The following is a 288,358-nucleotide window of genomic DNA, read 5'->3' on the forward strand; positions in this document are numbered from 1 at the left end:
TAAAGAAGAATCCGTAAGAGCACAAAAGTGGTGATAAGCATCAGTATCAGCAAAACAAGAACCACAAACAGAGAAAGAAAAAGAAACAGGCAATAATATGGTAACAACATTAATTTTCTTTCCAGAAAAAAAAAAGATGGGGGGATATCCATCTCTCAAGTTAATGGCTAGCAGATCACAGGATTGGGAACGTGGTGCCTCTTTGCTGGATCCCGATATGCCCAGGTGGGATGAAAGCTGGAGGTGGGGATATTCATGCCACAAGAAGCCCAGAAGGTAAGCATGGTATTTGAAGTGAGGTGTGGGGACAAAGAAGAAATACTTCTGGAGTGGACAATCTGTTGCTAGACAGTTTGATGTAGTGGTTAAGGCACTGGGCTAGAAACCAGGAGACCATGAGTGACCTTGGGCCAGTCACTCTCTCAGCCCTAGGAAGAAGGCCATGACAAACCGCTTCTGAAATCTTGCCAAGAAAACTGCAGGGACTAGTCCAGGCAGTTGCCAGGAATCAAAAACTGACTCAAAGGCAAATCATCATCATCATCATCATCATCATCATCATCATCATCATCATCATCTTTTGATAGCTGGAGATCATACTTAATATGGCAAGGAGGTTATGAAGTTTGCAGTGGGTATGACAGTGATGCCTTGTAACTTTTGGGAAAGCTTCTTTGCTTTTTAAAACTACATTAAGCCTATATTTTATTATGGGTGGTACTGTTTTCATGAGCTTCCTGCCTCAACATTCCTGTAGAAGAACCTCCCTTCTGTGGTACACAAAGCCTTACAGTTGATGTCCTTTGGGCATCTTTTTTAAAACCCACCTCTTTATGTTTGCTTTTCCTAGCTATTAACTTAAAGTAAATGAAGGTTTCAATAAGATACCTCTCAGGAGGAGATATTAATTTAGGAGTTACAAATCTAATTCAGCTCACTTCAGAACAGGTAGTAAGAACACCTTGGTCACAGATTTATAGCCACAGACATTCTACATGTGTTCATGGGTCCTGGGAACTGTATTTCCCAAATTACTAGAATAGAATGTCTTCCTCACCCTGACTTCTTGGGGTCAACTCTCCATTTTGTGCTTGTTCTTCCTGCTAAGTATCTTTAAATCCAATAACAATGCAAGGATGAAGCTCTCCTATCATCACACAACTGTATGAATTCACTTATGTCTATTTCAAATGCCAAATTCTTTTGATGCACGTCTCTAAACAGTTTGGAGATATATATTTTTTAATAATTTTACAAAGCACAACTTTTTGGTTTGGGTGTGAAGGAAATATGCATAATTCTTACAGAAACAAGCCAATGGTTGCCCATGAAACACACATTAACTTTCTTGTAAGAGGAGAGCTGTGTTTGTCCACAGTGGCAAAAAATCAGGATAGTAGCACTTTTTTTTTTATTAACACATTTTATTAAATGGCACGAAGGCTTATGCCGTTTAATAACATTTGTTAGTTGGAAAAGTTGCTACCAGATTCCTGATTTTTCCATTAACCTTATTTAGAGGCTTACAAAGAAAATGATGTACCATTGAGATATGTCAATGGGTCAAACTTATTTGGCAAGAGCAGATCAGTGGAATGATGTGCTAGGATTTGTACTAATTAAAATGTGGCATGTTAAGAGAAGCAAATGAATGTATTGCCATTCTCTGTGGGACTAGGAAGAGAAAGCAGTAGGAGCAAAGTAGCAAAACTGGTCTGTACATTACAGCACTTTCCCATTCATGGCTACAGGGAATGGAAGTGAATAATGATGCCTATATTCAGAGTATTTTCATTTTTAAAATTATATTGCTTTAATTATATTTGCATTAAAAAGGATTTCTACTTTGGCTAATAGCTGTCACTATGCATGCCATATTAAGGGATTGTACATCTGTTCAGGAAAAGAACATAACCCATTCAGTTAAAGTAGTGACAATTCATTCTTTATGCTGTTCCCGATGGGTTGTAGGGAGTTTATGGGCAGAGGACATTTTTAAAAGAGGAATAAATGTCATACTGTGTGTGGTGTTTTTTTTTTTTTTTTTTTAATCCCTGCTCCTCTGCTATAGTTGTTGTCCTACCCTCAATCTGTAAAATTATATTTTGAACTGCTTCAAAACATTTTCAGAATTGTACACTTACTATTTTACAGGTGAGACTGTGGTATGTTTGTTTTCAATAATTGCCAGTCATTAATCTGAATTTAGGAAGTGATGGAGGTGGACATTTTCCAGAAACTGTGATTCTATTTTAAAATGGCTGTGCATCCATTATAATGTTCTTAGTTTCCTTCGGTACTAAGAAAGAATATAGAAAAAAGAAATTTTACTATTATCTGTGTACTCGCTTGACTGTATGAAGTGGTTAAACTAGAGAGAGAAAGGGTCAATGTCAATATAATCAATATGTAAAGGATAAAAGAATAAAGGGAAGATATGATAAAATATATATGAAAAATAACAAAAAGTAGAAGCATAAAACAGTATGGAGAACTTAGGTTCAGATCTGTTTATCCACGCTATCTTAGTTCCACCCCAAAGGGGCAATTTATTCAGCCTTTCCATGCCTCTATCTACCTTCTATGCATTCAAGCTTGAATGTGAGCATAGCTGTCAGTGATCTGGAACTCTGCTTGGATCAGGTGGACAACTTAATCACCTTCCAGCAAACTCAAGTACAACTTCCCTTCAGACCTTCTGCCTGAATGCATGGAGATTAGAGAAAGGCAGGGCTGTGTGCATGACCCAATTCGTACCCCAGTTTGCACTGTCTCCGCATTAAGCAAATGTCTGCCTCATAAATTGGTTCTTTTCTAGCAGGGATGCATGGATCATCTCATGAGTGATGACTCTTCATCATGTCTGTGGACTCAGAATCTGATTTCCCAGTCACTCCCTCTGCTGGATACAGAAAAAGGTTTTGTCTTTGTTAAAAAGAGAGAGAAAGTCTATAGAGAGAGGCTACATAAAGAATGTCTGAAGTTTCTATTGTCCCCAGCAGCTTCTGATTAACACTGGGAATCTAGAAGCTGGAAGGGAGACTGAAGCAGGAGACCATTTGCTTTAAAAAGCCTTCTTTCTGTACAAATAGATCAATAAATGTAGCCAGGTATTAGCACTATGTTTTGATTTCTGTTTTCTGTATTATGCTAAATCTCATTTTCTTTATCTTTTCATACAAGTTATGGCATTGGATATTTAATTTCAGCCTTCATTCGCATTTAATCTTTACAATCTTCTGATGATCCATAATATTTTGAACTTTCGCTGGCCTGCCAAGAGACTATAGGCAAAAGGCTCTTTGCTTGTAGCAGATAATCACTACCCTGTGATGTGTCTGAATCTTCCTTCCTTCCTTCCTTCCTTCCTTCCTTCCTTCCTTCCTTCCTTCCTTCCTTCCTTCCTTCCTTCCTTCCTTCCTTCCTTCCTTCCTTCCTTCCTTCCTCCCTCCCTCCCTCCCTCCCTCCCTCCCTAATTTGCAACCTTCTGTATTACTGTGGTCTGGACACCTCTGTTAATCTGCCATTCCTATTGAATGTCTGCATTTTAACACTTGAAGTCAAAAAGGGTCTCTTTCTTAATCTCTCTCAATTTTGTTAATTTCCTATGAGATTGATTCAGTTCCCTATACTACGTACCCAAAAGGTGGGACTATGAACATTATGTCAACTGTGGCATTTTTATTTATTTATTTATTTGATTACATGAATTTATATGGCCACCCATTTCATAGATACAACTCTTGGTAGTTAATAAAGATTAAAATCAATGCAAAGAACAAAATCAACAAAGCATAAAAAATCTACTATGTTCGCTAAGATCAATAAATTCTCTGCAGAACAATAATATCTCATGGGCCACCTAACCTCCCAACCCCCATACTCTGGAGCTCATCCAGATCTTCAGTGCTTTGTAAAAGGCTGGCAGGGTCGGGCCAATCTAATCTTGGGGGTATGTTGTTCCAGAGAGCAAGCACTGTGACAGAAAAGCCAGCTTTTAATTGCCAGAAAGGCAGTACAGGCTATGAGAGATTTATCTTTTTTGCATATCTAGGTTAGGGAGTAGGCACTAGATGAGGCACCCCTTGCAGGATGGGGGGGGGGGTCAACAAGAAGTACATGTGATTGCCCCAAAGCAGGGGGCAGGCCAAAAGTGTGAAGACCTAATGGCCTTCTGGATAAGGAAGTTTGGGACCTCTAGCTTTCCATCCAGCAGCCCTCAACAACACTGCAAGGCAAACCATATCCATTTTACTATTTGCTTTGCAAGTCTGAGAGCTGGACTGGATTTTTCTTTTTTTTTCTTAAATAGAGAAAATTGTCTGGCAAATTAGAGGCAGAATGCATATGAGTTGGGCTCTTGATTTTTAAAATGCCAAGAGCAATCGCAGGAGTATGGAGCTCAGTGCAGAAACAGCTTCTTCTGCAATACTTCAATACTTCTTCATCATTATTATCTGCGATGCCATAATTACCATGAGTGGTCACAAGAAAAGTCCAGTAAGCATTGCAAAGAAATAGCAATTATTCCTTTCAGAGAATTGCTGCATAAGGCTTGCTTGGGAAACAAGGTGGGGGAAATTCCAGTTGTCCCATATATTTTAAAAAATGGGGGGGGGGTGTTAAGGGAAAGATGGAAATAACTTTGTTGCTGGTAACTTTCATCCCAATATGGACTTGCTGGAATTGAAACCTTCAATTTTTTCCAAATTCAAATTCAAAATTTCAGCCAGATCTCTAGCAGAATTCTTTTATGTCCAAAAATTAAAAGTAAAGTGGTCACTTTAGGAATAGTTTCGTCATGTAAGCTGATATTTCATGATTCATTTGTTCAGTTCATTTTCTCCTTTGCATTTCATGGATCCAGTAATAATAATAACAACAACTGTCATACTTTTATTACAGTAAGCCACCAGCTTTCAGATAAATAACACATAAACATAATATAAAACTATATGATGAAAATCTAAAGTAGTACTTTGCAGTCTAGTGAGTGGTGAATGACCCAGCGGCACATTTACCAACTTAAGAGGTGATATCAGGATAACAGTAAGCTAATATAGATAATAATCAGGCTCCATACTTAGAATTCCATGAAAAATAGGTTAAATCAGCAAAGTCAGGTAATCCTTATAAAATGATTAGCTGACCTTGCTGATTTAATCTATTTTTTCATGGAATTCCAAGCATGGAGCCTGATTACTACCACTACTACTACTACTACTACTACTACTACTACTATTATTATTATTATTATTATTATTATTATTATTATTATTATTCACAGTGCCTGCTGAATGAATAGTGAAGCATTAAGTGACTAAGCATTTTTATAGTACATAACCCATAAGGGATGTCTTCTTGATGGCTTTGTCATAAGTCATCAGGTTTCTTTGGTATACAATGAGTATACAGTATTATATGCCATGATTGTAAAGAAACACATAAGTAGAATTCTGTGGTAACAGTATCTACTATAACAACACTTTGATCATGACATCATCAAAATGATACAAGATTCCCAACAGCACACCAGCAGGATTTATTTCTCTATAGTTTCTGCCCTTATTACTCTGGCAATGTGTGAACAAGATCCAGTGATGGTCCTTCTAAATACAAATATTGCCAATCAGATGGAAACACATATTGATATGGAAAGGAAATACGCCATTGACTTTTACCTGCATTTTGCCTTCATATACCCAGTTGTATCTATCTATCCTGTTGGATCTGACAGGAAAGGTATGCTCTAGGTCTTGTCAATTATGGAGTGTCATCTGGTGGGATCCAGGAGGACAGCCTTTTCTGTCATGGTTCCTGCCCTCAGGAACATCATTCCTCAATCAGACTTGTCTGACCCTGCTGGCCTTTTGTAAGGCCTTGAAAACCTGGTTTTGTTGTCGAGCCTGGGGTTCTGGATATGTGGGTAAGCCTGAATCATGGTTGCATTAAATGTTGTTGGTTGTTTTTTTCTTGGCTGCTGTACAGTATATTATTTATGATTTTGTTATATTGTTTTTATCTTGTTTTTAAGCATTATTAACCACCAAGAGTCATGTATTTCAGACAGGCACCCATATACATTAGATAGATAGATAGATAGATAGATAGATAGATAGATAGATAGATAGATAGATAGATAGATAGATAGATAGATAGATAGATAGAGGTAGTTCTTGCTTAATGACCCTAACTGGGATCAGCAACTCCATCACTAAGTGAAGCGGTCAATCAGTGAAACATCATGTGACCACATTGACTAACAACAGCAGTTCCAGCAGTCCCAGGTGTGGTTGTGAAGTGAATCACTGTGGCTCATGAAGTGCGACATCACACAACCATGACTTAAGACCTCCCGGTTCCCCTATTGACTTTGCTGGTTGGAAGCTGGCTGAGAATGTCACAAATGGTGATCACATGACTATGGGATGCTGGAACCATTGTAAATGCACAATGGTTGCTAACACCCCTAATTATGAGCATGTGATCACAGGGACACTTTGATAGTCGTAAGTGCAAGGACTGGTCATAAGTCACTTTTTCCAACTTTGTCACAACTTCAAACAGTGGCTAAATGAATGGTCATTTAGTGAGGACTAGCTGCATACAGATTCCCAGAGCAGGATGAAGGAAGCCATTTTCACATAGCTCCCAGGCAATGTGAAATGGTCTATTGCCTCTATTGCTACAGATGTATTATCTGCAAATCCTTTGTTGCAGCACATTATATCTTTTTGGGAATCTTGTTTGGTAATTCCAGATTCTTTTATACACAACTTAAGCAACTGAAATGTCTGGAAATTACTGTTCTTGAGTGCCATTAGGATAGTTGAGGGTACCTCTTGTTTTCTGATAATACAACTAGAGAAAAAGCCACTGAAAAATTCTTTGAAGCAAGATTGTTTCTCCCTCCCTCCCTCTCTCTCTCTCTCTCATGGGGGGGGGGGAAAGAACATAGTGATGAGATTAAATGACATGATGATCAATGTCAGTGAATCAGAAAAAGGATAGCAGGAAGAATTTTTAATAAAGAAAAAAAACAGGTTTAAAGTTTGGCAGGGCTATAGTGGGGAATCTTGAGACCTTCAAAAGAACACATTTAATGTAAAAAGTCTTTGAAAGGGAAAGTTAAATAGTTTTTGAGCAATGACCACAGGGGCATGTTTTAAGTGTTTTCGTCTTTTTCTCTCCCTCTCCCTCTCCCTCTCCCTCTCTCTCTGTAGGCTGGAAATGGAAGTTTACAGTGGTCAAGGTGGGTCAAATATTATTTGCCATTATCAGCTAGCCTTCATTTTATGGGCCATAGCATATGTGAAAGAGAATTATAATGGTGCACCACAGAGTGCCAGATACACCTGTGTTTTCATAGCTATGACTGAGACTCTGTGGATAAGATAGTTATGTTTGCCATTGTACTAAAAAGAAACACTTTCTGGCAGCTATAAAAGAAAGACAGATGATTGTATTGATTAGTTGTTCATCCAGAGGGAAATCTGGGATCTCTTTCTTTTGAACATTTGTTTGGATTGATCTCTGCATTTTACAAGAAAAATATTTGCTGATGGTGTCACTCACAATCACTATTTCTGCAATGACAGAATAATAATGCATATAGTATTGAAATCCACCCAGTTGTTTAGGTGCAATATTAAATAATATAATTCCCTGGAGAATTCTTGCCATGGATTTCATTTGACCTATTTTTCTATTTGAGCTAACTAATGTGCCCAGGATATTCTTGTGAAAATGAGGCTAACAACTAACTTGTGAAAACTGGAATTCATCAGAGCTTGCTTTCTGATCACACCATTGTAAGAATGAAGTGCAATCGCTTCTTGTGTAAACTTCGTTTCCAAGGAAATTGGATTTTGGAACTTCAGCTAAAGTTTCATATTTGTTAAGAATATTAATCAGAGAACTTTGTTATGGAGGAGCAATAACATGTAGTAGCAATATCTGGCATAAGATAATGGGTGTTGCAGCCCCATTCCCAGTTAAAAAAAATTGTGCAACTTGATGACCCTAGCTTTAACAAGCCTATTGTTTGGGGATGAGTGTTGAAGTCAACCAAATTTGAAGTCTAGCCTATTTAGGATTTAAAACAGTGATACTTCCATATATATTAATCTGGATGCATCTGATGATGGATTTTTACTTCTTTTGCTGATGACCATTTCTCTCCCAACAAGCACTAAATACAGCCAATTCCACCTTTAACCTCCCCACAAGTTTGGGAATAGGTTGAGCTGAGAGAGTGATTGATCCAAGGTCAGTGACTCCGTGAATGTCTCTGTAGCTGACTTAATGGGGTACTGCTTTTTAACTGTTAGTGTAAGCCCCAAATCTAGTACACTTACCATTGTTAGAATCTTTGAAACTAAAATAATAACATGCAAATTTATAGCCTTTGAATAGCAACCCCAATATACATTTTGGGGGCATATGGGAGCCACTCATTTACTGTCCTGTACCATTTTATAAGGAAAACAGTTAAAAGAACATTCCAGCTGATGCGGTGTTATCAGTGTCTCACATGTTTATTCATATAAATCAAGCCTAACTTTGGTCAGTGAAGTAGGATGGACTTCTTTATATGCATTTTCTTTATATAATAAATTTTATGAGACTGACCATTCACACACATACTCTGAAAAGTGCATATATTGCAATAGTGTTATAATTTTTTTTAAGGCTAAAGAATCATGAACAGGTGTATGCTTAGATATATCCATTTTGGGGCATAATTCACATGCATACCTATTTGCATACATGTTACATGACATGGACTTACATATAGCAGGTACTTAGTTTGATTAATCTGTGATTTGGCCCTGTAAGTGTTCTTCCTTAGAATCTATTAAATCTTGAGAATATTGGAAATTATATTTGAAAAGGGAAAGATGCTGTATCTCCAACTGGCAACAGTTCTTGAATAACAACTACTGTATACACAAAAAAACTATCCTTTGAAGAAGACTTGTGGATGAAACCTACTTGATATTCTTCATCTTTCTAGCATGTTTAATTTGTTGTTGGTAATAATACTATAAACTTCATAAACCTCTGGCATAAAACCATTTATTCTTAAGTTATCCCATTGACTGTTAGAAACTGCTCTAGAATAGGAAGTTCTATGGATTTAGAAGATATACTATATTTGGAACAAACTTCATTGATGTTATGGAACATTGTTGAGCACAAATTCACAATTTAAAGGTGGGAAGTTAAACTCTGTGATGGTTTATCTCTTCGTTATTCTGTTTTACTGTCTTTTTAAATCTAAAGCTGTTTTACATATTGGAGTAAGGGATACAACCTGTTCTACCTTACCTAACAGTACAGATAATTTGATGGCTGATTGCAAGATGCTGTGATTCCTGATAACTGGGTTTCATAGCCAACTTTGTGTTAGATCCTGCTGTATTTATTATGTATTTATGGTTAAGTCTTATTTGCAAACAGTTTCTTTTAAAATGCAAACCAGAAAGTCCTATGCTATATCTTTTCAGCGCTTTGCCATTTTATCATTCATTATTCCAGTTTAAGCCATTCGAGCTTCCTCTTTTATATTTGTGATTATTCTCTGAGTGTGGGAAATAAATGTCAAGCTTGAGCTTGCTTGAGTTTCTAAAGTAGCACATTACATATTTGTGGGATTACAATTTCTTAGGAATTTAGGCATTCTGGGTCTCATTAAATGTACTGTCTCAAACGAACCTCCTGAAGTATCTTCTGAAGATGGAGGGTCTTTGCCTGAATGCAAGGTTTAATGTATGCATGAAGAGTAAATATTGTTGTATTTCCTGGTAACAATTCCTGATACAAAATTGGAACATTCTCTGCTGTTACTGCAAATAATGTAGCTGGTGAAAGTTACCTTTAAATACCGAGTGGGAGGAAAAAGGAAGGTTCTAAGGGCAACAAATATACAGCTTCATTCTTCCTTCTGCCCCTTTTCTCGCTCCATTTCCCCTTTGTATGGCATAACCGTAAAGAATTGGGTACAGTCACCATCCGGCAGGAAGACTGCTCTTGGTACACATGTGGAGGCTGTTCTCTTTATTGTCTGGCTTTCATCATAGACTCACATTTCCTACCTGTCACCACAAGGGGTATCCGGGACACATCATGAACGGGAAGCTTCAGTAACCAAACTGTACAGGGCAGCCTAGCAGTTTAGCTCTGAGTGATTCTGTGAAATTAGAGATCCGTGCAGCTGCTCTCTGGGAATTGCTGTTGTTAGGAGGAAAAAAGCAGATCCTGTGTGGTATGTGTGGCTGCGTGTGTGAGAGAGAGAAGATGCAGAGTGCCTTTGACTGAACCATTTGGCTACTGGGAAGCCCCAAAACACAGAGAGAGCAGAGAGAACGGAAAACAGAGGAAGCCGGAGCACGACTGAAGTGCAGAGCAGCTGTGTCTGTCTCCTGATACTCTGACACTTTGGGGTGCCTTGTTTCAATGAGACCATGGATTCTTGTACTGAAATCTTCTTCAGGCTGTTGTTTCTGGTCCCTCTCCATCCTTGGACTATATTAGCAGCAGGAGACATCTGTGAGTATTACAAACGGATATTAAACTTGGACCAGGCTGTTCTGCAAACTTAGGACTTATTGTAATGAAATCTGGACTTTAGAAAGGGAGTTTTCCAAATAAATCAAGTCAGCTGTAATCTGAACTGCAAATAGATGGGATAAAAAGATTTCAGATGCTGAAAATGTGTCATGTCCTTGGGTTTTTCATTTCCTGATTTGACCAGACTCTGATCAGAGCAGTTTAGTGTAAGATAGCCTCTGGGGAATTCACATTTCACCATTAACTGCATACTCTGCCGTATTTCTTTCTTCCCTCCCTTCAACCTGTCTTTTCCCTCTCTCTCTCTGTCTCCCTCTCCCCCCCCCCCTTTTAAATGTTTACTATACAGCAGCACAGTATTTAACAAGGAGTTAAGTCTTTCATGGGGGACTACTGGCATGCTAATACTCTCTGCTGCATCAGCTTTGCATTTAGTAATGTACAGTTTTATGGACAAGTATGTTTCTCTTGAGTGAGGGAAGAGTAACTCTCTGTATAGCACAACAGCACATCAAATGCAGAGGACAAGATTTTATGGGATGCTCATTGATTAGGGAGAGAATGATGTTCATGTGTGACCAGGCAGTAGAAGGTTAGCAGCAGTGTGAAAATGGTTCTTCTTTCTTTTTTGAAAAGACAATAATTTGTAAAGGAAAGCTCAGTGTAACTCTAGAACTTAAGAGAGTCACTACCTTTGTAATCAGTATTTGTTGTAGATATGGGATAAATAGGTCCCAAACCTGACTCAGACATATATGTACAAAGTATATTATAGGCAAATGTATGATTGCATTTATTTTTATATCCATGATGATTGATCTTATTAAATGCCCCATTTAATAAAAGGCTCAAATTTGCATTAAACATCTTAACTGATGTTCCGGTCCATGTATTCAGATTTGCAGTTCATTTGATGGAAGTTTATGTGATGGGGGGACAGGGGAAGGAAGGAAGCAAGGAAGGGAGACTAGAGTTAGAGGAACAGGGAGTAGAAGGGGTTCATAAATAACACAGTCACACCATTGAAAAGGAAGCTGTCAGGAACACTGAAGAAATAGATCAGGAAAGTGGAAGTTGTACAATTTTATTGGACACTTCATGCTTTAAAGGCTGAAATACAGTCATTAAAAAGTCCATGTTCTGCAGTGGTGAACTGCCTTTGTGTGTCTGTGTGTGTGTGTGTGATTCATTCATGTTAGTTCATTTGACATTCAAGTGCATGGAACAAGTTTTCTCTGAAAGCTCCCTGCTGCAATTTATCTGGATGCCGTTTTTAAATTTATCATTGTTCTGCTTTTTCATTTCATGATTCTATCCCTTTTTCAGAAGAATATTGAAACTGAATTGCACTATTTGGTAGATCCATCTTCAATCTATAGTAAAATAGAACTCTGGGAACTATAACAGACCAGCAAAGCACTAGAGGTCACTCTTACAATTTAGGAAGCAATGCTGGAAGTAAATTATAGCAAACATCTTTTCTTTCTCCACAGAATTATGAAGTATAAAAACATCAAAGATCACTGCAGTGATTACTGCCTTTACTCTGTGACACATTTTTGAATTACACATCTCTTAGGTGCTAGAAAGTCATTCTTTTTGTACAGTAATTAATTTAGTGAGAACCAGTAATTAAAACACCTTGGCAATCTAATGAATTCTACAGCCATTTCTGAGATGTTAAAGATGATGAATATAAAACTAAAAGATCTTGCAGACTTTCGAACAGTTTAGAATATTGATATAAATCAATTTAAGCATGGATTCAACTCTATCCAAAATAATGGAGTTCTGTAGTATTATCTTAGTTATATATCTGATTTTAATAACATGAGGCTTTATCTAGATTTAGTCAGGCTTAAGCCCCACTAATATAGATGGGACTTAAGATACTAACTGCTAACGTACCCAACTAACCCAACTGATTTCAGTGGGACTGACACCTACCTAAGTTTGTCTGGATCCCTTCTATTATTTTTGAAGCATTTGCCTAAAATTGCAATTATGCATTGATGTTACTTTGTATATTTAGTGATATGCCATAGCTTTAAAAGTGGGTGCATCCCATTGATCTTAAATAAAAATTGTCAGGAAAATTTGTTTATTGATTAGTGCATCTCTGCTTTTATCATTTATAATTAACATTTTGCTTTAAGTGTCAGTACAACTTCATCTATTGCCTATATAGTGGAATTAATAGGCACTAAAAGTATCACTCCAAATGCTTTCATATTTTTATAGTCTTATTTCAATCATCTTATGCAGATATAAGCTTCACTAAAGTCAGTAATGTTTCTTACAGAGTCAGTAGGCATAGGGTCTATAAAACTAAGATATAGTTCTTCTTACCAGTTCTTACAGTTCTTAACTTTTCACATAAATGCATATGTGAAAGGATGTAAATGGTGAGAACTAAGTCCTAAAGCTTTCAAGTTCAATTTGTTTCCTTAGTTCTCCTCAATATTTCTAATAGGAATTCTAATGCTAGACCTTCAAGACCAATCTAACCTTTTCTATGATTTCCATCCTTGTTCTGGACAGTATCTGTGAGAAACTAGAGCTCTCTCTTCTGTTGACAACTGTTGACTTTACATAACCGCACCACTATATTGCTGTTTTGTTACCTATACTGAGCAACATTTTTACAGAGTGGACTACCCAAACCAGAGATAATCTTCTACGATTCTTATTTAAGTTATTTGAAACGGACAAGCCTTATCAGATGAACAATTTAGGAGACTCATATGTTATTACTTTTCCTTCCAGATGATTATTGCTATATGTTTTCCATAGGTGGAATTAGTTTCCCTTGGAACATTTTCATTCTGAACAGTACAAACAATTCAGTTCCAAAAGCTGTCTCTTCCTAAAAAATTAAAATTTCCAAACCAACTGGAAAATCTATGCAACCATAGATATGAAACAATGAAAGGACATCCTGAAGCATTAAAGTACAACTGAAATCCTTAAAAGTACACAGATGAATTCAACATGTTTTGAGTGTCAGTTTTGTTGTTTAAATTTTCTGACTCTTTTGAAGATGGTTCCATAACTATTAACATTTTCCTAGTTCACTGTCTGAAATGGAGACTTGAAATCGTTATCTGTATGACCGCCTTTCAAACTTTGTGGGAAAGAGATGCTGCAGAAAACATAATTAAACCTTATATGCATTTCACTGCTTTAAACTAGTAAGAGTAATTAATCAAGGTGTCAGAAATAGTCCTGCAAATAAGTTCTCAAAACAATTTTTTGGTTTCAGCAGGAGAAAACTTAGTATTAAGAACAGTTTTAATTGTTTTATATTAAACTTTAATTCTTCACATCAACAAATCTAATTGAACTTAACTAGCTGATAACCACTGGTACAGTTTCATAGGATAGGGATTTTGGCTTGTTGTTAATAAAAATATGAAAGAGTCTTCATGGCATCTTTGAGTCCAATGAATTAATTGTAGCAAGGGGAAAAAATTGATTTAATAGAGTTGAAATGTTAGGCAGTCCTGAATATAGGTGCTCAGAAGTACGCCCCATTAAATTCAGTGGGACTGATTCAAGTGGGTTTAAGCTCCTGCTGGACTTTTTGTTGTCACAGTACAACATAAAAGGTCTTTGAACATTCTAGTAGGAGATAATGCATATGTTGACAACACAGTTCTATATGTACCTACATAGAAGACAGAAGAAGGTTTAATGACTCTTCAGAAAATGAGTACAGGTAGTCCTCAGTTTAAGAGTAAGTTCTATTCCCAAGGTCTGTCCTTAAGTCAAATGTGGATATAAGCTGAAACAGTATTATTGTATAATACTGTATAAATAGTATTATTTAATTAACTCAAACCATTGTGTATTTTACTCAAATTTTGCTACAATGGGCTTTGCTCTTAACTATGGGTCATCTGTAAAATGGGTGTTCTTAACCCAGGGACTACCTGCACAGAGTTCCAGCTGTAGGGTAGCAGCAAATCCTATTAAACTCACTAAGAGTTTATATTGCACGCTGAGAAGTCTTGTATGCTCAATTGCCTTTAATCCTGTACATATCTATAGAGCTCCAATACTAAAATTACATGAGTATCATTTCAAGATCTGACACAGACCAGTATTAAATTATATGAGGATTCATCATAATCTTTCATGGAAGTTGGCTCCTGCTGGAAGAGAAAGGTCATATAATATTTTCTATCACTTGACTGTTGGTATTTAAAAACAGAATTATCATGATTATCAATTTACAAACTGCTTTCACTACTGTCACTTCATCTGACTTGATAGAACTGTGTGCAAATGAAATCATCTCAATTTATTACTGATTAAGCAATTATTATGAAAGCTTTATTATTAATAAGCAACTGATTTGCAAACTTCAAAAAATATCATAATTAGAAACAAACAACAAAGCAGGAATTCCAAAGAATCTGCAGTCTAAAGTTATAAGTCTAAGAGACAATGTATAGAAGGGAGAGATAACCAATAGTGGGAAAGAATGGAGAAGGTAAGGAATTAATCTGAATTGATGTGAACTTTAAATATGTTTTATTTGAAGAAAGAGTTGACAAATCTTCAATTTGTAGTTCTTACAATGTGTTGGGACTACAGTCCCCAGGATTCCCTGCCAGTGATTTCAGTCCCACCATATTAGAGGAGGATGTCAGATTGGAGAAGGCTGGTTTAGGGAATGCTTCACAGAAAAGAATGAAAAGAATAATATCTTGACTGTTTTGAAACATAGGTCAAAAGAACAAAATGAGAGAAAGAGTGTTGTTAAAGGAAATTGGAGTTTATTTAGCAATCAGAGAAGATAAAGAGAAGGAATAAAGGCTTAGTTTAATATAATATGGATTGTTTGGAATTGTCTCAACCTACAAATCAAGGCTGGAATTCACAACTAAGGATCCTGACTGTAGAACTATTTATTTAGAATTTACTTCTATGGATTATAACAGTTGCAATCTGGAACAATATTCTGCATTTAATCACTATTATTAATATTGTCACTTCATGCACTATAATCAAGAGGCAGAAGTTATGATCTTAGAAGTGAAGCTCTTAGAAGAATTTCACCATCCTAATTGCCATGTCCATAGTTCTGAGTATGTATATTTCTTAAGCATTTATCTGTAATCTAGACATATTGTAGACATGAAAATATATTGTTACCTGTGATATCTCTCTCTCTCTTCTTTGGAATTATCTTATTTCTCTGTAGATTTACATTTTTAAAAATTATCTGGGATTTAAAAAAAACTATTTACTATAGTCAGAAGAAACTGCTCTCAGCAGCAATTTTGTTGTTGCTGTTGTTGATAATGATTTCATTAATGCATCCATTGTTCAATCATTAACAAATTAGCTGCTAGATACAGTAATTAGATAATGTTATCTATGCTCTAGGCCCAAAGTATCAAGCAAGCCTGAGAGATGGGAGAAAAGAAACCCCCAAATGAAAACTTTCTTAAATAAACAAATTAGGAAGAATGGCAACTATATTTTACTTCTGTTCTGCCTACTAATTTCTTGTTTCACATGTTATGAGTTTGAGTGCATTAACTTCTATTTACAGTCATCCCACAGAGAGTAGTCAATATCTGAAATTTGGGAAACATAGTTTTTGTCCTTGTTTTTGATAGCCTGTTCCTGGTCTTACATAAGTAGCTTCCTTGGAACCAAGATTTGTGATAGGGCTGGCCAAGTTAATATTTATATGGATAAGAACATAAGAAAAGCCCATCAGGAAGATCAAGGGCCAACATAGTCTAGAATTCTTTGTAACACTGTAGCCAAAGTAGACAAGTGGGTGTTGTTCACCAACTTAGCTGCCCATGATTCTGGAGATGCCACTGATAGGCTGATCCTCTATGAACTGGTCTCATTCCTTTTTAAACTTATCCAAATTTGCATGGTTTAATTTTACCGTGATTTAAGGGGTACTTCATGCAGTGCTAAATGTGTTTCCTTAATTTCTCTGAGTTTTTATTTTAGTTATGAGACAGCCAAGCATGTAAGAGAACACAAAGATTAAAACAACAACTACATCATAAAGCCCATGACACCCAGGGTTAAAGTTGTAAACCTCAACCACACAAAACACATCATCAGCTGAGCTTGTCTGACCTCCTGGCCCAAAGGAGGAATGAGGAAACAAGCCAGCTCTTCAAAGCCTTGCAAAAGGCTAAGTGGGTCAGGTCCATTCGGATTTGCAAAGAGATGCTGTTCTCTAGGGCAGGGGCTGCCATTAAGAAGACTCCTGGGTCCAACAAGATAACACTGCTTGATGGAAGGGACCCAGAGCATGACCTTTCTGGTGAGCCAAGCCAAAACAGTGAGAGAGAGCAGTCCTGTAAGTAGCCTGGCCCTATGCCATGTAGGGCTTTATAGGTGATAAGCAGCATCTGAATGGCATGAAATGAAATGTATCTTCTGAACTGAACAGCAGATTAGAACTTTGCTGTTTATCGATTTTCAAACTTTTCAAATGTTCTGTAGTGTTAAAAAAAAAATGAGAACAAATTATGTTTTTAAATGCATATTTTGAAACGTGTTTTGAGAGGAAAATGGGATTTAAAATGCATATTCAAAAACACAAATTATTGTTAGAATGGGATGGACTGCATTTATGAGAGAACATATGTGAGTGAATTATAAACCATACTCCATATCAGATAATTGATATATCTAACAAAGAGGGAGAGTGAATTTGCAATTACCAAGAAAATGTGTTCTATAAATAATAATTCTATAGACTCCACTGGAATCTGATTTACATAAAAGCAGGAGGAGGTTCAAAAGACTATATATTGCCGCTAGTGAATTTTCTTCTCTTCACTAATAAAAAAGAAACATAGACTGAAGTGTAAAAATGATACTGTTGATATTCCAGTTAATGACTACCTTCAGTGCAATAATTTGAAAGGTGACTGAAACCTATATACTATGACATTTCAAGTAATATTAAATTAGTAACTACAGAATTATGAATTAAATTCCATATCTATAACAGTCCAATGATGGAGGTTACCTTAAGGGTTTAAATCATAAGAAATTAAAAAGAAGTAGCAGTTTATCCAACTGGTAAGTGGACCTACTAATCACTTTTTTATTAATCATATCTCATTATTTTGTATTGCCCAGGAATAAGATATGGTGCATTTCTAACTGTTCAACAGCTTGTTTGTGCAACAAATCTTTTTGCAATTAAACACATTAGCATATGTGGCCTTGAGAAATAATTACAGTAGATATAGTAGGTGCACAGATACTAAATGTTAGTTTTAGTAGTTAGTATTTGTTCTGAGTACAGTATTTTCTTTACTTTTGGACACGTTATTAATAGCCATGATACATTGCTAGGAGCTTTTCAAAATTATAATTGTTTTAACTTCATGGTATGCAAGCCCCATCACTGGCTTGTAATTACTTTTGGAATGTAAATTTGGTAAAACAGTGCACCAAAGACCTGCTGCACACAACCATTGTAAACATCACAACTTTCTAAGTTATCGTTCAGGCTGATCCCTTCAATCATTCTACAACACAGTATTATGGGAAAACAGACCCATCTTCCCCCAAACCATACCCCACATTATATAAAAGTAGCAGGAAGCCAACATAGCAAGTTAGAGGCATTAGATCATTGAGCAAAATTGCTACTGGCAAAGTGTTCTGAAATATGTATATGTATATATAATCCTACATCAGTTCAAGCGGTCATTTATACATAACAAGTTTGTAACTATAATTTCATCAGGCCATATTTCCTTGATTTGATTAAAGGAAGCCCTGCGTGTTGGTAAATTAAGAGTCAGTAACGGTAAACTACAAAACACATTCCTTTTATAACAGGATCCACAAAACATACGCTGAAGAGTTGTAAATGTAAGGGGTCTTCTGAGTGTATTTCTGCAGCAGGACATTCATGAGGGTCACCAGCATCAAAATAATGGCCAGACTAGGGGAGTGAAATCCCACCCTGGCTACATTAAAAAAGGGTAGGCCTTGGATTGGCCAGTTGCACCCATCATTTTGAAACCAGTGACCATCACTGCAGATGTCCTTGCTCTGTACTCATTAACCTGTCAGCCATATTTACAGCTCCAGCTAGCCCCTAATCTCTTCTGTGAGTTACAAATAAGAAAGACAGCAGTACAGGCATAAGGAAATGAGAACAGAATATTTCAATCCACTAGGATTTTACTGACAACAGCAGGACTGAAGGAATAGCTATACAAAGAGCATTTCTGAACTATCCTAATTATCCTTTCACCACCTCAACCGCAAATATTATGTGCCCCTTTTACTCTCTTTTACAAAATTAAAATAATTGCAATCACTTGTTTATACAAAAGGCTAACTGTTCTTTACTATTTACTATGCATTATGTAAAGTTCCTTTTTTTAAAGTGCTTAATCAATTCACGCGTTCATAAAGTATCTTTAAGATACTGGGCGTTCATTTGATTTGAAGTGGCAGTTTATAACTATATTTTAAAATCTTGCCATCACCCCACCTCCCAATGATAAAGTTAGAATTTATATACTGGGGTTATTTTCTCACATAGTACCTTAAATGTAGTGGTAGGTGTTGTATTGCATGTCTCCTTTCCTCAGAGGACTAGATTAACAATTAATATTTTATTCAACAGTGACATTGTATGAACAAATAATATAGGATGTGATTTGTTTTTCTTTAACAAGATACATCAGCAACACTATCCTGCATGATCTATTACAGAATGAATGCTCGGTCTGTACAAAGGTGATCGGTTTTCCTTTCCTTTCCTTTCCTTTCCTTTCCTTTCCTTTCCTTTCCTTTCCTTTCCTTTCCTTTCCTTTCCTTTCCTTTCCTTTCCTTTCCTTTCCTTTCCTTTCCTCTGGTTCTATTCTATTCTATTCTATTCTATTCTATTCTATTCTATTCTATTCTATTCTATTCTATTCTATTCTATTCTATTCTATTCTATTCTCTGTCCAATAGTCTCCCCCTCTATCATTATTCTTAATTTTCTCTGTCCCTCCAAATTCTCTTGGCTTCCTTATAAAGAAGTGGCCACATAGCCCTTTACTTTAATTCTATTAGAATACACACTCTCATTTAATCACAGATGCCATGAGATTTAACTTGTTTCATATCAGAGGAGACCTTTTCTGATGATAAAACCCATTATAAAATAATAAACGATATTGAAAAAAACTCCTAAATTTTCTCTGTATATATAACAATTTCATTGTGAGTGTTAAGAAATGGTCAGCCTATGACTTCCTGGTAGCATTCTACATATATTTATGGGAATATGAACACATGTTAAAATTCTTCACCAAGTAAAGGGGCACTGACATTGGACAGACAATTTCTCTGAATTTCTTCATTAGGGAAGGAAAAAAAATCCTGAAGCAAGTTCTCGAAGGGAGAACTCACACTGAGCAGTGACAATAAGCACAACTATTGACAAAGCCCACTGAGACAATTTATTTCTAATGTTTTTTTCTTGGATTTTTATGGAAATTTGGGGACTTAGGGAGATTGCAGAATGCTGGAGAGAAGATCACCCAATAAAGATAGAATATTCACACCTATTCCTTAGATACTTATTGGTTAAAACCTGCAAGACCACATGATATTTTGTCTGAATTCTCTCATTGAAAGAATCTCTAACCCAAATGGTCTTTCATCAGATTGAATGATCAAATTAAGAGGGGGAAAATCAGATTTTCTATACCTGGCACCAACCTATTATAAACTTGTAACTCTTTTTTCTGTTTCATAGATTATGCCTATGTTTTCAAAAGCTGAGCAAATTGACTCATGTGGCAGCATTGATCAATGCTTTATTTTTTTGGCTGGCTCTCTGAAATCAGATATTGAAGAATGAAAGGATGTAAATGGTCATCTGATTGTGAATTGAAGCATTTTCTTTTGTTATCTATGATAAGGCAATTAGGTGTTTTTTCCCCTAAGCCTTCTCAATATTCAGTGCTTAATGGCAGTGGTAATAGCCAGTGTGTCATATAGTTTGAAGTCCTGACATGTTTTGAGTTAACAAATTGTTAGAAGTACTAGAGTTTTCTTCAGTGATCTGTGGAGAGATTTCTATTTAATTTTAAAGAGGAAGACTAAAGCAAGAGCAACTGCTTTCTCTTTAATGATCCTCTTGTGCTTTCTAGTGATTGTATGATAGCTTTATAAAACTCCCATTCCACCACAACTGTGTGGAAGCCATCAAATTTCAGTATTCAACAAGTAGGGAAAATGCCAATTATCTGAAACCAATTGACAGGTTTCCCATTTTGCACATTCCAAATATTGTGTCCACATTTTTGAGGGGAATCTTGCAATTATTGTTGCTTCAGAGAGTAGATTATGGACATTTTGTGCTGTCAAAGAGAAGGAAGAAAAGTGTATTGTAGTGAATTGGTTATGGCATGATAAAATCCAATACATCTTTCTTTATAGGTAGTTTCTTAAAGAGTTCTTTCTTACTGGTTCATACTACCTTCTTTTTGAAAAAAACAGGGTAAGTTTGCACTGAGCACACCTTTAGCTTGCATTGTGAATATTATTATTACTTAAAAAAAAAAAAAAACACTTCTTCAGAGAATAAAACAGGAGGTATTTGTAGTGGAGCATTCAATGTTTACATGTTTCTCTTCTCCCTGGATCGGTCATGATTTGATCCAAATAGACAGACTCTGCCTCACTTAGTCTTGGATGTTTTCTTTGTGTTTTTCCACACTGGAACCTTAAGCTGCTGGATTCCTGTACATAAACCAGCTGGAAATGAAGCTATATTAAGAAATCCCTTTCCAGCTTTCAACTCCTTACTCCACATTGGCCTTAATGATGGCCTGATGTTTTTCCCATTCTTTTTCCAGTGCCCATGATTAGTGGATTTCCTGTTTTCTTTATACATCCTGGATTGGTGGAAAAGAAAATGTACAGTTTAACCATTTTTCCTGCTACTTGGACTAGGAAAAGGTTGCAGAATTCTTGTTATTTCACCTGATTAAAAAATAAAAAAATAACATAAGACAGATTCATCATTTCAATGAAAACACTACTTTTGCTACACAGCAAAAGACAAATTGGGAATACTGGACATTGTGCATTGCTGACCTTAAGAAATGGCCAGTGACACCTACTTAAGCTGGTTATGCACATCAGTTCTCCTATCTCCTGAAGTTGTAGATTTTGACTGTGGAAAAAAGAGCTAGAGTGTGGTGCATTAGGGATTGATTGGAAACACCAAACTCAGTCCTTCCAAAAATGGAGTAACTGCCTGCTTCCTTATCCACTTCACATTCTTTATGGCAGTATGATTTTTAGGCTTTTTGGAATATTCAATCTGAATATTTTGAATAGTTTGAGATATTCAGTTTGAATTTTATGAATGATCTCAAAGTCAGAATTAGGTGTCACAAAATTATGCTGTTTACTTATGGATGCTGGAGCAGATGAATCACATATACAAAAATGTAGAAGTATGAAATTAAAGTGTGTGTGTGAGTGTGTGTATAGCATTAATAAAGCTTGGATGATACCTTTCTCCTCTTATGTTTGTAAAATGGTATTGTGGGAAGAATTCTTACATGTGGGTAAATTCTGCAAAAAGAATTAATCAGCCATGCTTCCAAAAGCCATTCTCTAACTTTGTGTAACTTGCATTCACTCTGCACCTTGTAAATGTTCCCTGTAAAAAAGATACCTTTGCTTTCTCCTGGTGATGCTAGATAAGATGTTAATTGCATAAATAAAGTAAGCATGCTATTTTAAGGACTTGGAACTGCAGGGAAGAATGACTAAATTCTTTTCCCTCCTGTAACAGAGTTGATAAAATTGTCTTAACGTGCTCTTACTTTTATTTCTTGAAAAGGCCTCATTAGTACCACAGGCTTATTTGTTATATACCAGCGCTGTGCAAAGCTTTGAACTGGAGATTCAGTTACAAGGTGATTTGATTGAATCTCTGAATCAAATTGATTTCCCAAGCTTAATCAATGATTTAAAAGGGCTTTTCAGCATAAGCAAAAGCTGGGATTTTTTTTTCATTGAATCAGTTCAGAAACTTTAATTGAATTAATCTGATTCAATGATTTGAATCAAGGCATCAAACTGATTTCTAAACCAAATTGAATAAGATTGAGTCAAGTTTAAATTAGATTGGCACCCATCATCCATCTTTATTTACATTAACAAAACACTTTGTATTACTGTGGACTTCAGCAGCCCACAAGGCTTAAACTGGCTTGCAAAAACAGACTAAGACTGCTAATGCATGATGGTTATATGTCTGACACATAGATTTTGTAGCAGATTCTCAACATGGTTCTCAAATAAGCGTGTTATACTCAAGACCATGAAATTAGCACCCACTTCTCTTTCTGTAAAGACTATCTTTTTTTGCAGTAGATATGTGGAAGTGCTCCTTACATCAATGAAAGCTTGGAGAAATTGGGTGCAATACTGTGTTTGCTAGTTTGGATATCCCTTGGCTAAGGTTCCATGTTCATTGTTATTGGTAAGTTAACTGCAATAAAAACAAAAGCAAGCACATCTCACCTTTTTTCTTCTATATTTGGAGCACTATTTAGAAGATATAGCCTCTGATGAATGCTGAATTTTACTCTGAACTTTTCAAAAGTATGATTACGTATCTATAATCATGTTGAGCTCAGTGAAAGAAAATCAAAAGTCTGGTGAGACTATTGGGTGAGTTCATGTAGCAAGTGCATCTTTCATTTCGTGTGCTTCATGTGCAGTAGCCGGTAGATGTCCAAATGGATATAGTTCCTGATCAGTCTGCAGGGTTTGGTGAGTGAAATCAATTTGCTGTGCTATCAAGCATTATGGCATTGCAAGATCTGTGATTTAGAAACTATAGCCTAGAGATATATATGACAATGAAAAAGCTGTAAAAACAGTAATCAAACATGTCTGGATTATAGTATCTGTGGGAAATTTGGATGCTACCAGTAGTCTATTTATGCTTCCAAAGCAATTCTATTTATAATTCCAAGATTCTGCCTAGAACTACCATTGCAAATTCTATGGAAGTTAAAGAAAACCGTGCTTTTTAACGGTCTGTTTACATTTAACTGCATAAACTTCATATGAGTTTAATAAATTATGGTTGGTCTCACAGTCAGTCAGATGCTTAGACTGGATTTGGCATTTTTATCTACCTATCAAGTCCTTCCCAAGGACCTGGGATAGGCAGATGTTGTTTGATGGTGTTTAAGGTATCATCACAGGATATAAGCTGTTCTAAGTAAAGCTGCCTTTTGCAATTGACTGATGGTGATTTTGTCAACGCCGATGGCCTTCAAGTGGTGCTCCAGATGTTTTGGGATTGCACCTAAGGTGCCTATAGCATTATTATTATTGTTGTTGTTGTCTGAATCATGCAGAAAGTCCCTCCCCAAAATGTATGCTTCATCAAACATCTGCTTTAGTGTATTTATATTATATTGGTTTGTAGACCTAGCTGCAAAATGTTTTATAATAGATTGCAAATGTTTACTTAAGGTCAGCTTAGATGTTGGCATTCTCAGTGCTCCCCAGAGTAGACTGTTTAACTTCAAAGCATTTATCTTAGAAAATTTATCAGGAAAAGTAACTCTAGATGACATGCCATTTAATAGTATGATGTGTCCAATTAATTTTATGCAATAATGAGTGTTCATATGGACATCAAAACATGGATGAGATTCAAGAGAAGGACTAACAGAAGCAAATATGGAAACTCAGAAAATGTAAAAAGTATTAATACCAGCAGTTGTAGAATAAAATTATCCTAAAACATTTTGAATGTAGCTATTGATCTTTATCAGGGCAGTCCCTCCAAAGAATTCAATATTTAAAATATGCAATTTGTAAAACTATATAAATGATTATTATTCTAATCTTTCCAGAAACTTCCATGAAACTCTGTGTACATGGAACTATTGAAACTCTGTGTACATGGAACTATTGATGATTCCAAACATTATAGTAAGAGGTATTTTAATATGCTATAAATATTCATTAGAGTTCACCCATAGAAAAATATGAATACAACTGCAGATTTAATCATTTGAGATTCAAATAGTGAACACAAAATTTGATGCCAAGATTATAATTACTTACTGTTTTGCTTTTTAAGGTTACTAAGAATGGCTTCTTATCCTAAGCTTGTGTTTTACAAGTGAGTATGCTAGTTCATGTTTTATTATAAACAATTTGATATTAAGCAGCTAGACCTGTTGTGGGCAACTTATGGGTCATAGGCTGAGTGGAGAACAGTGTCTTCCTTGCACTGAAATTCAGCCATTTTGTTACTACATTTTGACAGTGCAATTATGGTGGTGTTGGAGTAGTAAAAACTTCTCACTCCCATTTCTATTCTTACAAAACCCAAAAACTAGGCCAAACCTCAGCCTATACCGTCTAGTGATATTACCATCCTTCCAGGGCCCAACGAACAAAAAAAGGTTGCTATTCAAGCCTCAAAGACATACAATCCAATCATTCAATTGGCCTGCTGCAGAGGTAATAATTTTGTCGCCATAAAACTCTTTAGGACAAGCCTTTGCTTTTATGGTGCACACCTCTGTATATTCAAGGTGTGAAGCATCTTATAATGACCCATACTTCATGTCTCTTGCTATGTGTCAAATGCTGTCTTGCATCTGGCAGCCTGTTTGAGAATGTATAGCTTCTGGTTAAAATAAAGCTACTGTAAGTGGAAGGCTTCCCCCTAATTTTTCCTAATACATTTTGTTACTCTTGGAAGAAAAACAGTGTCACAGACTTATGCCTGTTACGCTCAATTCTTGCTTCAACAAAAGTATGAGGAAACATCACTTGAGAAAGAGGAGTGTGCCTATGACTCTGATTTACCAAAATCATGTTGGAGGGTAGGGATAATAATATTAATCTACCTGACCACCTCTATATGCATCTTGAAGAATCAATCAAGTCAGTTTCTTATGCTTTGCTACCTTGTCCCCTGTATCAGTCTTGATGGTCTGATCTAATTATGTTCCTGCTAGTCAAGCACTTGGATCAGTCAAATGAGGAAAATGCTTTCTACTAATAGACCTCTCTTCTGAAATAACCAGGAAAGTTGCTATATTTTGTTCAGTAGCAATTGCTGTAAGCAGGGCTGGGTCTAATGCTGAATTGTTAACCTGGAATTTATATCGCTTTCTGATCAGATATTATTATATAGGCTATAATAATGTCAGTGTTGCTAGATGTTTATTCTTACCTTGTAAGAAGGAAGGAAGGAAGGAAGGAAGGAAGGAAGGAAGGAAGGAAGGAAGGAAGGAAGGAAGGAAGGAAGGAAGGAAGGAAGGAAGGGGCCCATACCTAATATAACACACAGAGCAATATCAAACATGGGATTTAAAGCAGCTCTTGTTTTAATCAGGTTCATAACACAAATATAATTATTCATTTATCAAAATGCTCATTTGCCTCATCTCTGCTTCTGTTTTTTTTATAATAATTTTTATTAAAGTATACAGATACAAAGATAAAAAATTAATTCAAACTAAGAAAAATATAAAAAGTGCAGAGAAAAAAATTTAAAAAGGAAAGAAAAATAGTAAAGAAAAAAGGAAAGAGATATATAAAGAAATGATATCCCCCTTTATCAAGACAAGACAATTTCAGTAACTTATCACCTTCTCTGAAGTCCATTAAGAGTTACCAGAAATAACAGCATATATATTTTAACCTTAATCAAATAAACTAACTTTATATTCCTTTCTTTTACTTTTAACACAGTAATTTATCACCTTCTCTGATACTACAGCAAAAGATCTCTTCTTCCCATATCTCATCTCTTAACTATAAACAAATGTTAAAGTCTTGTCATTCAGTCCTAATCAGCAAAAGTCCATTAAGAGTTACCAGAAATAGCAACACATACTGAATATTTTAACCTTAATCAAATAAACCAACTTTATATTCCTTTCCTTTCCTTTTAACACAGTAACTTATCACCTTCTCTGATACTACAACAAAAGATCTCTTCTTCCCATATCTTATCTCTTATCTATAAACAAATATTTAAAGCCTCATTATTCAATCCTGGTTAAAAAAAAATCCATTAAGAGCTACCAGAAATAACAACATAAATATTTTAACCTTAATCAAATAAGCCAACTTTATACTCCTTCTCTTTGCTTTCAAAAATCTTGATCTTTAATTCCTTTAAACAGTGTCCCAAAAGTTTATTTCTTTTCATTTTCTCTTTGTCTCTTCTCAGAAACTCCTTTATAAGTTAAACATGTCTCTTTTGTAAATCCAAGATAAGAAAATTATCCAAGTCACTCTTCTGGTTTCTTATTTGTATGTCCCTTTTAATTATTAAGACATCAGCTGGTTTCATTTTTAAATCCAGTATAACATCTTTTTTCATATAATTCTTGTAATGTGTCATTTTTAATCCCACATTCAAAACAGCCTCAGTCTCAATCTTGTCCTCTTCTATCACCTCTTTTAAATCCATTTTTACGATAGCAAACAATCTTAAAAGTAACTTCTGAGTGCATTGTTCCCAAATATGCTTGAATTCTTCCAGTCAGAATATTTTGCTCTATTCTGTATTAGTGGGTCTCTTCTTCTTTAATTATAGCCTTTAGTTCTTTCTTCCCTCTAGTGTCCAATCTTCAAAGTCCCATCTTATCATGTCAACACTTTCCCATGGGAAGTTTTCTTACACTTAGTTTCAAAATACTCATATATTTTTATAGAATTTTAAGTAACCCACAGGAAGGATTCTTGTAATTAATTTCAAAATCTTATTTCAAATCCATCTGGTCCCTTAGTCTGTTTATATCTTTCCAAAATCAATGTTCTAATCACCCTTTTGCTGTTTATTCTAAAATAAGAATTTTTAAGTCCTTAAACTTGAATAAAACTATTTTCACCAAGGATTGAAGGAAACTCACCAGTGTAATGAAACTTGCCTTTCTGAAGGTTCTTAATATCCAAAAAGCCATTAACAAGCAGTTTTCAGAAGTGATTAAAAAAGGTATGTGAACCAGTATCCTTTTGAAGGCGCTGAACCACAACTTGGGCAAAGATTGCTTTCCCTTGGCTCCCAGAGTTCTAAAACCCATTGGACACTGCTGTCTTATGGTCTCCTCATGGTGAGCCACTGTATGGAGCACTTGTGGGCAATCCCAATCCTCTCCTTGTCTGGAGAAGAATTCTGAGGAGCTGATCCATTCACTGGCTCCTTGTTCTGCCATGGTTGTCAATTTCGCTGTCAGCAGAGCCATATTCAGTCCACCAATGCTTCCCCAGAAGTTCCTTACCTCTGCTTCTCTTGAGTTGTATTTTTGACAGAACAATCATTACTGGGAATTGGGATAGCTATGACTCTACATTTTTTTAAATGAACCAACTTGTGTCACTCCACATTTTAATTCCCGTATTTGCAGTGCACATTTAGCACTTTGGGATGTATAAAAACATGAATTTGTAAATACACATCTAGAAATGTGTATTTTGAGATAAATGTAATTACAAATGCACATGTTATGAGAAATAGCTTTTAAATATTAGAAGTGGATAAATCTGGCCAGTCCAAGTTTTCCATTTTTTTCCAGCCTTAATTTTAGTTTCTACTATTTCTTCATCTTTTGAGATGTTGCTTTATGTAAATATTTTAAAAGTGGACTTGAACATTTTGTTCATTTTGGGGCTGTTTTTTACATAATTTTTGCCAGCAGTAGTTTGCAAGCACCTGTGAGATATATATATATATTTGTTGTTGTTCAGTCGTTAAGTCGTGTCCGACTCTTCGTGACCCCATGAACCATATTGCGCCAGGCCTTCCTGTCCTTCACTGCTTCCCTGAGTTTGCTCAGTTTCATGCTCATTGCTTCAGTGATGCTATCTAACCAACTCATCCTCTGCCGTCCTCTTCTCCTTTTGCCTTCAATCTTTCCCAGCATCAGGGTCTTTTCCAAAGACTCCTCTCTTCGCATATATATATATATATATATATATATATATATATACACACACACACACACACACACATACATACACACGCATACATACACACACACGTCCACACTCATACACACACACACACAAATATATATATATATATATATATATATATATATATACACACACACACATACATACATACATACATACAGGAAAGGGAAGTTTAAAGAAAAATTGGAAATTAGTGGAAATAATATATATTTATATTTATATGTCAGATTTGTCACCAACCATCTTATTAAAAATCAACTCTGGGCAGTTTACAGAGAAGATAAAATCAATTAAAATACAATACAAAAACAGTCTTAAATAAATAATAAATAAATTCCAAGAATTGATGGAATTGGTGAGTAGCTCAGGAAGTTTCATCAGGGTGCCAGCCACCCCCAGGATTAATAGAGCTCTTATCACCTCATGCAAGCTGACAGAGCCAAGTCTTTAGTCCTTTCTGGAAAGCCAGGAGGATAGGGGCCAGCTGCACCTCTGGAGAGAGAATATTCCAGACGGCAGGGCCAGCGCCAGAGAAGAGTCTCCTCCTGGGCCCCACCTGCTGACATTCTCTCACTGATGGGGTCCGCAACATGCCCTCTCTGCCTGGGTGGGACAGGTTGATGTGATGGGGGTGACATGGCCCCTCAAATAACCTGGACCCATCCCATGTAGGGCTTTAAAAGTGATAACCAACACCTTGAATTAGACCTGAAAGCAAATTGGCACCCAATGCAGCTGTTGCAGTAAAGGTGTTATATGTGCCATCCTTGGGGCACCCAAGATTGTCCATGCAGCCACATTTTGAACCAGCTGTAGCTTCTGGATACTCTTCAAGGTTAGCCCCATGCAGAGTGCATTGCAATAATCTGAGAGGTGACCAGGATGTGAATGACTGACCAGAGACCCTCCTGTTCCAAGAAAGGGTGTAATGTGTATATGTGTGTGTGTGTGTGTGTGCTTGCAAGTAACTATACCATGTATGTATACGTATATTATTTCCACTAATTTCCAATTTTTCTTTAAACTTTCTTTAATACCTGCATTCTAGTAAGCAACTCTTCCTATCTTCATTCCATTCTGCCCCAAAATGATGTTGCTGCAGGTTTCTAACTGAATCTTCCCACCTTTAATCATTAAATTTGAATCTTGGCTGAACTAAAGTTACCTAGAGACTGACTGCATTTCTTTCACACCTCTCTCAAAACTCATGTACATATTAAAAATTTCCATTGCATACAAAACTGAGATGGAAACATTAAGACATGAAATTTCACATAACCCAGAAATAGACTGACCTTCCTGTCTCCACAGGAGAGTAAGAATGAAATAGGGTTGAAATAATACTGCCATGTGACCTAACCATCTGAATAACATTTTTCAATGATATTTTTGTGCTCAACATATTAATAAAAGTAATTACATCATTTGCAAAGCTGTTACACACTAATTCTTTTTTTAAAAAAAAATATTTCAGTTATTTTGCAGGATTGAGCTACCTGAAATTTTTATACTTGATGATTATCTTGCATTGAAAGCATGAGCACTTCCTGCTGAACAGTCCTAACACTACTGACCAAAAGACACTAAGGATGTATGGATGAATGGAGGGATGGGATGGGATGGGATGGGATGGGATGGGATGGGATGGATAGATAGATGATAGAGAGATTATAGATAGGTAGGTAGGTAGGTAGGTAGGTAGATAGATAGATAGATAGATAGATAGATAGATAGATAGATAGATAGATAGATGATAGAGATGAGGAAATTCCCATAAAATTTAGTTCTGAGATGAGAAAATTGCCATAAAATTTAGCCAAGAATTACCATATTGTAATGGGAAGTTTTCATATAGACCTGTGATAATACTATAACTGTTCACTGTATGTGATTGATAATTACATCAAATAATACTGATTTTGATTAACAGCTAATAGATCCAAATATATCAAAGCAAAAAATAATTGATAATGTTCTGTAAGTGAAATGAAATTGAAGCTAAATTGCCTTCACTTGTTATATTTAATGCCTATAAAATGCAGCTGTGACAGCAAGGTACAGTATTAAATGTGGGATCTGGTTCAAGTGGGTGCACCTAATCTCCTTGTCTTCTTAGCTATTATCTGTGTTAATGCATCAGTTCTGAAGGAAAAACATCAACCTGATAAATGAGCACATTAATTAGGATACTTGAAGGGAGCAAGAAAAGGCAAATTCGAACACAGCTATATTATCACAGTTTATCTCTTCATCCTGGGACATAGCAACTCAGGCAATTAAATAGGGGATCTCTGCTGTATTTGGATTTTACTATCTTATAGTAAAGACAGTCTTATATACTGTCTTAGCATTTTGAGGCCATGTCTTACACTGTGACATAGGCTCTCCCCATTTATTAGAAAATTTCTTGTTCTCCGATAATTATATAATCTGTCCTTAAGTCAAGTCATTTTGAATATTCCAGGTCTAGTTTGTTGTTAAAATGATGCAAAATATTCTAGAGCTGCACACAAATCGTCCTTCAAAATTCTCCACCAAATTTTCAGGCAAAGGAATCAGGTGGCTGATTTCTCCAATTGTTTTCAATGGAAAGGAAAATTCTCAAGCTATTCTCAAGCATAACTTCTCCATGAATGATCACAGTTGCACTACTATTGAGAAAGCCCAGTGAGCAGAGTCCCACAATATATCTCCCCTTGCCATAGCATGAGGGAAGCCAGAGAGGCTGCAGTCCGCCAGACAGACAATTGTAATTCTGCAATAATAAAAAAAAAAGTTCATTATATACCCTGTAACTAAATAATCCAAGAATACCACAGTCCATCTGAAATTTTCATTTCCTGTGGAAGAATGTCTAGAGCGAATACTCTTCAATTAAACTAAATAAGAACTAGTAGAAAAAAATATATAGTAGGATTTCTTTCCTAACACTGAAACTATCTGATAAGTAACAAGGGCTTACATCATTATGTGTGTGATGGGTTTCATAATCAAGAATGGAAAATCTAGAGAGAACATTCTGGGAAGTCAAAAAGTAACCTGGAAGAAAGCAATGGCAAACCTCTTCTGTACTGTTGCCCGGAAAATAATATGGAGATGCCCATGAAATCACCAGGAATCAAGCTCAAATCTAGGGAAAGTTAACATTTACTTTAAAGTTGTGCGCTGGTCACTCAGTATTGGTGTGTACCATTAGATAACATTTAAATTTATCGGATAATTACAGCAGACCAAATTATCTATCTATCTATCTATCTATCTATCTATCTATCTATCTATCTATCTATCTATCTATCTATCTATCTATCTATCCATCCATCCATCCATCCATCCATCCATCCATCCATCTATCTTGGCAGTTCATCATTTATTCCATTCTGGTGATTTTGACATTTTAGAGCTAAAATAAACTTTGGACAGCTTTATTGTGGACAGTTAAATTTGCATTTGAACACTACCCCCATATGTGTGTTATTCAGCATAAACACTATTCATATTTATTCAGTTTGTATCTGTCTTTCTGCCCAGCCAGCCATAAAGGTGGCTTATGGTATAAAACAAAACATTAAGGTCCAATAAAACCGAAAAGGCTTAGCTAGACAGACAGGCCTTGACTCCATTCCTAAAAGCAGAAGTGACTGCTGTGCATAATTCACAAGGAACATCTTTCTATAGCTTGTGAAACAGAAGGCTAGTTTTATTTCTGTGTATTGTTGTGTAGTGAAATATCATTAGCAATCAAAGTGGTTTGGATCTGTTCCATGTTAAGAGACTTCAAATCTATTTAGAGGAAAAGGCGAGACATGTGTTTAAAGAAAAAAATGGCACATTATCATCAGTAATCAAAACTACAATGCACACGTTGACTGTTGACCTATTCATGGAAGGATTCTGTAATCAGGAGTCTGCTAATTACTCTTTAAAAAACATTGGTATAGGAAGTTATAAATATTTCAGTAACATTCTTTTTTGCTAGAAAAGTACCTTGATATGCACTAAATGGCAAATCTTACTGTTTCTTCTATAATGGAAGAGTTGTCCAATTTCATAAGCTGTCTTGATTTACTTTGATATTTGTGGATGGCTTTACCCTTCCATACGAGAGTTTTATAAATAAATAAATAATTCCAAGGTAAGGAAAGGTACTTCAGGCTGAAATTCAATTATTTAATGAAATGCAACTGTTCAACTTTACTAACTTCAATAGTCCATCTCTTTGATTGGCTTTTTGATTTTATAGGCCACCTGTCAAGCAAAATGGCAAGCAAACATAATTTCTCTTTCGAGTACAGCAGTGACTGTGCTAGGACTTGAGGCCCCTGGCAGGTGAATTATTTGGGGCCCTATAAAAGAATGAAGGATTTCAGGATTTTTTTTTTTTTAAATCACAGCTTTTCACATGAAGCTGCAATGGAAGTATGGATGGATGGATTGAAAAAAAACATTATTATGGTTAATTTTTAATGTGACTGGAATGGAAAATAGTATATGATGTTAACTAAACTCTCAGTTTGGTGCCTACAAAGCAGCAGTCTCAAAAGGAACTAGGATTGGCGAGACCTTGGTTCTACTCCAACTTCAGCCACAGAAGCTCATTGGTTGACTTTGGGTCAGTCAGTCACTCTCAACTTAACCCACCTCACAAAGTTGGTTGTTGTGGGGAAACATAGGAGAAGGCAGTGCTATGAATATCACCTTGAGCACCTACTTGAAAGGCAGGATATAAATCTAACAAGTGTAATAATAAAATAATTACATGAAAATGAGTCATGCACCAAAGTAATAATGATCCTAACTCCCTATGTAACGCTTTTATATTCAATATATATTAATTCAGCAGCTACTCATTCTTCCTTCTATCTCTTCTGGTTTAACCACATATTCTTTTTATATAATGTATTCCTGCTGCATTCAACTTTTATGTTTTTCCTGACATTCTTAGCTCTCACTTCTGTACAACAAAGGGCAGAGAAACATGCTTTTATACATAACCATTTTTGCTTCTTTCAGCAAATATTCTTTCTTTGCAACAGATCACATGCTATCCACCACATTCCACCACTTTGTATTGCTTAAATTTCTCTATCCATTTCCCCATCTTGAATACGCTTTCCAGCAATGTGTACAGATTCATCACCTTGCTCCAATTTTTGGCCACTTATGTATTCATACATGTATACATGCAATTGTTCACTATATTTTCACCTTCAAATGCAGCTACCTTGATTTTTCAAATCCATTTTTCTCATTACATACCATACTCAGCCTAATATTCACTATAAATCATGTGGATTCTCTGCAATAGCATTGTATAATCTGCATACAAATGTATGTACACATTAACATTCCCAATCCATCTCTAAAAAGCATTTTTGTACTTTTATTTATATGTACCTTAAACAATGGGGCATAGCATATCCTTGTCTTACTCCATATTCATGGTTGAACCATTCACCAATTGTTCCATTTGTTCTCACATATGCTTTGCTTCCTGCTTATACCACTCACCTTATTGAACAGCCAAACTTCAACTCCAGATTCACTTAAACCATTCATAGTTTAAGCCTATTCATGTTATCACACTTTCTCTAAATCAAAAACAAAAAAACAGACAGACAGACAATAAGCTTGCTTTTCACATTCTCATGCACTTGTCTCAATCACCTACTGGATAGCAAAAACCTGTCGTAAAGCCACATTGCCTGTCTCAAATTTTGCTCATTGTCACTTCTTGTTTCCTTTTGATCAGAACTCTTTCCCAGGCATACTTAACAAACCAATCCCCCTACTGTTTTTGCATTAACTTTTCTTACTTTTCCCTTTCTAAAGGGGAACAATAGCAGCATTATTTCAGTCAGGAAGCACAGGTACAGTCTTCACCCTCATGTCAAAACAGTCTTGTAGCCACTTTCTAAGCAAACTATATCTATATTCCAACATTCTCAAGTTGCACCATTGCACATACAGCCTTTTCTTTTTTCAAGATTTTCATGGAATATGTGCTTCATTTTTTCAAATTTTTTGGCCCCTAACCTTTATGACATTTGTTACAATTCTGCTCTTCATCATAACATTATTGTTCCAATAATGTTATATACATACACCTTCCAGCAGTTCTCCACTTGTTTTATCCCACAATTTCATGACTTTCATTTTAATTCCAATCACTCTACGGTAAACTTCTTGTTCAGCTTTTTTCATCCATTTCCAAAATAATGTTTATTTTTATTAAAATTGCTTTCCTTTTTTTTCCTACCTCTTTTAATCTTAACTGGTTCTTGCTCTCTTTGACTACATTCTCTCTCTCTCTCTCTCTCATCTTCTACCTACCTACATACCTACCTATAGGTAGGTAGAAGATGAGAGAGAATAAAAAGTACTGTTTCCAATGTTATAAGTTGTCAAGAGAATGCACTAATGACACACTATAAAGTTTGGTGTGTGTTCCTTAGTGTCACTTCAGTTGTCAGGAAGTTGCTGTGAGAAAAAGTTTTGTTGCTATTGTTCATGAAGTGAAAGTCTACAGTGAGTATTCATCAGTGTGCTTAAGCAGTATGCTGTAACTGAATTTTTGACTGCTGAAGAAGTCTCTCAAATGAAAGTCACTGCCAAATGCAGGTTGTTTAAAGTGATGATTATGTTGACATGAGTACTATGTGTTGCTGGGCCAAAAAAGATGTAAAGATGGAAAATCAGGAAGAGATGATTTGTGTGATCAAGCACAAAATTGACTGCCTGTGACACAAACAAATTTCATATGAGAAAGGTTGATGAACCGATTAAGGGCAAATGATGATCTTATAAGGGAAATAGCTGTCAAGTTTCACATTTCACAGAAAGGTGTGGGCCACATTATTGATATCTTCAACATCTTGCAACATTTGTGCAAGATGGCTTCCTTGCATGCTGACTGTAGAGATGGAAGCTTCAAGAGTTGAAATCTGCCAGCAGTTGTTGTCATGCTATGAGAATATTGGTGAGGAATTTCTTCACAGCATCATGACAGCTGAGGAAACGTTTGCTCAGACATAATACCCTGGAAATGAAGCATGGGTCCATGGAATATCATTATAAAGCTTCACCTGCTTGCGGGAGGTGGTGCAGGCTTAGCATGAAAACGGTTACAGTTTTGGGGGATTCAGATGATATCATTCACATGGATTTCCTTGAACCTGGCACTGCTCTCAACTTAGAGCATTACAAAGCAACATTCAACATTTTGAAACAATAATGAAGCAGAGTTTGGAAGCACAAAAAATAATTTTGCTGCTACCTGACAATGCTAGGCCTCACACCTCATGACCCACCCAAGAGGCAGTTGTGAAGCTGTTTCTCACCATCTTACCCCATCCACCAGACAGTTCAGACAGACTTGGCACCATGTGACTTCCACCTTTCTCCAAAATTGAAGGAATACCTTTGTGGGCACTTTTTGACTGAGATGAAGAGGTGGAAAGGATGATCAAGACTTGGCTGAAGAGTAGGAGTTCTTTCGTGATGCCTTTAAGAAGCTGGTCCATTATTGTCAGAAGTGTGTAGCAAATGGTGGTGATTGTGTGGAGAAATAAATACAGGCAACAGCTCATTTCAAGAATTATTTTCCTGTTTCATGATAGGACCGGGGGGGGGTGAGAGAAAGTAAGAGATGAGCAAGCCTTTTTGTAAAATAGTTGTTGGCAACTTATCTTAAAATGTTTGAGAATCTGTATCACAATGTCAGATTAACTCTATATGCATAAAAGAGGCTGTGGGAATACTGCTAATTATGATTTTTTGTTTTAAATTGATTATGGATGGGTTTTATACATTTGTATATAACTTGTCTTTAACTTGTTTTTATTGGATTGTTTTTACTTGTAAGCTGCCCAGAGTAACTTAGATGAAATGGGTAGCCATACAAATCAAATAATAAATACAAAATAAAACAAAAATAAATATTTCAAACACATTAGTGATCTGCAAAGCTGAAAAGTTAAATGGTGAGCCAAAATTTCCTGCGTCTGCAGTAGGTACTTGAATATTGATTTTTTAAAAAGTAAATAAGCAGTTTTAACAGCTTATATATATATAGTTTGTTTCCACAGTAGTAATGCCCCATTAATGAGCTACTCTGACAGCTGGGGAAAGAAAGTAATGTGATCTGACCTTACGTTAGCTCTAGAGAAAGTAGAGATGCTACAATTACATAAGGTAAACATTAACCTCTATTAAAGTTTGAATGTAGATCTAAAATCAGTTCGTATATGGAATGTTGGCTATGAATGAAAACGATCATATTTATTGCAGCAGTAGTTTTAATGAAGTCAAAATAACAATATATTGTAATTCCAGTTTTGCAAAGTCAATAGCGATGAATGTTTTTCCTGAAAATTATTACTAGATTAACTACATTCTCCAGTGCATAAATACAAGATATATTTTCTTGGGAGGAAATAGTGTGAAGGAAATGGAAGTCCCACTTGTCCTTGTGCTGAGTAGAGCTGATTTGAGATTTGATTGCTTTTTTTGTTACGCGGCATAGTATATGGGCGTTGGGTTCAGCTAATTCCACTCTGAGCTCCTGCAGGTAATTTTTCATATGAAATCTCATCAGCTTTCAAATTCTGAATGTCGACATGTCATCAGCACTGAAAAAAGTATCCAGCTGGAGTTATTTAGCTAGTTTATAGTCATTTATTTACTGAGAGACCTGTGAAAACCTTGTTTTAGTTTGATGCAATCTAATTTTGCATTTCCCTTGTTATATATAAACCTTCTTTAAATGATTAAATTTTCCAGCATTGTAACAGTAATGGCCTATAATTTTGAATAAACATGAGCAGTTAAATGGAATGATTGTTTTATGAAAATTACTTTGGCTCACTTCCAACTTTTAAGGCACCTTACCATTTAAATTAAACAACTTTTAGCTGGCAATTAGACTAAACAACATAAATACTGCAAAAGGAATTTTATTGAATTAAAATGGAAATCATTGCCAGTGAATTCCTTTAAAAAAACAACAACTGAGAATCGTCTCATACTTGGTCTCATCAGATAATATTATCCTGATTTAAAGGGTGTGTTGATCAATATGTTGATCAGTCATCAATATACTGCATGAATAATATGATATATGGCCCATTCTTAAGTTAACTAAAGACAGATAACATGATAAAAAGAGCAATATTTCTTGTTTATAGCAATAAATCAAGGGATATATGGCGGAAATGTATGGTAGTTTGGGCAATTTTATACAATGATGAGGAAGACAGTAGAAATTGGAAGCAAAAGAAGGTATGACAGTAGGAACTGTGCAGCTTATAGCAGAAAGGGAACTAGCAATTTGGTGCAGGTTCCCATTTCTGATCCATTTTCTGCCCAAGACTCTGGAGTTGCTGGAGAACTTGGTGTCAGGCAGCTATTGATAAATGCCAGGTCTGCAATAAGTGCAGGATATTTTGGTGGACCTGGCAAGTATTACTCAGGTAGGATGTAGCTTTGCTGAAAATCTACTCTCCCAGGTTCTAAGTCCTACAACAGCCTAGATACCAAGATTGTAGGGGGATTGCCTGTGATTGGTTATGATACTTTGTGGAGACTGAATGCACCTATAAGCATCCATACCTACTGCTCCAATGGTACCTAGGTATGGATGTCTTTATATGAGGCTGAGCTAGAGGGACAAGCTAGGGCTACTGATAGTATACTGCCTAACCTGTTGCCCAGCAGTAGTCTTGCCTGAGTTCCAGGGTTGTTAATAGAGTTTCCAAAAATATCTTACTGGGGCACATTCAGCTCTTTGACCTTAATAGTGATCAGAATTTCATAGCTACTCTCCAGCCCAAGCCTGTAGGGAAGAAATGCTATGATCAGGAAGATGTGGTCCCAAAGCCAGTCCTTTTTTGCATGGCCTCCCAATCTGTCGATCATCTTGCCCCTGGAGGTATGCCTAGCACCTTCCTTATTTGTTTTTCACAAGATGGGAAGAACAATGTTATTTAATCAAGCATTTGCTGAATGATTTTTGAGCTTTTCTGAGTATTTTATAGTGACTGGGCAGCTATGTCTCTTTTGGCATGTTTACTTTGCTGTAAATTGTTTTGATGTTACTTTTTTTTTAACTTTCAACTTTCGTAAATCACCTGGAGTTATAAGAGCTAGGTGGTATATTATCAATTAATCATTCAGCTAAGAGAAGTCTTATGGAAGTTGCAAGGACACCTATTATACTGTATATAGTCCAAAGAGTCTCAACTCAAGGTTCCTTTATAATTTATTCTTGGGTTGCATTTCATCCATTTATCCACTTATCTATCCATCCATCCTTTTAGATAACTTATATACCATCCAATTTCACAGATTCTGGGCAGCTGTCATATAAATATCATTGATTATTGATTATGTGCCATCAATTCCTAGTGACCACATATATAGATTTTCTCCATGATAATCTATCCCTAATCTGGTCTTTCAGATCTTCCAAAGGTGCAGTCATTGCCACTGTAACTGAGTCCATCCACCTTGCTGCTGGTCATCCTCTTCATCTCTTTCCTTGTATCTTTCCCAGCATTAGAGCCTTTTCCAGAGAAATAGGTCTTTGTGTAACATGTCCGAAGTAGGATAATTTGAGCCTGGTCATTTGTGCCTTGAGTGAGAACTCTGGATTGATTTGTTTGATGATGCTGTCCATGGTATTCTCAGGAGTCTTCTCCCACACCAAAGTTCAAAAGCATCAATACTCTTCCTATTCTGTTTCTTCTAAGACCAACCTTCACCTTCATAGAGTGTCACAGGGAATACCATGGCTTGCATGATTCTGATCTTTGTAGGTATAGACATGTCATGACATTTGAACATCTTTTCCAAGGCCTTCATGGCTGCTCTACCAAGTGCTAGTCTGTAGCATATTTCTTGACTGCTTGTTCCTTTACTGTTGATGGTGGATCCTAAAAGGCAGAAGCTATCCAACACTTGGTATCTTCACTGCCAATTCTAAGGCTGGTTGTTCTACCTGTTGTCAACAGACTACTTGTTGTCTACTTGTTGTCTTCTTTAGTCTATTTTTTTCATTTTGCTCCTTAACTTTTATTCCTAGAGCTTGCTGACGCCTTGCATTTTCAGCTATTAGGGAAGTGTCATCAGTATAGTGCAAGTTATTGATGTTTCCTCCTCCAATTTTAAAACTATGCCCATCTTCTTCCAATCCAGCTCCTCTTAATATATATTCCCACACATAGGTTGAATAAATAAAGGGAGAGTATACAGCCTTGTTGCACTCCTTTGCCAACCAGAGCCAGTCTGTTTCATCATGTTCTGTCTGTACTGTGGCTTCCTGACCTTTACATGAATTTCTCATAAGGACAATCAGATGTTCTGGGATTCCCATTTTTCTAAGTGCATTCCACAGCTTGACATGATTGACACAACTGAAAGCCTTTCTATAATCAATAAAGCACATACTGACTTCTTTTTGGTATTCTTTGGCTTTCTCAGTTATCCAGTATGTATCAGCAATATCTTTTCTCTTTTCACATTCATCCTTAACAACTTCATTAAGTTCATTCCATAATTCCTCTGGTTCTCTATCAATGAGGTTCAGGACTTCAGAGCAATTCCTGATGTCCTCCTTGAAAATGGTGGATATATGTTCAAGGTCATATCATGGAAACTGGCTTTCTTCTTCTTCTAAGCTAAACTTGGAGCTTGCACATAAACAGTTTGTGATCTGTGCCACAGTCAGCACCTGGTCATGTCTTTGCTGCTATAATTGAGCCCCTCCACTTCCTTTTAGCAATAATATAGTCAATTTGATTTCTGTATCAAAGAGTGATATAGAAAAATATCTATCTTTGAAGAGTATCTGGAAACTTCAGCTGGTGCAAAATGCAATGGCATGGGCAGTTATGCAGTTTCTGGTAGAACACACATTACACCTCTACTTCACAAGCTGCATTGGCTACCAGTTTGTTTCCTGGTCCAATTCAAAGTGCTGGTGCTGACCTTTAAAGCCCTTCATGGCATGGAACCAGGTTATTGGAGGGACTGCCTCTCCCCAATTCATCAGCACATGCCACCAGATCCAGCAGAGGGGCATGTTACAGTTTCTGTTGTCTAGGGAGCTACATTTGGTGGGCCTTAGGTGGCGGGCTTTTTCTGCTGTGGTGCCCACATTATGGAATCTTCTCCCCGAAGAGGTGAGGTTGGCCTCCTTACTTCTGAGCTTCCATAGGGACAAGTGAACTAGTGAGGTAGCACTGTGATTATTAAGATCCCTTTATCTACTATACTCTGTTTTAGCGGTTTTTTATAGTTTTTACTGTTTTTTTAATAATTAATAATGATAATGGTTTTAGGTATTTATTAATTGTTTTAGCTTGTTGTATACTGCCCAGAGTTGCTTATTTTGTGAGATAGACACTATATAAATTAGACAAATACATACATACATACATACATACATACATACATACGCCATCTGGTGATGTCCATGTATAGAGGTGTTGTTTTTGTTTGAAGACAGTGTTAGCTATGAAGAAATCATTGGAGTGGCAGGAATTGGTAAATTGGTTTCCTGCTTAATTTCAGTTTCCTAAGCCATACAATCCAGCTACATTTCCCTCTTTCATGTTTCCAACTTTGGCATTCCAGCCTCCAGTCACAAGCAACACATTTTGTTTGCATGTTCTATTGATTTCAAATTGAACTTGATCATAAAACTCATCAACCACCTCTTCCGCATTGGTAGTTCAAGCATAAACTTGAATGAGAGTCATATTAAAGGGCTGTCCACAAAGTCTGATGATATTATTCAGTCATTGATTGCATTGTAGCCAGTTACTATCCTTGCCATACCCTTACTAATTATAAAAGCAATGCTGTTCCTGTTTATCATATCCTGAGTAATAAACAGTGTGATCTTCTGACTGAAAGTGTCCAATGCCTGACTGGCTTCTGTCAACTGAGGAAGGACAGGAACAAAATGAACTGGTATGTTTGCAGGCATTTGTATCAGTCTGCTGTTGTAAGCAGACACTCCCAGAAGTCCAAAGGCACCCAAGAAGCAGGTTAAACTGTTTGTTTGTTTTAAATCCATTCAGTCATGTCCAATTCTCAGAGAGTGCCTGGACAAGTCCCTGCAGTTTTCTTGGCCAGTTTTTTTCAGAAGTGGTTTGCCATTGCCTTCTTCCTAGGGCTGAGAGAAATGACTGGCCCAAGGTCTCCCCAGCTGGCTTTGTGCCTAGGCAGGACTAGAACTCACAGTCTCTTGGTTTCCAACCTGATGCCTTAACCACTACACCAAACTAGTTCTCACATCAAACTGTAGTTCACATTACAGTGGCTGCTATAAGCTCCAGAATGAGCTCCTCCCATGCTTTGTGGAAAGCTGAGCTGCTGCTTTGCTGTAGGAGGTGGCCCAGAATCTGATCAAGGGCTAAATGGATGGGTTTGTAGAATGGTGTTGGGCCATGGACTACCCTCAGCAGCAGTTTGGCTCCCACATTTGTCCTGGTTTGGCAATGAAAATAAAACACATCTATGCAGTGAATAATATATGATAGGATCTTTCAAACCAGAAGGGTTGTCACACAAAAGTTGGCCAAAACAAACAAACAAACAAACAAAAAATGTTTCTCACTGTCCAAGAAGACAGCACAGGATCAAGTCATCTTAAATTACAGGAAGGTGGGTTTAGACTGAGATAAAGTTAAGAGGATTTTGACACAGTAAACCTGTCAACTAGTCCTCCCTCCCTCCCTCCCTCCCTTTCATTAAACTCATAGTAGAAATATCATCCTGTGTCAAAAACAAAACCAAACTGGCTTCTTAGCTGGAGAGGTGACATAGAACTATAGATCTTCCATGAGATAATTCATGTTGCGGTAAAAGCCAACAAACAAATCCTGGCTGACAGGTCTCCTCTGTGCAAGTGAGAGGAGCTCATTTGCAGCTCAAGCCCAAATGAACGCAGAGAGCAATGCCTGGTGACTAGATGGACAAAGGGGCTTGCCCTCAGTACACTTAAATGAGTCAGTGGAAACTGGGTAGATCGTTGCCTTTACTGCAACATTACTAGCAGTCTCCCTGAAGTGTCCTAGATTGTTTGAGTGTCAAGACTGATGTCAGGAGAAGAGCGAACAACTGAAGATAACTTTAGGCTGCTTCAGCAGTGGGTTAAAATGAGTTTTTGAGGTATCTTCAGGTTGTGATAAGCAGGATACAAGGATGAACTGCAAGCCAATCTGTAACAATGAGGAGACTCTCTGGACTTTGGAGATACAGCAATTCAGAGTGGTCACAGAAAAAGCCTACTTTTGTACTTCCACCCCTCCAGCATCCCAAGAGGAGGACATTTTATTGCTATCACTTATGATTGCTTTGGAAATGATGTTAGATTCCATGGAAAACTTTTAATTTGTCAGAGGGGTAAATGTGTTATGTTTAACCCACTGAAAATTGCATTAATGGTAATAGGGATGTCCAAGGGGGGGAGTGAGCAAATTTCTTCCTTTCTGCCATAATTATATGTCAATATGTATGGGGAATGTCTAAATAAGTCTTTCATCTGTAGCTCAAGGCAAATGGGCTTTCCTTCTTCAGACATCCACACTTAATATCTTGACAATGGGAAGCAAGTGATGTTAGGGGCAGGCTTCTTTAACTCAAAGAAAACCTGACTGGGTATAAAATATAAAAGAAGGTCATGCTAGGTGGTTGGAAGACTTGTTCCTGGACAATGAAACACTTGGTGGGTACTCTGTGGCCTTTAGATGTTGTTTAGGTGTCATAGCAACCACAATCAGCATGGCCAATTGTGAAGGATATTGGGAGGATATTAAAATTCATCAAAAGCTGCAGGGCCACAAGGATCTCAAGTCTCATGGAGCTGCATAGGGATAGTACTCAGTCAGCAGTAGGCATCTTCAACATTGCATAAATTTCTAAAATTGAGAAGTAGTTCAAAGTTTATAGCCCCTTTGTGCATGCTGCTGAAAAACTCTCCTACATGATGGCACTTATGTGAAAGCCAGAATAAAAGGCAAGGACCTTTCAAAGGCACATAGAGAAAATTTATTGCCCTGCACATTGCAAATGATTTTTTCCCCCTCGTGGCTGATTGTTTAGGTTTTCTCTAAAAGAACAGAATCTTCTTTTCCTCCTCATCTTCCAATTAATTTTATTTTGATAGGGTGTGAAAGATAGCTATTCTTTCCTTTTAAAAAAAGCAACTCAGAATTACTCCTGAGGAAATATTTTAACGCAGAGAGCACTGGACAATAAATTATTCTTTGTATATTGTTAGGATCCCCTGTGCATCCATCTCTGCATTTAATGCCTCATGAGTTTTTTCCCTCTGAAATAATCCAAGGCTTTAGTAAACCATATATCATGCAATATAATGTCCACAGGAATTTGCAAATGTAATGACAATAATTATAGTGATATAACAGAGTTTTAGGTTAATGAGTCAAGTGGTAGTTTCTCTACTTTGGTCCCCAAGAACAACTCAGTTGTTATCACACAGAGGTGCAAAGTATATTAACAAGTAGCTGTAGATGGTAACTACACAAGTGAAACTCTGCAGTTTGCATAATTATAATACCCCCTACCTTTTTCTGAATTATAATTCTTCTAATTTGTAATTGAGAAGCAGTGTGAGTAACAAAGTGACAAGATAAGACTGTGGGAATCCAAGATCAAATAATTTTTCAACCCTGGAGCTCCCTAGTGAACTTGGTTAAAAACTGGAGAGAGGAAAATCACCATGAACATCTTGCTGGAAATAGGTTTTAAATATGCAAAAGAAGGCATGCGTTCAGCATTTTCACAGTGTATCAGCAAAATCATTGTCCCATGGAAATCTGAAACTGATTTCATGGGAGTGATGAGTTCATGAATTGTCTTTTATATAAAGGCACATTATTCCATCTAAATGAATTTACAGACATCTACTAAAATTCCTTATTATGTTAAAGTATACTAGATTTATGGATATGCATTGCTTTTTCTGGTTTTTTTTAGATGCATGCCTGTGTGTTCACTGTATTGGTTTCTGCTTCCAACTGTCACCATTTGCCACAGTTACAAATTTCTATGGATTTATGTAAAAGCATGAATTGAATGTATAACATATTTTTGAGTGATATTTCTTAACTAAGTTCATAGGACAATGGAACCATTTTCAATTCCTCTAGGCACTGTACGTAAAGTTTTTTTGTTTGTTTTTAATTTCATAGGTTGCTTATGTTAATATCCTTGTATGCATGTCTCTGTGTGAGTATGTGTGTGAGTGTACCAGCAGTACCAGACACACACAAACATACACATATATAGAATACTTCTGCCTTGCTGCTTTTTATTTAAAACACATGATTCCAGCCCAATGTTTTATTCATATCTTTGGTTGCTTTGGCCAATTAATCATATTGGAAAATTGCAGTATGCAGGGGACATGGAAAATGTTTACTTGTATTTGTTCCTTTATACTTGGCCGATACAAACATTTGATTTTTTTTTTGAAATAAAAGCTTATCTGGATTTTAGTTGAAAGCATTACACTTGTGAATAAGTTGGGAAGTCTTATTTTTTCACATTCTTGTCCTTCCACAGCAGCCTGCTAGGTACCATAAAATGCTGACTAAGAACAACACCACATTTATTCTTTTGAAATTCCGTATCAGCAGAAAACATGTTTGGGAAAATGCTAGATCCTATGAAAGGGCCATACTGTTGATATCTTTTTGCATTTGCCAAGTGGATTCTTGTTTTATTTATTTTTTCCTTTTGCCGTGGGGGGTGGGGGGTGGGAAACCTAGGCAGCTGGAGGAATAATAAGAGGAACCTTGGCACTCAATTCTAGTTCATACTGTGCAGTTGATACATGTGTTTGCGACAGAATAATTCTAGGCATTCCCAAAACAGTGGGAGTCCCATTGTGGGAGAGGTGGGCATTGCAGTGCTATATTAAGCATTACAATATTACAGTGGTTCTTCTTCTTTCTCTGTGGCCAGCTGCAGTCAGTGTTGGTATGGTGGGAGAGGTTGAGCCCACCACCCTGATTTACAGGGTGCCTCAGCGCTTGCTGCTCTTGTTTAACAGGAGGCAATTGGGGGAGTTCATGTGTTGGTTTGGGGCCAGGTGTCATTAGTACACTGATGATATTCAACATCTCGAACTCTGGCTGATCAAGTGATGCTGTCACTGTCTTTTCCCAGTGTCTGGAGGCTGTTGGAGTTTAGATGGGGAGGAATAGACTTAGGCTTAACCCTAGTAAGGCCAAGTGGCTGTGGGTGCTTGGTGCTCCCAATTCTGAGGACTTTCCACCCCTGGCCCTGAATGGGGTTGCACTGCCCTGTTCAGGACTTGTGCACATTCTGAGGATCTTCTTGAACTCTCAGTTCCTGCCTGAGGAGCAGGTAGCAGCTTATACCCAGGAATGCCTTTGCACAGGTTCAGCTTGTGCTCCAGTTGTCCCTGCTCCTGGATTGAGAGGCCCTTATTATGGTCATTCAGTTGTGGACTATTGCAATGTAGTGGTATTGTGCTGTCCTTGAAGACCACCTGGAAGCTGTCGCTGGTCCAGAATGTAGCAACATGAACAGCAATGGGCAAGCCTCACTATGCCCAAATAAAACCCTTACTGCATGAGCTGCACTGGTTGCCAGTTGGCTTCTAGGTACAGTTCAAGGTGCTGGTCATCACCTATAAAGTCCTATATGGCATAAAGCCTATCTGTTTTAGGGATCACCTATTTCTTGAACAGTCTACCTGTCCTGTTCACTCCACCAGGGCCAGTTTGCCTTGGGTCAGATGATTGTTGTGCTTTTATATAATGTAACGTGTTCATGTTTTATATAATGTTGCATTATTAATCTTGTGAAGCAGCTCAGAGTTGTTGTGGAGCTGAGTGGCCTAGACATTTGGCAAATAAATGTATAAAACAGGAAGGCCAGTACAGTGCTTCAGACTCAGGGGCATAAAAATGCTTCAGAGCACATGGGGATGTGCCTATAGCATGGAGTTTGTGACTCCATGAACAAAATGGGTCTTTTCCTGGGATCATGCTGCAGCTGCAGAGGGTAGCCATGGGATCCTGGGAAAAGCTGCAGCTGCTTTAAGAAGTTTCAGACAAGCATTACGGGAATGTGCCTGTGCACGTCTAGAGTGCTTTTCTGCCTTTCAATTTGATAGTGCTGCATAATATAAAAATCAGCATGTGTGGTTTCTGCAAAAGGGATGGGCAATTTAAGAGGCCTAGGGGAACCCCCAGCAAATCAGGACTCACAAAGTTACATAGCTAGATTGATAAGCAACAACACAAAACTGTACCAGATGAGAAAAAATGACTTTTTCCCCCTCTATCATTTTGCAGTGCAGATGGACAACCACACCATGCCATTCCATACACCATAATAATAATAATAATAATAATAATAATAATAATAATAATAGGTTTACAGAAAGATGGCACAACTTATTCATAGGTATCAGTCCTTTGAGGTAGGCAAGGTCAAGAAACAGGCATGGCAGGTTTACAGAAATGCTCTTTATTTTTGTAAGGTACAACCTTGAAAGCCTATCAGGTTTCTCTCTGCCCCATCTTTAAGGCAGGGCTATTTCGAGTTTCTTTCTCACACTTTCCTCTTTCCCAAGATTGTGTCATCTTTTCTGAATGGCCAACCTTAAAGGTGTGCTTATTCCTTCCTCATTCCAAAATTTAAATTCCTTCAACATAGGACAGAAGGTCTGAATTCCTGCACAGCTGTTTTTATAAATTAAACAATTCTGCTCTGTATTTTTGTTCTTTAGTTGAGTACTATGCATAGGGCTACAAGATCTGGGCTGCAAAATTCCAGATGATTACCAGAAGGCAGCAAAGACACACAGAAACCTGGATTTTTGTAGCCAAGATATGTAGTCCTAACCATACACAGTTGAAAAAGAAGTCCTCCTCAAGAAAAACAAACAAGGATGGGGGTGGGGGTGGGGGATGGGGGGGAAATCTTGCCTTTTCTCAAGCGTCTCTAGTAGCTTTTTCTCAAAGATTCTTCCCTAATAAGCTTTCAACTACTTGTGCAAGAATCAATAACATTGGGCAAAAGTGTACACACAGAGTCTACTGTGTGCAGTTTTTTGTTTTTGTTTTACTTGCCTCCATGTTTTATTCCTTAAATGTATTTATTTATTTATTTATTTATTAAATCAATTTATATGGCTGCCCATCTTGCAGATGCAACTCTGGGTGCCTCACAATGCATCAGACACAATAAGAAGAACAGTATCTATGAAACTCAAAGCACTTACAATGGATGCGGAGAATAAACCCAAAACAATAAGCAGAACAACAACGTTACATCCCGACCCGCGTGCTTTGGAGCACACCCAAGTCTTCACTGCTTCGTGAAAGGCAACAGTTCTGCTAGAGTTTTTCCATAATGCAACATAGATTAACTGCTACACATGAGCCAGATGTGGGCAAATAAGAATGACAACTGATCTGTATAAGAAAATTCTCATTGATCAAGAGGGGTCATGCATTTAAAGCGTAATTTTATCGTGTTCTGGATTTGATACTATGGACGTGAATCAATGGTACATATGTTATTGGTCCATGTTTAATTCAAAATACACAGGAGGGAGAAAAAAGAAAGTCAAATGTGGCAATAAAACAGCAGCCCATTTCATAATGAAGTTCTATGTATAATGTAGACGTACTCCAGTTTGCCTGCAGAATCAGAGGCTTTCATCAAAATGACAAAAGCAGCCTTGCACTGCATTGTCTCCACTGCTGTTACATGTTTGTGATGTCATAGTGTGTGCACAAAAAAAGTAGAGTTTGTGTTGTGGCAGTGTGATGGTTTGTTCTCCTGACAGCTCCTGTGGATGGCCCTGGATGTGCACTGTCTTTATGTCACCCTTTGCATGTTCTTTGCTCTGCAAAGGATCAAGGCAAAACTGTCAGCTTGACCAACAATCTCACCATAAAGGAAGAGGTGACTCCCTTTGTCATTGTGCTTTCAGGAGGTAGTTTGCTTGAAGTTTAGTCAAAATGAAAGACTGTTTTGAATGAAATTTGCATTAGAATAGGTCTCCCTCTAGCTTGTGGAAGAAATTCAAACCCATGCTTTGTTTATGTGTCTTGGCAATGAAGAATTCTTAATTAGAAGGAACTTGCTGGGGGGAAGGGGGGCACAGAAACATGCCAACTTCCCAAATTTGATAATGTACCAATGTTCAACAAATTCAGTGCAGCACTTACAATATCAGTTAAAATTTTGGCAGCCATCGGCAAACCCTGGACATTCTTTTGTTATCACACCCCCTTCTTTATCAGTTCACAAACCAGTTTCAATTTCTTTCCATGCCCTTGTAACTTGCTAACTTCATCATGTATCCATACTGCTTCTCAAGAAATTCAGACAACTCAACATGTCTTAAGTAAGCAAGATAGCCTGGTATCTTTACAAATCACTCCTACAACTCTTTTCCACAAGGTGTAAATGACCTCGCTGCAGACCCAGGTAAGATAGCAAATGCAAGTGGTGTTGGGAGTTAAAGGTCATCAATATCTGAAGATCCACCAGTTGCCCAATGTATGTATTTCAATGTTAATATATATTTCAATTTTTATAACAAAAGAAACTAAAAGAAAGATGTCTGATTTGTCTTCTCAATAAACAAACATTTGAGATCCTATTTTATTGCCGTTCTACTAAACCATTTTATTTATATCACTAGAAGTCAAATCCTGTTCTTGATTAGAACAATACCATTACTTCCCACTGGTAAGAAATTTAGAACTATCTCAAAGTTGTATTTAAAACTCACTTTAGAACTTTGGAAAAGGTGAAAATGAGTTTGGATCCTGATCCTTTGCTTCTTCTCCCATTCTTCCATCACTCATTTTTTAAACATGAGGAAAATCAATAGAAGGAATGAGAAAATAGCTTTACAGAATTGGAGATTTAATTATAGATTGCAATCCTATAATATCTGAATATATTTTGCAAAAGGAATGAATAAAGTATCAACTTGGTTTCAGATTAGTCAAATTAAGTCATTCCTTAGGTTATATTAATATCATTTTGAGAAGGCTGTATATATACTTTATTGAATAGAAAGACCATTTCATCAGTATTATAGAAAGCTGTTTGACTAAATATAGCAGGTTTTCTTGAATGTTTTTTAAAAAAACTTTGAGTTTATTTAGATTTTGAATAGAACCGTGCAGAGCTTTGAAGGAGTGTCTCAATTTGTTGAAGCTTCAATCAAATCACCCACTTGAAGTAGATTTTGCAAACAGAAGTAAGGGACTTCTTCAAAGCACAAATCAGATCAACGTCAAAGTATTTCAAGCCATCTCATTAAACTTTTCTGCCTATCAGAGTTTTTTTTTCAGGGTGGTAAGGCTAATATTGATTGATTGATTATGTACCATCAAGCTGGTGTTGACTTTTAGTAAACACATAGATAGACCTCTGCCGGATGATCTGTCCCCAGTCTGGCCCATCAGGTCTCCCAGTGGTGCACTAATTGCTGTTGTAATCGAGTCTATCCACTTTGCTGCTGGTCATCCTCTTCTTTTTCTTTCCAAAGGACTTCTCAAAGGAGCTAAATCTTGGCATAATGTACCCAAACTATGATAATTTGGGCCTGGCCATTTGTATCTTAATGATAATTTTGGATTGATTTGTTCTATGATCTATTTGTTTGTTTTCCTAGCTATCCATGATATTCTCAAGAGCCTTCTTGCATACCAAAATTCAAAAGGGTCCATATTATTTTATCCTGCTTCTTCAAAGTCCAACTTTCACTTCCATAGAGTGTCACTGGGAAAAACCATTGCCCACAAAATTCCAATCTTTGTATGTATACATACAGTAAATCCTAGCATCTTAATATCTTTTCCAAGACCTTCATTGCTACTGTAGCAAGTATTAGTCTGTGGCATATTTCTAGACTCCTGTTGATAGTCAATCATAAAAGGAATTAACTATCCATCATTTCAGTTTCTTCATTGTCAGTTCTGAAGCTGGCTGCTGTACCTATTGTCATTAGTTTGGTTTTCTTTATCTTTAATCATAATCCAATTTTTTCACCATGCTCCTTGACTTTCATTACTAGAACTTGCAAATCATTTGCATTTTCATCTATAAGTGTTGTGTTATTAGCATAGCACAGATTACTGAGGTTTCTTCCTCCAATTTTAAAACCACATTCATTTTTCTAATCCAATCTCCCTCTTTGGGAAGGGAGGAAGAGGAAATACTGCCAGGTTTTCAAGATAACAGCCTATATCAAGTTAAGCAGAATGTTAGTATTTCTGGTATTGGAGGGAGACCTGAACTCTAGTCCTGCCTTAGACACAAAGTCAATGAGGTGACACTGGGCCCAGTTATTTTCTCTCAGAACTAGGAAGTGCTGAGCTCTGCACTAGGAAGAAGGCAATGGAAAACCACTTCCAAAAATGCTACAAAGATAACCAAGATCGGGAGTCAGGAAATTAATTGAGTCTGGGTGGGTGGGTTGCTGGTATCTTTGGTTGCCATAGTATGTTGTTTATCCTTATTTTTGTTATTTTCCCCCCTTTGGTTTAAATTGTTGTTAGCCATCCAGAGTTATGTTTCTGAGATGCGTGACCATATAACTCAAGTAAATAAAATAAATCAATAAATGTGAGACTGATGTGAAAGCAATAAGTAAAGGAGTGAAGACTGATGTGAAAGCAATAAGTAAATAAATAAAACAGCAGAACACTTAGCACTATATAGAGCATTAATGAATGTGAGTCTTCTTTTTATTGACTAATCGGTTTTTTAATTAATTACATCTGCATTTTTTTGAAAAAGGGAAAGCAACCGTAAAGAAAAATAGTACTATGCATTTCACAACAGGACCCCTTTAGAAGATGGATGCTTTAATATAAGAGCAGACACCTCTTCTAAGATAATGCTAGGCACTGGAATTTTTAATATGTTACGAATCATCTTGCTTGATTACTCTGGACTGTCTTTTTTGGTAAGTGATAATGTTTTCGTTTCATTAATCTAACAAATGAATTTATTACATTTTGCAACCTTAATTAATTCATTTGCTTACAGTGAATGATTTTATCATCCATCATGACATATGTTTATGTGACAAATAGAACTGTATGAACAGTGAGAGCAGAAGCTGTCATTAACTTGTAATTGAGAATGTCCATGTGAAAGGAAACAAGTTGGAACTTTGAAAGCATGCAAATGGCTATGCAAAATTGATTGAAAATGGGAAAAGTGCCACTATTCTGAAGAGAGCTTACAATGAACATATCTACATGTTAGAGCTATGTCAATTCATCCTAACATATTTTATTTATTATACACATTCCTGTACTGTTCCAACCCAAGATTCTGGGCAGTTTACATAGAAGAGTTTTAATATTATCTGATTCCTATAATCAGGAGGACCTCTGCAGTTAGTTCATGTTAAGTAAATTTAGGATTTCCATCACAATCAAACCACAGTTTTCTAATAAATCTGAATATTTAATCAATTATTTAATTTATATAAGCATTTTGCCCAACTTTTCTAATCCAGTTGCATCCCTCAGGGTGGCTTTTTGACTGCATTTTTATAATACTCTGCTATTCTTTTCTCTGAGATGGCTTAAGAACAGATTAGGAATACACAGGTGGATTCACTCCAAATGTTGCTAAACATCTCCCAGAAGCCTGGCCAGTGTGTGCCTATCCTTGGAAGAGGTTCATAATTCATGGTAAAGAATAGATGTATTATAAAAAGTGTTGCAGCTCCATTATCTGTGGGTTTTCTGTTAGATATTCTATAATTACTTTTCAGATTTATTGTGCATTTTCCCCCAAGCATCTAACCCAATGGCAAAGTGTATAATTTATAAATCATAAACAGTTGTGGACTCTCCACAATTTATTTAAGCATATTATAATGAGCCAAAACACTCATTATGGCTGTAGGTATTATCATATTATAATGAGCCAAAATACTCATTATGGCTGTAGGCTGTAGGTATTTAGAGTTTTTGTTAACTTTAGAGGATTTCTTTGAAGGGGATATAATATTGATAAATTTAATATGAAACGCTCATAAATTTTGGAAACACGTTACTGAATCATACAGTTTTCTTAAAATGAAAAGCCAGTGATGAAAAATTAGTGTAGCCAATCAAATCTATGAGATTCCCTTACTGCCTCCAAAACATATTGAACTCAATTCTGTTCATGCAGCACAAGTTTCATTTAAATGGAGGATTTTTTTTCCCTAGTGAAAGTAAAATCTAATGGTGCTTGCCAGGTTCATATGCTGAAGTATGATTGTTCTTATTACCTTGAAGAAACATTTTAAACTTTAATCTGTAATGTGCCTCAAGTACCAATGTATGAAAAAATTAAAGCATGCTTTACATTGCATTATATTAGCAGAAATGAGATGTAATTTGACAAAATTGCTGGAGCATATTCATAGCAAGAAATAAATTTTCAATATTGGTTCTAATCCTGTTGCCTAGGGATACTAAGATTAAAAATCCTTTAAATGGGTTTGGATTTGTTTTGGAAGCATAAGCAAGAAATTATTTTTTAAAATAATTAATAATTTTCATAAGGACACTGCAACTGTGATTTCTCCCCCCTTGTTCAAGTAATTTCAAGATTGTTATTCTGTACATCAAGTCCAAGTCTGGACAGTAGACATATCTTTACATGGCACAGTGTTTGAAATCTTAACTTTAGTAATGAAGATCTCTTTTCTATCGGAAAGAGGAAGAATAATGACTCATAAAAGCTCATGTGTCATGATTTAACTTCCCATCATCTTAAGTTCTCAGTGCTATTTGCACTGTATCTCATGCACTGTCACTCCCTAGCTATGTTCTGGAGAAGAGAGTAGCCATATTTTAGCTTATAAGAGAAAATGAAGATTTATCAGATCAAATAACTGAAGCACTACAATAGAAACCAACAGGCTTCTCAAAGCTACCAGCAGTTACTCCTTCTTTTTAATTTGCATGGATACAAATAATATTGCTAAAAGCAGCTACAGTGATGTCATCATGGACTAAAAGAAATAACCTCAGGACTGAGCTGATGTTCCTCTCTATTGTTCTGGTCCATGAAATAGATGAAAAGAAATGAAAAAGAAAAATGCTGAAAATGAATAATTGCCTGTGCATCAAGGAAAGTATTTGGTTTCTTCAAGCATTGCTTGAGTCATCAGGCTGACAAAACTGCTGAGATGGGCTGCATCTCTCAAGGACTGGTACAAATGTCTTTGGCTGTTCTTTTACTTTTTCTTTTTTTCTTGCACTTTTAGCTGTCTCTTTGATTTCTTTCTTTTTTATTTTTTCTTCCTTACTCTATATTAGTTTGTATTTGTTTTTAGCTTTGTTTTTAAAACACACACACACACACACACACACACACACACATATATAGAGAGAGAGAGAGACAGAGAGAGAGAGAGAGAGAGAGAGACAGAGAGAGAGAGAGAGAGAGAGAGAGAGAGAGAGTTTGATTTGCTGGAAAATTCTACTAGGCTTCGTCCTTTCAGGAAATTCCTGATTTTTCTTGCTGATAGATGTCCTATTCAGAGGTAGAAGAAGATACAAAAGGATCACCTCTTCTGGATTTGGTACTAACCAGTAGAAAATACTTAGTTAAGAAAATAGTAGAACTGGGGGAATATGGAATATACAAATAACACTGGGATATTTGACTTTAAGGAAAATTAAACCTAAGAGAAATCAAATATATGTATTTGATCTTAAGAAGGAATATTTTAATAAACAAAAAGGAATAATAAAATGATTCAGTAGCAGGAGAAGCTAATGAAAAAAAAAAGCTCAAGATGAACTGGAATTAAAAGCACAGTTGCAAACAATTCTAATGAGGAAAAAAAAATGGCTAGCAGAAGAAGAAGCCAATGTGGCTGCACAAGAAATCTTAGTGAAGATTTGAAAAAGACAAATAAAAGAAGATTATATAGGAGATGGAAAGAGAGCCATGCCTCCAAAGAAGAGATCAGACAGCTAGCCAGGAAATACAGAGATGGTGCCATAAAAGCACCATCAATGAGCTGAGATTGATGAAGGATGCTAAGAACAACACACACAGCTCCTTTAGATACATTCAGAATAAAAGGGAAAAAATCAGTATACTACCTGCTGAATTAAAACAGTCAAATGCTGAGTAATAAAACACAGATCTATTGATCTCTTAGATTCTTCAGTAAGAAGATACATGTTCCATTAGGAAACTTTGAAGAGTGGAATGAAGGGGTGGGGTTGAAGCATGAGACTGATCAAAATTTAGTCAGAAAATACCCATTTCCTTAAGAACCAGAATAATTGTATTTTAGAAGAGCTAATGGTTTGGCCAAAACTAGACCATTTATCAAATTATTTCTGATAAATGCAGATGACTGAAGGAGGACAAATAAGTACAAAAAGAGTGGAAAAGAAGCAGGATCCAGGAAACTACAGATCAGTCAGCTTGACATTTATTTTTGAGATACTGTACATTTGCAGCAGATCATTTAGAGTGATCAGTTTTTGAAGAATATTAAAAAAATGATCACCTTCAGAACTGTACACTGATTGTCTGAAGTCAGCATGGATTTGTCAAGAGCAAGTCTTACTTTTTGACTGAGTAATTTTAATAGTAGCTTAGGGGAAGCTAGATATAATATATCTTGATTTCAGCAAAGCATTTGACAAAATGCTCCATGACTTTCTGATTAGCAAGCAGTTAAGTGGTTAGTGTGACAATAAAGTAGACTCATAGCTGTCTTGAAAACCATACTAAAAAAGTTCTCATCAATCACTCACCATTAAACTGGAGGGAGATATTGAATGGGATACCTCAAAGTTTTAGTCCTGAGATCCTGTGTTCTAAAATACATTTATTAATAGAGTTGGAAGTAATGCTTACAAAATTTTTGGCTGACACAAAGCCAGTGTGATGGATAATATTCCTGAAGGCAAACATTAAATCCAAAACAATCTTGATGAGTTAATGAAACAGATTGAAAATAATGCAGTGAAATTTTGTAGAGACAAATGTAAAAAATAAAGTACTTAGAAAAACTAAATGAAATGCATAGGTATGGAATATAGTATAATATTGGCATACTAGTGCTACTTGTAAAAAAAAAATAAGTTGGAATAGTAGCAGATTACAAACTGAATATGAATCATTAGAGTGGCTGAAAATAAAATAGGGAAACCTTGTAGAAAATGGCTTCCGGAATTCCTTCCACTCTATCAATAGCAGCTCCACCTTTCAACTTGGACCAGGAGGGAAGAGGATGGACAGTTAAAGAATGGAAAAGTCAGCAGCCTTCTGAGAGACTACACTACTTTTTCCCCTTCTCAGGTCCAGTCATTTGTCTTTCATTCCATTGTTCTTCTTCTTCTTTTTTTTTTTTCTGATCCCATCATACTAAATTCAGTCCTGTTTTTAGAGTTATCCTCTGGATAGATAGAAGGCAGAGTTCTGAGCCCCTTTGCATAATTTCTTTCCAACAGTCTGTTGGGTTGGAATGTGGTGGTGGTCAGACCCTCCCTCAAATATTCTGTCCCATTTGGGGCACTACACTTTAAGGATTCAAACAAACTGAAACAGGTTCAGAGAATCATTGGAAACTAGAAACTAAATTTTATGAAGAGAGAAGGAACTGGCAATTCTTAGCATTTGGAGGAATGGGGATATGATAGCATTCTTCGAATACTTGATAGATGTCACACAGAAGAAGGCCAAGATTTATGATGCAGGAAGGCAAATTCTGAAGACTGAGAACAGTAAGAAGAGTGGAACCAATTATCCAGAGATGTGATTTCTTCTTCTGTAGATGCATTTCAGTGGACAGCCATCTGTTAGGATAGCTTTAATCTGGATTCCTGCATTAAGCAGTGGCTTGGGATCTATGGGCTAAATGGTCCCTTCCAACTATATAATACTGTATGAATTCTAATAATTCTTATACATTTCACATTGTGCAAATCATCCACAAACATATTAAAACTGGTTAATTGATCTGAATCACTGATTAATGTGTGTGCGTGCATGCATATATATGCATATGTATTCATATGTGTGAGTGTGTGATACACACACACACATACATATTCATTCAATCAATCATTTGTGGGCCCATCATTTCTATGAATCTATTTGATTTTACAGATCCAATCAGTTCAGAAATGTGTATTCCAGTGGCGATTAAATGAATTGCTTTCTTTTCAGAGACATGAAACAAAACTTTGCAAAGTCCTAATATATATGAATTCTGGCTGGCTGCTTCCCATCCTTTAGGATGCAGCTGTAGTGGACAGTCAGGATAAATGACAGATGGAGATGGTGGGATTGGAAAGCAGCAGCAGAGCAGAGAAAGCAGGAAGCCGATGGTGGCATGCTGACTGGGGTACTGCTTTTACCCTCTTTTCTAGTGCCCAAGCAAGACAGGAATAACTGCAGCTGGTTGTAGGAAGTAGGTTTAACACCAGGAGTACCAAACCAGAGAGTTGTAGTCTCCAGGTATATGAGTTTCTGAGAGAAGGTTTATTGTATGCTTATTGAACAAAAGGGACAAAGATTGAGCATAGGTGTGTATAGTGTCCACTCACATTACTTGTGAGAAGAGTGTAATATTTTGTTCTTACGTGATGGATTTCTTTATTTCTGGAAGATGAAAGGTAAAAACATGCTGTGCCTCCACTAGAATTTCAATAAAAAAGGAAAGCTGCAAACAATGAAAAAAATTCAATTTAAGGTGCCCCCACTCTCCTCAGACTATCAAGCAGAAAGGACTTATAAATGCTTTCCTTTGTCTTATGGTAAGCTGTGACAGCAAAGGCAAAAATTCATGGAGTGAATTCAAAGTTACCCATATTTACAGTAGAACGATTGAAACCAAAGGGACTTAAACTAGTCATGATATATTGTGAGTCTGAATCCACTGTTGTTTTAAACAATATATTGGAATCTTAAATTATTCCTTACACTGGCAGATTTCTATTATTATTTTCTTGATGTGGGTTTGCTAGGAGAAGGAAAATAAATCTATTTTGTTGGCCCCCTTAAACATTTCCTTTCTAAAGGAAGCATGTTCAATTGATTTTTTTTATCCTCTTCAGTTTTCTTTATGGGGGAAAAGTCTGTTCTCAGTGTTTCATGCATATCTAATTTTCAAGTGTATTTTCAATGCACAGTTGAAGATTAGAAAAATGTAAGAGCCAGAACTTTATTTTTATTTACACAACAGACACAGACACACACAAACACACATATACATATGTGTGTATATATATGCACACGTTTACATATACCTACATACACACACACACACACACATGCACAGAGGTCTCAAAACATCTTCAACTGCATAATTATTACAGCAAATTCTTCCTCTGAAGACAAGAATAGACTCAATCCATGTGGAATGTCTTCTATATAAGAATCATTTCAATGAATGACAGTCTATCTAGTCTCCTTGAATGAGTCCAATTCAATAGAAATTCCTGGGGGACTGGGCCAATTGTCTTTAGCCATTTGTGAAATAAGGCTTCTTGCAGTGATTATAAAAGATGAGATGATTTCCAAGCTGGAACGGGAATAGCTTTCAAAGACATACTACACTTGTCAAAGAATCTGGGTATGTGGAGGTACTAATCAGAAATTAGATATCATGTCACAGAGTTCTTGGAGAAGGGAATGATTTTCTTACTGTTAATTCCTTGCCCAATATCACCATCACGATTACTGACCACTAGTTCTGTCCATGGACATCCACACAATAGATAGGAGTACAGAAATATTTCTGGCTGAATGTACATTTATGCTGGGCAGGGATGTCTATGAAGGATATTTATTTATATTTATTTATATTTCAAACCTGTCACCACCCATCTCACTATGGGGTGACTGTTTGAAGTCAAGAACATGCTCATTGCTCATTCTTATGATGTGATCAAGATTATCTTCATCCCAAATACCCATAGAACTTTCTTTTTAAGCTTATATATTTGTTTACTTTTCCTTTAATTTGAAATTAGTACCATGCAATTAATGTCATTGCTGTCAAATTTTCCATTTTTTTATGTATCTCAATACAGATACATATATTTCATGTTTAATTTTAATAATATACTAGCAAGGTAGAGAAACTGCGATATTCTTTAGCTCTGTTATATATAGCAGCAGACATAAAGAAAGTAGTGTTTTTAAGTGGAAAGACTAAGGGACATGTTCACTGTATGCTTCACAGTTGCACAACTTACACTGATATTCTACAATCTACATGTTCAGAATGCTCCAAACAGAACAAGCCCTCAGGGTAGGCCAATATTATTATTAACCAAAAAGTAGATGAAGCATCCTAAACGACATATAGAATACTGGGTCCTGATTATCTTACTGCTAACAAGGCCACCATTTCTTTAGCAGCCAGTAAAAAGATTTCCCCACGCAGATTCTTGGATATGATATGTAGCAAAAAGTTTTAGAAATCTCTGCTTTTTTCCCCTTGAATGCATGGGGCATGTACGAGGGCTATACAAATCTTCAGAGGGCATGGACATCCAAAAAATGGCAAGATGGCAGTCATGACCACACAAAGTTCCATCACTTTTTCATGTTTGTTGTAAATGTGATGTATGTAAAAAAGAAGCAAGGCTTTGATTCTGTGGTCATGACCACCATCTTCATTTTTTTGACCTGCCTCTGTAGAAGAGATGCTTATGCTGAATAATGCTTTACAGGCTTGTTGCTTCAATACAAAGCACCTTAATCCTAAAATCCTTTAAGATTAGGGGAGATTGAGATCAGAGCAACATGGCCTCTCCACATCTGAGTGGAATTTGAAGAAGCCATGATGGCTTGCTTTGTGTTGTTTGAAGACCTCTTCTACCACATCAGCTATTGGAAGCAGAGGAGGCAGTCTCAGAGAAAGGCAAAATGCTTTAGCAAAATAGAATGTCACCTCCATGCCTTGATGAGGCAAATATTCCTACTACGTCTAAAGCACAAAGAGACCTGACGGTAAAGATTTGCCATCAATAATGTGCTAGTTTGTTTTATTTTGGGGAAGATGGTACATACAGAGTTTGCGTGAGTCCTGGACAATTGCAGAAAATAGTTGATGAGATAGGTATGTGCTTCAATTTACACAGGTGATGGATGGATAAAACAAGTGCTTGTGTGTGGATGGATGGATGGAATGACATAAGCTGTGCAGAGTTCTGTCACTGATGATCCATTTGATTTGGAAAGAAGCTTGAAGGCCTGTGAAATACATCCTGTGTTTCTCCCCATGTTGTCTCCACCATCAGCAGTTCAATATGACACTGAGTATACAGAGAACATTTTCAGGCTCTTTCCACTGCCAAAGTTAGCTAATGGCTGAGCATTGAAACTGCTCACTGCAAATCACTATTTACTCCCCCACCAGAATGTCACCAAGGGACCACTTTAGCAAGCTTTGTGAGCTGTTTTAGTCCAGCAGATTCTGTAAACAACACACTGAAACTTTTTTCCATCAAGCTGAAATGTGAAACAGAGGTGGGAAGTGGGGGCAGTTCAGCAGATTCCCACAAACACAGGATGACTTCACTTCTATGCCTCTGAAGGGGGAGGAGAAATCACTCTAATTGTGGGGAGATGTCAAGAGAGCAGAATTTCTGAGCTCTTGTCATTGGGTTGGTGCTAGTGTCACGTGCAGGAGAATATTAAAATTCTGATGTATAAGAATGAAAAACAAAAAGAGCAAAGAGTGGGGCAATGACATGACTGGGATAAAAATTTAGAGAGAGAATCAGTTCAAGGAGCCACCTTGATGAAAATGGACAGTATATTAGCTGTTTCTAGTCTGTAGTGAATATGAGTAATTCAGAGAAGGTAGCAGAAAGTTTGTTCTGTTTTGCTTTTGCTGATGATGTGAATTTGTATACTTTGCAGTACAACCAGCAGCCTCAAAAGCCACAAGAGAACAGTGAGAATCATAAGAGGGGTTTTTTCTCTTTAAATTTTACTGTGCTCCTGTTTCTGCATCAGATTTTTGATGATGATGATGATGATGATGATGATGATGATGGTTGGTTTCACAGTCAGCCAGATGTTTAGACTGGATTTAGCATTTTTGTCCACCTATCAAGTCCTTCTCAAGGTCCTGGGATAGGCAGATGTTGTTGTTTGGTCCTGTTAAAGGTATTGTCGTAGGATGTAAACTGTTCCAAGTAAAGCTGCTTTTTGCAACTGACTGATGGTGATTTTGCCAATGCCGATGGTGTTCAAGTGATATTATTATTATTATTATTATTATTATTATTATTATTATTATTGCTGCTGCTGCTGCTGCTGCTGCTGCTGCTATTACTACTGCTACTGCTACTGCTACTGCTACTGCTACTGCTACTGCTACTGCTACTGCTACTGCTACTACTACTATATAAGCCACCCACTGTGACTCTGGGCAGTTTCTGATTTTAGCCAAATTCTCCATAAATACCTGTGCATATTTTGTATGTCATTCCTTTAATAATATTTGTGTATCATTTTAGTTTGTGAACCACTTCATAAAATTCTGGAGAGTATGGCTTTCTGTTACCACAATCATTCAGCTATATTCACAAAATCTGATATTCAGAACTTTGAGTGTTTTTTTTAAAGAAATCTAATGGATTGAACTTCTTAAATTCAAACAAATTCATGAAAGTGATTTCCTGTGCCAGCCTCAGTCTCAATCTCAGTTGAAATGGGTCCGCATAAACCTTTTCATCTATTCACTTTGTGTATCAGTGATGGATACCATCGATAGTAAAATAGGTAGTGGAGAAAACCCCATTTACAGCATCAATAATTATGTCCTTACAATTATTGGAATTTTTAGATGAAAGAACTGATTCAAATTTCAGGAATAGTTTAATAGTTTAGCCTGCTCTCTCTGTTTACCTGATGGAAGTACTACTATTAGTACTACTAGAAATAATAATAGAAACATATAATACAGCTATGCTACCTCTTCAATAATAATGCAATGGGGTAAAAAGAGTGAAAATTTAATAATGTAGTGGGAATTTGTAAGACATTGCACAAGAGAATAGCATACTAGATAGTGATCATATTAGCTTGTAGCATCAATGCTAAGATTAATAGAAAATCATATATATAGCCTTTTTCTCTGGCATTTTTACAATATCATGTTTCTTTTATATTGGTGACACCTTTTATCTCCATTCATTTATTCACAAACCTTATTATGTTCCTTTTCAAGGATTTTATGGTTTATAGAATATAATTTTAATATACCCAATCACAGTCCAAGAATTACAATAATGAATTAATTTTTCCTAGCTGCCCACAAAATATTTATACAGGTTGGTGAAGTTTCTTTCTTTCTTTCTTTGATTTATATAGCCTTCTATTTCACATATGTGATTCTGGGCAGCTTACAGAGTTAAACACACACACACACGCACAAACCAAAAATAACCAAAATCTTAACAACAAAAGACCATTAAGCAACCTCACTAATAGTATAGCCATTTTACAGGCTCCATACTACCACTACCAGATGCTCAAGCCAGATGGCAAGGTCACGTCTTCAGGCCCTTCCAGAAGGCCAGTAAGGTCTGGACCAGTCTCACCTCAGGAGGAACGATGTTCCAAAGGGCAGGTGCTGCAGCAGAAAGGCATTCCACCTGGTTCCTGTCAGAGGACATTATTTAGTGGGCGGGACCTACAACATTCCCTTTCTGCCAGACCAGATGGGATGGGTAGATGTGACTGGGGAGAGGCAGTCCCTCCAATAACTTGGCCCCACGGCATGTAGGCTTTATAGGTCATTACTAGCACCTTGAACTGAACCTGGAAGCAAACTGGTAACTAATGTAGTTTGCTAAGCAGAGGTGTAACACGCACTGATCTAGGTGTGCAGAGAGCTGCTTATGGTGCCACATTTTGCACCATCTGAAGCTTCCTTCAAGGGCAGCCTTATGTAGAGCTGATTACAGTAAGCCATTCAGGAGTGACTAAGAGTAGGGCCTCCTGATCCAGGAATGGGCACAACTGGTGCACAACCCAAAGTTGCACAAAGGCCCTCCTAGCCACAGCCACCACCTGCTTATCAAGCAGGAGTCAAGAGTCCAGAAGGATCCCCAGATTGTGCACTCGGTCTGTCTGGGATGGTGCTACCCCATCTAGAACCAAAGATGGCAAATTCCCAGATACTGGTGGCCTCAAAACCCAAAGACACTCAGTCTTGCCAGGGTTGAGCCAAAGCCTCTGGTTCCCCATCCAAACCCCACCGCCTCCAGAGAACATCAATACTATTGCTTACTTCGCCAGCAGTAGAGATGTACAGCTGGTAACCAATGCAGTTTCCAAAGCATCATCAGCATACTGACAGTGCCTCACCCACGGGTATGGAGGACCTCACCCAGAAGCTTCATGTAGATGTTAAACAGGAATGGAGAAAGTACTGAACCCTGTGGCACCCCACAAAGTAGTCATACATACAAAGTCTCACCTATTTAACCTGTTTCCTTGGTCTTAAAAATAAGGGCTGTGCAAAACATTAAATGGAGCACTTTACAAAGCAAGTTGGTACAAGCAAAGTGCATTGAAGCAGTCCCTTCCTCCAGAAGATTGGGCATAGCTGCTTTGGGACATTCCCAAGCCTACAAAGATTAGGAAGAAATTTTAATAGCCAGGAATTAGCAGAACCGTTCTCAGGCAGCATTTACCACTGTGATTAAACAGCAGTTTAAGGTTGCATGTTTAAATAACTGCTTAAACGGGTCTTAACTTGCCATTTTTGCTCAGCATTACAGGGAATGAACACTGAAAAAATTGTTTCCTTTTGGAATATGTGGGAAGTTAAACTCTTTTGACACTTTGCCAACAGATATCATGCTAAAAAGTTGGCCTTGCAACACATTTTTACACTTATCTACAATAAATATTGCATTGTAACCTTTTGCTCAGCAGTGCATTTTCTCTATGAATCACTGATTAAGCCAGAAACTTTGGGTGTTCTTTTTGAATAAAGCAGCACCAGTTAGCTGAAAGAATTTAAATGGTGGCAATAAAATAAAATAAAATAAAATAAAATAAAATAAAATAAAATAAAATAAAATAATAAAATAAAATAAAATAAAATAAAATAAAATAAAATAAAATAAAATAAAATAAAATAAAATAAAATAAAATGACAGGCCTTTCGGCTTTGGGGGGAAAAGGTTGAATATTCTCATGAGAATCAGAGGAAAGTAACATCAAATTATTTTTCAGGAATTTTGATGCAGCCATGTTATTTATTCACTTAGATTAATAATGATTTCTATCAGCTATATTGTTGTTTAAGCTATTAATTTTACATTCTTGAAATGTATATTTGGTCCAATATTAAAAAAAAAAAAGAGTTTGTAAATAAACCCGGATTTCTATCATTCAGTTCAGATGCCTGACCTTTTTTAGAGAAACTGCTTTGCAGTATCATACATAAAAGAGTCTCAGATGAAACACGCTGGGTGCTTTATTAACTCTCCATCTGCACATATTTCTCTTCCTTCCTTTAAAATAGAGAGGGAGTGTCTATTAGCAGACTCAGGGGAAGGAAAAGGAATGATCTCTGACAGGGTGTACCCAGCCATTATGGTTATAAACTGTGATGTATGACTTATGTGTGATCTGTGAAAGCAGTAAATTATGGCCTATTCAATAGACCATGATTAAGCAATCCATGTCTGTGCAATCCAGATCAGTGTCAGACTATAGATCTGGTGTCTGCCAAACAATAAGGCAAGATATTTGTACTGCCATTTTGCCATTGACACGCAGCTTTGAAATCATGAATCATCTCTTCCAGGAAATGAACACTATTTGAGCCGTGGCACCACCTCTGATCCAATAAACCATACAAGCATAGACAGTTTGATGAGGCCATCTTAAATAGCAAGAACAATTATTTTAAATTCTGCTCCTATTGTAGTACTCCTTCCGGAGGCCATCCAGCTCCTTTAAAATCAATGACATTTTGCCACTAACTTTAGGGGAAAAGAAACTGCACTCTGTAGATATTCCTGTTATTTGTATCTGATGCAGAGTGCATTGACTTAATATTTTACTTAAGCCCCCCCCCCAAAAAAAGATGTATATCTGAATATCCCCAAAAATAGAGGTTATCCCAAATGAATAGTTTATCTAAAATACTTGGCAGAAGCTCTCCTTGCACACTTTAATGCAATAATCAGCATCTGATGGGAGCTGCTTTGCACCATTAACCAATCAGAAGTTTAATCTGTCATGCTGTATTCTTTATTCATAGACAGCATATCAAGTCTCCCATCTGAAAAAAAGCAAAAGTGCCCTTTTTCTGTGAGCCTCCAAACTTACGATGAAAGAAAAAGCCTTCTTAGGTGCAAGCATTCCTTTGCAATGCTTATTTTTTTTAGAAAAGAGAAAGATACCTGCACTTTGCCATTCTAAACTTCATGATTCTGCTGTATTCTCTGTTCCGTGAATGTAGTAATTTGCATTCGAGAAGGACTTTAGATTTTCAAAGTAAAATTCTTCCTAAGTGTGCACAGGATTGCTGGCTGAATTGCTTGCTCGGCAGCGATGAATGGGATTATTCTGGAGTACATTGAGTGCTAAGAATGTGCTTATGATTGAGGCTTTATAGCATGGCTCAGAATCCACAGTCTGGCAAAGAATGGAATTCCTGGTGTAAATAGACTTCATTTTATTTGAAAGCTACTGATACCGGGTCTCTCAAGCGTCATCATCCTTTCTGTATTCCAAAGGGGGAGAGAGCTAAACCTCTTTCCTTTTTTGCATATGCATCGTTCGCTGCCATGCTGCTAGGAAAAATATAGTCTTTCTCTTTTTCAGTCTGCACTATGATTACAAGATATTGTGGAATTTGGCTTTAGATAAATTCTGTGGGCTTTGATGTGGTCGATGGGCCAATATTTATTTATAGGTCGATCCACTCCCTCCTGCATTTGTATTTTATCTCTCCTTGACCTTTCATTTTAATTGCGTTTCTGCTTCCCCGCCTCCCCTCCCCTGCTAGACAATGTCCTGTCTCCATTTTCCTCTTTTGGCTTACTATGCTCATTTTCAGACATCTGGTTTTAAGCTGCTACTATCATAAGTAAAGTCAATATACATCAGCCCCTGGCTCCACTGGTACGACTAGTAAATGTCTGTCTCCCTTTCCTGCATTTTCCTTCCTTCCTTCCTTCCTTCCTTCCTTCCTTCCTTCCTTCCTTCCTTCCTTCCTTCCTTCCTTCCTTCCTTCCTTCCTTCCTTCCTTCCTTCCTTCCTTCCTTCCTTCCTTCTCCCTGAAGACTGCTTGAGTTAACTCTCCAACCTGTTCAGACTTTAGGCTTGCAGTCTGAAAATCTGCTTCAGTTTTGCCAGCAGCCCTCGCAGATCAGCATCCTAATGGGCTAGCGCAGCTTTGTGTCATACGTACGGGCCTTTCTCCTGAGCCTGATTCAGTGCTCTTACGTGCTTGCAGATGACACTAGTGCTATCTTTAGATGTAGCTGACAAAGAACACTGAAGTGCAGCAAGGAATCCAACTGGCTGGTGCTGAATAATTAGCGATCAATCTTGTTTGCCTCTCCTGCCTCAGCGCTAAGCAACTAAGCAAAGTAAAATTTGGATGTAAGTCAGTTTGTATGAACATAACCTTCATGGAGAAGGGATAATAGATATTTGAAACTCCAGTACTGGTATTGGCACTAATGCTTCTAGTCGTGATTATGATTATGATTTCTGTAAAATAGAAAGGCTACTAGGAAATTCATTTATTATTTTAAGATAGATGTAATATTGCAATCCCTTCTAGCTTCCTCTAACACATCTCCATGTAGAAGGAAATATGTTCTTCTGTTCTTCATTGTTGGCCTATCCACTGCTCTTGAATGTACCGGTAATTTTTATAAATGGTGATGTTTTCACATAATTGTCTTGATTTTATTAAACAAAACAAAAAAGTGTGCAGTGTTTTCTCCCCCCCCTTTTTTTTTTGGTTACTTTGTGATTTCATTCAAACTTTTTTCATACAAAAGTACAGCAGCTATTGATTGTCTAGTTATTCTTTTGCAAATACAAATAGAGAAGGAAGTTAGAAAAGGATTTAACATTCCAAAGTATTGACTGAAATCTGCTTACTTATGTGCCTTTGATTGTGAAGTACTGCTAAATCCTCTTTTGTGAAACACAGTTGCTTCTTTGTGTAAGAAAACCTGGGACTTGCTTATTAGTAATTATTGGGTAATGATTTCATGTCCCTTTTAGATCTCAAGCAAGCACAAGATATGGGCAGAACAAAAAAGGCCTACTTAGAGAGTGACTGTGTCTATTTTTAATGTAGGATTCTCTTTCTCAAAAAAATCACTAGAATAATACCAAATACTATATTTTATTATATTTTACACCCACATACGTATAATATGTGTGTGTGTGTTGATGGATTGATTGATTATGTGTCATCAAGTCAGTGTTGACTCTTAGTAACCACACTGATAGATTTTCTCCATGACAATTTATCCCTAGCCAGGCCTTTCAGGTCTTTTAACAGTGCACCCATCACCACTGTAACTGAGTCCATCCACCTTGTTGCTGGTCATCTTCTTTTTCCTTCCACTTTTCCCAGCATTACAGCCTTCTCCAGAGAGCTAGGTTTTCACATAATGTGTCTAAAATAGGATAATTTAAACCTGGTAATTTGTGTCTCAAATGACAAGTGTGGTTGATTTGTTTGATCTATTTGTTTTCTTGGCTGATGTGTGTGTGTATGTGTGTGCATGTATGTGCGTATGTATGTATGTGTGCTATGTATATATATCTTCCAGTAAAGTTTTAGCTTTTATTTATAAGCATGCATATATATATATATATATATATATATATATATATATATATATATGTTGTTCTGGTCATATAAAGTAGCTAGTAACCTCTCAGCCATTTATGAAACCTTTCTTCAAAGTTAGTTTAGAAGAAGGAGCACAGGAAGAGTCAGAAAATCCAACAAATTGCACCATGGTAATCTGATGTAACACTGATCAAATAAAAAGCTCTATCTCAGTAATGGCAATTGTAATAGACTCAAGGCAAATACTGTGAGACGTGATCAGAGAAATATAAATTCAATTCTGGTGTTTGCAAGGTTCTGTTTTAGTTATAGTTTCAAAAATCCTTATTTTAAGGATAAAAGCCTGAAGTGTGATGTTTTTTCCCAACAGATAATTGTGATGATCAGCTGGTGTCAGCCTTGTCTCAGTCATCATTCAGCAGTTCATCAGAACTGTCCAGTAGCCACAGTCCAGGATTTGCAAGACTTAATCGAAGAGATGGTAAGTGTTCCTTGGTTATTCTTCTTAATTTCAGAATGTTTACACAAAAGATTTACAAGATCAAGTGAACAGTATGCCAAATCAAAATGCCAAAGTGGAAGCAAGCATTTATCAATACTGTGATATATTTGGTTGAGTTTAAATGCTCTCAGAAGCCATAAACATCTAGTTTCAACTCAGATGGGAGGTAATCCGCATTCCCTATTTCAAATTTTACTGGGAATGCTTCATTATCACAGACTTTAGAGTCTCAATCATTGTGCAGCTAATGATACCCAATCTGATTCACTGGATGTGTGTGTGTCCTATTTTACCTAGTATAGCAGTGAGAAGCGGTGGCAAAAGGCAAAACTTTCTTGCTCTGCCAAAGGAGTACCAGAAGAGGGGAACCAAGGGAACAAGTGGCTCATGAAGGAGACAGATCTGGGGGTGGGAAAAGGTTGTCTGAATATCTATCAGACTATTTCAGGGAGATATCTCTGCAAGGCATCTTCTTTTCCATCTAGTATGAGGATTTCCTAACCACTCACCCCTTGTAAGGTAACAAATGTTAATATGTGGAATTTATTGTGCAAGCAAATTTAGTTGCAATGAAGTCTGGTAGATATGACTATCCCTCCTAGTTCTTTAGCCAATCAGAATGTAAACCTTTTGCAGCCAGCAAGAACGCTGCCCTTGAAGATGAGTTAGAAGCTACAGCTGGTCCAAAATGCAGCTGCCTGCCTGGTGATGGATGAGAACTGTTATAGCAGGATAACACCTATGCTGTGGGGGTTGTGTTGGCTTTGGATCCACCTAGCAGATATGCCATCCAGCCTATTTGACCTGCTAATTAGAATAACATGGGGTAGTTTGTGAAATGCTTTGGTGACATTAAGTTATATTCCCATAATCTATTCAGAAAATTATTCAATCAAAAAATGAGATGTGGTTAGTCAGAGAAGTTTTTATGAGTCTCAGATTTCAATCTGGCCCCTTCATTCTGCTTTTGACAATTGTTTGATAGAACACATATCGTCTTCTCAGAGAAGACTTGAGCCGATAAGAGCTTTGCTGATATTTTATGTAAGTATTACTCTCTGCAAAACAAATTTATTTCATTTAAAATGGTAGTTTTACTCTTCTGTTCAGTTGGCTGGTCAACAACAGGCTTAGGTTTAATAGGCTTTTAAGTTAATCTGTGAGATAGGAAAAAATCTTGAATAGGCAAAATTGATGTTTATTTTTTAAGGAATCAAAGAGCTTTGCAAATGCTCATATACCATGACAGATCATACATAAGCGTTGAGAACTGAGAAATGCTAAGAAGATTTATAATATATCTGAATAGTTAGAATAGTGTAGGGGAAAATGTGATAAGGTAAGGTAGAGGAAATTGATGACAAAATATGGCATTGTCCCTGCAGGCTTTGAACCCCAAAATCACCTAAAAGAGGGAGAAAAGTTTGCAAAAAAGGCTGAGAACTGGGACACCATAAAATGAAAGCAACTCATTCCTAATTTCTAGCTCATTAGAAGAGTGTCCATCAATGGTTCCTCATCTACCTGGACTAGGATAGCTGATGCTTCAGCTTTGATGCATCTGCTGAAGTATCATTTCCAAATTATGGGAAGCAATTGTTCCACTTTATTCTAAATTGGTCAGGTCTCATTTTGACCTCTGTGTTTAGTGTGGGAACTGGGAAAAGTGCAGAGAAGCCAATGTAGATGATCTAGGGACTAGAAATAAGGGTTGAGAAGAGATTAAAGTTGCTGGGTAGGTTTAGCCTTGATAAAAGATGACTAAGCAGTATAGGGGAGAACTCTTCACATATCTGGAAAGATGCCATACAGAAGAAAATCAAGATTTGATGTTCATTGTCCCAGAATTGGATGATTTCATTAGTATGTCAGCACACAAACTCACAACCCCCACCCCCTAGAACTGAATATCTGTGGAAATATCAGGGTGTTGGTATTCATCATGAAATTGCTTTTAGTAGTATACCAGATAAGATGCTGATGTTTCTACAAATTGTGAGAAACAGGTTTTATAGGTTGATTTAACAAAGGGACCATACTGAACCCATAGATCAGCAAAATAGGATTCTGGGTAGAGCTGAGATTTGGTGTGAGAAGAAAAAAAGAAGTTGACTGCAAAGCAACTTTTTATTAAGGATAATACAAGATGCTAGTGATATTATTCCATAAAACAGGTTGCATTCTAAGTATAGCCGTTGTTAAAGCTTGATGCAGAGTTAAAAGAACAGAAGCTTATGTCAATGGATCCAAAAAACAGGTGCTGATATGCCACTTAATTTAAATCTAGACAATCTATCATTTTTATTGCAAATGTTACTGGCTACCCAGATAATCTATTGTGCTAATGGAATATAAAATAAATGAAAGAATGCTAGAAAAAAGGGACATAATATTTAGTATGCAAATTATTTAGGTGAATTGCTTAGAATAAAGCAATTTGCCGTATTAATGAAACTTAATGTAAGGTTAAAAACCACAATCAAATTCTGGGCTTTTTCTTTATTATTGATTGACTGATTACATCTGTGTCCTGCTTGTTTCTCTAACTTCTTTGCAAGACCTGTGTCTGGGCCTCTGTCTGTGCGTATATAGGTGGAGGGAATAAGGTCACTGCATTTCACCACCACACCTGGTGCAGTAGGTTAGCCCAAGAGAGAGTTCCCCTAATGAGCTCAAGTAAGGACTTGAACTTGGTCTTTTTAGTTGTAGTTTAACAGCTGTAATATTTGGTTTTAATTTCATTCATTTTGAATGAATGACAAAAGGCACAATAAAGCAATCCCCTAACTTTCATAGCAACCTTTATGAAACTGATCATAAAATATTTGAAAACAGCTTGATTTTTTAGGTAGTACATTACGATGAGAAATATGAAAATTGGTAGCTCCTTTTCCATAATGATATTACACCCGCTAAGCCTCCCCCCAATGAAGTTTTGTTTTGTTTTTTGTTTTTACTTCATCACACTGCTTTTTATATGATACTCTGTGGTTAATTCCCACAAAACAATATCTTCCTCCATTTTGGAAAAAATGTCTAATCTAGGACAACATTCAAGCAATTTAAGCATACCCACGAAAAAGTGAAAACTACAAAGTAGAAAACCACAGGCTGGATCTAGACTCCCTCATTTGAAATAGGTCTTCCAGGATGAAGAAAGTTGCTATTGAGCCTTTACGTACCGTCTACAAAAACGACTATGTATTTACTGTTACTTTACTGATTCTTGGACTGATTTGAAGTTTGCAAGTAGGAAGCAAACAACTTTCATTTCTGACCAACTTTTCAAGCAAGTAAGAAGTGCAAACATAAACTTTAAACTCAAAGCACAGTAAAGGGACCATAAGAAAAATGTGTACTATTGAATGAAATTTGGATCTATTATTCTGTATACCCAAATCAAGAACTCTTTGTTTAACTTTGTGTAGGGTGAAGTAATATTAAAAAGGGGGCTGAGAAACCGCAGAAAGAGTGGTCTTCAAGAGGAAATTAACTTATTGGATACAGCATGCTGAGTCAGAAACTTACCCAGAAAGTTTGTCTCAACCAGTATTTCAGGCAGCAGCTTCTTAAGTCCTACAGAGGTATATTCAGCATACAACAGGGAAACTTGTGTTTTCATTGAAAGACTTCAAAGTAGAAGTGCAATAGTAGATGAGTCCACTGCAGTTGGGCAGCCAATAAAGTTAAATTGATTGATTGATTGATTGATTGATTGATTAAATAAATAAATAAATAGTGATGGCATAAAACTTCAGACCAAACAACAGAAAGCTCAGAACTGTACTGTCCCTGTTGTAAACCAGTTCAAGCATCAGTTTAGAACATGGTATACAGAGAAAGCAGTGTGCAAAATCTCAGTTAAAGCAATCTAATTAATTGGCCTCTGTGCAGCCAAAGGCACAAACATTCTGTCTGTCATTTAAATGTAATTTTAAACAGAAATAGTTAATGTTCATTTAAGGGAAATATTTTTCAGTAAGAAATCCAGCTGCACTCCAAAATATTTTATATGGAAGTATATGGGAGATCCAAATAATTTATATATATTATTGAAGAAATTTTAAAGAAGTAAAAACCATTACAGAAAATAAAGATAATAAAGATAAATAGTATATTGTGAAAAAAGAAAAGAAAAGAAAAGAAAAGAAAAGAAGGAAGGAAGGAAGGAAGGAAGGAAGGAAGGAAGGAAGGAAGGAAGGAAGGAAGGAAGGAAGGAAGGGGAAAAGGAACAGGAAAAGGAACAGGAAAAGGAACAGGAAAAGGTTACAAAGAAGTGGCTTCCAATCTTTTTGACAGTGGTTATAGATACATTTATATTTTGCCCTTTCTCTCTAAAATTACATCATGATTTCCTTCTTTCCATAAGCTACTCTTTCTAATCCTCACACCCATAAATCACAAGTTCATTTTTCTCTTTTTTCAGAAAAAAGTCCATAAGGGGTTTCCAGTCACTGATAAATGTAATTGTTGATCTTTCTCTAATCAAAAAGTTAATTTTGCCATCTCTGCTAGTTCTGTCATCTTCACCAACCAATCCTCCATTGTGGATATTTCAGAGCCTTTCCATTTTTGTGCACATAATACTCTTGCAGTAGTAATCATATATAAAAATAATCTTCCATGGTGCTTTTCTAATTGACTGTCCATTAATCCCAGCAAGAAAAGTTCTGGTTTCAGTTGAATGTTGATCTTTAAAATTCTTTGTATCATTATATGTATTTGAACAATTTCTGGCTTTTTACAAGTCTACCAGGTGCGATAAAATGACCCTCCATGTTTCCAACATAAATTTGAAGTACCTTTATACATTCTAGATAATTTTTCTGGAGTCATATACCAATGGTACATCATTTTATAAAAATTCTCTTTTAAGTTATAGCATAATGTAAATTTCAATCCTTTTGACCATATATTTTCCCACTGTTCCATTAATATGTTATGTCCAAAGTTCTTAGCCCATTTATCATACAGTCTTTCACTTGTTCTTCTTCCATTTCAAATTTCAATAAAATTATACATTTTAGCACTTGCAGGTTCATCATTTGTACATAGTTCAGCTTCAACTTCTGTCTTCTGATGCTCAGTTCCAAATGTCCTATCATCTACCTTAAATAGTTCTCTTAACTGTGCATATGAAAACCATTGAAGACTAAATTGCTCTGCAGCCAGTTGCTCTCTTGATTTCATCTTATATTCCCCATGTTCCTATTCTAACAATTCTTGATAAATTCACCATTTTCTTTCTTTCTTTTTTTTTTTTTTTGCCTACTGCTTCTTTCCTGTAAAATGCTTCTTCTGCTGAGACCCATAAAGGCATTTTTCAGGCATAGTCTGGGTTTATATCTTTTCCATATTCTCAATATGGCCCTTCTAATATAATAATTCTTAAAATCTACATTAACCTTGACTTTGTTGTACCATGGAAAACCATGCCATCCAAACTTCAGATCGTGTACTTCTAATTCTAAAATTCTTTTATGAGAAACATTTAATTTAATCTTGAAAGATTATATGGCAAGGAAACAGAGGGACCGTAGAGAAAAAAGATAAGCTGAAACATCAGAAAGTATTGTTAAAAATACAGTAGTTTGCCTGCAGTTATGGTTTTAACATAAAGCCTCTGAGATCTGTTCAGTGCTGAAAATTTATTATTCCATTAGGGCCTTTGCTGCTTGAAGCAGTCAGAAAGTATTTGATTCCCAAATTGCAGTAGAGAAACGAGAAAGGGGTAAAATAAAGGAACCACATGACACAGCTTTGTACAGCACTGTAATATCCTTGTCATGCCGAAGTTCTAAATTTGGGGTCTTAGCTAATTCAACTGATAAAAATATCATTGGTATAAAACAATCCCCATGAAATGTCATGAAGAGATCCATGACTAGGTTTCGTGGTTAGGTTTTTCATTTTTCAATTGTTAATAGCTGTCAGGTAGTTGGCAATTTAGATGGATTCAGCAACCTATTTGGGGTTTAGTCATGTTTAAATCTCTGCTATCCCATGTAAATGTGTTTTCTTTCAAGATATGGAGTTTCAAACATGGGCAATTGGAACAGTTTAGAATGTCAGTGAGATATTTCTGTGGCTTTAAATTGCACTGGCAGGTTCTAATTTGACTAACACTGCATATGTAGCTATCAGGGACTGCCCCATTTTCATAGCTCAGTAGAGTTTAAGCACATTTCAGTGGGAAAGAGTTCAAAAGTCTATTCTTATGTACAGTGAGTGCAATGTTAAACTGCATAACAGTGTAAGGAGATTAATCTTATTTTTATAGAGGGTTTTTCCTCCTTCCATGGACAAGAAGAGATCTAGATTGGAGTGCTACATGTTTATGTGTGAGTAATGTAGAGAGAGTGTGAGTTGCATGCAATGCCTTTCATTTAATTACCTTGTATTGGATGTTTTCTTAGTAAACTAAATCTCACATTAAAGTTAGGTAGAAATTTGTGGAACAAAAAGGACTTTCAGACATATGCAGGCAGTTTGTGACCTGTTGATCTTCCTTGGGGTGAGAACGTTTCAGGATTTGATCATATTTTCTGGCAAGATTTCACGTTGGTCAGTTTAGTTCATTTTGTGGGTTGTGTTTCCCTATGGTGAAAATGGAAATCAGGGAAACATTTACCTATTATCTAGGCTTTGCATACTTAGTTCTTTCCCAGAACAAAAGACAATTCCTCTCATTTTCAACAACATATTATGAAATTTAATTTAGTGCTGTTTTCTTGAGTTTATGTATTATTTTCAGAACAAAGATATATTGGTCAAGAAACCAAGAAAATAGATGCCCACAAAAGCTATCATGCCAAGCTGCCCCATAATATTCCTCTTGCTGTAGATGAAATTGTTCTGGTTATTCACAGAAGGTATTCACAGGTTTCTCTTGGTCAGAATTATTATTATTATTATTATTAATAATAATAATAATAATAATAATAATAATAATAATAATAATAATAAAAAGTTTGCCCTGTCTAAGATGCTGGGGACAGGAACACTGAACTTTTAATAATATAATATAATATAAGCCCTATGCCAGTTGACTGATCAACTCAGTGATGATTTATTGTACTGCCTCATTACGAGACAGCAGCTGCTGCTATTGCCTTGATATTAAGCCTTAAGGAAATATTATGTGGTGGCAATTTCATAAACTCCAAGTCTACATTGTACTTCTGAGATGAAATGGTCAGGAGCCTTAGGAACATTTCAACACTGTTCTGTAAATTTGACCTTGAAAAAGGAGGCAGGCTTGAGAAGATAAATGTGTAAAAAAAAAAAAAAATTAAATTAAGAATTGAGAAAATGAATGATACAATATTGCTGTATTTTTCACATTTCATGGCCCTGTTTACTATTCTTTTTTAAATGATTCACTTGCCTAAATAAAGAACAGTTTTGTTTCGAAAGACTAGGGGGAGAGTATCTGTGGGATAGACAGAGTCCCTCAAGCTGCTTGGGAGGAAATCATGAGAGATATAGTAGGAACTATGGAAGCTCCTAGATTAGAAAGGGCTAACATAAAATCATCAGCATTCATTTGTATTTGAACTATATAGTTGTCTCTTCCATTAGGAAATGATATGGATGACCTTGAGTTTTTCAGTTTAATTGTCTGTTGCACGTCTCAGCATTAATCTGTATTTCCCATGCACTGATTTTAACTATACTCTCACCAGCTATGCAAGTATTTAGTAGTTCTCTTGCAACTGAGAGTGGTTTTGAACAAATTGTGCATCTCATGACATGGTTACATGTTGTGTCCATCAGATGACTTTTTGAATGGTCAAACTATAACACAGATTCAATAATAAAGAGCAGGACATTGAATCTTATTTATGTAAGTTATTGTGGAAGTCTTTTTCCTAAAACTTCATTTTCAAACATGACAATGACTCTCTGTGTCTGTAATGATATGTGGGAATAGTGTGATGGAATGGAATTATGAAGGCCAGGCTCAGAGAGATAAACGTTTTCTTAGCTCGCTGGAGGAGCGTGGGAGTTACAAGAGGATGAGACTGGCACCTCCCTGAGCCAATGTTGTGGCTAGCTGACTTGGGAGATGGGATTCCAGTCTGGGAAGATTGATATCAGGCCTAGCCCAAGGAACTCCAAGAGACAATGCAAATTCAGTTCAGCTTTGTTTATTAGCTACAATCTCTAGCAAGAAACAGCCCCCCTCCCTCCTACCATCTGCAAACCTGAAGTAGAAGGCTGTGGACTGCTAGCTTGAGTCCGATCTTCCCAGACTGGAATCCCAGCTCCCAAGTCAGCCAGCCACAACATTGTGAATTCCTCAGGGAGGTGCCAGTCTCATCCTCTTGTAACTCCCACGCTCCTCCGGCGAGCTAAGAAAATGTTTATCTCCCTGAGCCTGGCCTTCATAATTCCATTCCATCACAAATAGACAGGAGGAAGAGCCACAGCCTAGACAACAGGCTTCACAAATGAAATCTGAGTCCGAAAGAGGGAGGGGGTGGTAAAAGCATCATAGAAGGGGCCCTAGTTTTGGGGAGAGTAAAAGCAAGGGAGGGGACAGGTACTTTCAGACTTGCAAGATTCTGTTCCGGTAACCTTGCATAAAGGTAGTGTTAGTACTCAGGGTTGGTGCTTCTTATCTGGACCACCTCAAAGTGCTGACAGTGTCAGATCACAACTGCATAACATGCCTTTGAATAGTAACATTGATTTTTACAATGTTACATTTTTACATAACATCAGGAATTGATAGAATTCCATTTTTGCTTTTAGTAAATGAAATCTGCAGAAACATGAATATGCAGTAAATATTATGACTTTTTAAACAGTATGTTCTGCCATTTCAATCATGCTAAGTGCTGTCCATTATAATATCTCCTTAAAACTAGGAGGCTATAATGATCTGTGAAAAATTACCCAAATATGCGTAGGCCTATATAGTTTTCAAATGTAAAACAGTTAAACATAGATTGATTACTGCCACAATACACAACGATAGAATTAAACCTAATGATACATAACACAGATATACAGTAGATACCTAAAAAATCTTATTTGGTTTTTAAGTTGGCTGATTTAACTATATTTATATATAATACTTCAAGAAATTATAAATAGGAGGTTAAAGGATTAACCTGCAATATGAAAAATACATTTTATTGAGGCTAGGAGAAAAAAAAAATAAGGTGGTTTAGTGTGTAAGAAGCAATCCCATTTTAATTTCCATTTTCATTGCTGCTTGTGAAAAGTTCTGTGAAATATTAGGGAATAAAGATAAACATTTTTCTTATCTTTTTCAGTATGCTACATATATGAAAAAATTAACTCCTCAAAATAATAACCTTCTTGGCTGTGGAAATCAAGATAATTGTGACCATGCTTAAAAACACTGCTCTTACATAAGTTTAGCTCAATTGTACTTTCTGTTATACTTTTAATATGATCTATCAATACAGTGACTCCAACAAAATTCATATTATTGCCAGTAGCAATTTAAAATTGGCTGCCCAGAAGTACATTCTATTTATCCCATTTCTCAACTCCTGAGTTTCTTGCTTTAATGCTTTCCTCAGCCAGGAGGCTTTCTTTATTCATACCATTGTAATGTGCTATATCAACGAGAATCCATGAATTCTGATCCATGAGGCATCCGACAAGGTTGCAGTTCCCCTGGGTTTGAAGGGAAATTTATGATCTATGTTAAAACTTAGTGGTTCTAATGGGAATTTTGAAATATGTCACTGTTCATGCCCAAAATATAAAATATAAAGTCAGAGATATCTTCATTTAACTGGAAGCTTTCCATATTTATAAGATGGTTTAAAATGATCTCATCTGAATTTAGCCTAAAAAGAAATAAAGTCTAAAAATTATGATGATTTTATAGGCAAGATGAGGTATATCAATGGAATTATATACTAGTAGTTCCTTATGGGACGATATGTTTGATTTTCCTGACAGTACAAGGGAAGTTGCGTAATTATCATAGAGTTACCATATTTATAAATGTGTGTCATGTAATTCAGATCTAGCTGTGTTGTGAGCTCATAGTAGCCAAATGAAGCTTATATTTATTTGCCCCTTTTTTGCTTACTGCTGCTCAGTTGAGTAAATAAATATATATTTTCAGTAATCAAAGTCCAATTATGTTTCTGCTTTGACGGTTACACTTCTGGAAATATTTGCTTTACAATAAAAGTAATAAAACAGCTGAATATAGTGGCTTTGGAATGGTTCCTAACTCACACCACAACACGCAGTCAGTTGACCAAGGCAAACTCATACATGGTTGGAATACAAAGGATTTGGGACAGTGATGTTAAGCATTTCATAGCATTTATGGTTAAACAAATAAGAGCTACATTCTGCTTCCATTATGTTCCAGGTAACATTCTATTATGATAATGGAATGTTTCATGGTAATGTTACCATCTGGGAATATTAGCCAATTCCATCTGTATACTGGCATCCACCGAGCTTTGATGCACACAACCAAATGCTGAGTCAGTCGACAAAAATGCCTATATTCTATCAGAGGATTACCTAGAATTTGGAAATATTATTATTGTTCTCTTTTTAAAATATTTTTCTAGATTTGGGATGAAATGAGTGTAGTAGTATTTTTTTTTCATCTTCACCAACCCCAAAAAGGGTATAAACAAAGAAAAATAAAGGACAAATGAAAGGAATACAAATAGTAAAGCACAAGTAAACAAGGGATCTAAAATATCATGGAGATTACAGTTTTATAAATTATCAATTACTTATGAATTATAAATTATATTGTATTGCTTTTTTTTAAAAAAAACTGAGAATCACTGTTGAGCTGTAGATCAAAAAAAAAAAAAAAAATCCATATTAGTAACCATGGTCAACACTGTATTAATCATTGACTGAATTTATAATCTATAATAAATGAATCAATACTGAGAATCTATTCTAAATGGAATACCCCATGAAATCAGATACAAAGTTTGGATGAGGTAGAAATCTATCTTAAATTATAGTCCAGGAATAGTTTCTAGTTAGAACTGAATTCTACGTCAGATTTACTTTTTGGATACAAAGTCTATATATTGAAGCATATTCCCACAACTTACTACAAAGAAAGGAACCAAACAGCCTTTCCAGTGAGAAGCACATAACATCCTTGCAGTAGTTAACATATACAAAGCTAGTTCAGTATACTTTGAAAGGATGTATGGTTTAGTAAAGTTTAATAAAAAATAATTCTCCCATAAGTTTCAACCCACATAAAAATGTAGTAACTACATTTGTTAGTGACTGGAAACCCTTTATGGAATTTTTACTGAAAATGGAGAAAAATGAACTTGTAATTTATGGGTTTGATGATTAGAAAGGGTAGAATATTGAAAGAAGGAAGCCAGGATGCAACCTTAGGAAGAGAGGATAAAATATAAATGCATTTATAACTGTTGTAAAGAAGATCAGAAGGCTCTTCTTTATAACTTTCCTTTTCTCTTTCTTTCTCTTTTTCTCTTTTTTCTTTCATTTATTTTCTATTTACTCATCACTTTTACTTTATTCTCTTTATTTCTTTCTTTAAATTTGTATTGTTTTTACTTTGCAAAGGACTTAATAAAAATTAATGGAAAAAAATGCTTTTGAAAGATACTTAGGACTGCCAAGGGTGACGGGTTTCATACTTTGGAATCTTCTATTTTTTAATATTTTTATCAAGTAAAGACATTTATATTCAGCCGCGTTTAGGAAAAAGGTGATTTCCAGGATCTTTGGGGAATAACTTATTCTGGATTTTATGGATCAAGGTTTTGTCTCCAAACTACAAATATGCTAGAAGAAAAAGAGTATTGCATCTATGCTAATGAACCAAGTTAAGGTTGGAAGCATTTGGCCAGAGAAATTCCACACAGAACTGATGTCAGTGGTCTAGCCTTGAAATAATAGATTATGGTAGTCATATCCTTTTTTTAATGAAAAAGGATTACATTCTTCTCACCAGATGGTACATGTTGTTGCCAAATCCATTTTTAAGCCATCCATTCTGCAGCAGAAGACAATTTCAGTAGTGGAGTAAAATATGAATAGGGGTCATTTAGCTCTGTTCTAAATCAGAATATTTAGCTCCCAATTCATACCATTTTACTGTGCGTGTACTGATAGAAAACGTGCCAAATTCACAATAGTTTTTATTGCTATTGGTAATGTTTCCAGAGTTCTGCTCTTTTTATGCATTCTGTCAGCCATTGTTTCATACAGATCCCACTACAATATAGTTACACAATTCTTGTTTGATGGGAATGTCTTCAGGAGTAAAAAAAAAAAAAAAGTTTTATTAGTGTCTCAATTATTTTGCACACACAAGTAGGACAAGCATTCACATATTGGACCAGGCATGTGTAGATTACATTTTTATTGCTTTGAATATGAAGATGAAGCAAATTGTGTGGTGTTTTTCAATTGTATGAAGGTTATTCCATAATGCTCTTCCAGATATGGAAATATAATATTTTAAAGGAAAATTATATTTGACTTTGTGATATATTATCTGCAAATTATGACACCAAATCTTGATATAAAAAGATCACACTATTTGATATCTTAAATATACTCCAATCGCATCATAAGGACAATTGGAGTCTTTATGCAAAAAAAACCTGAAATAATATGTCTAGTGCAGAAGCTACAGTCCTTCAAACTTTTGGCAAACTTCAAGATCCAATAGATAGTGTAATAAGAAAACATTTAATCACTATTTTAAAAAATCCTTATAATATCACTCTTTTAACAAAGCAATTGCTGGGATATACAAAGAATTTCCAATATGTCAGGAATCCACCAATTAATCAGGCAATCAAGCAATCAATTGATCTTGCTTGGACTAATGCTATTCATTCAAGAAGGCAACATTCAAAGCACACACAGATTTGAAGTGTGATACATGGTAGCTACTTTTTAATTCAGCTTAATATGCTTACATTCGTAATGTATTTCTGTCAATGATCAGTAAATAAATATTATAAATTAAAGTGCAAAAAACATCATGTTACAGAAGATGTTTGCATAAATTGTGCACACTGTAAAAACACCTACAAAATCTGGGGAAAAGTAGAGAAACAGACATGCAGAATTATAGAAATGTTTGTATGTGCTTTTGCAAACCATATTTGCAAACAGATGTAGGAACTGACTGTTGCAAATTAAGTGACAAGTGAAATAGTACTGAGTAAAACCATAATTGACTAATGTGCTCATGCATAGCACAGGAAAATAGGCAATGCTCCCCACCTTCCCATTCTGTCCTTGGAAAGACACAGAGTATTGGAAAACAGGTTGTGTTCCTATTTCTTCCCATCATTACAGGTAGAATTAGCCCATATTAGTAACCTTCTGGGGGAAAATGGCAAAAGGATCCAATTCCCAGCTTGCAATCAATCAATCAATCAATCAATCAATCAATCAATCAATCAATCGTAGCATTAGAGCTGATGTTTCTTCTGAATCATAAAAATGATAAGTCTGTCACTATTAAGAAGAAGAAAAAAGTCAGTATAACAGAACAAGCTCAATTCCCCACTGTATCTTTCCCTCTACTCTGAGCAAGTCCTTCTCATCTTTTTCTTCTGTTGGTATTCTTCTTGTTCATAAAAGTATAAAGAGCTTTAAAAATATATTTTCTCATGTATAAATTGACTTCATTACAGTCTAATCTTGCAAAAGACATGAAGCTCAGACATGATAGTTTCGGACCGGTCCTTTTTCCTCAACTTACCACATAGGTTGCTTGAGGGGGACAAAAAAAAAAAAAAAGCAGAATGAGTCTGTGATTCCGGAACCTAACTTGATAAAGGAAAGGTAGGGTACGAATTTTACAAACATTCACATTACATACTGTGATTTCATTTCTGCAAGTTGCTTATCAAAGCTAAACAACTATTAAGAAGTAAATTATGGGCATATCGTTTATAAACATCTGGCTTGGAGGCTTATTGATTGTTATATGAAAGCTATTCATTGTTTAGACTGTGTTTATTGACTAAACAATTATTTAGGCTTCCACACATCTTTTATTAATTTTTGTAGAGTTGAATCACTGATTTTGCCACTGTTTTCTGAGAACTGACAGAGGTGATTGCTTGCTATGAAAGGACCAATGAACATCTAGTGTTGCTTGAGCTGACCTGCTCATGGATTTTGGAGTTCTTTCCATAAAATCATAGAATTGAAAGAGATAGTTTATGCCTAGCCCTTACTCATGCAAGAATCCAAATTAACATATCCACAATAGATGACTGTTTTCTGCTTCAATATATTTAGCGAAGGCAATCTCACTAACTGATTCCACTGTCAAACTAGAGTTAAAGTTAGGTTTTTTTCCCCGTCCCACACATTCGACCAGAATCTGTCTTCCTGTAATTTAAATTCACGATTTCAGGTCCTGCCTCAATTTATAGACTACCAAATGTATAATATAAATGTTTATTTTCAATAAATGTACAATGTACACAGCAGTGCAAATGTTATGTACAAATTGTATTTGGGGACATGGGAAGCTTTTCAGACACTCACACAGAGAGACAGTGAGTCTTTAAGGAGCCAAAATCTCTTTGCTTTTACTGCAATGGTCTGACAGTTTTCTGGAAAAGCCAGAAACCGTGTGATTCCATGTATTATGTTGAACAGAAATAAGGCACTATAGCAGAATCCTAAACTGCCTTTAAATACATGGGTAAGGATGCAATCCTTTGCACCTTGGAATAAATCACAATAAAATTCCTTAAGACTTATGCTGCCTTCTGAGTGACCAATCTGCAACTTGAATTAGGGATGCTGTTTATCTGTATGCATATTATGCAAATCCTATCTTTTCTAATGGTGACTCAGGACTTCTGTGAAGTATTCTGAGTTTATCATGTAAAAGATTCTGTCATGTAATTCTAGAAGTTTAGTACTGAGTTTCAGAAAACCAGGCTTGAGGTATCTATTGGAGACAGAATATCATCAGTTATCTTCAGTTTAAATAATAAATACTTTGAACCAATTTGTTGTTTCTTCACTTTTAAGTAGCCATCTCTCTTTTAGACTGGTTCTTTTTCTTAGACTAAGCTATCTCACAGGGAATTTGTTGTATGGATAAAATTAAGGAAGACTGCTTAATATCAGGGCTGGATAAGGCCAAGGAAATAACTAGGTAATTGACTGGTGGTATTCAGCTTAAAAATGAACTGAGCCAAACCACAGAGATCCATCAACCACTTAGAGAACCCCAAAATTCCTCCTTGATCCAGAGCAAGTCAGGTGGCCAGCGCTTTCTGCCAGCCACTGATTCAGCTGTGGTGCCATCTCCCCTCTCACAGAAAGATGACTAAGCTGCCATTGTCCCCACCAGAAGTTTTAATATGACATAAAGGACATTTTAGCTGCGTTGAAAAACTTGCCCAGTTGAAGAAAGGAATTTCATGTAAGTTAGCAGATACAGATCCCAGTGTCATTTATTTAACTGCCAAATTTTGTTACTTAGCAACAAGGATATACCCTCCAATGATCTCACCGTTATAGGACAGGTTGACTAAACTGTCTATATTGATAGTTCTTGAGGTATACATTAGGAATATAAAATGTCCTGCTTTGTCTGTAATTTTATTTGATTTTGGTTCATGACCATAATAAAGTTTGAGCCTAGAAAGACTCCTTGTATACCAACTTGAGCTCCAGAGAAAAGTTAGAATACAAATGAAATAACAGATAGTTTCACTGGATCTCACTGACCTAATGAAGACATCGATTTTCCTGCTTAATATGAATCTGTTGCCTGTATTTCCTGCTCAGTTAACATGTTGATATTTGTGTGAAAATGAGTGATAGACATGTGCCAGGAATTTAGTTATGGTTCAGCTACAATGTCATGGAGTTTTGTTTTGTTGTCATATTCCCATGCTTCTGCTGTAGGCTGATTCTTCTTTTTGATTTCTCTTCCTTTTACCACTAAAGGTGCTGGTGGTTGGACTCCACTTGTATCAAATAAGTACCAATGGCTCCAGATCGATCTTGGTGAAAGGACTGAAATTACTGCTGTTGCTACGCAAGGTGGATATGGGAGTTCAAACTGGGTAACCAGTTACCTCCTGATGTTTAGTGATAGTGGAAGGAACTGGAAACAATATCGTCAAGAAGAAAGCATTTGGGTATGTTTATTTAACAACAACAGTCATTTTTCAGTCAACCAAAATTACTGTTGGGTACATTTCGGTAATATAATTTGATCAGAAAAGAAAAGGATGCTGTGTGATCAGTTTTAAAACTACAGTGAAAGAAAAATAGATACAAATATGGATATTTCAAAACACAGACCAACATTTCATAATACTTGATGCATGTAACATTCACTATTGAAAAAAAAAATCATGATGATGCTACTAATAAAATAGAGATTATAGAACATAAAAGTAATATAGTCATTTTATAAAAATAAAGAGGAAAAGTCCAACGTTTCCCTGAATCTTAATTTTTATCAATATTTGCAATATCAATCTAACTCTAAATATTAGAATCCTTATCATAGCATTGTATTGCTAAATATTTTTTTCTATTATATGAAATACTAATCTTAGTACTTTTTATCTGTGTACATTCACCATACATTTTAAATATCTTGTTGTAGTAGAAAATATAATAGAAAATTCTACCACATGATTTGGGAGATATTTGTTTTTCTGCTTGCTCTTTTTGAGAACCTTCAGAATAGTTTCATTTTATTTGGAGATTTTCAGTTATACTTTACCTGTTGACTTAATTGTAGCAGTTTAATTGTCTATGTGAAAGTTGGAAACTTTTAAATAGTCTGAGTTGAATCCACAGTTTGTCATGACTACCTTGTCCCATTGGTTTCAATGTATATATGCTAAAAAATGATAAAATCTGAGTCTACTGCAGTGTATTAGTATATATAGGTATATATATATTTTAACGTAAAGTTCCATTATTGAATAATTTAGCTTAACAACTTAGTTCTGTGATATTTTTCAATTAGCTACATTTGGAATTCTGGGGCGGGGGGGGGGAACAGCAGCCCCAGGGCCTAGAATAAGATAACTATTTCTTATATATAGTGTTGAGGATAATGAATAGCTGATAATGTAATGTCTAGACTCCTTAAAGATGCATACATGCACTCACTGAATAGAACAATTTATTAACTGAATAAATGTTACTGAGTAATTTAAGTATTGAAATTACAACCAATTTTCAGAAGAAGCTTCTGAGTAACCTTCCGTTATTTGGATAATGGATCCAGAATGTTAAAAGAATTATAAAAACAGCAAATTAAAGTTATTACAATGAAAATTTAAATGCAACTTAATGGTATTGCAGAGATAGAAGAACATGAATAGTTTGAAAAGGATTAGAAGATCAGCTATTTTAATCTCTCTGTTGTGGCCAAAATAGGGCACCTGTAAAAAAGAGAGACTTTGTCAAACCTTTTAATATTTTCTGTTGGGAAGATACATCTACAGCTGTTGACTGTTTTGCCTGCATGTATAGTTTCTCTTCAATGAAATATTGGGGATAATGAAAGCAATGAAGCTGCTTCTAATCTCTGTTCCAAAAGCTTTATATGTAGTCATTTTTCATTAATTCGTTCTTTTCTCTGCAACCCCCTGAACTAGTTTTGCAAGAGAAAAGGGGGAAAAGCAAATGTCACCTTCACCTTCCTTCAACAGGAGTTTTCTCTGAAGATGAGGCTTGTCACAAACTCAGATAATTTGTTAAAAGATGACCCAAACCAGCATCTGCATTAATAAAAAACATCAGCCATTTCTTAAACATCTTTGAGAGGTCTTAGAATCATAACAGGTAGCTAAAAGGGATCTGATACATTATTTAATCCAGTCCTCCTTGCTTAATGCGGGGATCTATTAAACTATCACTGGCAGACAACTATTCAGGGTTCATTTGAACATTCTTAGCAAGGAGACTCCATCATCTTAATGTTCTCCTCTAATTTCAAACTGCTTTGCCTTGCCCCTTGTTTCAACAGGGGACAGAATTACTCCCTTTTGCATGTGACTACCTTTAGATGTTCTTAGATTGTGACACACAGAATTTTGTAATTTGGGGCAGCCAATAAAAATGGTTTTCTACATGTCATTGATGTTTGAACAAGGTGAATTCATGATTGTTTGAACTAATATTACTTGATTGGCTGCTATCATGTAGGAAAAGGAGCTTGAAATAGTTACATGACTCAGATTGTACAAGCAATTAAAACAACTAGTTTATCATGCCCTATATAGACACTGTATGCATTATAGAGAAGATAATTTATATTCATGTGGGCATTATTAAAATGAAATTGTTATTCTCTGTGTAGACCTTATTAAAAAAAGAAACATTTGCATCCAATATTGGATTAAACTTTCTAATAAATTCTAGGCTTCATTACCTTTTTTAATCGATTTTCTGAGATACTCAAAGACAAAAAGTAAACAATCCTAAGTGCATATTTGATTGTTTTTAGAAATATAAATCCCAGTGTCAATATATACTTTCTGCTTTACTATGTTTCACTAACTTCTATGGGACCATTTAAAAGATTTGACTTTTTTTTTTTTCCTGTTGTTAATCATTCTAGACTGGGTTCACTATCATTCTAAATTGTTCTTTGGAGCAATAAATGTAATAATCCCCTGAAGTGTTATTTACAAAAATGGGAAACAAATTGCTAGTGTAAAATTCTTGGGACTGTTCTCTGTGATTTTTTTTTATTTTAGAACACCTTTGACTACCCTCCAATTTTCTGATGAAGCAGCTGCAATTATGGATAAAATACATATTTTGAGGAAACAACTTTACCTTTCCAAAAAGGATTGATTTTATATTTGGTTAAATTCAGATCAAACAATTGTATATATTCTTTCACTTAATTTCTTTCAAGTGGTATTTCTTGCTTTAAAAGTTGAGATTAATATCCCCCAAAATTCAAGGCTCTGCAATATGAGCAGTTGTGCTCCGGTAGCATCTTGTGAGTCTCGGTGCCAGAATGGCAGCAACATTTGATGGTCTTCACTCCTATTCCTTGGGTTGAGCACTAATGTATGGGTAACCACTGCTACTTTTTGGTAGCAAGTCCTATCCTCAAACTTTATATAAAGCATCCCAAAAATTGAGGAGGGAGGCAGTATTAACCATGAGGTCTCTTGCTCTCCTCAAGGCCAAGGATGGACACCAGGGACAGTTGTCAGACTCTTTGCAGTTAACTGGAAACAGTTCATCCAAGGAAAGCAAATCCAAGCGACTATTGTTAAAAACATTCAAATATAACTAGTTCTGACTGATAATATTTATTTGGGGGACAGAAAAAGTTGCCACACAAACATTCCAGCAAGTAGTCTACTTTCAAATGAGACACTTATAAAGTTTTAGGAAGGCATGGAAGGTGTTGAGAAGGAAAGCCACTTTACATCTGTTCACTGTTTTGATAATTGACACCCCTTTTAACAGTGAATGCAATAACTCTCTCAACAGAATGTATGATGACTGATGAAATTATTGCCCTTCCACCACACTCCTCATTCTAATGGATGGATGTGATTGGCTGGCTTTTTGAAAATCTGCACAATTACCTGCTGCTCTAGAGGAGTGGTATTGCTGATTAATAGCCAAATTGAACTGGTGTGCTCCTCTCTGAAAGTAACTAGATGGTGTTTCTGCTTGAAATGCTTGTGATAAAAATATCAGTACTAGCAATAGGAGAAATCTGTTTATTCCTCTGTGCATTTGGACTTCATTTTGCCATGTTTATGTATCTCATTTTTTAAAATATTTTTTATCCTGCCTTTATTATTTTTATAAATAACTCAAGGTGGCGAACATACCTAATACTCCTTCCGCCTCCTGTTTTCCCCACAACAACCACCCTGTGAGGTGAGTTGGGCTGAGAGAGAGTGACTGGCTCAAAGTTACCCACTGGCTTTCATGCCTAAGGTGGGACTAGAATTCACAGTCTCCTGGTTTCTAGGCTGGTACCTTAACCACTACTGAGAGCCTGTCCATTTATGTAACATCCCAGTTTTTCTAATCTAGTGTGTGTGTGTGTGTGTGTGTGTGTGAGAGAGAGAGAGAGAGAGAGAGAAAGCAAGACGTTAACCCAGTTAACAGGTAGAGTTTTTTAAAAAAGATTTTAATCCTTGTATCCATTATTTTGATTACAACCCTGTGTAATATATTTGCAGAATTTATTTTTAGAGGAATTTGGATCTTCAAGTAGAGCTACTGAGGGTTATCATTTACCTAGAACTTCCCTCTTTCAGAGAGAAGATCTACTTCCAGAAGTAGGTTAACTGAAAAAGTTATCCTTTGAGTAGCAGTGGAAAGGTCTGCTATAGTAAGGACAAAAAGTCATCAAGAATCGGTCAGGGAAACATTTGATTCTATTGTATCAAAGTCTCTTTTTTCCACTGAATTCTTATAGTATTTCTCTTCCCATCTGAGTCAACTAATCTTATATGGAGTAGAGAGAAGAAAAGTATAATTGATAATAAATATCAGTGGGGAATAAACCATCTACTTCCTCTATCATGGAATCCCCCCACTTCAATAGGAATGTTTTATTAGTACTTGTAAAAGCTGCTATTCTTACAAAAACAGCTGAAAGAGAAAGGCTAAAACTTGAGGGAAAAGTTTACATTTTCCTTATAAGAAATGTAATTGAACAGAATTTTAAAAGACCCATCTCAGATCCTACTTCAACAAGTTACTTTGTTCTATAATTTATTTTTTTTAAGGCAGTAGCAAATTAGTCTAAATTATATGGACTAATTCTGTATTTTCAGAAAATCTAGTAATTTTAATAGATGCAAAAAGGTTTATATGGATCATTTCTCAAATAATGTCCACTACACAGAAGCACGGAAATCATGCATTCATTTTATAACAGAGTAAATAAATGATCAGGGAACATTTGTGATCATTTATAGTCAGGGAAAGTAGTTTCAGTTAGGAAATTACAATTTTAACAACCAAAGGTTATAACACAAATCTAAGTCTACCTTGTTTCAGAGTTTATGGAAGCAGATGCTTTACAGCAGTGTTTCTCAACCTTGGCACCTTTAAGCTGGGTGGACTTCAACTCCCAGAATTCCCCAGCCAGCCATGCTGGCTGGGGAATTCTGGGAGTTGAAGTCCACGCAGCTTAAAGGTGCCAAGGTTGAGAAACACTGCTTTACAGGAATTAAAAGTTCACAGATCAAACATATCAGTATTTTTTTCCTTGCCACAATTGCACAGGTGCCAAGCTGATAAAGAGCATTGGGAATGAAATCCACCTCTTGAAGAACAGCAAGGTCACTGAAATAGCTGAGAATATTGCCTATTTTGGAAATAAGCTTAAAGGCCATGATCTAAGGGTATAGGGGAAATGACTCCAGAAGGACCTATTTTCCTGTTCATTTAATCATGATTTTGCTGATCATCATTTATCATTGAATCATAGGAATAATTGTAATATTTGTTGCTTGTACTCCCAGCACCCAAATCTTTGCAGCTCTGTGGACCTGAAACATAAATGAAACCCACTAATAATAACCTCTCTCTAGCAAATTGCAGCAAATCAGTGGTCTAGATCTTGAGGCTGAGACAGGCTCCTGTATGAATGCCTGGAGAATCATTGTAAGCTGCAGTACTGAGCTAAATGGATTAGTGGGCAGATGTGAGTCCTTTTCAGACAGCCACTGATGCACCAAAGCTTCAAACTGGGCACAGCAGAGCTTGCCAATGTTGTAATCTCATGAGATGTACTTATTTTGTGAGATTTTATTTTTGGCAGCTATATTACCAAATTGAATGGTGCCTAGCACCTGAAAACTTTGCCAACCCCAGGATAAGAAAACAGGATGCATTTCTCCCTGTTCTTCGTACTTTAGCCAAAGCCTGAAAGATAACTAAACAGCTACCCAATACAGTTGGACATTTTAGAACATTCAGAGCTGCCCTCAAGTTCAAGCAAACACAAATACTACTTTACTTAAAACCTCTGGCTGAATGCATGGAGATCATGGATCAATCAGCAGACAGAGAGGCATCTGTGCACCTGGTTTCCATGCAGTTTGAAGCTGTCCACATATTGAGCTACATGCCTGAGGAGGTCTCCTTTAGAAAGTAATTTATATCTTTATTTTCCTATAGATGAAACCATTTATCTTTGAGTGGTAGTAAAAGAATATCAATAGATATAGAGAACTTGGCACTTCACATAAATTATCTCAGTACCCATAACAACAGTGTAAAGAGACATGAATCCATACTCTGTTTTTTCCCCAGTTGTATTCATTGATGTGAAAGTTCCTTCATTCTTACACTACAATATGAGCTTGCACAATGTATAAAAATTAGCAATAGCTACAAGGAAACTATAACACACATGATACACCAATGCAGTCAAAGTGAGATTTATATATCTGCAAGCTATCTCCAAAAAGCAGTTCCCTGAGCTATGAGGACTTGTACCTGGGAATGCTCCTCTGTCATCAACTAGCAACACAGCAGTTACAAATTTCTAATTTTGACACCTCAGAGTCTTAACTTGTCAACTGCTATGCTTTCTCTTTTTTGCAACAGCTGCTGATATTTTAGAAGACTGGTCATTCTTCATAATTGCATTTACAAGCATTGGTTTAAAGAATCTATGAACTGTCACTCAGAAACTCATCAAAACTGAAGAGTCAACATCATGGAGTCCAAGAGTGGAGAAGCTGTAGTCTTCCGGATCTTGCTAAATACCATAGCTAGCATGTGATGAATCATGTTGAGAGGTATTTTTGATCAATATCTGAGGTGGCATGAGTTTCTCACTGCTGTGGAGTTCTTGGGGTTCTCTGAGCTTGGTTCTTTTCTTGCAAACGTTTCATTACCTGGCTAGGTAACATCTTTAGTGCTAAAATGGGATGAGGTTTGCTGTCTATTTATCTGCTGTGGCCTGCTTTGCCAGTGCTGGTGAGGGTTCTGCTTTGCTCTTCTGGTAGTTCATTGATTAGTGTATGTTGACTGCTTGATTGTGTGCCTGGTGGTGACCTTTGCTTATCTGGGTGATGATTGCTGGAGATGGTTGCTGGTGATTGAATGCTGGTGAGGGGATCTTTTGGTCTTTTGTCTCTTTTGAATAGTATGTAGATGCTGTTTATCTCTATGTGTCTGTTAATTGCTGCCTTGTCTGAATACCAGGCTTCCAAGAATTCTCTTGCGTATTTGGATTTGGTTTGGTCTAAAATACTGACAGTTTCCCAGTTAAAACTGGGAAAGACTCAACCACAGTTTTAACTGGGAAACTGTCAACATTTTAGACCAAACCAAATCCAAATATGCAAGAGAATTCTTGGAAGCCTGGTATTCAGACAAGGCAACAATTAACAGACACATAGAGATTAACATCATCTACATACTATTCAAAAGAGACAAAAGAACAGAAGATCACCTCACCAGCAGTCAATCACCAGCAATCATCTCCAGCAATCATCACCCAGATAAGCAAAGGTCACAATCAAGCAGTCAACATATGCTAAACAATGAACTACCAGAAGAGCAAAGCAGAACCCCCACCCCCACCAGCACTGGCAAAGCAGGCCACAGCAGATAAATAGAGAGCAAACCCCATCCCATTTTAGCACTGAAGATGTTACCTAGCCAGGTAATGAAATGTTTACAAGAAAAGAACCAAGCTCAGAGAACCCCAAGGACTCCACAGTTCAACCCTGAGCTACACATATTGACCTCCATTGTTTCTCACTGCTGGCATACAAAATAGTATGTTGGGCAAGGAAAATTTTTAAATCTTAATCTTCACAAGTATCAATCTCTCTGGATGATCTTCGATCATAATCTTAGACCATCATTATCAAGTATTGCCATACAGAATTTTTGTAGGCATAACCTGGGAAATGGGTAGAACCATGGAAAATATTTTGAAAAGCATGATGTAAGTATCAATGAATCTTACAATAAATTGTATTTTGACATGGAAAAAACCCAAGTTCTAATTTCTAGTTATATGATCTTTCTTTTGAGGCAAATATAGCAAACATGTTGCCATTAATACACTGTTGAATACCAACTCATTTCTACTCAACATGGCTTATGGTGACAGATGACTAGAATTTCAGCCTTCATAAACTGACCATCCCTGTTCTCTGGCATGTTGAGTTCACACTTCTTGGATTACCAGTCTCTGCTTGTACACATGCTATTCTGTGGATATATTAGGGAAAAAGTACTTTGCGACATTAGGACATGAATGTTATCAACCATAAGTGTGGGAGACCACAATAAGAATCTGTGATGGTCTGCTGAGTGGCCCCACAAGTTTGGAAAGATTACCTAACAACGGATCAGAAGACAGGCTTCCCTATAGGAAACAATGCTGTACCATGCAGAATATACTAGAAGTATTATGATTTCTATAAGGTTATAGTCTGGACCCATGTTTTCCTTAAAAATGCAGTTTGTAACTCAGATTATGGGAATCACAAGATGATATGACATCTTTTAAGAATGTGTTATTTGAAGCTGAAAGTACAGCTTGACCACATATCTTTCAGACATGGCTTAGTTCTGCTATGTTTTAACTTTTTGCATAGTAATTAGCACTTTAATTTATGAAAGTGGAAGAAAGTAATTTTATTTCCTTTCAGCATTTACCATAGTTTGCCTTAAAGCCTGTGACCTTGGCTGAATACTTTTCAGAGGGATTATGCATATTGCATACTGAGCAATTCTCATTATCTTCTACACAATATGCAGAAATGATCTTTTCCTTACAGTTCTAGTGTACACAAGTGATGGCTTCTGTATTTGTAACAGGCTACTTATTCCAGTAGTCTGGAATGGAGCAGTCGAATCTTGCTTTTAATTTCACTGTGACTTCTATTTTCAGTATTTCTTCAGCTGATCTGTGCTGTTTCTGAAAATCCTGAACTGATTGTCTCTCTGCTTATGGAAGATGGAGTTTCTTTATCTTCCATACGATATCCTGCAGATAGTCCAGGAATGGCATTATACCTTGATATACAAGTTTAATATCCATCAATAATATTTTCAGGTGGCATTGATCTGTTTGCAATCCTATAACTAGGCACTGTGAGTAGTTTTTCATTTTATCCATAGTTTGTGGGGATAACAAACTTCAGCTTATAACTTGTAACTTCAGCACTCTAGATCAGATTCAACATAATGCTGAAGATCAAGACTTTGGTTTAACTGAGATTCCTTCTTTTAATGTCTGTGAATCACCATGAAATGCAGCATGCAACATAATTAATTACACCTATTATTTTTCGGCCCTATAATTTGTTGTTGTTTTTGTCCCCTTAAAGGTTCAATGAAAGTGCAAATGCCATATAATTTAGTAATTCTGCCTGACTGGATACTCTGTCTCCCTATTCAGAGAACTGAATTGACGTTCAGTCCAAGCCCAGGGTTCCAGCTTAACTGAATGGATGGAAATAATGGTTTATTATAGTTAGAGCTATTTTCAATTGTGTAATTCTAATGTATCAGAACTTTGCAATTTTGATATAACTAAAATAGTGTTGTAAAACTGTCCTCAGTAAATAAGCATTCAGGGTTTTTTAATGGCTGTTCTAATGATCTATAATTCTTATTCTGTAAAATGGGAAAAAAATGAAATTCTCAAGGATAGAGTGTGGGGATCATGTCCTTACCTTAGATATAAAATGGCAAAATAGGTGTGAGGAAATAGATCATCATCCCTTCAGGGGTCTGCATCCTTCCATACCATGGTGGGACTCTTCCCTTGTGGTTGTTTAGTAAGCAATGAAGGATGCTCCAAAATGATAGAAAGATGTTTGATAGAAGAACAGCAGCAACAGCACACTGCAATACTTCATAACCATAAAATGAGGGACTGTCTCACCCCCGTTACATCAACCTGTCCCACCCGGTCAGGCAGAGAGGACATGTTGTGGACCCTGTCAGCGAGAGAATGTCAGCTGGAGGAGGAGAGCCTTCTGTGCCTTTGCCCCTGCCCTGTGGAATATTCTCCTCCCAGAGGTGTGGCAGGCCCCTACCCTCCTGGCTTTCTGGAAAAGGTTAAAGACCTGGCTCTGCCAGCTTTGTGGGGTGGGGTGACAAGAATCTTACCCAATCCTGGGGGTGGCTGGGGCCTTGATGATACTCCCTGAGCTACTGCCAATTTAACATCTATTCTTGGATTATATTTACTTTCTATTTATTCAGGATCAGTTTATATTGTATTTTTATTTGATTTTAACTGCTTTGTCAACTGCTCAGAGTTATTTTTAACGTGATGGGCAGTGCCTAAATAAATAAATAAATAAATAAATACTGCTTTGTCAACTGCTCAGAGTTATTTTTAACGTGATGGGCAGTGACTAAATGAATGAATGAATGAATGAATGAATGAATGAATGAATGAATGAATGTGGTCCAGAACACCACCAACAGAATTTCAAAAGCACCCTGAGAATCACTGAAATGATTTGAGTGGGTATTCCTGAAGCACGGGAATCAGTGAAGCAGATTTAATACCTTTAGCAGAAAGGTTTACAGGAAACGTGCAGTATAGCCAGAAAAACCTAGCACCCAGCTAGCTACATCCAATCAGGAGGGGAGTCCAAAAGGAGGATGCACTCATGCACGCACATCTAGGAAACAAAGGTAGAAAGGAAGGTTGTGAAATTAGCAGTTGTATCAACAAAGACCATGCAGAGTAAGAGTTAAGTAGGGCATACCTAAGGAATCCCTAGCTCTCTATCTATACCTTATTGCACCTTGTGATCAGTAGGTCATGAGGTGCTGAGAGACAGTGCATATGAAGCCACATCTTTGATAAGAACAAACTTCAAACCAGGAACCTCTCCTTACAAGAGGAAGGGGTAGGCTAGGAAATGTGAAGACAGTTTTATGGATAGTATTTATAACATATACCTATTTTTACATACTTTTCCTAATATGAGCAGTTGGTAAGCAGTGTTTCTTCAATATAATACTTTTTAGTAATATTCTTGCCATATGAACACATTTTAATGCACTTTTCTTACTGTGCATATTTTTGAGTTTCAAATCAGCAACCCCAAATTCCAAAATTTACATCTTTCAGCAAGCAATTTTCTTTTGTAAATAGGCTCAGGAGGCTCAGGAGGCTTTTAGATCAGTGAGATTTATTTCCGGTAAGAAAGTATAGATAGATTAAGAAAATACAGGATTATGGCCTAAGCCTGCAATCATAATCACACTTGCCTCAGAATTAGGTGTATGGAACCCAAATAGTGTTTATGTCAGAGAAGACATATGATTATAATCCATCTGCTATATAAATCTAATTATTATTATTTTAAAGATGTCTCAGAAAGAACAAACTAGTGTATTAATGATTTCTCCCTTCCTGATATTCATGAAGCAGTATCAGAAAACAATTTTCCTGTAACCTAATAGAAAACAGATTTGAAACTGGACACCTTTTTCTCTCATTCTCTCTGTGCTAATTTAATTCTGGGTTCATACATCAAGTTAAAGTATGATTTCTTCTGATCATGATTCACACATAATGGCAGTTAAAAATATTACATAATTGTTTCATCTGGTATGAGACTTTACAAGTGACTTTTTGGGAGTATAAACGGTGGTGAGGAAGCAGAATTTTATAGCAAAACTCAAGGGAATTTATAGCGAGTGAGTCAGTGAATGAATGAATAAATGAATGAATGAATATCATGTAAAAGAAAAAAAAATAACCAAAGAAAAACTACAAATATTAGTTGAGTTCTGGCTCTGGCTTGTTTTAAAATTTGATTTGCACTAAAACATGTTTGTATTTCTTAAAAGTCCTACTTATTTCAGCACAATTTTTAGCACATAAAAGGTTCATTTACATAACTTACTGAAAAGATTTGAATACTGGTACATCACTTTTATACACATATTGTAGAATAATTTTTGAGGCCCAATACTTTCTGTTTCCCTTAGCATGTGCCTTTATTGCAACGCATTATAAAGTAATTGGTAGTTCCTAGCCTCAGGAGAATCTTTTTGTCATTTGATGTTTGCATTTTTTAAAATGTTTATTAAAAAAAAAAAAGAATAGGATGGGAACCACTGAGTGATTATGAGTAAATGTTATTACTGCCTGTTGGTTTAACTGAAACATGTGCAGTTTAAATGATTGTTTTCTGGAATATATGCCACATTCATTTTTCTTAATAATGCTAAATGTTAATGTCTGAAACTCAATTTATACGTTCTCACTAAAGCATAGTGTCATTATTTCTTAGTAATCAAATAGGACTCCCAGATGTTCTTGAAGCTTACCATATATACTTGCATATAAGCTCATCTGCGGATAAGTTGACCTTCAATTTTTTAACCAAAATACCATGAAAAATGTGCCATCCATGGATAAGCCAACTGTTGATATTTTCTTATGTTTTAATTTTCAGAATTGGGTTATCCATGGATTATATATTTTTCACAGTTTTTTTGTGAAATTCAAGGGTCAGTTTATCCTTGGCTGGGCTTATCCATGAGGGATATATCCATCCTTTAAAAAAGTATTACTGTATCTATTCATGGATAAGCCCATCCATGGATAAGCCAAACCCAAATTTTGGGAGCATTTTTGGCACCTAAAATTCTCAGCTTATTCACAATATATGGTAATAAGAGACCCAAATTTTCTCCATGGCCTACATTGCAAGTATAAGGTCTTTGTGTACCAAGTGGACCCCTACCTGGGAGCCCTTTGGACAGTCACTCATGCTTTGCTCACGTCATGTATGGATTATTAAAATACATTCCATTTTTCTCTTGAAAATCACTTGGAAGGTCCAGATGGTCCAGATTGCAATAACATGGGCAGTTATGGGCATACCATATCAGGTGCATGCAACATCTTTGCTTTGTGAGCTGTACTAGTTATGAGTAGGTTTCTGGGTGCAATTCAGGGTTCTGGTTATTACTTGTAAAGTCCTTTATGGCATAAGATCTGATTATTTGAGGGATTGTCTGTCTCTGGTTTCTACCTATCCTGTGGTAACAGGCAGAGTCAGCATGTTCCAGGTTGCATCCATTAAGTAGTCTCATCTGATGAGACTGAGAAACGTGCCTTCTTTGTGTAGCACCTCTCCTCTGGAACACCATTCCTCTTGAGATTTGTCTGGCACCCACCTGACCATGTTTAAAAGAGCCCTTAAAACTTTGCTCTTCCTCCAGGCCTTGGGTTAGACTAGGTGGCAGTTTCTGTGGGATATATTATTTTTAGTATGAATAGTCTCTGTTTTTATGGATGCCTATGGTTTTATTTGTATCTTTTTTAGTAATGGTTTTATTAATATATGCCTCCCAGAATCGCAATGGAATCAGGCAGCCTTATACATTTAATAAATAAATAAATGATTCAGTTCCATAAAAAATATCAGTTTACACAATATTGCTGAGTAATGGCTGCTTTTTGTGGCCTTAGTCACACAAGCAGATTAGAATAACTTCACCCTACAGGATTTATAATATATGCAACCACTAGCATTAAAGTGATGATAAAAAATTTGTATGCACCATTTTTAACATTAAGAATAAAGTCCTGGAATTCTTATCCCTTGGTCTGACTTCTTAAGGAAATCTGTTTTATCTATGTTGTTGTTCCTTACTGCTTAAACAAAAAAGTCTGTTGCAAGGTTACCAAACCAACACAATTTCTTACGTGTTTCCTTTCTGGTTAGCTATGGAATAGTGGATAGATAGAGAGATAGATAGATAGATAGATAGATAGATAGATAGATAGATAGATAGATAGATAGATAGATAATGTGTCATATGCATTTAAGTTAAAGATTAATGTTGTGATAACTCATAAGCATTACCTATTCATAGTAATAGACACTGAATTAGTATTTCAGTTGAACTTCTATTCACATGGAGCAATATCTATCATTTATATCCTCCTATCCTTTATTTCCCATTACTTCCAAGAGATCTAAATTGGCAGAGATATATTTTCAGGAGTGCAAATGAAAGATGGATACTGAAAAGCCATGTCTTTTCTATAAAATATAAACTAGGAACCAAGTAAAAAGCTTAATTATAGTCCTGAATGTTTAAAATAGAGTACTCTTTCTTTTACCTACTTCCTCTTCAAATGTAAAGATGGCAAATAAAGATTCCCTAATTTGTCAGTATTTGTCATTGCTAAGCACTGAGGCTTGTTTAATCATTAACAAGTCAAACTGTACAATAGAACAGAGTGAAATTTTACACTCAACTTTTCCTACTGAGCAGAGTGAAATAACGATAACTTTATTTGAAACAGTCTTCATTTCTTATCCTCTTCTCAGCATATAACCAGGGAAAGGACATTTGTCTTTGGTTGACAGATATGTGGACAGAGGCCTGAGCCCAGAATGAACAGAACAGGACACGAAGCTTATAAGAATCTCTTCCCTGTTCATCATTTTTTGCAAGGGTAGAGGTGTTTCATTGTTAGCTGCATGAAGGGTGAGTAGCATCCAGCACATTAGCCCTATTCAACCCATAAAAAGTTCAGTGGGTAGGAAGCTACCATCAAGTGCTTCTTCCTCCAGTGGCTGGTAGTAGATCTTGAGGTGGATCATTCAGGCTTACTGATGAGGTGGATTCTTCAAACAGCCAGACCGATTGGCCCTTAATCCCATGGCAGATGGTAGTATGTCGTAGTGGGGGGAAAAAAATCTTCAAATCACTTTTATCTCGGCAAATGTCTTCTGTCTACTGCAAATGAGAGCCAAAGTGACTTGGGATGCGATGGAGGATCCACTGCTTCCTAATCACATTTGATGGCCGTGTATTTTTCCTTTGTATTAAGTGTAATTTGGCATTAAAAAAGCATGGAATTTCTAAGTGCGTTTGCTGTATTTTCCTCTCCCTGATGCTTCTGCTGTAATGTCTGAAGTGGAACACAAGCATCTCCCCATGGAGATATGTGCAAGTCGTCTGCACATCTGGAGCTCATGTTTCTTATACCATAGGGGAGATGCAGTTCTGCTTCAGTGATACGTGAAATGGAAGACATTTGCACTACTTTTTTAAAAACCTAAACTATTTCTCCTAAACTTTTAACATAAAGTTGTTTTAAAACGAGGAACAAATAGATTCCTAGGTTATATGTCTAATTCCTGTTGATCCTATTGTTTACTATTTAGAAATTTATCTCTACTACCTTATAAAATATTAAGGCACAATAAATCATATATAAGAATGTAATAAGAGAGCATAAAATAAATATGTGCAATTCAATCCTATATATGTCCACTCAGAAGCACAGTGTATGGACGCTGGCTTTTCTGTACCCCAGTTTCCAGCTGTGTCTCCTATGTGTAAACCAGCCTAAAAAATCCCTTTCCATATTTTAGCTTCTTCCTCCACTTTGCAGAGATGACCAAGTGACAGCAAGAAAGGAAGTGTCTTGAAGACTGGTGGGGGGAAAAAGAGTTTTACAGGTCTTCCTATCCCTGGGGCTAGAAAGGGAAGCTGTCAATTTCACTCAGATTAAACAAAAATAAGAATTTTAAAAATAGACAGTGTTTTGCCCTCCCACTGCTGAACTTCCCAGTAGCCCAGTACAAGATGGCTACTGAAGACAGAGAGTGGTGACCGGGGGAGCTTCCCCACCACAGCACACACTCCACTTAATTGGCATTTGTGTATGCAGAATAAAATGCAGACCAGACAGTCCCCCTTTTTCCAGCAGAGGGGGGAAAATTCCACTTTGGATGCAGAGCAAGAAAACTAGGGTGGAGAATGCTTTTCCAGCAGACTAGGAGTGGAATGAGGACTTCATTCATTCCCACCCTTCTGAAATGTTACATAGCTTCTCCCCACGCTGGGTGAAGCAGAAAGTATGGATTAGCCCTTAATCTATACCAGCCACTTCTACTTGATTCTGACAAAGTGTTGTACCATTCTATGAATTAAAATTGAGTGCAATTTTCTTTGATATATCCCTTTTAGTATGTAACTTTCTTGAGCATTTTTAAATTTTTCATTGTATTGTTTTAATATACAAAAAGTAACCAAAGATGAACAAAGAGAAAAGGTGAACAACAAAAATATGCATTATGTTACTTAAATCATAATACTTCAGCCTAATTTTTAAACACATGATTAAACCTTGACCACATGAAATAATATTGATCCATATTTCCTGGTGTTCTGAAAAGCCCTTAAGGCTTGGCTTTGCTCCCAGATCTGGGGCTAATGTACAGTATTTGGGGTGGTCCTGTCGTGTTTTTATTGTTATGGTTGTTTTTAGCCTGGGCTGTCACACTCTGTTTTACTTTTTTTTTTTTTTTTTTTTACGTTTTTAACTGTTTTAATTGTATACTTGGATTTTGTAAGCAGCCCAGAGTCTACAGGAGTGGGTGGCCATAACGAACATAATGACATAAGTACAATAAATAAATTTCCATTACACTGATAGAAAGTGGACACATATTAATAATCTAGGTTTTTAAATCTGGATTCATCCTTTTTATTTTATTTTTTTCTTAGCTGCCCTCCATGTTCATGAAATCCACATAGTGATAAGTTCCAAATTTTTGATACTGAAAAGAAAACTTGCATATTTAAATTGTATTGGTCTTTGTAACATCATATTGTGGACATTAAGCCAAGATGGGGCAATAGCAGAACAAGCCAATATCATATATTTAAGTGCTACATCATCTATTTTACACTGCCAACATAATGAGGTATTTAGCCAACCCTTTGGGGTGTTCAGCAAATATACATATTTTTAAAAAGCTCAATTACTCTTATTAAATAGTAAGAAATTAACTTAATATTTCAAAAGAGCCTTAGCCATTGATTTGTTAATAGGGAATATTCTAATACTTTATTCTAGTATCCCAGAGCTTAGCAATACTATTCAGTTGTTTATACAAAATATGGTAGACATAGAATCTTCTAAAACACATTCCAATACTGAGACCAATTCAGGAGTTTTAGTCACTATTAATTCATTTAGACCAATTTGTGAATTCAAGAGATGTTTTAATTTAATGCACTGGTCATTCACAATTTTAGGCAATTCAAATTGTTTTTACAGTAACTGAAATAGTTTAAAAACTTGTTTGACTTTACCATGTTTTTTCTTAATTATTGGGCTTATTTGAGACCACAATAGCATGCCTTCCAATAAAATGGGTATTGGCCAGGGAGCTGGTGTCTCTCTAATGGGTCTAGTAACAGGACTGGGTTGAGTAGGTGCTTTAGGCAGAAGACAAAGCAGCTTAGGAATGAAAAAACAAGCGAGAAACATCAGTCAGAGGGTATAAGCTGCTCCAAGGTGTTCCTGTTGGATTTTTGATGTATTGGGTATGGCAGGTTGAGTACCCACTTGCTGATCACCAGTGTGAGTCGCATTCCCATATTGCTGACTCCCTGGGTGTGTGAGTTTTGTAAGCTGTGATTTTAAAGTCAGAGATATTTGTGAATCAATGCTGGGAAGTTTTGGTCATGCCAGTGAAGCAAATACATTTGGTTGTGGTGGGTCAAGGAGATGTAGTGGGAGATACTGAGTTGGCCCTTCCAGGGAAAGAGAGACTAGCATTTTGCTGAAAGTCCCTTCTTCCAGCTCAGCCTCATTCCTGGGTCCCATGGGAGGATTGCAAGGTAACCATGGCCTCGTGGTCTGGTTGATAAACTCCAGATGCATGTGTAATAAAACTATGGTTATGAATGAGCATGCGATTGCTTGCATTACTGAGACCTGGTTGGATGAGAGTGAAAGCTAAAAACCATGATGATAGCTGCAACTGCACAATTAAAGCTCCATATCTTTGTACGTGTATTGATGTTGCAATGCATGTAGAAGGAGCAGGTTTGCACCCACCATCTTGGGTTTTGGCTCCTCCTGAAGATGCCTCTGTCATTCTCTCAGAGATTTGCTGTCTTGGGTTTTGGGTCCATCAACAACCTTGACAACAGGGACCAGCATCTGTGGAGTGGTGCTGATGGACAAAGATACTGTGCCTTGACCAGGGACTCTGCCCAAGGAAGGGTAGAGTATGGATGCCTATGTGTTAAATTGGGCTGTAAGGACAAGCTGAGAGTCAATCTGGTGTCTAGCCATCCTGCAGCCTAACAGGATTCCTTCCTGACACTGATCTGGCTTTGAGTGAAACCCTCTTTACTTTTGGTGCTGGTTGATTTCAACTTCCATGTTCTTGGGGTTGGTTTGGACAGGATTTGGGAATTAATGCTTCTATGGTGACCATGGGCTTGTCCCAATTAATTTCTGACCCAACACATGTAGATGACCCCTCTGGACTCTGCTTTTATCTTGAAGCAGATATGCTGTGATTTGGATAGGGATGAAATTTCCAATTGCTTTTTGTCATGGTCAAATCAATTCCAAATCCAGATGAAACTACATGGGGCAAACTTGCTAATTAGGATGGTCTATCCCAGGCAAGCAGTTTCTGGTTGGTACTTGCAGGAATTTATGTGAATGTCTGATTAGCCCCTAGTGATGGAGGTGAGCCAGGCACTGGAGTTTATCCCTGAGCAGCCTTTCTCTGTTGGCTGATCTTGGATAACTCATTGATTTAGTGAGGACCTCTGGGAGTTGAAGTACCTGATGCCTGGAATGCCACTGACAGAAGTTGAAAAATTATGTGATAAAGCTCAGTATGAGCTCAAATTTGAGCCTATACTGTGGTGATCAGGGAGGCAAAGTGCACCAACTCCATCCTTGGGAGGTAGAAACAGGCAGATCTCCCATCTGCTGCTGTGACTAAATAACACAGCATTCTATCTATCTATCTATCTATCTATCTATCTATCTATCTATCTATCTATCTATCTATCTATCTATCTATCTATCTATCTATCTATCTAATTCATATAGCCACCTATCTGACAAAAAGTGACTTTGAGTGGTATATTTTGCTGATAAAATTTTTCAAGTTTACCAAGGTCTTGACTTTTCATGGTCTTGTCTGGTCCATTGTGACATTTGGGGCAATATGGCCCCTAAAGAAGATGGAGAGGATACTTAAGTTTGATCCATACCCTTCCTGGCTTCTTAAGAGGGCTGGTGAGGGCATAACAGATTGGATACCCAAAGGGGTCAGCGCTTCTCTTTGGAAGGGCGTGATGTTGACAGTTTTGAAAGTGAGCCCCTCCTTGGATCTATGTATTTTTGACAACTATCACATGTTGTAAGGAATTTCATACATATTTAGTAGTTGGGTTCTCCAGACTTCGATAGATCAGTACTGAGGCATAGATCAGGTTTTATGTGGGGATAGCACTGCAGTATTTGTAGTCTGTGCAAGATATGAACTTCGGGTGGGGGGATGATTGGAGGTTTTCTGAGTCCATTAATTAGTGGCTGGGAATAGTGTCTCTATTTTGATTAGTCTTCCTTGTATGCCTGCTGTGTCTAGCCTTGATCAGGTGCCTGACTGGCTGGTAGATCATATCCAGCATCATTGATCTGTTGATGGCCCATTTATTTGAATTTAGGCTCCTAGGAATGCTCTGACTCTCCTGTTGTTTGTGTGATCTTTTATTTCTCTGTTCTCCCAGTCAAATACGTGATTTGCATTGAGGGCTTGGGTGGCTGGAAAATATTTGTAATCCGTGTTCTTTATTGCAGTTATGTGTTGTTCAGTTCTTTGATATCGGTGTCTTGGTTGTCCTATGTGGTGCTGGTGCGGTCCCAGCTGTTCTTTTTGTATACAGTGTTAGTTCTGTCTTGATGATGTGTGCGGTTTGATGGAAGTATTTGTAGTGTTTTTGTAGGTTTGTGAGCAACTATGATGCCTAATGGTTGGAGTAGTCTGATGGTGTGTTTGGATATGTTTCTTATGTATGGGAGTGTTACTGTAGAGGTTCTTGGGGTGTCTTTCTGTTCTTGTGTGTGTGTGTGTATCGGATATGATCTACACCGAGTCAGAAACACAGGTACACACAGCAGCCATTTGCCCTGAGGAAGCCTTGTTGTGACATGGGGCAAAATATATCCATAAAACCTTATCAATACCTCAGTGTTGATCTCCTGAAGCTCACACAATGTGACTACTACATATTTACAGTAAACCTGGGGTACCTCTATTCCAAGAAATCCAAAATGATTTTTATATGTTTTATATGTTTCTTTTTGACTGAAGAGCTCTACTGCAAGATTCAGAAGTATGATTTTTGAAGGATAGTTCAGTTGGAGAATTCTGAAGTCCACGTATCTCAAAGTGGCCAAGTTTGAAAAACACTGTTCTATATCTGATTATTGCTATATCAAAAGACACAGAACCTTCCAGAACCACTGCAAACAATCCTGTGGGTAATTAGCAGACAGTCCCCAAGCTTTAACCCTTTTATGTACATAACAGCAACAGAATAGAGGTAAAAAGTAGGACACTAGGTGATCTCTCCTCTATTCTGCACCATGAAGTAAACCATGATGCCTCCACATTGGCTAGGAAAGGCACATTCCAACTGGCTACTGATTTTCTGCAAGCTGTATAGTCTCACAGCACAGAGCAGCCCATAGTATCCTGAAAATTTTAACAATCAGAACAGCCTACTGAACTGCTGTTCGATTTCAAATGTCAGATTATTCAGCTGATACAAAGCCACCATGTTTTGAAAGGCTGTCAGTTTACATTTTTGTACAAAAGGGCAAGCTGAGCTAAATTTACATAGAAGTGCAAACTTTATCTCCTATCCGTAAGAGACGGTTGTATAGTTTGGCAGAAGACCTGCAGGCTCTCAAGTCCAGATCCTCCCGCTCAGCCACACTTTAACAGGAGATGCTAGATACTGAATCTGAGAGAACAATGTATATGTCCTGCTTCTGTACTATGATCCTTCCCCTTCTCATGATTCCCATTCACTTTTAAATTAACTCCAGTCATTTTTAATTAAAAGAAAAGTTTGGCAAGCAATTAGGCTAAAGCAATTTACTATATTTTCCACTTTTTAAAGAATTCGCTTACTTGATACTCACTATGACAACTGGGAGTTATATTTTAATTTCAAGTTAGCAGTTTTGAGAATAAAATTAAGTGCCTCCAGATTAATTAATCCCCCCTTCCTCACAATTATAGGAATACAATCCAGCTAGAAAACCTGATACAGTGGTACCTCAGGATACGAGCTTAATCCGTTCCGTGACTCTGGATGTATCCCGAGTTGGTCGCAACCCAAAGCAAATTTTCCCATAGGGTTCAATGTAAATCTGGTTAATCCGTTCCGCCCTCCGAATTTGGTCGCAACCCGAGGCGAATTTCCCCATAGGGTTCAATGTAAATCTGGTTAATCCGTTCCGCCCTCCGCCCGAATTTGGTTGCAACCCGAGGCAATTTTCTCTTCAGAGCCTTACTCCCGCCAAGCTTGCCCTGCATTTTCTTTGGAGCCATGCTAACACGCACACCAAAAACCTTCGCAAAACACCGCAAAACACACCACAAGCCTCACCGAACGTCTCCTTGCTACCGCGACCTCACCCACAGGAAGCCGCGACCGCGTGGCAGCAGGGAAAATGGCCGCGGATCCAGTTCGCAAGTCGAGGCGAGTTCGTAACCCGAGGTAAATTTTTCCTGCCGAAGCTGGTCGTAACCCGAAATGTTCGTTAGTAGAGGCGTTCGTATCCCGAGGTACCACTGTATATGCAGATGTTTGGAGCACAACTTCCAGAATCTTCTGCTGTTGGCCAAGCCCAGTAGTGTTTGTGGAAATTGCAGTTCAAAACATCTGAAAGGTACATATGGCTATCCCACCCTGAACTAGAGCAGGTCACTCCAAACCCCAACTGCACACCAGCTTTTATAACTAAAACAACCAGTTTGAAAATCTTCAGGCAATCTGTACCTGGCACTTTGATTAATTCTACTGAAATTGGTAACAATATTTTTTGCTTTACTGAATCAGTTGTTCAAACCGATTAAATAAGTAAATTAGGAGTAAGCCTACAACTCATATTGATTAAATAAACAAATTAGGATATTCATTAAGAAGAGGAACAGTTTTCACGATTAATTCTATCTAAGGACCATTTTTATACATTGGAGGGAAATAACTCCTGACTCTGAGCCTTATTTGTAATAATATATATTGTTTAGGTTGCTAGCAATACCTTACAATTTTAATGTAAAATTCAAATAAGAAGCATGCCAAATTAATGTGTAACTCTGAGAATCAGATGTTCTCAGTCAGGCGTAAGTCTAATTAAGTTGAATGGGACTTATTCTAAGACAAGTGAGCATAAGATTGTACTTTAAATTCTGCTTTCTGGTTGGAAGATAACACTGAGAATAAATTATGCTTGCATTAAAATTCATGAGCAATAAACTAGAAAATATATATAATGTCTAGCTTCCAATATGACATTATAAATTCTGAATTATATAGTTCAGGTGTCTGCGATTCAGACAAAGTTTCTTAAAAGCAAAATGTGAATGGTGCTTTCTTAGCTAACAACTCTGCCTTGTATTCACTTCACATTAATTGTGATCCAAAAAAATCCCACCTGTAAGCTTCAAATGAGGAGTAATTTTAGACTGAAGAAAATCATTGTGATATGAATTTGTGGCATAGGTTGCTTATGCCTGACATACCAAAACTACCTGGAAGTCTATGTACATTGGAAATCTACATTGTTGAAATCCATTGCTCAATTTCAGCGAAACAGAAGAGAAATGGCTAAAAATAAGGTATAACTGTAGATTGATAGACCCATATCTTGACACATGATGATCATTTTATGGCTTATATTTGAATGTTTGCACAGCTGGAGCTGATTGTGAAAGATAAAATTATTGAAGCTTAAAAAGAGAAGAAAAATGAAATAAATTTATTGCTAAAATGAACAATGAGCCTCTGAATAAAGGCTTTTTTGGAAAGACATATGTTATTCTATTCAAATAGACTTTCAGAAACAAAAATGAAAACACAGCCATGTTATATCTATATGTCTCAATTTATATAATATTAAACCAACATTTAATTAAAAAAAACACTATGGATTGGCAGCATAAAATATTCTTCAGGCTGCATTAATTGAATTCCAAATTAAATTCACTTCAGTGAAATACTAATTCTACAACTTACTTACCATACTTTGGTTGTTATAAATGTTTGCATATCATATAATTTATATATTCTGTTTTGCTTTTGTTTTCATTTTTAAAATACAATGCAATCAACTATGATTTCAGTGAATAGATATGATTTGTTCTAATGGTGCTCTTCTTTGAATGAAAGAAGCTCTATTAATGGTGGCAACTTTGATTTAACTGAGGCTCCAATTCACATGAGGAAGATTGGGAACATGATATTCACTAAGCCTTCCTTCAGTTGGAAGAGTGTTTTTCAAACTTGGCAACTTTAAGATGTGTGGACTTCAACTCCCAGAATTCCCCAGCCAGCATGCTGGCTGGGGAATTCTGGGAGTTGAAGTCCACACATCTTAAAGTTGCCAAGTTTGTAAAACACTGAGTTAGAGGATATCCAATCTTCCAACATACATTTTAAGTACATTGTTTGGAGTGTAAAAATGTCCACTGTATCCAGGCCCTTTTCATCAGTGAAATTCCAAATTCCAGCCCATCCTTGCAATCGGTTGAGAAAACTGGAAATCTGGAAGATGGGGCATATTCTTCTCTTTCAGACCCTGCCATGTAGCATTGTTAAAAACAACCACACAGTATTTAAATACAATACCCCCTCATGACTGCAATTTTTCTAACCTGACAAAAATGCTTTGCTGTTTGCCAAGTATAGAGTCAGGATTAAAAGTCTGCATTTTATATTTCTTTGCAGATGACAAAGAAAGGATTAAAATCCTTTTGAGGAAAAGTTCTTACAGTTAGACTTTCTATAAAGAAATGTAAAGTTGGAGATTGGGCTGTGATTTTGATTCTAGTCTGCAGTTAGAGAGAGGCATACTTAAAGTAGCTGCCTTTTTTAAACAATAAAACTAGCACCATTGTTATTGAGAGAGTCCCACTCTTCATTTCACTAGCTTCAATCTCCATCATAATATTAGAAACAGTGCTTCCAACCGGTTTTATAAGTATGCTAAAATTGAAAGATTATTCAAAAGAGTATCCAAGAACAAGAACAAATTTACTTATCTGTCTCTCTGCAGAAGCAATATTAAAAGCCTATTAAATAAATATGGTCTTCAGAACAAATTGTACATTTTTGTTTCCATTAGTACACTGAACATTTAAAACAAATTGCAGATTGGAAATGAAAGGTTCAGTTCAAATAATCCCATGAATAAATGGAAAGTTCTTATTATTTGGGAATATGTGTGAGGAGAGAAACCAAGGCCTCATTTCTAACTTTAATGGGATACCTATTGTTAATATCTGAAAGGTAGCTTCTCTAACCAAATTCCCAAATTTATACCTTTGAGGATAAAAAAAATAGTAGATGAAAATATAAAATTCACCTGACTTCTACTGCTACACTACTAACTGGAAAAATGGATTTGCCATAATAATGGATTTGCTGGCTGCAAATTTCTTGCCAGGTGAAAGATTCCACTATAAAGCACCCATGTCTGGTCTGGTTGTTACTACATTAGGTTCAGTGTGGCTACCTGATCTATGTGAGGGAGTAAAGTTGATGTTGCTGCCTGTGCTTTGGAAAGGTAAGCTGCAGCCAGGCAGAAACACTTCTCACCCCATTTCTCTTGTTTCCCTGACTACTCCCAATCATCCAGGCCAGCTTTCCCGCTGCCTGTGATAATGACCTACACCTTGCCATTTCCAAGGACATGCAAATGTCCACAAGCAGCCCCACCCAGGATCTTAGCTTAGAAAGAGGAACATTAAGACAGGGTGGAGGAGGAGGTGTGTGTAATAAACATGACAAGCAAACAGCCTGGAGACAGGGAAGCAGAGGTGACATCTAAAGCAGGCAAGAGGACTATTATTTAACTACCAAGTCCACAGGTTGTGGCAAGCAGCTTATCTTGGTGGGAGTCCTACCTGGAGCTTGAAGCTTTGCTGGGAGAGGTGGGAAAGCAGAGGTGACATCTAAAGACTGGCAGCTATCATAAGCAGGTAAGAGTTCAACTTCCTTGAACTCTGGAGACAGGGAAGCAGAGGTGACATCTAAAGCAGGCAAGAGGACTATTGTTCAACTGCCAACTCCACAGGTTGTGGTGAGTAGCTTATCTTGGTGGGAGTCTTGCCTGAAACTTGGAGCTTTGCTGGGAGCTCAGTAGCAACTAAAAGAGGAACAAGCACACTGAAGCAGTGCCTCATCTCAACTAGTGCTGGAACATACGGAAAAGACTTAAAGGTTGTACGCCACTCTACAGACTTTACAAACTTTATATATTTATACAGACTTTATGCATTTTATAGACTGTTGCTTGAACTAAGCATTAAAGGACTGGGTGTTAAAGACATATTTACATGACAACATCACCTTGCAAATCCAGATGGGTGAAGAGAAATAGTCTGTTGTTGGGGAAGGGGTGTGCTGCAATAAAGCATTTTGTACAGCTTTGCTATGTTGTGGTGTGTCCAGTCCTTGGAAAACAAAGAACCCTCACAATCTAAGACAAATTTCATCAGGGCTGAAAGTGAATTAAATAGTCAGTCATGCCCTGGTCACCTCACGGCTTGACTACTGCAATGTGCTCTATGTGGGGCTGCCCTTGAAGACAACCCAGAAGCTTCAGCTGATCCAGAATGCAGTGGTGTGTGCAATGATGGTCATGCCTTGATATGCCCAAGTAACACCTCTGCTTCACGAGCTACGTTGGTTGCCAGTTTGCTTCCGGGTGTGATTCAAGGTGCTAGTGTCTATCTGTAAAGCCCTACATGGCACAGCGCCTGGTTACTTGAGGGACTGCCTATCTCCCATTGTATCTGCCCAGCTGGTTTGGTCTGGCAGGGGTGGTGTACTTCAGGTTCCATCAGTTAAACAATGATACCTATTGGGACCCCAGAAGCACCTCTTCTCTGTAGCAGCACCTGCCCTCTGGAATAAGGTATCCCCTGAAATTCAAACAGCTCCCACCCTACTGGGATTTCAAAGGGCCTTAAAGACCTGACTCTTTGCCCAGGCCTTTGGACAGGACAACTGATACCTCTTTCTTCCTTTCTGTTCCCCTCTGTCATCATTGTCCCTTTGTCTTGCGCTGTTTTTATGTTTCCCATATTGTTCTTTGTTTTTTAAATGTTTTAACAATTGTAAACCACCCAAAGCTGCAATGAGAAGTATTGTTTATCCTGCCTGCATGATGCAACATAAGAGTTAAATTATACATTTTTTTTGTGTGTGTATTATTTAGGTGGAGGGAAGCTGTTCCATACATGGCCAAAGCATTGTTTTTAGTTTAGTACATACTTTTAGTTGGGATTCTGCAGGTTTAGAGAGAACAATACTGAAATAGATTATGGTTTTTTTGCAGATGTTTCACCTTGCATTCCCACAAGTCTTCCTCAGGACAATGGTTCAGAAGTGGAGATTGCTTGTCAGGATTCAAAGTTTGTGTGGAATTTGAATTTTGTGAGGTTGGTTGGTGATTGTATGTTTCTATGGAAGTATCAGTTGACTGGTGGTTGGGAATGGTGTTAGCTCTATTCTGATTGGTCCACATTGTCAGTTTGTTTATGATTTGCATCAGGTGTTTGACTGGGTAGTTGATTGAAGGAACTACGTTCTCTAAGCCTGGAGAACCCCAACTAAAAGTATGTATAATGAACCTGGATTACCATTGTCCCAAGAAATCCTTACTGTTCTTAGTTTTTAACATGTCAGTATTTATGCATATTGACAACTTCTTGCATGTAATCTAAATTGATAAAGGATCTGTTCGTCATAATGACTCCATGACACACCCATATAATTTTCCTGACAATAATACAAACATGATTGGCCATTGCTTTCTTTTCAATTTCCCAGGCTACCTTATAGATTTGATAGTCTCCCATCTAAATACCAACCAGGCTTCACTGCTTTGCTTTTCAAGCTAACTAGGTGTTGCCACCCATCTGGGTGAGGATAATCTGAAAGCAAAGGAGAGTTTTCATTTTGACTTTCTCAAGCTGTTACGTTTTATTGTTTGCAAACGCAGTAAAACAAATGACTTTACTTAATTTCTGATGTTAATAGCTTTCAGAAATAATTGGTAATGGAAAGGAAAGTTGTAATACTTCATAGGTCACTTGTACAGATTAACTTTATATTCTTCCTTAATTCTCTTCAGGGAAAAATTATGTATTAAGAACTATATTTTTGAAGTATTTTTTTAAAAAAGTGTTTCATCTATATGTAAATGTGACTTACAGACATTGAGCTTCCATCTCTCATTTTATATTATTAATTAATGATACAGGTGTCATTCACAGCTCTGTAATCATTGAGCAGCACACATTTTTAGACAAAAAAGGAACATATTGTACTTATAGCTGATTCTATTTTAAGTATTTTTAAAATGAGAATGTCACTCTTTGCCTTATATTGCATTGTAACATAATCATTAAGGGCAGTTTGGTGTAGTGGTTAAAGACACCAGGGTAGAAATTGGGAGACTGTGAGTTCTAGTCCTGCTTTAGGCACAAAGCTGGCTGGGTGACCTTGGGCAGTCACACTCTCTCAGCACTGGAAAGGAGGCAATGGCAAACCACTTCTGGAAAAACTTGCCAAGAAAACTTCAGGGATATGTCCTAGTGACCACATAGATAGATTTTCTCTGTGACAATCTGTCCCTAACCTGGTCTTTCAGGTCTTCCAGAGGTACCCTCATTGCCACTGTAACTGAGTCCATCCACCTTGCTGTTGGTCATCCTCTTCTTTTTCCTTCCACCTTTCCCAGCATTAGAGCCTTCTCTAGGGAGCTATGTCTTCATGTAATGTGTCTCACATAGAATAATTTGAGCCTGGCCATTTGCAGCTTGAGTGAGAACTCTGGGTTGATTTGTTTGATGATCCATTTGTTTGTTTTCTTGGCTGTCCATGTTATTCTCAGGAGTCTTCTCCAACACTAATGTTCAAAAGTGTCAATACTCTTCTTATCCTGTTTCTTCAAAGTCCAACTTTTTCTTCTGTAGAGTGTCACAGGGAACACCATGGCTTGCACAATTCTGATATTTGTAGGTATAGGGATATCATGGCATTTGAATATCTTTTCCAGGGCCTTCATGACTACTCTACTAACTGCTAGTCTGCAGTACATTTCTTGACTGTTTGCTCCTTTACAGCTGATGGTTGATCCTAAAAGGCAAAAGCTATCCACCACTTCAACATTATATCATATATCATATATCAAATCATTCATTCATTCATTCATTCATTCATTCATTCATTCATTCATTCCAATGAATATTGTCAGTAAATTCCGGAACAATGAGCCACATTTAAGCCAATTTTCCCTCTACTCCTGAGATTCTCCACTTCCAGCCTCCAAAACAGATTTGTAGGACAAGGGTGACCTCTAAGAAGGAATAAATCCAATGCATGAGCTGACAACTAGGAATTATCTAATACATGCAAGGACTGCTCTAATTCCTTTATGCAATTCATTCCCAAAACTTTTCAATGAAATAGCATTTGATGAAATTTGTCTTCTCTCATTCTTTTGATTGTCAGGTTGGCATTTTCACGTTGATGGTAACATTAACCCTTAATTATCCAATCATATGAAATCCAATAATTGCCTTGAGGGCATTTTACTATTCTTTTTCCTGATTTTGCAGGTCTTAAACATTTTAGCATGTCTATTGATCTTAGCTGATACTTGAAGATATTTCAAAATATTTTCATTCATCATGGAGGTTTTCAAAAACTTTGAAATGATTAAAAATGGGGGTCTTGAATAAAGCATGTCTAGACTTCACTCTTAATCCAGAAAATGCCCAGGAGTATGGAGACTAACCAAATTGGTTTGAGCCCAATCTAAGTTCTTGAAGGTTTGGAATTATGGGTTTTTCTGCAGTAGTTTTCTTCAATCTGATGTCTAGATCCAAGGCAAAATTTAGGAGGGAAAAAGTGCTTTTATCTCTTGAATCTAATTTTAAAAAAAACTTTTTTTCTTACAGGAAAATAGAATTATTTTTTTTTCTGTAAATTAGAGCTTATGAGGGGAATGAAGCGTCTCAGTTTTTTTTTTAAATGCCTTTAACTATATGTACTAAGTTATGCAAGAGGTCATTATCAACACATACACACCAAAATAGTGGCAAATATTATTTAAATAATAGGGAGAAAATAATTGGAACAAAATTAAAAAGGTTATGCTCTGATAAAAGTACTCACCCATATCAAGTATTAGTTTTCCGAATTTTTCCAGTCTATTTAAGAATGTAAAGAAAACTGACCAATATGTTCACAGCCCAAAAGTGTGACTGAGACATACTCATAAAATCCTGATGGTGTTCCAGAATTCTCTAAAAACCTGGCTGCTCTCCCAAACTTTGTGGTGGTTTTGGGGGTACCTGTATAGTCATCCTTTCCTTCCTTTCTTCTTTCCTTCCCATTCCCCCCTCCCCCCACCTTTGTTTTCAAGCGTAAGCCACCCAGAATCACTCTGGAGTCAGTGGCCTCTAAACTAACTAACTAACTAATTAACAAACATAGTCAGTTGTAACAACTGCAATATTGTAATTTTTTTTTTTTAGGCGGCAGTTCTTGTTACCAGCTTTTAAATTACACAGTAGATGACTATTATGACTTTGAAAAGAATGTGTTGTTGTTGCTATAGTTCATCTGTTTGCCAGCAAGGGCATTAGAATTCCTGCAGTGTTTTCCGAGTTCCATATGATGTGTGAAACCACTATAGCTGAAACAAGGAAATAATTTAGTGCAACAGTGGTATACCTCATTCTTTCTGATTCTTGTTCTATGAAGCCAGCCAGAACAGTAAAAAAGATTCAGGACTAATCTAATTTACCAGTCTCCTCCTCTGCAGTTTATATTTTCTCTCTCCCCCCCCCCCATTTTGTGGTTAAAAAGCACAAAATTCATCTACTTGAATTCAAAAACGTATCATCATTCCATCAGGTTCAAGTTCTACATTAGCCTAAAAAAGAAAAGAAAAACATAGATTAAAATACATTTCCATGTATACTTTTGTGCATATGCATTTTGTGTAGGATTCTTGGTTCTTTCAATTAATATTTTGTTCTGTGTTAAAAAATAATAATATTTTTTTTCTTTGCCTTTTCTCAAAAGAGCTCAGGTTAATATACATGGTTTCCTCTTTTTTCTTTGCCTTTTTTCTCTATCTCTTACACAAAGACACACAGATACACACAATTTTATTATCTCATGGAATTAGATCCTTAACTTCCCATTTGTGAGGAGAAAATTTTGCTTTCTTCATGGAAAGGTTTGCTATTCAAAGGAGAATCCTGCTGGTAGACACATAGGGACAACTTTCGGCAAGTCTCCTGAATCTTTGTACCCCCATGCTAATCCAGATTAAATATTAAGAAGTCATATGAACCAGCAAGGAGAAAGGGAGCTTATGAAAGTTGGCCCATGCCTAATAACATACTTCATTAGTGCCAGTGGGGGCTGTTAGTAATTGTTAGGTGGCTATAAGGTGCTATTTGGAGTGGTGATAAGTTTGTGTGTGTGTGGGTGCACATCTGTGCACACCTTTGAGCCAGTGTTGAGTCCTGGTGACTGCCTGGACAAGTCCCTGCAGTTTTCTTGGCAAGATTTCATAAGTGTTTTGCCATTGCCTCCTTCCCAGGGCTGAGAGAGAGTGACTGGCCCAAGGTCAGCCAGCTGGCTTTGTGGCTAAAGCGGGACTAGAACTCCTGCTCTCCTGGTTTCTAGCCTGATGCCTTAACCACCACACCAAACTGGCTCTCTGTGATAAGCATGGCTGAGGAATAAGTGCTTAACGCTTTCCTGTCCTAGATACTGTGATCCTACTGAATTTGAAACCCTGTACTTATTTCTATGTAAAAAACAGAAAGGGAGATTTTGTATTATTAGTATCAGGAAGATCTTTTCTTGTGCCTCTACCTGGAAGACAAGGCGAGAAAGATCATCCTTCAGATGCATTAAAAACAAGGCATAAAGCAAAATGCACCTTGTATGTATTTTGTATCAAAAGCACATTTCAATACATTTTGAGATTTATTTTTTTTTTTAAATTCTCAGATTAATGCAAATAATAGAATGGAACAGAAATCTTAGTGAGTCATATTTCCTCTCTTCACACTTCCATCGCATTTCTTACAAGAAAAAGAGTACTATTCTATTGGAACTCTCCCCACACACACCCCAACTTCCCCCCCTCTCTTTCTTTTATGGAGGGATAATGACAGAACAGACTGGCTCATTAGGCAGTGATCAGCTTGGGCTAAAAGATTAAATTGTTTATCTGGTAGCAGAAGTGCTGCTAGGATTCCTTCCAAAAGTTCTAATTCTGAAGGAATTCTAATATAAGTTTAATACAGAGAGGAAGCTAATTAAGACTAATGCTGCATCCAAATCTATTGCCTCATGGTAATATAGTGGTGTCCCTCTAAAACCCATAAGCCAGTGTTGTTCAAACTTGGCCACTTTAAGATGAGTGGACTTCAACTCCCAGAATTCCCCAGCCAGCATGGCCGGCTGGGGAATTCTGGGAGTTGAAGTCCACTCATCTTAAAGTGGCCAAGTTTGAACAACACTGTCATAAGCTATCCACTCAATTTATGAAAACTAAAATAAAATGTTTGGTGTTGAAAATGTATATTAGTAAAGCAAAGGAAATATTTTCCTTGAGAATAAGAGCTGGATATTAAATATATATATATATATATTTGGGGCATGGGAGGGTGGGTTTGAAGGACATAAAACATCTTTTAAGAACACTAATGCAAAATACATTATAATAATTATGAATGGAATGTATGAGCTTGCATATGACAATATATTTCATCTGTGCCTCTAGTGAGATTTCTTAAAGTAAGTTTTTGAATTGGTATAATGTTTAGACTCTTGACTGGTTGTAGTGAGTGTTGAAGATCTAATTTCTGGAAAGCTGGTTGTCTGGAGAGTTGACGCACATTAAAAAAAGGGCCTCTACCATTTGCTTGTTTTGATCCTGGACCTACCCTGCATTGCTGCCACCGTTGTCTTTTCAGAGTCTTACGCGTATTGATACAGACAGTCCTTGCTTAATGACCATTCATGCAGCAACCGTTGGAAAACAGAATTTGTTAGCTCAGGAAAATAAAGAATAAAGAATAGATCAGCTTTCCTGCAATTCTTAGAATTCCCATCCAGAAACTATCTCTGAGAATTTGGGGAGTTGAAGTCCATGCATTTGTCCAGAACACAGATTTAGGGACACTGTTCAATATAAATAGATAGTCTGGAGGTAAAAAGGGACCATAATTGCTATGGTTAAAATATAGGTAGATGCCAGTGTCTAAGGTAGTTAGTTCTTAATAGATCTTAACTGAAACAGTTACAGAACACATCCGTCTCACATTTCCATTTTTATCATATCGTGAATGGAAGGGAACACAAAAATGTCCCTTCAATTCAATGGGATGGCACTTTAATAAACCAGTTATCAAATAAATATATAACCTGCCTTGAGAAATATGTCAGGAGGCTTACAATAATTTTAAAAAAAATACGAAGTACAAAATAATATAAAACATTCTGCATAAGTAAAATAAATATTAAATCAGTACTATCAACGTCACATTTTGAAGAGTGCTTCCCTTGACATAAGTATACAAACTTTCCCTAAAATGTTGGTCCTTTATACATGAAATAAATTAATTCCTTTTGTTTCCTACCGAGAAGGGGAAAATTGTTTCAATTCAGTAAAGATGATGGTGTAACTGGGCTACCATAGGGGAAATAAGACTATAATTTATGGCAGAGGAAATATGGTTAATAATTCATGTTTTCACCTGACATACTTGCCCCCATATTTATGACCATAGGCATAGTTTACTGTCATAACTGCACTAATTAAAATAAGTATAAACCATTTCCGACTCAAGACTCTCTATAGTGTTAAAAACCACAGCAAAAGCCAATGCAAACAACACATAAAAACAATTACATATAATCTGATTAATTACAATTCATCATGATGTAACAATCGTTTCATTTCTGACATCAGCAGGTCCAGAAGAATCAAGTTCCAAAGAACGTATGGACCAGCACACATTCCCCAAGCTTCTGAAGGGCCCTGAAGATGGGAGCTATTCCATCTATTAAACTTTATAATACAGACATATTGTCCTTACATTATACTGTAGACACTTCAATGGAAAACATAAATTATTGGATTTAATTCTTTATACTATTGTTACTACAAAGGCTAAATTCCAGGATAAATACACATGGCAGTCTATTTAAAATGACCTGCAATAAGCTTAGTTCCATGAAACCATTTCAATCCCCAAAAGATATTCATTGTAAGTGAATGGCACTGAAATGAGAAAGGCATATGGAAGTTTTGCCATAAGCAACCTTTCACTCCTCCAGAGTATTATGAGCTACTAAAATTTATTTTTGATCAGATGAGCTTTTAAGTTGTATTTATTACTTTTATTACAGCCCCAAGTCAACCAGACCAAAGAATACCATATTTCTACACTTACATTCTCACATAAACCAAGTCCAATATTATTAAATTCTGAAACTCACCAATGGAGGGTAAAAAAACATGAAACTCAGAACAGCATATATTTCAGAATAAAGAAAGTGGGCAGATAAACCTTTGGAGGAATCTTTAACTGTAGTATTGCAAGTGGTGAATTACATTGCTGCATCAGAGCTACTTCTTCAGTCTTTGCCAGTGGCTCTCTCTGCTAAGGATTTGCCCAGAAGCAGTGCTGATTTATTATATGACCCAAGACACTGAACAAGTATTAATGTTTGGTCTTTTGATCCCTGTTTTCCCATCTGCCCTCTTTACGACTGTACTTCTCCTCACTGCATTGGTACGTAAGAAACATCAGAAGTTCCCTTATGCTGAGTCAGACATTTGGCTTCTCTAGTCTAATACTGACTGGTTGGTGCTGACTGACAGCTGCTAATTGAGATGTTTCATAGAGGGACATTTGTAACCTTACTTGGAGATATCAGAGATTGCAAAACATGCACTTTGTTACAAAGCTCTCCAAATTAGAGAAGCTGAATTCTGATGACAGGCTGCTAGAACAACTGGAAGACAACATTACTGCTTCCAGTCAATGACTACATCCTCTTTTGGTACACTGACATATGCTTAATGACATTTTTTAAAATATATAACTAAATAAAATATTCACCTTTAATATTATGCATTTTATATGCTATGTTTCAGAAATTTTAGAAAAAGTATGTAACAAAAATTAAGTTATGCATATCCAGGATTTTCACTGTTTTTTTGTGCTAAAAAAATCCCACATAGCTTTAGAGACACAAGTATAGCCTCTGGCTGGGAAACTTGCATACCTGTTCATAAATTTCGTATTTTCATTCAGTAGTCAGTGCCAAAATGGCAGATTACTTATTGCACAAAAAATGAAGAAATTGAAAAGTTTCCTGATATTTCAACAGATCACAACCTTCCTTGCTTAAAGTACTGTGACACGGCGGGTAGAGAGCAAGAACTGCTGGATAACTGCAAAGCAGGGGTATCCCTAGGGACAAGGGGGGTGCAAAGACATCAAGTTGGCAATCATGATAAATATAAAACTTTTACATGTTTTACAAGCAAAACATGTAAAACAGAGCTTTGATTTTGACTGTTTTGACATGCATGCACATACCCTGTGTATTCCCTTGTGTTAAGGGATGTTTCCGCAAGAACAGGGTAGAAGTTGAGTAGAAGACCTTCTCTTTGCTGCATCACTTGTTATGCTTTTGAATCAATTTACAGGACTAAATCAAGATCAACAAAGACTATAATCAAGAGACAAGATGAAAGATATCAATTTTTTAAAAATGTGTTCAGAATTTGCATATTCACTAAGTAAGAGTACTACAATTTGGTGTTGAGGAAAAGGCTTCAGAAATGAAGTCTCTCTAATTTTGGAAATGATAAGCCACTGAATTTAGCTTGCTAATTACTCCTATCCCCATAACCCTTGCCATTAAAAAAGAAAAAAAAAACTTTCCTCAAACTTAATTTGGTTTGGTAGGAGAGTTCCTTCCTTCCTTCCTTCCTTCCTTCCTTCCTTCCTTCCTTCCTTCCTTCCTTCCTTCCTTCCTTCCTTCCTTCCTTCCTTCCTTCCTTCCTTCCTTCCTTCCTTCCTTCCTTCCTTCCTTCCTTCCTTCCTTCCTTCCTTCCCCTATCTCAAATTCATGACTGGGTGGCTAACAAATCAGCACTGCCATTGCATGGGCTAAGATACACACCTGGATCCCCAGGCCCAGCCACGGTAGAAATAGGAATGGAAGCCACTTACTCTTTGGCCAAACATAGCTTGCTCTTATGAGGAACGTAACATGTGAGCTGAAAAGGAATGCTTTCTTGCTGCTGTAAATTCATCATTGGCAAGTTCCAAAACATAACTGACACAGTAATTTGTCAATGCACAGAACATATTTTCTCAAACAAATAGACCACCAGCATATGCTGTATATAAGAATGCAGCAAGACAGAATGAACTTGCACATATTTAACTAGGGGTAAGCTGCATTCTGTGGTATAAGCACCGTTGCTTTAAGATGTTAGCCTACACTGCCATAATTTTATCAGCTCAAAAAATACACCTTTTGGGCCTTGAAGCTGAGTAGTACTTCACTTCTCGGTTCACATAAAGTGTTCTAGGGAATATATTCTCAGCTAAGCATGCGTAAGTTTGAACATAAGAGATGATGTGTTGTAACTCTATTAAGTTCAGATGCAACTGTCTTCTCTCAGGTTTTGTCTATAAAAAACAATGGATTTTTAACTTCAGTCCCAAAACAGATTGGAAATGCATGGTGTAACTTGCAGGCACTGAAAGGCTGTTGCTTATATCTGATTCTAAGTTGCCCAGAGTCACATATGGGTGATGGGTGGCCAATATAAATCTACTAAATAAATATTAGTATTGCACCTGCTGGAGAGACAACCCCCCCCCCCCACACACTTTTTCTTTAAAAAGTATATTTTTAAAAAATAATGAAGGGTAAAACCTGATATATTTTATGAAACTCTGGCAGATAGACATACACGCATGCACACACATATACACATATGTGGGCCCCAGTGACTATGTCAGAGATGAAGAACCATGTTGCCCAATTAGACCTAATCCCTCCAAAGGCCATTTAAAACTTCTGGGTCTTCATTCTGCCCTGACTCTTTACCTGCATTAACACCTAATGGCCAAGTCCCCAAGAACTGGGAGGTTGTGATCATTGTTCCTATATATAAAAAAGAGAAAAGGGATGATCCTGCTAATGTACTTCTCCAGTGCCTGTACTACAGAGACATTCGTACTGGCCTCATTACTACGTAAATACCCAGGGCACCCAAGACAATTTTACACCACCCTGATGCTTTCATATACCAACCCTGCTAAGGCATACAATGTTGCCAGGTTCCGTACAACAGTGCTCAAAATTCATCAGCTGATGACTTGTGCTTAGGGCTTAAATTTATAAACTAGATTTAATAAGCGTCTAGTTGGCCATATTAGAGTGCTTTGTAACTTGATATAATCTGGATACTAACCTTTTATGCTTCCCTACACCCATCAAATGCTCCTACCCTTTTAGATTCTCACTTTTTATGTATACTTTTAATCTATATATCTTTTTATATCTTCTAGCTTTTAATAATTGTTTAGATGCTTGATGTTTAGGTTTTATGTTTAGACTCTTTATGTTTTTTTTAATGACTGCACCTACCCTCCTTATACTGGTCTATGATCATAATAAATATTTGATTTGATTTGATTTGAAAAGTGAGGGTAATAAGCCAGGTTTAGAATAATATTATACAACTGGTTTATACTGCAAGTATAATATGAAGATCATCCCATGAGAGATTTCTGTGATCTATCAATTTCAGTTATCCATTAATTATATTGTGTTTACCGTCATGATCTTGATTGAATTATGGTATGTAAATGAATGAAAGTAAAGTTATTTCTTAATTATATTTTGTTTGCTGCCAAGATCTTGACTGAATTATGATGATAACCTAAAGGAAAGAAAGAATATCTGATAAAATGTTGCTATGAAATTTTTCCACATATGAAAAGTTCTCAGTGAATTAACAATGGAAAGCTTTATGTGAAAGCTATAGAGCTATGCAAAGCATTGGGGGAATGTGAAAACATTCAAGATGGTAGTCACAAATTTGTGATTAAAGGCCTATTCCTTTTTGTGTCCCATGTATACATTGCATGTAAAACGTTGTGGAGCTTCAATTATGCAGTTGCAGTTGTCACCTTGACTGCTTTGATCCCTCCTATAGATGCTTCTGGAGCAATATGAATAACAGGATCATGATCCTTCTGTTTTTTAAAGACCTAATAGATGACTTTTCATGCACTGAGTCTCAGGAGAAGGTTAAAAAAGGAAAAGAAAGTGAGATGGAAATAATAAAATATTCCTCAAATACCCAGAGATGGAAATAATAAAATATTCCTTAAATATCCAGCTTTTAGAATGTTTGAACCACCCAATCTCTGTAGAGATGAAAATTACTATGACCAAAATTCATGATGAAATTCCTTTATCACCCGAATGCTTGTAATTAACTATGGGGGTCTCCCTTACATGGATTTGGATGTGACTTAATACACTTGCCTTGTGTTTATTATTGTAAGATTTACATGAGGTTAATGAGATTACACTGTAGCAGCTGTCAACCCCTGTAACCAGGCTCAGCTGTGCATCAGGCATTGAGGTATGCTGCAAGGATAGCTTGAATACATCCAGCCCTTCTTTACATTTTTTTCCCGTCATTGAAGGCAAAGGATTAGTTTCAGTATGAAAGGGGTTTTCCACCGATGTTGGGTTTTTAAATCTTTTCTCCCTTCCCAATGACTTGGTGACTCCCAGAGCTATCACCAGACATTCTGGAATAGTTACTGTTCTTAAACATTTCATGGATGAACCATCTAACAGAGCTGGAAAAAGTTGTGGAGACACTGAGTAATTACAAAATGATTTAAGAAGGTGGCGATGCCTAGCTGACCTTCTCTGAGCTTAGAAATATGAGCATTTATATTGCTGGAATCCAAAAGGAATGCTATCAAATATAATGTATCCATCCATTATTTTTCTTATCACCACAGACCCTTGCAGGGCAGAGGAGACCTGTCATATATTGCTATTGCTTCTGCTTGGTTAAAAAAAAAAAAAAAAAGCAAAACAAAACTTGAAGGTGTTTAATCCTTCACTTACACCATCAGTTGTTTTATTTAAAATCATAACCTGCAGTCTGTGAAACTAGTAAGTATATATGAGTAGTAAACCAGCTTAGCCAACTACTGTTCTTGTTATAATTTGCAATTTATTATAATTTATATTCATAAACCTACAATTGATTTTCATTTTGAAGCAAAACTAATGAATTGTACCCTTGATGATACTGTTGTGTAACCTAAAAGAGAGCTGTAACGATCTGCCACCCGCTGCTCCCAAGTCCAGTAACTTCTCTTGCAACCAATATTGATTCAAAAGAAAGTTCATTTATTGAGAACAAGTGTACAGTTCCAAAGCATTGCTAAGACTAAACCTGTGCGCGCCAAAAGTTGTTTTTTACTTTTTCCCTCCTTCACCCTCCTTGCCTCCTTAGTCTCCTGATTCTCCTGCTGGTACGGCCTTGAGCATTCCAGCGCCTGTGATAAGGAGCCATCTGCCTCTAATGGTGTTTCATCCATTTCCCCCCCATTCCTCCCCCCCCTTTTACAATGGCAGAACCGCAGCATGTAAAAAGCAAATACCAAACTAGCCAACACTAAAATCTACTATTAAATCTTGCGAGAATTCTGACAACAGCTTAGTTAAACTCCTCCCAACCTACTACCCCTTCTCTGTATGTTGGGATTGCATCTACCAGTATTCCTAGCCAGCGTGGCATTCTACAGCTGAGAACAATGGGAATTGCATTTCTAACATATCAAAGGCTTCAAATAGGGAAGATTGGATTGGCATATTTAGCAATTTTTCTAATCAGCTTGTCTATGTGTCTGTCTCTTGCAAAGATGCAGTTCCATGTCTGAGATAACCGAATAAGGACTGAAATTTAGGTGTGTTTGGCAGACAATGAATATGTACTGGTGGCCATTAGCTACAGTATACAGTGGTACCTTGGGTCACGAACGCTTCTGTTCATGACCAATTCGGGTCACGAACAGCACCATTCGCAAACGCCAAATCGGGTGACAAACAGGATCGCGGCCATTTTCCCTCCCGTGACACGTGGTCGTGGCTTCCTGTAGGGAGGGGGACTCTCCCTCCAAGCAATAACTGCCTCCCCACCCACCTTCGTGTCCTCCACGCCAGAAGTCGTGTCGAGCAAAGTTAGCGTTTTCTCTCTTCGTACTGTACTTTGTGTCATATTTTTGTGGTTTAAAAAAAAAAAATGGTTCAGAACAGATTAACCGTAACTACATTGAACCTTATAGGAAAATTTGATTCGGGTCGCAACCAAAATCGGTTGGCGACCAAATTCAGAGGGGTCAGAATGGATTAACCGTATTTACATCGAACCTTATGGGAAAATTTGATTCGGGTCGCGACCAATTCAGGTCGTGACCAGAATCGTGGAACGAATTAAGTTCGTGAACCGAGGTAGCACTGTATATATATGAAATTAACTTACATCTCTCCATTGCTTCCAACAACCTCTTCTGATTTTTGCTTATTTTATACTTTAGATTTTATTTTCTCTTTTTATGATTCTTCTTCCCTTAATTGTTTCACCTGAAAGCAATACAACTGCTGAGCACCCCTTCACTAATTTTCAGCAATTCCACTACAGATGGAATGCGAATATTACAAGATGACACATCAGTGATTCCATTTTGGGTGATGATTTTATTATAGTCCTCCATTCAATAATCACAATATTTTAGTAAGGAGTTCTGTTAGAACAAGGCAGGGAATACTAAAAGAAAAAGACAAAAACTTCACATTAGCTAAACAAAGGAATCTGGCACATTTATTATCATCTTAAAAAAAGAATAAAATTGAAAGAGTTTGACTTTCACAGAAAACATTGTGATCTTTACAACTTTGAAATTATTTGCACACTTAAAGAAAATGTATGCTTTCATATTTAGAGATTTAGTAAAGATTTTGATTGCTCATCTTAATGTCAAGATAGTTTATGTGTCTGTGCAATCAAAGGCCCACTTCTTTTTTATATGCAATCTTGAGTTTGTGTGTACAGGTACCATCTTGACTTTTTGACACCCTCCCCCCAAAGATGCTCTTGGGCCTCAATAAATATTCATCTGAATTTGCAATATCAAGATAATTTAACTCGCTTTGCATTACTTTCTTAAACTGGAATCTGAAAAAGCATCTGAATAAAGAAATGAATTCCAATGAGGAGCTTGAAAAACTTTATTTGAATCACATAGATGAAAAACAAAGCAATATAAGTATTATTTTTCCCCAAACAGTGTTCAAGTAGTATAGCAGCATATCAATAAAATAGAAAAGTCCAGATCAAAAAACAAACTCTTTGACTCTGCCCGCTTTCTATGCAACATCAATACAGAATTCTAAGTAGGCCAGGCACTTAGGTGACTCATGCTATTATACACTTTTAAGCCTTCAAGGAAAAGGTTCTTAGCTCACCTCCTTGAGATTTGATTTTCTGCCATCATTATCCAGACAGCTAACAACCCTGAAAGTCCAGGTTCTTACGCTACTCAATCTTAACATTAGGTGATTATAATCCATTGAGTAAAAAAATAACAGGTGAACTTAATTCCAGGTGCTCTAACATCATGATGGATTGGATTACACATTTAATTTTTTTTTTTAAGTGTTAACTTTCATTTTCTCTGATATTGCTTCCGCAGAATATGATTGTTAGATGTGGGCTCTGTGTGCTTTGGTGGTTCTATGGACGGGATGTCAATTTTCTTGTAAAAATGAAATTAAGATGGGCAGTACTTCAGTCATTAAATAAACATTTGCTGGAATAATTTGCATAGCAGAGTCCTGAATTCAATTAGTTCTCAATTTCCCTTTCTAAATATTACGCTGCAGTACTGAAATCAATTTGACCTGGTCAGTTTTGAATTAAAGGATAGATTAAGAGTTTCTTTCAATAATATTTAGCATGCTCTAATATTTATATATGCAAATGAAATGGAATTTTAGATGGTTCAACATCTAAATCAACATGATTTTTTCCCCCTACTTTTTTCTTATTTTGTGGATAGAAATGGATTTGGCAAAACCTTCTTCGCACTTTGAGAGAAAGGAGGTATGAGCAACAGATGTGCTGCTTATGGACTGCATGTTTTCAGACATATACAAGAGAAATGCTATCAAGTATGGCACGATATAGTTTTCTGCCTAAGGCAAAGGATAAAATTTCCCCTTTTCACCTTGTTATTGGAGATTTATGAGATGCATGGTGGAGCAGAAAGCAGTCATAGTGCAATTCTCCAATACCTCATAGCCACACTCCCCGCCACAACCTGAGGTAGCTACCTCACTTTCTCTAATGGTATGTCTGGCCAATAAGAAAAGAATGGCACAAATCATTTGAATTGTTGTCAGGGGAATCAAAAAATCAAAACCTTTATTATGGCCTTTAGGCAAGAGAACACTACAATAAAAATACATAACCTTTAATTATTAATGAAACTAAAAAATAGTCAAAACACAATAAAATTACATAAAATAAATAAGTAACAATAATACAGAACAGTGGCAATCACCTACATTTGTACAAATATTCAGTTGTAGGTAGGATGGATAGAAAAAATGGCATGAAATCAGATGTCATGGGAGTCAAAAAAATGAAGATGGTGGCTGTGATCATGTATAGGTAGTCCTCGCTTAGTTACCACAATTGGGACCAGCAACTCTATCGCTTAGTGCCACGGTGACTAAGCAGAAAACCACATGATGGCAATGGGCTTACAATGTCACTTCCCATTCAGTTGTTAAGCAAATCCCCTTGAGACATCATGTGACTGCAACTTGCAATTTTATTTCCATGTTCTCCATTAACTCTGGTTTTTGGAAGTTGGTTGGAAGCACACATGGCAATCACATGACTGTGGGACACTGCGATGGTTGTAAACATGAGGATAGGTTGCAAAATTGTTGTTTTTTACACTGTCATTACTTCAAGCAGTCATTAAACAAGACTGTTGGTAAGCGAGGACTAACTGAAATCAAAACCCTTTCCCTTATGTGTGCTGCATGTTAAAAAGGTTTGGAGCTTTAATTGTATGACTACCATTGCCATCTTGACTTTTTTGACCATCTCCCCCCCCCCCAGCCCTCCTGACTGATGTCAAGAAATTGACCTGGATGCATTCCTGAAGTTATCAGGAGATCAGCTTGATTTAAAAGAGTTTTGAACTTTATTCTAAAACTTTTCTGTAATTCAGTTCCACCTGGGCCTAACATTTGTGCAGCAGAAAAGCACAGAAATAGAACTATGTAATTTTAGAAGCAGTATCTCTAAACTATAAACAGAAAAAAACAAGTGTTAATGCCATGCTGTTTTCTTCCTTCTGTTATTTGTTATCTTTTTTTTTCCCCCCTGAGTTTGGATGTCTTCCTTCAGACTTATAGCTTTAGCTATCACATCCGATGGATTCCTATGAATATAGCATGCAAATCATGATGAGTATTTTAATTGAAAAATTCACTTATGCAACAGAGTACATGGGAATTGTAAAGCCCTTAATTTCTTTCTTAAGCTATGTTTTTCAATCCTACATTAAAAAATTAAAACTGAATTACATGATTTTTTTTTTCTGGATCAGTGGTTTATTTGACAGCTACTGTATTTATGGGACAATATTCATCAATCACATGAAGTGCCCTATAATTATTGTTCCCACATTGTTTGTATTTTTATTATTGTCAAAGGCTATTTAAGAATACAAAACTTGAACAAGCTTGTACACACATTATGTCATGTGCAATCACATAAAAAAGTGTTACAGAACCCCTGATTCCAGGAAGTATTCCAATATGTACAATCATGTGGGAACATTTTCTTCTTACAAACATTTATTTATCTGTTTATTTTGCTAATCTGCTCATACCATATCTTCCTTCCTTCCTTCCTTCCTTCCTTCCTTCCTTCCTTCCTTCCTTCCTTCCTCCGAGAAATCAAAATTTGTCTTGTGCTTGAGTTGTGCTGTTTGTAACAAATACATGGAGAATTGTTATTTAAAATAAGAACAAATCAAGTTCATTTAGAAAAATGTGAGTGATTTTTACACCAACCCATTCCATACCATTGAAATGTTGGTATAACATTCTTCTTTTGGCAGAATAGATGAAGATATAACTTGATGGGCTCAAAACATTTCAAATATATGATACATTTTGTCCAACACAATGTATTAGCAGTGTTGGTAAGATTTAGCTGACTTCTGGATCCCAAGGCAAAAAAGTTTTTTCCTCTGACTATCATGCCCTTAACTCTTTCACAGTCACACTATCTTTAGTTTTCCGCACTTACTAAGTCTTAGTGTGTTAATTAAGAGTCTTAACACGTAATGTCAGTTAGGCAATGGGAGGCTGAGGGGCACCATTGTTGGGCTGTGCTTAGGGCATCAGTTGGCCTCAATCTGACCCTGTTATCACCTACAGTATAAATAAAGCCCTCTATGGCATGGGACATGGATTATTTGTGGGACTGCCTCTCCCCAGTTGTTTCTACCCATCCCATCAGATCTGGTAGTGTTAGCTCTGCAAGGTAGTCCAGACAAGAAGCACAACCAGGAGCATCAGCACAAATTTTATTGTAAGGTTACATTAAACAGAATCTTGCAAGACTGAAAGTATTTCTCCGCCCACCCTCTTTTTAGTCTCTGGAAAACTAAGAAGGGTCCCTTTTGAAATGCTTCCCATGCTTTTTCCCCACCTGCAGGCTGAGCTGCCTCTGATCAGACCATTGCCTAGGTTGCAAGTCTTCCTCCTGTCTCCCAAGGTCATTCCCACATACCATCACAGGCTGGAGAGGCATCCTTCAGGTCCTGTCAATTAATGATTGTCACCTTGCAGGACCCAGAAAGTGGGCCTCTTTCTGTTACAGTGCCTGTTCCTCGGAACATCATAGATTAGATTGGCCCCAATCTTACTGGTCTTTCAAAAAGCATTGAAGGCTGGATGTGTTGCCAGGCACAGGGGTTGGGGTGGGTAGTTAGAGCCTATGGGACATTTTTTGTTTATTAGATCTGTTTTTATCCTGGTGGTCATGATAGGTTTTATGCTGGTGTTTCTGATTTTTGTTTAGTCCTATGGTGTTGTTAATCTGTTGCTAGCCACCCGGAGTCCCTATGGTAAGATGGGCAGCCATATAAATCTAAATACATAAATAAAATTCCAAGGAAACAGTTAGTATACCCAGGAACATTGCTTAATCTTGATAATGGGCTGGATGAGAGAGAACAAGTGGAATTCCATCCAGACCAAATGGAGATGCTATTGGTAAAGTAAAATCTCGGTTCTGTGGTTGAACTGAAGTTTGCTCCAGATGGGGTTGCACTCTCCAAGAACAACTTGTTTGCAGTTTGGAAGGGCTTCTTGATCACCAGCTGTCACAGGATTTACAAGTGGCATCTGTAGTGCACTTGGATAATTACAGATAGTGTGCTAATTGCAACTCTTCTTAAGATTTAGCCACAATTATCCATCCCTTGGTTACAATGATTATTGCAATGTGGTATAACATGGAACCACCCTTGAAAAGGTCTGGAAACCAAAATGGGTGCAAAATGTGGCAGTTAGGTGACCAATGTAAGGCAAAGAGATCATATGATGCCTATAGTGAAAGATTTCCACGTGTTTCCAGTTGCTTGCAGGGTACAATTCAAAGTGTTGCTATTGATCTTGAAGTGCTTACATGCTATCTGCTGTACCATTTCTCTCCCTATGATTCTATTCCAGTTATTTAGATTGGCAAGCGATTCTCCCTTCTGCCAATTTGGTCCCCATTTTCCCCATTTCAGGAAGATTTTATTTCAGTGAATTTATTTCACTGTTTAATTTTTATTTAACTGTTATTTTAACTTTTTTTTTCAGTTATTGTTAGCCACCTTGACTACTGAAGAAAGAGAAAGAGATTTATTTGTAAATGAAATAAACAAGCAGAGCAACCTACAGATAAATAAATCTTAATTTTAATTTTAAACAATCTTCCCTATTGACCAGGCAAAATGTTTGTGGTGGCCTGGATTTAGCACCAAGAGAGGAAAGTAAAGAAAAGCAAAAAAATTATAGTATAGAAACTTAGAGGTAAAGTACAAGGAAAGCTTTTCAGAGTGATGCATGTTACAGAGTTTATAAACTCACATTCAGAGTCAATGTACTGGCTTCATCTGTGAATAGTTTTATTTTAGAACTTGTTCATCCTTGATGTAAACAAATTATTTTATCTCTTGTGCACCCAGTTGCTATTGTTTGCAGCAAATTACAACTATAGACTCACTATGAGCTTTAAGGAATAACTTTTCAGCCTATAACAATTTAACTGAAAAGATCTAGATGCCCAGGAGTCATTGCATCACTATTTCTATTTTGGTAATAAAGGAATGCATCAATATTCTGAGTCATATATTATCTTATCCTGCAAGCTGTGACGATAAGTGTTTCACACAAAAGAGATGCTGAAAGCTACAGAAAATGGAAACATTTATGTTATAGCCAAATTATGTGGCTTTCATTTTGCTCCATTGCTGTCTTAAAAGCTTACCCCACAGAGATCCCAGGCTCAGTAAATAAAAAGCATGTGTTAATGCTTTTATTTGGTCAGTTTTATTACAAAGAACTTTCAGAAGGCTCTGTCCAAGAGGAGTTGATTTTAAGGGGGCAAAGAGAAGCTTTTTAGAACTTCCATCAAATGTTTGTGTTTTGAGACCATTTCTTCTCCCCCTTCTCTGCCCACCATCAGTTCATCGACAGATTGGTTTTATAAAATAATAGTACACAATTTAGTGAAGCAAGTTTGATTATTTCAGAGTGTGTATATTTTACAGCATCATGGAATCATAGCACTGGAAGTGATACATAGGCACCACTGAGTGGATTCTTGTAAGAATATTTAAAAACTATGCATGCTGGAGTCAATATGACTTCAAAAATAGTGACCAAACGCTCCTCCAAGGACAGGAATTGAATTTTACTGAGAGAGAACACAAAGAAGCATGGGAAATGGCAATGAAGGGGAAAACAGCAATCACTGGGGAAATAGCATTTGGTGGGGGGAAAAGTCCTTAAAAGGATAAACAGTTTTGAGGGAATAGCAATGAAGACATGAAAAGCATTTGCAGTGCTCTCAATGGAGAAGTAACAGTCAATGAGAAATGGCAATGAAGGGGAAAGTAGCAGTTGTTGGGGAAATGACATTTAAAACAATAAGCAGTGTTAAGGGAACAGCAGGGAGTCATCCTTAATGATGGAGCAGCATACACAATATAGGGAGGTTTTTTGTACAGCTTTTGTACAGTGTTTTTGCCATACAAGGTGGGGCGGGGGGGGGGGGGGGAAGAGGGTATACAGTTTATGTAAGTTTTGAAGCAGGAAAAAGGAGAGGTTCATGTGCCTTAACACTGGGGGTCAGGAATTAAGAATGAAGAAAAGGGTGGAATGAGAAGATCCAGTATAGATAGAAGGAGAGGAGGGAAGAGAAAGGAGGGAAAAAAGCAAAAGGAAAAGTAAGCTGAGCAAGGGTGTAGTCCAAAAAGTCAGTAGGGTAGCATTGGCAGTGTGATCAAAGCTCCACCTGTTTTGAGGGTGTGTAGGCAGAACTTTGATTTCATTGTTGCAGCCACCATCTTGACTTTTTGGACCACGCCCTGTGGACATTCCTGAAAAGAGCCAATCAGTAAAAAGAGATCATAGATCAGGAGTAAAGGAAGACAGAGGAGCACCTGTGTCACTCTGCAACATGCTATCCTGGTTCTTGACGATTGGGTAGTAGAGAGATTTGTCAGGAGAAGCAGAGGAAAAAAGGGAGTCCCTGTCAATAGCTTAGCAATACTTTTTGCGTGAGCCAGTACAGCACACTTCTTGGCTCCTGAGCCCATAGATTTCCTAGAGCTGGGGACTCGGAGACCTTCTACAGCTCCAAACGACAGTTTTATCTTTATCAGTGGCATGGTAATATTAAACTGAGCAAAATACCACATTTGAAAAGGGAGGTGGGGAAGGGAGTAAAGGAAGGAGGACTCCCATAAGCATTGGCCTGTAGTAACTCCCGCTACATTATGAAAGCTATATAAGCCTAAAATGGTGCAGTATTAGGATTTCATAGGTGGATCTTTCATTAGGAATCAAAGGGGAAGGAGTTCCTGATCATACTGGGGGAATAATTCATTACAGAGGCTACACATTTCAAATGTGTGATTTTGTGGTTGTTTTAGCTGGCCCCGAACCATTTGTTAATGTTGCTTCATCAGCAAGTATTCAGATTTCTTGAAAAGGAACACCACAGAGCAGGAATTGTTGCTCATTAAATGTTAAGTGACTAAACTGGTGGCAAGCAAGAAGGTCCCATCACTTATAACTCTGAAGACCCATGCCAATATAGAGTTGGTCAATCAGCTGACTCTTTAAATATTTTGGTACTTTTGAAAACAGATCATGAAGGAGGACTTTGTGGAGGTTCCTTTAAATGGTTATGCTTTTTAAAAATTAGACAAAACCACAGGGGAAGTCAATGAAGGTTGGCTGTAATGATAAATGTCTGTTACAACCCTATTTGCTTGCAGTGGAGCAGTGACATTAATCTTATTTCCAAAGATACACTTTTCTTTTCTTTTTTACTCTCTGCTATTGCGATCATCATTTTCTGGTGTTGGGGGTCTCCTTCACGGACAGAGGAACCTATTTGATTTTACAACCTCTCATGGTTCTTCGTATCTTAGTGGGTCAGTATATTTATTATTTGCGTAATGGATTTATATCCTATCATTATGCAAATGAATGTAAGTCTGTGACCCAGAAGAGATTCAGAAAACCAAAGCTCACTCCTCCTGCAGCTTTATACTTGGGAGGGCCTCTTAATTACAGCTCTAATGCAGAGGAGACTAAGTGCCTAGAAGCACCTTTCCTTTACCAGCTTTACCAACTGTATTGGTACCAAACTTCCTCGGTGATGTTCTTGTTTAAAAAATACAGATCTTAGCTACAGCTTGATTATGCTACTAGGGTGCACTTTAGACTCAGAAATTATTTTCAGGAATTTGTAACTACTTGTGTCTATGGACAGGTGAGGTTTGCAAAACCTAAAATTCTTTGATTTCGATTACAAGCTAAGATGGAGATGAATTCCCAGGTCTCCCCCCAATCTCCTTGTCCAATCTTGCAAAATACATGACATGTATGATATCAGAAGAACAAAGGATGATTCCAGTTTCTCCACTTCCCTGTTTTTTGATGCTTTAATATAGGACATCCTTCAAGTGACCTACATCTTTCAATTTTCCATGCTTGGCAAGGCTTTGGTTGTGTGGTTGTGACCACCATCTTGACTTTTTTGACCCCTCCCATGGAAACTCCTGCATTTTTGCATGTCTCAAGATGATTGAAAAAGGATGGATAAATCTTTTAAAAATCCACTCTCTATGACTATGCATAGCCATGATTCTACTTGCTGTACATTATTCCATGCTGGGGGAGAGGGGAAGAGTATTGAATCCTGAAGAGTAAGAAATAACACTGACAAGAATGAGAGGAACGAGAACATTTTTTGTGCTTTTTTTCATTCATATAATTTCTGAGCTAAAGTGGCACAGACTTGGGAAAACTAATCCATATCTAATCAAAACTCATTATCTTTTGTGGCATTTAAACACTGCAATCATTTGCACTCTTACATGGGAATAAAATTCACTGAGTACTGTAGAGCCTAATGAGTCTTTACTGTAATTGAATGTCTTATTCTGTACATTTCATGTATTCCATAGCTTAAATATATATGATGCAATGATGATATTCAATAATAGTTATATAATGATGATGATGATGAATACAGTATACATAAATGAAACCAGGAAGGCCTGTATTTCTGTATCTCTTTGTATACAGTTTTTACAACTGTGAATGAAAACTCTATCTGTAGTTATATTCATAGCTATATTTGTTTTCCCCAAGCAGATGTTAATTCATGTTTTTAGCCTGTAATAATAATATCAAATATACCTATTTAGCCTTCTAGCAGGTTGTGGCTTCATCTTGCTTGCTGTCTAGCTACTTTAAATGTAACACATGGAGACCACTTATTTTTTTCTCTAGCAAAATGCAGTAGCATGCTTTGAATTTCTTTTTGATAGTTACTGGTAATGATCTGATGTAAAGTGTTCCTGGAAGGAAGGATTATCTTTTCACAAGGTTGAAGCCATCTGATTTTGCAGGTCCTTAATTTTACAGAAGCTTCCTTCTTTTACTATACAAATAATATACAGTACTTCATTTTTTCAAGGAAGCCTGTTTTCTGATGGATCTAAGAACGAAACATTATGAAACAGTATATATGATTAGAATTCCCTTATTCCATGCTGTTTGGGAATGATAGAAGCCATACACCACACACTGAAGGGCACCAAATGAGGGAAGTTTTTCTCTCTTCGGGTTGATTATCCTGCCATGGAGTCTGGCTTCCTTGTATTCTTTCCTCCCCCACTTTGTGAATTGCTCCAGTTCTATGCACTTTCTGAAGAGGTGATGACAGATTGCCATCCTGCTTGATGTACAGGCAGTGGTGCCCTGATGACATTGAATATAAAGTACACTCTGCCCTACCTTCTCTGGGCTGAGTGACTTAGTGTCCCTGATCCTGGGCAGGGTGCTAGGGGCGCCTCTTCCTCCACCACGCTTTCAACTTTGCTGTGCTGCCCCCAGCACACATATACTGGATATGCTTGTTTTTTAACGATCTGGGGACATTCTGGAGTTAACTGGATTGCTGCCTAAGCAGTTTTTCCAATTATTCCACTTCATTCGTTTCTTCTGTTCTCAAAAAATAAATATTTTGGAAGAGAAATAGCAGACATTTTAGTGAACCTGAGGAGTGTTATTTTTTCCATTGGACTTATAACCAAGTCCCAGGTGCCTGGCAGGAGAAATGCTTCTGCTTATCTATTAGAGTGACATGCAGGGCTTCCACCTCCTTCTTTCCATTTCTAATATTATATTTTCTGTGTATATGGGAAAGAGGAAAAGATGAATCCAGCTGTGTGCTTCAAGGGTATAAGCTAAAGCAAATAGGGTCCTGCTATCAGGAGGTTAGGCCACCACAGTTCTGATCTAAAACATTCAAGCACAGTGTTTATTTAATCAATCACTCTGTTTCAGTTTTATAATGCACTTCTACTTTAGTATCACAATTAGAATTGGAAGATGCTGGGAAATTGGAGTCCATTTGGTCCATCTCTTTGTACAGATTTGTAGTGGAGAAAGCTGCTACAGCATTTGCAACAGAAGGATATCTAGGCTCTGCTTAAGGATCTCCAGCTCACCATCTCCATAGACAGTTTGTTCCATTACTTAACAGCATTAAAATTTTTTAGCTAAATCTGTTATCCCCTGAAGTGAAGTTGGTGCAAGCTCTTATAAGCAGTGCAGGGAAATAAAAGGAATACCTGACAGACCCCATTACTACTACACATCCTTGACCATATCCATGGGGTGTGGAGGTGAGTAATTAAGATCCAAGTCTCCAACATGGTACCTGGAGATACCTATTAGGCTTCCTCCCCCAGCTAACTTTTAAATTATATATATATATAAAATTAAAAATAGGAATTTAGCATGCTGAAAAGCAAACTGGCAGCCATCATCATCATCTTTCATTCCAAAAATGTATCTTAAGCCAAAATTGTCTCCATAAGCATGGTGACTGAAAATGGTGCTTTGTTTGGAACTGCAAACAGCTACTTCTAAAAAAAATGAAGGAAAATAGGACCAGACAGGGAGCATTTTGGAAAATAGGTCCTTGGTCTTGTCATGTTCCCTATATCATCTATTTTATGTCAGGGCAAGCAATTTGGCAAAAGTGCCCACAATATTTTCTCAAATTTCCAAATATGCCCACCAGCCCAAGAGACTGGGGCATTCTATCCTAGATAAATTTAAAATTTAAACTTCATTCAAGATGGTATCTAATTAAAGATGTGTGTAGGCTATTTGATCATCAGACTGATTATCAAATCCATTAGAATGTGGAGGTTTAAAAGTCCCAAGATCAATCTAAAGTAGACTCTATAAGATTGAAAATAATTCAGCTGAGTAGCACCTTTTTTCTCACCATCATTGTGTTCCATAAGTCCTTAGGTAAATGAGTTGTGTGTAATATTGTAGTACAGTTGACTCTAAATTGAACTTGGAGTTAGTTTAGCTAGACTTAGTTCATGTTTTGTTAGTTGGCATTCCAATTGCTTTATTTACCTCTAGGGAATAAATTTCTAGGGAATCAAAACACAAATTGGGTTTTATTCACTAGAAGATGGGGCTTAGAAGTAATTATGTCTGCAACTTGAGGCATCTCCATGTTCCAAAGAGTAACTAGAGCATCAAGATCACATTAGTCATGGCAACAGGATCCCTCAATGTGCCCACTGTGATGTAATTGGATGAGAACTATGTGTATCTACACTTGCTTTATTGATATGAACATATTAAGAGAATACTAAATCTCTACTCTTTTCCATCTTCCTGCTTAGGCATGTATTCCAGACTTAGCATTTGATCTGTTATATACATTGCACCAATAATATTATGAATATTACCATAATTGCCATGATATTCATAAAACTCTGGGCAATTCTTACCAAGATAACCTTGTCACAGATGTTAAATTTTGTAGAACCACTGCCCTTGCAATTTGCAAGCCAACTCCATGAGTTTACCTAGGGATATTGTCTGGCAATTGAGTTTTGCAGTTTATGAATTCCTGTAGAGTACATAACATTTCCTTCCAAACTATCTAAGGAAATTGTTAAATGGAGAAAGCTGGGACAAGTTAACTTTTGCATTGTGTTTATTTTATGCAAATATGCTTAGAATCAGATTTTTGCTGCATCAATATATTGACCCAAACATAATTGTACTGCTCATTGAGAACACGGTTTAGGATGTTGCTGTTCCCTACAAAGTGATTTGCATAGAAAGCAATGCAATACAGAAAACCAATTTTTGTAGAAGGAAGTGAAGCTGTCATCCAAAAAGACTGCCCTCCAACATTTAAGATCCTACAGTAGAGAGACCACAGACAGACATCGTTTGTAGAACCCACAATTATGTCACATATGTCATGGATCATCACAATGATGACACAAATCACATCATTTGTGTCATGTCATGACACAAATAATGTACAGTTAGTAATCCTTTGCATTTGTAGAATGACATCATGAATCTCCCTCATACTCCCCTGTAGGCATCCATGACCAAAGGCCAGCTTGTAGGGCTTTCAAGTATGAGTAGCTTCTACTTTAAATGGCTTCCAAATAAAGATGTAGTTATATCAATCACTATTGGCTGTAACTATAAATGGAGAGTCCATTTTCAAAACAATTGTGTGTCTGAGTACCACATACTAAAAATTTGATAAGAGCAATAGTAAAGAACATTTAATTTCATGCCTTGCACATGAGATTCTAGATGCTCACTATTAGAGTCAGGAAGCAGTATTAGATCAATCAACTGTCTTATGCAGCAGGGTTTATTTTAGGATTGTGAGTGAAGAAATTAATATGCATTCCATTGTATGAAACTTCTCCTAATAGTGCAAACAGAGGGATGTCTGGTTAGAAGTAATTCCCACTGAGTTAATTGTGACTTACTTTTTCTGGACAAGGTTGCAATCTAATACTTGTAGAGCAAAACAATAACTCATTTCAATAACTCTTTTGCTAACAAAATAAGGAAGACCTGCACACACATCCATACACACATACAAGATTTTTCATATAGTCAATTAATTCACTGCGCATCCTTTCCCACTTCTAAAGCTACTGCAAATGCAAAATATTGTTATGATTACTATTAATATTCTGAGTACTACAACATTGCAGGTTCAGCATAATGAATTAATTACAAAAAGATTCACATGCTGCTGTTTGTAGGGAAGCTGAAGCTTTACGTTTATGAATGCTAGGCTACAGCTATAAATTGAATATGAAACCTTTTTATTGCACTGTTTTATTGCCTGTGACCCTCTGGATGTAAGAGTTACAAACCATTTCCATCACAATTTTTGTGTTGCAGTTAATGAGTTTCTTTCTCTCTGGTCATTTAATTCCATTTTCAAATAAAGTGTGAAACTGAGTGCATTACAAATGTATTCCAGCAATTTCCACAGATTCCTTTATATTCTTATCAAGAAATAAGCATCCCAGTCATTATTTGGTGATGTTACAGGCATTTTGTTAACCTTACATCATTATTAAAAAAAAGTATGTGTAGCTCATTCTTTCTTAAATGAATGCATTAGTTCTTTTCATCTGCACTACATGAAGTATACTACTGAAGGAGAAACACCACAGATAGATAAAGTATGTTTCTATCACCATGCTCATTAAAAAAAGACAAAACAAACTGATAAAAGGAAGATTATAATAGCATGAAATAAAGTGTCTTTATGAAACAGAATGACAAGAAAACTGAATTCATATACTATAGCTAGAAACAGTATAATTCTGTTCTGATCATGAATCATAATCTATTGAAAGAGGAAATGCTATGCATGTATTAGGGATAAGATGTATGATTCCAATAGGACTTAGGTGCCTGTAAATATCTCCTTTGCCACCCACCCAGTTTCCTGCCATTGGGCCACAACTATTGCCTGCTCTTAATATACATTTTAAGGTGTATATCTAGAGAGCAAGGGAAAATATTCCTATCTGGGGAAAAAAAGTCAGAAAGCCATTAATAATGGGGATGATGATACCACCTATCTCACAAAAAGTGACTCTGGGCGGTTCACAATAAAACAGCAATAAATATTAAAAAATAAAACAATATAACATACAATAAAAATAGAATAATTCTATTTACAATTCACAATTCACAAATAATATCTTTATATAAGACATCACAATCATTTCACTGAATATCAGCATGTCAAACATCACAGGAGCTGCCTATCTTGTCCTACAATATAGAAAATTGCAGTTCAGTTTACATTAACTGAATTAGAGATTCATTTAAATATCTATAGCTCTTTAAATATTCTCACTTAAGATAAAACACAGAAAGTACAGTTTAATGCATTAACCTCAAACTAAAGTGGCCCTCCTGATTTACCTGCAATGGTGTACTTGAGTCAGAGTTGTATCTCACAACACAGATCTGAACTACCTTGGCCATTTTAAAATGCATGGACTTCAACTGCCAGAATCCCCCAGCCAGTAGGAAGTCTGGAAGTTGAAGTCCACACTTCTCAAAATGGCCATGGTTGAAAAACACTGACCTAGATACAGAAAAACAAAAGAATCATGGTGCTTCTGGTCTATTCCTTCCCTGACCCCACCGGCCACTCTGCTCCTCGCCAGTTTTATGGGTACCCTTGGATTTTTGCTTAGTGTGATGGCTGTGTTAAGAGGGCAGAACAAGCTGGGCAGAGAAGCCAGAATCTCTATATGTAGTTTCAAAACTCTTTTCAACTACTTCTGAATAGAAAATAGCTGCTGGATGTTTTAATTAACAGCAGAAGTGGTTGATCTCAGAAGAAACATTGTGAAAACCAGGGTTATGCAATGGTTAAAGTGCTGAACTAGGATGGAGAGATCCAAGCTCAAGCCTACCCTTAGCCATGAAACTGATTGGTGATGTTGGGCTAGTCTCTCTCTCTCTCTCTCTTCTCAACCTACATTACAAGGTATTGTTGGGGGAATAAAATGCTAATTCTCATTTAAGCCTCCCTGAGATCTGGAAGGAAAGTAGGATAGAAATCTAATTGAGAAACAACTGAGTTAATTAAATGGAAGAAGGGAGGGTTCTTCATCTTTAGCCATCAAATTTCTTGTTCCATCTGGCAAAAGGTTAACACCTGCATGCTATCTTGTCAAAAAATATTCCTGGTAAAAATAAAAAGTTTTGCTTGCTCTTTTCTTTGCATGAAGGTACACCTCAGAAAACAAGGTCTTGGGTTTTCTGCACTGGACAATTTTATAAAAAAAACAAAAGCACCTCTGTGCACGGTTCTATCCCACATTCATGCACCTCATCTTTGGAACTGAGCCTTCTTAAGACAATCTGCCCCAATCTAGTACCCTCAAGGTGGGTTTGGTTACAGCTTCCATCACTGGAACAGTGGTAATTCCAATGTGGAGTGGTATATATGGAGGGGGAAATGTCATAATTTGTGAAGAAAAAGCTTGCATCAGTGTACCAGAATGACCTCTAGTGGTTGTAAATCATCTTACTTTACCCTACTTTTCCTTGATTTTTTTTTTTTTTGGACGGGTGTATGTTGAATGAATATTGACAATAAATGTGCATGCCATTTCATCCAAGTATTATAAATTCTTAGCACCTTGTTTTTTAAAAATGGAATCATTATGGATTGACTCTGAGGGTAGGAACTGGGAAGTCCTTCCTACAGGTTCTGGAAATAGAAAGAGAATTGGAACTGGAATTGGTTTCTGCTCAATCTTATCAAATTTGGAGTTCAATAGGATTTTGCTTTATCTGCTACACTTTTTAATCTATGTATGAAGTTATAAATAATCAGTTGATTTGAAGTGATGCCAGTCCATTTATGGAATTCTCTCCCCAGAGAGGCTTGACTGGCACCCTATTAACATTATTTCAGTGCCAGGTGAAAACTTTTTATTTTCCCATGGTTTTTAATTGTATTTTGATTCTTAGTTTTTGAATGGCCAGCATGCTGCTGCCTAACTTATATGGTGTTTTTGTATTTTATATGATTTTATCATATATGTTTTTACCCAGGCCATATGTTCAGTGTGTTTTATTGTAAACTCCCCAGAGAGCTTTGGCTTTTTGAGCAGTTTAAAACTTTTAATGAATAAATACAAATGAAATGTCACCAATTTGCTCATTCTATCAACTCTTTTCTCTGTGACGTCAGAATTAGATGAGGCTGGGAATGTGTGAACTAGATGGCAATTGTCTGGAAAGGCTAGCCATTCAACTGAACTAAATTCAGATAATCTAGATACAACATAGGTAGCTAGTTCTCATTCCCTAAAACAGGCATATTTTGTAGATACTGTGAAAATTCAGGTTTGTCACTAAAAGCCCAGGTGGTCTTGATATCATGGAATGCCTTTTGCCAGGTTCAGCTATCTTGGCAACCTCAATGTAGGCTGTCCACCATTATTTACTTTGTGGAAATTTCCTAATTGTATTATTACAACATGTAGCATTGGGGATTTTTTAAAACACAATTCTGAAGCTTCAATTCATTCAGAATAAAGCTGTCAAAATGTTGACTGATAGGGAAAAATGTGTGCATTTTAGACAAAGTTCGGAAGAATTTTATTGGCTGCTATTTGTTTAAGGTTTCAATTCCAGTTTGGCATTTAAACTTTAGCACCCTGAATAGCTTAGAAATTGAATAAGACAAACAATATCTCTTCCTATATTAATTTATCTGGGTTTTAAGATCTATCAAGATCATTCTCCAGATACATTTTATAGTAATTTTATTAAAAATTAAAATTACAACAATAAAAACTAAAAAAAAAGAAGAAAATAATAAGAAGAAAAAACAGAAGTTGCAGGGAAAAAAAATAGAAAAGAAAGAAAAAAATAAGAATATAGTAAAGAAAAAGAAAGGAAATATATAAAGAAATTACTTCCTCCTTCATCACAAGTATAAACAATTTTAGTAACTTATCAACTTCCCCTAAAATACAACAGATATCTCTTCTTCCTATATCCCATCCCTTATCTATAAACAGATCCTTAAGCCTCATCATTTCTGTCCTCAGCAAAAGTCCATTAAAGGTTACGAAAGAAAACAACATATCTACTTTACTCTTGATTAAATAAACCAACTTTATATTCATTCCTTTTACTTTTATCTATCTTGATCTTTAGCCCTTTCAAATAATGTCCTAGAACTTGATTTCTTTTATTTTTCTGTACCTTTTCACAAAATTCTTCAAAGCTTTCACTAGCCTCTTTTGTAGATCCAGTGTATGAAAATTAGCCAAGTCACTCTCTTGATTTGTTATTTGTATATCCTTTTTAATTATTAAGACATCATCTGGTTTCCTTTGTAAGTCTAGTGTAACATCTTTTTCCATGTCATTCTTGTAGCTTGTGATTTTTAAATCCACTTTCAAATCAGTCTCAATCTTGTCAGGTAAAACTTGTTCCTCTTCCATAACATCTTTTAAACACAGTCTATCTATAGAGGCAGATACTCTTGAAATTAACTTCTGGGTCCATTGTTCAAAAATATCCTTCAATATGTGCAATGTTAAAATATTTTGCTTCATTCTGTATTAGTAAGTGGAGTTTGAATGTTCTTCTCCTTTAATTGTAATCTTTAGTTTCTTTTAGTTCCCCCTAGTGTCCAATTTTTAAAGTTTTATCTTATTTAAAAAGAAGAAGAATTCAGAACAAAAGCATTTTTCCATGTAAAGAATTCTTTATAATTAATTCCAAAATCTTATTTAAAATTTATCTGGACCCTTAGTCCATTTGTAACTTTCTAAAATCAAAGTTTTAATCACCCTTTTGCTTTTTATCACTCCCCCCCCAAAGTCCTTAAACTTGTATTTAAAACTCTTTCTCTAAGAATTGAAGGAAATTCACCTGGTGCTATAAAACATGGTTTTATAATAGCTGAAAAGTAGTTAACAAGCAATATCCAAAAGTGATTAGAAAAGGAAGTATGTGAACTTGGTGTCCTTTCAAAGGTGCCGACTGCTTTAAGCGAGATGGCTATTCCCTTGTCTCCCAGAGCTGACTTTCAGTCTCCTTGCAAGAAGCAACTGTCTGGAGCAATTGCGGGTGATCTCAAGCCTCTCCTTGTCCAGAGAGGAATTACCAAAGAGCCAGTCTGCTCGCCAACTCTTCATTCCACTGTGTTTGTGGGCCCCACTTTTCATGGAGCCGTCTTCAACTCACCATTTCCTCCTTGGAAGTCTCATCATTCTCCAGATACATTTAATGGGGTATATTTTACAAGAACAATGAAAAGTTTTCTGAGAATCCATCTGTGTCATCCTGAAATAGGATTTATTTATTAATTGACTGATCATTTCTAAACTGCCCAACAATCCCAGCTTACCATGAGGTACACAAAGCTATTGCTTTTTAGCATGACTTCTGGGGAAAAAAGGCTTCAGTGGAATACCTTGGTGAATAAGCAAGCAGATAAAAAATTGCTTAGGTAAGGAAATAAAACCATTTTGGCTTACCACCAAAAAGGAATATGTCACACAATTATCAGAGGCAGAATTTGGGTCAGCTGCTTTAAATGATGAAACCCATTGGTGTAGTAGCTAAATGCACCAGGCTAGAAACCAGAAGACTGGGAGTTCTATCTCCACCTTAGGCACAAAACCATCTGAGTGACTTGGAGCCAGCCACCCTCTCTCAGCTCTAAGAAGAAGGAAATAGCATGCCACTTCTGAAAATGTTGCCAAGAAAATAGAATGGACTTATCCAAGCAGTCACCAAGAGTCAAGACAGATTCAAAAGCACACATGTGACACGCACTTTAAGTGACACCAGTAGGCCATGAGAAAACAAAGCTGCCATCAAAAACAATGGAAAAGATACTGAATGAAACATTAAACTATGCATTAAAGAAATCACACTTTGATTTTGCTTTAGCATATACTTTCCTGCTTTCCAGACTTGTATTCCAGAATTCATGGCTCTGGTTTCCCTCACTGCACAACTTCTATCATAATTTGCAATAAATATGTATTTATGTATTAAATCTATTCACTTTTTGAATATAATTTCAAAATGTTTTCTATTTACATGTCTTTTTACTCTCAAAATATATATTTATATGTAGGGTTTTTTAAAACTTTGGAAAACAACATTGCAAAATGTATTGATTGATTCATTCATTCGATTAATATCCTTTCCTTTGGAATGATGGCTGAACCTGGGTGAGACCTATGTTCTTATAAATATCTCCTAAGAGGCAAAGGTCAGAACTCATAAATGTCCCCAGGAAGTGATTAAATTCATCTCAGCAAAATGATTAATTGAATCAGAAATTATATTGATAAGATAATAATAACATGAAGTCATTAAGAAGAAACTTTGTAGAGGAAAGTGGCCATAGCAGTCACATGGAGACTGTCTATCTAAATCCTTCATCTTTCTGCTGTCTGAAATTGGATACCCAAACTGACTGGGAGCAGTATGCTATCAAAATTAATCACTTTTTCAGTATCAGCATGTCTGACTTTAGCTTACTGACTGTGAAATAATGAATTATCTTGGCATACTGTGCAAAGATCTATAGGTAAAAATTGTTCCTACCAGTTTTGTCTTCTCTTCTGAAACCTATATTGATGAATGTATGCCATAAAAATAGGAACTTGCAGATGTCTCCTGAGAAATATTGCCAGTCTAACCAAAGTTTTAGTGCTATACTGAAATCTGTCTATTAATATCCTGAAAATTCCACATGCAAAGTAAAACAGGCTTCCATTTTCTGCCTAATTCTCAAACCCAGCGATTCATAAGAATTTTGTTCAGCTTGTTTTTTTACAAGACGTTACCAAGATGATTTATTGTATGTTGGCATAATCATCACACAATATTTGCAAAGAGCAAAAGAAATTACCAAGACACACAAGTGTATTCATAAACCCAATAGAAAAAAACATTAAAATTATTATGTGAGACAAAGTGAAATTAAAATATTTTTTTTCTATCCTGGTAAAAGACTGAGTGCTTAAAAGTCTGCTTTTGCATTCTTACGTCAGTTTCATGAAGTTGAATTATGATTGCCACCTTTTTTCTCATAGGCTTATGGCAAACTAGTATAACAGAGTCCTTCATGCTGCCAAATTGTTAGTACTTGCCTAGCAAAGGCAAGTGGGTCAGAATGTAGAAGATAAACAAACTTGACAAAATTTATGCACAATCAGTGCAAAGGCATCCCTTTTACCAGTTATTAATTAATTTATTTATTCAGTTTATATAGCTGCCCATCTCAGACCAGTGACTCTGGGCAGCTAACAATAATAAAAGCAATCAAACACTTAAAACAATATAGAAAATTAAATATAAATACAACCAAGAGATCTTTAAAAACCATTGGTGTCAGGACAACCATGAAACAGGGCCCTTCACACACTTGGGGCCCCAGGCCCAGGTATAAAGCCAAGTCTTCAAGGCCTTCTGAAAAACCAAAAGGGTTGGGGCCATCCTAATCTCAGGAGGCAGGATGTTCCAGAGGACAGGTGCCACAGCAGAAAAAACATGTCTCCTGGTCCCCACCAGCTGACATTCCTTTGCTGATGGGACCCAGAGCATGCCCATCCTGCCAGACCAGAATGGACAGGTAGAAACAACTTGGAAAAGACAGTCCCTAAGGTAATGTGGTCCCAAGCCATGAAGGGCTTCAGACAAGCAGCACCTTGAAGTGGACCCGGAAACACACCAGCAACCAATGCAGCTCCCGAAGCATTGGTGTTACATGTGCGGAGTAGCCGACACTTTTTGCAACCCAGGCAGCTGCATTCTGTACCAGCTGAAGCTTCTGAATGCTCTTCAAGATCAGCCCCATGTAGACCATGTTGCAATAGTCCAATGGACATTCAAAGTTATTTTTCCAAAGGTAAATAACTGATATTAATTTCACCAAATTCCTATTAAAGAAAAATTACTGGTGAAGGAACCACTGACAATTCCTCTAGACCTTCTACCCACACTGGAGCATTAGAAGCATCAAATGCATCTGGACCAAATAAGCCAAATCAAAAGTACCTATGTTGAACATACTGCCAAGAAGCAGTCTGAGATAAATTTATATTTTAATTCTGCCAAAGGTTTAAAAACAGCTTCCTCAGAGCTGAGTAGTTCCAAAATGATAATGTTATGTGAGAGCCCCAGGTTAATCAAAAGAGAGGTAGCCATTATTTTTTTTTAACTGAGATTTCCCTTAATGTAAAGCTTTACAAGTTATATCTGCAACCCAATGTTTTCCGTATTTATCTTCCAGCTTTACATTTAGGCATCGGACCTGATCTCAATGCTTACCAAGATTTCAGTGTGGTCAGATAATAAATTTTAAGGATAGACCAAAGCAGAGCTAAATTTTAATATTCCTTAATCTAGTCAACAACCAAGCTAGGATAAATGACCAATGATAAAAATGTGGAAAGTTAAACTGACCTTTCTGATTTTATGCAATGAAAATCTAGCAGGATTTCCTTACCAAAGATGTGTATTCAGTATTTGTAAGTTTGTGTAAAATAATGTGATGGAATAAGTATAATCTGCCTACAAAGAGATAATCATAGGAGACCAGAATGTTGTATTGTCCAGGAAGGTAATACAATCTCTTGAAAGATCTTATAGTGCCTTTAAAGAATTTTTCAGAGGTTCATCTGAAAGATGCTACTACAATGCATTCAACTCAAGCTGGATGTATTCAGGGTCATCAGACTTCTGTCAATGTCAGATTATTATCTGCTATTCTTGCTTTAACTCTAAAAGATAAGAGGTTGTGGTTATAATTTCTTGTATACTGATATGGCCTCTTGGTTGTTTTTTTTTTTTTTGAAGTAAATCTTGAGTTAAATAGGGTTTCTTGTGTTGCTAAACATTTTTTCTATGTTGTTGGATTTCCTTAGTAAAATCAGGGATAAATTTGTGTTTGCTATTCAATCACACACAGAGAACATACCATATTTAAAATCTCAGTCCTCACAACACATCTGATAATAAATGGCCAGAGCTTATCAGATATATGAAAAAGAAACATTGAAACATTTATAGTCTTCCAGCAGAGTTAATATTTCCCAAATCAAAATGCTAATAAAGCAAACTGGATATTCTTTCTCAACTTTCTCTGGAATTCCAATACATATACTGTAGTTTAGTTGAATGAAAATGAGATTCTAGAAACACTGTTTTGTCCTTAGCCATCTTTAGTTAATCAGTCCTAGATGTATCCAGTAACTTCCCATAATGTTCCAGTTGAGATATCCTGTCCTTAGCCTATTATTATTGCCCCTTTGTGTGAAGCTGGCAAAAGCAAGCCCCTTTCTGAAGGCTCAGGAAGCAACAAGTAGGAAATGCTTGTCAGAGAAGCTGGGTCCAAAAAGGAGACAGCAAAGGCCACGAGGCACTTCTGCTTCGGCCGCAGGGGCTGGGTGAAAAAGACGAGAGGTTGGTATAGGGAACTAGAAGAGAAGGTAGCTTGGTGAACAGATGCTTCCTGGGGCGGCTTTGTGCAGCTGGGCTGGGGCAGCTGTCGCTTCATGCTGTGCTGTGCTCAAGGGCTTCTTGCAGTCCCAGAGGTGGACAGTAGCAAATACTGTATGTGTAGGCTACAAAAAGCTAGAAATATTGTGTCCGTTGTCTTGGGTTTGTTTTGGTCTTCAACTAAAGCAATAACATGATAAAGCTTGGCATTTATCATGTTATCTTACCTTTGAAAATCTAAAATTGTTGGACCTGGCAGCTTTATTGTTTTGACTGGTTGCTTAGATGGCTTGAAAGTTGATTAGTGATTTCCAATACATTGAAAGTAGGGTGGATTGTGTGAGGTCCTATCAGGCTGTTACAGCATCTCCTATATAGGCACTTAGATGTTCGTGTTAGCATAATGCGATTCAGTTCACTGCCTAATAAAGATGGAATGGGGGGGGGAAATGCAAGCATTGTGGTCATTAGCTAAATATATCTTTGCTTTCCCTCCACAAACCAAATCCATTGTCTGCTGTGTACCTGACCTTGATTTTCTTACAAAACAATGTACTCTATACTGTCTTTCAATTATGTTTTTCAGTTTATTTCAGAAGAAGATGCATTCTAAATATGTAAAGGAAGTGAAGCTGGAATGTATTGTCAGAACACATAGTTCATTGCTATGATGATCTTGATGGATATATGGTTGTATTGGAATTATATTTTGTTCACACTATTATAGAAAGTTTATTAATGTCCAAAGGACATTATTATTATTATTATTATTATTATTATTATTATTATTATTAATACTAAAAAGGAACACATTGAAAAACAGACCTTGTTTGTGTGGGAAAAGTGGGAGATGCATTGGAGCTAGAGTTTCCCAGGGCAAGAAAGCCAATTATGTCAACAACCAACTGTCTTCAAACATCAAGCCTGAGAAACACAAAGCAAGGGGAGAGGTAAGGAAAAGTGCCAGATCTAAACTACAGTGTGTATAAGAAGAAACTATACCCTCATATTGGCAGAGAACAATCAGCTGCTTTAAGTGCTTTCATTCCAGTATGCAAGTATAGTTTCTTATCTGGCCATGCTGAAGCACTGTCTGGTTAGCTGGTTCTGAAATCAAAGTAGGGTGCCTGACAGTGGGGATAGGATGGAACAACAATTCAGCAAACCTGAGGTCATGCTCCTGTTCATAATGGCACCACAATTATGAAACAGGCTTTCCAACAACTGAATTTAACACCAACTTCTGTGACATTTCAGGTGCCAGGTGAAGAACCTGCTGTTCTATCCAGGCTTTTAAATAGCTCACATTTAAAAACTGTGCTTTAAATTATGACACTGCTGAGAACTCATCTGGTGTTTGAATATATGTATATTTTGCAGAAGTTTTTTTTTTTTAAATAATTTCTCACTGTAATTTGTTATTTTATTTTACTGTTTTTGAATTTACTGTAAGAATGGAATGTAAGCCACTTGGAATCCTGAAGAACGGGAGTAACATGTAAGTCCTAGTGAATAATAAAAAGAAATACTAAATTTGCCACAGATCCAGACCGTGATGTACAGACAATTTCAGTACATGTTGTTTTTCCCTTTTATTTCATATGTATTTCTATGAGATCACAAAATAACATATCCCATTGAGGTGACTGTGCATTCCAAAGCTTCCATGCTAAGTAGGATTCTGCAGATCTTCAAAGGGTTGCTTCACTTGAATTAAATATTGAATGAGCACTCTCCTGAAGCTGCTTTGCAAAACAACATGCTCCATCCCGTTTCTACCAACAAAGCAGTCACATTGCTTGCTTTGATGCCAACACGTGCCCTTTCAATCAGCTATCGGAAGTATCAGTAGAGGCTTTTGCCTATGTGCCGCACGTGCTCAGAAATAGAACTGCTGGATGAATCGTTTTTTTTTTTTATTTGTAATGTCTTTATTTCTGGAATTCACAGAAGGATATGTTTAATATAACCATGATGTACAGTGTGGCCACACTTAACATCATCGTCAAAAACTCCATGTGATGAAATGTGGGAATGACCTTGGGAGACAGGAGGGAAAGCTGCAGATTGGACAACCGGCATGTAAAAGATGTCTCAGTCCACAGAAGGATGTGTGTGTGTGGGAAACATTTCAAAAAGGACCCTCCCTCATCTCCCGGATAGTAAAAGGAAAGGAGGAGAGAAATACACTCAGCCTTGCAAGATTCTGTTAATGTAACCTTACAATAAAGATAGAGTTAGTACCCTTCTGGTTCTTGTCTGCACTACCTCACAGGATTAACTCCATCGATGCAATTAAATCATTCTCTTCCTCCTCCTCTTTATTGTAATTATGTGTACACATCAAATTCCGTCTGCAGATAAATCTGTTCATCTTAAATGCCTTAAATGCCTGTCTCTATGCATCTATTGCTCAGTCGATTTCTCCGTGCCTAGCTGCTACTTTTTTCTCTTACCCTCCTTGGACAATGAGCTATAAAGGAGAGGTAGGCACAGAGAGGAAAATGGATTGAGAAGCACGCACAAAGGTTTCTCTTTCTCTCACTATTTGATTCTAATCATCTTTTTCCATTTTCTAGGGGAGTTTTAGTATTTACAGCATTCCAAGACTGGCTTATATGGCTTATTTGACATGATGCATGTAACAGGACACTTGGCTAGAATCTGAAATATTATTTCAGTGTATTATTTTAACCTCTGAGGTTCAGACAGCATATAGGAGTACATGTTATCTGAACATACTGTATAATTGCTACTTTACAATGAAAATGTAATAACACATGTATTATCAAAGGTCCTAATATTATGGCTACCTATTGGAAACTGGCAAAAATAACAGTATATATACGTAATAGAAGTTTAACCATATTTAAGCAAGAATGGTTCCCATATATGCAATATATCACATGGCATGAGAAATATAATCACTTACAGTCTGGCTTCTAAGGGGGCTTAAATGTGTATAGTATAGTAAGTTAGCAGATGTACAAAGGGGGAACTCAGAAACCCAATAGTTCTTTTTCTTTATAATTTTTTTCAGTATTTTAATTCTTGTTAAATTGGTTTTGGTTAGCTTACATATTTTCCTTTTATTAACTATATAAATATAAATGTGTGTGTGTGTGTGTGTGTTTATATACATTATACACTGGAGACTTCAGTACTAAGTAACTACCTCAAGACTGAAACCTTTATTGTACAACAAAGACTTCAATGTAATCTGCAGCAGTTTCTTTTTTTTCTAATGTTACACTCAATTTCATGGGAAAAAGTCAAATAAACTGCTTGGAAAGTTGATATCCTAAATTGTAATTAATACTGATGGAGACCCAGTTTGGTGTCATGGTTAAGGGAGACCAGGAGTTCTAGTCCCGCCTTAGGCACGAAGCCTGCTGGGTGACTTTGGGCCAGTCACTGTCTCAGTCCTGGGAAGGAGGCAATGGCAGACCACTTCTGAAAAAATTTGTCTGGAAAACTGCAGGGACTTGTTCAGACAGTCACCAGGAGTCAATGTTTGGGCACCCCAAAATAATAATAATAATAATAATAATAATAATAATAATAATAATAATAATAATCTTTTTCTTTTCTTTATTTCTAATATTATCTAAATCATAAAAACATAAATTAATACTGTACCAATATCATTGTTTCAAAATAATATAATGTATTAAGATTTATAACAACATAATAAAAATGGAAATAAATAAATAAATAAGCTTGTTATGATATCCCATTCATATATTTTGGCATTGAAGCCTCATGGTAAACTCATCTTCAGAAGTAACATGATGTGCTCATGACTGATAAGGGAAAATAAGTGATATATTAAGAAATATAAAGAAAATAATTTGATATCTATTAAGAATATAGTTATTTAAAAAAAAAATACAATGAGCATGGTCAGAATAAAGCCATGTCAAAATCTGATTCAGTTATGTAAGCTATGGTGTGGCTCCCAGGCTTTTGTTGTTGTTGTTCAGTTGTTAAGTCGTGTCCGATTCTTCGTGACCCCATGAACCATATCACGCCAGGCCTTCCTGTCCTTCACTGCCTCCCTCAGTTGCTCAGTTTCATGCTCATTGCTTCAGTGATACTATCTAACTATCTCATCCTCTGCTGTCCTCTTCTCCTTTTGCCTTCAATCTTTCCCAACATCAGGGTTTTTTCCAAAGAGTCCTCTCTTCGTGTTAGGTGACCAAAGTATCTGAGGTTGAGCTTCATTATCGATCCTTCCAATGAGCAATCAGGGTTGATTTCCTTTAAGATTGACTGGTTTGACCTCCTAGCAGTCCAGGGGACTCTCAAGAGTCTTCTCCAGCACCACAGTTCAAAGGCATCAATTCTTCGGCGCTCAGCCTTCTTTATGGTCCAGCTCTCACAGCCATACATTACTACTGGAAAAACCATAGCTTTGACTATGTGAATCTTTATCAGCAAGGTGATGTCTCTGATTTTTAATATGCTATCTAGGTTTTTCATAGCTTTCCTCTCAAGGAGCAAGCCTTTTGATTTCATGGCTGCAGTCTCCGTCTGCAGTGATCTAGGAGCCCAAATAAATGAAGTCTGTTACTGCTTCCATTTCTACCCCTTCTATTTGCCAGGAGGCTCCCAGGCTTACATACACTTTATTTCATTCATAGGCTTCCACATTCACATGAGGAACACATTACAATTATGGTTACATCTAAAAAAGAAACAGTGGCTTGCCTTAATCAGTTTAATCCAGAAGGAAACTCTGTTTTTGGATCCCAGTCTGTTGAATGTTGGCTTGAATAAGTCCACAGTTCCCTGAGTAGAAATGGCATGTAGAATAAAACACTGAAATCTTTAATTCTCATCAACACACGAGAAGGATATGAAATTGCTGAAGTTTGAGATTCACCCAGATTCATTTCTAATGGCATACTAACTGCATATGATTGCATGGTCACTTTTGTTAGGAACTACAGGAGCTGAAATCCAACACTGATTTGTATGTTCATGCCAATCAGGTTTAAGTCCAGAACTACATGTGCTCTGTGGAATATATTACATAAGTGCAGAGTAAAAGCTCATTTTCATGTTGTTATTCACAGGCTTTTTCAGGAAACACCAATGCTGACAGTGTGGTATATTATAAGCTTGAACATTCCATCAAAGCAAGATTTCTACGATTTGTCCCTTTGGATTGGAACCACAATGGCAGGATTGGAATGCGGATCGAAGTCTATGGATGTGCTTATCGTAAGTAATGTATTTTCCTTTAATGAGCAGAATGACACAAGTCTGTAATGCATTTGTAAACTGAAAATGAAATCCAGCTTGTAATAATAATTGGCCTTTGCTTATTGCAGTTACAAAGAAGCATTTTTGGGGGAGGGATATCAATTTTGCATTTTAACATCATACTCTCTTTTACTATCTTGATTTTTTGCATACTAAGATCAATATCATGCAACACATTGTAATATATCTACATAATTCTGAACTCCATCTGTATAACAGATTTTTTTTTCCCTTCCTTTGTGCTTCTCCTCTACCCCTCCAGTGATCAGGTCTCCTTCCTTCTCCCCTGATAAGCAGATATAAAGTATATTTTCTTTTCAGTTTCATTTACATTTTGTAATTTACAAGACAGTGACGCCAGGCTATTAAAAAGAAAATGCACCATGAATTGAGTGGATTTGAAGGACAAGGACTGCCATATTCATGGCCTTCAAATGCTGCTGAAACCATCATACATCCAACAGTATTTTGAAGACATGATGGTGATGAACAATTTCAGTGTATTATGGACTAGTGATCCTTTAAAAGTGATGAGAGGAAAAAAGGAATGAAGCTGATGGCCACCAGTCTCAGTTTTTCCTCACTGCAGATTCCACTTCCTAGCCTCCAGTGAATGAGCTGGTTGGCAATTAAACCAGTTTAATTAATCCTTTTCCAGGTTTCAACTCATCCATGACAGATAAGCAATTACCAACTGCTTTCCATTCTATGGGCCTGGTGCACGATTCTGAGGACTGGTAAAACAAAAATCAGTTTTCCATTCTTCCTATCGCTTGGGCTAAGAAGGGAAATCTGGCAGAACTCTTGTCAACTTCACCCATTTGTGTAAGATGGAATGATACACAGCAGGTGTACTAGACTGCCCTGCTTGTGCCAGCAGAGCAAAAAAACTTGAGGACATTTCTGAGCAAGCTAAGTGCAGTCTGAAGATGATCCATTCCCATCATCCTGAAGTGCTAGGCAGCTTGTCCTCAGGCTGGGGAACAAGCAGGAAAGGCAAATCAGCCATCAGATGTGTTAGGCAGCACTATGCGGATTCTACACTTGGTCTTAGTCAAAAAGCTGAGACTTTACTTGGTCACCAGCTTAGTGTTCTAGTATCTAAGTAGGATAATTCTCAGCAGCAGTTTATCACTAATTTTAGAATTCTAGTTCTTAAATGTTACTTTTTTTTTTTAGTATGGAATTGATTGCATGTGTAGTCTATTTTAGTCTGCTATATTTATATTTCTATGTACTTATTTGCCAATTTCTTCTTTCTGTTCTTCTATTTGTATCTTCTGAAATGAAGTTGTACAAAACGCTAGTCAATGACTGTCATAAATGCTTCTGAACTTTGAACATCATGCTGAATCTTGACACTGGGACACTGGGATGTTTGTTGTCATCTCTAAACAGCCACCACACTTTGCTAGTTTTATTTTATTGCCTTAAAACTCCTCACAAATCACACTATTGGCAGAAAAGAAGTATCTGAAATTGAGGGCAGCAGCTGGGGTTAATATTTTTAATGACCCGGTCTGGAATATCAGACAATGAATCTTGGATACTTTGTATGCAAAACATAGATTTTTCCACTGAACTTCATCTTTTCCTTGAATCAGTAAAAGTGTCTATTGAGATATAAAAATCATTAACTTTGGGGGGGGGGGGGCGACAAACTGCAACTATATCCTATTCAAAATGATAGTGAGAAGAATCATGAGCATTTGACAGCAAATTGTAATTATAATTGATAAAATAGCCACGATTAAAAGACCAGGTTCCTTCTTTTGGCTTCTGTAATGATCATCTTGAATAGGAATTCCTGAAAAGTCAGGTGAAGGCCCCATTGACATGATTCTGCCATCCTCCTCAAATATGAGGAGTTTGCAAATGGTGTCATTTCAAATTTCAGGGCTTTCCCAGTTGAATGCTCTGTGCTGTGCTCTGCATATATGACTAGGCATATCCATAATTTCACTGCAAAAATTAACATTAACTTTGAAAATTATCATTTATAAAAACTGTCTGATCTTCTTACTATCTACAGTCCACTTCAGGATTTGGGGTCCTTCCCAAACACCACCACTAGAAGAATTTGTATGCACATAATGCAGCACTGTTTTCTCTATTCTGCAAGACCTTCTCCTCTGCTGAGTCCTTCACAGATATTGAAACAAACTAGGGTAGCATGGTGGGCTTAAGGTGAAATAACAATCTTTTTAATGCTAAAAAAAATGTCACGGGGGCCTGATGGGGGATTGCACATTTGGTATTGGCTCGTGGGATATTAGATTCTAACCCCCCCCCCCGCCGTCATCTTGAATGTTTTAGTCTTTTTATGTATATAGTCTTTTTATATAGTTTGATTTTTTAACTAAATTAATGTGGATGTTTATATGTTTAACTGTTTTTGAGGTTTGATTTTAATTGTGAGCTGCCCAGAGTCACCCTCTGGGGGAGAGGGGTGGCATATAAATTTAATAAATAAATAAATAAGACTGACAGAATGTCAGCAATAAGAAATATTATGTTGTCCATATGAATCCTAGGATGTAGGAGTGTGTGTGTGTGTGTGTGTGTGTGTGTGTGTTTCTATTTATCTATCTATCCACTCATTTGAAGATTGGAAAAGGAAAAAAAATCAATAAACCCAATGTTTAGAAATGTATGTGCGCCACTTAAAGTGCATAATTAAGGTTTAATGTCAGAGGATAGTAAAAACAAAACAAAAAACAACAACGACCAGAAATAGCATAGGGATTATGCATAACTATTACCTCTGATGGATTTGTTAAGTGATATGTCTGTGATAGATTACAACATATTTAAAATAGACTGAACACATAGCATGGCATTCACTTGGTGCCTGGTTTTAATGGACTTACTTTCCCAGTGGAAAGGCAGTGATTAAAAATAAAACAAAAGGGAAAAATGGACTCAGATAGTTCCAGTATGTTTCAGTGAGGTTTATTTACAGATAGGTCACTGCAGAATTGCATGCAGCTTTATTAAGTTTATGGGACAGGATAGAGAACCAAACAAAGCAATTGGTGGGACTCAAAAGAAGGTAAAACTTACAACAGGATCCTTTAAAATACTGCAGATACCCCTTCAGCAGAGAACATGGATTCTTTAATGGGGCTCACAGAGATGAATTTTCAAAGGCTTATGCCCAAAATAAAGCATAATATAGCAAGTGTTTTGTCAAATGAAATAATATTAAATAGGAGTTCTCCATTGATTTGGAAGAAGGCAGTCAATTAATTGAAAAATGACTCCCTGGAAGCCTGATATATCTTCATTTACTTCACAAATCTAGCTTTCAAGAACTATTGCCTCTTTTGTCTTCTTTACTTATGGTGTGTGAATGTGTTTGTAACTTATTAAATCATTCTTATATATAGATTATGATAAATACTATGCTATGTTTGTGTCTAATATCCTAGTGAATATGTGTATCCTTGAAAATGGCAATCTTATATGCACGGACATGGACAGAAGGTGACAGTAGGAGGAAATTATAAACCATGCTTTGTGACGTCACAACTCAGACTTCTCCCTTTACAGATCATGACAATAAAAAAGGGGCAGAGATTGCACTGTGATGTTGCAACACAGGTTTCATTCATTTTGGCATCATCACAGCCAGCTGCCGATGCCTCTGCTAACATAAAATGAGACAAAAACATATGGGGAAATGTGTATAACTTTGGGGCAGTAATGCATATCATATATGTAAAATGTGCCTGTTTCCCCACGTACAGAAAATGGATAATTTATTTCTCTATTATTTTTCAGACTTATATCAAATGCTCTTGTAATACTGTGTATTTCGTAACTTAAAACAAGATGAATCCTCCTTTTACAACCTCTGAAACCCCCCTTGTTCCCCATGTTATTCAATATGTATGACAAGAAAATGTCTCACATTCTTCTCTTAATCATCATGTGAGCAACACATTATCATGCATTTATATCCTTAGCCATATTATAAGAAAACTCTTGTTGGTGTTCCTTCTAGGATCTGATGTAGCAGATTTTGATGGAAGGAGTTTCCTGCTCTACAGATTTAAACCCAAATCCACAACCGCTCTAAAAGATGTAATTTCTCTGAAGTTTAAAACCAGCCAAAGAGATGGGATTCTGCTACACCGAGAAGGACAGAATGGAGATCACATTACATTGGTTTTAGATAATGGGAAGCTTTCCTTATTCATCAATATAGGTACCAAGTACCCAGTCATATTGTCTCTCTGCTTAATAGTATCCCCTTAAGAAAAAAAATCTGAACTCTCATATCTTCACCACCTACACTGGTTATTGTAACAGACCTAACCATTTCTTTTTCTCCTCTTGAAGGTGATGCTAAAATGTATTCTACCGATGCCCAAATTAATATCACTCTGGGTAGCCTTTTGGATGATCAGCACTGGCATTCAGTCCTCATTGAACATTTCAATAACCAAGTGAACTTTACAGTTGATAAACACACTCACCATTTTCATGCAAAGGGAGAATTCAATTATTTGGACCTTGATTATGAGGTGTGAACATTATCTTTTGTTTATTAGAGTTATTATCTTTCTGATGTAAATGAGATTATGCAATTGTGAGATGCTTAGGTGAGGCTTTAGCTTCTCTGCTTTCCGATGAATTAACCAAATATGATTTTGAAACACTGTTAGGAAATTATTGCTATGCAGGATTCAAATCATGGTCAATGGACAAGTACAACAGTAGCAGGAAATTCAGCTTGGTACTGATGTTCAGGTTGGGATGTTAATTTGTGCCCTGCAGAGTAAGACTGAAAGTGTTTACTTTCCTTTATGGAATTGGTGGCAACACAACTTCATTAGCCAGTTCTCATATCCCTTCACTATTTGCTAGTAAATGTGCAGTGTTGATCATTAAAGCAAGCATGGGAAAGGTGAGATAAGCTAGGGAAGGAACAGACAAGGACAAGTTGGTATCTGTTTAAAAAAAAAAATCAAGTTATTTCAAGATGCATTGAAGTTGCAGGGACCAGTGAAGGTACCCTAACCCTCCAAGTGATCCTTAGGATAAGTTATTGAAGTCCTCATCCTAATTTCAAAACCCTTATTGCAAGAAGTCAGTTCAAACTTCTAGTAAGAAAAATATTGGTTGTTCCCTGCAGCCGTAGCCTAAAAGAGAGGAAGAAAGATATCAGAAAGAGAAAAAGAAAGTACCAATCGCTATTTGCTTTAACCCAGCCCACTATGTAGCCACCAATATTATCCCTCAGGAAATTCTGCTTTCTACAGAAAAAGTTGCCCAACCCTTCTCTAGGCTAAGGTGAAGTTATACCCTAGTGGAAGAAGATAATTGATCACTTCATTGCCACACTGAGACATTCATCCTTTCTCTTATCATCTTTCATCTCTGCGCAGTGGCTTATAGAATCATATGGGAAATAGAACAAATGTATGTGAGCATGAGGTCGGGATGAACAAGTAGAGTTCATTCACCTGTGAATTATTCAAAAGGCTGAGGAGCTTTCTTTGTAGAATAAAACTACTGAATGCACAGGAACTTTCATGACTGTAACATCTGTGTGCACAGTACAGCGCCGCAGTAAGAAACCTGTAAAATTTCAAATATTGCTGAAATATAGCTCCCAACAGCCGTATCTATCATGGCCAATGGGGAAGAGTGCTGGGGGTAACAGTTTGGCAACATCTGGAAGGCCACAGGTTCTTCATCACTGGTTCAGTGCATCTAATGTAACATGAAGAATAGGTTGCCATGCATATCTTTAGTAAAAATAAGAAATAACAATAAATATATTTGTGAAACATATATGCAGATAGTTTCATTGGACTGCAAATTACAGTACAATTTCAGGTAAGCAGTTGCAATGGTCAGATGAAAACAGGGTCTTAACCTAATTTTTGTCTTTTTTTTTTTCTATTATGCTATCAATATATAGTTGTACATGTATATACACTTGTATGCTCTCTGTATGTATGTGTGTATGTATGTGTATAGGTGTGTGTGTATTCATTTATTTATTTATCTATCATAAAGTATATACATATCTAAATATACACCTAATTTGTAATGAATGTAAATTCCAAATAGATATTCACAGAATGGCATTGTTCAGTTAGAAATGACACATTTTTTCTCCCTTGAAATGACTACTAAAGAAATTTTCCACTATTCAAGAATGAGAACATGTTTGTTTTGAGTATTTTTCTTTGCTTTATTACCTACGGAACAGTTCTTAAGGTCTGCATTTTAACCTACAATTTATGTTAATGCATTTACCAATTGAAAAGAGGTTTTAAAAAATGAATTGTTTCTAAATTGGCCAGAATGGGAACTGCTGTTGCTATTCTATTGTTAGCATTTTTGTAACCATTGTTGCAAGCAGATTGTCAGAAAAGTATTTAATACTGTTATTGATTTTTATTCTCTTTCTAAGCTCAGCTTTGGAGGGATTCCAATACCTGGAAAATCAGGGATATTACTATGGAAAAACTTTCATGGATGTTTTGAAAATATTTATTACAATGGGGTGAACATTATTGATTTGGCCAAGAGATATAAACCTCAGATCAACATAATGGTAAGAAATATTTATATGTGTGCTATGTAAGGTGTGTCTCTCTGTGTGTGTGTGTATTGTATCGCCCATATAAATGGAGGCTCATAAGATTACATTTAAAAAATATATTTTGAAAAATATTTATTACAGTGGGGTGAATATTATTGATTTGGCCAAGTGATATAAACCTCAGATCAACATAATGGTAAGAAATATTTATGTGTGTGCTATGTAGGGTACGTGTGTGTGTCTGTGTACATGTGTGTATACACATATGCTCTTTCCCTTATAGCCTCATTTCATAGTAATGTTCAAACTGCAATGTGAGATTACTATATATTGAAGAGATTAAATTCTAAAAAGTTAATTTAAGGATGCTATTGGAAACAGTGTCTTCTCCCCTCCTCTCCATGTAACTGTGTCCATGAAAAGTTTTTCTGGTTGAAATCGTATAAGAGAGTAAAGGTGGCTGTGGGGGAATGAGAGGGCATGAATCTTCTCTTTAGTGAGCTTAAATTAATACTCTATGATCCAAGCCTAATGCCTCCTGCTACCAGCAGCCTCTATTCATCTCATATTGTTCAGAAGTCCCCTTTATACTTTTGAACTCTTTCTGGGGTTATAGAAGCTTGCATGGGAAAGAAAACAATACATTTTTCAACCACCAACTTTTAAAGGGAAGTTACCTTAGCATCTATACCTTAACATTTTGGTTCTGCTAACTTAAGTGCATTGTAACTGGCTTAAATTGACAATATCAGTTTAAATATTTGTAAAAGCTGCAGCTCTTGTTGTTGTTCCCTTGGTGCCCTAAGCACATGCTTAGTTTGCTTAATGGTTAATCCAGGGCTGTGTGAACAGTATCTTATCTAGCTCGGCACTAGCTTGACCCATAGTATGTAGGTTTTATGTGTAATATAAGATGGCAATACATTCATATCATGCACTTTTCCCTCACAATGCATAAAACTTTCAATGTGAAGAAACAGCTTCTTGTAAAGATCTACTGTAGATAGAACAGCAGTGGACAATTCACAGTCAATTTATAGCCACCAAGCTTCACTTATGGTCACGAAGCCCAGACCTTATAGAAAGCAGTTTGGAGCAAACTATTTTAAAATTGCAATTCAGTTACTTGCCTCCCCCCCCCCCCCAGGAGCGAATGGGCAGAAAAAAACAAAGAAAAATTATGCTTAATTGTTCTAGATAGGACACAAATAATATATATAATTCAAGTCTTCCTCTTTTCCCCTTACATGCACATTTCAGTAAAATCATGTTATTCTCATACCTCCTGAAATCTTGAGGCTCCCCAAAATGTAAGTTTAAAAAATCCACCCCTTGAAAGTTAAGCATTTGTCTTTGCACCTATTTGGTTGGGATTCACTCATGTACTAGATTAGGAAAAGCTGCTATAACTCTGCTTGACAAGGCTGAGGGATGTAAAAAAGGGAAATTACAGATAAGGTGATATATGGGATCAAAGAGATCACTGGAAGAGCTCTAGATTATTACTGGAAACATTTGGGAAAGCTGGCCATATAGTTACCAGAAGCCAGGCTTCATCACCTCCTATACCTGTTAGAAAAATCAGGTAATATGTAATATAATAACAATAGTATTTGGTGAAATTGGTGCCTTTAAAATAAAATTATTGCCACTTTATATTACACTGTTGCAACTGTTATAATGTCACTCATATAAATAGAGGCTCATAAGATTACATTAAAAAAATCGTTTTGAAGAATACATGTTTACATCTTAGAAAATTATATATTTTACATAACGGATGTAAAAATATCTGTGCTTATGTGCATATGGATAAGAAATAGACTATTAAAAGAATAACAAATGACAGGGGGATAAGAAAGACAAGGGATGAAAACAAACGCCATGGGAAAATCTAGTTACGTATATTTAAAGTTTGGAATGAAAAATAAAGAATGATGTGAAACTTTTCTGAATATCTAGGAATGGGGGATAAACATAGTATATTCGGTTCTCATTTTAATATGACTTTACACAATTAAACTTTCCTGAACCTTTCTGCAAACTAGAACAGTTATATGCCCAAATCAGCACTTTTCCTGGTACTCGGATGCAATCTGCAGCTTAAGGTATATACAAAAATGTACATATTAGATTAAAGTGAGTGATATTCATATATAGATGGAAAGGGCGATAAAATTGCTTGGGGGAAAGTATAAATTTAGAAGTGTATATTGGGAAAATTAACAAAAATGATATCTATATCTATATAGTACAAAAGTTCAGTTCTCAATTTTTATAAAGAGTAGGCTATCAACCTTAATTAATGTACTTACATGGGGTCTCCAAATTGTTTAAAGTAATTATATATTGACTAGCAACTATGGCTGCTGGCAACTATGGCTAGATGTTTCTAGTTCTGTACTTCTATCAGTACAGACGGATAGTTCTCATAATAGATGACATTATCTTGTTAAATGCTATTTTTCATCACTATCTTTTCTTGAAGCAGCTGGACGCTAAACAACTGCTATCTGTAATTTCTCACCTACTGTAAATATGCATAGTTATGGACAAATTAATCTGGCTAATCCTATCCATTTCTGCATTGGCCTAATGTTTTTCTTGTTTCATTTGTTTCCAGGGCAATATATCTTTCTCCTGTTCAGAGCCTCCAATTATTCCTGTCACCTTTTTGAACCCCAATAGCTATTTAGCATTGCCTGGAACAGCAGGACTAGAGGACGTTTCAGTCACTTTTCATTTCCGCACCTGGAACAATGAGGGGCTTTTGCTATCAAATAAACTATATCAGACTTCAGGTGGCCTCCTTATGTATCTAAGTGATGGGAAAGTTAAGCTGAGCTTCTACAAACCTGGAAAGGCCCAGAGTGATATCACTACAGGTGAAGCAAAAAGCAGAAGAAAACAATTTGTAAAATAAATGCTTGGGCTAGCATCAGAATTCTGATGACAAAATTTTGTTTGTTTATCTTTTGAGTGAGAAAGATATGCTTTATTTATACCAGCTTTCCCCAATGTAGATGCCTTCTAGATGTGTGGGCTTCAAATGCTAGAATTCCCTGTGGCATAGCAGTAGTTGAGAATCCTGGGACTTCAGCCATAAACATCTGGAGTTGGGAAGTCTGAAGAACACCAAAGTGGTTTAATATGGGAAATGTTTGTTACAGAGCCTCATACAGAGCTCAGCTTCATATGTAGTTCAGCTGAAATAATTTGAATAAAGGAATATGTGGTATACTAAGTACGTGGAGAGTTTACTGTCTGATACAGAATATTTCTTATAAAATGCTGTCTGGTTCTCTAGAACATAGAATTCTGGACCAGATAACAGCCTCTATAAAGTAAAGACTGTGTAGATACCACTTTCCCTTCCTTTATCATAAATCCATTTGACTAAACCTTTATACCTAAATACAGGGAGTGCGGAATCTATATGATAATAGAGACTGATTGCAGGAAGACAAATTGTTGAGTCCAATAATTTGGCCATAACCCTAAGTAACTCTTATAGTTATCATAAGAATACATTTCGGGCAGGGTAAGGCTGTGCTTTCCAGATAAAATGGTACGGGTAACATAAGTGTTAACTGTCATTTGGATTGTCATCAGGCAATTCCAATCCAAAAGGACAGATTTTCCTACCCCTTGTACTGGAGTGAAATATTCTTTGAACTTGCTTAATGAATATCCACAGAACACTTGTCAGGTCATAAGACTAAAACACATGAACAGCCAAACTTGACTAGATGAGATTAAAAGCTCATCTTGTCCAGCATTCTGCTTCCCCAATGGCCAATTATTTATGTGAAACTTACAAGTAGGACGTAAGTGCAGTGATGTTCTCCCACTGCCTGTGATAATTGAGGTGGCATTGGAATCTAACATTTTGTTCCCAATAGTGGACAACCAGAAATTCTGGGAAAAATAAAAATGCCTTATGTCTTATATAAAAACCCAGTCTTATGTATGAAATGTAGCAAGGCTAATGACCTGAGAGCTACTGGATCTGGCCTTTAAAAATCTGGATGACCAACTGATTGCAATTTGTTGTTTAGTCGTTAAGTCATGTCCGACTCTTTGTGACCCCATGAACCATATTGTGCCAGGCCTTCCTGTCCTTCACTACCTCCCTCAGTTTGCTCAGTTTCATGCTCATTGCTTCAGTGATGCTGTCTAACCATCTCATCCTCTGCCGTCCTCTTCGCCTTTTGCCTTCAATCTTTCCAAGCATCAGGGTCTTCTCCAAAGAGATCTCTCTTCACATTAGGTGACCAAAGTATCTGAGCTTGAGCTTCATTATCGATCCTTCCAATGAGCAATCAGGGTTGATTTCCTTTAAGATTGACTGGTTTGACCTCCTAGCAGTCCAGGGGACTCTCAAGAGTCTTCTCCAGCACCACAGTTCAAAGGCATCAATTCTTCAGCGCTCAGCCTTCTTTATGGTCCAGCTCTCACAGCCATACATTACTACTGGAAAAACCATAGCTTTGACTATGTGGATCTTTGTCGGCAAGGTGATGTCTCTGCTTTTTAATATACTATCTAGGCTTGCCATAGCTTTCCTCCCAAGGAGCAAGCGTCTTTTAATTTCATGGCTGCAGTCTCCGTCTGCGGTGATCTTGGAGCCCAAATAAATGAAGTCTGTTATTGCTTCCATTTCTACCCCTTCTATTTGCCAGAAATTGATGGTTCCAGATGCCATGATCTTAGTTTTTTTAATGTTGAGTTTCAAGCCAGCTTTTGCACTCTCCTCTTTCACCCTCATCAAGAGGCTCTTTAGTTCTTCTTCACTTTCTGCCATTAGGGTGGTATCGTCCGCATATCTGAGGTTGTTGATGATTCTCCCTGCAATCTTAATTCCGGCTTGTGATTCTTCCAGCCTGGCATTTCTCATGATGTACTCTGCATATAGGTTAAATAAGCAAGATGACAGTATACAGCCTTGTCGTACACCTTTCCCTATTTTGAACCAATCGGTTGTTCTGTGACCGGTTCTAACTGTTGCTTCTTGGCCCGCATACAGATTTCTCAGGAGACAGGTAAGGTGGCCTGGTACTCCCATCTCTTTAAGAATTTGCCACAGTTTGTTGTGATCCACACAATCAAAGGCTTTTGCATAGTCAATGAAGCAGAAGTAGATGTTTTTCTGGAACTCTCATGCTTTCTCCATGATCCAGCGAATGTTGGCGATTTGATCTCTAGTTCCTCTGCCTCTTCAAAACCCAGCTTGTACATCCGGTAGTTCTTGGTTCATGTATTGCTGAAGCCTAGCTTGTAGGATTTTGAGCAGAACCTTGCTAGCATGTGAAATGAGTGCAATTGTGCGATAGTTTGAGCATTCTTTGGCATTGCCCTTCTTTGGAATTGGAACATAAACTGACCTTTTCCAATCCCGTGGCCACTGTTGGGTTTTCCAAACTTGCTGGCATATTGAGTGCAGCACTTTAACACCATCGTCTTTTAGTATTTTCAATAACTCAGCTGGAATACTGTCATCTCCACTAGCTTTGTTGTTAGCAATGCTTCCTAAGGCCCACTTGACTTCACTCTCTAGGATGTCTGGCTCAGGGTCAGTGATCACACCAGCGTGGACATCAGGGACATTAAGATCTTTCTTGTATAGTTCTTCTGTGTATTCTTGCCACCTCTTCTTAATCTCTTCTGCTTCTGTTAGGTCCCTGCCTTTTTTGTCCTTTATCATGCCCATCTTTGCACTAAACGTTCCTTTCATATCTCCAATTTTCGTGTAGAGATCTCTAGTCTTCCCCATTCTATTGTTTTCCTCGATTTCTTTGCATTGTTCATTTAAGAAGGCCTTCTTATCTCTCCTTGCTATTCTCTGGAAGTCTGCATTCAGTTGCTTATATCTTTCCCTTTCACCTTTGCTTTTCGCATTCCTTCTTTCCACAGCTATTTGTAAAGCCTCATCAGACAGCCATTTTGCTTTCTTGCTTTTCTTTTTCTTTGGGATGGTTTTAGTTGCTGCCTCCTGTACAATGTTACGGACCTCCATCCATAGTTCTTCAGGCACTCTGTCTACCAAATCTAATCCTCTAAATCTATTCATCACCTTCACTGTGTACTCACAAGGAATATGATCTAAGTCATACCTGAGTGGTCTAGTGGTTTTCCCTACATTCTTCAATTTAAGCCTAAATTTTGCAGTAAGAAGCTCATGATCTGAGCCACAGTCAGCTCCTGGTCTTGTTTTTGCTGTCTTTATAGAGCTTCTCCATCTTTGGCTGCAAAGTATATAATCAATCTGGTTTCGGTATTGACCATCTGGTGATGTCCATGTGTAGAGTCGTCTCTTGTGTTGTTGGAAAAGAGTGTTTGCTATGACTAGCTTGTTCTCTTGACAGAACTCTATTAGCCTTTGCCCTGCTTCATTTTGTACTCCAAGGCCAAACTTGCCTGTTATTCTGATTACTCCTTGACTTCCTACTTTAGCATTCCAATCCCCTATGATGAAAAGGACATCTTTTTTTGGTGCTAGTTCTAGAAGGTGTTGTAGGTCTTCATAGAAGCAGTCAACTTCAGCTTCTTCAGCATCAGTGGTTGGGGCATAGACTTGGATGACTGTGATATTGAATGGTTTGCCATGGATATGCACTGAGATCATTCTGTCGTTTTTGAGGCTGTACCCCATTACTGCCTTTCCCATTCTCTTATTGACTATGAGTGCAACTCCATTTCTTCTAAGGGTTTCTTGCCCACAGTAGTAGATATAACGGTCACCCGAATTAAATTCACCCATTCCTGTCCATTTCAGTTCGCTGATTCCCAAGATGTCGATGTTCAATCTTGTCATCTCATGTTTGACCACATCCAGCTTGCCTTGGTTCATAGATCTTACATTCCAGGTACCTATACAATATTGTTCTTTACAGCATCGAACCTTCTTTTCACTTCCAGATACATCCACAGCTGAACGTCCTTTCGGCTTTGGCTCAGCCGCTTCACTCTTTCTGGAGCTACTTGGAATTGCCCTCCACTCTTCCCCAGTAGCATATTGGACACCTTCCGACCTGAGGGGCTCATCTTCGGGCGTCATATCTTTTAGCCTTTTAACATTGTCCATGGGGTTTTCTTGGCAAGGATACTGGAGTGGGTTGCCATTTCCTTCTCCAGTGGACCACATTTTGTCAGAACTCTCTGTCATGACCTGTCCGTCTTGGGTGGCCCTGCACGGTATAGCTCATGGCTTCACTGAGTTACGCAAGCCCCTTCGCCACGACAAGGCAGTGATCCATGAAGGGGAACTGATTGCAATAGATACATTAAAAAAAAAAAAACCCTCAAACTCTTCTAGTAGTTGTTTGGACTTATGTAGGTCATTTCTGGTAGGTCTATTATTCCCAGTCTGTATCTTTAAAGCCAGATATTTAAACCCTAAAGCACATGCCCTAAGCTTTATTCTAATATGGCATGTTGTGTTCTTTACCACATATCTGCAGCATAGAAGCATGGATAAAACACCATTTTAACAGGTTTCCACCTTGCAGCATTTACTTGCAACTTTCCCTTTGAGTGAGTGATAAGGTAACTGAAATATAACAGCTGAGATAATTGAATGATTGCCAGCAGCAATTCAGTATCGTGGTGATTTATACAAGGCATCCATCCTGGAAATGAAGCTATGACACTGGTTTTAGTAGCAGTACAGCCAGCTGCAATGTATGGTAACACTCACCAACTCAGATAAATAATGCAGAAAATGTGTCAATTTATGGCTTTCCTAGGCTCACCATCAGAAAATGTTAATTCCATGGCAAGAGTGTCACTGATGCGCTATATCTGACTTCCTCCAAAGCAGTTTAAATCAAAGCCCAATTACTTGCATGTTAATGACACAATCGTAGTTCACTGCCTGTTTTAAGTGGTTTCTGCAATGCACTGTAATGTCTAACTGACTTCCTGATGTGCTTTTCTGACAGACTACTAAACAGCAGGCACAAATCAAACTCTGTAAAATATTTGTCTACAGCCTGACATTTCTCACAAGGAAATGTCAAAAACTATGTTAAAACAGAGTTTATCTCACTGTACAATGCGACTAAGACAACATTCCTGAGTAGTTATAAATGAAAGTTTTCATTTGCTTATGCAGCTGTAAAATATCATGATTTTTAAAATAAGGTTCTTGCTTCCTCAGCAGAAAGTTATCTAACAACAGCACACTGCGAACTTTTTTTTCTCACTAGTAAGTTTGAAGTGTTTATTGTAGCCATTGGAGCAAATCAAGTCTGCAACTAGAGATTGAGTAATTAAATTATGAATGGTTGGACAGGTTTCTTCCCCTACAGGCAGACTTATGACCTGGCTTTCACACAAACAATATGTGATAATTAAATTGGAGCATATTACTTTGAGCACAGCTCTGAGACTTCATTACCAGAGATATATAAAGATTTTTGTGTCCACATAAAACAGAGAACAATGGCACATATTAATTTATGAATGATTAACTGACAATAAACCACGACTTCCTATTGCAGAAGGGTCTTTATATAATGTTCCCAAAGCAACTTCTTTTGCCAGTTGTTCGTCAACTGTTTAGAAAGATGGAAGTTTTGAAATAAAAAAATTAGGATATAAACAGGTTATAATTAAGGTTCGTATTATCCAGACAGTGGCATCGCTTTGTGGCCCTGCTTTGAGGGGAGATTCAACTGAGTCACCATCAAATCACCTCATCAAAGCTTTGTGCATTTTAACACTCGCGCAAACTTGAATATGCCTTTCACTGGAGCTCATGATGAAAGACATCACAAATTACACCAAACTATTAGAAATATCTGCTTGTGAAAATTGGGAATCTTGCATTTATATACTATTTCCTGTTCCTTGGTATTACAAGGGAAGGAAGGCAGTAAAGAGAGAAAGAAAGCAATACGTGGTGATTCACAAAAGCTGGAATTAAATTGTCATTTTCTCAGTTGTACTAAAGATTATAAAGTTAATCAGATATCAATACATGTTCTTAATTTCGTTATTTCTTGACATTTTTTCCTTATAGGTGCTGGCTTACATAATGGGCAGTGGCATTCTGTATCTTTGTCAACCAAAAAGAATCGTGTAACCTTAATGGTAGATAATGAAGCAATGTCTACATCGCATATGTTAGTACCTATGCACATATTTTCAGGAGACACCTATTACTTTGGAGGTGAGATATGTTTTATTTTCCAGTCAAAACACAGGATTTGAGTTTGAAAAACCATAAATGAAATGCGGTTTCATATGTGAGTATTATTAGTGACATTTATTGTAGATTTCAGTTGAACTTCATCTCCACTGCTTCTGGGTTTAGCATAGGACCAAGGAAATTACTCAATCTTCATAGTTGATTTTGGTGGAGATATTGATTTTTCAGGCTTCTTGAAGAGGATTCCTCTGATTTAACGTTATACAAATTAAGCCATTTCTTAATGTAGAGCTGTAATAACTAATATTAAAGCCTGCTCACTGTCTTTCCTTGAATGTCATCCTGGCTACAGTATTATTGTAAAATCATCTAAGCCATCAGCTGACTGCACATAAAATGGCTGTACTACTCCCTTTTTGCCTGAAAATTACAATATTGGCACAACACAAAAATGCATGTACAATAATGGGAATCTCAATGAAAACTCTAAGAGGAGTTTCAACATTGTAAAACAGAATGGAAAAGTGCAGGAGAGTTGAACAAGGAAGTTTCCTCTGCTTACTCCACAACTTTTTGAGAATATCTAAAATGAAGCCCCCACATCTTCTTTGATAAAAGATACATATTCTTTTTCCATGCCTTGTCACACATGTCTTCCCCTGAAGAGGGATGAAAACGTTTATCTCAGAAATGTAAAAGAAGCACATTTCGCGCTGTGTGTGTGTGTGTTTGTGTGTTAAAATCTGCTCTCAAGGTTCATTTGTTGTCAATATTATGTTACATGCTGTGAATTGTCCATGATGTTTTCAGCAGAAAAATGTTTATTGAGAACATGTAACTTCTCTTGCCACTGATGCATTTTATTGTGTTTTATATTTTATTTTATTTTATTTTATTTTATTTTATTTTATTTTATTTTATTTTATTTATTTTTCTCTGTCTCTCCCTTCAGGGTAGAACTTAAGCTTGCTGCATAACTCTGCATGTGGCCTTTGTCCTAATTTGACACAGTCCTCAGACTAATTTAAACATATGTTCTGTTGCAACATTTATTTTGTTGATAATTTCTACAGGCATAGCTGAAACCTAAATTTGCTCACTATGTATTTTTGGAATATCTGGTGAGAGTGATTGTGTGTGGTACAGCAGCCAAGCTGTAGTACTGTGTCAAACTGATGGTTTCAGTCCTATAAATAATTTTTAACTAAAGGCAAAACCACATTTGTGCAGAAAATATACATACATAGGCCATATGAATGCCATCTATATAATTTAAAAGAACATGAATTGCTGGATGGAAAACAAAATAAAGATAGGATTTATTCCTCATTTTCATATAAAATTCCTTCCAACAAAAAGTCTGAATGTTCATCTCCCAGGGTTATAATGGAGCATTTGTATAAAGCAAAGAAGGTTTAATACAACTGTTACTATTATTTCTTGTAGTTTCACTTTGAATGGGAATTTCCTTACTTCAGTTATAAACAGGCTTCATTATGAACTGTGTTTAAGTTATTGAATATTATGAGACAAGAAGTCCTTTGACTAATAAGACTTAGAAGTAATACTTCTGGATTAATATCAATGAAGGGTTAGGGTGCATTAATCATAAGGCACCACTGTCATATCAGAAAAAGAAATCACTAACGGAAAAGGCATCATTTGTCATGTTTCATAGCCTATTGGCATTCATATTTCAAACTGATGACTATTCAAAGGACTTTTGCCACTGGAAGGGGAATTTCAGAGAATATGAAAACTTACAAATTTGCATATCCTCTTTATGATCTAATTGATGTATTTTCCTTCCTGCTAGCATCTTATGGACACTACATCACTTTCTATTTATTTCCATTTTTACTTTTGTTGATACATTGACAGTGCTAATCTTAAAAATAAGAAGCATAGCCTTTTTTTATAATAATGTTAATTATGTTAAAAATCAGTATGTTCAGTATAGCTTGCATTTTATTAAAGAAAAACAACAACACACACACAGTGGTATTATACTGTTTCCATGGTAATTCCATCAATGGGAAAAGTTAATCAGATGCTTCTTAATACTTTGCACAAAGCATATAAGAGAACTGTATTTCCTCAAGTCATTAAAAGAATACTATTTATTTTGTTCTGGAATTTCAGAATTACATATGAAATAAGATCGAATCTTGAATTATACTTACCAGTACATGGCAAGTTTGTCATTGGGACTTGCTTCTAAGCAGGTATTTACAACATTACACTGTAAGTTTAATTATTTTTCCCAATTAATCACTTTCACGTTTTACTTTTCAGGATGCCCTATTAATGTCAACAATTCAGAATGTAAGAACCCCTATAGTAGCTTCCTTGGATGTTTGAAACAAATTTCCATTGATGGCAAACCTGTAGATTTAATTTCAGTTCAAAAAAATTCAGTGGGACATTTCAGCGACCTTCAGATAGATTTGTGTGGCATTATAGACAGGTAAGAGATATTATATTTCAGTGAAAAGTATTGATTTTTGATTGCTGCTGAGATTAAAACGTTTAGATATTTTCAATTTGCTTTTCTTTCTGGTCCTTATATAAGTTGGGGATATATAAAGACAAGATGACAACTGCTTTTTCCTTATGGTGAACTTTAAAAAGTGGGAAGTTTTAGTTATTTGAAGAAAGGAAGAAAAATTTCTTGTTTCCCCAGGAACTACTTTTGTCCTAGAATCTCAAATTGTCCCACAGTGCAAAGTTTCTTGATCTATGTTTATGACTGTTTTCTTTGGCTTGGCAGCCCTTAGCAAATTATGCTCAACACTATATTAAGGACAACATGGGCATTAACATGTGTTGTGAAATGTACCTGGGTCATAGATAATAAATGCATTTGCTATAATTTGCTCTGTTTGGTGTGTACAGATTACCTATACACTTTAGATTATCTTTCCTGTTTTATGAGACCACATTTCATAATTTATCCAGGGAAGGCATAGGAACAGACAGATGAAAAGATTACGATGAATATTAAAATTCTACATTGTTCTACCCAGTTGCCAAACCCAATAAGCAGATCTGTTGCCTTCCTTTCCTAAGGCATAAACAGAATGTTTCTATACATTCATAATTCACAGCAATAACAAAAGACTGGCCAGTATTAAATTTAACAGTTTCAGGATTTAAAAGATCTTTTTTCCTTCAAAAGAATTTCTCATCTGTATGTTACACTTTTCTATAGTCTAGAATTTTATACCCAGCAATTTATGTCATTCCTATGTTATGTTGTGAGGGTTAGGGTGAAGATCTGATGAAATAATGTAGTGGTAGAAAATGCTGTTTCTCATCATAGCTACAATGGGTCGATAACATTCTAACATTTATGAGGCAATGCAACCCTCTAATATGAGCCTGAAAAAAAAGTTCTGTCTGTTTAATATTGTAACTCTTCAAGTAACCACAACATCTGTTCAGGCTTGTCCAAAAGCTGTTTTTAAGGATCACAGAAAGGCTGTCGTGCAAAAGCGTAAGAATAAATTTCAGAATAAATTTCAAAGGGTGCCCAGCATAGTCATGATTCTGTAAGAAGCAAGAGCAGTGTTGTCCAAACTTGGCCACTTTAAGATGAGTGGACTTCAAGTCCCAGAATTCCCAGCCAGCATGGCTGGCTGGGGAATTCTGGGAGTTGAAGTCCACTCATCTTAAAGTGGCCAAGTTTGGACAACACTGAGCAAGAGAGACTCAGAGCAGACACTGCTCTGTGACCATTAATCACTGATCAGGAGAAACAGTAGGAAAGGCTTCCACTACAGAGGAAATACAGAGAAAAGGGGGCACCGAAGTTGAACAAGGTAAAGCATATACTGTAAGTTCAGGATCTGCCTCAACGTATTCAATAGCTATTGACTGTTTGTAACAGCAACCCATCAGAATTACAATAAGATTCAGTTCCTAAACATATTGTTCAAGTTTCCAGAAAGCTAAACCCAGTTCATGACTACCTTAGGGAGCCCTCGACCATGACAGCTGTCCAGTCACTGATAATGCAGGGTATCCAAGTGGTCAGAGCTGTATGAGAGCATTAGGTCACCTACCCTCTCATAAAAGCTTGCCAATCCAGAACTCAGTATTGCAAGAACAATCAGGCTAATTCTGTTAGCTAATATAGTTATTAGTTCATATTTCAGACAAAAGTTTGGCCTATAATATTCAGTTGTACGGATCTGAACTCCGTACATTTCTCAAAATTATAGAAAAGTGTTTTGCAACGGGATTTCACTACATTAAAAAAAAAAAAAAAACTTTGGAAACAGTTCATGAAATTCTTGACTTTTTTTTTTTTCTTATATGTCATCCAGACCCAGAGACTTTTTTAAAAAATGTTTTCCATTGTGCTTTTGACTACATCCACAAACCTCTCAGTGTCTACTTTTTCTTTGTGATCTATGGTAACTATGAGTATATACCCTCTGAAGAAATTATTAGAATGATCCTACTTATAAAAATAGAAAAATTCTTTGATCTTTTTTCTCTATATAAGCTGTAACTACAGCTTGTTTAGGGATATGTCTTACTTTCCATTAACCTTCTTTCTCCTACATCAGAAGATTTTGTAAACAATTTCCTGAGTGTTTTAGGACTTCAAATATCCTTTGCCTTGAATATAATAAGGATATAAAGGCTGCAAAAACTGTGTCTTTGCACAGCTGCTTTGTAAGTTGCTCCTGGCTGTCTCTGCACATACCACAGAATGACTGATATGTATATGAATGTGGAAACAGCACATGGTGGAGCACCTCTTTCCAATGTTTTGCCCTGCTCCTGCATGTTGCAAAGCATCTATTTCACATGCTTTGCATTGGCCAACAATGTAACCAGTGCTACATATAAGGGTTGCTGGTCTCTGGAGCAATTACTTTATATGAGGGGGGGGGGCAGAGGAATTACTTTGAACTGAGGGCTATATTTTTCTAGGCTAGCACACTCAGGACAGAACCACCTCAGTGCCATCCCCTGTCTCAAGTGACCTGTGATATTTTTTGCCTGGAGCAGCCACAAACCATTTGCAGACACAAACATTCTGGAAAGTTTCTTTCCCCCAACTCAGCAGGCTAGCTCAGCTGTTAAACTGCATAAGTTTATAAAGGAGCAAAAACTATTTCCTAACCTCATCCCTTCACAGAGGTAACTTTTAGGAGATGTATTTGGAAACAGAATAGTCTTCTCCTGCCTAACAGCCATTCCCCTCCTCCCAACTACTTATAGCAGGAGTTTTATTGGCTTGCATTAATATTAATATTTTTAATATGATTGCAGAGTAGGTCTGAATTTGGATATGGAGGCCCAGTACTGGGGACCAGTACTTCGCTTTTCCTTCCCTTTTCTTCCCACTACAGGGCCTTAAATATTGCTTTTACTAATATTATTGGAAGGTATTTTAAAGTCTTATAATAGGAAAAGTCAGAAGATAAGAGGCCATTAAATTTTTTTGGCTGGAGAGAAGGGGGCAATGTCTAAAATAGGAGGAGCTGGTCAGCATCCTAGTTGCTTGCAGCAATGATAGGCAGCATCCAGAGATTTTCCTGAGCAAATGGATGCTCTCTGATCAGTGAGGCCCATTATGGCAGCCATTTTAGAAAGAGACAAATCCCTTGTGGCAGCCATTTTGTGAGTGTCCCCACCCCATGCTCTCAAACTCCCAAATGTATTGCCATGTTGATTGTCCATGTTTTCAGTGAGAAATCAGTAATTAGTGGATTGTTGAAAAAGAAATACTTTTTGAAGTATTTGGCTACTATAATCCATTGGAACTTTTTTCTAGATACTTGAAAAAGAAATACTTTTCAAGTATCTGGCTTACTATAATCCATTAGAACTTTTTTCAAAAAATAAAACTGAAGAATGCTTTTAATGGCCCCCCTAAATTGAAATATTATTTAAGTTATTAAAACTCATAGCAGAAAAAAAACTACCCATAACTCTCACCTCATTTGTTATGGTGGTACTAAACATTCATCAATTCATAATAGAATAGCTGGTTTCAGCAAGGTATTGAAATGGCAGTGTTGCCCTTTTAATTCAAGTGCATTCCATGTCAACCAAGAAAAGTCCATATCATGAAACTGATCAATGTGTGTCATCTAATTGCAGGATAGATAGATGCTTCCTTCTTTATTTACGAGTGTGGGAATATTTCTTCTTTTACTTCCTTTGGGGGAAAAAAGTTTTGACCATCTTACTCATATTCTTCTTTGTTCATTTGTACAGCCTACATAGCCATATATTATCATAGTTACATTTTCTTAATTTATGGTATTTAAAATCTGTACAATCAAGGCATTCAGTTCCATGGAGTAATGTGATTTCATACAACCAAACACAGACTGTCAAAGGGCATATATAAAGTGAGACATGGATTGGGTACATTAAGTCCCCATTGTCTTAACACATTCTAGTGTTTGAATGCCAAAAGAGAGCTTATCTGATCATTTTAATCTGGAAAAATTGGTTCAAATGAAACTGATGGTTTTCCATGCATTATATAATTTACTGTCAGCCTTCCCAGGTAGACCAGACAGGAACCATGACCACATGAGCTAATTCTACTTTATTGTAATGCTACATTAACAGAATCTTGCAAGTCTGAAAGTAGAAATCTTTTTTATAGTCTGATAAATTTGGGAAGTTCCTTTCTGAGTTTCTTTCTCTGCCTGTTATTTATTTATTTATTTATTTATTTATTTATCTATCTATCTATCTATCTATCTATCTATCTATCTATTTATTTTATTTTATTTTATTTATTTATTTATTTATTAGATTTATCTCTGCCCATCTCCCCCTGATGGGGGACTCTATACAGCTTATGCAGCTGCAGGCTATGTCCCCTCTTATCTGATCTTTCCCTAGGCTGCTGCCCCCATCTCTTCCCCCGTCTCCCAAGGTCATTCCCACATACCATTACATCTACTTTATTTTATGTCCACCCATTCTAAGGGCCTAGCAAATAAAATGAATATAAAATAGTATTTCAGATTTTTTAAAAAGATCTTTTAATTGTATATTTTTTATGCTTCCAATAAAACATATGCTTGTGGTCAGTTGGCAACCACAATTTATATATGACATATTTTAGACAGCTAAGTTGGATCAGATGTAAGACTACCAAGAAACTTTATGGTTGTACGCTAGACTAGAAAGTTAAAATAAAAATCTCACAAGGCAGCAGTAGGATACCCCTGCCATGTTGCTGCCAAGAAAACTACATATATAGGTGTAGGAGTTCATGAAGCCTCTGGGAGTTGAGCTCAACTTGAAGAAGTCTCTATCTTTTTTATTGGGTAGGATAAAGGATGGTGGTTGGTTTGATAGTAAATTAAGATACCATTTGCTAAGAAACAACATTTTTGATGAGTCATATAAGATCAGAAGAATACAATATGACTCTCTCCAGGGTGTGGGTGTTCTAGTTTGCACTCAGTTCACGAATACTTGAATTCATACTGAATCCTTTTTTTATATATTTCTCTCTAATTACTTTCTAATTACCTTAATATATTGGTGAAATGATTACCCACAACTCATGGTACCAATAAATAGGTGCAATAAAATCTATACTGTACCTTAATGTTATTCTAAGTACTTTAATATTTATTTTGACTTTGTAGATGTCTGCCCAATTATTGTGAACATGGTGGTGAATGCTCACAGTCCTGGAACAGTTTTTATTGCAACTGTGCAAACACAGGTTACACGGGGGCTACATGTCATTATTGTAAGTGTTAAAATACTTGTTAATAATTTAAACATTGAATTTTAGAGCACAGTGTTATTTGTTTATGGAATGCATAGTCTCCCATTTTTAAAAATTGCATACAGGTAGTCTTCAGCTTACGACCACAACTGAGACTGGAACTTCCATCACTAAGTGATGTGGTTGTTAAGTGAGTCATGCCTGATTTTTAAACCTTCTTTGCCATGGTCATTAAGTGAATCACCATGGTCATTAAATGTATCCAGCTTCCCCCATTGACTTTGCTTGTCAACAAAGCTAGGATTTGCTAGGAACATCGCAAATAGCAATCACATGACCTCGGGATGCTGCAATGGTCATAAGTGCAAGGATTGGTCATAAGTCATTTTTTTCAGCACTGTTGTAACTTTGAACAGTTGTTAAACAAATGGTCATAAGTCAAGGACTGCCTGTAGTACTATTCTAATTTATGCAATCAGCATTCTCTATGTACAAACCATTTCCCTGTTAATTTCAGAGCTGCATGTTGTACTTGCAAGATTCTCGGCATTCAACCCTATAAAAAAGTGAAGCATTTACAGGTAGTCTTCGGGTTACAATGGCAATTGGGACTGGGAACTCTGTTGCTAAGCAACATGGTCATAAAGTGCAACATCACATGATCATATTGCTTAGCGATGGCAATTCTGGCAGTCCCTGTTGCCATCAATAAACAAGGACCACATGGGTCATTAAGCAAGGACCTCAATTGATTGCAACTTCCAACTTCCTACCAGCTTCCCCATTGACTTTGCTTGTGGGAAGCTGGCAGGGAACATCAGAAATTCTGATCACATGACCACAGGGACTCTGCAATGGCTGGAATTCCAAGGAGTCATCCTAAATTCACCTTGTTCAGTATCGTCATAACTTTGAATGGTTGCTAAGCAAATGGTCATAACCCAAGGACTACCTGTACACTCTGCAGTATTCCAAGTTATATTGCAAGCAGCTTATCCACACAGCCTTCTTCTGTTTGCTGCAAGCATGTCCTCACAACAGAGCCTTCATTTTTCAGGCGGCCTGCTGCTGAGGCAGCAGGAAGGCAATCTAGGGTGTTTTGGCATGGAATTCATGCTTTTTCTAGGAAAATAGAAGACAACTTCTCATCTGGACAAGGCAAGGCACACTGAGGAGGAGGATGTATGAGGTGAGGCAGGTAGAGGCGGTGATGTGTTTGCCTGCAATTGGCCCAACAAGTCTGCTGGGGACTGCCTCCTACCATCCAGGCCCTGGGCTTGGTGTCTGCTCTGCAGTTCATCTTCTTTTGGCTGCATGGGAGAAACTCAGCTTTAGCAGCACTTCCTTTTTTCCCCCAAACAGTTTAATCTAGACCAATGTTTCTCAACCTTAACAACGTTAAGATGTGTAGACTTCAACTCCCAGAATTCCCCATCTAGCAAGCAATACACAGCTCTGAAATTGACAAGACTGTCTTTGGATTAATGCATGGAATTGAAAGTATAATTGAAAGGACTCTGCTCTGGAGCTTCTGAAGCCTTGTGGGGAATTCCTTTTCCAGTGGCCCCTACTATCAGGGAAGCCCTGGTTTCACTGTTTCTGTCATCACAGAATGTTCTCTCTCTCTCTCTCTCTCTCTCTCTCTCTCTCTCCCTCTCTCCCTCCCTCCCTCCTTATTGTTAATCAGAGCTATATGTATGATATGATTTTGGCAGAATTAATAATATGATTTCTCAAACTCCAGTTCTTCAGCAATACAAATCATATAATCCCTCCCATATTCTTGCCCAACATTTTTAATATTTAACATTTTATATGTGGATAAATCTTTATGACACAGGCAACTGACAGTGTTAGCACTCCCTACCAGTTTTTTTCTTTACAATTGTATCTTTGATTTGGTATTCTATGATTGAGTTGCTGGCCACTAACTCCTGCAATTTCTTATCTGAATGCTATTGTTCAGAAAGTAAAGAGAAACACCTACCCAGTTATATTCTTTTGATAGGTATAAATATTGTTTACTGATGCCAAATGTTGATACAACTTTTATTGCATTATTTTCTCCTTATTTTCTTGAGTGTTGAATGTATGTTGAAGATTTCAGCCTCCCTCTTCACAATTGGTTGTTCCCTCAAATAAAATTCAAAATGATACTCTTACGTTTGTAATGGGAGATGTTCTTTTGCAGCTATATATGAGCAATCATGTGAAGCTTATAAGCACAGAGGGAACACTTCAGCTTTTTACTACATCGATTCAGATGGGAGTGGCCCCCTAGGGCCATTTCTTGTATACTGCAATATGACAGGTAAGGTGATGCATTCCCTTTACTCACGGTTATATACTCATTATATTGAAATATAATCTATCAAACATGAAGTGTTCCTATTTTCAAGCTTGTGAATTGAAAGTACAAAGACAGTGAAGGTGACTTCTCAGTTCAGAATATTGGAAACGAATTAGACAGGAAATTACAATGACAATAGGTTCCTCCTAGGGATGCAGGAACCTGCCTGGATTGCTTTTGTAACACTGACATTTTTTTCAAGTATGAGTTTATTCCACCTTTTCCTATAACAACTTGCATTTTTATTTTTTTATGCATGGGAATGCTTGCATAAACATTTTTTGTGCATCAAAGTTGGTGTGCATTTTTATACATATTTTCTCTTATTTTATACATTATTCCCACTGATGTATGCCTTTCTGTAGGCAATTTTCCATAAAATATGCATTTTTTTCTTTTTTTAGCAGTTTTTCCTTGGTTAAGTTAGCATTCCCAAGTATACAAGGAATTGAAAAGAAAGGTATACTATAAAGGAATAAGTTTGTGGCATATTTTCATTTACAGTATTCTGCACATATAAACTAATCATGCCATTTATTTTCTTATAATGGCTGACTTCTGCAAGTTAAAAATAATTTATTATATTGGTTTGAGTTTTGTTTTTGTTTTTTGCTTTGTTTCCCTACTAGAACTTTAGACCCCAGGCACTTTTTTGGGACTATCATCACTAGGCAGCATGATCTAGCCAAATACTCAAAACAAACAATGGGGTACACAATGGGGTACTCTTTTCTTACACTGAAGAGTAACTTTAAGTAATTGACATCTTTTTGAAATAATGTACATAAGTAAATTCATGGGGAAAATTTTAATGTTAAAGATGTTGACATGTTAGATCATATCATAAAACTTTGGAATCTATTTTTGATTAGTTATGGTCCTTGGGTATTGCTATGGGAATTATTTTGAAAAATTGGAAAAATAGTAATATTCCTGATATTAAGTATTGGATTTAAGAGATATGTAACTTATTATTATTATTATTGAAAAGTCATTTTTATCTACTAATCACAAAGTGACTCAATACGTTCTTCTTTGGCATAGATTTTATATATTGTAATGTTAGATAACCATTTTTAAGGTTGATTTAGAAACTGGTTTGACATTTGATTAATATGTATATAGAGAGATAGTTTCCCCTGACTGTGGTGGTTTGTTTTGCTTTTTGTTGAGTTGGTTGGTTTTACACTGCTTTTTTTCATGTATTTCTCTTTCTGGTTCCACCCCCCCACCATTTTTTTTTTTTTTTTTTGTACTTCATGCTGTAAAACTTAAGATAAATAAATAAACTTAAATTAAAAAAAAATGATAGATGGAAATATTGGGAGTTAACATTCCAACAAATGTGTAGGATAACTCAGAGATTTAACAGAGACTTAACAAAGGCTGTTTCTTATTTTTCTTCCCCTTTCCAAAATTGCATGATTGTATTCCTTAATTATAAGAAAACTGGGTTTTGATTATAATGTAAAAGGTGTACAATAGGCATGTAAGAAGAATGCAGAAACCTCTAGACTACCATGGTATTATTACTATGTACATACCAAGGATAAAAGAGAGAACTGAATCATTTTCTTGTTTTATTGCTAAAAAGCTTTGCTCTACCATCTCCTTAAATATGATAGCATACCGGCAAATAAATTGTAATATCTCATTAACTTAGTACGGAATTGCAAAAATAAATCTTCCCAAATACATATGAAGAATTAATTTCCCTGACAGGAAAATGAGCAAACATTTCATGGTTTCCTTTTCTTTTCTTGTGGTCTTTTGATAACGTTCAGGCAGAAAGCTATGAAGCAATAATCTAATGATGAGTACCAGATAAAGGATCAACAGCTCTCTTATTTGCATTGCTTCTCATTCTTCACTAAGCACCTAATTCACTCCATTAGAGTACTGTAGAACTCATCTATAGTAATGCAGTCAAGGACAATATCATAATAATGATGCACATTTTTTTTACACTGTGCACTTACTTGAACAGTAAAATTGTCAGAATGAATAGCCGATACTACAGTCCTTCAAAATTATCTCATGCTTTTTTCTCTCTGGATATAGACTCAGGGTGGCACCATATTTGGTGGGTGCCCAGCATTTCCACATTGGCCAGTTAGATGCCCTAAAGGAGTTCCTTCAGCATCAGCCCCTTTAACCATCCAACTGTAAGGCAACAATGGTAAATTCTCTCCAGGCGGCATCAGCCTTCCTCCCTTCATTAATATTGAAGCAGTCATGGTAGTCATAGCAAAGATGACCTTTAGATAAACTTCAAGAACAGAGATTGTAAATGAGAATGAGAATTGGGGAATGTATAATCTTGGGGGACATCAAAGCTGCACCTCATCTTCCCCTGTCCCTGCAATAGGTGTTATGTGGATAGTAAGGATTGAACACAAATAGATAAGGAAAAAACAACAAACAATGTAGCTGCTGTCTCATTTTGCTGAATTTGATGCTCAGATTAAATCAGTGGACCATGCTTTGCTTTGCTTGGCCTTTTTTTTTTTTTTTTTTAAGCACAGGTCACATATGCTTAGGTGTAAAACAGTGTACAATCCATATAGAAACCTTTTCCATCCTGCGCCCAGCTGCAAGTTTTAAGTTACCATTCCCAGCTAGGATAGGTTGAAGCCTATGCGATGTAGAAATTCTGAAAAACACAGTTTAACAAATCTAGACAGGACCTGGTTAGGGAATGCTGCTGGCAAGAAAAATACAGCTCACCAGAGTCCTGCAACACATTTATGACTTGCTACTCTTGAAAGCCATTCATTCAAGGACCTTGGTAATGAACTATTGGGATTATTGGCATACCTCTTAAAGGGAGATAGAGGCCCAACTGCTCATTAAGTTTTGGTCAAATCAAAGGCAGGAAAGGTTTTTAATTTAAACACTTCAAGGATCAAACAGAAGCCCTGTCTGCTGAAGTGAAGTGCAATTTGAGTCATCTGTGTGTATCTAGGAACAGCTGCCACTGTTCTCTTCAGTCACTCCTTATTCAGTACGTTAAGCAAATCCCATTGATCAGTTTCCCATCAAGAAATGCAGTCTGACAGGATGAATCTTCAGGTTTTGTTTTCTTCCTGTTTCCTCACAGCCCTCCTTCCCTTTTCCCACCAGGGGCAATGCAGACAGATGCCCATAGTTTTTTACACTGCTCCCTTGTCATTGATATTCATATAGCTTTTCTTCTCAGGCAGTTGGAAAGGGAGGTCTTGCTATCCTCTCATATTCAGAGAGATCACTTTCAATATCACAAGCCTCAGGCCCAAAGCTTCAAATCCAATGTCAACCCCCGCATGGAAAGCATTGTTCTTTTGCCCCACTTTGGTTGTGGATAGAATTTTAAAATCTTCTCCCTTTTCAGCCACATGCTTTAAAAGAGTCTAACCTTTATATAAAGAATAATTTAATGTTTAAACATGCTTTATGCCACCTTCTCAGCTATCTTTAGCTGAGCTCACTTACAGAGTAAACCTAAACATACCAAATGAGAATAAGGCTTCTGTGGGGTGAGTGGGGCTTTGTCTAAGCTGCGTGAATATAAATAGCAGCTTTAGAGCATTAACCCAATCAGATAACCAAATAAAGCATTAATGTTTATTATTGACATGAATCACCTCATCACATATTCTTGCTACAGCTGATTTACATGTCTTTAATCATACTCATTTGCTGCCAGACATTCCTAAGTTTTCATAAACAAAAGAAGCTGAAGCCAAGGTGTCCTCTTAAGAACAGTTAAAAGACTTAATTGTAGGATACTGTTTTGAATTTCTTCAGAAACAGTACACCTATAAATAATTGTGGTAAATGGGCTGACCCAGTTGATGGTACCAGGCTGGAACCCAGCAAGGACAAAGAATGATCAACTACTACAAAAATAAAATTGGACATAATGTATCCTAAAACATGCTGAGTAGCTGGTTCTAAATGTGGCATTCCTGACTAGCAAGCAGCCTTTCTTGTCATTGTTTTCTGAATGATGGTAGTGTAATTTGTTCTACAGTGTTCCACTCTGGATGGTCAGGGCAGGAGGACAAAACTAGGAATAGAATGAATGACATTGGAATAACAATGGTGGTAATAATTACATTTATTATTCACCTTTGCTAAGATGTGGTACAAAACACAACAAAGCAAAAACACAATAATTACCAATCAATCCAATATCATTAGTTGAGAACCCAATTACCAAATATTAATCTTTTAAAAAAATACCAGCAGTTTAAACTGGGTTCTAGGGAGCCGGTGAAGAGCCTTGTGTCATACTGAGACAGGGCAATAACATGGTCTTACTGTGTGTGATGTCTCTGAATCAGTTTTGACTCCTGGTGACTCCAGAGATTTACTTAGCAACATGAAATTAATGTTTTTCATACTTTGCTTTTATTGTTGACTGCCACCCAGAGTCATTAATACAATACTGAAAAATATTAATGGCTAGAAAGATTCAAAATGGTGAATCAAATGCACCATCGGTTATGTCCAAATATGATTACTAGACCATTTTTTTTTTTAACTTTGTTCTGTAGATCACTGTTCTGGGATGTCCTACAGAGTTTTATCTTGACCTTTACATTATTTAACATTGACATGAACTGAGATTGTCTGCCTAGTCACTTAGAAGACTAAAACATGTCCTTCCGAAAATTCCCCCACTGCTTGTGTGAGGGAGAAGGCCTTCTATGCACCTCCTAGGCTATGGAAAACTCCCTCTAGGAACATAGGTTTGTTGAATTGTAGCCCATAATACAACCTTCTAGGTATGTCTGTCAGAAGCACTGCAAGAATGTGCCTCTAAGGTCCATGCCAGATGTTCAAAATCACAGTGTGGTTGATAGTGTCAAAATTTGCCACAAGGTCCAGAAGAACCTTTCCCTATAGGAAGAAAGAGGAGGAAGAGAGAGATGGAACCCTCCCCTTCTATAAAAGTTATGTTCTTAAATGCAGTATTTTTTTCTCCTTGCACTCTTTCTTCTGTACATCTGTTATCCTGGAAACCGAGGTGCCAATAGCAAGTTGTCTGACCCAACTTCTGTGGTTTTAGGCAGGATGTGTTGATTGCTATGGTTTGTTCTTTGATTGGCATGCAGCTGTCCTGTTGATATGCTTTCTTATTGTGTGATTAGGTGCCGGTTCCTGCTTATCTGAGTGCTGGTTAATAGGTGTATGATAAGTGAGGATGTCCTCTGAGCTGTTTTGTTTGTTCCTTTTGAATGGTCCATAAGTCAGATTTCTGTATGTATATGGATTAATTTACCAGAGTGCCAAGCTTCTAGGAATCCTTAGATCTGGTTTGATCTAAAATGTCTACAGCTTCCCAGTTGAAACTGAAGATGTGATATATAAACAGCTAACAAACCCCACTTCTCCATGTCAAAGCACTGATGATGTTACCTAGTCTGGTAATGAAATGTCTACAAAAAGGAAAGGAAACTTGGACAACACTAAGACCCCAGCAATTTAACCCTCAGTTACATATATCTAGCACTATTGCAATTTTCAGTGGAACATGAGAATAATCCTGTAGAGACCTGGATTGCATGGGAAAGCAGGGGCAGAAAACAATCCCATAGTTTCCCAACGTTTTCTGAATAGTCTCACCATTTCCATTAGCATTAGTGTTAGTGGTAGAAGTAATTTGACTTCCCATTTTTCTTTCATTTTTATAGGTTTGTTGTCTGCCTTTAAAGGTTCTGCTGACAAATTGAAGAACATTTGGTATTCTCCACAATGGTTATAATCATGCATTAAGCTGCAGCATTGTGTGTAAGACACATGTGTCATTCAAATCATTTTCAGCTACCATTTCTGGACTGCAAAAATCCAGACACTGACTAAAATGGCAGCAAAGAGATGCAGAAAACTGTAAGCCTGAAGCCAACTAGTGGTTGTCAGGCTTTTTGCAGGCTAGATATGATAGCCCCAATATATGTTTATTAATAAGAGAGAGAGAGAGAAAGAAGGAAGTGGCTAGCTCAGAAGGTACAGAGGTTGTGGGTTGATAAAAATTGGCAATGCGCTTCTTTGTTCCTATGAGATGGGATTTGGAATTTACACATAACTCTTGGCTCACTTCAGCTGAGTGTATGCCTGATTTACAATGTACTTCTTTGTTTGTTTTGCAAGACACCACTTGGACAATTATACAGCACAACAACACTGAGTTAACCAGAGTCAAAACTGCTAATCGGGAGAACCCTCACAGTGTGTTTTTCAAATATGCTGCCAGCCTAGAACAGCTCCAGGCTACAATTAACCATGCAGAACAATGTGAACAGGAGCTTGCTTACCACTGCAAAAAGTCACGGCTTTCTAACAAGCAAAGTAAGTAACGGAGACAAATCTCATTATGCTACATAATGCATATCCTTAACAAAACTTTCTAGATGTTGAATCCTGCCAAGGTTATGGCACCTTGCCATTATCGTCTTTAGTTTATTTATTTTAAAGTTTTGAAAGGTTTATTGAACAGATCCCTAACCAAAAAGTTTCTAAATGGCATCAAGGTCAGTGTGTAATGGTGTTCAAAAGCATTAACTAATTTCTAACTCAATTTCTTGCCTAAACCTACTGTTTGGTAAAACTTATACAAACTGTCCTTCTTGGCCTACCCTTAAATGACTTAAATGCCAATAATAATAATAATAATAATAATAATAATAATAATAATAATAATAATAATAATAATAATAAAAAATACTAAATCCAGATAAAGGAAGTCCATGACTGATTAAAACAAAACCTGCTTCGTATACTGTAAATAAAAGCCTTCTGGTGTATATATCACACAATTTTGTTTGGGAAATGCCAAAGATTTTTTTTTTAATGTAGTACAGAAAGTAATTTAGGAAAATAAAATAAAATCATACATATACAAAATTAAAGTGGTCCTTAAGGAAACTATTAAGTCTGCTAGCAAATTTGAAAAATATAACCGCAAAGAAATAACTATTAAGGAAATACAATATCATGTCCTTCTGCGGCTGAAGCTTTTATGTTTTGTGCTCCATCAATTATGCTAAAAACCGGGGATTTGCTTTGTAAAAATCTGTATCTGCTTCTGCACATACGCAGGTAGGCACATACACATACCCTTAGGTGCTGGTACTGTTTGTATTCAGCAGTTACTCTTGTAAATAAGCAATTACCTAGTTTTCTCTCCTATAACAGACATTTATTCTGCAAACCTGACATCCCCAAGTGCATACCTTTCACTAAGTTATTGAAAAATACAGTATTCAATTATAGTAATAACTATAATCTATAGCATTAAACTTGCTTCTGTTTCTACAGAAAAAGCATTCTTTGCACTCTACTCCTATATGAAAAGTATGTAAACAAGCATTTAGACCTCACAAGGTCATGTTTTGCATCCATCTGATTAGTAACATTCACAGATAAACTACCACCCTTCACTAATTGTTGCTTAGCTACAATCCTTTAATTGCATTACCAAACTCAATCAATACACAGCTTGGTGAATTCAGCTAAAAATATCCCAAGAACATGTATGCAGAACTACCATATAAAAATATGTTATCTCCCACCTCCCAGAGGTCAGTTGATTGATGTCCATATAAAGAGGCAAGAGAGGAGCTCTGAGAATGCACAGGTTTGGCATGCCAGCTTTCTTGACTGGTTTATACAACACTTAACCCAATATGGTTACTGCTTTATACTTAACCCCTACACAATCCATAAAGTCGATATGATAGTTGACACCAGCCTCCCAGAATATATACTACTATGCTTTCTGTCTTACATTATTGTAGACTTACTTGATGTTAAAACCAAGCTACCAGGCCAGACTTGATTACAGAATTTCAGTTAGCCACAATATAGAAGCAAAAAGTTAGAGCTTTTCTTACCTCTTTGCTGCTATTAAGTGGTTATCTGGATTCCTGCAGACCAGGCCTATAATCAAACTAATAGGGCTGGTTAAACATTCAAAACAGACCTGCATTATTCCACAATGTGAGAGGCCCAGTTTTAAGCTAGGGGACTTAGTACATTTGCCTTTTTTACTCCAAACAGCCTATGAACATGCAAACTGAATGGTATTTTGGAGACTTAGGTAATCCACCTTCCAAGAGCCTTATTTTTGTGCATACAGTATCTAATAATACAGACATCCAAAATCCACATACTCCAATTTTTCACATTTCTCTGATTAGGCTAATTCTGGCCACTTCTTTTACTGTTATTTGCACCATTACTTGTTGATTTCTCAAAGAGGTAATTTTAGTTTTGCTGAAGGAAATGTGTCACAAACTGCAAAGCTTCATCACTTATTTTTGATTACCTGGCAGGAAACAAATTCATAAAGAGTTGAACTTATATTCTTTTTCCATTCAGATTGGAAACAGAAACAGGAACTGATCAGAAGTACTGGATTGTGACAGAAAGACAAACAGACAGATAAGCAGGCAAAATGAGGTCTTCCATAATCTTCCTCACTTTCTAGGATGAATGGCAATTTACAGGACATTCATATCTTTACACATTTTCTTTCCCTTTCTGGATCTATGATTCCTTTTTTGAAGACCTACTAGCCTGTGTATTGTACAGAGTGTGAAAGAATCAATGTATTACCGGCTAAGATATCATAGAGAGCCTGTCTAACCATGAGCTGTAGTCAGTATCCCATTGTTAGAAGTTTTTATTTTTTTAAAAAAAAAGCAAGGTGGGATTAAATAAATTCCAGATTTTCAATATGCAGTGGGAGCTCTTATGGATAGTTGACTATTCCTAACAAAATCAGGATCCACATGCACATTGTCCTATACTTTAATATTACTGTACACTATTTTCCTTCAGTCTTTACTTTTGCATTCATCATAAAGTTCACCTTTCTTTCTTCTTCTTTAAAATGGATTATCTTCAGACTTCAGATCTATTAGTAATTACCCTTTTCTGTATATTTTGTGCATTTACCACTCTGTTTAGCCAGCAGCAACTCTTCTTTAATGTACCATACTGGAGAATTAAAACTGGAGATTTCTTATTCTTCCTGTAAATTGCACTGAGGAAAATTGTTTTGTGATATTAGATACATTAGATCAGATTATACTAGTAAGATGTCATAAATGATTTTTTTTTCCTAGTTTGATTGAAAAGAATTTTTTTGAGGGATTTTTTTTCCCCTAACAAAAGGAAAACTATAGTAACATAGATGGTCAAGAATCTGTCTGAGTGAAATCCCTTTCACACTAGAATCATGGTCATCCTGGTAAAGCCCTTACTCAAAGCGGAGGTAGAATCTCTCATGAATCAGAGACTCACAGAGAATACAGCAACACTTGATTCAGTACGTAAGACTTGTCAAGCCCTCAAGAGAGCAGTCAGCTCAGGATCCAGAAGGTAGAGAGAGAAGGATTTGGGGGAATAATAAGTCTTTTCTGACTAGTTGCCCTTAATAAGCAGCAACTGGAGCTGGGTGTCAGCTCTGCAGGCATCATTACAAAGCCTTCAGTTAGAACAAAATCAGCTATTGGAATAATGTCTTTATTTTCACTGCTGTTCTGCTGTTCTGTCATGCTTGCTCAGTTCCCAACCTAAGTCCTTGGATTCTTAAACGATTCTTCTTCTGCCAAGGCCTGGAACTGCTCACTTAATCATTGTGCTTTTCCAGTTACTCAGTATCAAGCTATCTCTGTGGACTTCTGCATTTGACACAAGACTAGGCTGCTCTTATAATAATCCAGTTTCTGACAGATCTTTGTCTTCGTCCCTGCATTTGTTAGATCTGCTAAAGCCTAGAACAGGATGCTACTATAATTGATCCAGCAGTCTGCAACCTCCCTAGCTTCCCACACTGCAGCTAAATCCCATAACAAAACTTTTCCATAAGACTTTGTCAGATCAGGAGGTATCTATATTCAGATGATGGTGGGGAGATTTGTAAAAGAAAACAAAATAGCCATAGCACTTCAGGAAAAGGAACAACAACAATTCAAAAGCAGCAGCTAAATAAATTCTAAAACGTCAGAGAGTATGGTAAAAATAGAACTATGTTTTGCAGGACAACAGAATTTTGGGGAAATTGGAGGATAGATTTTGATACGGTGTTACTTGTAATATATGACAATCAATACAACAATGTCACATCTTCACTGACAGTAAATAGTTTGTCATATGATTATTAACATTCCCACTTATTCTTACATAAACTATTCCAGATGCTTAGTATATGCTTATTACCCTTTCTTATTATTATTCTTACCACTAATAACTTTTTTTTTTTTTACCAAGATGAGGTCTTTTTAGATAATGTTTATTCTTCTAATCTTCTCACACAAAATGAATTACCTGAATATTTTGGAGAGGGGGGCTTTTTTCTTTTCCTATACAATCATAAAGGAAATTTCTGAACTGTCCAGCTAAAGATAAATGTTTCTAATATCATGCCTGACCAATTTAGGGATTACTAGTTCTCTGTTTCAAGTCATGTTGTGAGGAGAAACCTTCACAGTATGTTACTCATGGCAATGAAACATTAAAATGAAAAATCTGTTAGTGTTTTATCATAGTGGGCTAATTTTATTTTTTTATTTTTTTTATTTTTTACTTTTCTTGAGTTATTTGGTTTTCTTGAGCTGAAGCCAACACTGACAGCATGGACACACACCAGAAACACCAACTTGTTCTAACTTGCCTTATAGATGGAATTCCATTCAGCTGGTGGATTGGAAAAATCAATGAGACACAGACTTACTGGGGAGGTTCCACTCCTGATGTTCAGAAATGTGCTTGTGGAATAGAAGGAAGTTGCATTGATTCCCAACATGATTGTAACTGTGATGCTGACAGAAATGAATGGTGATTGTTTTCCCTCTCATTTCTTTTGTTCTCAAGAACTTATAGGCTGAATGTTAAAATATGTTTTTAACTAAAGATGCTTATAACTCTGTTTTCAGGGCCAAGGTATCAGAAGACTCTAACAGAGCTGCCCTCAGAATTACTGCACAACACTTTCTTAAACTACTTCCCTCCCCACATGCCCCCCCCCCAAATTGTCCATGATTTTCTTAGGGCTGATCCAAATGTTCTTTAGCAGACATTTTCAGGACATTCCTAGATAAGGCAGGGTGGGCAACTGAACTGGTGAAAACAGGGGTTTGAAGAAATTCTGACGGTTTCTTTTCTTTCCTTTTCTTTTGCCATAATTCAAGAGTCAGTTACAGAGACTTGTACATGCTTATTAAATACCAGTTTCCTTCTGAGCAAAAACATTGTTCTGATAGTTGGTACTCTGCTAGAGTAACAAACAGCATGCTGTTGACAAGCTGAGAAAACCTGAAGGAATACAAACCTATACTTCCTTAAAGCTTGAGAGACCAAGGGGATATGGATAAGAAATGAAATGGTTTTGACCAAAGTTTATGACTATTCTGATAGTGGGAAAAGGTGAGTCCTCATTGGTCACAAAATTGTTTTGATATATCCTTGTGCCAATGGTATTGTATCTACAGCCAAGGAAATATCATTTCAGGGCAGTGAAAGATGTTCCAAAACCAGGAATATGTGCTTGAAGAATTGGTCTATGTTTTCATGGGAAGAGATATTCCTGCCATCCCCAGCTTCTGGGCTGCTAGTGTAATAGCATGCAGGCATGATAAAATAAAGAAATCCAGATGCAAAACTGTCAGCAAGCCAGAATTATAAGTTTGGGAGACCACAGATTATTTTCATCATGAAAAATTCAGAAACTTGGATAAATGTTAGCAAATTATCCTATTTTGTTCTCATGAATCAAAGGGATTAGTTCTTTAGGTAGCAAATAAGCACTGATTGGCTGACAGGTTTCTTTGCTCAGATATTCAACAAAAAGGAGAAATCTTGATTGCTACTTCCCTATGAGCTCTAGGCTCACAAATATGTAGACTTGTAATGCCCACAGCATTTGGGGTGGATCTGATTTAATCTTAGGGTTGTTTTAAACTGGATTGAAAAAGCTTGGAAAACAAAAGGACGGTCATCAGGAAGAGCCCAAAGAGTTCCTTCAAGAATAAAAAAAAACAACCCTCCACAAATGACAAACAGTCTTTTGTTTTTGCAAAAATCACATAGATCAGGATGGATATGGAGGGTTCACTGTGAGTGACAAATCTAATTTCTAAATTGCAGGGAATGGTTTATCTCAGAAGCCATTATATTTTATTCTTCCATTAAAAAATGTTAGATTAGTTTCTCTGTAAAATGGCTGGATAGTGTGTAGTAGAGGAAGAGGAAATATTGGAGACTAACAGGTTTATCTTTGAGTCAGCAAAAAAGGTAACACTTTGGAGAACAGTTTGCCTGGGATATGCTAAAGAAAAGACCAGTAAATGCCTGCCAACGTATATTCGTGCCAAAGGATGATAGAGAAAGATTTTAGAAACCATTTCCAAGTCAAAACATTTGCCATAAATGAACATTTTAGGAATCGCACCCAAATCAAAATACTTGCTTAAAATAATGTTGTTTTGATTAAAACATTAATGAAATTTAATACTATGGATGGAGTTTTCATCAATGCTGCCTGCCAAAATGCAAAGAGGAAATGTTAATGAATTATTTTTAACCATCTTTAAATTTTTAAAGGCTACTATGGCTGTAATATGCCATCTAATTTTGTCACAATACTACTAAATGCCAAGTGCTTTATAAGAGAGAGAACTGAAAAAAGTCTAGCTTCAAAATCTCTTCACTTACTCTTCTGTAATTGTGATGACTTCATCCCTTCATAATCATCTAATATTTCTGCAAAGTTCTGCTAAAAAGAATCAATCAATTTGCATTTTCCCCATAAATAAAGCTGATTTTCATTTGTTTGTTAAAAGCAGCCAGTTTTTTAAAGCTAAATATAAATATGCAAATATGCAGTTTAGAAAGACAAGCATATTTGGTTCTGTGTTACAGAACTTTGTTAAGTTTCTAAAACCTACTTATGAAACATGACATTTTTACTGCAAAATTTAAGAATAGGAAAACTAAATTTGAAATCCTGAGAATGTGGCTGAGAAAGGGCAGTTTTGCCTAGCCCTAATTTTTATTCCCTCCCCAGAAAAGGAAAAACACGTCGTAGACATTTTATATTGGACACTTTGCTCCCTTTCTCATCCAGTAAGTCCAAGGCATTGTAGAGTATGGAAAATTTTCAATTTCCTTGCAGAACTACTGTACTACTAATGATAATCTCTGGACAACATTTTATTTTTGGCCCCTCATTGATGTTAAAACCTGCACTGTTTTTCCTTTTTCTTTCCTGAAGGATCCAGAAGGAATCTTGAAGGACCTTTTCCAACTAACAAAATCAGCTCACTTCATCAGATCAGATGTTATGCCTTTTAACAATAAAATTTGTTAGTTGGAAAAGGTGCTACCAGACTCCTTCTGATTTTTTGCCCCCATACACTAACATGGCTTTCCTGCTATAATGAAAGATTCTGTGACGACTGATTTATTTCAGGTTCACATGGTTAAAATTTTAAAAATGAGATTGTTACATCCCTACATGAATAAAACAAAGAGTCACACTTTAGTTTCTGTTGTAATTACATTCCCTTCCCTCCTTTGGGTGAAATTAAAATTTGGGGGGGGGGGTTCTGCAAATATCAGACTTAACAAATTCAGAATTATTAATTTCATAATTTCTGTGATAAAGTAAACCCTTGAAAAACTGTTGGCTTGATGAACCTTTTCCAATCCAATACTGTCTATATTTTTTGGAGAATACCAAACCCAGTACTCCTGGTCATTTGAAAAATCTGGGCAGAACAGTCCAGAATATATCAAGGGCATATCAAGATTGGGAATAAGTAGTTGTGAGATAGATAAACAATCTTAGTTCTAGAAAACTATGCTAATTACAGAATGATTAATGTATGATTTAGTTCTAGGGAAAATCATCCAGTCAGACCCTGAATTATGTAGTTTAACTCAAGGCCTAAGTCAAAAACAAATTTGGTGTCTCCCATTGATTGTTGTAGGAAAATCACACTTTTCACTTTTTTTAGAGAATGGGAAAACAGTTATAACACAGCAGACAGTTCTGGGGAGAGTAAGCTTGCCCAGTGTGAAAAGAAGCTCAGGGAATTTCGAGCTGGACCTCTCTGAAAATCTGTAGCTATTACACTCTGTGAATATTTATTAAATATTAAAATTAAATATTCAACGCAATAAATTGATTTGGAGCATTGAACCAGTTTGATAAATTAAATCAATGGTTCAGTTTGATCATATCAAGTCAAACATGTCCAGATCAATTTGTATGGATTCATTTAAATGAGCTGAATGTATCCAAACTGATTTAATTGGATTCAGATACTTTCTACACATGCACACATGCATTTTAATAGTACAAATCTGAATCAATTTGAATTTAGGTCAGTCCAAGTCAATCAAATATCCAACTCATATCTTCTTTTTAAAGGAGTTTGAGTGTCCAGATGAAATCTGATAAATTTTCTCAATTAATTTGAATGTTTGCACAATCCTAGTAACTATGTTGTTTCTGGACATACTTTTTTGAGATTTAAAAGCCATAGTTGCCTGTTCTGTGGACATAAAATGTCTAACTTTAAAGGTGACTGAGTGACAAAGTAAGTCTTTGCAAATATTGAGTAGCAGAAAAAAAATATTCATTAATCCCCTTATTGTTTATCTTATAAATTCCACAGATTTTGTCCAAAAAACTATGTCCTCAAACACCCAGAAAAAGTTAAGATTCTCCCATCCTTATTGTAATGAAAGAAACCTAAACACTGGTTATCCTCAGTTGGAAAACATGAACAAAGTAAGAATTGCATGTTATCCTGCAGCAATCAGACTTCAATAACCATTATGACCATTTGGTCCCAAATCATTGATTTTTCACAGAAATGGAATGGGTAAGTTTTTAGCTCCCTGTCAGAACACATGCTTTGCATGCTCACCCTCCCAGATTCAGCATCTGGGAGGTGTCTGTCAATCAGTGTCAGAAACTGCCTGCCAATCAGCATCAACACTGCTGAGCTGGACTGACTAAGAGACTGACTCAGTATAGGTGTTCCTTGTTTAACAACCCCTCATTCAGTGACCATTTGAACTTACAAGTGAAGCACTGAAAAAGTGGTACTTATGACCAGTCCTCATACTTACAATGGTTGCAGCATCCCTGCAGTCATGTGATCATGATCTGGGTGCTTGGCGACCATCTTGCAATTACGATGCTACTGTGTCCTGTAGTCACAGGATCACCATTTGTGACCTTCACTGCCAGCTTCCGACAAGCAAAGTCAATGGGGAAGCTGGCAAGAGGTCGCAAATGGCAACCACATGACATTGCGCTTAATAATGGCATGGGATTAACTTAAGGATGGCAATTGGAAGTGCCAAAATTGCCATCGTTAAGTGTGGTCATATGACCTAATGCTTTACAACCACATTGCTTAGCAACAGAAATTCCAGTCCTGATTACCATTGTAAAGTGAGGACTACCTGTATATAATTAGTCCTAAAAACATAATTAGTTTAATTTTCCTCTGTGCAAGAATATGTATGTTTTTCAGCACATACACACTAATTAATAGGTCTTTCTTATCAAATATCTCCATATTTTTGGCTGTTCAAAGAGCAGCACTAAGGAATTAAAGCCATTCAATAAGTTGAAATTGAAATATTTTCTGTAACTTATCATATATTTTCTTTCTTTCATCTTGCTCAGCTACATAGGGCTCTGTTTCTTAAAGACATGGACAGTTTTCTTGCCATGTCGCAATTATTTATGAATAGATTGCCTGACTCATTTTAAGAGGTCAGTTAGTTTCCTAATAGAGCAGAAAAAGTCATGGTTGTGTAAAGTTAGGTGCTGTATAGCTACAGTGCTTTCATTCTAGCATTCGTGGCATATTGATTTTTGCTGCTAAAAAGCAGACATTAAAATGGTACTTTAATGATGTTACCATTTAGAGAAATGCTCCATATCATGGCTGTCTTATCCATGTATCCTCTTCAAAACCAGTCGTTTCTTACATACATTTATAAAGGTAGCAGCATTCTTTCATGTGTCTGATGGTAGTCATGAAAAATTTGCTATGAAATGCTGCTATCTGAAACTCTGTTTCTTTATTTGTGGCAGGACAAATGACACAGGACTTCTGTCCTACAAAGACCATTTGCCAGTAACAGAACTTGTCATCACAGATACAGGCCGTCCAAATTCTGAAGCCGCTTATAAACTTGGACCTTTACTCTGTCAGGGTGATAGTAAGTAAATCTGTTTTATGAATTTAGGTCAAATGAAATCTGTATGTATCCATGTGTATCTGTGTGTGTGTGTGTGTGTGTGTGTGTGTGCGTGTGTGTTGATGCACACAGTTCATAGGACTTTCAGGTTAAACCAAATTTTGTTGGACTCAGCAGCTGATCATTTGGGGCATTCCTCTCATCATTGTTGTGAATGTAAGATTCAAATTCAGTAATTCTAAATAGTGTACATTTGATCTGGAAATAGTCATAACCTTATGCAAATGACAAAGATTACTTTTGCAGCTAAGCCTCTGCATGTTTGCAGAGAAAGTCATTCTACATTTACTGATACTTATTCGAAAGTAAAAGTGACCCCATTCAGGATTTCAGATTTAATATCATGCTAATACTTGAACTATAAACTTAGAGCAGAAAGGTAATAAAGCACATGAAGCTTTTGTATCTGTAAAAACTGATGAAATGTAATTTAGGTTGATACGTTCAGTGCTGCAATAAAAATGAATTTGAGTAAGCTCTTACATTAAGTTTGCCTTCAATAACATTTTAATTATTTGAAGCTCACATCCATTCTATTTTCTGCATCAATTTGAAATATTTTGGGTATACATTTTTATATGTATTTCTCCTAGTGAATCTGCTTTTGCCTTAAGAAAAATGCATATAGCAGAGATATCAGTACAAACAATATATAGTTTTGTAAACATTTCACCAGGGTATAGTATTGCATTTATTTGTCCTAATGTATATCATAATGAATAATAATAATAATGAATAATGAATAATGAATAATAATAATAATAATAATAATAATAATAATAAAAAAAAACAACTCTCACCCCTATGGGTGGTATGTGTCTTCCTCAATCTCGGATCTCTACCAGAAGCCTGGGAGTTTGAGGGTTCTGTGCGGTATCTTGGCTGTTCCTAGCACTGCACTCTTCTGGACAGAGAGTTCTGATGTTGTTCCTGGGATCAGTTGGAGCCACTCTCCCAGCTTAGAAGTCACGGCCCCGAGTGCTCCTACCACCATTGGGACCACTTTGGCCTTTACTTTCCACATCCCCTCAAGTTCCTCCTTCAGGCCCTGGTACTCCTCCAGCTTCTCATACTTATACACATATATTTGCACTGCAGAATTTGAAAGAGGTATGAAAAATAAAGTTACATTCTCTATTGTTTTTGTTAAGATTAGAACCAAAAGAATTAATCCTCTCCGTTTAGTCAAAGAACTTATCAGATAAGATGTTAATGAAGTGACACATGCTTTGAATACTGAAACATTGTGAAATAAGATAGAAAGTGCTATGTATTTATATCCTGCCTTTCTGAGCAGAGAATTCCCTCAAAGTGATTTACAAAATTAAAACAAATAAACAATTATAAAGTTAAAATACCAGTAATATAAATGCAAAACATCCATGCTAATTATAGAAAAGCTGTAACTTATAATCATAGATTTGAAGAGGGACTATTTATATAAAAAGTGAAAAGGAAGAGAAACTCAAACTGCAAAGAATACTATGTCATGCTTGTTTCATGAGAGACACAGTCTTTAATTTTAAAATTTCTGAAACGCAACCTATGTGTTTTTGTTGCTAAGGCCTTGCTGATGTTTTGTGATATTATACTTCAGTGAGATTTGAATTTCTAAATGTTTGTCTGGTAATATTCTCCCATCCTTATTCAAAAGTATTTTTCAAAAGGCCATTACAGTTGGAATCAAAGCATGGGAAGAGACTGGCCATCAAATTTGTATTGCCAAAATAAGTTATACAGATGAATATTCTTTTAGCAATGCAAGCATGGGTTATTATAAAGCAGATTGGAACTGCAGCAGAGGACAAGGGGTTGAAGCTTGTGTCCTTGCATGTTACCAAAGTCCTAAATGAGATCAAGAAAAAAAGTAGAATCTAGATAGGCTTTTATAATACAATTTACAGAAGGAAAGGATTCTTAACTAGTTGCACCAGGAGTGATTATAAATTCCGTTTTTTCATACTTCCCTTACATGTCATCTTTCTGGGCATGCTTTTGCAATAAATGTATCCAGTCAATATTAGAACAGACAGCATCTGATTTGGCCTAACTCAAACTGCACTCTTTTTCAAAGTACTTAAACAGATTCTTATGCTCAGTGCACAGCTTTTCACTCATGTTTGGCAAGCTAGTACCATCAAAATATAGAAGGCATTTTAAAATATTGAAATATGTTTTCTTCAGAGGGTTTAGGGTTCCCCTCCCCCTTCCTGCCTACTCCTTGCACTTGCTTATAAGATCTATTTTCATTCATATTTAGCTAAAGTTTCAAACAATGAAGCATCAACATATGGAAAACATTTTAAAATATGAAAATCAGACAAATTATTGATAGCCATATCATAAGTCAGGGAAATGTATAAAGCTTACCTGTATTAAACTTCAAAGTATTATAAAACTATTTTATAATATATACTTAAAGATCAAGAATTGTGTGAAACAGAAAAGCCAATACTACAAGATTTTTCTGATTTTCTGCCACTATCATGTTTTAGTGCTAATGGAATTTTATACACAGGAAATTTATTATTAATTATATAACAGTATTTAAGACTCTTCTTGCAAAGCAGAAGAAAATGTTGTTATGGTTTCCAAAATAGAGTGTCATAAGGACTTTTGATAGAAAGGAATTTGTAGAAAAAGACCCTTTTTGTAATTACTTGCACTGGAATTTTAGTGAAAGTAAACACTACACATTTTCTGTGCTTTCGTTTTGTTTTGTCACATCAATTTCTGTTCTCATTTTATTGATAAACTGTAAAATGATAGTTAAATTAACTATCAAAATATTGTTTTTAAAGAAACTTTACAATCTTGAAAGAAAAGTTATGTTTCATATAAATATATTTTTCTTTTAAATTGGAATAGGTGCATATCTATGTCTATTTATAATTAACTTGGCTTCTGTTCATGAACTTTATTTTTGTTTATGGACAGCTTATGGAAAGGTAACCTACCTTAATTAAGATCTTTAATTTTATAAATTAATTTTATAGACGACGACACCATAGGTGATTTTATTGCAGTGGTTAGCAATGTTTTGCATCATATGACATTGCTGTCACTAATATTGTCAATTTTTTATGGTTATTCTTATTCTTATTGTCATGATCACTGTCACTATTATGACTATTGACATCCAAGCCACAGTGACATCATTTCTGCCCTGTCTCTTTCATTGGAAGGAGTTGTATTGCGTAGTTGTAATTGTTACTTTTAAGGAAAATAGACGCATTAAACCTAGTAGAGGATTTACATGCTAACTTTCTTTGCTAATTTAAAAAATATATATGCCACAAAATTTTAGTAGTGTAATCAGGGGTGTTCTGGGATTGCAGATCCCAAACAAAAATGGAACATCATACTTCCAAGATTTTGCTATTTTCTTCCAGAAAGAAGGCTTTCAAGATGTAGACGCCAGTGAATTACACAGAAGGAAAAAACCTCTTCTCTATCACCTCACAGTGCAGGGCATGGAATAATAGATTTAAGTTACAGGAAGGAAAATCTGACTGAATATATGAGTTTTCTGTTTTTCTTTTGTTGTTGTTTTTTGATAGAACAGTTTGACAATGAAGACCATTATCTAGAGAGATGATAGGCTCCCTTCCTCTTAATATTTTCAAGCTGAAACTAGATAGCCAATTGCAATGCTTCCATTTGGATTCTTGGACTGAGCATAGAGTTGGACTTCCAGCTCTATGATTGTATGAGTTATCTACATACCAATGGTTTATCCAGCAACAATTAGCCTCAAGATGCATGTAAATTATCTTCATTGATATAAATTTTGTACAAATGTCCAGTGTATCATATACTACAGTTTTGGAGTTCAGATGAGAAGTTAGAAGGGCTGGCTTTCCTTTTCAGCCAATAAATATGCCTGGGACAAAAGAATACATTTTGTATCTCAAACAGAAAAGTTTATGGCATTCATTATATCTATAAGCTCTTTGGAAAAAATAGAAAAGACGCCACATATCTTCACTTTGTTAAAACATTTCATTTATGATGCATAGACTATAACTTCCTATTGCCATGTTATATTTTGTTTCTTGTGCAGGCTGAAGAGCTGCATAAATGGAGAAAGAAAAATTCCCACAACATTTTTTAAAAATGTATATTTTTTCCAGTATTCATTCAAGAATAAGTAAGCCACTTGACTCCTCCTCAGGACTGCAATTTGAAATACAGTTCCCATAATCTCTTACTATTGATCATGCTGCTGATACATTTGGGTGCTAAAGTCCAAAACATCTAGCAGGCATGAGGTTGTACTTGTTCTACTTTAATTAGCACAGAAGGAAAAATTCTGAACTGTTGGGCCATCAAAAACATTGGTAGCATTATTGGAGAAAATCTGCTTCTTGCAGTTTCTTCAGTGGTCATTTTTAAGGATCCTTCTGAATCCCAGTTCTCTGTATGGTCCAGTTATATAGGAAGGAATCATGGCGGCTTGGTTTTACATCAGTATAATTGTTAAGTATGATTGAACATCTGTAATCCCATTTCAATATTTGTTTTGGGCTCTGGATTGATGCAATCAAAGTTCCCAAATATATGTGACTTAAAGATGCATCTGCCACTGTGCTAATGTGTTAGCACTAAGGAAATTGAAGACTTCTGACAAATGATAATGGATTTCTAATGTTTCAAATTGCAATTACAGCTTTATAAAAGATTTATATGAATTTATATTCCAGCTTTTGTTTTGTGTTCCATTTGCCTTCTTGCTGAACATCATAAAATATTCTTGAGTATAACTGAAACTTGAGTTTAAAATTGTTTTCATTTACAATTTATCTATCTTTTTTAAAATCACATTAAAAAAAGAAGAAAGAGATTATGAAACTAACTGGATAAAATATATTTAGCTTTCACTGGTTGATATTGTCTGATTTAATTCACCATGTATTTTACAGTAGCTTATGAAAGAGACAAATACGTAGGCAAGGATATAGCAGAAATGGCATGAAGAGATTTAAATATGCAGCATAATGTCAAACATACTAACTTCAGGACTTAGTTCTATTGAAAATTCATAAGGAAAGATCAATGTTTCCTAGTGTGCTCATGAATTGCAGAGTGACTGGTTATTTCATGTAACACAGCTAAGCACTCTTAGAATTAGTGCAATAGCCTTGTTCTAGTCTTTGGGTGGGAGGTGAGGGGTTGCTAATGAAACTGTAGCATAGTGTCCATTAAAATTAGCTAGAAAATGTGCATGCAAATGCTAGCACACATTTTTATTTTCCTTCCTCTCTTCTAATATTTTATAATCTACTTATTGGTTCTGAAACAGACGTTCAAGGTGGCTAACAGACAAAGACGAAAATAAGAAAAGTTTGTTAGTGCAGTAGGCAACAAGAAAAGAACAATTAAACATTCACAAGGAAACAAATAGTAACAGACATTAGCATAATGTCATTCAGATTCATGATGACGGGATCGCTTTCATCATCCTCAAAAGGCATCCAAGAGGAACCAGAGTGAGCCTCCCTGAGCTGGCATAATACAATGTTGGGAAAGCAACGGAGAAGGTCCTGCAGTATCTCCACAAATTTCATTTTTTATGGTAGCATAATTTGGAACTAACTTTTTGTAGATGATATGGAAAAAAGCAAGCTTGAACTGTACATGAATTGTGGCACTCATGGATTGAGTTTCATGTGCAATTTCAAAGCAAGGCATCTAGTACAATCTTTTGGGATATTTAATATATTAAATAACAGTTCATTAACTGCAACTATATATATAATAGAATTTTCTACCTTTTTTTTTTTCTATATTTAGGAGAGTTTTGGAATGCAGCCTCCTTCAACACTGAAGCCTCATACCTCCATTTTCCCACTTTTCATGGAGAACTAAGTGCAGACGTGTCCTTTTTCTTTAAGACTACAGCTTCTTCTGGTGTGTTTTTGGAGAATCTGGGAATCAGAGACTTCATAAGAATAGAACTGCATTGTGAGTCACATTTAAATAAATTATTTCCATTGGTTTGTTCTGAGTATTCATTTTACATATCTTTACAATGTCTTGATTGCTGAAGTTGCATGAACATTTGAGAGGTAGCTTTACTAAAATGGACTTGAACAATCACAAGTTAGAACAAATGAGCATTACACTACACTTAGCTGTGTCTTAACTTTAGAGGAATACATATATATATATATATATATATATATATATATATATATATATATAATTTAATTTTTAATTATTAGGATATACTTCTCACATTGTGTGAGAACTATTGTTGTTGTTTAGTCGTTAAGTCGTGTCCGACTCTTCGTGACCCCATGAACCATATTGCGCCAGGCCTTCCTGTCCTTCACTGCCTCCCTGAGTTTGCTCAGTTTCATGCTCATTGCTTCAGTGATGCTATCTAAGTGAGAACTATACCATTATTTTAAGAGTAATTGGAAAAGAATTTACCCTCCACATTTATTTTTCTTGTTTCCTAAGACAGAAGATAAAGAACAGTATGAAATATCCAAGCAGTGCCTGGTCTGGAGCCCTTTCTTTGTGTATAAGGTTCAGAGCCCAAACTTTAACAGTCACTTTGCATTGTAACAATTGCTTTCATTCTTTTTCTTGTTTTGCAATCCAATCATATGCAACAGTTATTCTGTTTTTCTGATAACATGTAGTTTCAGGCCATACCAGGGAAATATTTGAAAAGTTGAAGAAAAGGACAGTACGTCAAGTTAGAAAACAGACTTCACCATTGAAATTTGCTGGTTGGCAAAGACTAGCATATAGTATTTGCTCCCCACAGTTACTGTTAAGTTGGTAAGGCTTTGAAACTGGAAGGCAGTCTGCCAACACCCCAGATTCAAGTTATTTTTTAGCTTCCAAACACTAAAAGAACAGAAATCAAAGATGGAGAATTTGCATAGACCGGCTGAGCCAGTCTAATGTTATGGCTCAAGTGTTGAACTAGAATCAAGGTGATCCAGATTCAAGTCAATCCTTAGCCATGATAGCCCTCTCCCCAACCTTCCTCACAGAGATGTTGTTATGGGAAAAATTTGGAAAAAGCAATGCTTTGCACGCCATCTTGAGATGAAATATATGATCTGAAGAGAAACCAGATAGAACACATGAAGAAATAAATACATTCTCTACGTCTTTCAATAGTGGACTTAGGATTTCTGAAAATAAGATGGGAGAAGGTTTGACAACAACAACAACAACAACAAAAACAACAACAACAACAATTTTACCCACTACCTTTCAAAAAGAGCTGCTGTTCAGTTATTCAGATACTTACTGTGGAATATGATAGCTGATGAACTTTAGATCAAAATGTCCTCGCAATGTAGTAGGCTAGAGGACATGAATTTACTCTTTTTCTGATGCTTTGTCATATTGAACAACAATATGATTGCCTTGCCATCTGTTACACTGATGGGAACTACCATAAAATACAGTGATGTATTACCATCAAAGAGCCATGAAATCTGGATATAATAGAGCATTGTGTTTTACATATTCAGGTTAGGATCTTAAGAACTATAATCAGAATCTTATGGGGTATTGGTGGACCAAAGTGAAGATGAACATATCGCAGAGAAATGTTGCTATTTCTTGCAGGTAGTGCTGTGCCAAAATGCATATAGTGCACAATGCAGGACCTGTCTGATGCTTTATGAGTTGCCAGCAAGTACCTCACTCATGCTCCTGTATGCACCAAAAAGTAGCAGTGCTCCTTCCCCTGTCTGGTGTCATCTCAAATCAGACTGCATCTGCAGAGGTTTTGAATGCATTTTTGTTAGGATGACAACTCCTGCTTCCTTGCAGCGGAAAAGTAACAAGCTATTTTTTTTTAAAGACTCCTATTCTACTGTCTGTTAAAAATGTGGATCCTGAAGCCTAACAAAATTCCACATTTTGAGAATTTATCCTGTCCTTTCTTGAATTTGTTAAAGTGCCTTCACACCATTTTTACAGCCTCATAATGGGACAGCAGTGTTGATATTGCATTTGCTGCTCTGCCCTTAAGGAAGCACTGTGGTCAGGAACTGAAAAAAGAGAAGATGTGTACTAAATATATACTGTTCCATGCATAGATAGGGCAAAGATATGGTTCTTATTTCCAGAAATTGAAATTACCTCATCTCTGGCAGGTAGTATAATAGATATATTTTATATGGCAACACTTGCCCCCCCACCCCATCATCAGTTCTTCTAAAAGTTCTTCCGGTGAGGGGTAGAGAAAAAAAAATCAGGAAGGCTGTTGAAGAGAAGTTTGGTATAGTGATTAAGGCATCAGGCTAAAAACCAAGAGATCATGACTTTCAGTCCTGCCTTAGGCACAAAGCTAGGTGGGTGACTTTATAGTAAATGTAGTTAAGGTTAAGTTATCATGCTGCAGTTTTGGTGTTCAAATGCAATGATATTAGGGACCTGTGAATCAGCCAAGATCTAATTTGAATTGTGATTCAGTTTCAAGAGATGATTCAATTCAAATGTACAATTCAAGGAGTTAATTCAATATGATTTTGACTCAATTTTATGATTGTATCCAAAGATGTAATATGAGGGGTAATTTGTTTGCCTTTGAATTTTGTCTTTGAATTAACACATATCCAGTCAGTGATCATGGATCTTCTTAATGCAGATAGCATGACAGCAGAATTGCCTCTCTGCTAAGATATTAAGGGTGTGGATGATTTTATGCTTTCAATTTCTGGTGAAGAAAACCTATTTCTTCAGATTTTTCATTGAACTTATGTTGCTGTTCTCTTTACCAATGTTATCTGTCAATTAAGGTGTCCTTTGAATCGTAGTAACTGAATGAGTTTGACCTGTTTTCTACCTTTTAATTTGGCTTCCATTACTTTGATACACCAATCCACATTGCCAGTTTCATCAAGCATGCATTCTAGACACAGAATATAGGTCAGTTGTAACGTACAGCCTTATACATAAATATCAGCTTCTGAATTCATTTATTTTTGAAGAGTCCATGTTTTTTTCATCTATTTTTTTGAAATAAGGTTTAAATAGGCTATCTTCATAGTCCCAGATTTTCAGCAATGCTCCAAATATTGAACTAAGAAAAAATAGGGGAGAGGGAGTGATGTCAATCAGCAGTAGGTTCCAACAGTTGCTAAAGATGCCAAAAGCTTATAGGAATTTGCAAGCCTCATTGTGCAGGTGTATATTTATATATTGATATATTTTATTTCTTCCAGGCATTTTTAAATCATTACTTCATTTGGTATTTTTGGAGTCTGCTTTCAATTTTAGAAAGGTTAGAAAGAATGCTAATTATCTGTGTTTTAATTCTCTAATTTTCGAAGCAGATTATTTCATTGACCCAGGAATGTATATTATATATGCAATTGACTGCTTCCATGAGAATCTTGTCTGAAGATTTGTGTTTCTATTCTCTCGCTAATTTATCACACCTTTCAACCAAATCCTTGCCCATTGGGAGTCCCATCTTCAGTTAATGATGGCCCAACATATTTAATTTGACTATTTTGCTATCAGAAAGCTGATTGTTTTTTTAGGCACCAAACAGTGCCACTGATTTTTATGCAGAGTCAATAATTGATTTCAGAAAGGAGCCCTGCTTCCAATATGATTGGAAAATAAGTTCTCTTAATTGAGGCACAGGGAACAGAATCCAATTGACTGGTTCTCACCAATGTACTAAACTCTGAATATAAATGACATTGCTACTCCATGCTGGGTTATTGATTTCAGTTGTATTCATCAGGTATATGTGCAGCACATGAAATATATAAACCTGCTACTTAAAGCTTTATATAGCAGCCAGCATTATCTTCATTCATTCATTCATTCATTCATTCATTCATTCATTCATTCACTCATTCATTCATTCATTTTAAAGGTATATTTTTTCACAACACATATTCTTGAAAAACAAATATATTTTTGACTACTTCTCATGAATATTCTTTTCAGTATAGTAACACATCACTCAAAATGAGATGAGTCAAACAGTCTACAATGAGTAGCTCCATTGGATAGAAAAGTATATGTGTGCTGGGGGAGAGGGGCAATTATGTTACTAAATCTGATTATATGCAAACTCATGTATGTCCTGTCTTTTTACTCGGGAAGCACTCAAAGCAACTAACATTTTTGTCAGGGAGCAAAAGCAAAACAGTAGATTCACAGGAGTAGCTTTCATCCAAATGTTGGATTGTCATAGCTGAATGCCCAGAATAGCCAACAAATGGTCTGTGACGATTCCTTACAGAAACGGATGTCTAATCAAACAGATGACTTTTCAGCTAAATTTACACTTGAATTTAACTTTTCAGTTAACTTCTGTTTCAGACAATGGATGTGGCAGGATATTAACACAATCCAGAGAGACATTTCTTTCAACTCAGAGATAACTTATTGATTTCTTTAGCATAAACTTACATGTTAGCTCACCATAAATTTGTAATCAACAAAATTGTGCAATTTCTAGTTTGTATTACTAAGGTTCAACTTCAACATGTCAAAATTGATAATTGCTTGGATTTCTGCCTAGTGTAAACATAATATAAAAGAGGATGAATGTAATAGTCCAACAGTTGCTATGCTTCTGAACATCTACAACAACAGAACATAATATTACATATCAGAGGGCAGACTTCACTTATCCTTTTGCCTAGCATGGGTATTGACTCCATGACCTGTCATCAGAGCATCTTTGATGGCACTGCTAGTGGGGGGGGGGGGGAGGGAACATCCCAGCAAATAGGAATGCAAAATGGACTATTTGAGATTTATTTATTTATTTTTATTTATTTATTTTTACATCACATTTGTATAGCTGCCCATCTCACACAAAGCAACTCTGGGTGGCATACAGCAATCAAGTAAAGTTAAGAAGTTGTGAATCTGCTGATAAACATTACCAGAGCAACCTATTGTAAGACATTCATGTGGGAGAGCAAAACGTATACGGAATCCTTGTTTACGCCAGAGTACCCACATAGTCCAGGACTAGAGCAAACAGTGTATTCTATATATATCCTTTTCTATGTTATTGGATAGCTTAAAGATAGTTACTATCCTGCTAGAAAATACTTTTTATTCATAGAATACTTTTAGCTTGGGAATAATATTAAGAGTTGATTGATTCAGAACTACCTTTTTTTTAACCAGTATGTGTGAAAATGTTGGTCATAATTCTATGTGTATGCTTTCCTTCAAAGAATCCTCAGCACTGCATACTTGTAATAATATGCAAACACATTCTGCATGCAAAAATTCCACATAGGTCAGTGATGTTCTCTGTGAAGTGATTTAAAATAATCTGCAGAGCCACAGCCAATATAGAGGAAGCTGTTGAAAGCTTTTCCCCAAACAGGCAATGCCAAAACCTGACTGAAAACAGCTCTGAACAATGTGTGATTGAAAAATGGAATCTAACAATATTGTCCTTTCTGCTTCATATTAAATATGATTGGACTGCAGTGCATTCAGAGTTTTGGCCTACAAAGAAAAATCAAATCAGAAAAGTCATGCTTAATTGTCTTTTCACATAGTCAGGAATCATGTACAATTAATATAAGAAAGTAAAATCAGGATGTCTCTGCTGTCCCTACCTTTGTTTCATTGACCACTGTATCTTGACAAACAGACTTCTAAGCATGTCCTGGTCATTACAGGACACTCATTTGTCAGTTGGACTGGAGAGGCATGGCTGTCATGCTCCAGTATTTGGAAGCAATGGGCCATTTTGTTTCAACTGAAGCTGCAGTAACAGAAAATGGCCTTTTGAAGTTGTGAACACCCCTATTATCTACAAAGAGTCTTTAGCTTAGGTGGCATACAAATATCATAAAAGAAGTAAACAAATAAGTGAATGTTCCCCCATTGTTGGTGCCCCTGTCCTTGTAAATCAAAAGGAAGCTATATTTCTTCCCCCCCCCCAAAAAAAGAGTTTGGGCTGCCAAGATTTCTAAGGGACATGGGAGTGATGTAATTATGTTCCTGGACACATCCAGGCTAAATTTATCAGCTTTTAAAAAATGTTTGTCATTGAATAAGACAATGTGTTCTAGAAATTTTGTATGACAACATCTACAATGCGATTGGCTGTGCCAAGTTGTTGGGTTGCCTGTTTTAATTGATGTGAGTTTTCACTTTTACCTCAGTGCAAACCTAGGTTGTAACTGGAATACGTACAACAGTTTTATGAATAGAGAAGAATCTTTTGCAAGACAATATTTAATTGGATCATTTATGGCAGTTCTTTTTAAAAAATTGGAAGTATTTATAGGCAGATTTTAAAATATTTGGCATATACAATATTTAAAAATACTCTACGCTCTTGAAATAATTCTAGATGGGTTGAAATTGTTATTAAAACTAGGTGACAGAAATCAGTTTAATACCTGTCCAATACAATATTTCAGTTAAAATATTATTTTATTTCCAGAAAATCAAATTATATATCTATATGTTTACATTTCAGAAAGCAAATTAGAGTTAGCTGGTTAATATTCACATGCATTATTCCTGCTGTAATTTTACACCTACGTTATCTTTCTAGTTTTTAATAAATTATTATTTTTAGCACCTATCCAATAAGAACATCAAAATAGATGTATAAAGTCATATTTCCAACAAACTACATTGATCTTGTTATTGATTTATAACCAAAAGAAAAGAGGAGTATACCATGTTTTCAGTATTATTTTTAAAGATTGTGTGTGTGTGTGTGTGTGTGTGTGTGTATGATTCTCATTCTAAACTGTCTTACTTATTTTTATCTTCTATAGCACCACTTGAAGTGACATTTTCATTTGATGTGGGAAATGGGCCTAATGAAATCACAGTGCAGTCACCCATTCCCTTAAATGACAACCAGTGGCACTATGTGAAGGCTGAAAGAAACATCAAAGAGGCATCGCTGCAAGTAGACCAGCTCCCTCAAAGGACTCACACAGCTCCATCTGATGGGCATATCCGTTTGCAGCTCAACAGTCAGCTCTTTGTTGGTAAGTTCATCTTTACAGAATATTTTTAGGAATATTCAAAGTAATATAAACAATTACATCATTAATATCCATTGATTTTCTTCGGAAAAAAATAGATCAATATGTTTTAGGTAATATAAAACAGTTTGCATATTGCATGTAAATATGTCTTAACTGAAAGTAGTTTCTATTATAAGATGATGCCTCAGAATGAAAAGAATCTCTATAAACAGGCAAAATGTCAACTACACTTCATGGATTTAATTCATATTTTGGCAACCGTATGGAATTTGCCATTCCAAAATAGTGTAGGTTTGTTTGATTTTTTTTTTTTAACTTTCCAGTCTAGCACACAGTCTTCTTATTACCTGCTGGTCTCTCATCCAGATATTACCCAAATTTGACCCTGCTGAGGTTTAGAACCAGACAAGGTGCTGCTACCTGTTTAGACAAAGATAACCCCAAATCAAAGGCACAAGATTCCTGTTGTATGAAAATGAGACTTCATTTAGTAGTCAATGTATAAGGAAATATAAAATGTGTAGATTTAACTGAAATATTTCTGAAGACACACATTGTATACAAGCTGGATTAAACAAACTAACAGTGTTATACCTGTAAGGAATAAATAAACTATACTTAAAGCAAGACAAACATTTATGACCCAAACTGACAAAAATCCCCTTTTGATATAATGTAATATTTTGCCCAAGTTTTTTTTCCTTTTTAATACCTAAGTGTAAGCTTGTGTTTTGAAATATATTTTTATCTTCAGCTCAGTTGGATTTTTCACTTCTTGCTTTTTTACAGAAGGTCCTGTTCTTTTGTCCTGTTCTCTAGGATTTGGAGGAATTGAAACATTAGTCATTATACTTTTTACCGTTGGCAGTTCCTCAAATATCCTGAAATATCTGTGCAATTATTCTTTGAGAAGGTTGATGGTGGTGAGATAGAAAAAAGGAGAGCCTCTGTGGAGGATCTTAAAAGCACTCATGGAGAATGTGGTCATTCAGATAGGGCTTCATAGGTCATAAAGTACACCTTGAACTGTGAATTGTTAACCAATGAAAATGTTGTAACAAAAAAATGGCACTCTCCTATAATCAGCTTTAATTAACAGTCTGCTGCAGCATTCTGGATTAGATGAAACTGCTAAATACATTTTCAAGGACAAATTCAAATGTGACATTTTGAGAAATTGCACACTTGCTTTAACTGTGTAAGGGAAATGGCCACTGCAGCAATGGGTGCCTTTGGATTTAGAACTAAACCTAGAAATGTACCCCAGTTGCAAACATGAACCATCAGAGCTAAAGTTACCATCCAAAAGAGTTGAATATCCATTTTCTGGTATTCTTTTTTATTTTAAAGAATACCTCTCTCTTTGTATTAGCCTTCCATTCTTTGCCTTTGTACACTTGCTAACATTACAAAAATACCCTAGCCTCTTTATTTGGGTTGGTGAGGTCATTGGTGCACAATTTATGGATTTCTTAAAGAATTAAGGACATGTAACTGCAGTAAAGAAGCAAGTTTGCAAGTTCAGTATAAATGACACATTTGACTGGGAGAACATAGAAATAATAGATCACACAAATAGCAGGAGTGCCAGAGAATTTCTAGAAGCCTAACATTTAAATAAATGGACCATCAACAGATCAATGGAGCTAGACAAGATCTACCATCCAGTCAGGCCCACACAGCAAGAAGATGAGGCAGAGCAATCAAAATAAAGGCAGTATCCAATTAATTAACACTAGAAATTAACAAGAAATCTCCAAATAACACCCAATTGTCCTATATTCAAATCTTAGACTAGAAATATTGCAAGTCAATCTTCACTTTTGATCTGTTATGCTGAGGAAGCCTCACTGTGATTTGGGGTCAAACTTCTGTAGAAAAACAGATTAATACTTCAGTACTGATCTCACAAAGCCCAGAGAACTGGGCTACTAAGTGGGCTACTGACTACTAACTAGATACACAACTTCTTAACCCACAGAACCTGAGTACTAAGGAGGTGCACTGGGCTTTTGGTTGCAGTACCAAGTAGAGATTTGCGAACAAGTGGAAATCTAGACTGTTTTATTGTAGGCATTAGAGTTAGGATGTGAAACTTTCATGACATTGAGAACTTTGAGCAATAAGTGTTTTGGCAAAATAAGAAAAAAAAATGGAAGCAGAGAAAATAGGTAAAGATGAAACTTAATGTTCTAGGCCTAGGGCAAGCAATTTTTTCTCCTACATCAAGGATTTTTCTGGCCTTTGAAAGGCATATCAGGACACCTTTCTGGCAAGATTACCTTATACAAACCTTATGCCCTTTTGCTATATCTGTCATTCTTTTACCAAGACCCAGCAGTCAGCATGTTAATGGGAAACGTTGAAGGGAACGTCAGCATAATCTTAGTTTGAAAAGATACTTTGAGCCCTTTTTAATATTTTTATTTTATTTATTTTTATTCCCTGTAACTGCACACACGGGATGCTGGAAGATATTACTGAAGGCAGATTCCTTTTCAGCTGGGCATGCCTGCCAGACTGCTTTCAGTGTATGAGGACATCAAGTTCATTTTTTCAAGGGAACTGTTCCTTGCAATCAGCATGCTAACCTCTTTGCTTAATCATAGTATTAGGGTTTGATCTAACACTGAACCTAATTGGGAGTAAGTTTAGAGAGTGGAAAGCAAATCATATAACACCACTCTCAGCAAACTGATTTCTCTTTTTTTTTTAATACACAAATTGGAGGGTTGCAAATGGAGTCACTGGGAAACATAATCCACTCCAGAGATACCAATCTCTTTCCTAGGATTATGATCCTGCAAGCTATAGGTTCACTATTCCCCATTTACCCATTGAAAGAAAGGAACACATAAACACATACGCCCACATGTTTAGAGAGAGATTTCTCACTGCTTGGTAAAGAGGAAAGATTTCTCTGTAACTGCCCATTCATTATTGCTACCCATCCATTCACCATGAGAAAGTGGAAAAGAATTAAAACCATGAAGATCTATGAGAAGACAGCGGAGGAAGATGAAACAATACCATCATTTCAGGCAAATATTGAGTAGAAAATTAAGATCACTTGCACTGGGTGGCTGAAGTAGGTATCCTGCTCTACTCTGCCTTGGTCTGGCCTTGCTTGGAGTATTGTGTTCAGATATGCACACCACAGTTTAAAAAGGGCATTGATAAACTGGACCAAATCCAGAGCAGGGCTACCACAATGCTGAAAGGATTGACAACCAAATCCTACAAGGAACAATTAAAAGACCTACTGTAGGTATGTTTAGCTTGCAGAAGAGAAGGTTGAGAGGGGACATGATAGCTGTCTCCAAATCTCTGAAGGGGTGTCACATTGTAGAAGGTACAGACTTATTCTCACCAGCTCCAGAGGGTAAGAGTAGAATTAATGGAATGAAATTTCAAAGATATAGATACAGATAAGACATTAGGAAGAACTTCTTGCCAGTAAGAGCTGTCAGTTGGTAGAATAGATTACTGTATGGAGTGGTTTCTTCCCCTTCACTGGAGGTTTTGAAACAGAGGCTGGATACTCATCTACAGGGGATGGTGTAGTGAATTTGGCAGTGTGCAGGAGGTTGGACTTGGTGACCTCTTAGGTCCCTTCCAACTTTAGGATGCTATGAATAAAGGGGTAAAGCCTGGAATTCGGTCCACTGTTGAATTAGGGAATGGCTATTGCAGAGTGAATAAGGTTCTCCTACATACATAAACATGACATAGGATATCTGTATACAGAGGTGGAGACCCCGAAATTGTCCATTTTAAGCAGACAAGGCAGAAATATTGCTGTCTGATCACACATGGAATTGTTCCGATCTCAGCCTTAGAACAAAAGTGCTTGGGAGAAAGATATGGTGGCAAGAGGGAAAAGTACACTGGAAGTGTGATGGATACATGATGTGGAATGTAGGCTGTGTACTAGCTGGCTATACCATGATCTTCAGTGAGCATGTTGTCTGTGTGCCTGATGATCAAAAAAAAAGAGTCAGAAAAATAACAAAATAAATAAATAGTGCTAGAAGGAAGCCCAGGCAATGATTTTAAGAGGGGAACCACTTCTGTCCTGTAAGTTGGAAATGTTTTACTATATATTTTTTTGCTATCCCAACCACTGAGTCACTGAAATTTGGTAGAAACTTTCAAGGGAAGAAGACCACCCTTAATTCTTTGAACAAGGTCAGGCAATTTGCACCCAGCAGACTATGGACCTCTGCTGTAAGCAGTCCTGTTTGCGCCTAGCAGAATCCTCCTTCTATGATTTTGTATAGGACTGCTAGAAGGTCAAACCAGTCAATCCTAAAGGAAATCAACCCTGACTGTTCATTGGAAGGATTGATACTCAAGCTCAAGCTCAGATACTTTGGCCACCTAATGCAAAAAGACGACTCTTTGGAAAAGACCCTGATGCTGGGAAAGATTGAAGGCAAAAGAAGAAGGGGACAGCAGAGGATCAGATGGTTAGATAGCATCACTGAAGCAACGAACATGAAACTGAGCAAACTCCGGGAGGAAGTGAAGGACAAGAAGGCCTGGCGCGATATGGTTCATGGGATCACAAAGAGTCGGACATGACTTAACGATTGAACAACAACAATAAAAAAACCTGATACCATAATGTAATAGACAAGTCTGATTTATTCTGAAAGATCAGTTTTAATGTCTTGACTGATTACCTTTAAGGCAAAGCCTAATTTAGCAAACCCATAACTGCAATAATTTGGGGATATGATTTAATTGTAATGAACTTAAAAGATAAAAGATCTTTCATGTCTATAGTGTTCTCTAAAAGCAGATGTGTATATGTGTCTCTTTGTATGTGTTTAATTACAGAAATAGTTATTACTGTAGGAATGTGATTTAGATAATAAGAACATCTGGATATTAAGTTGATAATAAAATATTTTGGGGGATATTCCACTTTGTCACAAGAAAATATTTTCATATGATTTCTTATAACTCCAGCATGGAGATAAGTCTAGTTTTCCTTTCATAGGTCCAGCTGCTAACAAGAAAATCCTTCATTAATGTTTTTCCTTAAGTTTTACTCTTTTTGGTAACTCTGGGAACTTTAATTCATTTTTTTTATTCCATTAAAGCTTCTTTCCTATGAAAGGTATGGTGGTAGTGATACTGTACTGAACAGTAAGTAGGAATACAAAATGAATATAGTGCAGTATCTCCATAAGGCATACTTCAATACATAGTGTTACAAAGGTAAGAGTAATAGAAAATTAAAAAATAGAAAAGTTATGTAATATTTACAAGCTACAATTATGGCAAATATTTGTGGCTAAGCATTGAAAAATGCATTAATTGCAAAATGCATTAATTATCTGCTAATATATCTGAATGGAAACAAAAATTAATTAAATTGAATTAATTAATTCATGGATTCACATCTTGTTCATGTATGTTTGAAACAGCTTTTTTTAAAAAAAAAAATCAATAATTTCCTGCTGCCAAACTTTTCCCAGTCCTAGAGGATTGTTTGGAGTACAATGTTTAGCTTTCAGCAACTCTTAAATTAGTAATTAAACCTTTTCTGACCTTGTCACACTAGGTAGAAAGATTTCTTTGCTTATTTATTTATTGTCTTACCTTCCACCTCTTGAAGATTGCTTCCTGAAACTCGACTTTTAAACCGCTGTTTCCTGGAAGAGCTAGAATAGCACAAATATTTATTTTCTTGTAGCTCATGAGAGCCTCAATTGCCTCAAAGAACTTTTGTAAAGCAAGCAGGAGAGAGAATGAATATTAAGGTGAAACTGTGTCAATATAATGAATTAGACAGTCCATCCTGTTTCTTATGGGTGAACCAATCATGATGATGGGTCTAAAATGCTTGTGTAAATCCATGCATGACAAAAACTTTCTCTGCATAGTCAAAAAAATATAATCTGTAGCTTTTCCTAGCTTTTTGTACTTCACAATTTACTACTTTGCATGTTTCTGAAAAGGCAAGGAAAGGAAGATTGGAAAATGAGGAAGCTGATGTCAAGGCAGCTATACTGATAAAATTTGGGGAGGAGGTCTTAACTTGAAAAATGTTGAAAAATTATTTCCTATCTTACTTTCATTACAGTATTAGGTCCATCCATCTTTTTTGCCACCATCAGTAATGCTCACATACATCAATTTCTTCTATTCCTTTCTATTCTATCTTGCACTACCAACTCTTAGGTAACAGATACTTATAAGACAAAAAAGGGTCAACATTCATACATATTCTGTGACTTATAAATATTTCCAGGTGTTTTTACATGCAGAGTTATTGTAGTTCTTAAGTTTATATACATTTCTATTCATTGCAGGTGGGACGGCATCAAGACAAAAAGGATTTTTGGGATGTATTCGTTTTTTACAATTAAATGGAGGAGCCCTTGATTTGGAAGAAAGAGCCAAAGTAACCCCTGGTGTAAAGCCAGGTTGTCCTGGACATTGTAGCAGCTATGGTAACTTATGTCACAATGGAGGAAAATGCAAAGAGAAATACAATGGATTCTCTTGTGATTGCACTTTTTCTGCATATACAGGGCCATTCTGTAAGAAAGGCAAGCATGAATTGTAAATTTATTTTATATACAATATCAAAGGAAATCAGTATCTGTATGTTACATTTTTAAAAGATGTCTACTTGGGGATTGTACAGTTCTGCCCCTCTGAGATTGGATTTGGAACTCCAGATGTTGACAGTCCTTTCTCACCTTCCTTGAAAGGCTCCAGTAGGGCTTCTTACCAATGTATAGATCCAAAGGCTTCCCACTTTCTGAAATGCTGCCAAACCAATATATAGTTTATGTATTTATGTTTATGTTAAGTGATAGAGAATTTAATATAGAATGATACTAGGAGTAGATGAAGAGTACAAATACTATTTCCCACACTTTTGTCTTGCAAGGATGAATATTATTTTCAGAAGCTTAAGCTTCAGATCTCTCTGTCTAAACATATAGGATTGTTTTGTAAATAAGTCATATTTTGGAAAGCAACCCATGTTGTTTTAATATTTTAGAAGAATTGTTTCCTTAGATATTGAAGAACATTAAAGGATCAGCAACTGTGAAAGTGGCAGTCAGTTGTGTTAGGTAATTTTTTATGTGTCTTAAAAGGTTAAGTGCAATATACGCTTTTTGAAAATATGCTTCCATATATAATACCCTGCAGAATTAAATTGCAGTAATGCAACTAGTTTTGTATAGATAATTATCATAAAAGAAGTTAAACTATCAAACTAAAAACCTTGGAATGATAACGTGAAAACATATCTGTCACTCCACCATATGTGTTCTACTAAAACATCTGTACAAGGGGGAAGCAGTTCACTTAACTATTCTATTCACAATCTGGAATCTTACTTTTCTTAAGTTCTTGCTCCAAACTACTGTGTATTCTTTAAATTCTTATTTCAATTCATAAATAATAATGATTATGTTATTATTTCTTTCTTTTGGGAACACAATTATAATGAGCGGCATACATTATTTCAGGTTTATATTAAAAAAACAAAATGCATGTTGTTTCAGAGATATCTGCATATTTTGGAGCTGGTTCATCAGTAATATACAACTTTCAAGAATCCTACAATGTTGCCAAGAACTCCAGTTCACATGCAGCTTCTTTCCATCCCGACATGACACTAACCAGAGAAGCGATTACACTGAACTTTCGAACAACACGGATTCCAAGCTTACTTCTTTATGTAAACTCATTCTACAAGGAATATCTTTCAGTTATTCTTGCCAAAAATGGTATGTACTCTTAAAAGATATAGCAAAGCTACCATTAATTAGCATCCTACTCCAGAAATTACCTTCTAAAACTTTTTAGCTTTAGATACTTGGCTTCACTACTGTGACCATAAAGTTACCCTTCTAGAGCTTTATTTTTGGTGGTAGGGAATAAATATATCATCCTAACATACACTAATATCAAATATGATAAATGGTGGGTCAATTTTAATAGAGGTCATACATTCCTATAAGACAGTCAATATTGTTAGCTACTGATTTTGTTTAGAAAGAAAAATGCAGTGTATTTTTAAATGATTTTTTTTCTAGAAATAACTAAAGAATTAGTACCAAAATGTTAATATTACAGACTACTTGCATTGCAAAACAGCTACTGCTGTTTTTATTTTCTGTTCTTTGAAGAATTGCTGTGGCCGTTTATCAAAAGCAATGAATGTTTAATGTACAATGTATGAACATAAAACATGTAATGGTAGAGTACTGCATGTTAAATATAAGTGGTAGTGTATTGGCTTCAGTCCTTAAATAACTGCAGGAATAGAATAGAATATGATTAATGGGAAATTTTACCAATAAAGTGCTTTTAAACTGAACTGGCTGCCTGATAAAATAGTAAATTTTCCAGCTGCTATTCACACTTTACTTTCTTTCGTGAAATAAAGAAAGCTGTCTCCTAATGTGTTTCATCTTTTTCATGTCTAATTTTCCAGCTCAGTTTTATTATCTAGCTGATATTTAAACTATTATTTTCAAAAAATCATTTTTAAAAATTTTATTTATTTTTATCATATTTATGTAGTTGCCCATCTCACACAAGGTTTTCAAATGCTATCCTGAAAACTGAAAATATTATGTAGCTGTTTTTTGCATAGATTAGTCATGAAACTAATGTATGATTTCTCCTATTCGCTTAGGAAGTTTACAGATCAGATATAAGCTAGATAGCCATCGAGATCCCGATATCTTTAGCGTCAGTTTCAAAAGTATGGCTGATGGACAGCTTCATCGTGTGAAGATTAAAAGAGAAGAAGAAAAACTATTTGTGGAGGTAATACCAGAAAAAAGGAAGAAAGGGGATGTTATTAAAGAGGGCAAGCATCAAAGATAATTAAATAAATGTATAGATTTAATAAAATAAATTTATATAGCACATACTCCTGCATGAAATTGAGAATCTTAGTTAAGAGATATCTTTAATATTTACTTAAAGTATCCTCCCAGCTTATTTACAAATAACTATGCAATGGTAACTCTTACCAAGCATTCACAAATGTGCAATTTAATGGGTGCAAGTAAATGTGCATTCATTTAATCTCCACTTACCATTTTCCTCCAAGTAGCTTTAGTCAAAATACAACTGTGTCTTGTATTAAATCCTTAGAGTTTGAGGTCCAAGTACTTTTGGTACCTGTCTCCCTGGCATATATCAACTTGACTTTTAAGATCTTTGGAAGCTGTATTCATTTGCCTAGAAGCAATGCCTTGGGAGCAGAACTTATAGCTTTCACAGCTATATCACTGTAGACCTGCATCATATGTCCTCTATAATTCAGTTCCAATTGCTTAAGTCATCTCTCCTTATCAAGGCCTTAAGAACTTTTTAGAGATGGTTTAAGCATATACTATAGTCTTCTGTTTTGGTGTGTGTGTGTGTGTGTGTGTGTGTATACATACATACATACATACACATACACACATACATACATACACACACACACACACAGACACAGAGACACACACATACATACATACATTGTATAATTTAGTATCTTGTTATTTGTTTTATTATTTTTTAATGTTTAATTTTATTGTTTATTAGTGTTTGTGCTTTATTATTCTATTTTCATATACAAATCATTTGTGATTTGTTCTAAACAGCAATATAACATTTCAATAAAAATAAGTAAAACTGATAGATAGAGCCAGTTTGGTGTACTGGTTAAGGCATCAGGCTAGAAACCAGGAGATTATGAGTTCTAGTCCCACTTAGGCACAAAGCCAGCTGGGTGACCTTGGGCCAGTCACTCTGTCTCAGCCCTAGGAAGAAGAAAATGGCAAACCACTTTTGAAAAACCCTGCCAAGAAAACTGCAGAGACTAGTCCAGGCAGTTGCCAGGAGTAAAAAAAAAAAAAAAAAACCTAGCTTGAAGGGATGGGAAAAAAAAATCCTGATTAAGATGTATTCAGCTATGTGGCTGCCATATTCCAAAGTATTCTAGAGACTGGAATGCTGACTTTTCCTGAGTGCTAAATTAAAACCAATAATATCAGTTGGACCATAGATTAGAGTAAGACAGCATCTACATAGGGCAGCCCATGGCTTTATTATCCCTTTAACAGGACTGGGGTAAAACACAACTTTTATTTTAAAAATTAGATAGCTTATAATTGATTTTGAAAATGTATTATAATTGATTAGTTCTAGTTATGTTCGTGTAATATGCTCTTCTGCTGGGAATAATGAAAAGTTACTTGGAAGGTGTATTTATGTCTACCTCATTACACAATTGCTAAGAGGACTGGAAGATTCACTTGCATAAATCATATGCGAATATGGTAGCATCAGGCAGACTCTACTCACAATAACAATATATTTGGTGAAGAAATGGTGTAATGCAGATATGTGCTGTCACCACCATTTGATGACAAACAACTGATATAATGGCCTGGGGGCTTTTTCATAATATTTAACTGTTTTGAATGTAACATTCCTTCTCAAAAAGTAAGAACTATATATTTGGAAGAGAAACAATGTCAATTATACTAAACTTAAAAATGCATAAAAAGAAGCTACCAAAATTAATTAGTTTAAAAAGGTATTAAATGTAAAGTTGTGTATAAAACCATCACCTTCCTTTTAATGAAAGACACATATTATGGCTTTCTTCTCTTAAATGTTATGACATCAGTAACAGGCTCCCCCCACCCTTTTTTTCTATTTCTCTTTTCCCTCCACAATTTTATCTTTCCTCATACCACATTCTAATTGCATTTTCTTCCATTATGCCACTTTTTATATTTCCTTGGACAATACTGAAGGTTAACCAGAATGAAAGGATGAAGTTCTTTCTGTCTTCAGACATTCAGTTCAATGCAATCAAGTCTCTCATTCTTGGCAAGATCCTTGGTAAGTATAATGCAAAAGATAAAATGTCATCAGATATATAGATATAGATATAGATGTATATAAAATAATAACCCTAATCTTGTTGAGAAACATTTCTTTTTCGCATTTGATTAGGCAGAGAGTGACAATCAAGGTGGAAGCTTCATTCTTGTCAAAGTGCATATATAATCGCTGGTAAGTGCTTCTAGCAAGATGAGCAAGTGGATTCCATTAAAAATAATTTCATACTTATCTTTTCCATTTTGCAATCAGACATAATGAAACATGGCATTTTTTAGTGCAATCTAACAAAGGAAAAGCTAAATCACACTCAAATTATAGGTAAAGACAATGAATGGGTTGCTGCAACTGCAAGAATTCCTTCCTTTTGAACAATATGCTCAGTGCAGTCTTTCTCAACCTTGGTAATTTAAGATGTGTGGACTTCAACTTCCAGAATTCCCCAGCCAGCAAGATTGACAAATACTGCTCTAATGGATAAAGTCAGAGAAGTTCTGTTTCCAAATGGATTAACCCATAGAGAGTGATCAAGAGATATGTGATACTGAAAGACACATAATGAAATCATAGTCATGGCACCCTAGTGTGTGCTATCCTATTCAGCCCAAGCAATCAAGAGTCTTCATTGTTTGATGGCAGGAAGCTAATATGTAGATGACAAAAGAATGTAAACATATAAGAAAAAATAAACCTGGTCTCTAACATTGGCTATACCCACAGACGTATTAGGTATTTCACTGCCCTCAGTTGACCAAATATTAAAAAAGGGGGGCAGGATAAAAATATAATAATAATAATAATAATAATAATAATAATAATAATAATAATACCTGTTAACTTCTTAATCTGTGCTCCAAAGCTTAATACATTTCAGCATAACACCTTCAAACATGAACAAATAAATTCTCAGCTGACTTGTAAAATCAGACAGTAAAACTAATATTATGGAAATACTCAAGATTGGATAATTTGTTTTTGTGCTGTTGCTTTGGAGAGAGGAAATTAAAAAAAAAATAGATTTCTAAACTTTTTTTTTCTTTCCTTCATGTTAAATCTCTTGTATATGAAATATTGACTTGGAAAGTACAGACAGAAAGTGATTTCTTCATCCCTGTCTCCTTATTTACTCTTCTGAAAAGCTGCTTCTGAGGTTCTGAATAAACCTCTTGCTGAAGCAGAGAGGAGTAGTGACAAAAATTAATTCATGCAATTTCTCTGGGCTGCCTTTCCATTTAAAGAAGATCAATGTGCCTGATTTTTCAGCAGTTTTCAGAGACTGGGCATCTAGTTTTGTAAACAAACAAACAAACAAACTGCCTTGCCTGTCACAGTTTCATGGAAAGAAGACATTTGTATTAAATAAGTCTTCAATTATTTGTGCACCTTCCTGATCCCATATATTTAACTTGCTTTCAGTGCTTGCATTGTCTCAAACTTTCATTTTTATTTCAATATGTTCACCTTTTAAAACAGAATCACATTCAAACCAGTATGAGTAGAATTTTTTGGTCAGGCATTGCTGTTGCTCAATATAGCAAGGCAAGAGAGCGTGACTAAGGATGTGCTTGCATGAAAGTGGTGCATAGTAAAGTGGCAGTTGAGCAAATACAGTGATATTCTTCTACTACTAGGAAACATAATGCTTTCTTCAGGGTACCTAAAGCTTGTCTGACAAACATCATATAAACTTGGTGTAATTTCTTGGTGCCCACCCCTGTCCTGCGGAAAAGTGCCCCCATCCAAAATCCACATAACCATCACCCTGTTGTCATTTAGCCTTTAAAAATGGTTCTTTCACCAGGCTGTGTGGCAGGGCAATTTGTGACCTCATATTAATATTAGTGTTTTACACTTTGGTTATATATGGTTGTTTCTTCACCAGTATAGTAATATATACTGTCTTTATTGCTGTTACTGTTTTTTCTACTTGTGTCATGTTTAATGCTGAACATCATTTAGAGTCACAAATAAATAATTCAAAGTTCATTTCTGTTAGCCACTCAAGAAACTAGAGTGAATTTAAAGAAGTGAATGAATGGGAATCTGGGTTCTGCTGGAGGAACCTTTAAATGGAGAAGGAATCAAATCACAATAGCCAGTTCTACAACAGAAGCAGCTTAAAAGTACAGTGATCACTGGGATTAAGTAGCTCAATAAATCACTTTCCAGATTTCAATGTGGAAACAATGGCAATTCAGGTTATGACAATGGCTATGGCAACAATGGTATTCAGGTATTCTATCCAGATGGCAGTTACTACAGCTCTCAGTTGATGGCTTCTTTGCTCCTTCAACCCATGTCAGGAAAGCAAACACATGGCATTTCCTTTTCCATATACCACCCTTTGATAATCTGTGGTTTCCACTGATAGACAGGAGTCTAGCTCTGTTGATTCCCCTTTGAAGTTGATTTCTGTCACACAGGTCTCCCCTTGGTATAGGGGAGGGAAATACCATCATTTTTGCTTCCTTCCTGCTATTTGGGTTAGAAGTAGAAGCTGGAATAATTCGAAAAGGGAAAAGAAGAAAAGAAAAGAAAAGAAAAGAAAAGAAAAGAAAAGAAAAGAAAAGAAAAGAAAAGAAAAGAAAAGAAAAGGTCAACTTTTGAAAAGTGAACTTTCAAAAAAAAAAAAAATCTTTCACCAGTGGTGGCCCTATACTGTAACGAAAAAACCAAAAACGCCAGCCTTTTACACGTCCATCCCTTTAGAAATGGGCAAGGAGTCCAGGTTGAAATTATTGAAGGGCAGCAACTACTAACCAGATGGAGGGGTTATCCTGACTACAGTATACAGTAACTAATTGAAGAAGAAGCATTTGTATTCAGTGAAATAAAGCACACCACTCCTTTGGCCTTTAGAAGTCAGAAAACACTATAGGCAGAGGTTACTTTTGGGGTGAACTGAGGCAGGTTGAAGATGACATCATTCATTCATTCATTCATTCATTCATTCATTCATTCATTCATTCATTCCTGTTCTCAATAAATGGTTAGCGAGTTCTCTTCGTTCCAGGGCAAGCAAGACATGGGATGAGTCAGGGGAGGTCTGAGCCTTGTTGAGGTATCCTTTATCTAGACTACTTAAGTGCAAGCATTCCCAATAATCCTCATTTCCTGCTAATGTTACTGAAAGTCTGTAATAGTGAATCCAATATGTGTACTCACAATATCTTCCTCTCTGCAGACATGTACATTTAGGGCACTCAAGTGTCTATAGCAGTCGTCATAAAAAAACTGGTGAGGACAGGGGGAATAGCCAGAGTGCTCAACATGTGAGCCTGAATGGATTACTGGAGGCATTAATCTGATGCAAGGGGATTCTTTGGTAACTGAAGAACTGTGCCTGGCCTTCTTCTTTATAAATGTAATTTGGGGGGGGGGGGGGACTGTAAATAGAGTAGGCTTCCTTTAACACCAGAAAAAATGTGACTAGATGGGGCAGAAGAGTTGGCATGTTGCTTTCAGATATAGGGCATTGACTTCAATTAATTTTGGCCAGGAAAACATATGGCTGATTCTGCTTTAGAAAGAGCTCACATTCAGATTGAGTCACTCACTGTTAAGTGTGAAAATTAATAGCTGTGGCCCTAATTAATTCAGCAACGAGTGTCTTGCCTCTTTTCCTCCAATGGAATAAAATGCTAAGCGTTCTTTGAGAACCTTCTGTTCCAGTTAGCAGATCTTAGTGACCTGTTAGATACTGTGGGAACTTGTACAATTTACTTCTATTAAATCTGAATGGAAAATACTTCATATAATTTAACTTGATTTCAGCTACATAGAAGCAGCATATCTTATGCTTATGTTCCTAGTAGTATATTTCATAAAAGAAAGACTGATACTTAAAATAACAAGATAATCTTTTATTTAAGAATTTGCATTTGTATGGTTTGCTATGTGAAGTTTAAAGGTAAAGCAAAAGAAAACATTTAAATCATCTGCATCTTGTTAATTACATTAATTTACAGATAAGTAGCTTTTCTTGGTAACAAGAATTAATAGTTTGTTACTATTGGATATGTGCTTGTTATGAACAATTTCAGCAACAGCATAAAAGGTCATGCAAACAAAAAGAGTCAATGTAAAATGCATACTTCATAGAACTGTCTAAAAATAATTTATGAATCTGCCAACCAGCAATCTAAGAGAAGTCTCATAATATGTTGTTCTATTGAACATACTGTAATGTGTTATGAATATGTTAACCACTGTCATTTATTCCTCTGAGAAAAAAAATGGATATTGGTTCACTTTTAAGGTCACTAGGTAGAATGACTGTATCTTCATTTGCTGAGTACCTTAATGTACAAATAAACTACTAAAAAGATCAAGTATAAGTTTAAAATTATAAGACTCTTACAGATTAAAGTCTTAATTTGCTATTCTTTCCACATTTAATTTTGTATATTACATTTAGAAAAGACAGACTATGCCTGCCATTATTTGTTAACTTTTTGGACTTAAAAAATATTTTATTTTAGATGTGTGTGTGTATGTATGTGTGTGTATTCGTATCAACACTTCTAAGTGGCATCCAAAATTGATAACACTAAAAAATTCTTACTTGAAAGTGATAGTCACATCGATTCCATTTCATTAGAACTTCCTTTTTCATTATTTTTATTTTTATAGGTAACAGTTCACTTCACATGTAGCTAGAAAGTTTTCATTTTCTTGTCTGATTTATACACACACACACACACACGATCATGATTTGGTTAATTCTCTCACTTCAAGGATGAGGCTGGGATGAAAAGGAATAAGGTGCCTTAGGTATTAGTAAAATTTAGTAACCATAACCTATCTCATAAAATGAAGCCACTACACTTAGGACTGTAGTCTTCAAAGGCAATCCCATCCCATGTCCCATCTATTTTATGCATCAGTTGTGTTGGAGTAAGACATCTAGAGCTAGTGAGCTCATGCTCAAGGTTCTACAGAAAGGCACGTTGAGCAACCTATTGCAAGATATATGGACAGGCTCCAGAATTACGGAAGGCTTCCTGCTATGATCAGTCACCTTCAACATATGAGAATGGTATTGGTGCAAAGAAAGCTAGCTAGCTTCTCCTTGTACCCCAGCTTGTACAGTATAATTTTTCTAAACTTCAGAATAGATCAATTCCCAGTGCCTGCTAAGTCATGAAAGAACACATCTAAAAAGACAAAGTGTCTATGATAATGGGGTTGATTATAAAAATGTCCAGAATCTCACTGGCTGAGTCCACACTTGCACTGCCATTTTATCCCCACAACAATAATTCTATCAGGTGGGATGGAACTGAAATAGTACTGAAATCAGTGTTCCCCAACCTGGTGTCCTCCAGATGTGTTGGACTAAAATCTCAGAATTGCTATCCAGTATAAAGTTGTTTGCTTCATTCACATTAGGAATGTTTTTCTTCAGGTTTCCAGTATTACACAAAGATTTGTATTAAATCATGCAATGAATGCTCTAATAAAGACATTATCTGACATGCTGCCACAACTTAATCTTCACTTGGCATGTTAAAATTAAGCTCTGCATATATTATCCTATAGATAGAAACAAATTAGCATACAGGTGTATACTAAAACAATAGCAGTGATTACCATCATCAAAAAGGCTTTGGTTAAAAAAAATAGTATTTGCAAAAATTGGTGTTGTAATAGATTACAGAACATGAAACAGATTTGATTTTTATGAAATGATGTTTGGCATTAGCATGCAAGAAAATGTGTATTTATCAGGATTACATCTTGTGCAGTGAATACTATCTGAGTCAGAATGTATTTACTCACCATGCAAACTGAGAATAAAGTACTGTGAAAATAAGGTAGCTTGAACTTCAAGCAGCTAAGAATACTCATGCAAGTAAACATTTAATCAAGCTATTGTATTTGTGCATGAGAACTACATTTTATTGAAGAAAAAAATTAAAATAGAATGTCCACAGCACTAAAAAAGTATTTGCAGTAAGTAAAATTTAAAAGCATTTGGATTGAATATTGAAAAGCTTTTCACAGCTGTGTGTACAAATGTATGGTAGGGATTGATTTCCATGAATGTTTGTTATTTATTCAGTATTGGGAGGGGGGGATTTATTTCACTATCTGAACTGAATTTCTTATTTGTGCTTTAGGAACTTGCTATGTAACTTAAAATATCTCCTCTAGTGAGCAAATTCTGTTCATCTTTTTTTTTTTAAAAGTGTAGACTACATTTCTTGTGTTTTTGTTAAAGACAGGCAAAAATAAAATAAGTAAATTTGCCTGTGCTCTCACAGCATGCGGAACTCTGAGGGATAAAGGTTAATTATTCAATTATTCATCTGTCCCTTTGTTCTGTACGTTTCACAATGATTAATTGTGTTCTGTTTCTTTTTATTAGCAGAGAATAGCGATGTAGACCCAGATACCATGAAGGCAAACTCCCAGGGGTTTATTGGATGCCTCTCTTCAGTGCAGTTCAATCATGTTGCTCCTTTGAAGGCTGCTCTGCACCATCCCAGCTCAGCTCCAGTCATTGTTAAAGGACATTTCATGGAATCCAACTGTGGGACTTTAACTGGAGCTGATACAGCATCAAGTGAAACAACCCATTCATTTGCAGGTACCAAGCATATGGTTTTCATTAATTTGACTCTCTGAAAAAGAATACACGACAATGGTTCAGAATGTCAGTCATTTTTGTTACATGCCAGAAGTGCATATATGCTAGGCTCTTCTACCAATCCCCAATTTTTGTCTTTTCCTATCTTGTGTGCATATACATGTGTGTTGTTCAGATATACCCATGTGGCTTCCAAACCAATCATTCAATCCTTGTTCTTAGTAGCCTTGTATTAATCTTTTAATGTGTGTGTCCCTAATTTATACTCTATGTTATAACTATCACCTACAGTATAGTAGCCACTGTTGGGTCTGTGGATTAAAATGCAGAATTTTCTCATCTCTGTTTGTCTCTGCATTTTTCTTTTTGTTTCTGATACAGATCATTCAGGACCAATGGATGAAGGGGAGCCTTTAGCTAATGCAATAAGGAGTGATTCTGCAATTATTGGGGGTAAGAACTGTAATGGCATTGTATGTACCATTAAAAATCTAAATATAAGTGGTGAAGCTGAGTGCCCAAATAACCAAATAAGCTTCCACATTGTTAACTTGTTTAACATTGTATAACACCCAGATTTTAGAAACTGATGGAATTAGATTGGACATTCACAGGTCTGAAATGGTTATGTGTCTTAAGATATGTGGTCAAGCTGCAGTGAAAATATGGATCCCATTTTTCCTCAAATCTCTGAATGGCTCACAGCATTGATAAGAAATGCTTTATAAGTGTTCTATCCTCTCCAACCTTTTATGTACATGTTTGTTTGTTCATTTATTTTTAAAAATCATCCTTCTGGTAATCCTATATTTTCAATAATGGATTGAGTTCTCGTTGGGAATATTAACTTACTAAGAATGAGAGTGCTGTAATCAAGCCCAAAATTCTGTCTGCTAAGTGTATACATACAACAAATACATACCCACACAATTCCACATACTTCTGTGGGAGTTGGGACTTTGTAATATTATATTTTTCTCAGCAGCTATACCAGGTAGTGATTTCCCTATCTTTCAGGTGTTTTAAAATGCTTATCATCTTATTTATACACTGATTTTCCATATTAAACCATGCTGAAGGCAGTTCAAAACAGTATCGGAAGAGTTTTATTATACAGCAACACTTCAAGATAGCATCACTTACAAGACATAACATTTAAATATCAGTTGGCTAATCAAAATATTTTGTATAACAAAAATAAAGATGTAAAAATGTATCGCTAATTCATACGATTCATATCGCTAATTCATTCAGATATAATAATAGAAATACACAAAAGTAGAGTAGGTGAAGTTCCCTTTGAGCTAAGCTCAAAGTTCTCGTGACTTCAAATAAAACCATATTCCCTAGCCACATAAGATAGATAGAGAGTAGTGACTTGGACTTCCAAAATTCAAAATTAGATTTTTTTTTTAAAAAAAACCTTAAGCATATACATGTTTGGAAACAAAAATAAATTGAAATTTGTTAGTGTTGTTTTTTCTTTTCTTTTTAAAAATGTTCTATATTAAGTACCAATGCAGCATAGCAAAATACTGATTGCTAAAGTGGAATGTGAAATTTTGATCCTGAATAATATTATTTGGAAACAGCCCTTCAAGCTCAAACTTCTCATTTGATGGGAGAGGAACACTGCTTTAGCAGTGTAACTGACAGGTACTAGACAGAAAAAAACCCTGGGGCTATTACAAGTGTTGAAGGTCTGAGTGCAGAAGATTTGCCAAGGCATATCGATAGGGTCTGAAAACATTTGTTTTTCCATTTTTATTCTAGTTAGAAGCATATGGCTTAAAAACATCCCATTCACTCCCTTTTGCCAATTTTGTGGAAGAAGGATTGGTTCTCCATATTAATATGTTTAACAAGTACCTGTAACATCTCTTTTTTTAAAAAAGAAAATGTGTGTGTGTGTGTGTGTGAGAGAGAGAGAGAGAGAGAGAGAGAGAGAATTTTTTACCCAAATTTTTAAATAAATAGTTCAATTTGGATAAAGGACGAATTTATCCATGCAGAATATGGAATATTTATATTTTCAAACATGTAAGAAACTGACATATCCCTCTGACAACTGACATATACCACTGCCAACTTAACATGCTTCAAGAGGAACAAAGTTCAGTTTCACAACTCTTCAGGAAGTAGTGGAACATTATGCCTTTGCTGTTTCTTTGCTTCAGAAGATTTTGTTCATCTTTTCTATAGGAGATATATGAAACCTATGCTTGTATTTGGAGCACCTGCATTTTCAGCAGTTCATTAATTCCCAAAACACCTACTCAATCTTCTCACTGAAATGCTTAAGAGAGTTCACAAAACCATAAAACTGAGCAAAAATGGTGCTACAGGTTGATTTTTGAAATGCAGTAAACTTAAGAATTGCCATATGTGCTGAGAAACTCAACTGGATTTCAAGAGCCTGCCTTCTGCACTCACTACCATCAGCAGCAGTAACTGGAACTGAAGCTTAAGGGTTGAATGCTTCTTCTGTGCGTTCAGTACAAAAGTTTTGTGGAAGCATTACCCTTAAAATATGGAAATAGATTTTGAAAATCGAGTTTGTAAGTTCATACTTTTCCTCTGTCTTTTTAACTTTACTGAGTGGGCAAATCAGTTGTGTGTTTGTGTGTATGTCTGTGTTTGTGCACATGCATATACACATCATCAAACACACATAATGGAGGCAGCATCTCATTATCTAGCAAGAAAACTAGAATGGAGGTAGTGTTTTTGTTTTGATAAAGGGATGTAAAGGACAAAAAAGAAAAAAATATATTATTGATAGTGTCTCAACTTCTGAATTCTTTGTGTAATATCATTGTAAATACACAAATAAGTGAGGAACATTGTTTCTAGTTACTGAAAAAAAATCCATGTTCACTAAGAGCTAATAATTTAGAAATGGAAAAGCTGAAAAAAGTATCTTGCCAAAAACAGGAACTTATGCTCACCTACACACTGCTGCTGTTGCTGAAATTATGAGCATTCTATATTCATTTGATGACCCATTAATATCTACATTCACCTCTGCCTTAAACCAACTTGAGCAATAGTTGATCAGCTTCTTGCATTTCATATTCAATATTTTCATATGTAAATTAAAAAAGAGGAAAATCTCAAGATTAAACTAAGACTCATCAGCACAGAAAGTAGCCAGAATTTAAAAAATTATAAAGCAGACATGATGATAAAAACGCTCTTCCTTCATTTTTCCATTATCCCACTAGTGACAGTGGGAGATGTCTTTATAATCTTATGATTAGATTTCTGCAATGAGCTCTTTGACAATCACTTGAAAATGATAGTTTGTCCAAAATGTAGTACCCTACATGCTCACTGGTGCTGGATGGTATGAACATATTACCTTCCATTGTTTGCAGTGTTTCCTGGTGCAATTCAAGGGTTAGTTTGAATTTATAAAGCCCTCAATGGCTTGCCACTTTTACAACTGCTTACTCCAACCAGAGATGCCCTGTCTAAGGTAATCTTCCTAAGAGAAGCTGCTTCTGCTACCCTAATTTCATGAAGTGAAATGAACTGATGCCAGAAAATATCGTCGTTCAATCATGGGACCAATTGTATGGAACAGCTTGCTTCTAGAAATCAAGCTCGCCTTCTCAGTGATGGCCTTCCCTAAGGCAGTGAAGCTTGAACTCTTCTGGAGAACCTTCAGGAAATGATTGTGTGCCATCTGGAATCAGTTTTTATTATTATTATTAAATTATTTTGTATGGTTTTTGTTATGGTTTTTGCTTTGTGATTCTATTGTATTACACAATTATTGGGGTTAAGGATTATGGTACCTTACTGTGGACATTTCATCATATGTTATTTTGTCAGTTGTTGCAAGTCAAACAGATTTGGCAGCATTCACATTTAATAAATAATGATAATAATTCATTGGTTTTTAAAAGTCTCACCACCAAGACTCAGATTAACTCAGGAGACAGCAAATATCATAGCTAACAATGCAATGCTGTGCACTTACTATAAGTCTTCTGTGTTCAGTAATGCTAGTAATTCTGTTCAAATATTCAGCAAAGTACTTTCGGCAGCCCTGTGTTATCGTGTGTGTGTGTGTGTTTAAAATAACCTACAATTTCAGTAATATGGGGGAGAGATTGTTTTTTTATATATAAGATGTATCCTTATTCCACCAGATGCCCTTTCTTTCTTCCAAAACAAACAAACAAACAAACAAACATGACTTTCTTCTCTGTTAACCTTTTTACATGAGAAGACATTCTGATAGGTCAATGAAAAGCAGTTGAAAGAAGTACTTTGCGAAGCACGTTAGCATGAGTGAAGCACTTCTCCTCAAAGCATTAAAGCTCCTGCTTCTATTGGAAAGTTCATGTGGGTGCTACTAAGGCTATCCCTGGTTACCTATATGTGCATACACAGACACAACACTTCATATATTCCAGCCCTCCATTATTTCATTCATTTTTACTCTTTTTCTCAACACTCTGACATCTTCACTTTTCCATGAAATGGCCTAATTTGTACTTTCCAGAATGTTATATAATTGTATATACTTTAACCAGCACTTTGCTAAATTTTCAATGCAAGTCTGGTCTCGGTACAAGATATATGTATAGGAAAGATATGGTACTGCATATAATATATATGAAAGTTATGTATGTGTGTGTGTGTGTGTATACACATATACAAATGAGCATTCTTTGTATGTAAATTTGTGTGCGTGTATAAGAAAGGGAATGTGAATTTTTGTGCACTTTTCAATCATTAAAAATCCAGATTAACGTATAAATCCAATGATATTTTTGAATACACATGCAATGCAAATGACAAAAATTGACAGTTTTATCCATCCCAGATAGATGGGCAAGAAGAAAGAACATGGTACTTACAATATAATATCACTCACATTTATATATAGCATTATAACACTACGTACTCTAATTTCAATTCTTTTGCTCATTAAACTTAACATGGATTTTCCCTTGTTAAACACCTCTGTGCACTGAGTTTAAATTTTTGTGAAATCAAGCTTTAACTTTAATGAGCTGATTCTTTAAAGCAACTACATCTTTTTTTTCCAGGCAGCTTTAATGAATAGTAGAGAAGTGTTACGCTCATATGAAGTATAAAGCAGATTTTCAGAATCATTTGCAAAATGTGAATAGCCCTAACACACACACATAAACACATATAAATAACTGTGAAGTGTTTGTATAAAATAATACTTAGCAGTAGCAGCAGGATACTGAGGCTATGACAATTAACATTTACGTGCCTGACTTACCCAATTATTATTTTTCAAATATTTGTTGCTGCAATTTTGTTTGTAGCACTATCATAAACTAAAAAAAATATAGAGTCAGGTCTGTTAGAATTAAGGGCCTAGTTTCAAAACCAGAGTATGCAATGTAGAACCCTATGTGTTTGTAGGGGAGTACTTCTTTGAGACTTTTACCCTCCAATGTGTGAAAGATGGTAAACTGGTCTACAAAAGGTGAGATAATTAACTGCATCCTCATTCTTCACTCATTGTATTTGTCTAAAACAGTTAAGGCTTTTGGTGGCTTATTTTTGGCAGTTTTCCCTTCAATTGCCTCAAGTCTAGATCCAGCCTAGGATTGAATATTTGGGGTTCAAGCATTACACTGATATATCCACTACCTCTGCCCAGTTTCAGCAAGGCAAATATTCAAATCTAAGTTTATAAAGCTTTATCTAAATAAGATTACAGCCTTGAACATCCAATTAGAGAAAGAGAAAAAACAGTAAATTCACAATGCACAGAGTATCCATTCCTAGAAGATTCAATTGTAAAGAAAGTCACCTGAAGAATATAGTCAAACTTTATGCGCTTTGTGAATAAGTTATTCACATCATCTACTGCTAGCATTTTTAGGGAGTAAGTACCCTATTAATAGGCCAAGTCAGCATACTTCAGGAAATATGCACTAGTGGAAAAAAGATGAAACCAGATAATGAACACTCTTTAGAGTGAAGATAATAACTAATGGAGTATTACTGGATTATGTTGGTGACAGTTCTTTATAACATTATCTCAGTGCCAGATGCTATTACGGTAAGCTTAGTGTGTTATACAATTCATACGATACATTTCTAAAATGACAGGTACTGTGCTAGTGAAAAGAATTTTGCTTATAGCTACTATAAGATGTTATTAAGCCTAAGTGAGATCTCTTTATGCTGAATGAAGATTCCACTGTGCCCAGAGACCTTTTATCATGAAACAGATGCTCATAAAACTACAGCCTAACTTGCCCTGTTATCCCTTTTAATATAAGCTGAGATTCAACTATACAAATGTCCAATTAAAGAATAAATGAAGTAATTGTACTCCAGCTGTACTCGCATCTAAGACTATATATTGATGATTCCAACATTAACTGATAACTTCTTGTTCTCATTATGATGTTTGCCTCCAACACACACACACACACACACACACACACACACAACTCAGTAGGTCCTGAGGTAATGAAAGGTTGTCCATGTCTGTATAATTTAACAATAGCAAGAACAAAGAAACAGAATCAATTTTAGACAGCCAGTATATTATATAATGCATACATATATAATATATATATACAGAAGTTAATGGGCACTGTAAAAAGTTAATTCATAACATTTTTAGCTATGTCACAGTAGTGAGATGGGCAGCTATATAAATTTAACAAAGAAACAAACAAATAAATGAATAGTACAGAAAATCTGGACCAGTTACTATCATATGGTTTTTATACATATTTTCCTGCAATTTCCATATTATAATGTATTCCTGCGCAGCTTCCCCTATAAATCTGTTATTTAAATGGATTGTAGCTCTAACATAACTTACCCAAATGTGGAATAAATATTTTGGCAACCTCCCTAAACAATGCTGATATTTACTCAACATTCCCAAATATATAGTTTTAATGACTTCTTTCTAGCAGAGAACAGTAGGTGGCAATGGATTTCATTTTGATGGATATCAGTGTTTTACAATAAAAGAAATTTATAATGGATTCCTTTTATGTAACTAGCTCCTACTGTTCATCAAATGTACAATGAGAGAAGCTAAAAAACATATATGGATGTGGCCTTAAAATTATATCTGTGCAAGAATCATTACAATTATTCCATTTTTTTTATTGATGTGATATGAAGTATACTTCATTATTTTTTTTTCCTCTCCCCAGGTGTGATCGCTGTTGTGATATTCATTCCACTTTGCATTGCTGCCATTGCTGTACGGATTTATAAAAAGAAAAGTATATATAAAAAAAAGGAGGTGAAGGGATCAGAAAATGAGGATAGTGCTGAGACTGTCCTGAAAAATGAGATCAACGTGCAAAATACAATCAATGAAAATCAAAAGGAATATTTCTTCTGATTTGCCTTTCTGATCTAGTTTAATAAGAATAAATAATATGACAGTCTGACTTATTTGCTAAACCAAGTTCTCAACAGAAAAAAGAAACTGTTGCATTCAATGAACACACAAAATGGATTTGAAAACTATTAAACAGCGTATGTTCAGTCTTGGTGTTTGCTATGGGAAGCCTCTTTAAATGACATGCATTCCTTAGCTATTATAACATAGATGCATTTTATGTAACAGTGAATTAGATATTGTAACCAATCCCATTGTTGGTAGTTTTCAGCTGTTCTGCTGTGACTTTCTAAACTGGAAGTTAAACTTGCATACTTAACATGAGTTTTGAATGGGAAAAAAATAGTCATTTTTTTCTTCCTTTCAGTCTTTCCTTCCAAAAGATCTATTTTTAAAGCAATTCTGTTTAAATGTTCTATAGTGTTGTCTTCTGAACCATTGGGCTGTTATCCAAAGCAGAGGTAAACAAGCTTAAGACCCATTGAATTAATTGGCTTAAGAGTGTAGACCTCCACATTGAATGCTGGCACTGATACAGTATTTTCTAGGGAGCAGTTCAAAGAACTGACATTGAGAAATGTGTTCAGTGTTTCTGGTTCTTTTCTCCTCCTCCTCCTCTTCTCAAAAACAAACAAGCAAACATGAACCATTATCCTCATCAGCAATTTCTTCCCTGCCCCACCAAATCAATCTGTATTACTCTCTAATGATGAAGAACTCAGTGTTACTTTGAAGGCTTGTTTGCATGACAAATGAAGTGTGAATGAAAGTCTGGTTGTAACAATGTACTGGGAGGATATATGGTGGTAAAAATGAATAACAATTTGCTGTCTAAGGAACCCAAACCCTAAATTCTCCATAAATTATGGCTGGATGTCTTTCTGTCTCTTTACATTTAACTACAGTCTGAATGTATAGCAGATTACAATTTTATGTAATCTTGAGATTTTATATATATATATATATATATATATATATATATATATATATATCACACACAAATATATTCACACACATATATGACTGGTGGTTTAGAAAATGATTCAGAAGAAGTGCTTTGGACTTCACACAATGATGGCATCTCTCTTCTACTCATTAAAGTAGCCTGATTTTTTTAAAAAAAGATGCTACTACTTTAAGGAATCTACTCATTGAAGTTAATTTGGTTCATAAAGCAGTAATAATGTAAAGCAACCTGGAAAAAGGTAAGGTATTTTCATTTTTAGCAGAAAATTGCTATGATCACATGAGGTCAAGACCACTTCTTCTGAATAATTTTTGATATTAAAGATATGCCCACAGACACATAACTCAATTAAATTTATATGGTTCTTTACTTCCTTAAAAAGAAATGGCCGTCTTTGGGGACCGAAGCCCAACATATTTCAATATTCTGCTTCCAATAGTTGAAAATAAACCTATGGCAGGTCCCATTGTGATAAACTATATGCCTAAAAACCCAAACCATATGGACAGGGGAAAAAAAATTGCATGGCTCTTGATTAGCATTACAACACAGCAATCAGAGGTAAATATCTGCAGGCTAATTCCAAGAATAAGGACTAAGAATTCAAAAAGACAGAGACAGAAGATAGGAGTTGATCTAGTTCTGGAACTAGCAGGGCAAAGCAAGACAAGGCACAAAAACTTATGTTGCAATTGAAGGTACACATTGGTGAGACTAAGGATCCCCACTGGAAGTACTTAGGTATTCAGAGCCAACCAGGCCTCCATTGATCTGATATGTCACCCAATCTATCTCTAGATGTTGTATGGTTGGCCCTGCAATTCAACAGAAATCAGACTACCGTACTTTCCATCTGGCAGTTGCTGTTGAAATGTACACTGGCCTGAGTGCAACTGCTGGAGTCTTAATTTCAAGTTCCTTATATTCAGTCCTTCGGGGGTTTCTCTCACAGCCAAGAACAATTGGGTAGCAAGGGCCCATATAATTGGCTCCTCCATTAGATCTGAGGATTCAGATACATACTGTATCTCATAGGAGATTGTCCTATATGTATTTGGCTACAATACATATACATAAAAGACAATTCATGAATTGCTGATAAGAACTGCTAAGCTACAATAACTAGTTTCATAATGAGGCTTAATAATGCCCAACCTATTATGTGGTGTTTTATCATCATGTTGCTGGTGAAACAGAATAATTGTTATTTAAAGTGCATCGTCCTAAGTTAGGGAATATATAAATAATACCATTTTTAAACAAGTTGACCAGAGACTTTGATTTTGGATGCAGAAATGTTGAACGAAATAATATCCTTAAGTAGAGATGGTATACTTTTTCTCAGAATTTTACTTATGTGCCATTATCTAAGTTCTGGAATTAACGTATGCCAATAATAGTGTAAGGATTGTCCAATTCAGTGATTCTCAACCTTGGCAACTTTAAGATGTGTGGACTTCAACTCCCAGAATTCCCCAGCCAGCTGGCTAGGGAATTCTGGGAGTTGAAGTCCACACATTTTCAAGTTGCCAAGGTTGAGAAACACTGGTCCAATTAGTTGGAATAAATATATAAGATACTGATCTTCCCTCCCTAGAGCTATCTCCAGGCTCTAAAGTCCTGTCATCTAGTCATTTCTTTTTCCCTCTTTGTTTCCAGAGGAATTTGTAGGGGTGTCAAAAAAGTCAAGAGGGCAGACACAATCATTCTGTTCAAAGCCTGCCCTCTTTTTAATGTGTATTGCACATGCAAGTCATGTAAAAATAGAATAGTACTTCAGTTGCACAGTTGCAGCTGCCACTTTGATTATTTTGACCCTCCCCCGCCCGTGGATAACCCTGTTTCCTCCTGTCTTCTTATATTTATATTTTTATTTTGTTCAGACAACCACTGCTTATCTGTTCCTCCATTTTCTGTCTCATTTCATCTTGATTTCCTGCTTCACTTTCATTCCTTCCACTTTTTGCACTTACCTGTAGCCTATATTTCCTTTTTATTACAATCACCTACTTAGGATGTTCTTACCCAAACAGACTTTGCCCTTCTTTCTTAGAAGCTGCTGTGAATTTCAACTTTACCCACAAAATATTTATGAAATTATTTTATAGGAATGAGGGAGAAGGTAATGCTCAAAATAAATAGACAAAGTGTATGTATTATACTAGCAATTTTCATATCATGAAAATGTGTTTTTTTTTCCTTTTATTAAATTTATTTGTATACTTTAATAATATTTCCCGATCCTCGGTATAGTTTTTTAATGTTAATTTGGGAATAAGTAATATAATTTTAAGAATAACATAAATGAAGCTAAAACAAGTGGCACTGTGAAGATAATATACACACTCTTGGGGGCCAAAATCTGCTTCATTACAAAAACTTCTGCCACATGTTTGTTAATTTAAAATTGTCATAGTACTTCATTTGTTTATGTTGCAATGCACATAACTGTAAAATTCTTGATACAAACTATTTGGACAGTCATCCCTTGCGCTCAGCTGAGTAGTTAAATCTTTCCAAATTGTAATTATTACTTCCATGTTCCTGTGGCTTTGTTTTACAGGGTCATTTCATCATTCAGAGGTCTTTGATTCTTAAATCTACTCTCTTGTTATTCTGACAGAGGCAGTCACGCTGAAAATGCAGTGCCAGCTTCTTGCCCATTCATGTTAGGCAATGAGCCTGGACTCTCCAATGCCAATTTTATTTTATTGCTATTATAGAGATACATTACAAAAAGGAAAAAAAATCACATTTTGTTATTTAGTTATTTAAAGATCAGGCACTGAAATCAGTTGTTGCTCTGTTACCAACTTTCAAGCCATTTATTACACACTTATAAATATATAGATATTCAAGTGTGAATTACGGCAAGCTGAGAGTTTACAATGCTGTGTAGTTATCTATGAATTATCAGTTATTTTTCCACTGTGTGTTCCAATGTGTAGGGAGCTGTATATCTTTTAAGTATTTTAAAACATTTTAAGTGTTAAGGAGTGATTATATAAGTAGAGTTTGTTTAAATTTCATTAAGGGAACATTCACAAAGAATATTCCTTCAATCCATATTCATAAGTATAGAATGGAAAAATGTGGAAGGATTTTCAGATTGTGGAGAGTAAAAAATACTTTTTAAAAAAAGGAATTTACAATAATATTGTTTGAATGAATGCTTATTTGTCTATAGCTGTATAGTGTAAAATAGTTGAATTTCTTACAGGCAGCTAATGCCGATGAATATTTTGGAAGACAAAGTTCACAAGCAAAAATGTACGCATATGTAAGGCATATATTATAGTTCTGAACACATTTAGATGGGCCCAGACAAATCTAGAAGTGCCTGTTTTCTTTGGGCATATGTTAATGCAAAGACTGTAAATAATGTAATTCTAGATTGACCTGGGGAAACTCACAACATGTTGGCAGGGCCCTTCTATATTTTGTCAAACTCTCACGTCTGTCACTATAATTATGTTCTTTACCTTATTTACCCTAGCCTTTGATTGTTTGCTTGATTCTTTGGCTATGGTCATTTCTGCACATGCCCAGTCTTGACAGATGGGCTCAAGGTTCAGCATTTGTCTCAAAGAAAACTACAAATTTCAAAGCAGAGAAGCTATGGTAGCCAAACTTTGCAGCTTCTTTAATGGCAGTGTGGCCTTCCAAATAATTAGAATATAATTCCCAGTTACACTGGTTGAGGTTGAAGGGAATTGGAGTCTAACAGTATCTACAGGCCCACAAATTCTAGAGGCACCAAATATGGCTTAGTTCTCACTGTCTGGGTGAAAATATCTTCAAGTTCTATCATGTTTTACTGCTATTGAAGTATACATGGTTAAAAGTTCCACCCTGGAAAAGTTGGCATCCTACAACAGTTGCTGTCATCCCATTGACCAGCATACTTTTCTAGAAGGTTTTCTATAAAGTTTTAAAATGATAGTTTGATGAACCCTGTGAATATTTAAAAGGCAGATTTCATCTCTGGGAAGACCTGTGGAGGCCCTTCATTGTAAAAAAAAAAAGAAAAAAAAAAGGATGACAGGAGGGCACTTTTCCATATCCCCTCTCAAAATTGAAGACAGACCTTGAGAGTGAAGGTTTCTAATCTAGCTTTATCCATGAAGAGTTGCTTGTGTGTGTGTGAACTTTTTTTTAAAGAACCATTAAAAAAGAAAGAAAGAAAGAAAGAAAGAAAGAAAGAAAGAAAGAAAGAAAGAAAGAAAGAAAGAAAGAAAGAAAGAAAGAAAGAACCATTCCACCATGTGAACTGCTTCCTACAGCCTAGGACATTTTGAAAAGCCACACTGTGAACTAAGCCTATAAAATGGTGAGACATTAAATTGCACTGATCCATCACAGACCACTGCTGACCTTCTTGAAATCTTTTTGCTCCAGTTTGTAACTGAATGCCTCTCTGTGAATAAACAATCATTTTTTAAAAAATAAAGTGAGGAATTTTTTTTCAAGCATTACAGCATTGAGGACAATATGATTCTTACAAAAAAACAGTAAAAAATACAACTGCACTTGACATATTGGTAAATGTGATATTTTATATATTTTAACTGAAAATCGGTTATGTAAGTTTTTTTTTTTTTAATTTGAAATACGTGGTCAAATCGCCCAATGTATATTACGAGAATTTTCTGTGAAATATAAGAGGTAGGCTGATTTTGATGCCACCACTATAATTGTTATTGTTATTATTATTACTATTTCTTCTTCTCTTCCTCCTCCTCCTCTCTCCATAGAACACGATCTATGAATGGGATAGCATATGGCTCACTCAACAATTGAGTAGAAGCATGTGACCAATAATCCTATTCATATATTATTTGAAAGTGTGGGGTGACTAATCTTACACACACACACACACAAACACATGCTCAATAAAACACCACACTTAGACTGAGCTAACGTATATTCCAATTCATAATGCCTAGTATTAAATTTTGTCCAATATCTGTGGGCAAATATGTGTCCACAAAATAATGTGATGAGAGATGTACATTTTTAAAAATTTGGAAATTAGAATTGAACAAACTAGAGCTCTATATGTAGGCTAGCTCATTCATTTAAGGAGAGAATATATCAACCCCAGAACCATATACATATCTACTGAAATTAATTAATTTCTATCCATCGTAACCAAAGAAAGACCTTTTCTCCAGAATTCACTTATGCCCTTAGTCAGGATGCTGTGAACTCCTTTCAAAAGTTTCAAAAACTTCTTAAAGCTTGGGAATCTCAAAACAGGAGGATGAGGTCTTTCAGATCATCCTACTCTCAAGTTATTAAGGGCTTTAAAGTTAAAGTCAACTCTTGGGAATATATTAAGACAATGAGAACTGCAGTACTCTTTTGCCAGTATAAAGCAGCACATAATTAATATAGATATATATATTAATTAACTTGAGACATGCCTTGGGAAAGCTGTGGAAAAAGAGTGCATTTTTTTAAGCGTCTGATGATGAGACTTCTCAAAATCCAGTCAGCTGAACTCCAGGAACTTGTACACACTTAAATGCAGGTTGGTATTTATATGTAACTCTCAAGAAGCCTGCCAGCAGCAGAAAGTCATTCAAAAAGTGGTCATGATCAGGAGGTTGAATGCTACTTACTCTCTGAATAGCCCCATTCTCCCAGTTATTTGTACGTATTTATTCCTGTACATTAAAAAACAAACAAACAACTTTTTGGATTACATCCATCAGAGCAGTGGACACTTTCCATTATCATCATCATCATCATCACCACCACCACCACCACTCCAGACTACCTCCCCTCCCTACAACATGAAGAGCCCTTGATATAGGGCATAGAATAAAGTATATGGGGTAGAAATAAAACCAGTAGCAACCAAGTAGAGTTTGAAGGCAAAGGCTTCAGACTGATCCCCTTTCAAAAGTGTAGCAGTAAGTTGAACTAAGAGACCCAGTTTGGTGTTGTGGTTCAGGCACCAGGCTAGAAACCAGCTGAGTGACCTTGGGCTAGTCACTCTCTCTCAGCCCTAGGAAGGAGGCAATGGCAAACCACTTCAGAAAGTGCCAAGAAAACTGCAGGAACTAGTCCAGGCAGCTGTCAGGAATCAACAACTGACTCAAAGGCACACACACATGAACTAATAAAATACCACCTCAGGGGCACCTGACCTATAGAAGAAATTGTCCAATGAGAGCACTGGGGTTTGGCCTTTTATCATGCCTGCCTGGAAAATATCAGACTTTTCAAAATGTCCAAAGTTCCCTAAAACCTGTTTTCCCATTGATGACATGGCACGATATAGGGGGTTTCCTTAGTGACCCCCAAACAACCCTTCAAAAGTCTAGTCCAGCAACTGAAGTAAAATGAATACTTTTGCTGCAGTACTAAAATATATATTGGGGAAAATTATCTTTTTGATTAAAATCATACCTCATCCTCTCTGGAGTGCTATACTAGAGCATAAAACTCCCATTTAATTGAATGGTTCCATTTTTTTTATTAAAAAAGAATTTGTAGTTTTGCAGCACAAAGCACAAATGAATCCCTAGTGTTTCTGATGATTTGATGAGATCAAGCATAAAGTTAAAGGGAAAAAAATGAGAAGATGGCAGAAATTAGTATTAAAAGGATAAATGGTATGATGACTCTGCAGGCCTCTACAAGTCTCTTTCTCATTTTCTCTGCCATTTTAGCTACATGATTAAATGAAACCAAAAACAGGGAGGGAAGAAGGTAGCGCAAATAAGTCAAATATTTTTTTTCTTTAATTCTTCCCTAAAAAGTTCATTTGTTCAGTACTGGATTTCACTTTCATAAACAATTTTAGGGACCAATGTGACAAAGCACAAAATGCTAACTGTTCCTAAAGATCAATTATTAAGTTTGGGTATTGGGAATTAAGTTTTACTTTTCAGTGAGAAACATGTCAGATTAAGGTTATCTTTTTTAAACAGTGCACTGACTAACTATTCTTCCTGGGGGTCTATTCAGAATTTACCTTTTGTATTGGGTATTGAAAGATAAGCAGCAGAAATTCAATAAGGATACAAATCAAGCATCAGGAACTAGAGAGGTAGACAAATCAATTGTGAATGTATTCATCTGGCTGGGCCAATTGCAGCATTTCTCCTCCCTAATAAACTCATCTTGTTGTTCCAGTTGCAGAGGTATAGACATACAATGAAGCCCAATAGGGTGTATATCCAGTACAACTTCAGATTACTGATGGGAAGTTGGGAAGTTACATTTTGAATATTTTCTCACATACAACTCCCATCCTATAGAAACAGAAACATGGTTAAAATTTATATCCTGTTTTTCCCCTCCTAATTGCAAGGAGGGCTACATAGACATATATGGACAAATAATTAAAAATTACACTCTTCTCCCCACGTGCAGTAGTAGACTATATTCGATAACCTTACCCATCCAATAATTATTTACGTATATATAGAACTGATCTTAACAACCAACACCAGAAATGAAATTATTTGGTTGAGTACAAGACTGCCTAAGGCTGCGAATGCAGCTGCAGATCAGCATAGTGAGATTTAACTTGTTGGAGAGAAATCTCAACTAAACCCCACTGTGTAGGAGTTTACAGTCTATTCAATATCCAGATCTATTATCCAACTAGCTAGTATAGCAACAGCACATGTCTGCATTTTTTCTTGTTCTTCACCATAATAGGATGAAATGGAAGGCAAGGTGGTTCTGGATGAAGTTACAATTTGACTTCCATGAAGCATCTCATTTGGAATATTAGCACAAAAAAAAAAAAAAGCCATTGAATTTTAATCAAGTAATTTTCAAAATACTTTAACACTGACTTTTTTTAAGGCCTGTAACTGTTGTGTTGGGAGAGAAAGGATTATGTTTGTATCCACACTAAATTTCAAATAGATAAGATTAGAAAATTTACACAGAGGAAAGGGTTATTCAAAGTTAAGAAGATGTTCCTTCTTGAATATGACGGTGCTGATTATTGGCAATCATAGCTCATTGCTCTTCTCCATTAAATTAGTAAATTGCTTGGCCAGGTCAGCTAGCTAATGTAACTAAAAACAAACAAATGAAGATGTTGGAAAAGGACAAAACAGGAACAGAAAAAGGCAATTAATTTTGGAAATCACCACTTCTGATACCAGTAAAAGTTATCCATATAATATCACATGGATTTGGGGAAGAGTTGAAGATTTAATCCAAAAGAATAATGTTTGTATGCAGCAGGTAGTTTTCACAGCCAAATAGGCACTGACAATAGTTGATAGTAAACCAGGAAAATTGGATACTGTATGAAGTACAATGTTAAATTCATTTTGCAAAAATGTGTAAGAATTCCCACTGTGAAGCAAAAGCAGTCATTCCATTGAAGTAACATTTTAGCAGATTTGCTTTTGGGGTTTAGTGAGGGAAGGGATAGAATACCAAAACTGCTTTAAGACAACTTTATCCAAAAAGGTTTATATCTACATTGTGAAATATGTCCATTATAATATCTGTAACATATTGATGCATTGATATGATCCAAAGAGAAAACAGAGATTAAAATCACATGCTGAATCAGTTTGGTATTAATCATACTGGAATAGTCACTAAGACCAGTCCTTTCCTGGGAATTTCAAGGCTGTAATCCCAAAATATCTGGAGGATACCAGGTTGAGGGAAGCTAACCAAGATCCTTCCAGTCAATAGCAATTGAAACTGTAGCAAAAAAAAAAAAAAAAGGAAAGGAAAGGAAAGGAAAGGAAAGGAAAGGAAAGGAAAGGAAAGGAAAGGAAAGGAAAGGAAAGGAAAGGAAAGGAAAGGAAAGGAAAGGAAAGGAAAGGAAAGGAAAGGAAAGGAAAGGAAAGGAAAGGAAAGGAGAACAGCAGCAGTGAGCACTATCGAAAATGCTCAAGGATCAGGTTGAGGACAGAATGTCCTGGAGAAGATTGATCTATTTGTGCGGTCACAAAAAGTCAACACTGATTTGATATATGGGGGTGGGGGTATCACTTTGCAGTCCCTCCCTCCCTCCCTTTCCATCATGCCACTAAGAGCCAGAATTTATTTATTTTATTTGTCAGATATCTCTCCCGCCCATCTCCCCCACAATAGGGGACTCTGGGCAACTTACAAAAAACATTAAAAACTATAAATATATCTAAAACACAAATACATCCAGTATTAAATGGTACTGAGCAGTCCTGAACATTTGGAGAATATAAAATAACTTTCAGGCAACCAACCCAGTTGCTGTCAATACATGCAGTGGCAGTATAAATAAATAAACAAGCAAGGAAGGAGCTATGGAAAAAGAAAAAAAGAAAGCAGTACCATTCCCACCTAAGTCACTGTCATTTGATGGCTGGGTTTCTCCATTAGCTAATGCATCATGTAGTTCGCTTGCGTTTGTCATTGTGGCTTATTCAACTAACTATGTTTGAAACAAATCATGGGTTATAATATCTTAACTCAATCACTAAGTTATATTGCTGGTTTCTCTAACCTAGAAGTTTTACCCTGACTAGCAGAGATTGGGGTCAGGTCTTTCTAAATGGCAACTTGTGGTCTACCGCCTATTTAAGTTCCAATGGATAACTCCATTGCTAAGAAGTGGTTGCAGAATTTCTCCTTCCCCTGGAAGAAGACGCTATCCTTAATGGAAATGTGCAATATAAATAAATAGATTTGGTGAAATGGACCATCTAAATTCTCTGTATAGAAAATAATAGGATGCCACTTGTGTACAACATAATGTACCATAAATTAACCAACCACATATTAGCCTAGTCTTCTGTAAAGCCGTTGCGTAATGCTGTTAAATTATGGTTCTGTGCATTGTGCAGACCCCAACAATTGGGTCAATACTAGATAACTGAGGATAAGTGTACCATGTCAACACAGCCAGAGTTCTCAACTGGTCTGTAGTGGGGTGTTAGCCCTTTGAGGTAATCCAGACAAGAAGCACACCTATGAGTACTAACTGTATCTTTATTGTAAGGTTACATGAACAAAATATTTCAGGACTGAAAGTATTTCTCCCCACTTTTCCATTTACTCTCCAGAAAATTAAGGAGAGTCCTTTCTGAAATGTTTCCCATGCCTTCTCTCCTTCTGTGGGCTGAGGACAACATGCAGGTCTTCCTGTCTCCCAAGGTTACTCCCAGATAACATCACACGGGGTCAATATAAGATTCTAGAGTCATCTGTTTATATTTTTTTTTCACATTGTTCTTCAGCAAGAACAGTTCCCAGATCACGTAACCCCCCCCCCCAAAAAAACATTATAGTTTCTCCCTTGCCTTTGGGGAATGTATGATCCCAACCTGATCCAAAAGAAAACCAGAAAAAGGAAGAGAAAGAAAGAAAAGTACAGACTCTGGTACTAGTATTAATCAACTCCAAACTATGGTAATTTATATTCCTACCTTTTGCATGCTCTTTAGGACATGAGAATAAAGTGTGCAATCATACTTTTGTTCTGGCATGTAAGACCCAAGGAGTACTTATTTTTTACCTAATTATATCATCTGAGTGCAAAAGTACTTCAGTCTTCTTTGTAGGATATTATAAGGTTATGCCTAATTGTAGGAACTGAAAGTAGTGGTACTTAATCCTGCTCATTCCAGCAACTATGTCAGGGTTGAGAGTAATCAAAGTAGAAAGCATCCAGAATATTGTATGCTGAGCCAAGAAAAGAAAAGTTAGTTATGAATATGAACTTCAAGTCACCACTGAGCTTTGACAAAATAATTTTTCCAAGTGCTTTAAATAATTACTGTGACTTTTACCATTTCTGAAGTGCACCTTGTACTTGATAATTTTATGTTGCTGATGTCATCTCTATTGCAGCCTTGATAAAACCATTAACCTTTCCTCTATATCCTGTCTGATCTTCTAGAATGATATGAGGGATAATAGCTGTGATTTATGAAGTTTAATGAATTATTGTTTGCAGAAATCTTTGAAGATAAAAGGCTATACAACTATGCAGTGCAAACTTACCCTAGCACAGAGAATCAGCCTCTTGATTTCAAACTAAGAATATGCATAATCTGAGTATCATACTAAACCTATTGGATTTCCAGGACAGACCTCCCTGCTACATTGAGGCAGCAGAGCAGGACTTGAAGGGGGCTTTGTTTACTACCTATTAAGTCCCATAGGAGACAGCCTGTTCCTGAGTGAACAGGGAATGGCTGTTGAAGGTCCTCACCTATCAAGAGTCACAAAAGCAAGGTTTCTGAGGCAAGAGAGAATGAGATGGGACAGGGAGAGTTAGCAGCCCCATACGTACACACACACACACACACACACAAAGATATGTATATATACATACCCATACAGACACACATAAAGATAATTGTGATATAATGTAATACAATGTAATGCTAGATGCCCATATTATGCATATAATTGTTTTCATTGGCTTGTTGTTCTTGTCTTCTGAATGTGACTTAGAGCATTTTAAAGATTGAAGTGCCTTTATCCATTTCATAAGTAAATAAAAGTGCATTTGACCACTTATACCCAAGAAATTATGAGCTTGCTCTGTATGTATCTGTTTTTTTTCTCCCTCTACCATCATTTTCTTCTTGTGCACTGCTTTCCATCTTTTTCATCCCAGCTTCCTCAGAACTGTAAACACAGAGCTAGTGGGTGACTCAGTTTCTATGCCTTCAATGGAATATAGGATGACCTCTGCATTGTCCATCACCTTTCTGACCCATGTTGTTTGTGCTATGAATTCTAGGGCTATACAAAGTGTCCAAAGCATGCTTCAATTCAGTGAGGCTTTGAGTGAAGCTTCTCTTCTAAACTGCTTCATGAAATGAATAGAGCAAAGAGCTACTTTATGTAGCTCTAACATCCCTCTCTGGCTTTTTCAGGGAAGCAAACTGGGTCATCGCCTGACCTGAAATGATGTCACCTCCACAGCAGCATGACGTTCCTTGTTAAGCAAGGTACAGCTACCTTGCACAGGCCTAGATATTGTCGGCTATTTTGAAAGTTCCTTTCAACAGCCATAAAGCAAAGCCAAACAAAATGCCTTTTTGTTAGAACTTCATCATTGGGAACTCAAATGCTTGTTACTGAGCATTACATGTCTTAAACAATGCATTTAAAATGAGAAATGAGATATATAATAATACCAGATACTGCAGATCTGAAAATTGTTAATGCAGTACTGTCCTTTGTTGATTAACAGTCTGTTCTCTTTTATGATATATTACAATAATGTTTTGTATTGTTCATATTATAGTAGTGAACCAGGGACTACTGATAAATATAACACATAGGGTAATTTTTTTTCTTTATTTTTCTTTCTTTCTTAGTTTGTATTTTTAATTTGTATTTCAATTTTTTACATTTTCTTTTTCTTTAAGATTAAAGATGGTCTTGTTAATTGTGTATGTATACAATAAATTGAAAAAGTTAAAAAAAAACAATCTCATTTGAATTGGATTGTGTTCTGAGGTTTCTTTTTTACATATCAATTTATGTAAACAGCAAGGGAGAATCACACTTAAGATGCTGGAAGGGACTCCTCTAAGGCTAAGTGGTCCACAGAAAAGCAAACCACCAGCCTTGTGTTATGTTTGTGGTTTTTCACTGAAGGAACTGTAGAAGTATAGGAATGTTGCACCAAAAACATGGGCATTCCCAATCAAGTGTCTATGAGGATAGGAAAGTCTGCCAGCTTAACTTGGATGGGACTTCATATGAAAGAGAAATCACAGTGTTTTGATTGTTGTTGTTGTTGTTAAATGGATATGGATGGGAACTCTCAGGGAAATAAATTCAAGGAAGAATCTGCAATAGATAATAACCCAAGAAAGAATTAGTAAAACAAAAGTGGAGATTTCAGGGAAGGAATGAAAAGCAGCGTGTTCTTTGATTAATGCCTACAACTTTTAAGGTCAAGGAGGATTGCATTCTATGGGTGAAAGAAGAAAAGAATTCTAGGAAAACTAATCAAAAGAAATGATGGATAAAGGGAGTGGAACAAAGTAGGCAGTGTTTCAAAGACATCAGTCTAATAAAAATTAGCAGTCTTATTTTCATGTGCATTATATACATACTCAGGTTTCTTTTCAGATGATAGAAATCTGCTTTTACCCTAAGGGGTAAAGCTGTATACATATAATTAAATTTAACCCATTACTGGTAACCATGAAAAATTGGTGTACCTAAAAAAGATTGGAGAAAAAAGGCTGGACCATCAATGTACATAAAGTTTGGAATATTCCACATAGTTTTATATATTTGTCAATGGTTGTTTGGCATTAGTACAATCATACTCTTATAAAGTTATAATCATATGCATGCATTCATGAATGGGATCTCCAAGACCTGCCACTTAAGTCTTTAGGACTTGGGTGAGGAAAGGAATCTCCTAGGAACACATCCTTAAAGTCTTAAGAGGGCATCTATTTCACCATTACTAATCCCTGTTCATCAGTTCAATAAATTATCTTCTTGATGTGGGTGCAATCAAATATAGATAATCCATTGGTATATATTGGCCTTTTCAGACAGAGCAAACTGACATGTCATCCAAAGAAATTCTCAACTTTGTTCACTATAAATAAACTATATTACAGAATGTCTTTTCTTGCTATACATAAAGCCTTGATGGACTTAAGATGTCCACTCTTTCTGTCTCAGAAGAAAATTTCATATTTATACAGGTGCCCAGATGTCCCACACCTGCAAAGCAAAATAAAAACCCACTTTCCATAGTTTCTTTGAAATTGTTTACAACCCTACTGCTTTCTGAATTAGATGCACAGAAGGAATAGAAGAAAAGATATACCATGGGGGAAACCACATGAGCTGGATGTCAAAGGAGCAAAATATAATAAAAGCATTCTTTCTGTGCATTTCTTCTAACTCAAATGTAAGTCTTATTGAGTTTTATGGGAATGTTCCAAAATAATTGCATATAGAATTGAAAATTTTGCTACTTAATTTCAGAAATAATACCTTTGGGTAATTTCTGCAACAATCAGTGTAAAAAGAAGTTGCTACTAATTCATGATTTTATTTATTCCTTAAATTGAATGTAAATATGATAATCATCTATGGATTATTAACAATAATTTATCCTAATTTGCATATGCATCCTGATTGGATTTACAACCTGTCAGTGTGTGTATGTGAATTGCAGTCACTTTGGATGTGCTGGGGAGGGCTCCAAAAATGCTACTTGTTCACATTTTCAAGATCTCCCATGTGTTTCCTAAATCACAATGCAATATAACACTTTTCTTTCAAGCATACAGAGGTATCTGCAGGATCTGAAGCTTTTGGGATACACTGACGGCAGCATCATGCTATCACAATGCAAGGTCCACCTCTTTTGAATATGTGCCATGAAGTTTCACACATCTACAGAAAAGGTAGAATATTGACTAGAAAATGTTGACTATCACTTGGAAAATCCAGTTTGTTTGCTGTTATGTGGCATTAAGTCCTCAACCCAGCAATTCATTCCCTGAGGAGCAAAGAGAGCTTTGGAGGGATAGTCTTTTAATACACCTTAAAACAAAACAGCCTTCTGAGGTTTTCTAATTCAGCACAAGGCTAACAAAACAGCATCATAGAATGCATTACTGGGGACTGGTGAGTGTTCAGGCAGTGATTTATGGTATGAAAATTGGGTTATTGGAGACATATGCCTATTTTTCCCCCCTGTGAAACTGTCAGAGTCTGTCAGGGTTCATCACACCAGCTGCCTCTCCTCCATACCTTGATGAAAAGGCTGAGAGATGCTGGCAGTTTGTGTGTCCCAGACAATCAATCCTATCTCATTGTGTTCTCCATTTGGCCTCAGGCCGGAAACACCACGCCAGAGCAGGCAAGCAAAAGTTGTACTGGGTTAGGCTGGGGGCCAAGCTATTTGAAGCCAACAAAGTGGTAGATAAAAAGACAGTGGAGGCCACAGAGAGGACAGGATGGACACATTCAGCATAAGAAACTTGTAAAAAACTTCCCACAGCTGGAGGAAGAGGAGAGAGAAGCCAAACGGGATGGGAAGGAAAAATACATTCTTTGTCAAAAGAATATATTAGAGTTTCTCGGAGGTATAAACATGACTGCCCTAGGAGCACTGACTAAATCCTTGACAAGAATCCCTTTTGGCAAACTTATCTACAAGCCAACTCAGTCTGAAAACTTTGTCACAAAGTGATTGTAAAGTTGCTAGTAGATGGTTAGCAAATGACAGATAAGGCCACCGAGGGAATGGTCTCCACTGTTTCTCAATCAAAAGGGTCAGTACTTAAAAGTGAACATCTTAAGCTGCTATATGGATTTTTTATATGTTGTGTTTGTCTTGTTTGTGAATGTCCCATGATGACATGTAGATTTTTTCTAAAACAAATGCTTTTTACAGTGAAGGTGAAGGTGACCCTCAAATTAAAGTGGGACCATGGAGTTTTGAGGTTTCTTTCCCATAGAAGAAGACTCAGAGAGATACTAAGTAAAACACATTTGTCATCTAGGTTATCACCATATGTTTTCCTACAGATGCAAGGTCAGATTAGTAAAATGCTCTATTTATCACCTCCCAATAGTTTTGAAGATGACAGATAGATAGATAGATAGATAGATAGATAGATAGATAGATAGATAGATAGATAGATAGATAGATAGATAGATGATGCCCAAGAGCCACTCCTGGAGCATAGACAGCCACAAGATTGAGCAGGTCTCCTGTTTCAAATACCTGGGAGTAGTCCTTCATTCTGCAAGCAGTAGGAAAGCTCGTGGGGACTATGTTGCTGAAAATGCATAGAGGAGCTCATCTGCCATCCTTAAATTCCTCAAGACAAGAGGTGGCCACTATATTCCTGCAGCACTCAAATTATTTAAAGCCAAGCCAATAGCACAACTTCTTTATGGTGCCCCGCTAGGCCCCTTCTCCAATTTTGCACCACTAGAACTTGTGCAATCCAATTTCTAAGATTGGCCCTTCAAGTCCCAAAATGTGTGTCTAATGCCACCCTGTGACTAGAGACAGGCCTCATGAAACTGGAGGCTAGAATGTGGGTGACCATACTTGACTATTGGCTCAGACTATCCTTTTTTCCCCTTGGCCATGCCCCATTAACTATGAGGGCTGATTTTTAGCCCACATGGAAACAGACTGTAGCAACTAAAATATCATCCTTGAGCTTCTCTTCTGGTCTTCTACTCAGCTTGGGATATGATCAGGCCAAAGCACTAATTAAACAGCATGTAGCAGACACAGAGCACCAAGTGGATATGGCCAGGCACCCAACCTTTATTGGCAGTGAATCCAACAGGTATTCTGCCTCCCCTATAACATGCTTAACTGTGATGGAATGGAATCATGAAAGCCAGACTCAGGGAGAAAAGCATTTTCTTTCATCTCCTGAGGCGCGGGGGAGAGATAAGAGGATGAGGCTGGCACCTCCCTGAGGAATTCACAGTGTTTGGGCTGGCATTACTTGGGAGCTGGGGTTTCAGTCTGGGAAAATTGATGTCAGGCCTAGCCCAAGGAACTCCAAGAGACCATGTAAATTCAGTCCAGCAATGTTTATTAGCTACAACCTCTAGCAAGAATCTTCCCAGACTGAAACCCCAGCTCCCAAGTAATGCCAGCCCAAACATTGTGAATTCCTCAGGGAGGTGCTAGCCTCATCCTCTTATCTCTCCCCTGCGCCTCAGGAGATGAAAGAAAATGCTTTTTTCCCTGAGTCAGGCCTTCATGATTTCATTCCATCACATTAACTAAACTTGAAGTACCTAAACATGGGAGGGCCTTTACCCTGGCAGGATGTTATGTCCTCCCCTCAGCTGTCCTTGAAGGCTGATACAGGAAGATTCCTTACCCAGACAGACAATGCCCTTGTGATTCTGGACACGCAGAAACAACAGAGCATGTTCTTCTCCAGTGCCTGTAGTACAGAAACATTTGTACTTGCATCATTTCACCATTATTGCATAAATACCCAGGACAATTCTACCCCTCTCCTGCTTTCAGATACCAACTCTGCTACAACATATAATGTTGCCAGGTTCTGTGCAGCAGCAATTAATATTCATCAGATGATGACCTGTGCCATAAACTAGTCTTAATGAGCTAGTCATACTAGAGTGTTCTGTAATTTGATATAGTCTGCCATATGCTAACCTTTATGTTCCCCTATACCCATCTAATGCTACTACCCCTCCTTTTAGGTTCCTTTTAGATATATACTTTCTATTTTATATCTTTTAGCTTTTTATCTGATGTATTTTCTATGCTTTAATTGTCTGTACCCCACCCTCCTTCTGCTGGTCTTTGACCATAATAAAGATTTGATTTGATAGACAGACAGACAGACACAAACACGCACACTGCATGTACTCTAGTGGCTAAGGCATCAGGCTAGAAGTCAGGAGACAGTGAGTTCTAGACCCACTTTAGGCATCAAGCCAGCTGGGTGACCTTGGCCCAGTCCCTCTCTCTCAGCCCTAGGAAGGAGACAATGGCAAGCCACTTCTGAAAAACCTTGCCAAGAAAACTGCAGGGACTAGTCCAAACCCTTGCCAGGAGTCAAGAATGACTCAAAGGCCCCCCCCCACACACACACACACCTTTTGGCCTTTGAGGATTGGAAGCCTTCACAAGCCATTCCTACTGAAAGGGCACCCAGAGACCGCCTTGTTAGTAGACGCTGATTCTGTTCATAAAGATGCTTGGCTCTGAGAAAGTGAAGTTTGGATGCTACAGAGAAAATGCTGCTGCCCAGTGCCTAGGCTCTGTAATAGTGATGCTTTTGTTTACACAAAAAATAAAAGCCAGGGGTGCATGCACCATCCATTTTGAAGCCCCTCCCCTTAAATAGGTGAGAACAAAGTCTGTTTTGCTTTTTTTTTTAACAGAGATTTGGAAAGGGGAGGGGCAAAATGAGTGCCTTAAACCTTGAAGCTACCCTCCATTTGTTACCTTAAAACTTTTGAAACTTCTTCCCAAAACACATCATTCTAGCTTGGATTCTCTATAATGAACACTGTATATGTGCCAATCAGCACTTCCTTCTGTACAAATTAGACGGGTAACTTAATAGATATTTACTGGAATTATGAATAAAGTTCAGCCAGGGAATAGACTTCAAAGAAACTATAAAAGCAATTATAGTTGTGCTGGTTCAGGGGAAATGTAAAATTCAAAAATCATAGCTGATGATATGCTTATGCCTTTGGCAGAGTTCTTCTAATTCTCCACTGAAGGTATGGAGTAAGCTACCTTGAGGCAGCACAGTTTTGAGAATTCAGCAAAAGCTTGCACAGTCAACAACCAACCTACATGGCTTGCACACCAAGACTTCACTGCCCTGCATAAGCAAACTAAGACAGTAAACCCATTATGAATTCTAACAATAATCCTGCTTTGCATGCAGAATCCATCTGGCTTGCACTGGTTAAGTTGGAACCTTGTAGAACTTGCTTCAACTCTGCCTGGAGAAGTGGGCTGATAGCTTATTGAAGCAAAGTTGAAAAGAAAGTTTGGTCTTGGGGCTCCAGCTTTGATATGCTAGTCTGATGACATGTGCACCCAAAGTTGGATTGTGTCAGAATTCAGTCTGACTCTGCCTAGGCAAGTCATAAGCAATGCCAGGATTTTCCATAGTTGTTGTTCTAACAAGCAAATATTAATCCAAAATAAATGTAGACAAAGAAATGAATCTTTCTCAAAAATAAAACTGAAATTTTGGGAATTATACAAAATTAAGCAATCATCTTTCCTATGGAAACTATGGTCTGATATTTTAAAAAAATAGTCAAATTATTAATTTATTGCTTGATTATTTATTATTTGATTGCTTATTTCTAATGAAATGTTAAAAGATTCTATCATGAGAGAGAGAGAGAGAGCGAGAGAGAGAGAGAGAGATTGATAAATTAAACTTTCACTATTAAAAGCAAGCTGTGTATTTATTTTTTGTCCAAATGAAACCATTAATTTTATGTTTTATGTGTGGGGTGGGTACCATAGCACTACAGAGTTTCCCTTATATATAGGTTGGTGAATGAATTCCTCTTGAATGTAAGGTTGAACCTTTGGCTGCTAAATGTATGACTATCCCTTTGACACAACATAAAATAGCATCTTGCATCCACAATAATCCAGGTAATCAACGTTTCTTGTTATCTCAGTCTGTTCTCATCTATACTGGGTTGTTTCTGAGAGAATCAGGAAGATAACTGATTCTGTAGGTGAAAGGATTGGAACAAAAGATTACAGAACTATAGTACAGCTTAAAAAGTCTATACAAGGCTTTAAAAATTCTTTAGTAGTTATTGAATGTTCTCTCAAACATGTTTTTGGCACATCCGATGATGTTTGTGTTCTACAACTGGAATAGCTCCATGAGTTCAGATTGCAGGCTTAAAGCTTACTGATTAACCAGTAAGCCTCACTAACTTGGTGCTTCTTACTTTCAAGTAAGTATGGAGAGATATGAGCTGATAAATCTTGTTTCCTTGCTCCTGCAGTATTTTTACTTTGTAAGCCACCTTGATAGCAATACTAAAATAGTCCATTTTCTCACTTAATAGTTGTTGGTGAGGCAGAGAAATTTTGGAAAACATTGCTTAAAAAAAAAAAAGCCTGCTTCTTTCAGAAGAAAAATGACCACCTCATTTTTAATTGTAATTTATAGGGTCTTCACATGTTGATGTCTGAATGTAAGGCAAACATTTACATCAGATTGGGCTGGACTGGACTGCATTTGTTTCTCGGAGTTGCCTCCTTGCTCTACCTGGTTTGTCTTTCAAGCCAGCAATTCATCTCCCATACTCACAGGGAAGATTTGTGGAGATGATGTTATATAGGTCAGGTTAGCCATATGTAAACTTCAGGTATTTCCCACACATTGCTACCTCCATGCTTAGCTTACTATCACAACTATTGTTTAGCTCTTCTTTCTTTGCTGCTATTTCAGAGCAGTACCTCTCTAACCACTGTAACATGGTGATTTTCTGTTTAATAACAGGACTGTGTCTCAGCAATTCTAGATGGTGAACTCCAGCTGGAGGGCATGATAGTCATGGTCACCACTTGAAGCTGTAACTTGTGATTTTGTGATAAATCTTAAAATACTCCTGTGTCTGTTGCATTCATTAGGGAATAGGAACATTTTAAACCAAACACTTATTTTTCCTAGATTGCCATTAGCTAAGGAGAGCAGCCACATGAACCCAGAAAGATGAAGTTGCTTTAAGGTGCCATGCATGTTCCTATGTATCATCTAAATCACATTTTGTCCTTTGAATCCAGTTCTCAGCAGATACCTACATTCTATCCACCGTAAGAAAATGCCAGAAGAGGAAAGGGATACAGTGAAACTGAAGGAGTGGAATTAGATACTGTTACTGGCTAGCAAGCAAACACTAGCTGGCTAACTATTCTCTGTGTAGGTATTGGACAAGATGAATAAGTGCTAATTGGCTATAGGTTCTTTGTGAATTCTATAGATTCACAAGCATGCTCATGATCATAGCATCTCCAAAGTCCACAAACAGTTAAAATAGCCAGGATCATCTCAGCTGCATTTTAAGTAAAGTAGAAAAGTTGAGAAACAAGAAGAGCTGTAGATACTTTCTGTCTGACAAAGTTTTGTTTGTTGTGTCAGTTAATTACCTGGCTCTGTTTGTTTGCCAGCTGGGTGCTAGGATATAGGAGTAGAACTTGCTAAAGATATGAGCTCTGGCAATCATGGGTCTACTCTCAGTCACACTTCTTCCTTCCTGTCTTCTGGGTCTTTCTCTCCTCTTATTCTTGAAGCCAGAGCATCCAACAGCTGATATTCTCATTTCAAGGACCAAATAACTCAGCCAGCCAGCCAGACTCCACTGGGCACTCAGACAACAACAGCTGGTGGTATTTTTTTCATACTGATACATCAAACAAATGAGTGCTGTACAAATGCTCTTGCTAGCTTCAATAACTCTAGTGGAATTGATTTCAAAGGCAGGGATTTTTTTTTTTTAAGAAGTAGGAAAGGAATACTTTATAAGTAAGAGTGAATTCATGATAACAGACACACCACAGACACACACACAATTTGCAAATGGGAAATAAATTCATGTTCAATATGGGTGTGGAGATTTTTTTTTCTTTAAGAATTTTAAAAGTTAATTATGATGATTTATATTCATAAGGTTAACCAATCAAAAGACTCAAAAGTTTAAAAAAAACACAGAAATACTCAACTATAGACATACTAGCTCATTAGGGAACTATATTAACAAGACAATTCCAGTTCCCCTTAAATCAATTAAGTCCTTTTTGAAAAGTCAAGTTTTTAAAGCTTTTCTAAAGGGCAGGAGGATCAGGGCCTATTGGGGGTGGAGGGAATGGTATTCCACAGGGCAAAAGTAGCAACAGAGAAATACTCTGAGATTCAATAATGGGATCTATTCAGACATTTTTTTCCCTTTTGTTTTCAAAAGGGAATTAATTGTTGATAAATTTAATATTTTACTTCCGAAGTCTAAACATTATTCCCTTCTTTTTAGCAACCCTTAATATATCCCACAAATCCAATTACAGCTTTGATTCAAAAAAAATTGTACATCCTTGGCCTAAGACATATTTATAGCAAGCATTAATTGCTTTCTTCTCCTAACTTTTATCATGGCAGCTGTTTGTTCTAAGCTTGCTATATTTCAGAATGCCTGGAATTTTGCTTGATTATGTATACGGTGATGCTTCTAGAATTACTTTATGAATGAAAAGTGCTTTCATGTCCAAATCTGAAATATTATTCTCATATGGCTTTATCACCATGGTCAGTACCCATCCTCTGCCATTATGGAGACAGTGCAAAAATCACAAACTATTCTAGACTGAATTCTGTGTTGTTGAATGGCTCTAAATATTACTGTGCTTGATCTGGGTCCAGAGACAGTTTGGAAGTTTGGATCCATTTTTTTTTCATACTATCATAACTCTTTCTACTTAATTGTAAAGTAGAATTAGGTGGATTTGTCCATTTTAGAGACTGTTTGGCCATTAGTAATACAAGTAATTAGTTCCAAATTACTGGTCTGCAAAATTATGATTGTTTCTTGTCAAAGAGGAGAAAAAAGAGAGAGAAGCTGTTTCTTGGAGTTTTATACCTTTTCCAACTATAAACCCCAAAACTAGAGAAGCATGCCATGTTACAAGACAAGAGGCAGAGGATCAGTGCAATAGTACTCCCATTCTTGTCCTTCTTTGATCACATTCTTAGACTGTGCTATTTTTTCACAAATGTTGCTCACTGTCCCAAATGAAGACCATGAATGTAGATCCTACAACTGCTTCAAGAATACGAGAAAAGAAATTAAGTTAAATTATAGCAGCTTCTTACAATCTGAAAAGTTTTTTTATATCAATTCATGCAGGTTGTTTTTGACTCTATATACCATTACTTAGTATGGCTGCATTTAAACTAAAATATTTACTCAATCATCAGGTTTTGCATTTGTTCTTGCTAAAGCTCTCTCACATGATAGGGCTGATTTCAGTATTAAGACTTCTCCCAACATGTCTTCACAAGTGAGTTGTCTGAATTCCCAGATTTCAGATAATAGGATTGCAGCTATGTATGCCTACTGTTTTGTTGCTAATACTTCCATTGTTTAAATTACTCAGATGCTTGTAATCTCTGGTGGATACGAAATAGGACCAGAGCCACCAGCTACACTTCAATATTGGATGAGCGCCATAGAGAAAATAGATTCTTGCATGATACAAGGTTGTCATGTACAGTGTAAATGTGTGAGGCGGGGAAAAGGGGGGAAAAAAAACCTTTCTACTATACTGTAATACTCATTGCTTTCTTAGTTCATGCCTTCCTTGTAATCCCAAGGAATAAAGAGAATAAAGAGAAGTAGGGAAATTAAGAGTATAGGAAAGCCTCAACAATAGGAAAAGTAGAAGGCAAGATTCAATGCATGTTGGTATAGAATCTTCTATATCATGCTTTGCCAACCTGAAGCCCTCTATGATTTTGGATACAACTCCTATCAACCTGCCTCCCACTCCAGTCATTAGGCACACTGACTGGAGCTAATAGGAGTGGTTGTCCAAAATATATGGGGAGCTCCATGTTGGAGAAGCCTAGTTTATGTACATTTTAAAACCTGTTATTAATTCTGCTTTTAAGACTAGAGGCTTCTATAATAGGACAATCGTATTCAAATGACTTCTATTATGAAAAACACATTTCCTCTCACAATATTGTTACCTACTGACCTTGTACATATTAATATGTAGTAGCAAAACATTGTACGAAGTTGAAGCAATCAATATGAACATTTGAAATTTCCTTGCTGCATAGCTCAGCTATTTAATGCCTTTGAATGTAAGTTCCAAACATTTCTCAAGATGTTCAATTTGCTTTAAAATGGCAATTCCTAAACCTTTCATTGATGTCAGAGGACAAGAATAAAGACCAAATTGAGAAATGGTACCTTGGTATAGGAAAGGCTATTTTTAGATTGATCTAGCAAATGTAACAAAAGCAGAATACTGCTGATTTTGGATTAGATTCACATTTCACTCTGAAGAAGTTGCAAATATATACATAATTTTTGACTTTACAATGCAAAACTTTATCCCTACTGCTTTACAATAAAAGAAGAAAGAGGGATAGTGGCAAATTCATACTTTTTTTCTTCTAATTTAATCTTGTTCTATGTTAATATTGTATTTCACTATTCTGCAGATTTACTATCACCTTCTGTTTCATGTCTAAGAATCTATACCTGTACAAAAGCACTCAAAAGTAGCTTACACTGTCTTCATGTTTTACTTATTGAAATAATTCTATGTTGTGAATTTAGTTATAAGAAATCCCCATTCACTGCCTGGTGCAGCTTTATTTGGAACTAAAATAAAATCAGATGGGATGGGATGGGATGGGATGGGATGGGATGGGATGGGATGGGATGGGATGGGATGGGGTGGGGTGGGATGGGGTGGGGTGGCGTGGGGTGGGGTGGCGTGGCGTGGCATGGCATGGCATGGCATGGCATAGCATAATAGAATAATACAGAGGAGTCAGTGAATTCTTTCCCCCAGAATGAATATGAGCTCTTCCATATATCCTCTAGATCCACGGAGCAGGGCACTGGACTTATTGGAGAAAGAGTCAACATTCAACAGGTCTCTAAATGGAAAGAGGCAAAGGTTCTTATCTAAGTAAAATAATTTTATTTGCAGAATCATTTGGAAACTTGCTTATTACCTACAAAAACATTCTATATATTAGACCAGCCTTCTCCAATTTGGGCATCCTCCAGATAGGTGAACTTCAACTCCAAAATTCTCCATCATGACCGCTAAGGAGTTAAAGTCCATATATCTGGAGGAGGCTGGGGAAAGCTGAATAAGATTAATAATTTAAAAACTAGTTAAAGGAATGATTGTGTAATTAAATAAATTTAAGGTAGTCTTTTGGGGGGAGCACTGCTATGATAACTTAGCCCAGAACTGAATACAGGAATAGTGGTCACATAAATATGTAGGCGCTGAACTGGGTGTCTGGCAGGGTGAGATATAGGGTATACAGCAAGCTGGAATTGATCCATTCCTGCTTCCATATATACAATAACTGCATAGGGAAGCTAATAACCAAAGGGTTTGTGTAACTCTCTAATGGAAGCTTTACTCCTTTTAGGGAATCTATCTATCTATCTATCTATCTATCTATCTATCTATCTATCTATCTATCTATCTATCTATCTGATGTACAGCCAGCTTTCTACTTATATAAGCATTTAAGAAAGCTCACAACATTTAAATAAAAGTGCACAGATTAAAATATAGCATTAAAATTAAAATAAAATATCAATTAATGATGGTGCAAAAGACGTGTTTTACCATTTTTCAAAATAGTAGGAGAGTGATGGGTCAAATGCATTTCCCTGGGGAGACCATTCCATAGCCCCGCCCAAGAGAAGGCCTCCACATATCAGAAAAGCTTCTGGAACTCTGCCAGGTTCAACTTTGCTGAGTTTCTCATTTTCTCTGGTATTTTGACCCTTTTTCATGTCAGATTGTGAATATTAATAAAAACAATTTTTCTCCTAAAATATGTCATTTCAGTATGTACATATCTAAGTATTCATGGTTTGGTTTTGGCTTTTTTCTCTCCTTCTTTGCCTACAGCTTGGGAACAAGAGTGAAGGCACATTTAGTGGCTGCTTGTTGATTTTGTTGCTCATTCACAAGGAATATTATTCTAGCTCCTTTTATGTCACCCTTTTTCTGGCAAGGAAAATGTTTTGTTTTGTTTTCAAGTACACAGGCCTTTGGAGTGTAAGAAGTTTTGGGATGCTGAGATGAGGGAGGAGACTTTTTTGTTGCTGTTGGAGTCTTAATTAACCTTTAATTGAGTTCAATTATTATTTTTTTATTTTTCTTATCAATCAATCAATCTGAGTGCTATTTGTTGGTAGAAAATGGAATAGAAATTCATAAAATAAAGCAAATCATGTTTTCCTGATATGAGTTTCAGTATATATTTTCCCTTAATACTTGCATTTTTGTGTACATATTCCCATATATGTATGTATGTATGTACATTTTCTGAATTGCAGACTATATTGCAATGTTCTGAAAAATATAGATTGTAATTTGCTAGTGTGTTCTTCCATGCAGGTAAGGTCAGGAGATGCAAATCAGATAAATTCAATATATTTTGTTTTAAAGGACAGCAATTTTTTGTTTCCTACTGCCATTTAAGGCTTTGTTATATTGTTCGCTTGCTTATATCCTTTGCTTATAAAGTGTTTAACAAACTCAAAAAAAAGGCTGTGATTAACCAGAAGCTTTTAAATGTTTCATTTCCTCTCTGTATAAACAGTTTCAAAGAAAAGTATTCAATAAGCAGCAAAACAGTAATCTGAATACCTGCTGATTGCAAGGAGTATACACCTAGACTTGCTGATTGGCCATTTCTGATAATTGAGTGATGAGGAAGCAGAGACTGTAGAAGGAAGATAAGGCAGCCAAGGAGAAGCTAACTAAGCAGATGAACAGAGGGAGATAATAGGAGTCTTCCATGGCAGTTAGACAGTGGAGTCCTTAACAAAAATTTTTTTTAAGTTAAAGATACCTGAGAAGGGAACAAGAAGCAATGAAATTTTAAAAAATTAAGAAATAACAGTGAAGATGAATGGACAGGAGTCCAAATCATGATCTGGAGTGGTTGTACCCTATTTTTATTTGTCTCTGAGAATTGTGTGGTATACATTTGCAACTAAGTCTGTTGAAGTCCTTGAAGAAAAAAGTTAGAGGACTAAGGAAGTACATGAGCATATTTCAGTGCTCAAGAAACTTATCAGTTCAAACAAAGGAATTACAACATGAACAGACAGTGTAAGTAATTATAGGAGAGAATCAAATCAACAAGTCAAGTAGACTTGTCAAGTGGAATCAAATCAACAAGTCAAGTAGACAAAAGTGACAGCAAAAATCAAGATATGTAGACAATATTCTCCACTGTTAGAATTGAGGAACAGAAGACAAACAAACAAACAAACAAAAAACTGTAAGTTTTCAGGGAAAGAAAAAGAGACTATGGAATAGAATAGTAAATTCCAATAGCAAATAAGCCAAATTACCTTGACAGAAACATGCAAGAACTATTACATAAGCAAAGAGGGTTGAAACATTCTTTTAAGACCTGAAAGCGAGATAGTATTTAGAAGAAACTCAGGCAGACTCCTCCCTGATTCACTGGGGTATAAGTGGGGGGTGGGGGGAGATAAAGCACAATCAGGCTTTCAGGTTTCTGTTATTATAACCCATGTCAATAAAATATAGTTCTGGTTTTCCTGTGGAGTTAATTTTCTGGTCTACCTAGTAGGCTAACAGTTCTTGAAGGGAAGAAAGTAGGCAGCTGCACCCTGTAAAAAGACAAAAAGAAAACCATGGAAGTTGATTACTTGCTAGGGCTGACTATATCCATCACTTATAAGGAATAAAATTAATGAGGTAGAATCTAGCAATTCTCAAGCTAGAAAGAACTAATATATCAACATAGATAAAGTGTCTCCCAAGGCCATAATGAGAAAGCAAAAAATCTGTTGACTTGGAGAGGTGGGAGAAAAAAATACAGAATTAAAATCCTGGAGCATATCTCTATATAAAACTTTGACTTCTTTGTACTCCAGTGGGCAAATATTCTTTGTGTATATGGCTTCATTCTTGTTTACAATGAAGAGACTAACCTAGCTGAGTCATGTTTGAGAGCCTTCTGCTAAGATCTCCAAGACTTATCACATTTAAACTATCTTATCAAAACATTTGACAAAGTACTTTATAACACGTTGATTAATCAGCTAATTAGTTGCAGGCTCAATGGTATGACAAGAGGATGCACAGTTATATTAAAAATCATACTCAGTGCTCATGATTGGTTTCATTTTCTCTCTCTACCCTACCTTGAGTATTGTGCCTCATTCTGAGTATCATACTTAAATAATAATTTAGATGAACTGGAAAAGATTCAGAGAAGGGTGGAAATGATAATTAAGGGCCTGGAACTAAGTCCAGTGAATAAAGTTTGAAAAAGTTGGGCATATTCAGGCTTGAAATAAGAATTTTGAGAAAATTGAGAAAATATGATGGTAATTTTCAAATACCTGAAAGGATGTCACACCTGTTCTCCATTATTCCAGAACACAGGACATGGAACGTTGGGTTTACAGAAAAGCAAATTCCAACTGAATATAGGAGAATTCAGGTATTCTGTCAGGGATGCTTTAATCTGGATTAAGCAGTGGTTTGGACCCAAAGGCCTATATGGGTCTTTCCAATTCTATGGTTCTACGGACCTTTCACTATTTTAAAGTGAAAGAAATGTCTTTAATTTAACTTCAGGAATTATTTTAATTATTTATTTGTTTTGCATTTTGATTTTTTTTTTCTTGTTAGATGCCATGAACATCTGGCATTTATGGTGGAATCCATTCCCATCCACCCTCAATTTTCTTCAGGTATATTTTATAATTTTCATAGTGCTGCAGGAGTGAGCAAAGCTATGTGAACTGAAACATCTTCTGCCAAATTGTAACAGAAAATAAGAACTATGCACTTTTGCATGTGTTCATCCTTCCTGAGGGAATCATAGTTCTCTGCAAATACAAACAGGACTTTAAAGAAATTGATTTAGGAGCAGGGCACAAACCATGGGGATTCTCAGCCCACAGCAACAGTTCTGAATTCTGGAGTCCCAGAAGTGTGCATTTGCCCTATTCAGAGATAACTAGTAACAACTGAGTAGTACTTGAACCACAAGTGCCATTTTCTGATTCTATGGCATACTGGAACTGATGAGAATACTGTAGAAGTGAAGAGCCTCTAGTTCTGATTCCTACATTTGATCATAAAAGACAAATTACAGTATTGTAAATGTGTAATTGTCTTCAGTTTCAAATCTTCCATAATTTTTCTTTGGTTAAACATATGCTCTGAATATGTTCATCTTGCCCTTGAGTACTTTTGCCTTCTAGATTCTGTATCCAATCATTTTGCAGTTCCCTTCATTTTTATTGTCCTCACACCACCATCCCATGAGATAGCTAGAAAATAGATTAATCTTCTCTTGATTTAAATACATCAGAGATAGTTCCCTTCTGCAGTCCTTAAAAACATTAAGACAGCTCATAGACTATCCTGTCACTCTCTTGGTATCTTCAGGAAAGATCTGAAGATCTGAATATAATTTGTACTCGGTGAACAATACTGAATGGTGCACCACATCTGATTTTCTTTTTTAACAGTAACCCCTCTTTTTAATAGGAACCCCTATCTAGCTTTGGTTAAAAGGTTTGCAGAATCAAACATTGACAAGACATACAGTCTATTTTCAGTTTAGAATGAGAATATTATAAAGAGGGGAAAAAGACTTGGAATCTCCAAATGCTGTAGCCAAAAAGACCTACTATTCTTGTGAAAAAGACCTGCTGAAGATGGGGGAATGCACATTTAGTAAGGGTATATTGCTCAACAACAAAACACTTTGTGTGTGTGTGTGTGTGTTTAAAACAACAATAAAAATTATATCTGAAATATTGGACGATTATTGTTACTCAGTGTAGACCACTTTTGTGTAGGTGTAAGGCAGGGATAAACTTTTCCATTTTTATAGTATTTTCAGGAGAGACCTGAGGACTGTTGGTGTGCTAGATGACGTAATCGCATAACTGGAGGAGGCCCAGCTGAGATTTGGAACCTGTTTGTTTGTTCTCAATTCAGAACAGTGTGAGTGTTAACATCTACCAGAAGCATCTGGTTTTTTGCTTGTTTTTAACAACAGGTAAGCAAGAAATCACGCAACTGAAAATTTGTGGCTTGCTCCTGAACACAGATGGTGCAAACTAGGGAGGGGGGTTGTAGAGAGAAACTAGAAGCATTTCATAAAGCCACAGGCTTTGGATTCCCACCCTAGATATTAGTTATTTCTTACCCTCCATAAACAAGGGAATTTCTAATTGCTTTAACTATAAGTTAGATGGATCTAGGAAAAGTTTTATATACTTCCTACAAAGTCTTCATTTTACTTCTTATAATTGTATTCCTATTTAGGGTATTTTGAGTAGGTTATATTACCACTATATCTCATAATTTGAAGATATTGATATACCCTAATAATATGTTCTGATTAGTTGAAATAAAAAGAGACTAAAAATTAATGTTCTAAAAGAAAATGCAACTTCTTTACCCTTAGAATTTATTGATCCACAACACCTGCTGTGTTGTGTCTTCCATATCTTATGTCTTCCATATCTTGGTGAAGCTGATGCTGCTGAAATAGTCTTTTTAAGTGTTGAGAAATGACACCTGCTTACAGATAATTGCAAAAATATTTTGAATTAACTGTGAACATTGGTAGGGTGAATACTGGAAGCTGTAAGATTCCATCACTGGCCTTCCAACTGACAAATCCAGCAAAGAATTAGGGAGCTGTAACTTCTGAGTTGTCCCTTGTCAAAACACCATATATGTGGGGGAACCTGTAGCCATAGCACAAGAATTGTAACATTTGTTAGAAGCCGTGTTGAATAATTTTGGAGGGGTGAATCAGAACCACAGGGCTGTAATGAACCCATGAAACTTCCTTGCCTTTCCCACAGACATTCTCTTTGAAAAACACCTTGAACAAACAGCAAGGAATGTGAAGACATAAGGATACAAGGAAGGACTATTTCATAGTGATTGCAGAATACAGATAAAATATTCTCTTGATTTCACTTTCATTTAACTTTTCACCTTGCTGACCACACATCTTTTAACGTTTCACCCTGCTGACCACAGAGTCTATGGGAGTAGGTGGCTGACATACTTAGCACTGGGAAAATACACTTGCATACCTCTTTTTGCACATTTTATTTTATTTCCCTTAATATACACATCTTTGGTGTGCACTTTTCCTAGCACATTCTTTTTTTTTTATGTCATTTAGTATTGTGTTATATTTTCAGCACACAACTTTCTCCAATATAAACATGCATTGCAAAGTTTGGAAAGGTAGGAATCCATTGCTAGATTTGTCAGATCCAAAACAGGCTGAATCTCTCCTTATTCTTAACATGAATACATTAGCAGAATAAATTATTGAGCACCTTATTGTGTTACTTGCTGTTTGATATTCATGAATTTAATAATACATTAAAAAAAATCCTACTCTATCACTAATTGCCACAAGGATATATTTCTAGCCAATATAAACTGAGGAGAAAGAGAAAGTTTGTCATTTCAGCATGATGAACTCTGTATTACTGGACACAATTATTACTGTTTCATCACTTATCAACCAGAATAGCTTTCTCTGACCATTTCAAGATAGGCTGGATAAGAACTAGGCTTTCTGTCTCCTCTCTCTATCCATTTTTCCTTATTATCACTTTTTCTTTCTCTTGCACATGGATCTCAGGTTTTAGAGTAGTAATAAGAGGATGCCTATGGCAAATCAATTCTCTACTCAGGAACCTACATTTGGTCCAGGTTGCCTATGGCTAATTTAATATAGCTCTTTGATCATTCGGGTTGGGTTTTTTTTTTTTTTTGGTTTATTGTGGAACTGAATCTTAAAAGTACTTCTCCTTAAACGGGGGGGAGGAAAAAGGATGCTGCAGCCAGTATTCACATTAAGACTAGCCCATTAAACCCCTCCAGATGATGAGACTGTTAACACTGTATGAGTACCATGTATTTAGTGGTTCATATGTGGAATGTAGACCTCCCAAACATCCTTCATCAGATATTCTGTTTATGCAATGGCAAGTAAGCGGCTTCCAGGAAGCTGAAAGCCAGCTCATTCCCTCTGCTGATTATTGCACTGTACGGGGCATAGGCTGGCAGGAGAAGCTTCTTTAGACAGGAAGAAATAAATGAATGATCACTGTGCCTATTTTGTATGGAATTATTTAACACCACCAGAAAGACCAGGTTTCATTTACATGACTGCTAACAGGGAAACTTCAACAGAACTGCTGCTAGTAAACAAACAAACAAACCAATACCTTCAAATAATTATTAGAAACACAATCCTTGTCAGGTTAAAAAGGATTGACACTTCTTCATTTCCACCTTTTGAGGATGATTTTTAAGGATATCCTATGGGAAAGCCACACAGCTGACCATTGTTTCAAGTACGGAAGCTTTTGTATGAGGCGCACTTTTGGCTGAATTTATTTTTTAGAGATATGGGTAACTAAGAGCCATTCAAGAAAAGTCACGAGACTAAATTAATGACAGAGCAGTAGCCTAAGGTATTTGTAGGCTAGTTCATGATCACCATCTTATCCTATGTTTATTATCAAACTAATTGTTCTGTTTTCGTTTTTGTACCTTGGTTATATACTTTTACCTATTCTTATTATTATTATTGTTGGTCGCACAGTCAGCCAGATGTTTAAACTGGATTTGGCATTTTTATCCACCTATCAACTCCTTCCCAAGGACCTGGGATAGGCAGATGTTGTTTGATGGCATTAAAGGTATCGTTGCAGGATGTAAGCTGTCCCAAGTAAAGCTGCCTTTTGCAATTGACTGATGGTGATTTTGTCAATGCCTATGGTCTTCAAGTGGTGCTCCAGATGTTTTGGGATTGCACCTAAGGTGCCTATAATTATTGGTACTATCTTTGCTTTCTTTTGCCATAGTCGTCATCGTCATCATCATCATCATCATCATCTATACATAGCAATGTGAAATCACAGCTGCCAGTTCTTTAGCTGGTGTTGGCTTTCATTCACATTAATTTCTTCCCAAGAACCTAGGATGTTGTAATATATTGGTGTAGTATATGTACAGATCCAAGCAGTGTGGTCTTTTGTAATTGACAGATAGAAATTATGTCAATGTGCAGATTTTCTAAGTGCCATCCAAGGCGTTTTGGTATGGCACCCAGCATGCTGATAACCACTGGGACCACCACTGCCAGTTTATGGTGTAATATTTCAACTTCGATTTTCAGATCTTGATACTTTGTGATATTCTCCAATTCTTTGTCTTCTGTTCTACCAACCCCTGGAATTGCCACATCAATTATCCACACTTTCTTCTTTTCAACCACAGTTTAAATCTGTTGTGTTATGCGCCAAGACTTTATCAGTTTGTATTCAGAAATCTCACCATATTTTAACCTGCTCTACTATTATTATTATTATTATTATTATTTATATTTTCTGAAATTCTGGATTGCTTTTTTTTTTTTTTTTACTGTGGATGTTTTAATTGTATAGTTGTCAGGCGCAACTATGGGGGTCAAAAACGTTAATATGGTGGCAGTGACTCTGTGATTGAAGCCCTGTCCCTTTTTACATGCATCATCATACATGCATGTAAAAAGTGGCAAGGCTTTAAGTTGTCTAGTGGTGGCCATTTTAACTTTTTTGACCCACCTCCAGATGGTTATTTATCTGCATGGTTGTAAACCATCATGAATCTTTATTGATCTGGTAGTATAAAGGAGAATTAAATATCTATATAGGAAAGCACTGGATTCAGATTAATCCAATGTCCAGCCTAATAAAAATAACTTGGAATTTAATACTGTTTCGCATTCTTAAGTTTCTATTGCTTCCAAGGATATGGAAATCATAACTAAACATCTACAAAAATCATATGATCAAGGCAGGTCACAGAAATGTCTTTTCAGTGTTGAAATTGTCATTTCTGGATTAAATTTCCATTAACCTTTTTAAAATCAGTTTCACACTACAACGCTCATTATCATTCCTCTGGGGAAAATGCAGGCCTTGAATAATTTCAAGTGTACAAAGAAATTAAAAATGGCAAACATATTTAATAAATGTATTGAACAAACTTTAATTACTAACTGGAATGCTAAATGACTTTTTACAGGGAGAGGATGTTATGATAATGGCCCTAAATTAAAGAGGTTTATAAAAGATATAAGTTACTTATCAAAGAGATTGTTGTTACCTGTATAAAGATCAAAGCCAATGACAAAAACTTCCTTCATTGGTCTCAATGTAAAAATATTCCATTAACTATAAAAGCATCAGGAATGCATCAATCCCTTATATATTTTATCTTTACATTCACAGCACATTTTTCTGAAATATTTGATATGGATAAATCAATTTATTTACCTGAATTTTTATACTAGCATTCTTTACTTTTTCAAAGTAATAAGCATGAAAAAATATTCATTAAAATATTTGTTTATATTAGAATGTCTTTCCAAGTGCAGGCATACTTTTCTATGTGATAAACAACAAATTAAAGCACAGTATCACCATAAAACCAAAATATCAAACAAAATGACCTGGAAGCTTGTCTACCATGCCTTAGGCAGCAATCTGGCTAGTATGAGAGGAAACTGCCTTTTTGGCAGATTTTAAAGGAACATTTTAAAACATATTTTCCTCAAAATATGCTTCTCAGAATTATTGCTTTCTAAAGACTTTTAGTTCATGACCTAAATTATTTCTGATAGATTTTATAAACTGAGGGAACACTATTCAAACATCCAAGAAGGGTGAAAACTGGTAAGTTGATTTCCTATTCACATATTAGATGGGAACAGGTCAATTTGTATCAACAGTCATAACTAATATATTGTTTTGAGCCATAGAAAAAGGAAAAGGGAGTAATTCTCTGATCATGAGATTCCTGTATACATGAGGAGCATGTATATAGCCACAATATCACAGCTTAATGTTAAAATGTTAACACAGATGTGGTTGCACATGGATGCAGACAGCAGTAACTTACGCTACAATTTCAGATTAACATTTCATGTCCCACATATATTAGGAGTGCATAAATACAAAATCTAGAGGCAGTTAATCTAGCTATTGATGTTGTTAAGTTGCTTCCAACTCCTTATGGCCTGACAGACTTCATTTTGCCGGGATTGTCTGCCAGTTATTATTTCTCTGGGTTCTCATTAGTGCTGGGGTTGTGAAATTGTATGGCACTTTTATTTCCCAAGTTTCAATAAAATGCCAATAAGAAGACTTGAGATGAGACTTCTGATGAATAGCAGATGTATTTTGATCAAGACACAGCTGGGTGACCCCAATCAACACATTAACAAGAGATGTTGATGGAATCACACCTCACAAAACAAACATCAGAGGCTTTATAGACATTTAAATCTGTAATCAGATAGTACATCCCCTCATACCCATACAAGGGATTTTTGGGACGGTCTGAGCAAGTGAAAGGTGGTTCTTAGGAAGGTAAACTTAACTGTAACTTTTTCTTCTGGTTACCAAGGGAATGGAATACAAGATTTTTCTTATCTCTCTCGAGAATGCAGGGCCCCACAACTGTTGCAAAAAGCTTGGTACAACAAACAGCTTGTACTTGGCTAATTGCTTATTCGAAGACAATCGGGCATTCAGCAAAGAGATAAGGGGGGGGTAAGAAACCAGTGCTCTTTACAAAACAAAAGCAAGTTAACCCTTTAGAAATAAAATAGAGTGCACTGTTATGCACTGTTAGAGTGCATATATATATATATATAAAATTGTGTATATATAGAATATAAAATTGTGTATCAAAATAATGCCCTTCAAAATGTTAGTACAAAAACCATGAGGAAGAGAGAGGATTCATTCCTACCTTGTAGAGAGCTATGAGGAGAAGAGAGAGAAAATGAGGGAAACAGGAAAAAAGGCAGGATCCAGGCCCCTCCCACACAAAGCAGCAAAGCTAGGCCGCAGAGGAGCAGCCCCTCCCTTTGTGCTCGTGTGGGACAGGCTTGGTTGAAGTCTCATATTTACTAACAATTAGCAAATGCTTATGCCATCTATGGTAGTATCTAGCCACGTTGTCTGTCAACATTTCCCTCTAACCATAAGTGAAGTCCAAGCATTTTCAGTGGGGGCAAAAGATATTCTTACATTCCCACAGAGGCATTCACAAGGTTTCAATATACATATCTTGGGAACTGAAGCAGTATGATTTCATTAAATTAAGAAATTGTCAAACAACTTTCTATCAGAGGAAAACTGAAAAGAACTGTGGTTCTTGTTTTCTATGGAGAATTAACTTTGATCTTTTGAGTTTCCAAGAGAATATCTTTTAAAGCGTTAAAAGGTTCAATACACAGTGTTTCCTTTTATGAGCTTCCTTGAAGTATATTTACTTAGAAAAGAGCTCAGAGAAACAATTACTTGAGTCATCCTGTTTTCCTTCTGGAAATGTAGTTAGGAAAAAGAAGACATCTCTTGAAATGACCTCTTGAAAGCATTTTTTTACACTGTTTAAATGCCACTCAATTAATACTTCCTGCTCCATACAATTATTTCAGTTGTAGATGAAAGATTTATTTATTTACTCATTGTATTTATTATACAGTACTTCATCCTACTTTCTTCTCAGAGTTCAAGGCAGTAGATACAGCACTGCTTTCTCCAGGTTTCCCAACAATCCTGGAGGTTGCTCTAGGTGATAGTAACTGGTTCCAACCCAACCAGCAAAGTCCCTTGGCAGAGGATGGACTTGAACCAGGTTCAATACCTTAATCACTATAATACTTTGGCTCTCACTACACCAAGCTAGTATCTATAATTGCAACATATCCACTGCAGGGAGGCTGGACCCATTAGATTGGTCTGCCCCCAGTGACTGATGGACCCAGATGGGTTTCAGAGGGAGCTGGGGATTGTTCCTGCTAGTCTGCTGCACAATCCATCTGAAGCCTTGGTCACTGCTTGGAATAGGAGGGCAGCTGAGGCTTTGGATTGGACTGCACCCATGTGGCCTTTTCTCTCTCATGGATCCTGTCACTCCCCATGGTTTGCAAGCAGCTAAGGCAGTTGAAACAAGAGAAGAGACATCTAGAGCATTGCTGGCACTCAACAAAGGACAAATTCAACCAAACACGGGTCAGAGCCACTATTAAGGCTACCTTGTGGTGATAAAGATAGCAAAGCATCAGTACTACTCTATCTTTATTGCATCCGCAGATAGCCATTCCACAGCCCTGTTTCATGTGACATGTGACCTCTTGGGTAGAGGGGACTCAGAACCTCCTGCAGGGGTGGACGGAAGAATTTGTTCAGTATCTGTTGGACAAAGTTGCTCAGATTCACTCAGACTTGGACACTGGCCTTGTTGCAGGTCCAGAGGAGATGCCTGGGAAGAAGTCTTGCCCAGTTATCTGAGAATGGGTTGAACCTGTTGAGCCGAAGGAAGTGGACAGGGTCCTTGGGACTGTGAGCTCAGCCACCTGCTCCTTAGATCCATGCTCCCCCTGACTTGTTAAAGTGGCCTGGGTGGTGGTTGTGTGAGTGGGTTCTAGTGATGGTGAATTCTTCTTTGAATGAGAGGGTTGTTCCTTTACTTTTTAAAGACAGCTTAGTTTGCCCACTCCTCAAGAAGCCAGCACTGGACTCCACTATACTGGACAATTTTTGTCCAGTATCTAACCTCCCCTTTCTGGGGAAGGTGGTTGAGAAGGTGGTTGTGCAGCAGCTTCAAAGGATCTTGGATAAAGCAGATTATCTGATTACCTTTCGGTTGGGATTCAGACCTGGGTATGGGATGGAAACAGCATCGGTTGTACTTTTGGATGATCTCTGGTGAGAGCAGGATGGGGGTTGTGCATCCTTCCTTGTTCTACTCGACCTCTCTGTGGCTTTTGATACCATCAACCATGGTATCCTCAGGATCAACTCAGAGGATTGGGGGTGGGTAGCACTGTGTTGTGCTGGTTCACCTCCTTTCTCCAGGGTTGATTCCAGTCAGTGGTAATTATGGAGGAAAGATCCCACCCTCTGCCCCTCATGCCACATGGTTTGGTACACTCTTCACTGCTATTCAGCATCTACATGAGGCTGCTGGGTGAGCTCATCCATTGCCATGGGTGAGGTATCATCAGTATGCTAATGCTAATGATAATGGTTAGCTCATCCAATGCCATGGGTAACGATCATCAGTATGCTCAATTTTACACACACATACACACATAAACACACACACACATGTGTGTGTGTGTGTGTGTACACACACATACATACATATACACATACATACATACACGCACGCATGCCCTGGTGAATTAAGTGATGTTGTGAATGTCTTATCCTGGTGTCTGGAGGCTGTGAGCATCTAGGTGCGGAACAAGAGGCTTCAGCTGAACCCTGGCAAGACTGAGTGGCTTTGGGTTTTGGGCCTACCAGTTCCAGGATTATACCATCTTTGTTGCTGGATGGGTTGCACTGCCCCAGACAGACCCAGTGTGCAATCTAGGGGTCCTTCTGGACTCACAACTCCTGCTCAAAGAGCAGGTGGCAGTTGTGGCCAGGATGACCTTTGCACAGCTTCATGTTGTGCACCAGTTACACCCGTTCCTGGATTGGAGGGCTCTGCTCACAGTCACTCATGCCCTAGTCACCTCCCAACTGGATTATTGTAATGCACTCTACATGGGGCTGCCCTTCAAGAGTATTCGGAAGCTTCAGTTGGTGCAAAATGCAGCGGTGCAGGCAGTTATGTGTGCTTTTAGAACAGCACACATTACACCACTGCTTCGTGAGCTGCACTAGTTACCAATCTGCTTCTGGGTCCAAGGTGCTGTTTTTAACCTTTAAAGCCCTTCATGGCATGGAATCGGGTTGTCTGAGGGACCGCCTCTCTCAAATTACATCTGCCCATCCCATCAGAGCTGGCCCAAGAGACATGCTGAGGGTCTTGTCTGTTGGGGAGTTACACTTGGCAGCCCAAGGATGCGGGCCTTCTGTGCTGAGCTCCCTGCATTATGGAACATTCTCCCCCATGAAGTGAGGTCAGTTCCATTCCTTCTTATAGACCTGGCTTTGTTATCAGGCCTGGGAGTCTCAGGGGACCAGTGAGATCTTGAGGTGGCTGTCTTGCTAATTTAATCTGCTGTGTGACATATGCTTCTTTAACTTTTTAATAATGGTTTTTTTACATGATTTATTGTTTTATATGTGTATTGCATGCCACCCAGAGTCACTTCTTATGAGATGGGCAGCTATATAAATTTGATAAATAAATAAATATATTTATTTATTTGTTTGTTTGTTTTCTCTTGAGGAGAAGGTAACGATTCTCATTATAAATACCAATGATTTCAGGACTAATCATTGGAGGATAGAATAATGTTGTAATTTACTTGATCAGTATGTAGTTAGCCTTTAGAGGGGGGGAAAAACAGAAATAGGGAAAAATGAAGTAAATAACCAAATTTGCTTGATATAGGATGCTGTCCTTACAGACATTGTCTCTCATGATGATGACTTTTATTTTAATGGTCCAATACATAGGAATATAGGAAGGCTATCTCACGTGGTGCACAATTACGATTCTATCTCATTCAGCCTTGTTGACTACAAGAAAGGACTATTTCCAGTTTTACAGGATCTACTTTGTACTCTGAAATGATATTCATTAACTGAAACTTGATTCAAAGTTATTTTGCTTTTATGTTGATCTCTCTATCATGGTTTGTGAAAATCAGTATGATCAGGCCTGCACATCTGGGTTCAAAAGGTTAAAAAATAAATGTTCCTTGAAATGTATGTATGTTGTTGAAGAGGGCTGGACAGAATTGGGAAAATATACTTTGCTTTGATGAAATTTCAGATAAAGTACTCCCTTGAAGTTGCTTTGTGAGGCAACCTTTGCTCCCTCCCAATGAAACAAAGTGACCTTGTAGCTTCATCAGAGCCCCTTTCAGCCTGTTCCATTAGAACTTGCTGTACCTAAAAAAGGCTACGAACATTTTCAGAAAGCATCCCAGGAGAAGATGGAGAAGAAATAATTCAAACTGGGCAGCCTTTATGTTTGATATGGGCACAAATCTATCTACTAGCTGTTCTCTATATCTGTCATAGCAATTCAATCACAATAGACTTTGTCATTGTTCTAGGCGATTTTCCTCATTTCAAACTCTAATGATTTATTTTCCTAGAGAGATTTCATGTATGGATGATTACATTTATATCCTCTACTTCTTTCAACAGGGAACTCAAGGTAGTATCTCCCATCCAGGCAATAATCAGACCCAAGATTGATGAGTTCCTGCAATTATATGCCACTCCTATGTAGTCTTAGATATATGCAATGAGTTTGATTATAACCAAAATCCCAAGCTAAATTGAACTGTGTTTGGCATAATGGAGCAAAGTCCTCTAAATCACTCCAGAATGAATCTAGGTCTTTGCAAAATTGCATCTTTCAGTGATTTAATGGACACAGAACCAGAAACAGTGGACAGTTGTGCTCATCAAGTTAAGTTCTATCCATAATAAACTGTTGTTACCAGTCCTAATAACGTATAACCTGATTTATGAGCAAATAAATAGTGAACTTTCTCTCTAACCATGGATTTTTATGGACCTAACTCTGATGCATGGGTCTCAAATTCTTGCAATGCTGAAATAAGATAGGCTTTTTTATTTCTGAAATACTTCTACACTAATTGAAGGCATATAAAGCTTTATGATTGCACCAAGCAGCCACCAAGTTGGTAATACAATCCCACAACAAACAGTGCTATAAATTACCTTTAAAGGTTTTCTCAAATTAAACTGTCTTGATGGATGAATAGAATAATAGAATATAGGAAATGGTGCGCTTGTGTATATGTATGTATATGATTAAACTGACTAATTTTGAAGGAATAAGGGAAGGAAGACAACTGGAAAATGAATTCATAGAAACAACATGTTTGTTTTTTTTACCTTAGAATAAAACAGCTCATTATAATATCAATCCATTTGTTTTATTTGGTACAATTCAAGCTTCCACATTTCTTTAATATTTATCATAGAAATTACTATTAATAAATGGTTAATTTATTTTTGGGACATGCATCTTTTGCAATGTGGGACCAATATACCTACTATTGCTAGTACCCAAAAGTTGATATATTTTAATTATTTAAAATAGATTATATAGATACAGATTATAGATTAAAAATCTATAACGTCTAAAACTTAAATTTGTAGTTTCTTGCATCTTCAAGGTTGAAATATTTAACATTTCAAAATCATTTAACTAATGATTTTAATAAAGTAGGACATAAAATCCAAACTCGGAAACAGTTGGTAGAAATCTTCAGAAGGTTAGTTTAAGGATTTAGTGAGGGATTAGGGAATTATGGTAAAAACTCCATAATTGCTGCATCAAACCCTTGATTTTATCCCCCTTAATTATTAAACGTGTCTTTACTGGAACACTCTTTATACTATTTTTATACCATTTCCATTGCAAGTGTGCAACTCTGTCCCCAAAATAAAGCAAAATAACAGACGATCGTGATAAAGCTTTTCTAATTTTTTTATGTTAAAGACTGCCTTTGCATACATACTCATATGCCCATAGACACTCACCTGTATCCATCTGTCTAAGTCAGTGTTTCTCAACCTTAACAACTTTAAGATGTGTAGACTTCAACTTCCAGCATTTCCCAGTCAGTGTGCTGGCTAGGGAATTCTAGGAATTGAAGTCCACACAGCTTAAAGTTGCTGAGGTTGAGAAACACTGGCCTAAGTGTATCATGACATATCCACTTAGAAAGTATAACAATGGCTGCAAATTTCAACCAATTCTGAAGTTACCATGTTTCCTTTAAAGATTGTAACTTAATTTCTGTTTGCCCACAAAGTTGTCCTGCATCTATTAGTCTGACATCTGACATGGTTAACACTTCCAGAAGTTTCTGCAAGGCCTCAACGTTTCACATAGTTCAGTCAAAAAGGGAAAAAACGTATCTGTTGATTTCTCATTAATAGTCAGTGAGAGGAAAAAAGCATCAGATTTCCCAAAAACAAATTCTGAGTAAGTTAGCCTTTGAAGCATAACTTTTTTTTCCTGAACTACTAAAGCTGCATCCAAGCCCAATTTTACACTTGAAATATATGTATTTGTCTGGGAATATTCCTACTCAAAGTAGGTTTCTTTTAGGTTTCTAGTTAATATTTACATTATCAATTCATGTTATCTCTTCTAAAGTAAAGCATCAAGAACTCTACATTTGTACAGAATCAATTCCCCTCAGCATCAGCTCTTAAGATGTACATATTGATGGGACTGCTTCTTTTCTGTAGTAGCATCTGTTGGACTGGGATTTTTCCACTAACCTTGCTGTAGGTTTGGTTGATAATTAATAAATCGCCTAGGTAGAAAGCAATTTACTCTTTCCTTGTGGAGATTATTTGCTTATTTTCAAGTTTTGTTACTAGAACTCATGTTTCTGTACTCAAGTATCTTTCTTTGTTTGCTTTTTTTGCTTGTGGGTAAACTAAGCAGAAGAGCCTGACCATCTCTTGGATCTCTCCAGGAGCTTGAAAATGTGATATAAAATTTTGCTATTCTCAACCTCCTCTGTTAATCCCTAGGTAAGATTTTGAGGATGTGGATGCATGAAATCTTACAAGGCCATTAACATCTCTCAGAAAAACTCTCCCTTTCTCTTTTTTAAGCATTCAACTATGACATTAGCAATTTGTGATTCAATTAAAATTTGAGCCAAATGGAGTTCACACATCACTACATTTAATAAAGATCACAATAAATACAGAATTTTCCTGTAGTAATTTATTTATAGCTGTGAGACATAGTGGTTAATCAAATGAATTGTGATCAGGGAATGTTCTGGTTGAAATTATACCTCATCAACAAATTCTATCCCAACATTAGGTTCACTTATCTAAGATGGAGATGGTAATATTTTCTATCCTACTGAAATATTGAGATTCTTAATCATTGAAAAAAAACTATGAAATATTAAGAATAAAATCTCCCTTCACTACAGATATGTGTCATTATACAGAATGAGTCATGATAAAACTTGCAACATGATCACCTTGTGACTGGATATACCATTCTTCACTGATACTTCCCAACACAATGTAAATGATTATAGTATGTGTATAATTTTTTTGGAGGTGATAAGCACCTTTTGAATTCTGAAAATATGCTCTAGACATTCTCAGAAAATAGTAGAAGCAAGATCTTTGTGGGGCTGTTCCAAACAAAATACATTTTCTGGCAAGGAAATTGGCAAGGTTGCTCTAAAGCACAATCTTTAGTTACACACACAGCTATCTTTCATCCCAATCTATTTTTATTTCTTTACTTTTTTTTAATTTTGTAGGTGGAGAAGGACATACTTCCATGCAAAGCAGTGGACTGCAGGCATCTTTTTATATTCAGTTTAATTACTTAGTCTTTTAATTTAAAGAATCTAATTATTATCCAATTATTATTCTTTTTAATTTAAAAAAATGGTTAAAAATAAATTCAGGTAGGCCAAGAAGCCTGGTGAATCCCAAGAGAGGTGTTAACAAGGATATTGGTATTTATGGACATCACCCTCACAGGAAGATAATGGAGAGGAGAAAAATGAAGAATAGCTATGTAGGGGGACCTGAGCTATCCAAAGCTCAGTATCCATTCATATAGGAGCTGGCCAGAAATGAAGTTGTGAGTCAAGAATCAGAAGTCAAGTGCTTCTTCCTTCTCATTCTCCTCCCCATTCTTCCTATTATTAATTAACATTTACAAATGTTAGTCTCATTTTCCTACAACACGTGGCTTCCAAAATACTAATATTCAAAATAGAACCAGAACATGCAAGTTAAGACACTCACTGATTAATCCAAATCAATCAGCTAAATTCAGGTGTACCTGGCCCTTATTCTTCAAGAAAACCAACAGCATTTCTTTTAGCAGAGATAAAAATAAAGTGATTGAGGAACATACTTTTTCCAGGTTTAATTATATTACATTCTATAGTATCACCTTTCTGATAATATTTCTGATAATAAATGCACAGTAAATGTATTTATTTTAGGAAACATTTTGTGGGTCATTGACTTTCAAACATAACAGTGCTTTGGATATTGGTTCTTACTGTTAGAAAACTAAGAATGCCAGAAGAAATGGAAAATGAATTCCTATTTTTATTCAAGTACCCACTGGGCACATAGGTATCATATTAACATCTTTCTATTAACCTCCACCTTGACCCAGAGACTGTTCTCTGTAGTCAGCATAGCTTAATTATGGGCCTTCAATAAATAAAACCCAATGGAAAATGGTGTCAAGGTGCACATACTTTTATTACAAAATAGCCCCTAGCGTAGTTACTGAAAGTAGATTACTTCATTTTTGGATTTCTCCGTGAAATTGCAGTGCAGTCACTATATTGCCATAATAAAAATTAAAAACACTACATTTTATCAACTATTTTCATATTTTATACATTGTTTCTTTTCTCTTATCTCTTACTTCTCCCTTTTTATAAGAAAACAAAGCTGTTACACTGTGAACTGATACCTCATTTTAAGGTTTAATACTAACAATTCAAGAAACTTTGTAAAACTAAGAGCTTCCAGTGAGGTCTATGGCAGACTAAATGTCTTCAAAAGAGCAGAGATGGCATTGTGGCAGAGATCAGCACCCAAAGGGATGCCAAAATGTCTCCAGATCAAGGAGACATTATGAGATAGCCCACTTGTACCCCAGACAACTGCTCTTTGTGAGTAAACATAAGGAACAGAAGATTTTTCAGTTTGCTCAAGCGTTGAGCAGCTGAGAGTTGTGGGATTCCATCTATGCTCACAACTACAATGTAGCCTATACAGACAGTAAGCTTAGCTGAACCTCATTTCTTATTTACTTTTGGAATTAATTATTCTATAGATAAAGAGAGATTTTCTTTTGTGGCAGGATAAGACCCCTCTTATTGAGTTTCTTCTCTTTTCTTTTCTTTTTTCGTGGATTACAAAACTAAAAGAAGCTTTAAAGACTTAATGATTCAAGGTTTTTTGGCAAAAAGCTTAACAAAAAGATGATTTTAAAAAGTTTGAAACAGACAAAGGGGACAGTTATTTTTAAAATATTACTAGACAGCCTGTGACCCACTGGGTCATCATTTCAGAGATATTTCCTTTACCTAAACAGAGAACAGAATGACCACAGGCAGCAAAAAAGGATTGAGAATGGGAGAAACTTCTGACTTCCTGCTGGCTTCCCTATTGACTTTCCTTGTGGGAAGCTGGCAGGGAGCATTGGAAATTACTTTGTCAAATTTCAATCCCATGGGAGTAATGAGTCCCAGCCACAACTTTGGCAGATTTCAGTCCCAAAGTATACAGTGCCATCATCACCTCAGAAGAGTTCACACTTCCTGCTGGCTTCCCCATTGACTTGTGGGAAACTGGCAGGGAACATTCTTCTTTCTGCACAGAATATAGGCTGGCACTGTTTCCCCACTCCTCATGACCCTCAGCAGAGCCCCTGTGAAGCCTCCTTCTCTGTCAGGTTCAGCCCAAGAACAGCAACAAGGCAATCCAGTACAGTTTAGTTCCTTTATTAGCTTGCACCTAATAGACAAAATCTTGCCAGACTAAACCTATGCTAAAGCAACTAGTGGCTATAACCTGTGAGACTCTAGGGAGGGGCCAGCCTCATCCTCTTCATCTTCCCACACTCTTGTTGCGGGCTGAGGAGCCGCTTGCTCTGGAATGCCTCTCCCCCTCCTGACAACCTTGAAGTTCCATTCCAGAATCTTCCCCACTTATCCCGCTATCCATTACATCCTCCTCTTCCTCCTCCTCCTCCTCCTCCTCCTCCTCCTCCTCCCCAGCTGACCCATTGAACTGCCTGCCACTTTGCTGGGGGGAGGGGGAACCAAGGGACTGTGAGGAAAACAGTACCCCCACTCTCCATTCTGGCATGTCCCTAAGAGCCAGGGAGGAAGAGGGCTCACCTGTCAAAAGCTGGTACCCTCCAGCCAGCCCTACCTTGCCAGCAGGCATCCAAGTCACTCCCTCATCCTTCCCTCACTGCCCATCACCATTAAGAGATCTCAGACTTCAGCTTCAGTTCCAAAGCAGCCAATCGCCACTTGCCTTGCCACCAGTTGATTGGCTCAGGGGCCAGAGAGAGGTAGAAAAGATATCAGGGATATGCCCATGATGATCATGTGACCTCAGCTGACCACAACAGCTGAAGCAGCCACAACTTTTCCAAATTTCAATCCCACAGGAGTAATGGGTCCTGGATTTTGGATGCTTTCTGTAAGTTAGCCCATTTGAAGTACCTTGCTTCAAAAATTGTTGCCATATGATGCACCATTTCGCCCAATTGAAGGTTACAAACAGACATGTGAGTTTTAGTAGTACAGTGGTACCTCGGGATACGAACCTAATGCGTTCCATGACTCTGGGCGTATCCCGAGTTGGTCGTAACCCGACGCAAATTTCCCCATAGGGTTCAATGTAAATCCGGTTAATCTGTTCCGCCCTCCGAATTTGGTCGCACCCTGAAGCAAATTTTCCCATAAGGTTCAATGTAATTACTGTTAATCCGTTCTGGCGTCCGTGGACCACGCATCAGCGGCGGAAGAACAGCCGGGCGCAGCATGGTGTGGCGGGAAAAAGGCCGGGCGCAGCGTGGTAGGAGAACGGCCGGGCAGGGCGTGGTGCGGCATGGCGGGAGAACGGCCGGGCGCAGCGCGGCGCGGTGAGAGAACAGCCAGGCGCCGCGCGAGAACAGCTGGGTGCTGCATGGCGCGGCGCGGCGCAGTGGGAGAACAGCCAGGCGCAGCGCAGCACGGCGGGAGAATGGCCAGGCGCCGCGCAAGAATGGCCGTGCGCCGTGCGGTGCAGTGGGAGAACGGCCACGGACCATGTGTCAGGGGCAGAAAAATGGCCGCGGACCACGTGTCAGGGCGGAAAAATGACCCTACCCCGAGGCGGAGTTCGCACATCGAGGTAAATTTTTGCGGCCAGAGCTGGTCGTAACCTGAAAAGTTTGTTAGTAGAGGCGTTCGTATCCCAAGGTACCACTGTATATTGATTTTTTAATGAAAGTGCATTGGAATAAATTGGGCAAATGAATTAGACTTCCATGGGAATGTTTTCTGTTTATTACTAAAGACTGCAGACAATTGGTGGATTTTACAAAAGAAAAGTGTAATATGAGTAAATTGTGTGCCTGTCTGTAACTATGGAGATGTGGATTGACATTTGACTGCAATTACAAAGTGAAAGCCTCAAAGGCACAGGAAGATAAAAAATGGGGGAAAAGTGGGGGGGGGTTGCTTTTTCCTTTTCCCTTGTTCCTTTATTAGCTTGCACCTAATGGACAAAATCTTTCACTTTCACTTTTGGACTACAATATAATGGCAACAACTCAAAAAATGGCACAAATGGAGGGGAGTACGACATTTTTAGGACAGCCTGCAGAGAGAGAAATCACACCAGGTTTACTTTAGAAAATGTTTGACCAACTTGGTAGTAAACTAGCTGAGTCACTTGAGACTAAATTTTCAGCTTTGAAAAAAGAATAGATTAAAGACTTGTAAAGATAAAAGAGGAAATGAAAGAAGAAGTTCAAAAGAGAGAAGATTCTACAAAACAGGAGTCTGGAGATATGAAACAAATTAATGACAAAATGGAAATTTTGGAGAGTAAGACAGAAGTCATAGACAGAGAAATTTCTGATGAAGATATTTGAGAAAACATTATAAAAGCTTTGGCAATTTTTTTGGGAAGAGGAGGATACAGAGGCAGAAACAAATAAAGTCTATAGAATAAATTCAAGTTTTGTAAGAATGAGAAATGTCACAAGGGATGTTTTGGTGCATTTTGTGAGGAAGAAGACAAAGGATCAAGTTTTGCAACAGCATTTTAATACAAGATTGAAGATTGATAATACAGATATAATTGTCCTAAAAAAATTCCTGTTAGACTTCTACATAATAGAAAGATTTTTTTTTCCCCTGACTAAAAGACTAAAACAGAAAAAGATCCCATTTCAATGGGACAAACTGGAAAGTGTGATTTTTACTTTTAAACAAATTTTGATTGAATTCTGTTCAAAAGGCAAGAAAGTTTCTAGAAAAAATTAAAGAAGAACTGGAGGAGATTCAAATGGAGGAGTCACAAGAGATTATACAAAAATTACAACAGACCCAACAGGATTCTGAAAGGGATGATTCCAAATTAAGTGCTACGGGGATTGACTTTTCTAAATTTTTGGCTTGATTATGGATTACAAATGCTTAACATGGAATATAAATGAAGCAAATCTTTCACTATTTAAAAAATTAAAACAAGATATAATTTGCCTATAAGAGACTCATATTAGGAAAGAGGTTACAAAATATTTAATCTGTAAAAATTTGGGTGAGAATTTATTGCAACAGGACCCCCCCCCCCCCCGCAGAAAAGAAAAGGAGTTGTTTTGTATATTAATTCCCAACTAAGACCCGAATTTGTATTGACTGGTGAGCATGGTAGATTTGTTGGGGTGGAAGTTGACTTACATGGGGTTAAGGTGTTGGGAAGTTATACCCCAAATGAGGATAAAGTTATATTCTATAAACAATTTATGGAGAGATTAATGAAAATTAGTATTTGATGGAGAATTGGAATGGCATGATCTCCCCACAACTGGGAAGAAATTAAAATCACTCAAGATAAATTACCAAAAGTCTTTTTTGATTTGATGGACAATTTAGGATTAGTGGATGTTTGGAGACAGATAAATGGTAATTCAAGAGAGTACACTTACTTTTTAAAATGACATAGATGATTTTCAAGAATAGACATTATTTGGATTTCAAAGAACTTGGTTACTGAGGTCTCTAAAGTAGAGATTTTACCAAAGACTTTTTCTGATCATAATTCTGTGAATTTGGTCTATAAAAGGAAAACTAGTTCTTTTAGATGGAGACGAAATGAAACATTACAGAAAGAAGCAATAGTGGAGGACTGTAAAAAGAAATTAAAATAAATTTTTGAAAATAATTTAAATAAAGGCACTGATTTAAGAATGGTTTGGGATGCAAGTAAAGCTTTTATTAGAGGTTATTTTATACAAGGTAATACTGAACTCAAAAAGAAGAGTTAAGAGAAAGCACAGGCTATTTCGAATGAGATAAAAAGAAAAGAAGAAGAATTAAAGAAATTTCCAGAGAAGATAAGTATCTCTCAACAAATTAAGTTTTTACAGCAACAGTTATCTATGGTAACAGTAAGAGAAATGAAAATAAAAATGAATTATGCAAAGCCAAAAAAAAAAAAAGAATTTGCAAATAAACCAGGGAAATGGTTGGCATATAAACTAAGAAAAGAAAAAGAAAAGAAAATCATATTGAAACTTCAAGAGGGAGGTATTGTATTAATGGATAATATGGCTATACAAAAAAACATTTCACCACTATTATTCTAATTTCTATAAAGGGCATGACATTCCTTTGGAGAAAATAGAGGAATATTTAAAAAAACAAAATCTACCAAGGATTACAGAAGAACAAGACAAATTATGGATGGACCTATAACAATAAAGGAAGTTTCTGCAACTATAAAAAAGATTAAACCAGGAAAAGTGCCTGAACTAGATGGATCATCAGGTTTTTATTAGTATTAATGTTTTAAGGATAAACTTTGACATCCTCTGCAAAATATGATGAATTCTATTTTACAGGGAGGAAACATGCCAGAGGCCTGGAAAGAGGTTAATACAGCACTAATATCTAAACAGGGATAAGATTTGACTTTAACACGAAATTATAGACCAATATCCTTATTGAATAAAGATCCTAAGTTGTTCACAAGGACACTAGCTGATAGATTGAAAATAATTTTGCAAGAATTTATTCATGAAGATCTTTTTTTTTTTAACCTAAAAGACAGTTAAATGACAATGTCAGAACTCTGCTTGAAATTCTAGAATATTTGGAACAATATAATGAGAAACAAGCTGCATTAATTTTTTTCAAATGCAGAGAAAGCTTTTGACAATTTGAACTGGACTTTCTTATTTAAAGTTTTGGATGATATGAATTTTGGAGAGAATTTTATAAAATGGGTAAAGTTGATTTATACAGTGGTACCTCGGGATACGAACGCCTCTACTAACGAACATTTCAGGTTACGACCAGCTCCGGCCGCAAAAATTTACCTCGATGTGCGAACTCCGCCTCGGGGTACGGCCATTTTTCCACCCTGACACGTGGTCCGCAGCCATTTTCCCGCTGCACCGCACCACGCCCAGCTGTTTTCCCGCCGCGCCGCACCCAGCCGTTTTCCTGCTGCGCTGTGCCACGCTGCGCTGCGCCCGGCCATTTTCCCTCCGTGCCAGCCATTTTCCCACTGCGCCGTGCGGCGCCCAGCCGTTTTCCCGCCCCTGACGCATGGTCCGCGGATGCCAGAATGGATTAACGGTAATTACATTGAAATTTATGGAAAAATTTGCTTCGGGGTGCGACCAGATTCGGAGGGTGGAACGTATTAACTGGATTTACATTGAACCCTATGGGGAAATTTGCGTCGGGTTATGACCAACTCGGGATACGCCCAGAGTCACGGAACGGATTAAGTTCGTATCCTGAGGTACCACTGTACTTCAGAGAAAGCACAAATTATTGTTAATGGAAATTAAACAAAACCATGTGAGATATAAAAAGGATAAGACATAAGATAAGATCTGTCTATTTCGGTCCTTGAAATTTTGAATAGAGGCATAAGACAGAATGAGAGGATTGTGGGAGTAAAAATTTAAAAAGATTTCTAAATTAAGAACTTTTGCAGATGATTTGGTGCTAGTTTTAGAAGATCCTTTAAAGGGAATTGAAATATTAATGGGAAAACTAAAAGAATTTGGTGCTATAGCAGATTTCAGGATTAGCAGACAAGACAAAGTTGTTAACAAAAAATGTGAAGATACAATATCAAACAGAATTGATGTATAAAACAGGTTTTAAGACTGAGCAGGTAAAGTACTTAGGTATTAATGTGATAAATGTGAATTGTATATTATTTCAAAATAATTATATTAAGACATGGAATGAAGCTAAAAAGATATATTAAGATGGGAGAAAACACAACTGTTATTGCTGGGGAGAATTTCTGTGATTAATGTTCTGCCCAGAATGTTATTTTTGTTTCAGACAATACCCATTTTGACAACTGATGTACCAATTAAACAATGGCCAAAAGATATATCTAAATTTGGGTGGCAAGGGGAAAACATCACATGTTAAATATAAGGTGTTATAAGATATAAAAGAAAGAGGAGGATTGGGGTTACTTGATTTGAAGCTACATTTTGCAGCTACATTTTTTAGTTTGGATGAAAGAGTGGAAGTTGCTGAGAAACAGAAGGCTTTTGGAGCTAGAAGGACATGTCTTGAGAGTCAGGTGGCATGGATGTTTATGGTATGATAAAGCTAAGGGTAATGTAGATTTTAAAAATCATTTTGTTACATGTGCCATACTGAGAATATGGGACAGATATAAACCCAGGTTGTGCCTGAAAATACCTTTGTGCCTCTGAGCACAAGGAGCATTTATAGAAGAGAAATGATAAGTAAACACAAATGGCTAACTTATTGTGACATATTAGAATTTTCTCAAGGAGAATACAAAATAAAATCAAGAAAAGACCTAATAACAGAAGGATACACTTGTCAATGGTTTTCTTATGTACAATTATTAGAAAGATTTAAGGTAGACAAAATAAGTTTTGGTTCTGAACACTGTAAGACTGAGTTTGAAATAGAACTGTATACAAATGGTGAACAAGTTATTGCTAAAATGTATAAACTTTTATTGAAATTTGAAACAGAAGAACAAGTGAAAAAATGATAAAGTGGGCCAAAAATTTTGGTTACAATATACAAATGAAACAGTGGGAGAATATGGGACTGAAAGGATCGAAATTTACATTATGTTACAATCTCAAAGAGAATTTTTATAAAATGATGTATCATTGGTACTGTATGTCACCGGAGCAATTGTCTAGAATGTATAAAGCTACTTCCAATTTATGCTGGAAATCTGAACAACAAGAAGGGACATTTTATCATGCTTGGTGGACATGTAAAAAAGCCAGAAGGTTCTGGATGCAAATATGTACATTAATTCATAAGATTTTAAGGATTAATATACAATTGAAACCAAAGTCTTTTCTTTGGGGACTGACTGATAAACAGTTGGGAAAAAGTCATGGAACTTTGTTTTTATACATGATAACTGCAGAAAGATTATTATATGCACAAAAATGGAAAGATCTGACGTTACCTACAATGGAGGAATGGATGGTAAAGATGATGGAACTTGCTGAGATGTCCAGATTGATTTCTTTGATCATAGAAAAAAACATTATTTAATTGTATTGCTGACTGGAAACCCCTTAAAGATTTTTGGCATGAAACTGGGAAAAAAAAAAGCTTATTATGTATGGTTTTGATGATTAGAGAAAAAAAAATAGATTATAAAAAAAATGAGAGACATGTTATAATCATAGAGTAAGAGGTAAATTTATACTTATAACTGCTATAAAGAAAATCAGAAGCTACTGTTATATTTTCTTTCTTTTCTTTTTTCTGCACTTTTAGCTTTGGCTTTGGCTTTTCTTTTTTTTTCTTTTCTTTATTGTATATTAGTTTTTGTCAGTTTTTAATCTTTCCTATTTTAAAACTTTAATAAAATTATTATTATTTTTTTTAAAAAGAAACTTTGTAAAACCACAGGTAGGTAAACTGAACATCTTCTAGATAGCTAATTATTGTTTACAGAGCATTGGGGAAGAATATCATTCAGAGAACTGCTCAAATGGAAATATTTATGCTAATTACTTTCTATTTTCACAATCCTTTAGATCATTACATGCTTTGTTTCAGAAATATGTGTACACTTAGATCTGGACTGCAAAAATCTGGATGACCATTGGCTGGCAGCCAAAAGTTGGTTTCCTGAGTCTGTTTGCTGCCAACTAATGGTTATCTGCATTTTTGCAGTCCAGATGTGATATTTATCAGAACATTGGTCAAAAGGCTTTCTTTAATGTGATTTAGCAAATGGCAAGAGAAGGAACATTGGAAAAACAGAGAGCACCTATTGGTCCTCAATATAAGGTACAACCTAACATATACAACATCTAACAGTAACTATTCATTCAACCTGCAACCTCCATCTCAAGTTACCTCTCTTAGCTGAAACATTTGGGGATTTTCTTTCTCTTCCCACCCTCTTTTGTGGTTAATATCTTGCCTGATGAAGAATTCTGGAGATTTTGAAAGCTTACATATTTTTTGTGACAGTCTGGTTGTTCCTAACAAAAAGATTACATGCAAATGGCTTACCCGTCCCTGTTTAAATTTTTCAGACAAGCTCCCTGACATCTGGGAGGACATCTGAGCCCTGTTATCTGGGAGGAGTTTGAGCCAGTTGATCCTGAGGAAATGACAGGGTCCTCATGGCTGTGAGCTCAGCCACTCACATTCTGGATCCATGCCCTCCTGGCTGGTTAAAGCATCCTGGGAAGTGGCATGTGGCTGGGTGCAAGCAATGGGAGGGGATGGTACCAACTCCCTTGAAGGAGGAGGTCGTGCACCCCTTCTCAAGAAACCATCCTTGGACCCAGACATATTAGACAACTTTTGTCCAGTCTCCAACCTTCCCTTTTTGTGGAAGGTTGTTGAGAGAGTGGTTCGCAAGCAGCTTCAGAGGGCCCTGGATGAAGGAGATTATCTGGACCTGTGGGTTCATGCTGGGGTATACCACTGAGACAGCATTGGTTGCCCTTGCTGATGGGGTACTCAGGATGCTTAGGATGGGGGTGATGCAACTGTCCTGGCTCTCCTGGTTGTCTTGGCAGCTTTTGATACCACCAACTATGGTGTCTTTCTGGACTGGCTCTGGGGGTTGGAAGTGGGAGGCACCATTTTGTAGTGGTTCTCTTCCTTTCTCCATGGCTGGTTCCAGACAGTGTTGTTGGGCAAGGAGAGGTTGAGCAATAGGCCCCTGCAGTGTGGGGTGCCTCAGGGGTCAGGTTTCTCCCCTCTTTGCTTTAACATCTACATGAGGATGACTTCACTCCACTGGGTGAGGTCATCCAATGGCATGGGGTACTGATGATACCCAGCTATATATCTCTACCCCTGGCCGGGCAGGTGATGGTACAGCTCCAATTGCTTGGAGGCTGTAAGGGTCTGGATGGTTCCGGATTGGGAGAAACCATTTTCAGCACAACTTTGGCAAGTTGGAATGGCTCTAGGTTTTTGGCCCCCCAGGGATTGGTGACTTGTCATCTTGACTCTGGATGGGGTTGCACTCCCCCAGTCTGAAGTGGTGCATAATTTGGGGTCCTCCTGGACTCATGGCTCCTGCTTGATGAGCAGGTGGTAGCTGTAGCTAGGGGGGCCTTGCACAGATTTGCCTTGTGCACTAATTGTGCTCTTGCCTGGATTGGAAGGCCTTGCTCACAGACACTTATGCCTTAGTCACTTCCTGTTTGGATTACTGCAATATGCTTTACATAGGGCTACTCTTGAAGACCACTCGGAAGTTACAACTGGTCTAGAATGCAGTGGTGCACATAGTATTGGGCATTCATAGGTTCTTCCATGTTACCCCTCTATTGCATGAGCTGTAGGGGCTCCCAGTTTCCGTCCTGGTGCAATTCAAGGTGCTGGTTATTACCTTTAAAGCCGTACATGGCACAGGACCTCGTTATTTGCTGGACCACCTCTCCCTAAGAATATCTACCTGCCCCACTAGATCAGATAGAGTAGGCACACTCCAGATCCCTTCCCTGAAATCCTGCCACCTAGTGGGATCTCGGAAGCATGCCTTTTCCATGGCTGCCTATACCTAATGCAACATCTTCCCCACAGCAATTCAGCAGACCCCCACTCCTTAAGTCTTTTGGAAGGCCATCAAGACTTGGCTTTTTACCAAGGTACTGGGATAGGATAGACTGGAACAGAAAGAATGGAATGAGGGTAATTGGAGCTTGCTTCAGGGCATCCTAAGGGGATTATTAAAGTGCAGGGTTTCTGTTTTTCTTTGATCGTTTTACTGTTTTATTGCTTTATGGTTATGTTGTACAGTTGCTGGTTTTACTGCTGTTGTGAGCCACCCAGAGTTGTTTAATATGGGTAGCCATACAAATCTTTCAAATAAATAAACAAATAAATCTCTAAAATAATGAATAGAAAATGTTGCTGAAAATTATACAAAGGTTGTCTGATGAACATAATTAATATTTAGGCTTTATGAAAAAAGATTACAAGCATACATGACGTGTATAGCTGAACATAGCAGAATTTCAGTTTCCTAACTTCATCTTAACACTTGCCATAACAGAAGGGACAAGCTTCTTTGTCCATTTTTTTTAAATTTAATTTTTAAAATCCTGTTTGTCTCTACAACAATGAGACCATTAGTAGGAGAGGTAAATATATATTTCTATATATTTGTTTTTGTGCCTTTGAGTCAATGTTGACTCCTGGTGACTGCCTGGACATGTCTCTGCAGTTTTCTTGGCAAGATTCTGCTTCCTAGGGCTGAGAGAGACTGCCCGCCCCAAGGTCACCCAGCTAGCTTTGTGCCTAAGGTGAGACTAGGACTCCTGCTCTTCTGGTATCTACCCTGATGCCTTAACCACTACACCAAACTGGGTCTCATTTTGGTATGCCATGTAAAAGGAATGGTCATATTTTATTTTATTTTATTTTATTTATTTTATTTTATTTTATTTTATTTTCAGTAAAGAAATGAACAGTATAACTCTCACCCATATTCAGTTGCTCCATCTTTATAGTACAACTAACCAAATTACATCTGTAACTCATTTTTTAGCTTTGCAAAATCTATTGCACCATAAACTAGCCAAATGTGATTGGTTTGTATAACTTGCTGTATACATACAAGCATACACATCACATTATTCCTTTTTGCAGGAAATGAAGTTATTTAGAGTACAGAAAAGGGATAAGAAACAGGAAGAAACTGAAGCAAAATCATTGGGGGAGATGGGCGGCATACAAATTTGAAAAATAAATAAAATAAATAAATAAAATAAACGAAAGAAAAGGGAATGCCTAAATCTATATAAACCAACACCATTCCACTATACCCTTTGCATCTTTCTATAATTGTAAACTACCCTTGCTTCAACCATATCCATATACCCTTTCATAGATCACCTTTTGCCCTTTCAGCTTCTTATCTCTTTTCAAGGATCTCATCAGCCCTATATAATCATGACTTTTTTCAAGCTTCTCCTTCTTCTCCCCCCATTTTGACTGATTGATTATGTGCCATCGAGTTAATGTTGATTGTTATAACATGCTAAGCCATCAAAAATCTAATCAAGGCTAACATTAGACAAGTTTACGAGTGTTACTGTGTGAATTATGGATTGTAGGAAAGTGGCCATTTAGTTCTTCAGTTTGTAACTTGCCTTCTATATCTTAGTATCATCTGAGAATCACTGAATGAATAATCTTGATTGTTTGATAAAGTTTTTCCTAGATTTGAGATTAAAAAATGGTTCCTCAGTTTTTATACAAAAATGCTCAGAAGAAAGCATATTTAAATGCAATTTTAAATAACTC

The 288,358-nt window shown here is 36.5% G+C and overlaps 1 protein-coding gene across 1 annotated transcript; it reads left to right on the top strand.

Moving 5' to 3' along the window:
• Nucleotides 1-10,466: 10,466 nt before the first annotated feature.
• CNTNAP4 (contactin associated protein family member 4) lies at nucleotides 10,467-232,051 on the top strand. The gene is made up of 24 exons (XM_088129777.1): nucleotides 10,467-10,551; nucleotides 67,818-67,928; nucleotides 83,907-84,100; nucleotides 151,454-151,601; nucleotides 155,650-155,853; nucleotides 155,988-156,172; nucleotides 158,074-158,217; nucleotides 160,829-161,090; nucleotides 167,228-167,377; nucleotides 169,652-169,823; nucleotides 174,994-175,100; nucleotides 177,271-177,390; nucleotides 183,565-183,762; nucleotides 188,100-188,256; nucleotides 193,538-193,665; nucleotides 199,498-199,668; nucleotides 206,466-206,684; nucleotides 213,008-213,247; nucleotides 214,220-214,444; nucleotides 215,359-215,492; nucleotides 217,484-217,571; nucleotides 223,942-224,163; nucleotides 224,545-224,616; nucleotides 231,342-232,051. Exons 1-24 carry the CDS (start codon nucleotides 10,467-10,469, stop codon nucleotides 231,533-231,535), a joined length of 3,930 nt encoding a protein of 1,309 aa, XP_087985903.1. The 3' UTR covers nucleotides 231,536-232,051.
• The last annotated feature ends 56,307 nt before the right edge of the window (nucleotides 232,052-288,358 follow it).

Source organism: Python bivittatus, unplaced genomic scaffold (genome assembly GCF_059951505.1).
Source record: "Python bivittatus isolate LINGU-HERP-01145 unplaced genomic scaffold, Pbiv_v1 ctg000850_np1212, whole genome shotgun sequence".
Taxonomy (NCBI): domain Eukaryota; kingdom Metazoa; phylum Chordata; class Lepidosauria; order Squamata; family Pythonidae; genus Python; species Python bivittatus.

Bases quoted from the DNA above. Each gene is read 5' to 3' on its own strand.
- CNTNAP4 (XM_088129777.1), top strand. From the start codon at position 10,467: ATGGATTCTTGTACTGAAATCTTCTTCAGGCTGTTGTTTCTGGTCCCT. The intron at 169,824-174,993 runs GTAAGAGATATT...TTGACTTTGTAG, and splicing joins TTGTGTGGCATTATAGACAG to ATGTCTGCCCAATTATTGTG. The intron at 215,493-217,483 runs GTAATACCAGAA...ACAATACTGAAG, and splicing joins AAGAAAAACTATTTGTGGAG to GTTAACCAGAATGAAAGGAT.